This window comes from Pygocentrus nattereri, chromosome 20 (assembly GCF_015220715.1).
Source record: "Pygocentrus nattereri isolate fPygNat1 chromosome 20, fPygNat1.pri, whole genome shotgun sequence".
Lineage (NCBI taxonomy): Eukaryota > Metazoa > Chordata > Actinopteri > Characiformes > Serrasalmidae > Pygocentrus > Pygocentrus nattereri.
Window position 1 is genome coordinate 31,562,863 of NC_051230.1, and position 238,291 is coordinate 31,801,153.

The window sequence follows — 238,291 nt, forward strand, 5'->3', positions numbered from 1 at the left end:
AACACTCACATCACTGGGGTGAAACACTCACATCACTGGAGTGAAACACTCACATCACTGGAGTGAAACACTCACATCACTGGGGTGAAACACTCACATCACTGGAGTGAAACACTCAGATCACTGGAGTGAAACACTCAGATCACTGGAGTGAAACACACATCACTGGAGTGAAACACTCAGATCACTGGAGTGAAACATTCAGATCACTGGAGTGAAACACTCACATCACTGGGGTGAAACACATCACTGGAGTGAAACACACACATCACTGGGGTGAAACACACACATCACTGGAGTGAAACACTCACATCACTGGGGTGAAACACTCACATCACTGGAGTGAAACACTCACATCACTGGAGTGAAACACTCACATCACTGGGGTGAAACACTCAGATCACTGGAGTGAAACACTCACATCACTGGAGTGAAACACTCACATCACTGGAGTGAAACACTCAGATCACTGGAGTGAAACACTCAGATCACTGGAGTGAAACACACATCACTGGAGTGAAACACTCAGATCACTGGAGTGAAACATTCAGATCACTGGAGTGAAACACTCACATCACTGGGGTGAAACACATCACTGGAGTGAAACACTCACATCACTGGGGTGAAACACTCACATCACTGGAGTGAAACACTCACATCACTGGAGTGAAACACTCACATCACTGGAGTGAAACACTCACATCACTGGAGTGAAACATTCAGATCACTGGAGTGAAACACTCACATCACTGGGGTGAAACACTCACATCACTGGAGTGAAACATTCAGATCACTGGAGTGAAACACTCACATCACTGGAGTCACATCACTGGCAGGGAGAACCACAACGTTCTAATAATGTAAAGAAAAACCAACTGTTTGTTAATACAGACGGATGCCTGTTCAAATTTCATATCATCGTGTCCACAAATTCTTTTTTTGGCCAAAAGATTCGTTTTCTTTCTGGTCCAAGTGGCCAGTGGCTGGAGGAAACTGAACTTTGGAAACCAAACTTTAACTTCTCAGCTTGATCCCATCAGACGAACCAAACAGACTTAACAGTTTATTACCAGGTCTAGTTAAGTAGTTCCCAAGCTGGCCTTGGATTGCCTAGTAACACTGCTAATAGCTCCATCAATTACCACCCATGTTGCATCATCAGAATAATCACACACAAAAAAAAAACAGGAAGAAATGGAAACACAGAGAATGTCCTGCAGTTTGTTGGCGGTCTGTTGAACTGTGAAGATCAGGGTAGATTTGCTGAAACTGGATGCGGAGATTTTGGCTACGAATCCAAAACGAGGCTGCAGTAATCAGACGTGTTGCCATGCGACCATACAGGGCTGATTAGGAGTGTGCTCCTCAGTGTGTGTGTGTGTGTGTGTGTGTGTGTGTGTTAGTGTGTGTGTGGTGTGGTGTTTGTGTCTCGGTGGAAAAGGCCACCAGTGAAATGAAATTCACATAATCAGATTTCACTGAGATAGCGACTTCACGGCGCTGAAGAGAAGAGCCACATGATGACAGCATTAGCATTATTAGTAAGCCTAACCAGGCTATATGAAAAAAAACAAAACAATACCAATAAAAACGTAATGAAAGTGTCCGGCCTAAATAATGTCTTTACTCCTCTGCTTATCGTATTACATAACTGGAGATGGAACAATACAATACAGCATTATTACTGAATTAGCGTCTAACTAGCAGCCCAGCAATACGACAGCGCAACACAGCATATCTTATGACTGGCTTGCTAGCTTGTGGCTAGTATGTTAGCTTTAGGCTAAATACGGTCTTAGTTTTAGTTCCACCTCCGCATTTAACCCATCCGTGAGGTGAAACACCACATACACACTAGCGAATACACACACTAGGGGTGGGCAGCCCTATCCACGGCGCCCGGGGAGCAGTTGGGGGTTAGGTGTCTTGCTCAAGGACACCTCAGTCATGGACTGTCGGCGCTGGGGATCGAACCGGCAACCTTCCGGTCACAGGGCCAGTTCCCTAAAAGCTAATCCTTAGCTTTTTTAAATCACATAACTGGGGAGGTAACAACACATCCCACTGTATCGAACTGCATCACAGCGCTTATTTCGTTGTGACTAGCATGTTGAGGCTAAATGTCTTTGTTTTCCCTCAGGATTGTAACATTACACAACTAAGAATGTCATTTTTGAATTGTACAGCATCAAACTCACTGCGTAGCAATACTAAGATACAATAACAGCATAATGTGATGCAGCATTTCTTATTTTATTGTTGTATTATGTCTGGCACGTTAACGTGTAGCTTGTATGTTAGCTTGGGGCTAATATAACAACATCTTAATTTCTTAGCTTTTCATATTTCATACCTAAGGAGGTAAATATACCATATATTGTAGTGAATTGTACAACAGTGTATCATACTGTGATACCTTTATTTCAGTTACAATTCAAATATTCCTAAATCATTGTATTATTTTTGAATTGTTAATGAATTTTACAGCATAAAACTGTATAGTAAGGTTACCCCGTTAGTAAAACTTGTCTGGCTCACTTGTGGGCCATATCCTTGGTTTGTTCTGGCCCAGTATACAGAAACAAGGAAAAATGGTATGAAGCTGTCTAAGATGCTGGCCCTGTTCTGGCCCGCATGCCTAACATCTACCCCGTAGTCGACCAACACTCACACAGGAAATCCAGAATCGTGTCTTTTGTCTTTGGTTCTCAGGTTTTTTATATGATATAACTGTGGATGTATCAAGACAACGTATCGTATTGTACCATATCGATCATATCATAGCGATCGTATGTTGTTCCTGGAGTGTTTGCTTGGGGCTAGCATTATCTTGTGATGTAGCACTACACAAGAGCACTTTGAGGCACAGCTTTACTTTTAAATACTGCACAATTCCAATGTTGACTGTTCCAATAAACTGAAAATGGAAACGTTTAAGATTTTAACATTAGGCATGTTTGCAAACACAGTTTTCATTGAAAAATACTGAAAGATGTCACGCAGAGACGCCACAGTGGATCAAGTTTTGAATTCTGTGAGCTGTTACACCTTTACACATAACACATTACATGGCATAAATATGCAAAAATGCTGTAAACATCACTACATCCTGCACTGTATTCCAGAGCTAGTCCTATAGCTTTGCCCAGTGCGCCACCTTGTGGCCTAGAAGGAGCATTGCAAATGTAAATCTGAGCTTATTTCTGTTTCTGGTTCCCCAAAGTACATAATTATCTATAATATATAGTATATAATCTATAATTATACATAACTAGCTTCATTTACTGAGCTCTATTTATTTAAGTGTGAATTTGATTTGCAGAGCCCTATAAATGATATTAGGCCTAACCATGAGCTAAGAAATACATTTTTTCCAAATGTTTTACCATTTTAGTCCAAATTCTGTGTGTAATAAACTGGATAGGGAAGCTTCTATTTAAAGGTTTATTCCTCATTTTTTTAAACATCTGCACAAGTCAATGGCTAAGATGTAAACAACGTCAATCAGAGTGCTTTGGTGTGAAATGTGCTGTACTCAGTCAAAACCGTTCACAGTGGTGATGATAGGAACCAAACATCCACATGAACTGGTTATGAATACACTGTCTGATATCTGAGATGTTGTTGTGAGGCAAAATAGTTCCAAAAGAAAACTTTTTCATTCATCATTATTACTTTCATTTATCACTATTTTATCATCATCATCATTCTGTATAAAACCCAGAAGACTGTAGATTCACTGGTGGTTCTGGATAGTAAATAAAATGTCTATATCTGTGTTTTAGTCATGGTGACGCCTGGTTTCTATCACCATCACTGTACAGAAATCTCTATAGAGTCTGTAGTGTCTCTACAATCAACCAGTTCACACTAAAATGATTGAATGATTTTTATAGCTATTCACCACCAAAACCAGCATATGTTGTGTTTTGGATGCTGGTATGCTCGTCAACCAGCATGACTGTGTTGGGTGACCAGTAGATGAGCATCAGGCCAGCATAAACCAGTTAAGACCAGCATGGAATTATTCATCTGGGAAAGTTGCAGTAAAGTTTAATGTTTTATGACAGGTGGAGCTGTTTTTTTCCATAAATCTTGACCTCCTAATGTAACATAACAAAAGCTGTGGGAGGAAAAAATTATATCATATTTACACTACACACTGCTGATTCGCTGACGTCCACTAGGTGGCGACTGTCTCACAGCGTATACCAGCGCAATCAACCTTTAGGATTTAAAAATGAACTGAATGAAAAGAAAAAGTGATAGGTTCATAAGATAGTTACTGTATAAACCTAGTTCTGTGGTCTATAACTAACAAGGTAATAGTTAAGACTGTTCACTGTGGTAGGCCTACTGTGGCCACTAATCCAAATTTCCGAGGTAATCTGGCCCTTCGGAAGGCAGCAATGAGCTGGATGTCGGACTAGAGTTAAAACCTTGGAGGTAAACTGTGCGTCTTAAGCTCATAGGAAAGTAATTCCAAGGGGGTTTTAATAAAAAGGCTTATTTTACTTTACAGCTGCAAAAAAGGCAAAACTCTTTCTCTCAGAGGAGTAAAGAAGATACAGATGAAGGGATGAGAGTGAGAAAGGAGACATGCTGGTCAGTGTGCGCAGGCAGTGTTACGGTCCTTTCAGCAAAGCTCTGGGCTTTTTACAGGTTAGCATCAGATTGACTGACAGGTTTATGGGCATTAAATGTACGACAGGCGTATGAACTGACTGACAGCAGTGCAGGTCAGTTACCCTGGTCAGACTGGGCAGGCGGGGGCTAGCCTGAGGTAGGAGCTGTCCGGTGGATTAGCCAGCGAGAGAGCAGGCCGCTAACGTAGATGGACATGAACCGCATTGCCTGCTGCGATTACACATCTAAAAACAAAAAACTTAGGCTGCACTGAAAGTTGGTTTTCCACATTAAACAATTCGGACTCTTTTAGATGTTATCAGTTGATATTATGTACGCAGCTGTTTTACAGTTCTTGCTGCAAAATAAGCTGCGGAAGCTAACATGCTAGCACTGATGCAACAGTGTGGACGCCATGTGCCACTGATCTGATAGCTGACGGTAGAACGTGCTTTCCTCACTTGTGAAACCTCCTGAGGCTGCAGTATTAGACTGCCTCCACATCGCTCAGACTACATTTGCTACTTGTGGAGAATAACCTGAAGTGTAGCGCTAGCAAACTCTCAGTGGATGAGCTAGTTACGATGTAAACGAATGTTCACAATTTTATCATTTTACACAGGGAGGCCAAGGTGGTGTTAGGAGTCTTGCCCAAGGACTCTTATTGGTATAGTGTAGGGCACTTGCCCTGGTGAGGATTGAAACCCAGTCTACAGTGTGAAAGGCAGGGGTGTTACCCACTACACTAACCAACCACTTGGTGTCAGAGTCATTCAGAGTGGTGCATGACTATCACACGCATATAGGCATTTTATTTACTAATCAAAACCACCAGTGGTCCTATACAAGCCTTCGCCTACACAAGTTTATATTTATGAAAAATTGATGTTGGTAAAATAGCGATCAATAAAAAAATGGAAAGGTTTGTGCTATTTTGCCTGAAATCTACCATGAATTGACTTCAAATTGACTACTATGAATTGACTTCAAAAAACCATGTCTCAGGTGTAACACAATGCAGCCGTACCCATATAACTTAGAGTTAAACCTCAGACGTCTGGTTCCTATCACCCACTGTTGTGAACAATGTTAAAGTTTCTCTAGAGAGGAGCGTTCCATATACAGACCACTCTGAATCACTTCGTTTCCATCTTAAACATTTAAATACAGAGGAGTTAAAATAATACATCACTCAAATCACGATGAGGTCACTTTGGGCCTGTTCACACCATGCATTATTATGTGTTTTCGGTAATTGGATCACGTTTGGATTTCACTTGACTGCTTGGAAAGCCGGGTCTAAACAGCCCCAGGCCACACTGTGAGCAGGTTACGATCAGATGACTTGAGCCACATCCGCAGGAGGTCAGAGACGAATCTGAAAGTGTCCAGGCCAAGCTTATCAACTCTGATAATAACAGGGAAAAGTATTTGTAGATGCTTTTTGTGGAGAAGAAAAGTCCCATTGGATCTTATCTGGTTAAACTGGGGACTCATTTTTAGTGAAAAGTGTGAACAAAATCCAGCCAAAGTTTATCCAGATACAATCCAGGCACAAAAAATGTTACTGCAAGGTCTAAACAGGTTCATTAACACAGAAACCAGTTAGCATTATGCAAGCAAGAGCATGCTAACTGGTTCTGTACTAGTATTCACTTGCTGTTAGTTCTGTCCACATCACTCAGTCCAACACCTGCTGGACAAATATGGTAACCCAAAGGTTTCCCACATAAAAACATTAGCATTACTAATGATATACAGAATAAGGCCCCAGCTAGCGGTTAGCCAAGATGATCATGCTAATGGCTCAGCCCTCTGGCCAGTGTAGCATGCTTGGGGCATTAAGCTATGATCACAGTGGCCAGCCTCCCTCTGGAGACACAGCAGTCTGCGACTCTTCTCCTTAGCGTAACCATTAGCTGGGCAGACACTACTGACCACCGCTATGGCAGGATCTCCTTTCACAAATCCAATTGTGAGCTTTTATCAAGTGGCGGCTATGCAGGTGAATAAAACCACTTGGAAACCCGCAGCCTGAGGCGGCGAACAGCGTTCTTATATCCTAATGAAGCTCACATGGCTCTCATCCGGAGACAAAGTGCCCTCTGATGTCACTCTCATGATTGCTTGATGATGCTATGATGTGATACAGACTTGTTAGTATGAGTAGCCGTCTGTGGAAAATATTGTAGTACGTTCTCTGTATCTTCAGTGGACCATTATATCAAGCAAACATCAGCATTATAATCCGAAATCTTGCCTGAATCTACATTTTTCTGACTGCTTAGCAGCTTCAGAGATGCTTGTATAGTGTGTTTTCATCTTCGAACCAGGCTAACAGGCTTATTCCGGGCTTGATTGCATTAACGTGTTTGGACAAGCTCCTTTGGCAAGGTTTCCTCAAGTGGCTGTCAATATGTGAAGGTGGGCCAAAACAGAAGTGAAGCGATCTGGTTTCAGGCACGTTCTTTGCTGTTCAGAAAACATCAAATACAGTTTGCTGTGAATACTCTGTGGAGGAAAGACTCCAGAGCCTTGAAAACATTCTTCCCTATTGTATTCTGTGCAGTTGCACACAGTTGCTACCTGGTAATTTAGGAAAGCAACAATGGAATCGCTGTGATGTGGAGAGTTAGCAATAAGAGCATGGACCATCTTAGCGATATAGACCATGGCGTGCCTATGCTGGTATTATAAAGGGCTTGTTTGTTAGCTACAACCACCATTTACAGCTTGGCCTCATCTGCCTTTTAAAGCTCAGTCTTAGGGTTACTCACATCTTAGAAAGAGAAAGAATAATAGAGAGAACTGTGGTTGTCACGATGGCCCCTCTCACTCCTCCAAGTGCTTTTGTTTACCTTTTAGTCCTGTCCTGTCATGTGCTTTTTGTTTTCTTGGAGTTCTTCCTGGTCCTGCCCCTTTGTTTCCAGACACTGCCCTTAATTACAACCACCTGTATTTGCCACCTGTGTCTTGTTGTCCCTCGTCATCCCTGTTGTATTTAAGCTCTGTGTTTTCTGTGTTAGGTTGCTGGTCTTTGTATTGTATTCTCATGCTGTTTGGTTTATGTTTGTAGTGTATGCTGTTGGCTCCCTGATCCTGGACTGTCTTATCCCTGAATATGGATTTGCACCCAATAAATCTTGGTAATCTCTGCATATGTGTCCGCCTCCTCATCGCTCCCCTACATTACAGTGGTAGCATTACTACTTGAGACAAGACGCATAAAAGCTATAAATAAGTATCAAGTGTCATCTACCAAGAAGAGCTTGCAAGAGTCTTTTTCAGGAGACCAGCTTTCAGTTTTTTATGAAATCTGCAGGGATGTTTTTCAAAGTTCTTAGTCTTAGATGTCCAGTTTGGGTGTTCTAGTGCAAATGTGCTTCATTTTCTGAATGTGCGTCTGTCATGGTGACACATGGCACAGCTTGGACACAAACCTAAATCCAATCCTTAGGACACCTGATGATGGACAGGTTTGACTTCCTGAACACGCTAATACATTATCCCTCAGGACGATGAGCACAGCATGGTTTTCCTGAGTGAGTGATCTAATGTGAGCGTGAAGCAGTTGACTGGATGCAACCTGAGGTCAAAAAGAGAAACAGAAAAAAATTCCAAAATATGCCTCTCATTACTTCAATCATGAACAAGGTGGCCACCAGCATCAGTTAACAGGAAAACTGTGTGAAGTTCCTGCTGAAAAGGGCTGGTTAAGCTGGTAGATCAGCTTAGCTGGTTGACCAGCATATGGGTATGTTTTCATTTGAGTTGGAAGGTTTAGCTGGTCTACCAGTATGACCCACCTTGACTGAGCATGATCAAGAATAAGGCCATCCATCCATCCATCCATCCATCATCTTCCGCTTCTCCGGGGTTCGGGTCGCGGGGGCAGCATCCTGAGCAATGAAGCCCAGACCTCCCTTTCCCCAGCCACTTCCACTAGCTCCCTGGGAGGGATTCCGAGGCGCTCCCAGGCCAGCTGGGCGATATAGTCACGCCAGCGTGTCCTGGGTCTTCCCCGGGGTCTCCTCCCTGGTGGACTTGCCTGTGACACCTCCCAAGGGAGGCGTCCAGGAGGCATCCTAACAAGATGCCCGAACCACCTCAACTGGCTCCTCTCGACGTGAAGAAGCAGCGGCTCTACTCCGAGTCCCTCCCGGATGACCGAACTTCTCACCCTATCTCTAAGGGAGAGTCCAGCCACCCTGCGGAGGAAACTCATTTCAGCCGCTTGTATTCGCGATCTCGTTCTTTCGGTCATTACCCAAAGCTCATGACCATAGGTGAGGGTGGGAACATAGATCGACCAGTAAATCGAGAGCCTTGCCTTATGGCTCAGCTCTTTCTTTACCACAACAGACCGGTAAAGAGCCCGCATCACTGCTGACCCAGCACCAATCCGCCTGTCAATCTCCCGCTCCCTTGTACCATCACTCGTGAACAAGACCCCGAGATACTTAAACTCCTCCACTTGAGGCAAGAGCTCATCCCCGACCCAGAGAGGGCTCTCCACCCTTTCCCGCGTGAGAAGCATGGCCTCGGATTTGGAGGTACTGATCCTCATCCCGGCTGCTTCACACTCGGCTGCAAACCGATCCAGTGAAAGCTGAAGTTCACGGCCTGATGTCCCCAATAGGACCACATCATCTGCAAACAGCAGCGATGTGACCCTGAGGTCACCAAACCGGACACCCTCCATCCCCTGACTGCGCCTAGAAATTCTATCCATAAAAATTATGAATAGAATCGGTGACAAAGGGCAGCCCTGACGGAGTCCAACTCTCACTGGGAAAAAGTCTGACTTACTGCCGGCCATGCGAACCAAGCTCCTGCTTTGTTTGTACAGGGCCTGAATGGCTCGTAGCAAAGAGCCATGTACCCCGTACTCCCGAAGCACCTCCCACAGAATACCCCGGGGAACACAGTCGAATGCCTTCTCCAAATCCACAAAGCACATGTGGACTGGTTGGGCAAACTCCCATGAACCCTCGAGAATCCTGGAGAGGGTGAAGAGTTGGTCCAGTGTTCCACAACCAGGGCGGAACCCGCACTGCTCCTCCTGAATCCGAGGTTCGACTATAAGCCGGACTCTCTTCTCCAGTACCCTTGCATAGACCTTACCAGGGAGGCTGAGGAGTGTGATTCCCCTGTAGTTGGAACACACCCTCCGGTCCCCCTTTTTAAAAAGAGGCACCACCACCCCAGTCTGCCAATCAAGTGGCACCACCCCCGATGTCCACGCAATGTTGAAAAGGCGTGTCAGCCAAGACAGCCCTACAACATCCAGAGCCTTGAGGAACTCGGGACGGATCTCATCCACCCCTGCAGCCCTGCCGCCAAGGAGCTTTTTAACTACCTTAACGACTTCGGCCTCAGTAATGGACAAGCCTATTCCCGTGTCCCCAGACTCTGCCTCCTCACTGGAGAACGTGTTGGTGGGATTGAGAAGGTCCTCAAAGTATTCCTTCCACCGCCCAATGACGTCTTCAGTCGAAGTCAGCAGCACACCATCTCCACTATATACAGTGCTAGTGGCACACTGCTTTCCCCTTCTGAGTCGCCTGACGGTTTGCCAGAATCTTTTCGGAGCCGACTTAAAGTCACTTTCCAAGGCCTCACCGAACTCTTCCCACACCCGGGTTTTTGCCTTGGCAACGACTGAAGCCGCAGATCGCTTGGCCTGTCGATACCTGCCAGCTGCCTCTGGTGTCCAAAAGGCCAACCATGTCCAGTAGGACTCCTTCTTCAGCTTGACGGCATCTCTCACCTGGGGTGTCCACCACCGGGTTCGAGGATTACCGCCCCGACAGGCACCAACTACCTTGCGACCACAGCTACAGTCAGCCGCTTCAACAATGGAGGAGCGGAACATGGCCCATTCTGAGTCAATGTCCCCCACCTCCCCCGATATCTGGTCAAAGTTCTGACGGAGGTGTGAGTTGAAGATCAATCTGAATAAGGCCTTGCTGGTATATTTTCATCCAGTCCAGCTGGATGTCCAGCTTATTAACCACCTTGACCATCAATGACCAGCTTAAACCACCTGAAACTATCTACTGCCAATTGCAGGATTTTTCATTGGGGATCTAGTTTCAGCCTTGCAGATCAAGCCCCAGTCTGGACATTGCCTGAGCTTGGACAGAAGAGACCCTGCTGAGTTCTTGGCCTTGCTAGAAAAAACAGCATAGACCAGCATAGAGGGTCACCAGTAAAGCCACCAGGTGTAGTGTTCTAGATGCTGGTGTTCGCCAGACCAGCATGGGATGCATACTGGTCTGTACTATTGTTTTCATCAGGTATCTAGCTAGTTAAAGTGCTGGTTTGGTTGCTTAAGTTACCATTGAACAGAAGTTTGTCAGCATGACTAAATTGTTTTAGCATTCCAACTGAGCAAGGCCTTATTCCACCCAACCTGAGGCTTTGTTCACCTGTCTGTGGAGGAAACACTGGAAAACTATGAATATTGATCATAAATTGCATTTCAAGAAAGAAAGTTGGCAGGTGCCTTTAGCAGGTCTTCACAGAAATTAATGATTAAGAGACCCTTATTAGTCCCACAGCAGGGAAATTTCACCTCTGCATTTAACCCATCCATGAAGTGAAACACCACATACACACTAGTGAACACACACACTAGGGGGCAGTGAGCACACTTACCCAGAGTGGTGGGCAGCCCTATCCGCAGCACCTGGGGAGCAGTTGTCTTGGGGTTAGGTGTCTTGCTCAAGGACACCTCAGTCATGTGCTGTCGGCTCTGGGGATTGAACTGGCGACCTTCCGGCCACGAGGCTGGTTCCCTGACCTCCAGCCCACGACTGCCCCCAATTCAAGCAACAGTCAACAGCTACACCCACGTTTTTCTTCATGGTTCATGCTGCATGAGGAGAAACCCAAAGATTTCACAGAGTAAATCAAATATTTCACCAAAAAAAAAGCCCCAGTATTAGTAACCCATTACAGAACCATGCTATCTGGGGCTTTACCTACAGTGTAAATAGCTGATCTAAGCACATAAGTGGGACACCACGAAGAGCAATAAGGTCATGTATCAAACCAACAGTGGATACAGGATATACTGAGCCTGTCTTATGGTACATGGCTTTTTTTTTTTGCTGTTTCTGTAATTGTGCTTGCATAACTAGGTTGTAATTCATCTGAGGTGTGAGGCACTCCAAACGTAAAGGTTGAGCCCTCTGACCTTTTGTGGCCTCTGCTGCACCTTTCAGTTACAAGCTGTGGAGAGTTCAGCAGCTAGCAGCTAATTCCCAGCTGCTTCCCGTAAGGCCTGTGGGGCTTTATGGGATTTTCTCCTGATGCCTTGAGTGTGGATGAAATGCAATGACATGGCAAACTGCCTTCATGGGGACTTCAGCCTCACTGAGCAGGTAATAAACTGCTCGCTGAAGAGCAGCAACCTTTCAGAGCTGGAACACGATTACTGATTTATTTATTTTAGATGAATGTAGGTCACAAAAGCTGAGCATCATTACCAGGAACCTGGTACCTTTTGTCTCCATTCTCAGCCTCTTCTTAAGATTCAACCAGGACCTTTACTGCAAGCTCCAGAAAGCTTTTCATATGAGCTTTTATGTGACATAGAAAAAGAAAAAGATGTGTTGTTTTAGTGTTTCTTCGGGTGAAGTATTATCCTGATCATTAATAGGATCTTGTAATACGTTGAATAAAATAATAAGATTTGCTGCCAAAGATGCCTTTCGTAGTGGTTTAATGTTCTTTTTGGTGTAATCTAAATAAAATAATGAAGTCTTGAATAAATGATCTGGCCTTTTAATACTCCTGTGTCCTTTCACATGGCACATTGTTCATTAGCGTGAAACGTGCTTTTCTTTTGTTGTTTGATGTTTTGTTTAAGTAATTTAATGAAGCTACACATAGATCTCTCTGAAATAAATGCGTGTTAGATATTGACTTTTTTAGGCTGACTAAAAAGTTGTCAACAGTAGCACTAATTCATGGTTTTGAAATGGTCAATACATTGGACATCATACATTGAAATGCTTGAGTGAAGGCTCAGATAACAGGGACATTCCCACACGTCCCAAGTTCAGTCTTCGAAGTTGGTTTTATATTTTCTGCTTCTCATGAACGCTGAGTCGTCGTCTCACAGCCAAAGGAAGGCTGTGGATGTTTTCAGATCTGAAGCAGCTTGATTTTCTCCTCTCTCTCAAAGATGGAAGCTTTAAGTACTGTTTATCTGATGGGGCCAGTTTTGGTGTCTGTCAGGTCTTCCAGGTGGTTGTTAGGGGAAACATTTTCTTTGTATCTTTTAATCATTGAGTTAAATCAACAGCTGTGCCACAGTTGAGAAAATAGGATGGTCCTATCAAATATTATAATATGCTCTGTGTCACTTGCAAAGCCTCAATACTATGCAAAAGTTTGGGCACTCCTGGTCAAATTCAAAATTTTGTTGATTTGTGTAAATAAAACACATCCTCTACAGAGGACACTCTTCTACTGTTTCTACACTTTCTTCTGTTTATTTGCTGTATTTAACATACTGGGGGGGGGTATATTTTTTTCCCTCAATATATTAAATTCAATAAATAATTGGTAACTGTATTAATTTAATTTAATTAATTTATTAATTTCTTTAACATGGAATTTGACAAATGGCACCAAAACTTCAGTATGCTTCAATAAATAAACAATAAATGTACTGCACATTTTAAACAAATGTGTCAATCGTCACCAAAAACAATATAGCAGTATATAGTTATGTATAACATATCTTTTACACTTTATTTACTTTATTCACATTTAGAGTATTTTCTGGTAGCTGTTTTGACAGAAAATGACTACAAATTTTTCAGTGATTTTTTTTTTGTCCAAAACATTAGCCAGGAGTGTTTGTTTAGGAAGAAGGGCAGCGAAATGAGATGCAGAGCACAATCCAGCTTCCCTTTAAAATGGATGAGCACATCACACGGACACACGTCCTCAGAACACAGCCTGAAATACATTACAGGTAAGATCTCATAAAGACAGAGAGAGAGAGAGAGATACAGTATTACCACTATACCAACACCCACCCACAGACATACAAAGGAAAAAATTGCCCATAAAAATGTGAATATGGGGAACGGACTGGGTTCCAGACCTCCCTCTAACTAACAGATCTCAGTTCAGTCACTTTTGAAATTCAACACATTATAACTTTGCAAACTTTGCATATTATACTTTATTTGGAAATTACATAACATACTGAATAGACTGAAATATTTACAAAGCATTTTAAAAATATATTATATTTATATATATTATATTATATATATATATATTTACCATATTATAATTATATTCTTATAAATATTTAAGCTTGAATTTTAAGTGTTCCTTTTAATATCTATTTAATTCATGTCAACAAAATTTTTGATTGCCACAAAATGAGGCATTCTTAATATTAACTTTACTATTCTTTGTCAAAAAATTTATTAGAATGCTATTATCAGGTTTAAATTTATTCTAACTTCATTCAGCATGTTGACTTTTACCATAAATTCATCCTAGATATTATTTTATTACAACTTCATTCTGAATGTTAATTTTACTAGAACTTCATTCTGGATGGTAATTTTATTAGAACTTCATTCTGGATGTTCAACAGCTTTCTCATTCATTTCTGAATCATCTACATCTGTTTATCATTCTAGAAACATAATCACTAGTTATGTGGATCCTGTGAAATGGAACAGGAACAAAATCATTTTGTACATTCATCTGCAGCTAAATAGATTTTGTAATTGAATTTGAAAACAATGAATCCAAACCTTTGTACAGTGCTGGCACTGGTTCTGAATTTCTAGAACTGACCCAACTCCAAGAACTACTCCAGGCATTTAGGGCTGTTTAGGCTGTTTAGCATGTAGAAGAGCTCCACTCTTGGATCCTGTAGGTAATGAATACTGAGGTCCCAATAATGGGTTGATTAGGTGGATCAGGTACATTAGGGCAGAAATAAGACCAGAGTTGAGAACCATTGACCTAGAGCTTCAACATGTGGGTGCGGATCACAACATCACTGCATGGCAGCAGCTGTCAGTTTCTTGTTCTGTGAAGTTCTGTGCTCGCCATTGTTTGATGGGAATAGACAGTCAGTTATGTAGTTCAGGGCATGTTGGAAGACTTCCTGTCAGAGTAATGTTCTTCTAGCTGTGTAAGTCAATTCATCCTGACAGCACCATCCATCTACCAAATATGAACCGTATGCCTCTGATAGCTCGGTCTACAGCTTCAGGACTCCACTGCACTTCAGCGTGAGTGGTCCTTTTGCACTGATCCAGGACCAGGTCTTCTTCAGCAGAACCTTCCGAGGAGACCCCGTAAGCTTGTCTTGGATGAATATTCTGGGACACCTTGCTGCTGGAGGGTTCCATTTCTGCCTCATTTGGTCCTTGCTCTTCCCCTTGACTTGCCGTTGTGTCGATGGACATGAGGAATTCAAATGTTTTGAAATGTTCCACATTGTGTCAGGACTGAAGGTAAATATGTCAGAATGCTTTAGCTGATGTGAGCCAGGCTGCCAAAAGGAGATTCCCAGTGTTGCTGTCGCAGGAAACACTCTGACATTCTCCAAAAGAACAGCAACTGAGGAGAGGCGAAGAACATCAGATTTGTTCTGATTTGACACAATTGTTACTATGCTGTAATATGAATTAACAATACACATAATCCATTGCCACATTCAACAGAGACCTGAGGATCCATACAACTCTACATGACTGTCCTGGCTTAGGTGTAATTCTGTAGACACCACTGCTGATCATGAAGTACTTTCATAATTTGGTGTTTCTCAAAGACCGAGTTAAAGTGGATGTACAGATGGACCCATGGGAGGACCAGAGCCCCTGCCCCCCTTTTGCCCTCAGACTGCACCATTACCCCTTGACTGCCAGGGGTCTTGAGGGGCTTCCCCCCATTGTTCTTGATTTCTCAGAGGCACATTTCAACAAATCCTCAACCTGGGAGTCGAGATTATGGGTTGACTTGGGTTCCATCACTCTTGACTATCCCCTCTAGTTCATTACTGACTTACCCTCAGTAACTCTAGCTTGACATGGAAGGCCTCATCAAACCCTAATTATGCTTCTTATATTTAATAATAAAGACATATAATATCAAGTTTTTTTCTCATTGTAAAAACCACACAGATTAATGTGAGATAGTGTGGACCTCTAAATGAAGACATAGTTCAGTGATGTTTAGTTGTCAGCACCAAACACTATGGCTTCTGCCATGTCTTGGTTATGGTGTGGTTATGTCAGTGTTTATGTAGAAAAAAACAAAACAAACAACACAGGAGTTCTGTTAGCTGATGAAAGTTAGACATTTTCTTAGCATGTTCTGCTTACGTTATGTTATCATACTCTGGTTGTTAAAAGACTAGACTGGAAGAATTTGGGACAGCGGAGTTTAGAGAGGGGCTACCCAACCCATCCAGCACTGAAGGTTTAACAACGAATTACCAGACCAGGTAAAGTGTAGATACCTGTTGGAAAGGGCAAGAAATTGGAGAAGAACCAAACAGTTATAGGTTGTTGAATGGTTTCTCTCTGCTTCCAAACACTGTGACTCCAACCCAAGGATTTGTACAATGAAGAAATTAGTCTGATCATCAGCCATTGCGCTCCAGATCAAGGCACTTAACCCCACTTTCCTCCGGAGAGACAGTCCCTTCAATTGGTAATCGGGAGCCACTCTGGGGGAACAGATTAGCCACGTGACGTAATGCTAATACAGCTAGAAAATACAGTTGCAGACAACGAGTCTATGGTGCTAGACTTCCGGCAGCGGCAGGATCAGGTCACTGATTGTAAATCCATACGCCAGGGTGTCCATCTTGTAGGCCTAACCTTATTTCCTGCACTCTCGAGCCCCTGACCTGTGTGATTACTGTAGTCTCTGAAGCCACTTAGGACTTCTTCAATCTGCCCGTGCTAAAAGCGGTGGATTTGATTTCGAAGTCGTTTTATTAAGTTTGCCTAACGAGGCCGGTTAGACCGCAGAGCATCTATTCTCGGCCTTCCAAATGTTATTACAGCAAAAGGGGGCTCAGGAACCAGAGGTGGAACAAGTCAAGTTTCTTAGAGTGCTGATCTCAGGACGGCTTCCGAAAGTCTCTCATATCATTAGGAGGATTGTAAATCAGCACTCTTCACTATGAATGGATCCACCACAAACTAAGATGGGCACCAGTATGGAATCCTTTTACGTGGGAATTCCACTGATTTTCCAGATTTCTGCCGATTGAAATGATTAAGATGTAAATAAAGTTATTTAGAGAGGTTCAATATAGCATGAGTCAGGATGGTTCACAGTGGTGGTGATGGAACTTAATGTCCGAAGAGTTTAATGTCTTTAAAGCTCGCTCACAGAATGAAATGATTACAAAACCATTACCTGATGCCTGAGACACTGTTTAGTTTTGAAAGATTTTAGCCTGCACCTATTTTGTTGAAGCTAGTCATGTTGTAGAGGTACACGCAGGGCACTATGAGGCAAAAAAAATTATCTCCAAAGATAACATTTTTTCCAATTTATGACCATTTTGCCACCATCAGCATTCCATATAAATCTCAGTAGGCACGTGTAGGTTCACTGGTGGTCTGGATAGTGACTATAATGCCTGTATCTGTGTTCTTCTGGTTCCTATCACCACCAGTGTAAAGAAATCAGAGCCTCTGCAGTGAACCATTTCACATCAAACCACTCCGAATGACTTTGGTTACACCTCAAACATCAAATTATGCAGAATTTTTGGAAATTGCGGAATCTCTTTAGTTCACATTGCAGTTACAGCAAGAGGTTTTCATTGCTGGCGATTGGGCTATTTACTGAATTGTAGTCACGTTCTTCCAAAAGCACTTTTGTAGATGTGAACAAATCACCTTGGTTGATTGGATTGACCATTTTCTGAAAATGTATTAGAATTGGTAGGATGCAATTATCCCAAACAATACTGTTTTTCCAAGTCTCATGGGAATTCCACCTGGATGCCCAAATAAATGAATTGTTGTACTTAAAATAAGATATATCCCATATTACTCCACTATTTTGAGTTAGGAGATCTTTGTGATGACTTCATGCATTCAAATGGGATCTTTGAGTTGACTGTATGTATGTATGTAATGAGTGTCATTAAAAATTGGAAGCATTTATAAAGTAAACAAGATTTTATTGGTTCCAGGCTCCACCTATTTGCATCATGGGCATAGTTTTTTACTTTGTTTTACTTATCATCTTTTTTTGTTGTCATTTCCAGACTATCTTCCCTTAGGTGGATGCTTATATGTTGGTTAACCTCTAATCCTATTTGTTGTCAGTTTTCTCTTGCTGAGTGTGGTTTTACTTTGACTGGACGCTACAGAGATCGCCTTAAAATGAGCTCTACTAAGATAAGCTGGACCAGTGTAAGTTAAATCAACACAAGTTGGCCTAAATCAAGTTCAACAAACTTCAACGAGTTAAGAGCCTATGTTGAAAGGCATTGATTTGTGTGGAAACTTATGAACTGAAAATATGCAGATATTCCATCCATCCATTTTCTAAGCCACTTCTCCGTCAGGGTCGCGGGGGGGTGCTGGAGCCTATCCCAGGAGTCTTTGGGCGGAAGGCAGGATACACCCTGGACAGGTCGCCAGTCCATCGCAGGGTAGACAGACAGACAGTCACTCACACCTAGGGGCAATTTGGCATGTCCAATTGGCCAGAGGAAACCGGAGAACACGGAGGAAACCCACACAGACACAGGGAGAACATGCAAACTCCACACAGAGAGGACCCTGATCACCCGGCCGGGGAATCGAACCCAGGCCCTCCTTGCTGTGAGGCGACAGCGCTACAGGGCCGCCGTATGCAAATAGTAAATACATGAATTGGGTTGTCTAGCAGAACTGTTAGAACTAGAACTGTTAGAACTAGAACTGTTTACATTGATCAAGAGAATTTCATTCCACTCAAAAAACTGCACTGAAATGCTTCCGTTTTCTCAACAACTGTACTTCGTCTTGAGGTAACAAAGCCAGTGTCTGACTCTGTACTTGACCCTATTTGTTTGAATGGAAATGTGTGGCTTAATTCAATTAAGTTCATAGAAAAATTCTTTTTTTTTTTGGATGTGTAAATGGTAGCAGAATACTGTAGCGCAAACATTTACTTGATACTTTACACAGAACTCAAATTTGCATCCATAACCTGAAAGCAATTTGTTTTTTTCTAAAATTTTAAAAGTGAATTCACCGTGTTACAGCTTGCTGTGTGATGGAGGGGTACATGGGTAATAGGCCGCAAAGAAAACGTATCATTTCAGACTTACTGTTTTAGCGTCATCAGCGTTACATACAAAAACTCAGAGGACCCGTGTGGGTTCTCTGGTGGTTCTGCATGGTAAATAAAATGGCTATATCTGTGTTGTAGTCATGACCCCTAGTTCCCATCACCACCACTGTAAAAAAATTTGACTCTCTACAATCAACCATCTCACACCAAACCATGCCATAGAAATCTGAGATATGGGCAAATATTCAGATATATCATAAAAGATCAGGCATATGTTTCAAAAATATTTGTTGTATACATGTATATATAAATGTAGTAGGGAATCATATTTTCATTCATAATAATAATAATAATAATGTTATTTCTATAGCACTTTTCACAAATTAAAATGCAGCTCAAAGTGCTTCACAATGCAAAGTAAAGACAATGCTATGTTTAATATTTCACTGCTGTCAGACAAAAATCTCCATTTTTGACATTCAATTTTTGCCATAATTTGAAAATACCAGTTGGCCTTTGTATTGTCTGTACATTTCGTGATGAATGGACTAAACAGACTGACCCAAAGCGACTTGGAAAAATGTCTGGCTCCATTGACTTCCATTAAAAGTAAAGCATGTTTTTTGCTTCTCCATTGCCATTTTGGAGATATCAGGTTTTATCAATATGTATGTTTTCTATCATATATTGTTAAATATAAGCCCCATATTTGAAAATAACCATTGAAATAAGTTGGTATATGTCACATGTGACTAATGTAAGTTAGGGAACATCAAGGGAATCTTTTATGATCTGCTGCATGGGCCAGTGTTTACATCTCAACGAGACTTTTTTGTAAACAATAAGTGGAAATGTACTTTAAATACGTGTACTAAGGGTTACTAAGGCAAAAGTTATGGAGAACCGAAAATAATGGAAAAGCAGTAACAAAAATGCACGTGGGACGAACGACGATGCCCTTATCACTCCGCTTTGGTGGTCGCTCCCTCGCATCAGGTGGGTGGGATTGGGGGTTGGGTTGGTGGGTTTGTCGGGGGGGTCTCGGTCGTCCAATCCTGAGAGTTTCACCTCACCTCGCTGCTTCCACACCGCAGCATGCCGCCCGTGACCGCACGTCCAGTCTGACCAGCAAACCCTCGTTTTACAGATTTTTATACTCTTTTTTTACATTTTCTCGCTGAAGTTTGGGCTCCCCGCGTGGTCAGCAGCAATGCCCCACCAAGAGCAACCCATCGCCCGTGGACCCGTACCGGTACCGGTCATCATCCAGACCGACTCACGAGACAAATGGAGCAAGAAGATCGACTTTCTGCTGTCCGTGATCGGCTTCGCTGTGGACCTGGGCAACGTGTGGAGGTTCCCCTACATCTGCTACCAGAACGGCGGAGGTGAGAACGTCCATGATGTCCGTGTTTACGGTCGGTGTTCTAGAGCTGAAAGTTTGGAAGTTTAGAAACTGAATGGGTTCTTGAGCAAAGGCAGTGGTTCTCAAAAGAGCCATGAACACAGTGCATAGATGGTTATTTGCGTGGTCAAATGGTTCTTCTCAGTGATCAAAGCCCTGGGGAAGTTCTTTGAAGAACCCTTTTGAAAATGGTCCTATATCGCACTATAAAGGGGTTCTAATACTTGTACGCTTTCTAGACACTTTTCATAGCTCTCCAAAGTGGACAAGTGGACTTTTCATAGCTCTCCAACTGTCTTAAAATAAAGTTTCTGAGCTCAGGGCTGGACAGATGTGCGCATTTTTGCTCAGGACTGGACAGATGTGCGCATTTTTGTGGAGGTCCTTGAGAAACATTTACAACATTTCATTTAGAAAAGATCAATATTTAGGTTTTGCGGCAGTTACGGAGGCGAGCGACTAATTGGAAAACGGAGTGTTTGCGACTGATTTTCTACAGGTTTAAAGAAGAATTCAGACATGTGGTATATGCATAAATACATGTAGATACATGAAAGGGACTTCAAAGAAAACAAAAAGCATAGTTTGGGCGAATTTTGCAGCTTTAGAAGTAAAATAGCGGAGGAATAAAATAGCGCTACTTTTGCGTTGCGTTGTGACGCGTCGCCGTTAACGGAGCTGTCCGTGGTGCTGAAACCCCATCTTATTGTTGCTTATCGCTGCTGTTAGAACAAAACCTCACATCTCTATTTGTGTTTTTCAGTTTTTGACATCATTTGAAATGACCTGTTGCCCCTTGGGTTGTGTATAAATTTCATGACGATTGAACCAAAAGAAATCAACCAAATTACTTGGGGAAAGACGTCTGGTTCCATTGACTTCCATTAAAAGTAAAGTAGGTTTTTCCCTTCTCCTGTAAAGTTACCATTTTGGAGATGCGAGGTATTGATCCGACAACAGCGCCGTTTTAGTACTTGTTGACGTACTTGTACGTTGCTTTTTAGGAGAGTTACTGACCTTGTGTTACGCTACAGTGAACATCCAGACAGAACAACTCTTTATTTTGTAGTTTATTTTGTGGTGATTCATGTAAAGCTTTAAACTGAGTTCATTCTGCTGTCACTGCGGACGGAATAGAAAGAGCGCACCAACCAAACCACAAAGCGAAGTTGAACATTTCATTTCAAAACATATTGTAAAGCTAAATTCTTCTGTACCCATAATCCATCTATCTATACCTTCACCTACACCTGAGCATCACAGCCCAGTTTCTCCAAACAACTCACTTTAATACTTCTAGTTTTTTTTGGCTTCTATTTATAAATGGCCACGTCCCCAAACAACTCCTGATAACTGATGGTTTATCACAGAAAATGATAATATATGGAGGAGTATGATGGAATAAAATGATGTATGGTGGTGTATAATGCAATGGGATGGTGTATGGTGGTTTATAATGGAATAGAATGGTGTATGGTGTTGTATGATGGAATGGGATGGTGTATGGTGGTTTACAATGGAATAGAATGGTGTATGGTGGTGTATAATGAAATGGGATGGTGTACAGTGGTGTATGGTGGTGTATAATGGAATGGGATGGTGTATGGTGGTGTATAATGGAATGGGATGGTGTATGGTGGTGTATAATGGAATGGGATGGTGTACAGTGGTGTATGGTGGTGTATAATGGAATGGGATGGTGTATGGTGGTGTATGATGGAATAGAATGATGTATGGTGGTGTATAATGGAATGGGATGGTGTATGGTGGTTTACAATGGAATAGAATGGTGTATGGTGGTGTATAATGAAATGGGATGGTGTACAGTGGTGTATGGTGGTGTATAATGGAATGGGATGGTGTATGGTGGTGTATAATGGAATGGGATGGTGTATGGTGGTGTATAATGGAATGGGATGGTGTACAGTGGTGTATGGTGGTGTATAATGGAATGGGATGGTGTACAGTGGTGTATGGTGGTGTATAATGGAATGGGATGGTGTATGGTGGTGTATAATGGAATGGGATGGTGTATGGTGGTGTATAATGGAATGGGATGGTATACAGTGGTGTATGGTGGTGTATAATGGAATGGGATGGTGTATGGTGGTGTATAATGGAATGGGATGGTGTATGGTGGTGTATAATGGAATGGGATGGTGTACAGTGGTGTATGGTGGTGTATAATGGAATGGGATGGTGTATGGTGGTGTATGATGGAATAGAATGATGTATGGTGGTGTATAATGGAATGGGATGGTGTATGGTGGTTTACAATGGAATAGAATGGTGTATGGTGGTGTATAATGAAATGGGATGGTGTACAGTGGTGTATGGTGGTGTATAATGGAATGGGATGGTGTATGGTGGTGTATAATGGAATGGGATGGTGTATGGTGGTGTATAATGGAATGGGATGGTGTACAGTGGTGTATGGTGGTGTATAATGGAATGGGATGGTGTACAGTGGTGTATGGTGGTGTATAATGGAATGGAATGGTGTATGGTGGTGTATAATGGAATGGGATGGTATACAGTGGTGTATGGTGGTGTATGATGGAATGGGATGGTGTATGGTGGTGTATGATGGAATGGGATGGTATATGGTGGTAAATCATAGTGTATGTGGTATATGGCAGTATATGATGCTATATTGTTGAATGTGACAGTATATGATAGTGTTTGATTGATGGCATATGGAGGTGTTGATGATATATGATGGAATACTGTGGTAAATGGTGGTATATGTTGTAAAGTGGTGGTACATGGTGGAATTGATGGATGGATGGATATATATATATATATATATATATATATATATATATATATATATATATATATATATGTGTGTGGTGAGGTATGATCACCATATATCTTGAGGTATCTTACAGTCTGATAGAACACTTCTCCAATGAATTATTTCCAGGAGCTCTGTTAATGTAGTTGGATAAGTGTTAATGAAAATCATTCACAAATGTTGACATTGAGTGGATTCATTTAAGACACATTGAGTCTTCACAGCTGCTTGGATATGTATTCAGAGCAGCTCTGATTTTCTCAGCATCCCATTATCATTATTGTTATTACAGTACAATGACATGTTATTGTTATTATATTATAATGATTCCATAGTTATTGGTCCCCTTTCATAATGCCCATTGACTGTTATTGTTATTATGCATGATGGCTTGTTATTATTGCTGTTGTTATTATAATCATTTACACAATCATATCAGCTCAGTGACACTGGCAGAACTGAGAATTAGGTCAGTGCTCTTACTCTGAGGTACTGAGGTGTCCCTGATGGTCATGCTCTCTGAACTAACTCAATTCTGGTGTGTCTGCACAGGTGCATTCCTCATCCCCTACGTCCTCATGGCCGTGTTCGGTGGTGTGCCGCTCTTCTACATGGAGCTCGCTCTGGGTCAGTTCCACCGGACCGGCGCCATCTCTATATGGAAGCATATCTGCCCCATTTTCAAAGGTAATAGCCATTTGTCTCGAAGAACCCTTTGACCTCCTAAACTGGACAAAGAATGGTCAAAGATCTTGTCCAAGGGTTTGGGGTATGATAGTATATCGCTGTTGTTGGAAGAAAAGCTTGTATCTCCAAAGTGGTAACTTTACAGGAGAAGGAAAAAACGACTTTACTTTTAATGTAAGTCAATGGAACCAGACATTGTTCCCAGTCATTTTGGGTCAGTTCTTTTAGTCCATTCATCATGAAATTTACATACAATGGAAAGGGTATCAGGTCATTTCAAATTGTGTAAAAAAATCAAAAACGTCAAAGATGGAGAAACGAGGTTTTCTCCCAACAGCAGCAATATGGTGATATATGGAGGGGTATGATAGTATAAGGAGGTAAATGGTGGGGTATAATATTACATAGTGTTATATGGTGGGGTGTGATAGTATATGATAGTATATGGTGGGGTAAGATAGTATATGATGGTATATGGTGAGGTATAATATTACATAATGTTATATGGTTGGGTATGATAGTATATGTTGTTATATGGTGAGGTAAGACAGTACATAATGTTATATGGTGGGGTAAAATAGTATATGATGTTATATTGTGGGGTATGATAGTATATGGTGGGGTATAATATTACATAGTGTTATATGGTGTGGTATGATAGTATATGATGTTATATGGCGGGGTATAATATTACATAATGTTATATGGTGGTGTATGATAGTATATGGTGGTGTATGTTGGGGCATGATAATATATAATGTTATATGGTGGGGTAAGATAGTATATGATGTTATATGGCAGGGTATGATAGTATATGGTGGGGTATGATAATATATGATGTTATATGGTGGGGTATAATATTACATAGTGTTATATGGTGTGGTATGATAGTATATGATGGTATATGGTGGGGTATGATGGTATATGATGTTATATGGTGGGGTATAAGATTACATAATGTTATATGGTGGGGTATAATATTACATAATGTTATATGGTGGAGTATGATAGTATATGATGGTATATGGTGGAGTTATGATAGTATATGATGGTATATGGTGGGGTATGATAATATATGATGGTATATGGTGGGGTATGATAGTATATGATGTTATATGATGGGGTATGATAGTATATGATGGTATATGGTGGGGTATGATAATATATGATGGTATATGGTGGGGTATGATAGTATATGATGTTATATGATGGGGTATGATAGTATATGATGGTATATGGTGGGGTATGATAGTATATGATGGTATATGGTGGGGTATGATAGTATATGATGGTATATGGTGGGGTATGATAATATATGATGTTATATGGTGGGGTATGGTAGTATATGATGGTATATGATGGGGTATGATAGTATATGATGGTATATGGTGGGGTATGATAGTATATGATGGTATATGGTGGGGTATGATAATATATGATGTTATATGGTGGGGTATGATAGTATATGATGTTATATGATGGGGTATGATAATATATGATCTTATGTGGTGGGATATGATAGTATATGATGTTACATGGTGGGGTATGATAGTATATGATGTTATATGGTGGGGTATGATAGTATATGATGTTATATGATGGGGCATGATAGTATATGATCTTATATGTTGGGGTATGATAGTATATGATATTATATGGTGAGGTATGATAATATATGATGTTATATGGTGGGGTGTAATAGTATATGATGGTATTTGTTGGGTTTTGAGAGTATATGATGTCATATGGTGCGGTATAATCTTACATTAATGTTATATGGTGGTATATCGTCGGGTATTTTAGTATATGGTGGTACATGATGGTATATGGTGGGATATGATAGTATATAATGGTATATATTGCTATTTGGTATATAGTGCTATTATTTATTGTGAATAATCAAGTAATCTAAGTTAAATTGTTCCCTGCTTCTCCAGGCATTGGTTTTGCCATCTGCGTCATCGCTCTATATGTGTCGTTCTACTACAACACCATCATTGCCTGGGCGCTCTTCTACTTCTACTCGTCCTTCAGCAGCACTCTGCCCTGGACCAGCTGTGACAATGCCTGGAACACGGAGAACTGCACCAATTACTTCGGCAAAGACAACGTCACCTGGACCAACTACTCTCGCTCGCCCGCCGAGGAGTTTTACACGTAAGTGCATGTAAGTGACAAAAACAAGAAAGAGAAAGTGAAAGAGAGAGACAGAGAGAGAGAGAGAGAGAGAGAGAGAGAGAGAGAGAGAGAGAGAGAGAGAAACAGAGAGAGAGAGAGAGAGAGAGAGAGAGAGAGAGAGAGAGAGAGAGAGAGAGAGAGAGACAGAGAGAGAGAGAGAGACAGAGAGACAGAGAGAGAGACAGAGAGAGAGAGAGAGAGAGACAGAGAGAGAGAGAGACAGAGAGAGACAGACAGAGAGAGAGAGAAAGAGAGAGAGAGAGAGAGAGAGAGAGAGAGAGAGAGAGAGAGATAGGGCATACATTGCCCTCTCATTTTACCAATATAGTAGGAGGGATGTTAATCTCCCATTAGAACAGTCAATTTGATTCTGGTTTTTGCAGAAATGATTCAGTACTTTATGGCCAATTTCACCACAATTTGATTCAATTATTTTGGTGCAAATCAGAAATATTTTTAAAATGAGCCACATGAAGCTACACAGCTGTGACTGTAAGAACAGCAGTGGAATATAGACCATGCTTTTCTTGAGATTGCAAACGTTATTGAATATTATCATAACCAATTATAACATTCTAAATACTGAAAATCTATTGGTTCTTTCTGAACAGACGGAACGTTCTTGAACTGCACGAGTCATCCGGTCTGGGGAACGTTGGGGTCATTCGTTGGCAGCTGATGCTCTGCCTCTTCCTTATCTTTACCATTGTCTACTTCAGCCTGTGGAAAGGGGTCAAAACATCAGGGAAGGTACGAGAAACATTAACTGACCCAACATGCACCGAGCCAACACCTACCTAACTTTGTACTCTGAAGCTCTCTCTCTCTCTCTCTCTCTCTCTCTCTCAGGTGGTCTGGGTGACTGCCACTCTTCCGTATGTGGTGTTGTTCATTCTGTTGATTCGGGGGGCGACTCTGCCTGGAGCGTGGAGAGGGGTGGTCTTCTACCTCCAGCCCAAATGGGAGAAACTCCAGGAGACTAGTGTGAGTTTCTCTCTCTCTTTTTAAAGGGCATATATTCTCCATTTGAGATGTTTGTGTTCTTTAATGTACCAAAAACAGCCATAGTTCATTTCTACATGACTATTCCCAGCCTCCCTTCATGCCTCAGAATTAAACAGGCCGTTTAGGATACTGTGCCTTTAAGACTAAGTTCTAATTGGCTGTCCTGTATTGTGCATCATTCTAAAAGCAGTTCAATCTGAAACACTCTGTATAACTTCAGTGTGATGGGCGGGGCTAAACTGCTCCAGGCTTGAACATGTGGATGTATGTAAATGTGACATCACAAAAACAATGAATTCAGGACGGGCGATTTTGGTATCTTAGTTTTCACGTATGGCTGAGTAGTGAATGGCATGTTTTGAAACGTAGTTAGAAGAACAGTTTCAGAACATGCAGTTTTCCATGATATGAGCCCTTTAAGTGAACCCAGCTGATATTATTGATTATCAGCATTTTAGCTTCTTAAAATTGATAGTGATATCACTCAATTTTCATATGAGTCATAATTCTATAAACAGGACTCTCGGCGGCGACGTGCGCTTCATGTCACTCGTCCTGCTCTGTGTTGAGCTGCTGCAGGAGAAGCTCGTATGAGGCGCATAAATAAAGCCGGCAGGGCTAATCAGATGCTTAATTAGTTTTGCAGTTATTTTCCATTATGAAAGGCCCTTGTACCCCCCCCCCTCTCTCTCGCTCTCACTCTCTCTCTCGCTCTCTCTCTCTCTCCCTTTCTCTCTTTCGTTCCCTCTTTCTCACTCTCTCTCATTTCTCGTCCCTCTCTCTCTCTCTCTCTCGCTCCCTCTCGCTCCCTCTCTTTTTGCTTTTCATATTATCTCCAGCGCTGGAATCACTGTTCATCACCTCTCAGATCATGACAGCTGGTTTAAATCTGAATCTATTTCTTTTTATTCACTGTAAAAAATATTTCACATTAAACGGCCCATATCCAACATTTTTGATTTGTTCTTGAGGTCCACTTATAATGTTTGTGTGTCATAATTCATATGTGCGTAAACATTTCACAACCTTTCTTTATCCCTTAGAATTAAACAGCCTGGTTTTGTTACTGTGCTATTAAAGGGCCCATATGGTAAACCAAAATTGTTTTTCTTTTTTTTCTTCTTTTTTTTTTATTATAAGAAAGTCATTTGTAACTAGAAAGTATTTGATGTAGTTTGATGTAGTATGTAACCATTGTCAGAGTTTCAAAATATACTGTCCACTCCCCAGTCCACACAGTCTAAATATGAGAACCAGGCGGGAAAAATGTTTAATTCATTGTTTCTGTGATGTCACAAGAACCAACTCATTTACACCTATCCACCTATTCCAGCCTATTACAGGTTTAGCTCCACCCATTCCCACTGAAGTTACAAAGAGCATTTCAGCTCTGAGCACTTAATGAATGAGGCCAGCCAATCAGAGCAGAGTCCATTTACATATATCAGTCTTAAAGGTAACAAAAACAGCCTGTTTCATTTGAAAAGATAAAAAATGTGTTAGAAAATGATCGTGAAGGAATGAATTATTCTGTTTTTGCCAGACAAAACTTTGCAAATGTTATAAGTGAACCTCTAGTGGTAAAAATGAAATACAAGAAAAATGTACGATTATGGGCCCTTTAAGACCGATATATGTAAATGAGCTCTGCTCTCCTTCATAAAGCAGCCTGGGTTAAAACCCTGCATATTACTCCAAGGGCGGGGCTAAATGGATGTAGTCCGAATGGGCAGATATATGTAAAGGTTTTTTGTGACATCACAAAAAAGGCTTTATAGACTGGAGAGTGAATGACATGTTTTAAATCAGTGTTTACATACAATATCAAACTTTTATTAAAAAAAGTGAGGAAAATTAATTTTTCCATAATACAGGCTCTTTAAAAAGGAAGTAATATAGTGTTATTAACATGCTAAGCTTGTTAAAACTATCAAAACAATAGTAAGTAGACCTTCATGTTACCTGCACAACATTGTGGACAGATCATTTTTATAGTGCATTCAAACTTAAAGAGCAATAAAATCACTTGGATTCGTTGTGGCCTCAGTCTTTTGTTGACAGCTGGAGGCCGAACGCTTGTCTAAAGCACAGAAAAGCAAATCTGATTGTCTGTCTAGACAGTAGAAATAAGAGAGTAATCGTATAATGACTCTGATAGCATCCCTACTAATAGAACATGAGCCTTTAGCCTTAACTGGGCCTCAGTATCAGCTTGTTGAACTGCATCCTGTCGCCATCAACTCTTCTGAGTCTGAGTTAAAACCAGTGGTTGAATTGTCATATTTTGCAGGGCAATAAAGGTTCAAATGTTATATGAACGCTCTAATTGACTTTCCATGGGTATCAATGCAAATCAAGCCATGCTATAATAAAAAACACACAATTCAAGATGACCAACCACTCCGACTTTCACATGCTTACAGAAGTACTCAAACATTCTTTAAATGTTGAAATGTTTAACGTGCTGTCAGATGTTAGTTTGCCATAGCTTTGCTAGTCAGTTAGCAAACATTGGTTCGGTGGCTTACTGGTTAATGCGTCTGACTGTGGATCAAGACATCCGTGGTTCAACTCCCATTATTGGGGGCAGTCGTGGGCTGGAGGTTTGGGAACTGGCCCTGTGCCGGGAAGGTTGCCGGTTCACTCCCCAGCACTGACAGTCCGTGACTGAGGTGTCCTTGAGCAAGACACCTAACCTCCCCCGGATGCCGTGGATAGGGCTGCCCACCGCTCCGGGCGAGTGTGCTCACTGCCCCCTAGTGTGTGTTTATTCACTAGTGTGTGTGTGTGTGGTGTTTCACTTCTCCGGGTTAAATGCGGAGGTGGAATTTCCCCGTTTGTGGGATTAAAAAAGTATCACTTAACTTGCTACCAAGGTTGAGCATACAGTTTGCTTAAATGTGACATCACTGGTTTTCTGGAAACGTCCAAAAAGCGTGTTGTCATTTCATCGTCGTAATAGAGATTTAGCCACATGCAAGCTAACAATGCTGAAATGCCTCACATGAAACAGCATGTTTTGTTAAATGTGGTAGTTTAGAGGCTTTGGTAATAGCTGGTGTTGGCATATAAAGTTGGTATATAATAGTGTTAAAGTTTAATCATAGAATTAATAGATGGATTATCGCATGTTTATGGGTTATTCTGGAACTGGGTTATACTAGGGACTTTTAACTGACTTGAACTTTATACTAAATTCCTTCTGCATTGATCGACCCATTTTGTGTCTAGCAAAACAGTCGTAACACTACCAAATGTTTCCGTAGCAGCTGTTTCAGCACTGATCACTCGTTTTCAGCAGAACTCCAAAATGCTAGCCAGTACTTACTAGCTAACAACGTCAGTGATCAGTTGTTCAGACATAAAATCGTCATATTTTTCATTATAATGAAAAATCTGTGTTTTGGTTGTGACAGCTCTTAATGTTCCACACTGATTTTCAGACTTTGAGACACATTTACTTCAAAACAAAGGGATCTAACTGCTCACCATGTGGCCATGAGGGATTTTTTACAAAGATGAACTGGTGCTTCAACTGTTTTACCCATAAAAATTGCTCTGGTCACTCTGCTTTTCCCGTCATGCTGTGCAGGTGTGGGTGGACGCTGCCGCTCAGATTTTCTTCTCTCTGGGCCCTGGCTTCGGCGTGCTGCTCGCTCTGTCCAGCTACAACCCCTTCACCAACAACTGCTACAGGTGCAGCTTCCCTTCTTCCCCTACGTGCACTTCATTAAAACAAACATTATAAAACACGTCACCCACAGCGCTGACCCTCGGGGTGACCGGCCTTTGATGAAGCTCATGTTCAATCTTTTCTTGAATAAACTTACAAGTAAAGCACTGATTGACATTGTGTTCAAGGCCCATGTAAAGCCTTAACAAGCTGACCAGTCACTGACCTTAACAAGTCCCTGTAATAGAGTTGTAAAACTGCACTAAAGATCATGATGGATCTGAAGATGCCGAATCAACTAGTTCAGGTTGTTTATGACAAGCTAGTAATTGCAGTGTTTCAATTCCTAAAGAATCTGAATTACACCAGTATTATGTAAATGAATTACACCAGTATAGTTTTCCTGTTTTCGTTAGTCAGTGTTCTCTCACTACAATTCCCAGCATGCATTATGTAAATACATCATACCACTGGGAGTCCCTGTGGTGCCAACCAGTTTTGACCAAGACTGTTAACTTAGCCTCTGAGCTACAGGCTAATAAGTACAACCATATTTAACATCAGTGTAACATTCAGGCAACAAAGAATATCATAAAGAAAACAATGATTCTGTCTTCGCCTGGCACGAAACTGCCACACTAGTTTTTACACGTTCCATCAGAGAAAAGGAGAGGAATTGAGGTAAGGTCTGTATGTAGCCAGCTAACTGCTAATTTAACCTTTAGCCTGTCCTCCTCCTTATCTGGTGAGTCATTTCTGTAGTTTGAGATATATTATATATATATATATTGAGTTATAATGATTTGAAGACAGTAATATAAGGCATTCAGATATTCAGTAGCTATGTAGCTAACATAACTGGCTGCCCCAATGCAGTTCTATAAACTGGAAAGCCCCCAGATAGCAGACAGTTTTGGGTCGATTTTGGATTTTGTATGTGACTTTTTGTTGAAAAGCCAGAACAGAGCCAGAAACCTAACGGCTTAATACAGTTTTGCTTTGTGTCAATATTTGTGGGCAAATTCTGGCATAAATGTTGTGGATCTAAAATGTAGTTGAGCCAGATTTGTTCACTGCTCACTTTACAGGGTGTGGGTCAGATCTGAGCCAAGGACCCAGCTGTATACTGGGCCTGAACAAAGCAGGATGCGGCCCACAAGTTGGCCAGACAAATTATGCTAACTGGAATCTCACACTAGCCACTACTGTGGCCAGTATGCGTTGCTTGCTAATGACATTCCTGCTCAGTTTTGTTTCTCTGTTCATTTGTATTTCTATCCGTCCACCAAACTGCAGGAATATCTGTCCACATCAGACCCAAAATGCTAGTCTGAAACAGATGGAAACCAGAGCTTAGCGGGAGTTAGCATTTAGCAATGATTCCCTTTTCCCGCTCAAATACATCCACGGAGAACTGTAATGATAATGAAAGACGGAGAGCGCTGAGCCGGGGGGGAAATCCAATTGTACCCTGCTGTAACATGTTTAATGGGGGCCGTCTGGGTTGGTGACACGTGAGGAAGAGGATGGCGGCACTTGGCTTTTGGCGCCTTGAATGAATTAGAAGAGAAGTGAATGAATGATGTGGCTTATGCTAGCGAGAGGGCAGCTACACTCCTACCACCAGATTACCTCAGCAAAGACACTGACCATTAGCACAGCAGTAACCCTTTACTTCAACTACAGTGGAAGACTAGAACCTGCATCAATTATATTTGTTTCAATGAGCTTTGAGTAAGAAATAATTAAAATGTCTTATAGAATTAAGAGTCGAAGGGAATTTCTGGCTTAAATATAGAATTAACACAGGCTAATGAATGTAGACGTGAATGTAGCTTCCTAGCAGTAATGCTATCTATCTGCATTCGCCAGCTACCTGGAAAAAACAGCTCCAGCCTCAAATTCCTGCCCCTAAAACCCTTTGAATTTTGGAAAAGTCCCTCCCACCTTCAAGATACATCATCAGAAGGGTTTTTTCTAGTCTTTAAACTAGAAAATCTCACTAGAAACATCTAGAACCACTACAGGAGGACAGCAGGCATGTTCAACAGACGCAGTGATGGTTAGATTTGTCATTTAGGCCGAAGTGCCCCTTTAATGCTTTCGTTTGATTTGTTGTTCACATAGTTTGGCCTACTTTAAAAAATAATATATTTACATAGATAATTAAAAGTAAGTGCCAAGATGTGGTTAAACCAGACGTTCTCTCTTCCAGAGACGCCATTGTGACCAGTCTGGTGAACTGCTTGACCAGCTTTGTGTCGGGATTCGTGATTTTCACTGTTCTGGGCTACATGGCTGAGCAGAGGCATGTCAGCGTAGAGGATGTGGCCAAGAACAAAGGTAGGAACTCATGATCCACTTTTATTTCTGAACTAATGGAAAGAAATTCGGTCCTTTGAAACATAAGAGACAAAACAAGCTGTTTAATTCCTTCTATAACCACCAGGTTCTGAAACCTCAGTTACTAAACCGGATCTTTTTACTGACTGTAGGCCCAAGTCTTCTGTTTATCACCTACCCAGAAGCCATTGCAAACATGATGGGCTCCACGTTCTTCGCCATCATCTTCTTCGTGATGATGATTACGCTGGGGCTGGACAGCACGGTGTGTCCACACATACATAAATGGGTTAATACAGTGTAAAAGTCCAGCTTAGTGTACAAAAGTTAGAGACCATCCTTGACCCCTCTTATCAAGCCTCAACATAATATAATACCTTATTTAATACAATAATCTTAGAAGTTGGTTGAACTTTCTGTTTCTCACCATCTAAGTAATCCAAAGACATGGACTGTAGCATGGTCAGTCTGGGGTGGCCAGACTTCTCCTCTCACAATGGAAGGGTAAACAGAAACACCTGTAAATGTTTTCAGATCTGAAGCAAATTGATCTTCTCCTCTCTTTCAAAGATGAAAGCTTTAAGTGCTATTTATTTGATAGGGGCAGTTTTGGTGTCTAGCAGGTCTTCCAGGTGGTTGTTAGGAGTTTCATTTTCTCTGTAGCTGTTAGCAATTTTTTTGGAAATCAGTTTTGGAAACTCCTGTTTTTCACCTATTTTCATTTCACCTTTTCCTTCCTAATGCAAATGCATTATCTTATATCTAATCTCCACAGAAATATCTCTTAAAAATGAATGATTTATACTTAATGGCTGTTTTGACTGGACTTTTATACTGTAGTTTTTATTGTTTATATGATCTGTACCACACGAATGGAATTGAATCATGTTGAAATTTGAGCTTTTAGGATGCACTGACTCTCCGTCTCATGTTTGCTGTTACATGTGTGTGTTCCAGTTTGGCGGTCTGGAGGCTATAATCACCGCAGTAATGGACGAGTACCCAGACGTCCTGACTCACAGAAGAGAGCTGTTTGTGTTGGGATTGGTGGTGGTGTGCTTTTTGGGCTCTCTCAGCACCCTTACTAAAGTGAGTTCCTCATGCACTTTCAGCCTAATTTGCTAAAGCAGCTCACCTGAACCAAAATGACAAAGGAAATGCATGTGCAAGAACCAAGTACACTTAGCTGTCAGTTTCAGTTTCCATTAGCCATTTTACTGGAAACATCTTATAGGCTGGACTGTAGCCTATCAGCTGCTACCTAGTCCATTCATCTCTGATCAGTTTCTGACCAAAGGACAAATTATCCAGATATCATTTGGATGGTGATCGATTCTCAACACAGCGGAACAGCTCTTTGGTCAGAAACTGACCACTGACGAAGATCTAGGGGATGATTAACACAAACTGGGCATCAACAAACAAGCTACAGTCTAAATTACTGAAGGAAGAAGCTGTGGAGACCCAAAAAAGTGATGGTTGCGATGGTCAGTGATGGTTCCTAAAGAAGCATTCAAGGAATTGTTGGCTCCATAACTAGTTTTTTTGTGGTCACAGGGAGGTGCATATGTTGTAAAACTGCTCGAGGAGTTTGGAGTCGGTTCCTCCATAATCGCTGTGGTCTTCCTGGAGGCCACTGCCGTCTCCTGGTTCTATGGTAAGGGAAAAAAGCAACATTCGGTATGAACAGAAAACAACAGTGTGGCTAATACAGTTCAGTTTAACAGTAGAGTCATTGGGCAGTATTGCTTTTACTGTTTAGTATCATTCAGATTTATTGCAGCTAAAAACTCCACAGAATGTAAAGGTTCTACAGCAATTATACGCTCAGATCCATTTAAGGGGCACTCGGGTCAAAATCAAAAATCCAAGCATTGCTACAGCTGTTATAATTGTACCTACTATCTCTCCTGCTGTGGTGCCAAATTAGTCCTGAGAAGAAGATTTTCCAGTTTTAAGAGTAGAACAACTCTTCTGATGATGTATCTTGGAGATGGGAGGAGCTATAACTGTTTTGGGGTGGACATATGAGGACAGGCTATTTGAAATGCTGAACGTTGATTGCATAAAAGTATAAAATTGTCAATTCCATCAAAGTGTTGAGACCCCTTTAGGAAGCAACTTTAAGGATGTGGACTACATGATAGATCAATTAATGTTCCTGTGTTTTAGCTCTCAATTTACCCTATTCATTTCCTCTCAGGCATCAACAGATTCAGCAATGACATCAAAGCCATGCTGGGCTACACTCCTGGACTGTTCTGGAAGGTGTGCTGGGTGGCCATCAGCCCAGCATTTCTAGCTGTGAGTAAATATGAGTAAAATGCTGGCATTAAAATAACCCAATTTGGGTCATATCTATACTCATACCCATATTCTGGGTCACTATATTACAGAGCACACGATGGATCATGAGAATTACTCTAATATATAGTTACTTTGACCCTGAAGTGGGTTATTTTTGACTGTTTTGTCAGGCTTCTATTTTGCCTAAGAGTTTTTTTTTGTTAACTTGTCATTTTGAGTTTTAATATATTTTTTTACTAATAAAATCAATGTAACATCATCAGGTTTGCGCAAAATGTTTAATTTAAACCAAAATTCTTTTCATATTTAAGCTTTTTTTGCAAGAAAGTGGTGATGTAAATGCAGTCTAACCAAGTTTGGTTAGCGTGGTTAGCTAACATAACTCAGTTGGCAGGCTAATGTTAGCCACCTTCGATAATTATTACACAGATAATAAGGTCTATCTAAAAATGGCCTAATATCAACCCTACATGTCAAAATATAACATATAATGGGCTACAGCTACCAGTGACCCTGCAGTACGACCATAAAAACAAACACAATAGCGAGTTAGCATTAGCTAATCCTCCCAGTCCCACATCATGAGCAGAGAGAATACAGCTTATAATGTAGATCTTTTCTTGAAGTAAAACACGTATCATTATTGGTTTCACTCAACAGTAAGTAGTGAACGCCTATATTTAATGGACGTTTATCAATTCCTGTCAGCCTTCTGCCTAAAGAGAAGCAGTTTAACAGACTGAGCTGTTAGCCTGGCTCTTCACAGTGAAACGTTCAAGCAACTTCATTAAAACCTACATGAAACGAAATTGCATTATCTTAAGTGACTCACTTGAAACTGTTGTAAGCGTCTCAATTTCAGGGAACCAGTATCATGAAACTGGTCGGTAACGTGCATCGGATGACACACTGTCAAATTTAGCATGTAGCATTTACAACAGACTAGAAAATGAAACAGAAGAGACCCCCTTGATTGACTTTACGCAAGGTTGCTATTTTCTGTCAGTTTCCTGAGCCATCACAGCAAACCTGACTTTCCATTTCTGTAAACTGCCGAGTGAACTAGCCTGCTAATGGTAACGGCTGCTTGTGCCAGCGGTTATTCTTCTTTAACCTGCTGTTATCGTGAGCCACATAGCTGGATTCTGTTTCTCCTCTGTTTACGCCCCCAAATTTAACAAAAAGTTAAAAGTTCAAAAGTAAAATGTGGTAAATATGTCAATTACACTTCTCAACTTTCCTGAGAGCTTCGCCGTGTACAGCTAGCTTTATGATTTGAAAGTTAACCCATTGGCTGGGTTATCTTTGTGCCATTCACCCAAGCTAGTCCACTCAGAAAACTTCCTAAACACTGAGTAAACCTACCAAAAACCACTTATAAACTGCCCAGCTCAGTGAAAATAACCCAACCCAATAAAATCACCCAACAGGCTCAACCCAGCTTTTGGCCATTTTAGAGTGCATGCTGGGTGTTTTGTTGTGAAGTGTACATACCTGTATTTTTAACCTCGCTACCGTCGAGCCATTGACAGATATTCATCTGTTGGAGGAGTATGAACCTCCCAGGGTTAATAAGTTCCACAGATAAACAAGATAGTAAAATTTCCAGGCCACGACTTCTCATTTAGAAGCGCACAAGTGTCCACAGTTTCCTCTCCCTTCTGCCCCTCATACCACAGTAATCACATTTTTAACCCTCATCTCTGTTTGAAAATACCGCGCCACAAATGTCAGCCTCACCTCCGTAACTTAATATTCTCTTCTCCACTCCAAACATGAAAAACTCTAATCCCTGGACGAGTGATAGCTGACATTTCCCCCTGTCGAATTCTCCTTACTGCTGTTTCTTCTTCCGTGAACATGATAAATGGCCACCTTTTTCATCTCCCTGGGTGTTTGGAGCTCATATGAAGGTTGAGTTGGCGAGTTGAGGACATTTGTCACTGTCCTACCGCCAAGTTTATTTAGAGACCAAGAAATGCAACCAGTCCATAAGATCCTGCTTCTTCATAATCAGACAGGTGGAAGTGACCCTTGTATTGAATCTGCACTCCTGACTTTTTTCCTTTGCTTTCAAGATGAAAACATGACAAAACTGTTTTTTTCTAGTAATAATTTTTTAATCAAATTTTGATCATAATGAAATATCCCCTTTTCTACTTATAGGCACTCGAAACTCAACACGCTGCATAATGTCTCTGAGTAGGGAACCCTCTGTGCCTTCTAGACATATAGCCTTAAGATTTCTGTGGAATAAATAAATATATGTCTAATTTTTAGTAATTTAAAAAAAATCGTTATGCTTCTTCTGTTTGAACTCCAAGCACTGTAGTTATACTGATTTCATTGTTAAGTTTGGGAAACTCTGCCCAGCGGACAATTTTCCAATCAGGACTATTTGTTCCATGGTATGTAGGCAGAACCATCCAAGAGAGCTCTCCCATTGGCTAGGCCTTCAGGAGCTGAACTGAAGGCCTTACACAATCGATAAACCACTGAAGACAAATATTCCAGAATGTTCCAGAACTGTCTGATCGTTTGTCCTGTTTCTCATGCAGTACATCATCATCAGCTCGCTGCTGAACCCTTCGCCCCTCACGCTGTTTGACTACCGGTTTCCTGACTGGAGTATCACTGTGGGTTACATCATCGGCATCTCCTCTTTCATGTGGATTCCCATATACATGGTGTACAAACTGGTGTGGACCCCCGGCTCACTCAAACAGGTGAGCCACGTCACAGTGGACGCTCCAAAGAGCAGGTCTCTCTTAACATTCATCCAAAACACACTCGTCTGACAGCACACACTGTGTAATTTGCAATCTGCAGACATACCTCCAAAGTTCAGTCTTAGACGTTGGTTGCACTTTCTGACTCTCACCATCCAAATAATCACATTTACAAATTTAGACTTCATCCATAAAACCTCCACATCTGACATGTCAAGATTCGGTATTCTGGTGCAAATGCTGTTCATTTTTGTTTATTTCCTTTTTTTCAGCAAGAGCATTTTATATGTTTTTTTTTTTAAGTGACCCTTATTAGTCCCACAACGGGGAAATTTTCACCTCCGCATTTGACCCATCCGTGCAGTGAAACATCACATACATGCTAGTGAAGACACACACTGGGCAGTGGGCAGCCCTATCCACAGTGCCTGGGGAGCAGTTGGGAGTTAGGTGCCTTGCTCAGGGGCACCTCAGTCATGTACAGTCGGCTCAGGGGATCAAATGCTGGTTCCCTAACCTCCAGCCCATGACTGTCCGTTTTGTTTAATCAATGTATTCGTTTGTGAATGTTCCCTCACTACAATACCAACATTCCTCAAATATGGCTTACAACCTTTGTGAATCCATACCAGTCCTAGCGTTAATGTATCAGTTATCTTGGTTAACAAGGCGCATAATTTCTGGAACTGAACTGAATAACATTATATTTGAAATAATCTAATCTCAGTTTCAAATCTCGGTGCCATTTGTTGTTCATGTGTTGCTTTTCCTGCCTTCCAATTTTCAGCGTCTGGCTGTTTGCCTGCGGCCCGAGAGAACACTGCCAGACATTCACACGGACACTCTTGGACTGACTCCTGTACCTTAGGCCCGGCCCAAGACACACTGGAACCAAACAAGATCAACACATGAAAGAGGAAACATAGAGTCCTCTGATTAAAGAAGCAATAAGTAGCATCCTTTGTCCGACTTAACAGCTGCAATATTCGCCAAGGTGTACGGTCAGGAAACAGGAACCGGGCAGGGGGTTACTTTCAAATTTGGGCCAAACAACCAAGGAAGACTTTCACATTACAGTGTCATTCAGCAGATTTTATTTTTCTAACAAAGATCAAGTTCATACAACAGGAGGAATCTCTGCCAACATACTAAATTCTGTGCTCGTTAGCACTGGGCTACATTCATTTAGGTTCACATTTCATTGCGCATTGGGAAATGCTACTTATTGCTCCTTCAGCTTTAACATCACTTGACGATTTGGGCGGACAAATCGCCGCTGCGGTCCATGCAAATGTTCAACCAAATCGGCGTTGAGTAATTTTTTTGAAACTAGTATGTGGAATAATAAAGTTAGCTATAAAACAGTTGGGCCAAAAAGCTTTGGAAACTGCTAAATGGTTGATGTCTCTTATTATTTGTTTACTATTAAAGAGTTTAGTCATTTTTTTCATAATCGAGTTTGGTCAGTGTAACATCAAGAATGGAAAGCTAGTGAGAATCATGCACATGAGAATACCTCACGAGAATCTCAGCTAAGGAGAAGAGAAGCCATGCGCTTCTCGGAAGGTTCTGGAGAATTTCCGGTGTGTTCTGCCTTAACTCTGCCTGAATATTGTTAGCTATTCTATGTCAAAACATCTTCGTAATCATCTGTATTGGTAGTGTGCCTCTGGGGAACTAACACTTTAAGAAGACTGTTTTAAAAAAGAATTCTTAACTCCCTGACGAGACTTGAGCGTCACACCTATAGCCGAGTGTACTTCTTCCTTTCGTTCTGTTTTTTGGAAAAAACAACAGCTGGGGATGTTTCCAGGTTCGCTATGAATGTTCGATTCTGATGAGAAACGCGTTCTTCGTATAATATGTACGGTATCGTAAAGTTGTGACAGAGAGTGTTGCTTGTATAAATGTCTGAAGTAACAATAAAGATAAACTACTTAAGCTAATTTTGTGAAAAATGCTATTTTTTTCCCTCAGAATGATAAACGGATAAACCAAATGTGTGAATACAGTGGATTATTTTCAAACCGTCACCCAACAAATGTCAAGCCATCTATCTAAAAATCCGTGAAATGTAAGTAGTGCTGATAACTGGTAGAGAGGAGCTGGTTAGCGTTAGCTTAGCGAGCATAACAGCTCTGTTCACCACAGAACGCGTTAAATTCTGTCTAACTGAAGCGCCGACACAAGTTTAGATGATTCAGATCTAAAGGAGTGAAGCGGAGAAACTGGTGCTGAAGGGACTGAAAGGTGGAATTAAACCTGTTCTGTGGTGTTTGGATCAGCTAACTTAGCATTAGCAGCTCAACAGAGTCACAACGTGACACAGTTAGCAAAATTTGTCTGGCCTACTGGTGGGCCACAGCCTTGCTTTGTTCTGGCCCAATATACGGCTGGGTCTTCAGCCCAGATCTGGCCCACACACTATATAGTGAGTACAACTAAAGAATATGGCCCAAATTTGGCCCCAGTCTGGCCCAACTACATTGTTTTTCCACAATTTTCACACCATTGTCCCACGAATGTAGACACATGACGAAATCGAATGAAGCTGTCCAGGATCTGGCCCTGTTCAGCCCCGCATGCCTAGCATTTACCTGGTAGTCAACCAACACTCACATAGGAAAGCCAGAATTGGGCCAAAACTGCCTGATATCTAGGACGGAGAGACAACAGTGTCCCAGTTAATCTGATAACAAAGAAAAGTATTTTATTTGATTAAAATAATTACAAATATCTACATCACGTGCCACTAGTGGGCTTAGCATAGCGAGCAGGCTAGAAACAAGAGCGTGCCACAACTGAAGTGTATCTGATATAATGTATAATGTACAAAATAATGTCTGGGAGAATAAAGGTGGAGTGACTGGTGTTGGAGTGACAGAAATCTTTAAGTGACCCTGTTCTGTGGTCTTTGGGACCGCAACTTTTTGGCTAAGCTAATAGTAGCTTATTTAGCACATCAAGTGTGCCGCACAGCACAGCACAGGCCTGGTTTCAGCTACCAGATGCTAAAACGAGCCCAGTTTAGAGGAAATCTGAGAGCGCAGAGTCGAATGACTGGCTTTGGAGTAAAAACTGAAGTCAGATAATCAGACGTGTTCTGCGGTGAGTGTAGCTCTTAGCCATCTATCAGCCATAGTTTCTCTTAGCACTGTTTAGCTAGCTTAACGCCTAAGTGCTTAAAAATTGTATTCACAAGCCTAAAATATGTTTTGTGAATTACATTATTGCATTTTGACCTTGTCTAATGAGTTTATTAGCACTCTTGGCCCACATTTTGTGTACATCATAACAATTAGCTTGCGAGTTTGGCCGAAGTTGAAGCTACATTGGCTAAGGTTTGGCTAAAGTCTGTGCCAAACTTGACCAGACTAAGTGATTCATTGAAAAGTCATTACTCCGTGACTTCTTAGCACTATTCATTTATTCACTGTTGTGTAAAATGTAATTTCTGCCTGTTTTGGAAGGCCGTCAGTTGAAATATGCACATCCTCTTTAATATTGTTGCCTGATTTACAAAAGCAGAGCTAGATTTTTTAATTGGTGGATTTTGAGCAATGCTGCTAATTAGGAGAGAGGAGCTTGTTAGCATTAGCTTAGCTAGCATAAGAGCTCTGCATGGGTTCAGTTCTGGCTAACTAAAGCCCCGACACAAGTTTAAATGATTCACATTTATGGGAGTGAAGTGGAGAAACAGGTGCTGAAGCGACTGAAAGGTGAAATCAAACCTGTTCTGTGGTGTTTGGATCGGCTAACTTAGCATTAGCAGCTCAACAGAGTCACAACATTTCACACACAGAGAGCAGTGTCCCAGTTAATCTGATTACAGAGAAAAATATTTTATTTGACTACATTAATTAAAAATATCCAAGTACATTGACACTACTGGGCTTGCAGAAAGTTCCTCCAGCCATTTAAACACCTTTTTTATTTGCAAAAATGGCTGTACTTCTAATAATAATACTGCTTATTGGCTTAGCTATAAAAAAGCTTCCTTTGTTTGTTTTTTGGTAGGACGCTGTTTGTAGTTCATCATTAACGGCTTTTGAAGAGTTCCTCCGCTTCGAAATCTGGTTGAAAACAAATGCTGTGTTCTAGATAGCTTCGCTACCCCCTCAAAGCACCCTCTGTAAGACATTTCTGCTAGTGGTTCCACTTTTCAGTAGAGGCCTAGGTTGCGCTCGCTAGGCGCTTCAATGCTGTCCTTTAATCACAACGTTGATTTGCATCGGGCTGAGAAGCGCATTGTGTCAAGCGCTTAAATGAGATGTTTTATTAAAGACTGCGGCCATCGCCAGGCCCCCCGTTGCACCAGCCTCAGGTATGGGGGTCAGGCAATATGAAAGAGACCATGCTAGTCCATATTCAGCCACTTCTACAGGAACAACAGAATGGATCAAAGGCTTCGGAGGTGGGGAGGGGTTGTTGCGTTGGTGGATTTCAGGTTCAGAGATGGGGGGGGGTTGGCACACAAAAGAGAGACAAGCTCAATACCCTTTCTGTTAATTACCACCACAATGAGCAGAGTGGTGGTCCGCACGGTGTGGGGAGCGAATCAGGCTGGATGGAGAAGGAAGGACGATACGGGGGCTAACAGAGGGGACAGACAGCCTGGGAAGGGGAACAAAGAAGTGGTAACAAGGTCAAGGAACTGAAACTTCTTAGTAGTGTTTGAATGATGGATGTGAAATACAACAGGTGAGGAAAGTGTGAGGGGAATGAAAAATGCCCACTATTCTTATACAGCCATCGCAGAAAAGCAGGTTAGTGGGCACTTTGGGAGTGAAGACCACCTCAACACTACATCACTGACTTTCTGGAGAGAAGGTGCCAGTTTAAAGGACCCATTTCATGGAAAACTGAATTTTCCCTGCTTTTTTGAAATAAGAGTTTGATGTAAAATAAAATTATTGGAGGTTCAGAAAACAAATCCAAATACGGAAACCAAGCAGCAAAAGATGTTGTATCATGATGATTTATGATGTCATAAGTTCTATGGATTGTTTTTTTGGACTCCTTTTGCATATAGTATAAAGGCCAGTCAATCAGAATAGTGGTTACATACATCAAAAAATGAATTATTAAACTACACAATTAATAATTAAACTACACAAATGTTGTAAGTGGAGCTTTGAGAAAGCAAGAAAAATATAGAATATGAACCTTTAAATTAGATTTCATGGAAATCTATGTAAAATTGAGCACTGGACTAGGTATCAATACCAAAGCCAAAAGGTGTCTCTGGACCCAGTGTTGGTTAATCCCACTGTAATCACAGGAAAACAGTCAGCAAGGTTTTAAATAATATTTTTTATTGTGGGCCTAAAACTATACGACACAAACGTTATGGCCACAGAAATTCAGAGACTCAATATCTCACAGTTATGACTTAGCATGTCATAATTAGGATTTACAATTTCATAATTGTGATTTACTATCTCGTAATAAGTCTTATAATCACGACTTAATATCTCATGATAATGACTGTCATAATTATGACTTGATATCTCGTAATTATGACATAGCATGTCATTATTATGACTTGCTATCTATAATGAGTTTCTCTCTCATAATAATGACTTACCTTCTAAGTCACAATTATGAGATACCAAGTCATAACGATGAGATGCTAAGTCACAAATATGAGATACCAAGTCAGAACGATGAGATACTAAGTCACAATTATGAGATACCAAGTCATAATGATGAGATACTAAGTCACAATTATGAGATACCAAGTCATAATGATGAGATGCTAAGTCACAATTATGAGATACCAAGTCATAATGATGAGATACTAAGTTGCAATTATGAGATACCAAATCATAACGATGAGATACTAAGTCACAATTATGAGATACCAAGTCACAATGATGAGATGCTAAGTTGCAATTATGAGATACCAAGTCATAACGATGAGATACTAAGTCACAATTATGAGATACCAAGTCATAACGATGAGATGCTAAGTCACAATTATGAGATACCAAGTCACAATGGTGAGATTCTAAGTCACAATTATGAGATACCAAGTCATAACGACAAGATGCTAAGTCACAATTATGAGATACCAAGTCATAACGATGAGATACTAAGTCACAATTATGAGATACCAAGTCATAACGATGAGATGCTAAGTCACAATTATGAGATACCAAGTCACAATGGTGAGATGCTAAGTCACAATTATGAGATACGAAGTCATAACGACAAGATGCTAAGTCACAATTATGAGATACCAAATCATAACGATGAGATCCTAAGTCACAATTATGAGATACCAAGTCACAATGGTGAGATGCTAAGTCACAATTATGAGATACCAAGTCATAACGACAAGATGCTACATCACAATTATGAGATACCAGATCATAACGATGAGATACTAAGTCACAATTATGAGATACGAACGGGCGTTCATGCATAACATTTCTGAAGCCTGCAGAGGAGAATTATGGGGGAAAAAACACTTTTACACAAAAATAACAAACTGTAAACAAAGCCGGCGGCGCTAGGACCCCACACAGCAGGGCTGATGCAGTGCGCATGCGCAGAGCCTCTTCCAGCCCTACTCCTGAACCCTAGCGCTGCGATGGCGGAGCGGCTGCTTCTTTCTGCCTTTGCCGGCTTCGTTTCGCTCTGCGCGTCTGTTTCCGCTCAACCGGGCGAGTTTAAAAGCAACGAAAGACCCTATGAGGTGCTGCAGAGTCAGAACTTAGGTAAGACACCTTTAAACGGGGGACACTGCAGGGCTGACGTCGAAATGTCCGTTCCACCTTAAATGGTGCTGCAGTTGCTGCGCCGTTTAAGGTGGAACGGAGAGGTCCATTGAGAAGCTTCAGCTCCGTGATCTTCCTGTGGACGCAGGCTGGTTTCTCCAACCACACAAAGCTTCCTGAGGCCTTACTGGCAGCTGGTGGCAGGTGTAGACAGTGGGAGATGGTGTGCAGGCCAGGGGTCATCAGCCCTGCTTCTGGACATCTGCAGAGCTTGATGATGATGATGTAACCCCTTTGTCCTCTGCACCTGATCCCAGCTGATGACCGCCTTCAAAAGGCCTTCAAGTGATTGAGATTTGTCTGATGTCCAGGAGGAGGGTGGGCGTCCGCTGGTCTGGCGTCCACTTTATTAGAAGCATCATCTACCTGGCAGCTCCACTCAGTGACCATCCTGTAGTCCACCTCCCTTATAGGTCCACAGTTACAGGCTGCGGCTCATCTGTAATAATTTATTGAAGTTAATTAGTAAATATATTGGGTTTTTTAATACTGCACATTTTGTAAGTTGCTCTGGATCCAAAAGAAATAGATGAGTGTAAACGTCAGCCGCCCTCTGCCGGCGGTCAGCCCCTGACCACTGCTTTGGTTGGAAGCCCATTTTTGCCAGTCAGAGCGGGAAAAAAATCATCTTTATTTCTGGCAGCAAAACTATAACTTAATATGTTGAAATTATGACTTAATTATTTCAGATTTTGATATTTTATCAAAATAATGCTTATTATCATATTTCAAAGAAAGGAAAGGATCACTTGAGAGGATAATACAAAATACTTAGATTTTAGTATCTATTGCTAAATATTAATACGAAGTACTAAAATTTCAAGAAAATAAATTAGTATTTTAAGATACTAATTAACATTTTAAACAGAAAAAGAATTGCCTGTGTTTTTCTGCTGTTTCTTCTTTAGACTTAGTACATTTCGTTGAAATCTGGACTTTCCCTAAATATTATCACAGTATCTCAAATTAATTACATACTTACGTGAAATATTTTCCTAAAATTTTGAAATAATGATTTATTAAATGGAAATATTGAGCTAGTGTCTTAAACTTGAGATTCTAAGGTACTGTGCCAAAATAACAAGTTTTTTTTTTTTAAGTCATTTTTACAAGATACTAAGTCATTATTTTGACATAATAAGTCACTGTTTAGTTATTTCTGGAAGCAGTACGTCAGAAATACTGACTCAGTGTCTTAAAATACTTTTTTCAAATATGGACTTAGTACCTAAAAATAAAGACTTTTCTTGAAATACTAATTTAAGATGAAAATAATAATAATTTTTCAGGACTTCACGATGCTGGGTAAAAATCAGAAATGTGAAACAATTCAGTTTCAACAGGGAGAGTAATTATTCTGGGATAGTAAGTGGTTGTTATGAGATATTAACTCATCATTTTGACAGAAGAAGTCAGTATTTAGAGAAAAGTCTGTTATTTCTGGCTGCAGGGTGTCAGTATATTGGCTTGGTGTTTGAAATAATGACTTAAAATGTTGACTTTTTTTTAAAATGTGAAGTTTGAAATGATTTTTTTCCAGATTTTGACAGACTTATAATATAAAATAATGAGTTATTTTAAATAACGACATTTTAAGACGGATCATTATTACAGCATGCAAAGTTAATATTTTGCGAAAACAAGTCGTTATTTCGAGATGCTAAATCTGTATTTTGACGCAGCGCTGCCAGAAACAGAGAAAGAGAAAAGAACGTGGGCGTTTTTAATCTGGGTGGTGGGCTTTTCTCAGCACGGCAGAGACCCTGACGCAGTAGTGCTGACAGATTGTGCTGCTCGTCTGTAGTAAAGTGTGTGACAGACTGTGCGATAATCCAGGCTCGCCCTCTCTCTCAGTGCTGTTGGTCAGCGTCCTGTCCGCCCTGCTGCTGGCCATGCTGATCATGGCGGTGTGCGTCTACAAGCCCCTACGGAGACGGTGAGAGAGGGGCCGGGATGGACCGATCAGCGGGACCACCGAACCCAGGACCATAAAGACGTCCCTCTGCGGGAACACGACACGGATGCACCGTCAATCAATGCCTGCTGTTTGTTTACACTTTAGAAGGACCGAAACTTTTCTTCAGGCTAGCTTTGCAGGGTTTCTCGGTCTGGTCTTTGGAGATGGTCCACATTTCTGCTCCCACTACCGGTGATTCAGTGAAAAAATGAGGGCTACAGACCGGATTGAGAGCAGCATGTTCTGCATCACCCCACGTTGTTGGTCTTTTCCACCATTAAGTTGTAGACTACTGAATCAGTTCTGCTGTCTGGTGTATTTCGAAAGCTGCTACGTTATTTTTACAGCGTATTACCTGCACTTTGATTTTGTTCGATTCTCCTTTTGAATGTCGTTTGTAGTATTTATTGTCAGATGTTTATTTGATGATTTGTAGGGATTTTGATATGTGGAATAAATTCCTTTCCAAAGCCTCAGACTTTTAGTCCGTCACTGGAAAATGTAAGGAATGCAAGCAGTGTGTGAGGTTACTATCAGTGCAGCCGTCGTTTTTTCCCAAATCTCTGTGTGATTAAATGGCAGAGATGTAGGCCGAGTCGTTCTGGGTGGTTTGGTGTGAAACGCTCTGTTCTGGACAAACTTACCGAGTCAGTATCATTCACAGTGGTGGTGATGGGAACCAGACGTCCAGTCTCTGAAGACTCCCTCGCAGAAAGTTCCTACATGTGAATTCACGGCCTGATGACTGAGACACTGCTTCATGATAGGTTTGGCTTGTGTTTTAATGAGTGTATTTTAAAACCCATTTATGGTGGAGGGATACGTGCAGGGCACTGTGAGGCAAACTAGTCCACAAAGAAAACCCTTTATTTATTTATTCACTTTTTTGTGAATAAAATTTTCCATTACTTTTTCATCATCAACATCACATATAAAACTTGAGAGACTGGTGTAGGTTCTCTGGTGGTTCTGGATAGTAAATAAAATGTCTATATCTGTGCTGTTAGTCATGGTGACACCTGGTTCCCATCACCACCACTGTAGAGACTCTGATGTCTTTACAATCAACCATTTCACACCAAACCGCTCTGAATGACTCTGTTTACATCTCAACCACTGAATTATGAAGAATTCTTTTTAAAAATAGTGGAATATTTTACCGAGTGTTTCTAACTACCTGACTCAACTCAAGTACAGGAGTGCTGAATGGAGGCCTATACCCCACAAATTAGCATGGTGCTAATCTAAATCACCAGAGACTCGCCTCAAAGTGTGTGGATTACAGTCATTCAGCATCTCTGACCGACTCGCCGATGTGGTTTATCATCTATAAACATGATCAGAATTATAGAGGAAGTTCAGACTTGAAGGCGCTAGCACTGTTTTTAGCTTCGGGGACCTACGTTTTGGGGCTAAACTGTACAAATTGGCTTTCCGATCACTTGAAACGTTTGAAACCATAAAATATCTGTTAGTGCAGTTTATTTAGACCAAACAGGTTGGTGCTATTTTGAGCTCATCTTCTTTTCCACAGGCTGTTCCTGTTGTCTTCCCTGCTAGCCTGTTTATGAGCGCTCACTCCTCAGCACCTAGCGATGCATTAGTGTAGCCTGAAGAGCCCTCCTGCTAATCTAGCACCCCTACTCTCATTAAAACGCAGAGGGTCTTCTTAGAGTCTCCTTAACCCACAGCCATGACAACAGAGTGTGTGGATGGACTCGGTCCCACAAAGTTGTGAAGAAGCTAATGTGGACCAGAGGCCCACCTGAAGACGACAGATGCTATAATGCTATAAGTAGCCAGCGTCTGGCTACATTTAGCCAGTTACAGGCTGACGTCTTTACAGTGGTGGTGATGGGAACCAGGCGTCCCAATGACTACAACACGGATACAGACGTTTTATTCACTATCCAGAACCACCAGAGAACCCACGTGGGTCTTCTGAGTTTGTATATGTAACAGTGATGATGGTAAAACTGGAGAATCTGATTTTTTTTTCTTTTTTTTCTGTTTTTTGGGGACTATTTTGCCTCTGAACACCCTCCGGGTACCCCTCCACCATTGATGGATAAAAACAACCCTGATTAAAAAAAAGGATAGAAGACCACTGTTGACCCACTGGAGGCAGAGCTGGTGGTCTACCAGTGGTTAAGCAGAGTAATAGGCAAAACTTGGCTCATTTTCCACTTAGAGTCCAGTTTACTGACTTTTCCTTCCTTCTTATCTTTAGTTACACTTTGTAAATCAGTTTTATAAGTAATTTTAATTGAACACAGGATCTATAAAAAGCCATTTTTTCCTCAGTTTTTTAGAATATTTGTCTATAAGTTTATTTTCTAAAATAAAAGTCTCTGTACATTGAAAATCTGTTTGAGGAGATTCAAAACTAGGTACAAGCTGTTTGGAGGACAGTAATCTGGGTGGTCCAAGGGTTGGACCACCAATGGCAACCAGTCACTGGGGTGCTGACCTTTGCAAACCAGCGGACCGGGAATAAAAGTAATTTAGTTGCAAACACAGATAAAATGAATCTCATATAATGCTAAAACTCTCCATCCCCACGGGTACCAAGTCATTTGTTATAAGCTGTCAAGTCATTTAAACGTATCTAAAATGACTGCGACATCTGTAGGACGTCAAGAATGCAGTGCGGCTAAAATTACAATCCAGAATGGAGTATCTAATAAAATGAGAATAACATGTTATTAAACATGAAGTTTTAAGAAAATATATCTAGAATCTGTTAGAATATCTATTAGAATAAAATGAGAAAATGTATATTATATTAATACCTATATTAACACCTAGAACGAGGTTCTAATGAAATTTATTTTTAGAATGAAATTGTAATAAAACTTAAATTATTTTGAACTGAATGTCCAACATGAATTTCTACTAAAAATGAGTATTCAGAATGAAGTTATAAAATGAATATCTAGATTCACGATTCAGAATAAATTAATATTCAGAACACAGAGTATTTCAAAAACGCAGATCAAATCTCGAGGCAGGTAAATGGAGATGCTGCCATGAGGAGTGAACGTGGCTGCTCCTGGAGAGGCGGAGGCGGAGGTGGAGCTGAGCACAGAGGTCTGTCAGGAATACCTGGTGTTCGGGAAGGCCGCGCAGGAAGAATTGAACGCCTTGCTGCCAGAGGAGCTGAGAGGGCATGGAAAAGCCACCTGCCCTGGTTCAGCCTCTCCAATGGAGACGATGCCCACAGAGCAGGTGCTTGGTGGTCCACTGGGGTCAGAGGAGGACACCACACCCAGAGCGCGGTACACCGAGGAGCCACAATGCCAAGGATGTAGCCCAGAGAGAGAACTGGGGTGTGGGCTGTCCGGCACAGTGGACAGGTTGGGACGGTGAACATGCCAGGACTCCATTCAGTCCAGGGGCTTGTTTAGCCTGTGTTGGTTGCCGGGACGGCCAACCTTTGGTGGGGGGCTGTGTGGCGTCTGCCACAGGCTGTGCTGCCGTGAGGAGCGTAGGGGGTGTGGCCATTCAAAGTGGCTCTCAGGAGGTGCAGCGCTCTCAATTGAAGAAGGATATTTGTAGTGGCAGTTGCTGTTGGAGATGTTATTAGTGGAGGTTATAGTTATTATTGTAATTGTGACCACAGAGGGTGGGTTTAGCATGTGTTGGAAGTGTCTAGGCTCTTCGTATGTAACGTCCTCCCTTGACTGGTTCTCATGTTTGGTGTATTTTCAAGTGAACCATTATAAGTGATCATTAAATAAAATGACAGCGGTTATTAATGTGAAAAATGACTGTAACCCTTTGTACGTTAAGTATAAGCTCCACACTCCATGTCTCTGTCAGGTTTCCACATTGGGTAAACTGGTAGCCTGCCTGTATAGGGCACGTGTGTAGGTCTGATGGATCTAACCAGATCTGAGCTTCTATTCACAAGCCTGTGTCCTCCTACACAGCACTGACCATACCTGCCTGAATCATAGTCATCTTCCTGCGATCTGATTGGATTAAGAGGCCCGGCTCCCGGCTCCTGACTGGTCAGGACAAACTCTGGGGTTTGAGTGCAGCTGTGTGGAGAACAGAAGCAGCCAGAGCTGATCTGATAATCCGGTATCTGCTGGTGTGGCTGCGCTTCTGGGAAAAAGAATGAAGAATGATGTCCAGCTCACGGCACCAGCAGACGGATGAGTGAGAGAGAGTGTGAATGGGAGAGGTGCTTTTGTGTTGTCACGTCACCACCTGTTGGCTGAAGTGAGAAGCGCAGCATGAAAAGAAAAACGGGCATTCAGCAACACAGACTGGCGTCCTGCTCTTGGTCCTGGAGGGACGCACGTTTTTACGGAGCTCCTAAGGTGTCATGAATTTAACAATATAGTAATTCACGGGCTCAGTATAGTAAATTGTCACCTTAATACAGTAAACTAAATATTGTAAAGTTTGGCCTTAGTATAAAAATTGTGGCCTCAATATGGTAATTTGTGGCATTGGTATGGTAAACTGTTACCTCAGTATAGTAATTTGTGGCCACGCGTTATTAAAAAATAATCACCATGTCACGGTAGGAGCTCTGTTTGTGGCTTAGGATCAAAAATAAAAACTAGTTTCTTTCTTTTAGTCTTGAAGGGCCACACCTACACTGTTCTTTCAAAAGTTTGGGGACACCTCTCCTTTTGAAATCTGAATTTTCTTGCTCACTTTTTAATCAAGTAAGAAACAAAGTCAATTTGCCAATGTTGGGTAGCATTCAGCAGCTCTGTGCTAACACTGTGGGTATATTCAGCTTCATGTTCATCAGCGTGTCTTTGTTGGTATGAAAAACTACTGTTAAAAGCACATATTGAAACTCTTTTGGGCCCCAAGGACCTGCGATTTTAACGCTACTTTACTTTTTACCTTTTAATCTTTAATCATTCAGGGCGGTTTGGTGTGAAACGCTCTGTTCTAGAGAAACTTAGAGTCAGAATTGTTCACAGTGGTGGTGATGGGAACCAGACGTCCACCTCTACAAACTCCTTCACAGAAAGTTCCTACATGAAATGGTTATGAATTCACTGCATGTCTAATACGAGTGTTTTGAGACTAAAACGTGATTTTTAACCCATTCACGATGGAGAGGAACACATGAGGCGAAACAGTCCCTAAAGAAAACGTAGTTTTCCGATCTACCTTGAGTAGATCTACATAAAGAACCGACAGAAGAACCTGGAAAAGACAAGATCCTGAAGTGCCAACCGTTCCAGATTTAGAAGCTTCAGAAAAGAGCCGTGAGTTAAGTCATATAAAGTGCTTTTATTTAACTGAAAACATTTTTTTCCCCTCAAACAGACATCACAGTTTACAAATGCCTTCTGGATTTCTTCAGCAAGATTAGATTTTACCATGTTCTCAGTTCAAACAGGACAGTTATTTGAAAACAATTAGCTTTTGCTCACCCTGATATGGCGAAGCTCATTAGGCCATTTGGCAATTAGTTCCTTGAAAGTTAGCGAGAGAGACCCAAGAAAACACCAGATATAAAAGGTCTGCTTCAGAATAATTGGACTCGAATGCTGCCTATGCCCTGTCGTTTATCTTCCATCACAGCCATCCTGTCATTTGTTGTTTATGTAGCCTACGTACAGTATAAGATCAAAAAACAATTAAGTTATAAAATGAGCCACAAACTGGAAATGTTCACTCGCAATGCTGTAGGTTTGGTCTGTTGCACTAAGAGCAGCTACAATATCAGTAAAAGTTGTGCAGCGAATTGGATCGATATCATCGCATGTAAAATTTCTTATGAAAGCAACTGCTTTATTAAAAAACCAAAACCTGGTGACGGACGATGGAAGCTGAGCCCTAACTCCACTTGCCAGACACCTTCAGAGGCTAATTAGGCCATATAACCCAAACAAAGCCTCGCCCTCAACAGAAACCAGACAAAACATTTTTTTGCGTTGGCTGCTTTTGAGCTAGAAGCTGAAGGAAAGCACCTCTACAGGGCAGAGTAAGCCTCGTTTCGGAATACCACAGAACAAGCTCGCCCGCATTCTCCACCTTCTTCACCATCCTGCTGAACCTACAGCAGTTCAAACCACCGGTCAGAACTTAAAGCCACAGCTGGGGGAATAATTCGAGTCGCAGTTTTCTGCCATTAGCCAAAATGTGGCTGACCAGCCAAGATGTATTTGGTGTCGAGTAGTTTTGCCATATGAGCTACGAGGCTAATGCTATGGACATATTTGAAATTATTTGAGCTGAGTATAATTATTCCCCACAGTTCTAACATTTCACAATATGTTTATGCTGCAACAAACAATTGGGCTCATTCACCAGTATCTTCCCAAGCTTGTTCTTAAATTTATTCTTGAGAAAAGTCCTAAGGAATAGTCTACATCAGATTCAGACGTGTTCTTAAAGCAAAGAACTGTTCACTCCTTTGTGCTCTTGAGTGTGTGTAGATTCTGTTTTGGATGTCAGAACCTTTGTGAAAACCACGCAAGTAGGTTTTAAGAAAAAAATTCTTCTTAAGAATGGATGGTGAATGAGGCCCTTTGTGAATTTGGAGCATTACTGTCAAATGGGTTTAGACAAATGCACTTAAAAAAAAAACAAAACCAAACAAAGAAACAAAACAAAAAAAAACCCAAATCTGTGTCAGGTGCTACAACACCAACACCAAGCTAGAGGGCGGCGGTGAGAGACATCTGTCTATTTGAGCTTCAGCTGTTTCTGTTGTCTATTGTGAGCTACTCAAGTATCGAAGGCGAGGAAGCAACCTAGCCAAATTTGACATTTTTTGGCTTGGATCAAAATCACAAAAAAAAAAAAAAAAAATCACAGTTATTCATCTCACCACTAATCATTACCTAAAACATTGCGATCGTGATTGGCTGGAAGCTCAACAACTAGCCTCATAGCTTCTAATGCCAAACTTGCCTTGACTGATCAACTGCAACTGGGGTCCACTTTTTGAATACTCAAGCTGTGCTATAAAGGTTCCTCTCCGTGTCCCATAGCTGTGGTGCCGATAGCTGGAGAGCAGAAAACGAGGCAAGGACAAAAAGCTTGAGGCCTACTTGCATCACTAAGTCTACGGTAGAAGAGTCTCGAGCAGGACGAAGGCTCGTCTTTCACAGTGAGGAGGCACGGTGGTTTTAGTATTGCTTTCGGAGTTGAGGTGCTCTCGTCTGAAGCTGTCTGACGACACCCACACGAACGGGGTCGGATATGTGGAAGCCTTCGGCCTAGGGCCATCCAACGCTCGTCCTGGAGACTGACCGCCCTGCAGAGTGAAGTCCCAAATCCAGTGCAGTGTATCTGTGTAAAAGGGGCTGGACAGTATTAACATTTGTTAGCTTATATCACAGTATTGGTCTCTGCAATACTGACATGTTTTTGCAATATGTAGGTGTTTGGAAGTGACCACTCCATGGTGGTAGATATCTAAGTGCATAAATCTAAGTGGGTAGTGGGTAACACCTGTCCTCTACACTGTGGACTGGCGTTCAATCCCCGGGCTGGGCAAGCACCCTACACTACACCGATCTTGGGCTAGACTCCTAATGCTGCCTTTGCCTACCTGTGTACAACGGTCAAAGTGCTAGTCGCTCTGGATAAGAGCATCTGCCGAATGCCGTAAATGTAAATGTACAGGGATGACCAATACAAGGTTCTGATGACTCTTAAGATCCATTCTGTCCAAACACCTCTGGCTTCCACAACCTTCATTAGCTGGATCAGGTGAGTAAGATTGGAACTGACCAGTAAAACCACAGTAATGGACTGGACTTAACCTCTGCAGGGCGGTAGATCTCTAATTAACTTGACTCCATTTTCCAAGCATGGGGAACCAAGACCATCGATACTTGACAGAACATTCTGTTCTCAACTGCAGTGCCCTGTACATGCCCCGCCCACAAATGTGTTTTCATAGCATTCTTTGTGAGGTTGGACAAGCTTTACACAACGCTGGCAGAAATCTCATTCAGCCTAACGAGAAACAGTTTAGATCACAATACCTACCTTTACATTGGGTTGTGTTCTCTTTAGACTAAATGATCAACTCTACATGTAGGTATTGTGATATAATCCGAGTCTGTTCTACGGTTTCTCATTACTAAAGCAACCTAACATCAGTTCTGAAAGCATGCATTTGTGGGCGGAGACTTGAAAGGACATTACCGAACACTTTTTCAGGAACCAAGAAGAACCCTGAGATACTGTGATGATAGGAAAGCTCATGATAAAACCAAACAGGCCTTACTTTTACAGTTCTGCTACTCAAACCACAAATATAAACACCCAGAACACACACACACACACACGAGATTTGGCCTTTCAGGGACACATACGAACACACACTCTTATCAACATAATCTCAAAGAAACAGCTCAGAACACACACATACGCACACACACACCCACACACACCAGATTTGGCCTTTCATGGACACATACGAACACACACTCTTATCAACATAATCTCAAAGAAGCAGCTCAGACCTCCTCTCAGAATCTCGAGAGGCCGAAAAAGAGTTATCCTTAGAAGACCCAGTAAATCTTTAAAAAATAAGCTTCTGTGATCATCAGATATGAGTTAAGGGAACCATGTACTTAAATTTGAGGCTGAGAAAGGAGTTTCTTCCTTAACGAAACTTAGACTAAAACACGCAGGCGTACGCGAGTGAGTGGCAGAGTGCGAAGTGGCTGGCTGCATCGGAACTTGAGTGCAGACGAAGAGATCTGAGGTTTATGGCAAAGATGGGAAACGGACTCTCCCTCTAGTCCTTCCCCGTCTCCTCGTCCTCTCATTTCTCCGTCAGCGAAAGCTGCAGAATCCTCTCCAGCTCCTCCTCCTCTTCTCTCCGCCTCTTATCCTCCTCCTCCTGAGCGCGGGTGGACAGCTCTATGGCCAGCCGCAGGTCCGAGTCTGGGCTGGAGACGGAGCCTGAGCTGGTGGGCGTGGTGTCCAGGTCTGGGACGCCTTCCGAGACGGTCCTGCAGGGATGAACGTGGGGTTAAAACGGAGTTTCTGAATTTCACATGCATAAAAATAAAAGGATGCGACACTCACCCGTCACTGAGGCTGTTCACCATGCTTTGTGTCAGAATTCCATTAGAATCACCCCAAGAGTCCTAGAAAAAGAGAACAAAAACATCAGACACAGATGGTTCTTCAAGGGTTCTTTAGTAAAGAAAATGGTACTATACTGAACCATGACCACTCAAAGAATCCTTTGCATGATTCAGATTGAGAATGTGCTGTTCTACATGGAACCTTTTTGAAAAGGGTTCTATGCATCACCAAAAAGGGCTATTCTATTGTTACGTCATGCCTGTTAGAATGACAGAAAATAAAACCATTCTCTTTACCAAAGAAGAACATTTTAAGAGTGCAAAGTATTAATTATCAAAATCAAACATTTTCTCTGTGAATCAATTGAAAGAATTTTGCTCAAATGATGCCGTTCCATTTCCTTACATCTGTATTTGTGGCAAATAACTCGCACGACTACTTTGGTACACTAGGTGACGCTGTGCGCCTTTTACTCATTAGACGAGAAGAAGTCTTGCTATTCACTTGCAACATCAGGGTTATCATCAGTAACAAAAACTATTACTAATCTGAGTAAAAAAACTTTTATAGCATAAAAACATGCCATAAAAACATGTGCTATAATGTGAACGCTAGCTAGTTTTACAGATCGCTGTTGTCGGAGCAAAACCTCTCATTTTTCGTTTTTCAGCTTTTGACATAAATTGAAAATCCCTGTTGTCCTTTACATTGTGTGTAAATTTCGTGATGAATGAACCAAAAGAAATGTCCCAAAATGACCTGCAAAAATGTGTTTCCATTAAATTACATTAAAGTATGTTTTCCCCCTTCTCCTGTAAGGTTTAAATAATAAATAATAATAATAATAATAATAATAATAAAAATGATCTAATGGTCCAAAATCTTGTTCCAATAACTTGCATGCAGAGGTTTTGTCCCAACAGCGACAAGATGCACATATACATATCCAAGCTATTCTGTACATTACACCATTAGGAAATGCTCATAAATACAAATAAGTTATTGATAATATAACAATTATAAAATGACAGAAAAATACACCCAGTGGCCACCTTGCTAGGTTGGACCCCCTTTTGCCTTCAGAACTGCCTTAATTCTTCATGTCAGACTTTCAACAAGGTGTTGGAAACGTTCCTCAGAGATTCTAGTTGGTTATTTGAGTTCCTGCTGCCTTTCTATCATCTGGAACCAGTCTGCCCATTCTCCTCTGACCTCTCACATCAACAAGGCATTTTCATCCACACAACTGACCGCTCACTGGATATTTCCTCTTTTTTGGACCGTTCTCTGTAAACCCTAGAGATGGTTGAGCGTGAAAATCCCAGCAGATCAGCAGTTTCTGAAATACTCAGACCAGCCCGTCTGGCACCAACAACCACGCCACGTTCAAAGCCCCTTAAATCCCCTTTCTTCCCCGTTCTGATGCTCGGCCTGCACTTCAGCAAGTCGTCTTGACCACCTCTACATGCCTAAATGCATGTTTTGAGCATGAGTTGTGGCTGTGTGATTGGCTGATTAGCTATTTGTGTTAACAAGCAACTGAACAGGTGTACCTAATAAAGTGGCCGGTGAGTGTATATTGTGGTAAGAATTTTAACCAAATCACAAATCAACTGTACTTTAAAATACATGTTATTGTGTCGATAAAGCATAAACACATGCAGCTCATGTTCACATGCGCACACAGACATATCTGACCTGTGGGCTGTAGCCACTGGACTCCAGGAGGCTCTGGTGAATGGCGAACTGCAGCAGCTCCTCGTCATGGTTGGACACCTGGTGGCGCGGCGCGCTGTGTCTGTTTCCCCCACGGAGGCGGTAGTGAGCTGGAACGGTGAACACAGAAGGGCACACTCGGAAAAGGGTGGGGCCTGGAGAGAACAGCAAACAGAGCTGTGAGAGGACTCCACAGGTTTGGTCATTTCCAGCACACCTGAGCTCAGGTAACCCAGTCCGACGCTGCTGCGTGTGCTCTCGGGTTTTATTTGCCAGCCTAAAAATTACACTTGAACATCCCTCAGAGTCAGAATTGCAAACAAGCACTTTAAACACGTTTTGGACTTGTTGCTTATCAAGGGACAGTTTGAGAATCAGCGGTACGTAATTTTTTATTTTTTCAAACACAAAAAAGAAAATTAGGAAAAGCAAAATAAAGGCTAGCTAATTAAAGCTGATGTTAGCAGTGCATTTAACAAACAGGCACAGCTACCAAATCCTCCAATTTCCAGTTACATAGACTTATAATTATGACTTTATTAAAACAGGACCATGAAAGTAGCACCGTATAACACCTAACATTGGCTAGTGTGACGTACCTGAGGCTTCGCTGCCCTCTCCTGGGCTCTGGTCTGTTGGTGACGGCGTAGCAGCCAATTTACTCGCGTCTGCAGGCTCTTCCGTACTGCACTGGTTCACGTTTCCAAACGTGATGCGAGCGTTGAGCACATGGAACAACGGAATTTCTGCCGAAAAATGAAAACAAGGTGAGATGTTACAGTTATTCACCTAGACTGTCCAATCACAGTCATATCTGGGAGAATATGAATGAAATATAATCCACTGTAGAGCCCCGGTCCACCCACTAGCTGCATCCCAATCACGCTCGCTACCATTTTTTGAAACACTACCACATCATCACTGGTCAGCTCAACACGCTTGGAGGAGAGCACCACTAACCCTGCTTAATGGACACTTCTGATGGCGGGAAGGACACTTATACTCTCTTATGCTCAACTTTCTGACCTCAGGGTCAACGCTTAGACGTTTGCACCACTGTTTCTTAATTTCTTAAGACAAGCAATTTTTATTCATTTCCTTCATAATGTGTGAACATCTCACGAAGAGTGGACCTGTGAACACAGTCCACTACTACAGACATTTTAGAGGCGGTTTTTCCTTTTTTCTGTAGTTACTGTTTTAGTTCAGTTCAGCACTTTTTCTACAGAAATTTGTACAAAATATCCCTCATTTTCCTGTTCTACATCATTTGAACACTGTGTGTAAATTTCATGATGAAGGGACTGACAGAAATGCTCCAAAATCCCTTTTAAAGCAAATATCCTGACATTAATACAAAGTTAAAATGTTTCTGCGTCTCTGTTTTCGTCTGGGTGGCGATGCTAGTCAAAACAGCTTTACACAGTGCATAGGACGGTCACGATCATTACATTTTAGCTGATGCCAAACAGTCATAAGTAACTGCGATTCTTCTTCTTCTTCTTTCGGCTGCTCCCTTTAGGGGTCGCCACAGCGGATCGTCTGCCTCCATCTTGCCCTATCCACTGCCTCCTCTACTTTCACACCAACCATCTCCATGTCCACCTTCACTACATCCATAAACCTTCTCTGAGGTCTACCTCTTCTCCTTCTACCCGGCAGCTCCATCTCCAACATTCTTTGCCCAATATATCCACTATTCCTCCTCAACACATGTCCAAACCATCTCAACCTGGCCTCTCTGGCTTTATCTCCAAACTGCTCCACCTTCACCGTCCCTCTGATCTGCTCTTTTCTAATCTTGTCCATCCATGTCATTCCCAACGAAAATCTCAGCATCTTCATCTCCGCCACCTCCAGCTCAGCCTCCTGTCTTTCAGACAGAGCCACAGTCTCCAAACCATACATCATAGCAGGACGCACTACTGTCTTGTAAACCTTCCCTTTCACTCTTGCTGCTTTCCATCTGTCACACATCAGCCCTGACACCCGTCTCCACCCACTCCATCCTGCCTGACTTAATTCTATTTTCTTCTTCACTGAATGTACAAATGTCTACAGTTATATGGAATCGTGTACAGAGCAAAAGCACTCACTCTGCCGTCATGCAAGTTAAAACCATTAGAATTAACTACACAGCTAACAAATACTCAGCGTACTATACATTACTCAGCTCCTAAGACGTTAAGAGCACAACTTAGAACATTTGTTTTCATGAGTCCCATGAAGTCTCAACGAACGCATGTGCTGCTTACTGTGGAATGTTAACTGTAGTCCTAAATAATGCGATCGTCTCGAATACCAGTGATTAGGCGATCATGTAGTAACTGTGACAGGCCTAATGGTGGAATTCAGGTCACTATCAGCTGAAGACGACTCCTCCGTCAGCTTCTTTGCTTTCTTTCTGTAAACCATCCAAGTTCTGCGAACCCCTTCGCCCAGTGGGGCTTCTTAAAGCAGAGAAGCTTATCTCGCCTGTCTTCACCTACCGATCTTGACAGGGAAGCCTGGGGGGAAGCGGAGGGTGATGAAGTCTCGGAGACGGGCGAAGTGTGTGCTGGTTCGGGCCATCAGGTCGATGATTGGGGTCACCTGCTCCACCAGTGAGAGGGGGTGCTCCTCGCTCATCCACAGTGTACCCTTAAACCTGGCAAACACAAACAACCGGTCTATAGAACAACCAGCAAGTCCACTGAGGAAAGCCAGGTGACCTATTATGCTGCATAGCATGTAGCAAATCACCGTTGTCTGTATTGTGTCCTCACTTATGGTTCTCTCTATTAACCGTCTATGTCGCTGTGATAAGAAAACCTCGTTAAATGTCCTCACCTTTGGGTTCTGATGGTGAGCTCGATGGGTCGGCCGATGTCTCTGTCTTTCAGGTCAAAGTCTGGATTGAAATATTCCTCTGGAGTGATGGCGGTGGGGTTCGTGGCCGTGGCGTACTCCAGAGTCAAATCCTGTTGAAACGGTTCAACACAATCACTTTATTTCGGTCTTGGTGAGCCAAAGTTCACCATCATTTCCAAAATGCCATAAGCAAGAACAGAGTATGTTACTGATCCAGATTAAGCCAAAACTCAGAATAAACTCAAATGGACTTTTGGTGAAAGACTTTTGCAGTTCAGTACAAAAAAAAAATCAATATCTTTGAAAACGTTGCCATTAATGGGTAAATAAATTGTGCTAAATCAACAATACAGCGTTCTACTAGTCCAGCAGCCCTTTACAACGTGTAAATATATCATAATGAATGGGCCAACAGAATAGTTTCATAATTTCTTGGAACAAAATTACTTCACATCAGTAGAAAAGGCTTTATTTAAGAGACTCTGTCTTTACAAACAGGCCTCACCCCTTGAGCGCTGATCTGCTGCTCTACTGTCCCAAGAAAAGATTCCAGGATGTTCCTTTCACCTACGGCAGAGAGGAACAATCAACATCCACAACCTGAGTCAGTGGTAAATTACGTACGTACGTACTTACGTATGTACGTACGTTATTAAGTACGTACGTTATTAAGTTCTTTCTGTCCATCTAATAAACTTAGCCAAGTACTTCTTTGTACAGCAGTATTTGGCCAGAACGAGCACCAGACCCTCTTGTCTGGGTCCGAATTACAGAAACCTCCTATGTTTTCGTCTTAAGATCTGAAAGTTAAGATGTGATTTTTCATAAATTCCCACTACTGAAGTGAATCTTATACTAAGCATCTCATCTCACGTTTGGGAAATCTTAACTTACTCGATCAAAGTCGTCAATCAACTGTCATGTCTATTACAGCGACCGACCATACGGGCAGAGCTGAGCTGAGCTGCCCGTCATGGCATAAAACGATGAAAACTGACAGTTAAAACGGAAAATAGAAGTTAAGACGCCTCTGGGGTTTATCTTAAAGATAGGACAGTATTTAGGAGGTTTAGTCTAGTTTCTGTTATACGGTCTAATCTGGATTTAATGATAAGATTACGAAGTCAGGAACTGTTGTTTTGTAATAGCTTCTGTCCTGAATTCGTCACGGTGACTAAACAGATAAGATTTCAGAGGCAGGAAGTTTCTGTAATACAGAAAATTCAAATCAAAGCCTTTAAACATTTGGGAATAGAACTGTTGTAAATAAAGACAAATGTGGGTCTGAACTGACGACTAGTTGAGAGACTAGTTGTTTCCTGATTGAGCTCCGGGCTCTTCAGGTGTGCAGTCAGGTGCATTAAAGGGAAAGTACCTGGAACATTGCCGGTGTAATTGAAGGGAAATTCCAGGTTTAGGACGGACGTAAAAGACTTAATGAAGGTGAAAACAGACCAGGCAAATACACTACACTGAATCCTAGAGAATCAAATCACATGCATGTTATTTTAGCGCAGTACATAACGTTAAATATTGAGGTACTTTTTATTCGGGCCTTCTCTTCGTCAGTGAGGTGCTCCGTCCTCGTCCGAATCACAAGGTTCACATTGTTGACTGAGAACACCTGCCAAAAAAACAAAATCGATCATTGTTCTTAATGTCAGGGACAGACTGCTATATGGAAATTTTATTATTAAGAGTCGTTCAGGGTGGTTTGGTGTGAAATGCTCTGAAAATGTTCTAGATAAGCTTAAAAGTCAGAACTGTTCACAGTGGTGGTGATAGGAACCAGACGTCCACCTCTAAAAGCTCCTCACAGAAAGTTCCTACAAGAACTGGTTATGAATTCACCGCCTGAAGTCTTGAGTTTTATATTTTTGAGAAGAGTTTGGCTTAAAATTTAAACACGTCCATGGTGGAGGGATACATGCAAGGTGTTGTGAGACAAAATAGTCCCCAAAGAAATTTTCCATCATCAATATCACATAGAAAAACTCAGAGGACCCGTGTGGGTTCACTGGTGGTTCTGCATAAGTAAATAAAACTATATCCGTCTTGTAGTCATGGTGACCCCTGGTTCCCATCACCACCACTGTAAAGACATCTGAGTCTCTACAATCAACCATTTCACACCAAACCGCTCTGAATGACTGCTTATATCTCAAACACTGAAGTTTTCACAACTTCTAAAAAAAGTGGTAAAATTCGGCTTTATTTAGTGTTTCGCGCACCAAGTAAACAAATGCAGGAACTGTTTACACAATAATGGAATATCGACCGAAAAAGCAACACAGCCTGTCGTTTCCGGAAGTCTACGTTTTAAAATGTACCTATACAAGTACAAGGAAAAGTTTGGCACATGCTGGTCAAACGACATGCTTAGTTAAATGTGACATTTTTCTGTAATTTTAGATCTTCTAAGTGCAAATAAACAGTAATTAAACGATAAATTGTGCAGCAGTGTGGCCCATGTAGAGGATGCTTTAACTTATTTTCAATCAGAACATTAAAATAAATCATTTTTTTGACTCGGGGCTCCGAAACTTTTGCATTCTAACTTAATTCTAATGCTGCGGTGTCCGTCTGATCACTGAGAGCACCCACCTTTGCTTCAAATCCGTTTACAACTTCCGTTCTGTCCGTTCTCCAGCCCCAGATTCCAGATTTACACCTGGACACACAATGTCACAAAATTAGCCAGACCTCCCACCGCTTCCTCAGCCGTCAACTTGACATGCTGTGTAGTTTCCTGGGGTGGGTGGGTGGGTGGGTGGGGTAATACAGCAAAAATAACATTTTCACCTTATAAGATATGAATCACAAAGCCTGTTGATCAGTAAGACGTCCTACAGTGAAAAATGAAGGACCCACACTGTGAAAATCTGAACTCTCCTCACTTTTTTTGTGGTCTCTGAGATCTTTGTTAAAGTTTTCTTTAAATTCATTATTATTATTATTTTATGTGTGTCATTCACACCCCAGTGCATAAACGGAAACTAAACAGCTCGTTTTGCATTGACTATTTTTATGCTGCCACAAAAACCAACACATTAACACATATCTGCCTCTTCATAGTTTAGCCCCGCCCACTCACTGTGAAGTTGTAAGAAGTGCTTCAGCCCAGACTGCTCTTCAAATGAGCCACAATGTCAATGCCAATCAAAAAGGCTCATTTACAGCCTTAAAGGCACAAAAAAACCCCAAAAAAACAACCTTTTCAATTCTTTTGCAATAAATTCTCAATTGCAATAAAGAGAGGCCGGAAAATGGTCATGTAGAACTTGGAAAGTGGTCCACATATGCCATAAGTGGACTTCAGAAAGAGTCTCTGAGCTAGTTTTCACCAAACTCCCCCTTCGCCTAAGGAACGAGGGTCACCTCTCAAAGCAGATGTCCTTGGTGTCCAGGAAAGTGTTGATGATGGGCGTGGTCAGGCGCTTGGCCACTTCCTGCTCGTTGGGCTGCATGGAGTCGAGCGTGACCTCCTCGATCTCTCTGGAGATGTCGAAGCTCTCCGTGTCCACCACTTCCTCATCATGGTTCACCTCCATCAGCTCAGCACAGCTGTCTGGACCCACAAACACACAGCAGGTCTTTACCGTAACGGTCAGAACATACTTTAAAAAAAGCTTTGAGGGGTGTTTTGGTGAGTTAGTCAGGCCTATGCTGTCAGTTCAGTGCGGAGCTGCGATTCCTTTTATGGTCAAATTTGAAGACGCTGGTGAACAAGAAGCTTCAACCTCCAGAGTAAACTAAGCCAATCGGTTTCTTTTCACATTCACGGTTAACATTGTGAGGAATATCACAAAACGAGTTACATAATTTACAAGAAAACGTTAACATGTATCGTGACACTTCTGGTTCAGAGGAATATTGCAAAATTATAATGAAATATCACAGAATTTTATTACAATAATAATACAGCATCAGCAGCCTAGCCGCACAGCTAAACTTGCAGCTGACGCCACTTCTGTTAGCTCACTGTACAAATCTCCCACACTACAACACCAGGAGGCTGAGCAAAGTGAAACCAGCAGCGCTGCGATGATTCCCTGATCTACACGACACTTTCAAGGCTATGACAGTGACGCAGGTGCACAAGAAGCGCTGGTTACAGGCGTGTTGGTGCGTGTCGTGTTCGTACCATCTCCTTTAAAGATGTAGCTGCGTCTCCCTCGAATCCAGGTCATGTTCTCGAAGCCCAGCAGGGTGGCGTCCACTCTCAGACTGGCTCCGCTCTTCCAGATCCGACATACGTCGCTCGGGCACACGCGGGACACCAGCGGGACTGAGATGAGACAAAATACCATCAGTGACAGCCGATCTGAAGGACTTTTAATGGGTCATGATCTGCAATCTTCATCTTTCCTAAAGCCTCCTTTACACATTAAACATGATCGTTTTCAAACCTCTGCAAATCGGAATTTAACCGGCTGCTTTTGTAAGCGTCAAGACCGGTACATGTAAATGAGCTTGGTTTGATTGGTTGGCCTGTAATGTGCTTAATTCCAAAAGCAGTCCTGGCTGAAATGTGCACTACTCAAAAGTTTGGGGTCACAATTACTATTCAGTAAGAACTCATGCAGTGTAGTCTGAAATGCTTTAAACTAGAAACCAAAACTTTAACCAGCAATTTATCCACAATTTACAGTATTTTGGGAACGACATACAACTGCTGGGGCATGGTAAAAAAATTAGTGTTATTTAATAATAAGCTGTAATTTTCCGGTTATTGGAATTTGTTGTCACAAAAATACCATAAACAGCAGTTTAATTAGCGAGATTTGGTCACTGGTTTTTAAATATGAGGCCTTGTGGTTGTGAGTTTCTGCAGAATTTCATTCTCAACGCTGTTCAGACGTCCAGCTCCATTTATCATCGAAATCGTCTTCATTTTACAGGTTCCTGCAATGTGTCTGAAACTGGTTTGTACAAACTGGTTTCATCGCAGAATCTTTTCATACAGGTTCCTTAAAAGAAAATGGTTTTATACGATTGAAATCAGAGACTGCTACAGACTGAGTGGGCGGGGCTAAACCGCTGCAGGCCGAATGGGCGGGGCTACACCGCTGTGCGCAGAATGGGTGGGGCTTAAATGTCTAAAATTCTGCCTCAACAAACAGCTTTGATCAGACAGAAGCTTCCAGTCTGTTGGTGGTAACTGGTACTTACTCCAACTGGTGAACTCCCACTTCATCTCCATGTAGAAATCTGGAGACTGGAGAAAAGTGAAATTTTACATTAGCATCACCGGAAAAACCTCATGAACTTCATGAAACTAAATCCTTTAAAACACTGAAAACGCAACACAGGATCACAGCAAACCACATCAATTCAAATGACTGGTTTCACCAGATTAATGGACAAGAAAAAAAAAAACAGAAGGGTGGGGACGGGAAGGGTGGGAACGTGAAGGGTGGGGACGGGAAGGGTGGGGACAAATCTCAGCCCAGAACTGTTTCACTGCAGCTCTAATATTTATAGTAATGAAACTAAGAAACCTTGAAGTGTCTCTCTGGACATTCACTGCTTTACACGAAATGCGGTCATCTAATTTCAAGAAAGGCGTTCGTTTGTGTGGGTAGAACTGTTGTAAGCCAACTCTAGCAAACCATTAGTTTACTCCGACAAACTGCTGTCAGCTGCTTCTGACACTTCTGCTACATTGTTTTACATTAATTAGCCATCAGTTTCCGTGGTAAATTTCCATGATAGTTTCCTCCAGTAAACTGCTGTTAGCCAAATCCATTCATAGCCAAACTGTTACAGATCAAACTCCCTGTAGGAACGCGAGAACCTCAGTGTGTTATATCTAGACGGCTGGCTAACCTGGTAGCCAGCTGCATTTCCTTTAAAGCAGCTAAGTGACCTGGTTGGAGACAAATTAAAAATTCTGTGACAGTGGACGTTCTTGAACTCATATTGTTGAGCTGACCCGACACTGACCTCTCGGATCTTGCACAGTAATTCTGGCACGCCCCCCAGCGCAGTGGAGGCTTTGAGGTAATCACGCCGCTGCAGGACCAGCTGCACCATCTCCGGGTCTCCAGTACTGACCGCCTCCTGGAGGACTGGAAGAACAGAACACAGGTAAAAATCCATGGGTTTCATAGGCCTGTAAGTGTCTTTATGTGACAGTGATGCTCTCCATGTGCCACATACACTGACCGGCCACCTCATTAAACCCTCCTCACTGTTTCTACACACTGACCACTTAGGAGCAGCACTTTGTAGTTCTACAGTTACAGACTGTGGTCCATCTGGTTCTCTGATACTTGGTTACCCTGTTCTTCAGTGGTCAGGACCCCCATGGACCCCCACAGAACAGGTATTATTTTGGTGGTGGATCATTCTCAGCACTGCAGTGACACTGATGTGATGATGGTATGTTAGTGTGTGTTGCGCTGGTAGTGGATCAGTGTGCTAACACACACACACACACACACACACACACACACACATATATATATATATATACATACATATACATACACATACACCTGTCCCACCTTAAGGTGCTGAATGTAAATGCGGCACCATTTAAGGTGGACTGGGAGAATTCGAAAGAGAAGCGACTTCATCTTCACAACTTTTTAGTGTTTGACAGCCTCTCGCTGCAGATCCAACATTCCATTAAATCAACTGCGCTGCTTCTAAACACGAACAAGTCCATTCTTCTCCAAATGTTCCTCTTAAATCTCTCTCTTTACCTTTTCATTAGCAACTAGCTAGGAGAGACTACTTGCTTTGTGCTACTCCATGCCAGTTCTCAGCCGAAAGGTCTTTCGTGCCATGTTGGACACGTCCTGTCTTGAAGATGCAGGACGGCTGTAACGTGCTGTCTGGACATCCATTAGCACTGGATCTCCTTTCCCCATAACTGCGCATTTTATCACAGATGAGTGGCGGCAGCGTCTCATGGGCTCAAGTTCCAGTTCACTTGCCACATCACGTCCGTTTGATCGATTAATAAAAGGTGTTGGTAGTAAATTCATTATGGATCATTACAGATACTTGTACGGAAAAAATCCTGTACGGAAAAAAAAGATGCGTAGATAATCGTTTAATAATCGTCCCAAAAATGTACAAAAACAAACACGCGACATTCCTACATCACAAGCTTTAATACACCGGTCAGACTGCGAGTCAGAAAGCACCATAAACAGAGGCCAGTTAAAACACTGCATGGACGCAGCCTGAATAAACGCTTATTATGAGGCAGTCGTGGGCTGGAGGTTAGGAATCTGGCCCTGTGACCGGAAGGTTGCCGGTTCGGTCCCCAGCACCGACAGTCCATGACTGAGGTGTCCTTGAGCAAGACACCTAACCCCCAACTGCTCCCCGGGTGCTGTGGATAGGGCTGCCCACCGCTCCGGGCAAGTGTGCTCACTGCCCCCTAGTGTGTGTGTGTGTTCACTGGTGTGTATGTGGCGTTTCACTTCACGGATGGGTTAAATGCGGAGGTGGAATTTCCCCGTTTGTGGGATCAAAAAAGTATCACTTAATCTTAATCTTAATTAAGGCTCCTCTGCAGTGAATTTGCTTCGAAACATCTGGTCTTAAATCCCGATTCATTATTTCTCACTCACTTCGCAGCTCATTGACACCTACAGAGAAATCGTGTTTATAGCGCAGATTGATTAACTGTAGTTAATTAATGCAGCCCGATGTTGCCTCAGGGCAACAAACATTCTCCTCGCTTTACAATAACATTATACATATTTAAGGACACTGACAGGGTTAACAATAAAAGCCAGAGTTTAAGTCAGTCAGTAAAAACCATTTATTTTGTCATTATCTCTCTTAGTCTGCACTGTTAAACCTCTTTTTAACAATCAATATCATTTTCTTAGTCATGAGAATTTGCAGAAATACGTTTGTTGCCTAGAAGCAACACTGTACGACAGTGGAATGGATGAAGCCACTCACAAGCCAGATCTCACCACTTCGGGGAACACTGATCTTTATCATTTCGTCCCATTGTCGCACAACGTTGCCTCAAGGCAACATAATCCAAAAGGACCCCTGCACACATTATTATCTGAAATGTTTTTTAATTCAATAATCAGGAACGATTTTACACAAGAAAAGCGAATCAGATTTTATTTGCTCTATTAACGTTCCTCTGGAGGAGGAGGGGTAAACGCACTAGGAGGTCAGTATCAGGAGATGATCATTAACTTCTTTGCCTTCCACACTAAGAAACCGCTCGGCTTCCTCGTGGCTTGTTTTGGTTTCTTTTATCTGATCGAGGTCTTTTCTCCTGCTGCTGTGGACAGTCAAGCATGCAGGGCACTGTAACTGATACTCACTTTTCAAGCTAGACTTTTAATCATCCAGTATCTACTACACATCTACTAACCCCAACTCAATAACTGTTAAGAATCGGGCACCATCAACTAATAAACTCGAGCCGGGAAGAACGACCTCTACCCTTACTACACCGCAGAAGCAGAACATCAATCAGTCCAGCAATTATTTGTTCACTCCTTCGCTATTTGTACACTAAATAAATCGCCTCAGGGAATCTCCAGGTAAACATCCCTTCCACTCCAAGCAGCTGGCCTGAAGAGGGCTGAGGATGTTTAAGGCAGCTGGGCTGCTTTATCGATTGACTGACTGAGGCTCTAAACGGTCCTACAGAGCTGCTTCTTCCGGAGTTCATCGGCTCATAATTAAAATCTACGAACATCACCAGCCACGGACATCTTGCGTCAGAGAGCAAAGAGAAAGAGGAACCAGGGTTCTCAACCCAGTTTAGCTGGCGAGACACAGTGACTGTGCTTACAGCACTGAAAGCAACGAATAAGTCAAAAATGTAATGCGTACAGTTTCACCCCAAATCAGCCACGACGTGTTTTAGGGTCTGAAGGCTAATAAAGGTCAAATAAACCAGTCTATTAGAGATTCCTGAGGCAGGTAGGTGCATGCAGTTAGCATTGTTAGCATAGCATAGTTGCCCCCAACTGTGTGGAGCTGTTCAGTATCTCTAAGACTCTAGTACGCATTTTCTAGCACTGTATGACCCATCGAGTGTGTTTACACGCACTTAATAATCCGATAACGGCAGAAAATCAGACTTTTGTTCACGTGCACTTGAGTAACCAGATAATGAGGACACGCCGGGTCCACGAGTCGGACAGTAATCAGATTTCCGCTTTGCAACCAGCCAACGAACTCGCAGAAGACGGCGTGAACACAAAACTCAAACTTCATGCCGCGGCTTCTTTTTTAAAGCTTCGCGCCACTTTACCTGAAAACATGAACACGCACCATCTAGAAGATGAAGAATGTGTAGTCTTCATTTTGTCAAGCGTGTCGATGAGTTCACTGCTCGCTTATTTCCGGTACAGCAGCCTGTTTTCGCACTTGCGCGGACTGAGGAATCCGAAAGAAATCAGAGTAAGAGCTTACAGCACTGAGGAATCTGACTACTCAGCTAAAGCCCAGCCTCTTTACCGGATCACCTGAGAAATCAGTGTTTACACAACCACGTAAATAATCAGATGCCTGCACGAATCCGATTATGATCAGATTATTGAGCGCGTTATGGATAAGTACGGACAACAGAAGTTGGGACGATGTGGGGAAAAAATGTATCACGATACCTTGAGAGATATACATCACAGTATTTAGTTGATCTAAGTGCCTATGAAAAACCTTAGTTATAATAATAATACTACTACTAATAATAATAATAATAATAATAAAGGTCGTTACAATTGTTTTTATTCCATGTTCAGCAAACAGCACTAAATCCAATTAAACTGGACTAATTACACTCACTTATTAATGAAATGTACTTGCCGTTCTTTAAATATTGACGATACCCACAATATGCAAAACCCAGGCTTCAAATAATCCAAACACTACCTTTACCTGCGCTACATATTTTAGCCCATTTTTATAAAGTTAGGATTTAAGGATTATTTCGTAATAATAATAATAATCTTTGCATGATTAAAGGGTTCTTTGTAACATGAAAGCGTTCTTCAAAATGTGCTATTTGAAACGGGTTCTATACAGCGCCCAAGAGGGTTCTTCTTTTGACGCACTGTCAAGCTTGGAACAATAGAGGAATCCTTCTCAGGTGCTAGATGGAGCTCTCTTCAAAAAGGTTCTATACAGAACCATCTACAGCACGTTCTGAAGAACCCTTTCATGATGCAAGGAACGTTTTAATCAAGCAAAGTGTTCTTTGAGCGTTACATGCGTCTCTGTTTTAAGAACCCTCTGTTTTAAGAACCCTCTGTTTTAAGAACCCTCTGTTTTAAGAGCGCACAATAAAGAAGCAAACTCCAGTCTAGGGGTGTTTGTGGGGACTGGAGTAGTCAAATCAGATTCACGGGAGCATCTTAAGAAAGAAAATCTTAAATGTGTTTTTTTCCTTAACTTCATTCTTTAAAAAAGTTATTCAAACTTCAAACTTCAAACACCGTATTAGGAATGATTGATTTTTTCATTATTTATTAAATAATTATATAGAATTATTTATTAAGAATTATTGTTTTCGTTTCTTAACTATTTTCTTAAGAATCGTTTTAAGAAGAAGTGGTTTTCTAGAAAATATTATCTTCTTAATTGCTTTCTTAACCTTACAATAAACTCACACCTGTATCTTACGAAACTTTTCCAGAGGGATACCGAGGCGTTCCCAAGACAGTCGAGAGATATAATCCCTCCAACGTGTCCTGGGTCTCCTAGGACACCCCCCTAGGGAAGCGTCCAGAGGCCATCCTTAACAGATTCCCGAACCACCTCAACTGGCTTCTCTCAACGTGGAGGAGCGGCGGCTCTACTCCAAGCCTCTCCCGACTCGCAGATCTTCTCACCCTATCTCTAAGGGAGAGCCCGGCGACCCTGCGGAGAAAGCTCATTTCGGCCGCTTGTATCCACGATCTCGTTCTTTCGGGCACTACCCAAAGCTCGTGACCAGAGGTGAGAGTCGGAACATAGATTGACCGGCAAATTGACAGCTTCGCCTTCTGGCTCAGCTCTCTTCACCATGACGGACCGGTTTAGGGTCCGCATTACTACAGACGCCGCACCAATACGCCTGTCAACCTCTCGCTCCATCCTTCCGTCACTCGTGAACAAAATCCCAAGATATTTAAACTCCTCCACTTGGGCCAAGAATTCACTCCTGACCTGGACAGAGCATTCCAGCCATTCCCGACTGAGGACCACGGTCTCAGATGTAAACAGAGTCGCTCAGAGCAGTTTGGTGTGAAACGCTGCGTTTCTAGAGAGACTTAGAGTCAGAGCCGCTCACAGTGGTGGTGATAGGAACCAGACGTCCACCTCTAAAAGCTCCTTCACAGAAAGTTCCTACACGAAATGGTCATGAATTCACTGCCTGAGAAACGGTTTTACGACAGTTCTGAGAAAGTTTCGGTCTAAAACATGTATGTTAAAATCCATTCATGGTGGAGAGGTACATGCAGGACACTGTAAAGACGTTGTGAGGCAAAATAGTCCCCAAAGAAAAGTTTTTTTTTTCTGATTTATCACTATTTCCCCCCATTATCAACATCATATATGAACTCAGAAGACCTGTGTAGGTTCACTGATGGTCCTGGATGGTAAATAAAATGGCTATATCTGTGTCGTAGTCATGGCGACGTCTGGTTCCCATCACCACCACTATACAGAAAGAGTCTACAATCAAGCATGAAACACCTCACTGCTGTATGAGGACTGACTACAGTGCCTGAACTCTGTGTGACACCCACCAGTCCAGTTTTTGGCATTTTCTTTGGTCACCTCGGCGCCATGTCTCAGCAGCACTCTGACAGACTCCAGGTGTCCCAGTGACACGGCCAGGTGTAGCGGGGTCCGGCCTCGGGGGTCCACCTCCTCTTTGTTATGCTGTAACCAAACAGAAACAAAAGTGCATGCGTTTACTTTGAAGAAGAGTGTGACGATCAAGAGGTGATGAATCTTAAAATAACTCAATCGTGTCAAAGCCAGAGACCCTTTCGTTTCACTTCCAGTGAAAATGGTCATTAAGTACAAGTTACTTACATTTCAGCTGCACAAAAAGCAGAAAATATACATTTAACAGAAAAACTACACGCAACAACTATATATAATGCCATTTTATCGAGTATCTAGCGTCCTCCTTTGGCCTTTATTACAGCTTCCGTTCTTTCCGTGAGACTTGCTTTCAGTTTTTCAAAGAATCCTGCAGACACGCCTCCAAAGTTCAGTCTCAGAAGTTGGTTGCATTTTCTGTTCATCCAGTGTTTCTTCTGTAATGAAGGGTATTAATGGGGAGTTTGCCCCCCTTTGCTGCAGTAACAGCCTCTACTCTTTTGGAAAGGTTTTACGCTAGATGTTGGAACGTTGCTGTGAGGACTGGATTGCATTCAGCCACGAGAGCATTAGTGAGGTCAGGTACTGAAGTTGGATGATCAGTTCTGGACCACGCCAACACAGGAGTGACCAATCCCAGTGGTGGACAGTAACTGAGTAAATGTAATTATTTTCTGTACTTTAGTATTTTTGGTGTATCTGTACTGAAGTTTCTCCGTTCTGGGCGTCTTTCTCCTTTCACTCCACCACATTTCAGAGTCTAATATCCGACTTTTTCCTCCTACATTTTGAGAAATTTGTCGTTCCTTTTGGTTTCTGTGTGTATAAAAATGTAACATGTCAAAATGAAAGAAGCGCAAAGCCAGAGCACCAATCAGGGCCCAGCGGTCACTTTGTTTAGAGCTGGTTTTGACCTGTTGGTCATACCGACCCAGTGCAGCACGCGGTTCAACGTCAGCGCAGCAGCGTAAAACTTTGGGAGAGTCTGTTCAACATAAATGATGAACTAACCTAACTTTGTGTAAATAGAGCTCAATATAGAAATATGTCCACATATGCAGTCGAGACTGACGCGGCTTTTTTCTGAATTTCTACAAACACCATTTCATTTTATAGTAAATGAGTTTGGGCTGGTTTATGTTTATGAACAGACGCCTACAGATCAACATAGTAAAGGAGCTCATCTGTGATCCTGAGTTTAAAGCCAGTTTTTATTCAACTTAAACTTGGAACTAAGTTGTAAATAAATCTGAAACTGAAACTTTGCTTGTGTGTAAAAAGTGATTTCAGAGCCACTCGGTTCTCCCTGATGGAAACTGTTTACCTTCAGTGTTTTGTGCTTCTGATCATTTTAATAGACGTCAGCGTCACTAATTAATGACGTTCTATTAAAAGACTGGTTTACCAAGAGAGACGCTGGAGGACTTTCACCTGAAATGAGTTCATGAAGCCAGTCTGGTTATAAAAATGATAACAGGACATCAGAGCCAGAATTACTCTTTTAGTACTTTTACTTTATACTTAAGTACATTTGAAGCTAAATACTTTAGTACTTTTACACAAGTGGAGGTCTAAAGGGAGGAACTTCTACTTTTACTGGAGGAATATTTTACTTTGGGGGTCTCGGCTTTAACTCAAGCACATGATTTGTGTACGTTGTCCACCACTGCCCAATCCTGGTCCCGCAGATCCATCACCCTCCAGACTTTAGCCCTAACCCTTATGTATCTAACCAGGTGTGGAGCCAGGTGTGTTGGATGTGGTGGTAGATCTCCAGAACCAGGGTTGAGCACACCTGCTCCAATTAATCCCCAATGGAGCATCACTGCTCCACAGAATCCAGTTCCACTGCCCCACAGCCCAGTACTGGGGGGGCTTTATACCCCTCTAGCCCTCGCTTAGCTTTGGGCATGGTGACCTTAGGCTCATGTGTGGCTGCATGAGTGTGATATTAACGTAGGTTATCCAAAGGGAACTGACCGAACTGATCTACAAGTGTTTGGTCAACTTGATCCACAAGTGTTTGATCAACTTGATCCAGATGCATTTACCCCAATATACACACTGACCAATCACTTCACTAAGACCACCTCCTTGTTTCTACGCTCACTGTCCATTTTTTCAGCTCCACTGACCATAAAGTTTCAGTTACAGACTGTAGTCCATCTGTTTCTCTGCATAATTTATTACCCTGTTCGTCAGCAGTCAGGACCCCCATGGACCCTCACAGAGCAGGTACTATTTGGGTGGTGGATCATTCTCAGCACTGCAGTGGTGTGTTAGTATGTGTTGCGCTGGCACGAGTGGATCAGACACAGCAGTGCTGCTGGAGTGTTTAAACACGGTGTCCACACACTGTCCACTCTATTAGACACTCCTACCTCGCCGGTCCACCTTGTAGATGTAAAGTCAGAGACGACAGCTCATCTGCTGCTGCACAGTTTGTGTTGGTCATCCTCTGGTCCTTCATCAGTGGCCACAGGACGCTGTTGGCTGGATATTTTTCATTGGTGGACTGTTCTCAGTGGTGTTTAAACTCCAGCAGCACTGCTGTGTCTGATCCACTCCGACCAGCACAACACACTAACACACCACCACCACAGAGTGATCCACCACCCAAATAGTACCTGCTCTGTGGGGGTCCTGGTGAACTAACGGTAATGCTACTTAGTGATATCGTTAATCTCCATGTGACTGATCGATCTGAGTGGTATTAGCTCGGCTGGACGCCTCTTGTTTACTCTGAGCAGCCCGGCTCGCTTCCCTTATCCACATAACAGGCGTTTGACCTCAAGGTCTGATGTTTCTGTACAACTGAGCTCCATTTATATCAGTCAGTCTTCACAGCACAGCCCGCTCACCGACCTCCTCAACCGAGCTACCGCTAACGCTAACACTAACAGCTTCTTATCCGAACTTCCCCGTTCCACCTTAAATGGCGCGGCAGCTATTATAACGCCCGAGGCGCCAGAATGGAGCTGCTGCCCCATTTAAGGTGGAACGGGGGAGTTCGAACAAGAAGCTGGCGAGTGCGACTTTAGCTTCGCGCTAAAGGGGCTAGCTGTACTTAAAACGGGGTATTAAAGGCCTCGGATGAAAAACAAGCAGTAAAACCCGGCATTTATCGCGGGTTTCCCACCGTGGGCAGCTCCTTCTCCAGGCTCCGGTAGTCGTTCTCCCACACCAGGCAGTGCAGAGGAAACTTCAGCCTGAAGTCCTCAGAGTCTTCAGTGCAGCTCAACATTTCTCCTCTGCTCTCCCTCCTTTTCCTCTTCCTTCACACAAAGCTGCCGCTGCTAAACCCAAAGCCGACGTCCTCGGTGTCTCGCCACATTGACTGAACCGTAAAGCGGCGCTATTCGGCTCGGCTGGGCTTCATTTTCCAGCAGGAACTTTTCCAAAATAAAACTTCTGTACAAACAAACGAGGACGTGACAGGTCGAGACCATTATCAGAGGAAACAGGGGCGCGCGGAGGAGAAGAAATGGGCGTAGGCTTTCAGTAAGAGTGATAACGTTATGTGATAACGTTACTTCATTTACTACAGTAAAGTATTTTCTGCACCTCCGTTTTATATAACTGGCAGCATTGATACAGAAAGTGAAAACGAGCGTCAGTGTCATGGTCCTTTCCACAGTGCAGGCTGGGCTGGACCATGTTCATGGCTGGGGGGGTCGAACATGTTGTTACCTATTTACAATCGTAGACTTTATTACATGATCTAAAATGCGCTAATGCTGCAATCCCGGGATCAAATTAGTATTCAAAATGTGAACAAAACGCAAACCGTTTCATTTGGTGTTATAATGTTGGTACTTTCGTACTTTGTGCGTTTTGGGTATGTTCCAAATGAGCCCCTCGTGCACTTGCTCCCTACGCCCTATGTTGGGAGACTACACAGGGCGCGTTTCAACACATTAGCGAGCTACAGAAAGGTCAAAAAGTAGGAAAAGGCATAAATGGTTTGTCGTGCCGTGTATTCCCTGGTCTTTCTGGCTACTACGCAAGAGCATGTCTCAAGGCAATGGCTTTAACCCCAAACAGTGCACTGTGTCTCTAATAGGGGTTAAGATGAATCTTCAACCCCAATTCCAGTGAAGGTGGGACTTTGGTGTGAAACATAAATATAAACAGAATACGATGATCTGCAAATCCTCTCCCACCTGTATTCAACTGAACACACTACAAAGACGAGATATTTAATGTTAAAACAGATAAACTTTATTGTTTTTTGCAAATATTCACTCATTTTGAATTTGATGCCTGCAACACGTTCCAGAGAAGTTGGGACAGGAGCAACAAAGGACTGGGAAAGGCACATACAGACACCTTCAGCCAACAAACAACGACAACAAGAGAAGCAGCACAGCACTGTCCCTACGCATGGCAGCATTTTGCATGCCACGCCTCTAAAGCCCCTTCTGCAAAAGCAAGTCGACCTGATAACCTACACAGTCCGAACCAAGTTCCTGGGGCATTCAGAGTCCCGGCTGGCACAAGTACCGCCAGTCCTCGCTCTGGGTTATGTCCTTGCTCTGGTTGCGCTGCCCCCTTTGGCCTCAGTGGGCAACCAGCTTCACTGGCCCAAAAAAAACCAAGCATGCATCCCATACGGGTGCGAGCCAGAACTTGGCTATCCAGGATGACCGAGCCACATGCCTCTCCCAGGTGGACCCAGCTGTCGGTGACTACCCTGATCTGGACGTTGGTCCCCTCCCAGCTGTCTGGTGTGCCACGGTGCGGGAGCAGGCCTGGCCGTAGCAGGGACATCCACAAGCCCGTGCTGATGATCCCTCGGCCTGTGGCAGCGGCCGGTCTTCCGTTTCCCCGCCGGCTGCGCCGTCCCCTCCTCCTGCATCCCCAGCCCACCAGTCGCTCTGCTGCCGCCAGCCTGGGAGCTTCTAGCTCCTCCTTGGATACAACAACAGCAACAGTTTCCCTTCAAGGAGTTTTGTGTAGTTTTGCATACCACACCATACAGTTAAAGCCCTTCTCCAAACCGGAGCAATGCATTTCTTTTGCATCTTTGAGCTCCTCCCACCTTCAAGATACATCATCAGAAGGTGTGGGGGGGGCGTGTCTTGCCTTTAAACTGGGAGATCTCGCCCGAGATACTATAGGAGCGCCCATTTAGGGGCCAAACAGTCATGTTTACAACAAATTCAGCAACGCGGCTTCATTTTTCACGCACTCCAAAGCGCCCCTTTAAGAGTTTAAGAGGCCCGGAGAGCTGCAGGGCTCGGCGGTAACGTGCACCCGGCACCGTGGCCTGCAGAGAGCGCTGCGGGGCTCCCGTGCAGAGAGAGAGTGGGAGAGCGACATAGAGCGAGGCTTGGGGAGAGAGAGAGCGGCTCGGGTTCTCGCTGCTGTAGAGGAGCTGAAATTCCTCACTAGAGTTTCCGCAGCCGTGCATCTCGAAAGGGGCGGCTTTTCTGAGCGGGTCTGTGGGCGTTCGGGCGCTGCTGGACGGGGGTTCTGCGTACCTGCGTTAGTTCTAGCTAGTTTTAGTTGTTCTTTAACTCCGCAGGAGCGCGGCGTTCTTCGGCTCCGAGCGCCATATGCTCCTCCATCGATGCGAGCGGGGCTGTAATGTGGGTAGAGATGCCAGTTTCGGGGTTTAGAGGTCCAGTTCGGGGCTGAATGGTGATTAAAAGCGGAGGAGAACATGTCTAGACGGGGGAGAAGCAGTGAAGTGTGCGCGGACTGTGGTTTACCAGGTAAGTTGCCAAGTTATTCGAATTTTCCCGTTCCACCTTAAATGGTGCAGCAGTTACAGGGCGCCGGACTGTAACTGCTGCACCATTTAAGGTGGAACGGGAAAATTCGGAGAAGCTTCGTCTGACTGTATAAAACGCGCTTGAATGCATTTTAACGGTTTCTTATATCTGCTATCTTCACTTTCCGGACCGAGAACGTGACTAAAGTGTGCTGGTAGGCGTCGTGTCCACTGCGGAGTGGACTGTCCACTGACAGGTGGCGGTTTTTTTTTAAAGGGGCACTTCGGACCAAACCCAAAATGTGATTTATATGCACATCTGTTGTACACATGCCCACCCACCTCCTAAAGTGGTGCTGCAATCGTCTCCAGGGCAAGAATTCCACGTTAAAATGCAACCCACCTCCTGATGACGCATCTTGAAGGTGGGAGGAGCTTTGACTGTTTTGAACGCGTCGAATTAGATTTGCTGATACAGAGCTGCTGCGTATTAAAGAAGCATAAGAAGCAAAAATCTGCATTGTTCTGCATAACATCTGTTTTTCCAGGCCATTTTCAAACTTTCCACGTAATTCAGTGCGTGCGATGGTACGTCTTTGAGTGGTTTGGTGTGAATGAGATGTCTTTACAGTGGGGGTGATAGGGGGAACCAGGCCGTCGCCATGACTACAACACAAATATAGCCACTTTATTTACTATCCAAAACGACCAGTGAACCTACTTATATGGAATATGAAACAGATAGAAAATCCGAAAACAATAAGGGACTATTTTGCCTCATGACACCCTGCATGTACCTGTACCCCTCCACCAAGAACCGTGCAACATCTTTCTGACCATTTCGTGCTATGACCCTCCATAAAGGGGCTTTTAGAGGTGGACGTCTGGTTCCTATCACCAGCACTGTGAACAATTCTGACTCTGTAAGTTTCTCTAGAACAGAGCGTTTCACACCAAACCGCTCTGACGGACTCTGTTTACATCTCAACCGTTTAATTATGGAGAAGTTTTGAAAAGTTGGTGGAATTCTCCTTTAAACGCTACAGATGCTAAATGCAGTTGCTTTGTCTGAGCAGGCCGGCTCGGTAAAGTAAGGCTGAAGTGACTCTCGCGGACAGAAATGGCATTTGGCCCCGATGAACTTTGTGTCTCAGTCAAGTCCTGTTATTATCATCACTGTCGAGGGGCAGAGACAAAAACGCACATGTTCCTGTCATTCAGACCACTGTAATATGACACTCGGTGGGCTTTCTAGTGAGAGGAACTGTCGGTTTTCAGCGTCTGTTTTCTGTGAGAGTCTGGATCTTCTTCCCAGCCGGTTACACTTGAAGGGGAACTCCACCGATTCTCCAAAATCCCTGTCTAAATAAATGTTTAGATGTAATCGGAGTCAGTCAGAGCGATTTGGTGTGAAACGCTCTGCTCTAGAGAAACTTACAGAGTCAGAACTGTTCACAGTGGTGGTGATAGGAACCAGACTTCCACCTCTAAAAGCTCCTCACAAAGTTACTACATGGTTGTGAATTCAGTGCCTGAGATGTCTGAAACACTGTTTTGCAGTAGTTTTGAGATATAAATACCATATTTTTCTGGATTTATCACTGTGTTCCCCTTGTTTAAGTGTAGGCTCACTGGTAAAACGGCTGTATTTGAGTTGTTGGGCTTTATACGAGGTCAAAAAGTCACGCTAGAGCTGAAGGGGCCCCCTGGAGAAACCGCCTAATGTCAAAGTTGCTTTACCCCCCTGTCAACGTGACCATGAAGATGTCTCAAAATAACGTCTCTTGAGGAGGGAGACCTCATTTAATGTGACAGTTTGGTGAACAATCAGATTCACAGTTTTCTGCTCACGCTAAATGTAGTGAATCAGCCAAAAACCACGTTTGGAGCGTGAAGTTAGCTTCTCTAGCTTCAAAGCTAATGCAGCTAACTTAAAGGAAGCCTCTGTATGCTAGCTAGCGTGCTAACTGCATGCTTAAATCACTGCACATGTGGATTCTGACTCGGTTATTTCTAAACATGGACAAAGGTGTAAACAAAATGTAGGTTTCGGGACGGCTACTACTGTTTTCAGCAATGCTAATGTGCTTCTGAGAAGAAGCAGTGTGTCAGAAACCACATCAGCAAGTCCGTTTGATCCTTTAGAGGAGTGAAAACGACAGTTTAATGTTTCATTTGTCATGTTATGCGGTATTTTATGTCACCGAATCCATCAGTTTGTCAGAATTCATGGTATTTCTCTCACTATGAGGCCCGGCGTGCATTACACAAACACGGCGTACGGCTATGGCAGCCTCTGTGGCGTGAGGCGGTCCGGACTGCTAGCCTAGCCACAGGCTAACACATGAAGCTAAGCTAACATTCCCTCAGTCGTTGAACAAAACCGTAAAGAGAACAGCAGTTCTGTCGCTGTTCAGCGCAAAAGGGACGCAATTTCCAGTCAGAGAAATGGAGCCAAACTGGAGTAGGAGATCTAGATAGCTAGGTAGCGCCCATGCTAACTTTATCTGTTAGCTTCGTGGCGTCTTGCTTTGTCGTTTCTGTCGTTTGAGAATTTTCTCCAGAACTGAGTGTTGGTACAGTTATACAGCTGAAATAAGATACTTAGAGTCCTAGCATGAACATTAGCAATCTGCAAAAAGTGAAAACAAAATCAAAACATTTGCTGAAAATCCACAAAAGCAGTTGTGGTTTTTCAGCAGGTACTCCCATCTTCATTGTACATCATAATAGGGGGTTTTCTAGCCTTTAAATGGGAAAATCTCTCTGGAACGCGACTAGGCGAGTTTACAGCTGGTGTAGCGAGGCCTACACAGCTTGAGGCGAGTAGATGTTGGTTTGCGCTAACCGGTGACTATAAGGGTCCATTGCGTAGCGATGTTAGCCTCCTAGCTTCAGGGCTGAAACTAAAGAAGCAAACTTCAGACAACAAACATGTCGTAGCTGGTTGACTACATTTGGGATAAGGAGGGAAATTTGTTTACATTTGAATTTTCAACAAACTGTCGCTTCAGTACGGTACTAGCTGTGTCAGTCCCTCTGTAGAGACGGCGGGATGTTCATGACCATGAGACTTTACAGACTGAGCCGGCTGTAATAAAGCTATGGCTGAAAATAACCGGTCACGTCTGCACCCCCCTGAGAAGGGAGACCCGATTTAATGGACAGTCAGGGTCAGTCTGTAAACTCTCGGGGTCAGTGGTCCAGCTTGTTCGGGGCGTCCCCGCGTAGCCGTGTCGGAGCAGCCAGTTGTTGTCAGGGTGTGAATATATTTAGCCGTTCAGGCCTGGGTTTTATTTTAGCCCCGGGGTGAGAGGGAGACAGGTGGCAACAGAGAGAGTGAGACGCGGAGGTAGAGAGAGAGATTCTTGCGCCACGGCTCCTTGCAGCTGTCCTCGGACGCTTCCTGTGCTTCGAAGGAAGTGACTTCGCCTCTCATTCGGCAGCCAGCTCAGACAAACAGTTGCTCTTTCTGCCGCGCCGGCTGTCACGCCGCCATTCATCTTCCGGGACCCCTGCGGGTCTCCACTGCTTTCTCCCTGCCATATTGGGCATCTCGCGTAACTCAAAAGGGACGAGATGATTCATCCACACTTTCTCTCAGTGACGCACTGGCCTTTTTTCGTCCCTGAGCAACGTAATATACCTGACATTTTAAGTGAGCCGTTTTGCTTTATCTGTCCTTACTGAAGGTCGAAATGACATGTCAATTAAAAAGTCCAAAAACCAAATTTACTCAAATAAAAAAAGAAAATATGCTGATTCGATATGTAAACATTATTAGAAGTTGCAAAATATACCATTTACTCTTCGTTCCATATATAAAAACAAAGCTGCAATAAAAGCTTGTTTTTAAATTCAGTGTTTTTTGTGATGTCATGAAAACCAGCACCACAATATAAAAAACCGTATATATATGTGTGTATATGTATATATATATATACACACACACACATACACACACACACACACACACACACAGCCCTCAGCAGTGTAGCCCTGCCCACTGAGTGAATGAGGTGCGATACAGGGCAGCCTATAGAATAGAGATTATTTACATATATTAGTCTTAGAGGGTCTATTGAAGGCTCTATGTTTTACATTTTTCTTGCATTTTATTTTTGTCTGCTGTAGCCCAATTGGGTAGAGCTAAACTTCTGAGTGGGAGGAGCTAAACTGCTGTATGTTGAATTAGAGGAGCTAAACTTCTGTAGGCTGAATGGAAGGAGCTAAACTTCTGTAGGCTGAATGGAAGGAGCTAAACTGCTGCAGGCTGAATGGGAGGAGTTAAACTGCTGTAGTGTGAATGGGTGGAGCTAAACTCTCGTAGGCAGAATGGGTGGGGCTAAACAGCCATAGGCTGAATCGGAGGAGCTGTACTGCTGTATAGAATGCATATGTAAACAGCCCAGTGTCTTAAACCTTTCCAACCACTTTCAATACCATAGCAATCGCCTAGCAACACATTAGTAACCACCTGGGATAACATAGCACCTTCCTGGCCTCATCCTCGCAACCACCTGAAACACTAGCAACTACTTACTAACTCCCATGCAACTGCCCCTTAGCAACTGTTTAGCAACACCCTAGAAACCGCCTAAAATACCATAGCAACCTATCCACCCTAATGCTTCTCTCTTCGTTCTCCTCTGGAAATGAGCATTTTTAGTTACTTGTGCGCCTTTATGGAGACTCAGGCTTCCAGGTTTCGTCTGCAGGTTGTCCCCAGTGCTTTCCCCTCCACCTGCCAGTGAGGCTCAGCTGCGCTCTGCATGTGTGTGTATGCGTATGTGCGCTGTGATGTGGTCAGATGTAATCTGCTGAAGAGGAAGCAGCGCTGCTCGGCCGCGTGTCGAGCGTTGGAGGCTGTGAAACAGCTCTTTCAGTTCAGGCCATAGAAGGAAGTGCTGAGGGCCACTTCTGCTTTTCGCTCTAAATGCAAGTAACAAACGAAAATGTTTGCTGCGCTTTATTTAGGCCTCGGCAGTTACGTACTGAAGTTCACGGCTCTGTCGGAAATTCACAGCTCCGACTGAACACATTTGGATTGTGTTTTCACTTTATTCTACACTTTAAAAGAGTTCTTTAAGGGTTGTTTAGTAAAGGGAACAGCTCTACTTAGAACCATAGCATCTATATAGAACCTTTTGCTCGCTTAAATGGTCCTTTGCACGGTGAGATGATGCTCCAGACTGATGTAGAGTGTGCTGGGTATGGTTCTAGATACATTTAAGTAATTTGGTTTATGTTTTTACTTTATTGTACACTTTTTAAAAACAATGGTTCTTCAAAGGTTCTTCTAGATCCATTTGCACGGCTAAATGATTCTGTGCATGGTGACATGATGCTTCAGGCTGATGGAGAGTGTGGTGTGTATGGTTCTATACAGAACCTTTTTGAAAATGGCTCTATATGGCACCAAAAAGGGTTCTGCTGTTGTTATAAGCTTGACATTGTAACAGTAGCAGAACCTTTGTTGGTGCTGTATTTACATTTACGGCACGTTCCTCATCAATCTGAGGAGCCGTTTCACCATGCAGTGAAACTTTTACACGTGGTCAATGGTTCTGTATAGATCTAGATCATTCTCTTTGCTAAAGAACCATTGAAGAACCAGCAGAAACAAATTCTACCTGTAAAGACAAGACATAAACACAAAAGACAGTAATAGACGATGTGGATCAGTCACGATACGACTGTGGATGTTGCTCGTCTCTGCTGTTGGAAGAAAACCTCGTATCTCCAAAACGGTGACTTTACAGGAGAAGGAAAAAACTGACGTTGCTTGTAATGTAAGTCTATGGAACCAGAATTTTTTCCAAGTCATTTTGGGTCTTTTCTTTTGGTCCATTCATCATGAAATTTACACACAATGTAAAGAGAAACACGTGTTTTCAAATTACACCAAAAACCGAAAAATGACAAAAATGGAGATACGAGGTTTTTCTTCCGACAGCAGCTGTTTTCTTTCTTCAGCCGTTGCTGGACTGCTTTAGCTGAGGCTGCTGATGTACACAGATCCCCCAGAAGTGCTCGCGTTTACATTCTCTGAGGGTCAATAGCCTCAATAAGCCTAATGGGTATTGATCACTGCCTGATACGGCGCTCACTCTGTTTCTGGAGCATTCAGTCAAGTTATTCTGACTGAATCCAGACTCACCTGTTAGTGGTTGTTTACTTAATTGGCTGTTTAGAAGAATTAAAAATAGATTTTAATTCTTGCTTTTAAGTAAATGCAATGATGCAGTTTCCCTTTCAAGCCTCAGTAAATAAAAGACAAAGTACCTTAACCTCTAAATGGCCAGGGCCCACCGGCAGGCCTAGAGTTTTATTACACACTTCTATAACCTAAGAAAACACACTTAAAACGCTTCAGCCTTTAAGGGTTCTTCAGCAAAGGCAATGGTTCTATATAGACCTATGAACACTCAGAGAACCGTGTGCATGATTAAATGGGTCTCTGACTGGTGAAATGGTTCTTCAGATTGACGGAGAATGTGCTGCAGATGGTTTTTTGATGGTTTCAAACTTGTAACGAAAGACGAACTCTTTTTGGTGCCTTTCTAGAAACATATACAGAGCGTTCTCCATCAGTCCGAAGAGCCATTTCACCAGAGACCCATTTAATTATGCAGATGGTTCTTTGAGTGTTCATAGTTCTGTACAGAACCATTTTCTTTGCTGAAGAACCCTTGAAGAACCATCATTTTTTAAGAGTGTAGCTCAGGCAGTTTTGCATGAATGTCCCTGTAGTTACTGAAAAGTGTTAGTAGGTAAAAAGCCTGGGATTTTAAGGGGTTTGATTTGTAGTCAAACTGGGCTTCATGTAAAAAATAAACCCCATCTGTTAGACATGCTGGCTGATGTTGCTTTACTTTGGAGCTACGCAATTATATCAGAATCATATCAGTATCAGCAGAAAATTAGTTTTAAAAAATCGGCTTTGGTCAGGAATTTAAGTTTGGCTGATATTTCAAACTGATGTTTGATGTCGTTTTTATTGCGCTCTGTAAAGCTAATCCAGGTGGATTTCGTCCAGATATATACTTATTATAAATGTTTATACAACAGTTAATTCCGGCCAAGCTGATTGGTTGAGGGGCGCCATAACATCACAGCTTTTTCAGAAAGACTGTATCACTTTGCTGAGACGCTGTTGCTAAGCAACCACTTTGACAGCTGTAGGAGACGCTCAAGACATTTGAACGTTTTTACTTCTTACTTTGCAACAAGCTGCTTATAGGAACTATAATCTGGAGGAAGGAACTGAGCATTAAAACGTATTAAACGCCGCGTTCACGGCTCAGTTTATTCATTTATTGCTGTATTTATTTCGCTGCTGTATTAAAGCGATAGAACACTCGAGCAGTGTGTTATCGCCAATAACATCACGGCTGTGATGATCCATGGCGACCAAATCACAGCCGTGATGTTATTTCACGATAACACTCCCTCTCGGGTTCTATTGCTTAATTATGTATCGTTGGCAGATGTGTTCTTGACAAATTCTGGAAAATAGGCATTGGCCTACAGTTCTTATATTGGTGAACCTCTCGTTTCTCAGCTGACTAGCTAGCTGTTAGGCTAAGGACTGCACACCAACAACCAACAGCAAGAAAGGGAAAAAAAAAGTTCAACGCAAAAATCTGAAGCTTAAAGGGTAATTTTACCCATTTTTTTAAAATTTCTGTATAATTAAATTGTTAAGATGTCAACAGAGTCATTCAAAGTGATTTATTTGACTCGTCTTTACGGTGGCGGTGATGGGAACCAGGGGTCACCATGACTACAACGCAAATATAGCAATTTCATTTACCATCCAAAACCACCAGTGAACCTACACAAGTCTTCTAAGTAATGTTTCTGATGGTAAAATAGTGGAAAATCTGAAAAAAATACAGTTCCTTATTGACGTATTTGCCTCACCACGCCCTACATGCTCACCTCCGCCATGAATATGCTTTAAAATAAATGTTTCAGGCCAAAATTTCATCTCAAAATTATCCTAAAACAGTGTCTCAGGCATCAGGCAACATATTCATTAGCATTTTTATATAATAACTTTGTGTGAGGAGCTTTTAGAGGTGGACGTCTGGTTCCTATCACCACCACTGTGAAAAGTTCTGGCTCTTAAGTTTCTCTAGAGCAGAGCGTTTCACACCAAACCGCTCTGAATGGCTTTGCTAACATGTTATGGACAAATTGGTGGAATTTCCCTTTAAGCCACACAAAGCAGTTAGCAGACATGTCCGTACGAGTCCGACTTGAGTCTCTCAGCCTTCAGTACAGGCAAATTTAAGGTCTGAAGGGCAGAACGGAGGCGCTACGTGCTGTAAATGTAGAGTTTAAATGAAAGGGAGAAAATTCCTGTGTAGTTTGTGCAGCAGTTATGCTAGCTAGCATAATAGCTAACCAGCTGTGTAAGTGTTGATGAGTTTTAAAGGAATATGGTCTGTAACTGTAACTAAAGATTCCTGCTTCTCTGGCTTCAGCCTTTTTCCCAGACCTGGTTTAAGCGCCACGTCTTATTTCTCCCATTATTTCAAAAACAGGGCTGCAAAATGCCAGAGGGCGCCCGGGAATGGGGTGGATGTAGCTAAAGAGCTAAAAAACGGAAAGTTGAAATAGTTTCTAACCACTTGTTCAAGATGTTCCTTTAAGCTTAGAAAGTAGGTGGATTTATTTCACTAAATAAGCAATGAAAATCCTGTATTTAACTTAATTTTTCTTCAGCAAACAGATTTTGGATAGTAGGTTGCTAGCATTACTGCTACTGAGTACTGATTGGTTAGCATTACTGCTACTGAGTACTGATTGGTTAGCATTACTGCTGCTGATTGGTTAACATTACTGCTACTGAGTACTGATTGGTTAGCATTACTGCTGCTGATTGGTTAACATTACTGCTACTGAGTACTGATTGGTTAGCATTACTGCTACTGAGTATTGATTGGTTAGCATTACTGCTACTGAGTACTGATTGGTTAGCATTACTGCTACCGAGCGCTGACTGGTTAGTGTTACTGCTACTGAACGCTGATTGTCAGATTCCTGCTACGCTCATGAAATTCCTGCTATTCTCGGAAAAGCATGTCATGAATATCGTTATTACTTAAATAACATTGACTAACTACATGTTTTCTTCCAAAGAGCATAATTAGGCCTGTGTGTTTAGTGCAGTGCAGTTTGTAAAACACTGAATAAAATCTCAGATAAACTGTGATGATTCATGTTCATCGTGAAAATGTCACGGTTATAGTATTTTTGCCGTATTGACCACCTCTTTTCTAGCTAAATTATCAAGCTCTTGCTAATAAAGAGCATGGTAGCTAAGTTCGCCTCTGTGTGCTGCTGAATTTCTTTGCTGATTTTTTTCGCCTTCTGACACCAGTGTAATCATCCGAAACAGTAAGCCTACAGCCTTCTGTTAGTTTTGGCCAAAGTCGGATCTTTTTTTTCCTTCCCCGAAACTCTTACAGATATGCGAATGCCAGAACTGGTCAGAATGCATGTCTCCAGATGATGCTAGAACAGCTCAGTGCTTGACCACGTGGTTTTAACAGAACTGAAAAACGGTTGTGGGGAGAAAACTGGCTCACGGGCCAGATTCGCCTTGTGGGCTACTGATGATTGTAGGGCCTTCCGCCAAAATCTGCTCCACGTCATCCCTTCCTCTGCAGTCGTGTGAGTGGCTATTTGTGTGATTGCGTAGTTTAGGCCCTTCGAAGTAGTGAGGTTAAATTGGTCAGGGTACATTAATAATAGAACTGAAACACAGGGGTTGCATCTCGTGTTAAATGAATTAGGCACATCTAAGCTGTGATCGCTACCAACATCAACCAAAAAATACGATTATTCTCCAACATTATTCACTTAATGTGCATCATCTGAGACCAACTGCCCGCAGCCTTCATGTTTATATGGTTTTTTCAGAGCAGTATTAAAAAATTTCTGCTGGGATGTTCAGACGCTTTCCGAATAGCAAGAATCTAGAAAACTCATCTCTGTCATTTACTTGTTTGTTTGTTTGTAAAGTTCCCTTCTGAGCGTCAGTGAACAGAGCAGAGCTGTTGCCAGTGCTTTTGTTAATGATGTTTGTTTGTTTGTTTGTTTGTTTGTCTTAACAGATCCACACTGGGCGTCGGTGAACAGAGCGGTGCTGATCTGTGATCAGTGTTGCAGTGTGCATCGCAGTCTTGGACGCCACAGCTCACAAATACGCCACCTCGTACGCACCTCCTGGCCTCCAACACAGCTACAAGTGAGAGACGTTTTTCACTGGCACTAAGGGGCCGAGCCCAACTCCTGAAAAACAACCCCACACCATGATCCCCCCTCCACCAAACTTTACACTTGGCACAATGCAATCAGACAAGTACCGTCTCCTGGCAACTGCCAAACCCAGACTCGTCCATCAGATTGCCAGATGGAGAAACGTGACTGGTCACTCCAGAGAACACGTCTCCACTGCTCTAGAGTCCAGTGGCGGCGCTTTACACCACTGCATTCCACGCTTTGCATTGCGCTTGGTGATGTAAGACTTGGATGCAGCTTCTCGGCCATGGAAACCCATTCCATGAAGCTCTCTATGCTGTTCTTGAGCTGATCTGAAGGCCACATGAAGTTTGGAGGTCTGTAGTGATTGACTCTGCAGAAAGTTGGTGACCTCTGCGCACTATGTGCCTCAGCATCTGCTGACCCGTGTCTGACCACTTTGTGGCTGAGTTGCTGTCGTTCCCAATCGCTTCCACTTTGTTATAATCCCACTGACAGTTGACTGTGGAATTTTAGTAGTGAGGAAATTTCACGACTGGACTTGTTGCACAGGTGGCGTCCTACCACGGTATATCACATTTGTGAGATACTGTCTGTGTGTGTATACACAGATGTGTGGATGATCCTGAATGTTCATCATGCCAGTCAGTCGCATTTGCAGCCCTGTGAATGCGAGAATTGTCATACAGGGATAAGAAGGTCATATTCCTCAGTAAGATGATGAGCAAAAGGCAAAACCTGGTTGACCAGCAGCTCAATGTGGGCACTGTGGATCAAATTTACTGTCACCACAACCACCACAAGGACCTATTTCCACATAATTAAAGCACTCCCTGAACATCACAGAGCTCCTCCAGCTTGAACCAAACCTTGCACACAGTCCTCATTGGATGCCTCCTGAGGTCTACAGTGAACACGACTCAGAGCATCGTTCACATACAGGCAAAAATAAGATTCATCTGACCAGATAACATGTTTTTAGTCATGAAGCGTTTCTTGCCCGGAATTTTTATTCCCACGCTGTGAAACATGCCGGCAAGGCCTGTCCATCAGTTTCGTCTTTCGTCTGCAATTCTGATGAGAATTTCCTGTAGACTGGGATTTTTGCCTCTGCTGGTCGACCTGTATGACTGTACGCTTTGACACACCTACAGATTCAGCTACTTCCTTCACACTGTGCAGTCACTCCTTTTTGCCAATCATTAACATCCACTTTGTGACCCATTTTCCACACACTGAGCAAGACATTCACTACACTGTACCACCTTTTCTCAATCTATGAATCCTGTCGCACACCCTGCAGTGTGCAGCATTTATAGCCCGGTCATCCTCGTGCCATCTGCAGAAGCCTGAAGTTACTACCACCTTAAACACACAAGGTGTCTAATTTTTTGAGCTTATATACTCTGACTGGCCGCCTTATTTATTTTGTTTACATGCCACAGTATCAGCTCCACTGACCATATAGATGCACTTCCTATAGTTACAGACTGTAGTCCATCTGTTTCTCTACATGCTTCCTCAAAGATCAGGACCCCCACAGAGCAGGTACTACTTGGGTGGTGGATCATTCTCAGCACTGCAGTGACGTATTATCGTGTGTTGTGCTGACATTACAGTAAACTACAGTCTGTAACTGTAGACCGACAATGAGCTCCCAGTGGAGCTGATACAGTGGCGTGTAAACAAAATAAATAAAGTGCCATAAAAATGTGTCTTACATACATGAGGGAGACCTTACAGTGCACGTGCATAGAACACAGACACACATACACCTTTCAGAAGTGGTCTCGCCTCACAAGCACAGGTGAGACCACTTATTGCACACACACGTGCTCGAAGCCTGATTGACAGCACGGCTTTAGTTCAGTCTTCTGTTCTTCAGTGTCAGAGAAAAACAGGAAATATTTATTTAATAAGAAAATAATACAAAAGCCTCAGCAACTACATATAACATTGCATTTTATGTACATATTTATTGTGTCCACTCTTGACCTTTATTACAGCTTCCCTTCTTTTATGAACGTGTTTATGCTTATCAACAATAAAGGCAGCGTGGAGCTTCTTTTATACAGTGATAGGAAACACAGTAGCTCATTTCTAATGCTACTCTCTAGCTGTCCATTCATTTTGTGGTCTCTTCCTCAGGACTTTTCTTCTAACAGAGCCATTTCCTCTCATCCACAGATGGTCCAGGCGTTGTATAATAATGGATCGAACGCTATCTGGGAGCAGTCTCTGCTGGACTCGGCCTCAACAACGAGCGGCAAGAGGAAGGCCAGTCCTCAGGATAAACTCCAGTGAGTGCTTTAGTGTCTCAGCAATGTGGAACAGAGAATGGGTCTGGTTGAAGAATGATGAACGGGAATTCCACCAATTTTTGGGAATTTCAGCATAGTTAACTCATTCAGGGTGGCTTGGTGTGAAGTGCTTTGTTCTAGAGAAACTTACAGAGTCAGAATTGTTCACAGTGGTGGTGATAGGAACCAGGCATGGCCATGTTGGCAGTTTTAAATGTTCTCCACTTGTAAATGATTTTCCGGACAGTGGAATGGCTGATTTGCCATTGTTCCTATGCCTCCCCACAGTCATATAAATCGCTAACCTCAGAGAGCTTCGTGGATCTGACCGTGTTGATACTACTCACGTCAACATTCATGACCAAACCAAATGAAATGTCTAAGGTTTACATAAAACTGGCTTCTCCAAAACGCTGGATGTTCTAATAATTTTCATCTGATCTGCTGCACCTGATTTTAATTTTAGGCATTTTAAGTAGTAATAAATGTGGGGTGTCATAACTTTTTCACTCACAAGAAAATTTTATTTCTGTTATTTGGACTTTACTAATAATTTTTCAGAGACATTTCTTCCGTTTTATTTGTTCAGTTATATTACACAGATATTACACGTTATTGTGAAAGGGAAGATCGGATGTCCATAAGTTTAAATATAAAAAACTTTTATATTTAAAAAAAAAAAAAAAACAAGACAGGTTTTCATGGGGTGTCTTCATTTTTTATACGACTGTATGACGATCCTTTCGGCTACAGCAGGCATTCGATAGAGTAACAGGTGAAGAAGATTTTGGAAAACGGTTAAACGTTGACAAATGCTAACAGTGTGTAGCAATAAACATACATCTTTCCTCCTCAACAGCCCGAACAAAGCTGAGTTTATAAGAGCCAAATATCAAATGCTGGCTTTCGTCCATCGGGCACCCTGTCGCGATGAGGACAGTTGTACTGCTAAGGACCTGAGCAAGGTGAGCACGTTTATCCTGTTTTTGTGCTTTCACTCTGTTCTATACAGATTTTTCCCCTTGGAGTCAAAATCAGAAGTTTCTTAAATCCTGCAAAATCAGGATTACCTTTATTTTATTAAGGTTATATATTTTAAATTATGAGATCATTTTAATCCAGTATGAATCTGCAGTGTGTGTAGTTTTACAGTCTGACAGTAATAATTGTGGAGTGATTTTAATCCAGTATGAATCTGCAGTGTCTGTAGTTTTACAGTCTGACTGTAATAATTGTGGAGTGATTTTAATCCAGTATGAATCTGCAGTGTGTGTAGTTTTACAGTCTGACTGTAATAATTGTGGAGGGATTTTAATCCAGTATGAATCTGCAGTGTGTGTAGTTTTACAGTCTGACTGTAATAATTGTGGAGGGATTTTAATCCAGTATGAATCTGCAGTGTGTAGTTTTACAGTCTGTCTGTAATAATTGTGGAGGGATTTTAATCCAGTATGAATCTGCAGTGTGTAGTTTTACAGTCTGACTGTAATAATTGTGGAGTGATTTTAATCCAGTATGAATCTGCAGTGTGTGTAGTTTTACAGTCTGACTGTAATAATTGTGGAGTGATTTTAATCCAGTATGAATCTGCAGCGTGTGTAGTTTTACAGTCTGACTGTAATAATTGTGGAGTGATTTTAATCCAGTATGAATCTGCAGCGTGTGTAGTTTTACAGTCTGACAGTAATAATTGTGGAGTGATTTTAATCCAGTATGAATCTGCAGTGTGTAGTTTTACGGTCTGACTGTAATAATTGTGGAGTGATTTTAATCCAGTATGAATCTGCAGTGTGTAGTTTTACAGTCTGACAGTAATAATTGTGGAGTGATTTTAATCCAGTATGAATCTGCAGTGTGTAGTTTTACGGTCTGACTGTAATAATTGTGGAGTGATTTTAATCCAGTATGAATCTGCAGTGTGTGTAGTTTTACAGTCTGACTGTAATAATTGTGGAGGGATTTTAATCCAGTATGAATCTGCAGTGTGTGTAGTTTTACAGTCTGACTGTAATAATTGTGGAGGGATTTTAATCCAGTATGAATCTGCAGTGTGTAGTTTTACGGTCTGACTGTAATAATTGTGGAGGGATTTTAATCCAGTATGAATCTGCAGTGTGTAGTTTTACAGTCTGACTGTAATAATTGTGGAGGGATTTTAATCCAGTATGAATCTGCAGTGTGTAGTTTTACAGTCTGACTGTAATAATTGTGGAGTGATTTTAATCCAGTATGAATCTGCAGTGTGTAGTTTTACAGTCTGACTGTAATAATTGTGGAGTGATTTTAATCCAGTATGAATCTGCAATGTGTGTAGTTTTACAGTCTGACTGTAATAATTGTGGAGGGATTTTAATCCAGTATGAATCTGCAGTGTGTGTAGTTTTACAGTCTGACTGTAATAATTGTGGAGTGATTTTAATCCAGTATGAATCTGCAGTGTGTGTAGTTTTACAGTCTGACTGTAATAATTGTGGAGGGATTTTAATCCAGTATGAATCTGCAGTGTGTAGTTTTACAGTCTGACTGTAATAATTGTGGAGGGATTTTAATCCAGTATGAATCTGCAGTGTGTGTAGTTTTACAGTCTGACTGTAATAATTGTGGAGGGATTTTAATCCAGTATGAATCTGCAGTGTGTGTAGTTTTACAGTCTGACTGTAATAATTGTGGAGTGATATTAATCCAGTAATGAATCTGCAGCGTGTGTAGTTTTACAGTCTGACTGTAATAATTGTGGAGTCATTTTAATCCAGTATGAATCTGCAGTGTGTAGTTTTACAGTCTGACTGTAATAATTGTGGAGTGATTTTAATCCAGTATGAATCTGCATTGTGTAGTTTTACAGTCTGACTGTAATAATTGTGGAGTCATTTTAATCCAGTAATGAATCTGCAGTGTGTGTAGTTTTACAGTCTGACGGTAATAATTGTGGAGCGATTTTAATCCAGTATGAATCTGCAGTGTCTGTAGTTTTACAGTCTGACGGTAATAATTGTGGAGTGATTTTAATCCAGTATGAATCTGCAGTGTGTAGTTTTACAGTCTGACGGTAATAATTGTGGAGTGATTTTAATCCAGTATGAATCTGCAGTGTGTAGTTTTACAGTCTGACGGTAATAATTGTGGAGCGATTTTAATCCAGTATGAATCTGCAGTGTGTGTAGTTTTACAGTCTGACTGTAATAATTGTGGAGCGATTTTAATCCAGTATGAATCTGCAGTGTGTAGTTTTACAGTCTGACTGTAATAATTGTGGAGTGATTTTAATCCAGTGTGAATCTGCAGTGTGTGTAGTTTTACAGTCTGACTGTAATAATTGTGGAGCGATTTTAATCCAGTATGAATCTGCAGTGTGTAGTTTTACAGTCTGACTGTAATAATTGTGGAGTGATTTTAATCCAGTGTGAATCTGCAGTGTGTGTAGTTTTACAGTCTGACTGTAATAATTGTGGAGTGATTTTAATCCAGTGTGAATCTGCAGTGTGTAGTTTTACAGTCTGACTGTAATAATTGTGGAGTGATTTTAATCCAGTGTGAATCTGCAGTGTGTGTAATATTTGCAGTCTGATTGTTTAGGTGCTGCCTGGTTTAATGTTCCTAATGCACAGTTAACAGTTACAGTAAAACACTGTCTTTGAATCTTCAGCAACTTCACTCCAGTGTCCGGACAGGTAATCTGGACACGTGTCTGCGGTTACTCTCACTTGGAGCTCAAGCCAACTTCTTCCATCCGGTAAAATCCCACTGCGCCTTTACTGTATGAAAGCTGTACTGAAGCTTGTAGTTCAATAAAATTGAATTGTAACTGTAAAACTTTGTAAAACTTTGTTCTACCTTTCTCTGGCTTGTTTGAGCAGGAGAAAGGCACCACGCCGCTGCATGTTGCGGCTAAAGCAGGGCAGGTGTCGCAGGTGGAGCTGCTCTCGGTGTATGGAGCCGACCCTGGAGCTCCAGACGCCAACGGAAACACACCCATAGAGTACGCAAGGTACCGCAGATGAGTTTTCTCTCTCTCTGTTTTTCTAATTTAACAGTTTACAGCATTTTTAAACTCACAGAGCACAAACAGCAGATCTGTTTATTGTGACATAAACACAGCAATCTGTTCCACACAGAGTTAGTACAGAGCAGGAGCTGCTCCACCAAGATCATCACGTTTTAGCTTATCTTACATTATTATTTAAAAGTGTGTGTATATATTTATATATAATATTCTGTGAGTGTTAAAAGGCCTGAAGCCATTTGTGAATTATCAGTGTGTGAGACGCAATATTAGACACAAGTTTTAGCTTTTAGTTTCTGATTTATCTGCAAATGGCTGCTCTGAGGAGTGTTAATCTATCAGTGAGCAAAAACTGTGGCATGTTTTTTCCCCAGACAGGCCGGCCACCTGGACCTGGCAGATCGTCTGGTGGAAATTCAGTATGAACTGACCGACCGACTGGCCTTTTACCTGTGTGGCCGTAAGCCAGGTGAGCTGTTGCTATATTCAGCTCCATCCAACTGTATGTGTTTATAATGCATAGTAGTTGAACACTTCATTGTAATAACTTAATCATTTATAGTAATTATTGAATAACTTAAAGTAGATACTATGTAATTCATAGTAGTAGAATACCTAATAATAATTACTGAATCATTTATAGTAATTACTTAATAAATTAAAGTAGATACTAAATAATCCATAGTAGTTGAGTACTTCATAATAATTACTGAATCATTTATAGTAATTACTGAATATAAAATTACAGGTTGATTCATTAATAGATATTAAATAACACATAGAAGTTACTGAATCATTCATTGTAATTAGTGAAGAAATCACTGTAATTGCCAAATAATTTATAGCAATTACTTAATATTTCATAGTACTTAATGAATAATACATTTTAAGATTAATTATATATTATTGTACCGAAATTATTCACTTACTGGTTCGAAAAGGTCTTAAATATGGGCATGCATGTAACACACTCTGTTTACGTATTTTTAACATTCAGATCATAAGAATGGACAACACTTCATTATCCCGCAGCTGGCCGACAGGTACTGATGTTTAGACTGTTTTTGTAGCTTATGTTTTCAAACTCATAATTGAGGAATAGTGTGTTTCTGTTCTGTGTCACATCCTGTCTGACTAAGCTTCTCTTTACCTTTATTGCTTTCTCTGATGAAAGAAATGTGTAAGTATTTGTCACAAGTGGTTAACATGACACATTTCCTTTTCACCTTGTTTCTGTGGTACATGCTGAGGAAGTCGGCTTTCTTTCTGCTGTAAACTGGGCGTCAGGGGTGTTTATTTAAAAAAAAAAAAAAGTTAAATTAAATTTTTTTTTTGTAACTCTTGCAGCAGCCAAGATTTAACAGAGGTGGCCAAGGCCGCAAAAAGAAAACTACAGTCGGTGAGTCTTTGAGTCATAATGACAGCATCATAGTAACTGCAGAATCATTTCTAGATGAAAACTCATGTTTTTTCCTTTGTTGCAATTGTAAAGAGACCTTTGATGTAAGAAAGACACTATATACATGGAGCAAATATCATAATTAAGTTGGCTTCCTTCTTGTTGTTATTCCAAACTGACATTTGTCAGTGCTACTACTCTAAAACTAGAACCACCAGACTTTGCAGTCATAGAGCCTATAACCAAACGACACGATTAAATATGCGTTTTTTTTTTTATTTATCTGCCACAATGGTGTCACAATAGACTTGCCCTAGCAACCACCTGGAACACTACAGCAGCAAACATAAGAAATACAATAGTAACCATGTAAAAGCACTTTAGCAGCCACTTAGCAATCATATTTCTGTGGTGCTAATTAGTTCATACACACATTTTTACATTATCTGATTCGTAAAAAGCAGATAAAAAGGAAAACCAAAAAACCAAATCAGACCACAACATAATTACTGTCCAGAGTTTATGTGGAACCTGCTTTAGCCTAGATTTCCTTTATCCCAGCTTTATATGGCCATAAACCTCCATAATTGCAACAAACTCATCAACATACTTTATACAGGTAAATTTCAACCAGATAAATATCCCAGCGAACACCTTATATAAGTAGCAAATTTATAGCCACAGTCCTAGCAACCACCTGAAATACCATATCAACTGCTTACAAGATACCATAGAAATCACCTACCAGCAACCTTTCTGCAATACCTAACACTCAAAAAAGCAACAGAAACCAATAAGCGATACCCTTAACTTTACTACAGCAACTGCCCAGCAAACCTCTGGCAATCACCTGGAACACCACAGCAAAGATCTAGCAACACTTTAGCAGTACCGGGAAACTCAAGCTGTGCGATCACTGCATTTTCTTCAGGAATAGTTCTTGTTCTTAATGTCAAGCCAAATTAAAGTTTGTTCACAAATGTTCTCCTTCTATTTATTATCATTATTATTATTATTAGAATCATTATTATTAAAAGTCATAATCACTAGAGAATCAACAGTCCTGCTGTACAGCTTGGAGTAACTGCAGTTATGTAAAGCAAAAGTCATACAGCTGAAGTGTTTTTAGGCCCCAGTCATCATCTACCTGTAAATCAGAAGAACATTTTATTCCATGCTTTTGTGTGTTTTGTGATTTTTGCTTGTAGCTCAGTAACCACCTGTTTGAGGAGCTGGCGATGGATGTGTATGATGAGGTGGACAGAAGAGAAACAGATGCTGGTAGGTTTTCATTTTTCAGGGTGTAACGTGTGCTGATATGTTCAGTAGCCCCCAAGCATCCGCGTGTTAGCTTTTCCAAAGTAGCCTCTTTTCAGTAGCCTGCAGGCTACATATTTCATTTTGTGCAAGTTAGTGAATTTGCTGTTTTTAAACTGAGGTCACTTAGTAAGTTTGATGCGAGACAAAAAGTAGATTTAATTAAGTGAAGTTTCTTAAGAAAGTGCAGGAATGTAAAGTAGACAGGAATGTAAGGTAGATATATGTTTGCCGCTTTAGTAAGTATTTAGGTCATTCATGTCCAGCAGCTATATGTAGTACGAGAAGGAAAAATGTGCTAGAGCATGTTGTGAGAGATCTAGAGAGGTGAGATTATCTATTAACCCCTTTCCTGGTTTTATCTGTAGAAATTGACACTGAATAAAGTGATAGAAATTGGTGCTCAGGCAAGCTTGCCTGAACCAACGGAAGTTTATTTAGTAGTTTATCGAGGCTACTGTACATCCAGCCGTCCCACACTATTGTAAACACTTCTCTCTTTTTCTCATTGTTTCGTTTGTGACATACTCAGTTTGGTTGACCACTCAGAGCCACAGCACCTTGATGACTGAAGCCGTGCTCGTGCCTTTCCTTCCTGTAAACCCAGAATACTCCTCTACACGAAACCAGGCGAGTCTCAACAACACCACTGAGATAAAAAACCACTGAGGCGTGCGAACAGGAAGCGTGATTCTTCCCCTTCAGAACCGACGTGGTATCTGTGCAGCAGCTTCAGAGCAGAAGATCACGCTTGTGCAGAGTGCATCAGAGATTGCAGTACGGCTTAAACAGCTGATCTGACCTGTGAAAACCAAGAGCATCAGCTCATTTAAAGTGATAATAAACAGCTTTTCTTCCCTTTTCTGCAAACATAGTCAATCAGCCAAGACATGGTTGGTGTTCTTTAGTTTAGAGCTACAACCTTGAGAACCTTATAGTTACAGCATCTAAATTGTGTAAATTCTCTGAAACACGTGTAGAACATGTCTAGCATAATAATCAGCAGCAAGATTTTGGCACAATTTTGTGGGATTCAGCAAATAAATAGTAATTGTGCATTAAATGTGTTCTCTGTAGAGCATATGTTAACTTGTTCATTTGATTAAATTTGCATTTTTTTTTATACAGCAATCGATCAAAAACAAGCTTTCTTGTAGTAATGAATGGTGGAATGTTCTGATGATGTCACAATAGATGACACTCAGATGTACCCTAGCAACCACCTGGAACACCACAGCAGCAAGCATAAGAAATACTTTAGTAGCCATGTAAAAACAGCCCAGCAAACACCTTGGATACATAAGCGGCCGCCTAGCAACCCTTGGCAGTCTTATGTCTGTGTTGTTATTTAGTTCATACATGCATTTCGCTGTTATCGGAACAAAACCTTGTATCTCCAGAATGGTAACTATACAGGAGAAGGAAAAAACCTACGTTACTTTTTATGCAAGAATTTTTTCCAATGTCGTTTTCTTTTGGTCCGTTCTTCACAAAATGTACACGCAATGTAAAGAGAAACAGACATTTTCAAATTACGTCAAAAACTGAAAAACGACAAAAATGGAGATGCAAGTTTTTCTTCACACAGCAGCGATTTACTTGTACTTTATTTGAGTCTGTTTACTTTCTAAGGCTAGCAAGTCTTAAAAAGCAGAAAATCAAATCAGACCACAACAAAATTACTGTCCAAAATTGCGCATTCTACCGTTAAATTTTATGGGTTGCTAATGGCTAATGTAATGGAAGTGCATGTACACCAATTAGCATATGCAAATGAACAGACAAAATTCCGGCTTTGAGACGCTCCTACTGTTTGCACTGTCCATTTTTGTAAACAGGTCTGTCCTTCAATGGTCAGGACCCCCACAGAGCAGGTATTATTTGTGTGGTAGGTCATTCTCAGCAGTAACACTGACGTGGTGGTGGTGTTGTGTCCAGTGTAGATGACCTTTCATTGACAATCTCTTTGGGAAAACGCCGATAATGATCAAAACTAAGTTATCAGAGTAGAGCAGGTGGAGGGGCTTAGCGGCCTACGAAGCCCCTTTTCAACCGTATTAAAAGTATTGGAAACTGTTCTGTACTGTTCCAGTTTATTTCCTGTAGACTTCGTCATCAAGTACACAAGTCAAGTGCACAAGTATAACTCCTACGTATAAAGTTTAGCTTTCTGGTAAATGGAGGTTTACACACAGGTCGTTTTCACCCTGTTCCCACATCCCATCCAGACCTAAATCAGGTCTGTTTGAGTTTACTGAGATTAAAGAAGAGGTCGACACAGTTTTCGCAGCGGCGCCCCTCACCACACCCTAGATAAGAATCTGAAAAGCAGAAGTGAGCTGCTGTGCTGTGAAACTGAACAAGAAGTGTGGGGTGGATTTGTTTTCACTGCCCTCTCTGCTGGCCGGTGTTGCTGTCTACTCTGCACTCACTGTCCATCTTATCAGCTCCACTTACTGTATAGCTGGACTCTGTAGATCTACAGTTACAGACTGTAGTCCATCTGTTTCTCTGATACTCTGTTACCCTGTTCTTCAGTGGTCAGGACCTCCACGGACCCTCACAGAGCAGGTACTTTTTGGGTGGTGGATCATTCTCAGCACTGCAGTAACATTGAGTGGATCAGACGCAGCAGTGCTGCAGGAGTTTTAAACACTGTGTCCACTCACTGTCCACTCTATTAGACACTCATACCTCATCTGTCCACCTTGTAGATGTAAAGTCAGAGACGACAGCTCATCTGCTGCTGCACAGTTTGTGTTGGTCGTCCTCTAGTCCTTCATCAGTGGTCACAGGACGCTGTTGGCTAGATATTTTTGGTTGGTGGGCTATTCTCAGTCCAGCAGTGACACTGAGGTGTTTAAAAACTCCAGCAGCACTGCTGCGTCTGATCCACTCTGACCAGCGCAACACACACTAACACACCACCACCATGTCAGAGTCACTGCTGAGAATGATCCACCACCCAAATAGTACCTGCTCTGTGAGGGTCCATGGGGGTCCTGACCACTGAAGAACAGGGTAACAGAGTATCAGAGAAACAGATGGACTACAGTCTGTAACTGTAGAACTACAAAGACCAGCTATATATTAATTAGTGTTGTTTTCTGCATCCACACCAAAACATACTTGTGCATCTTATGATTACATTCATGAATAAGTATCTCTTTTCCAGGGAAGACAAAAACTTGCCCGATTCAACGCTCACGAGTTTGCAACTCTGATCATCGACATACTGAGTGATGCGATGCGCCGTCAGCAGGGGAGCTCAGCCACGATTCCTAAAGGTAAAGGCATCCAGCTGTTTCCATGACCTGTGTAGCCAGATTCACTTTCTCCACTCTTAATGCTCCCTAATGTTACACAGAGCTCAGGTCGATTTGGGATCCTTTCAAAGTTGAAATGAAAATGATTACAGATGAAACTTGCGCTCCTCATTGAATTCACAGACATGGGTGAGCAAGTTCATCAAGTGCAACCATAATGGCTACATACACATTCACTTTTTTAAAGGCTTAACATGCACAAAGCTCAGGCCAAATATGGACAGATAGATAAAAGAAAGCTATATCGATATAGGAAAGAAAGATAGCTGGGGAAAAATAACGTTGTTTGTTTAGCTAGCGGATTAACTGAATGTGTTGCGTGTAGGGTTTTGTGTTACTCACAAGTTGCCCAGTCAAGTTGCAGGAAACTCGCAATGTGCAACTAATTGCATGAAAGCTTCACCATGTAAAGCCTGCCTTAGTCACGTCCTTAACAACATAATAGCAAAGTGTCTCATACACTATGTAGAGAGAAGTATCCTAATTGTTGTGTCAAATGCTTCAAGCACACCCGTTTCTAACAGGTGACCTCACAAAAGCTTTTCTGGATAAATGGGCAGAACCTCCAAAATCTCGTAGAAAGCTTCCCAGACGAGCGGAAGCTGTTGTAGCTGCAAAGGGAGACCAACTCCATTATTAATGCCTGTGGGTTTAGAATGAGGTTCATAAAAGCTTGCGTAGTTGTAATATGTAGGTGTCCTAATACTTTTGGCAATATAATGTACTTAAAAGCAGCGTTTATTTTAGTCTACATTTTCTCTGTGTTCTTGTGATGAAACATAACAAATACCCAGATAGCGATGTCAGGATTTCATGCTGGCACCTCAAATGAAATACTCGATTACCTGCGTACATCCCTGTTAGCCACCTTAGCTCTGGAGCTGTAATTTCAAATTAAAGAAGTAAACTTCAGACACCAGGTTTGTCTTTTCTGATCGATATTTGGCATAACTGTGAAAATGTGTACATATAACATTGAACAAAGGGTGATGTTCTCTCCCCAGACGAGCTGACCCTAAAGCGCTCGAGCAGTCGGCACGCAAGCGAAAGCCAAGATGCCGATCAACACGACTACGACAGCGTGGCTTCAGACGAGGACACGGACATCGAAGCTCATTCTCTGAAAATGGGCCGAGCTAAGGTGAGCGCAGAGGCTGCTGGGATTCAGGGAGAATTAGGCCCCATAAAGAGGCATGCATCCGTGTCCTTAGCCCTATTGGAGCTAGGGATGACCCTTAAACAGGACTACTATTACTGTGGGAGCTCTGAGTTCAGAGAATTATAGAAGGTAATTCACTCTGGAATAATTGATAAGCGGACTTGTGAAAACTGCAGATCGATTCGTACTGGATTATAAACATAGATTTTGTCGGTGATCACTCAATTTGCCTCCCTGGCATGTTAATACTAATCCAGCTCCAATAGGGCTACAGGGTCTTTCAATGGTGCAAAACCATGTAATATGAGAAGCAGAAGATTAAGACATTATCGCCGACGGAAGCAAACCGTGCGCCAGTGAAGTGAGATTATTCAGCAAGATAAACTTACACAGAATAAGAGAAGAACCTAGAAGTAGTGGAAGTAACCTTGCAGGCTCAAAGTGAACAAATAGGTTTTTCTGTACAGATTCAAAGACATTCAGTGTGATCTGCTTTTATACTTGGTAGTTTATCATCCGTGTTTTTCAGCTGATCAATACATGACTGAACAACTGTCAATATTAATTAAGACAGGTATTATTTGAATTTATATTTTAGTAGTTTATAGAATTTGTTTACTTAAGAATAAAACTCATTACACCAAAAAAAAGGAACGTTATTAGTTTTTAAGCCACAACTTTCTAAATAACCTTTAAATATCATCAGAAATTTGTATCGTGGCTCTTGTATTGCAGCAGTTCCCACCCTAATGAAGGAGAATTCTGGTTTCTTTTCATATTTTTTGTATAATTTGAACATTGATGTGAACAATTTCCCCCTCACAGTGGTGGTGATAGGAACCAGACGTCCACCTCTAAAAGCTCCCCCCTGAAAGTTATTACATGACATGGTTACGAATTCACTGCCTGATGACTGAGACACTGTTTTATGATAGTTTTGAGAAGATTTTGGCCAAAAACGTATTTCTTTTAACTATAGTCATTTTATGAAAGGGACCTCTGGGGTGTTGTGAGGCAAAACAGCTCCCAAAGAAAACTTTTTTTTGTCAGATTTAACACTATTTTACCATCATCATCAACCCATATAAAGCTCAGAAGACATGTGTTGGTTCACTGGTGGTTCTGGATGGTAAATAAAATGTCTATATTTGTCTTGTAGTCATGGTGACCCCTGGTTCCCATCACCACCACTGTAAAGACATCTGAGTCTCTGCAATCAGTCATTTCACATCAAACCGCTCTGAATGACTCTGTTTACATCTCAAACACTGAATTATGAGGAAATGTTTAAAAAGTGGTGGAGTTCTTCTTTTAAAATTACTGCAAACTGTGCAGAAAAATAATTCCAGGCGCCATCTGCTGGACAAAACCTGTACCCACCGTTATGGTCACTGAGCTAAGATTTAGACACAGAAGCCTTTAAACATTAACAGTCATTAACAGTAACACTGCTCTCAATCTCCGCTTTCACCTTCTGTCCTCAGAGTCTGGACTCTGACGTGTCGGACGGTCCAGTGACTGTGCAGGAGTTTTTGGAGGTGAAGAACGCTCTGACGGCCTCCGAGGCCAAAATCCAGCAGCTGGTGAAGGCCAACGTCACGCTGAGCGAGGAGCTGCGGCTCCTGCAGAAAAAGGTACAGGAGATTCATCTGTAAGGCGGCAGAGAAGGAATCCTGGGGTTCGAACCCAGCTGTCGGCAACTGGCACAGCGCCTTTACACTCTGCGCTCCAGCAGGTGGCTGATGGCAGTCGCTTTTGGCTGAAACAGAGGCATCGGACAAATGACTAATGCATGCAGTAGCATGCTGGAAATGATTTCGGGACCCTGCCGTCGCTTCACACGCGATCTCCTGCTGCCACCACCATCACCTCTTCCCACCATCCAATCACAGTGATCAGTGTCAGCTGAATGCAGTTCGGTCCACAGCACCAGTCAAACATTTTCCACATTCTAGGATGACAGTGGAGACATAATCCACCAATTTCCCAAATTAATTCAGAATTCCGAGCGGTTTGGTGTGAAATGGTTAATTGTAGAGATCCAGATGTCTTTACAGTGGTGGTGATGGGAACCAGGGGTCATCACGACTACAACACAGATATAGACATTTTCTTTACTATCCAGAACCACCAGAGAACCTACAGGTTTTAAGAGTTTTATATGGAGTGATGATGATAGTAAAGTAGGAAAATCTGAAAAAATAAGTCGTTTTCTTTGGGGATTATTTTGCCTCACAACATCAAGCATGTATCCCTCCACCATGACGGTGTTAAAAGCCCGTTTTAGTCCAAAACTTTCTCAAAACTGTAGATAAAACAGCGTCTCAGTCATCAGGCAGTGAATTCATATCCATTTCATGTAACATATACATTTCTGTGAGGGGGGCTTTTAGAGGTGGACGTCTGGTTCCTATCACCACCACTGTGAAAATTTCTGACTAGCATTACTCCAACCCCTCTGAGTGACTGTTTACATCTTAACTGCACGGTGCTAATGTCTTCGATGTTTCTCGTAGAGACTTAAAATACCCCAGAACTTGTTCTGATTGGTCTACAAATTTGATGTTATTCATTATATACACATATATACATATATAACCCGGAGTCCAACTAATTTTGATCACAGAAGGGGAGCATTCGTAAGGCTACAGGCTCCATATCCCTCAAGAAATCATGAATTCCAATGTATGGCAACGTATGGCTTTCAAATATGTGACATTTTCAAATATGTGACAAAAAACGGGGATCTCCAAAATAGTAACTTTAAAGGAGAAGGCGAAAACTCTCTTACCTTTCAATGCAAATGAATGTAAAGAGATTTTATTCCAAGTGAATTTAGAGCATTTCTATCGGTCCGTTCACCGTGAAATTTTAACACGACGCAAAGAACAGCTGATTTGTTGAAAGGATGTAGAAAAATAAAAATTGACAAAAATTGGTTTTTGATATATATATCGATGATATATTAACAAATATGGATTGTGTTTAAATTTGTCACATATGGGCCATTTTCAAAAATAGGACATGTTTTAAGACCTATAACAACGTACAAGCACATATGATATGACAGAAAACACTGGGCTTCATTCTTCAACCCTTCTTAAGAAGAAATTTCAGTAACACTTTACTGTAGGGCACAGGTCATAAGGCTTTATGACACCTACATAAGCTTGTCATAAACCCTGTCATAACCCTACATAGATGTTTATAAATGCTTATTACAATAGGTGTAATTCGCTGTAAAGTTTACATTTGCCAGTTTTGATCAGTTAGCTAAAGTAGTCTTTATGACAGATGATGCCTATTGGTATAAGCATTTATAAACATTTACATACATATCGAAATTTGTTCTTAAAACCCACTTTTTCCGGTTTAAAAACACGTCATGAATCTGACGTAGACTTTTTCTTAGGAACACATTTAAGAAAAAACAGAGATATTGGTGAATGAGGCCCAACGTTCATAAATGGATGGCATGTGTTACTCATATATGCAGTCTTCATGTTATATAATAATAATAATAAAGTTTTTATGCATCTTTATTTTTTCCTCATGCCTGAAAATGAATATAGTAGCTACAGAATTCAACTGATGTGCACATTGTAAGTGACGCAGTAACCGCAGTAAACATGAAATAGATAAAATATTGTTTATTGATATTTAAATAATTTCATATTTTAAAACAGGTCACATAGTAACATTAATAACTGTACTATGTATTCAACAATTAAATCACGTACTATGTATATGTGTCCAGTATTGGCTACTTACATGTATATTTTGAAATATAAGTCTAGCTTTAATGGCCTGTTTGGTAAGCATTTATGCGTCTTTATAAACGTTTATGCAGGGCTTATGTCTGCTGTTATGCAGGGCTTATGTAGCCTTATGAACACTGCCCTACAGTAAAGCACCACCGGCTACATTAAGTGGTACAAAACTCACTTTTTGACCAATTTTCTAAAGAGATGAGCATCAGATTTTAACATTTCGGATACAGATGTTCATCCATTCATACGTGTGCACACTTGACTGGTGCTGTGGTCTCATATTTACTGGGACGCTGTTGAATTTGCATGTCAGTAGAAGTTGTTTTGTCATAACCAGCTTGCCTTGTTTTAATTTATTCTGTTCAAATTCTGTTAACTCTTTTAGTTGAATTGATTTGCTAATAACTAGAGCGCATGTTTAATCACAACAGACGTGACTGCTGTCACTGCATAATGTACATTACAGTGCATGTGTTTCCACTCATTTCAAAGCTATTTTGCAAATGCATTGTGTCTCTGTTCTTTTACAGCATGACTTCTGTTAAGTGTTGTTCTCATTTTGCTTTTTGTATGAAAAAAAAGCATACTGTACTATTACATATGCTACTGCAAGAGGATCTTTAGACCTTTGCATGGTAGAAATGTATCACTGTACACTATAAAGGGCTTTTTAAATGCAGATTGTGATGCAGATGTTGAGTGATTCTCTTTATGGGAGTTTGGGCGGGGGTTTGGGGGGTATTGGGCTGAATGCAATGGCTGGCTACAACCCCAATTCCAGTGAAGTTGGGACGTTGTGTAAAACATAAATAAAAACAGAATACGATGATCTGCAAATCCTTTTCAACCTATATTCAATTGAATACACTACAAAGACGAGATATTTAATGTTCAAACGGATAAACTTTATTGTTTTTTGCAAATATTCACTCAATTTTAATTTGATGCCTGCAACACGTTCCAAAGAAGTTGGGACAGGGGCGTGTTTCCCACTGTGTTACATCACCTTTCCTTTTAACAACACTCAATAAGCGTTTGGGAACTGGGGACACTAATTGTTGAAGCTTTGTAGGTGGAATTCTTTCCCATTCTTGCTTGATGTACAACTTCAGTTGCTCAGCAGTCCGGAGTCTCCGCTGTCGTGTTTTGAGCTTCATAATGCGCCACACATTTTCAATGGGAGACCGGTCTGGACTGCAGGCAGGCCAGTCTAGTACCCGCAGTCTTTTACTACGAAGCCACGCTGTTGTAACACGTGCAGAATGTGGCTTGGCATCGTCTTGCTGAAATAAGCAGGACGTCCCTGAAAAAGACGCTGCTTGGATGGCAGCAGATGTTGCTCCAAAACCTGTATGTACCTTCCAGCATTAATGGTGCCTTCACAGATGTGCCAGTTACCCCTGCCATGGGCACTAACACATCCCCACACCATCAGAGATGCTGGCTTTTGGATTTTGCGCTGATAACAATCCAGACAGTCCTTTTCCTCTGTGGCTCGGAGGACAAGACGTCCATGATTTCCAAAAACAGTTTGAAATGTGGACGCGTCAGACCACAGGACACTTTTCCACTCTGCGTCAGTCCATCTCAGATGAGCTCGGGCCCAGAGAAGCCGACGGTGTTTCTGGGTGGTGTTGATATCTGGCTTTTGCTTTGCATGGCAGAGTTTTAACTTGCACTTGTAGATGGAGCGACGAACTGTGTTCACTGACAGTGGTTTTCTGAAGTGTTCCTGAGCCCATGTGGGAATATCCGTTACAGAATGATGTGGGTTTTTAATGCAGTGCCGCCTGAGGGATCGAAGGTCACGGGCATTCAGTGCTGGTTTTCTGCCTTGCCGCTTACTTGCAGAGATTTCTCCAGATTCTCTGAATCTTTTGATGATATTATGGACTGTAGATGATGAAATCCCTAAATTCCTTGCAGTTGCCTGTTGAGAAACTTTGTTCTTAAACTGTTGGACTATTTGCTCACGCAGTTGTTCACAAAGTGGTGAACCTCGCCCGTCCTTGCTTGTGAACGACTGAGCCTTTCAGGGATGCTCCCTTTATACCCAATCATGACACTCACCTGTTTCCAATTAACCTGTTCACCTGTGGAATGTTCCAAACAGGTGTTTTTGAGCATTCCTCAACTTTCCCAGTCTTTTGTTGCCCCTGTCCCAACTTCTTTGGAACGTGTTGCAGGCATCAAATCCAAAATGAGTGAATATTTGCAAAAAACAAAGTTTATCTGTTTGAACATTAAATATCTCGTCTTTGCAGTGTGTTCAATTGAATATCAGTTGAAAAGGATTTGCAAATCATCGTATTCTGTTTTTATTTATGTTTTACACAATGTCCCAACGTCATTGGAATTGGGGTTGTATAAGCTTATATGTGTTAACACATACAGAGTTTGAACACCCTCGGTCAAATTCCACATGTTGTTCTTAGTAAAAAATAGTTTAACACATCATGAAAAAATGAAATTACATATAAAAATATATATAAAAGTTATAAAAAAAGTGGCATAACTTCTGAGTTAACATCTTGAGTACTATATCTTAAATTAAGCAAAATAAACTGATTATGCATAAAGATGCGTACATCTAGGAGCAACACCAGCTCAGCCATGAAGCGGTAGATCAGTAGTTATTTGACATCACAACTTGTCTGGTTCATGCACCACTGAATATTTTGATGTACCCGACTTCATCATCGACTTTGACGGATGTTCATGTGGTGCCTCCTGGTGGGAAACGTGTATTTTTGACCACTTGGACCACAAGCTTGGTGTTGAGCAGTCATGGAAGGCCTTTCATTTTCTTGTTGTTAGGTATTGAAACAGGCAGTGTGTGTATTTTCTCTGCAACACTTAGTTAACCGCTGTGTTCAAATAGGTTAGCAAACAGCTTAGCTTTTCTTCTGCTTTCCTTATTTATTTGCTATAGGATAACCAAGTTATCCAGCTAGTGGCAAAGGGAAAACCGGAGAAAGCTTCTATCTTAAATGGGAATCATGAACGTTATGCTATGAACCAGTGGTCACTGACCCTCTTTTTGGAGATTAACTTTCCTGCAGTTTACTTTCCTGCATCTCTAACTTGATGTCCATCTCCTTACCTAACATTGACGCTTGAACCGTTCAGGAACTTCTTTAGATGCTAATTAGCTGAAGCACGTGTGGTACATTGGGGTTGGAACTACAATCCACTGGAAGGTTCAGTTCCAGGACCAGGGTTGGTGACCATTGCTCTACATCAATGCTAGCTACTTCCTGCCAGCTTTGCCCTCTGCCCACCAGCTCAGATATAGCTGAAATTTCAAAGCAGTTCACCACATCCTCCTGCTCTTGGTTTTCCTGCTGCTTTCTCTCAGACTCTCTTTCTCTCTTGCTGACCTTTCTCCCCCTTCAGCTTCGCTCTCTGCAAAGTGAGAACAGCTCTCTCAGATGCCAGACTTCAGCTGAGCCTCCTTGTCAGACCCCAAGAGCTCCTGAAACCCCTAATCACGCCGTACCGCCGCCCTCCTTCACCCTGAAAAGTCGCCCCATAACTATGTATGAGACGAGCTTAGGTCTGAGGCCTTTTCTCAAAGCAGAGATGTCTCAGCTCGAGGAGCTTCCCTCCCTGCAACCCTTCCTAATAAATGTGAGTACGTCTAGCGCTCATCCTCTGTCCTGTCGTTGTGCTTTATGTTTCCATTCTGTCCTGTTTCAATGCCGGTGTCTCCAAATTAGGCAACACATTTCCTGATTTAACTCACTTGAGGGAATTGTTTGGCAACAATCTTGACTTTGACACAAATTTAGTTGATCAGTAAAGATCATCTCTGCCTAATGTTTGCCTTTTTAGCCTCCTTTACTTGTTAGCTACATAGCCCCATAGCTAAAGGAGGAAAGTCTTGGCTGATTTTAGCTATTTTTTGTGTAAATTTGACTTTTTTCCAATAATTTGTTGCTTTTAGATCAAGTTTCAGCTACTTTCTTGGATACCCAGAAGAAAAAGTCTTTCTTTAGATTGTCTCAGAAAAACAAAGCAGATCTCAATGAAAAGAGGAGAATATCACAGCATTTTATTGTAGGACATTCTGTTGATGAAAAAAAAAGCTACAAGTTGTCCTTCTACGCTGACAGACTGCTGAAAGAGTTCGCTATGTTTACCTGTTTATTATTGCTGTTATATGCTATAAGCCAGCATCTAGCTAACAACTCTTCTGCACAATGTTGTATTGGTGTCAGAAGTGGGACTCAGGTAAGGTTCACAATTTCTGCTCAAAAAATGCTCGTTATTCAGCACAAAGCAGAAAAGCCACATATGTCCTTTTCAGTGATCTGTGCTGCTTTGAATACAACACCCCTAAAGCCCCTTCTGTAACACAGAGCAAACGGCACCCACCACAATAAATTGTACTTAGATCTGATAGCGAGTTTTCATTAAGTATGTGTTAGCTAACTAGCTAATACTTGATAAGTGCCAGTTTTGTTTTATAGCTAGCTAGCTAGCTTAGCTACCTTCATTGCCAGCTATTATTCTACCATGCTAATGGTAATATTAGTGCTAGCCTAGCTAACAATACAGTCATATTAATCTTTACATGGTGGAACTGCACACAATTGTCATGACAATCAGAGGACACTAAACCACGAAGATGTTGGTGTTGCTTTCTGTCTAAATTGAATATATAGGAAAAGAACTCTATCGTTCCTCTTATGTCATCCGTCTTGTGCTCTGCATTCATTTGTTTTGTATTTTAGCTGGGACAGGGTGCATTTACCGCACCCTCTTTGTCCGCCTCCCTCCCCTTGTCCATGTCCTCGTCCCGGACCATGTACTGGCCTCAGATGGCGGAGCTCCCACCCTTGTCATCCTCTCTTCCTCCTTCGCTCCTCTCGTCTGTCTCCTCCTCTGCTCTCCAGCCATCCTCTGGCTGCTGCTGTCACCTGGGACGTATCTCCACCTTCATCATCCTCATTATCGTTATCAACATGGCTAAAGCTGTCCTGCCCTCTGTAGCTGTGTGGCTGGCTTTGCTGCTTACCGTCAGCTAGTGTGCTGCTAACACTACTTACACGTCTGTTCTGCTTCATGGCGCTTTAGGTTGAAGAGATGGAAAAAGATCTGCCACCCTTTTGGCTTTAAAGGACTTTGGTGCTGGACGACATGGCCAAAAAATGTAGAGTGATATGTTTTCCCCATATAATTTCATATCCATAGTTATCAATATTTGCTATTGTCTTCTTTGATGTTCAGTTTAAGCCTGAACAATATTGACCCTGAAGAAAATAAAAGGCATCTGATGTAGGAAAAAACTTAGATTCAATTTAAGACGTAGCTTTTTTTTTTTACTCAGTAAAAAAAACTCAGTAAAAAACTTACTTTTTTTAACAGTGAAAAGAGCTAGTGCTTGCTAACTCCTGCTGGTTTGTGCTGTTGTGAGTGAATGGCTAGACTTCACTGTTTAGTAAGAGAGAAGTGCACAGCACCACCTAATGGACTGAAGTAGCATTGCCCAACAGCCAGCTTTTGCTGCTAATATTAGGTTGAGGAACAGAACAGCGCAGTTCTTTTAGCAAAAATAACTCAAATGAGCATATTAATACAAAAGAAATGGTAAGTTTGGTAACTGTCGTTAGTGTTTTATCCCTTTTGTTTTGCACTTTGCCTCTACTTACAGTAACTACTTACAGTGAGGGGGTAAAAATGTTTGCACTAAGACGTTACAGTGCACAACGTGTGAGACTGTTTGTGGCTTGGTTTACAGTTTTGAGTGCTTATGCTGCATTTCCTGTCTGTTTTCTTCAGCGCAATGTGTTAAGATGCAGATTCTGGGGACAGGCCATAATATAACAACATAATATAGTTTATATGTTTAGTATATTATAGTTATACATAATATAACACAACTAACTTCATTATTGTAGTTTTCAGTTTCAGTTGACCCAGATTCTCCTGTAGAGAATGCCTCCAGTGGGATTTTAGTGAAAGTTTGCTGTAATTTAGCTGCTCAACAGTTGGGGCCTTCATTGTCATTTTGCACTTCTTAATAGGCTGCATGTTTTTCAAAGGAGAATCAGGCCAGTCTAACACCAGCACTCTCTGATTATGTGGCCATGTTTCTTGTCGTTGTTGAAATAAGCATGGACATCCTTGAAAAAGACGGCATCCAGAAGGTAGCATGGTGCTCCAAAATGTGTATGTCTTTCAATGTTAATGATGCCTTCACAGATGTGCAAGTTGCCCACTTACACCATCAATACCATGACAGACTTTAGATTTTCAACTTTACACTGGTAACAATCTGGATGGTCCTTTACTTCTTTGGTCCAGAGAACAACATCCATTATTTCCCTACACAATCTGAAAAGTGGAATCGTCAGACCACAACACAACGTTTCCAGTGGAATCAGTCCATTTCAGATGAGCTTCAGATGAGGCCCCTGCACGTAGTGCAGTCTTGCATTTGTGGGGACAGTGTTAACAGTATTTTTTGTCAAAGTATTCCAGAGCCAGTGCGGTCATATCCATCACAGATGCCAGTTTTAATGCAGTTCTAATGTGCATTATTGGGTAAAGTGGTGATGCTCAACTCATCCTCACTCATAAATAGCTAGGCCTTTCTTGGAGGCTCCCTGTGTATCCAACCATGATTGCATCACCTGTTCAATTTTTTTTACTTAACATTCCAAGTCTTAAATTGACTTTATTTAACACTAAAATATATAGCTCAAAGAATCACTTCTGGTGGTGTAATGTGCTTCTAGATCTAATAATCACATCTCTGAGGCAGGTACATTTGAAGGCCTATTTATCCACTACATTACATTGCTATTAGCTCACCTTTCAGTCCTGATGATGATGCTTAATACTGTTTGATCTGCTTGATGTGCTTTGCACCTCTGACCCACGCTTCCCATTATTACTCTTTTTTTTTTTTCCACTGGTAATAATCAAACTGAAAATGTTTAGGAATGGGTTGCTTTTCCTATTTACTCAGATACAGTAGATTATATTCATCATTTGATTTTGTCTGCCAGTTGCTTGAGCAGTATGACTGCAGTAGAAGTGACGTTAAGGAAGCCACAGCGCAGTCAAGTCAGACACTGTAAAAAAAGAGTCAAGTACAAATACACATAATGAACACTAAACAGCTTCAGTATAGATTCCTCAGTCATGAGTACACATGACGTCACTGTCTTTTGGCTGATTTAAAGGGCCTATCACTCTTTCATCACCATCAACTTTACATATACAAGCTCAGAAGACTCGTGTAGGTTCACTGGTGGTTCTGGAAAGTAAATAAAAACTATATTTGTGTTGCAGTCATGGTGACCCCTGGTTCCCGTCACCACCACTGTAAAGAAATCAGTCTCTACAATCAACCGTTTCACACCCAACCACTCGGAATGACTCTGTTTACATCTCAAACACTGAGTTATGATGAAATTTTGAAAAATGGGTGGAGTTGCCCTTCACGTTTTAGATAAGGTATAGTTCATTCGGTTTACATTCTGTAATATTGCTTCGTTGCGTGTTTAGGTCTCTAAGGCTGATAAGCAGAGCAGTGACGGTGACTATGACAACACAGTCCACGACTCAGAACTGGAGGATTCTGGGTAAGGGTTTTCCCCCTACTAAAAAGGCCCAGAGCTTACATTATTCTTAAATATATACATTTTATATAGATTTGTGTGGTTTTATCTGTCCAAAATGGTCATAATTCATATTTACATGACCATTTCCCAACCTCTCTTTATCCCTTGGAATTGAACAGACTGTGCCTTTAATACTGATATATGTAAATGAGCTCTGCTCTGATTGGCTGCCTTGTTCAAAAAGCGGTCCAGCTACAACACTCCTTATAACTACTGCATGAATGGTCGGGGCTAAGCCGGGTATCTAACTCTACTGAGTTGAGTAGACGGGAGGATATGTGTAAATTTGCAAGTTTTTGTGACATCACAAAAACAGTAAATTCAGTGCTGCTTAGTTTCCATGTATAAACTTTATGGACTGGAGAGTGAGCAGCAAGTTTTGGCAGTTTTATCAATGTTTACAAGCTACATCAAACTCTCTTATTTCAAAACAAAGAAAGGGAAACTTGGTTTTCCATAATATTTCCCAAATGACTAAGTTTGCTCATAATGCAGCTTTACTCATTTCTCTCTCTGGATGGTAAAAGCAGGCTGCGAGTCATTGGCTGGGGGGAGGAGCCAGATGATCTGGAGGCGGAGCCTAGCCTTGCGCTCCCCACCACTGAGGACGTGATCCGCAAAACAGAGCAGATTACTAAAAACATCCAGGAGCTCCTGAAAGCTGCCCAGGACAGCCAGCAGGACAGGTGAGACCCCCGGCCACTTTATCAGAAACACCTCTCCTGCAATTTCACCTTGCTGGTGTTGAGTGACTGAAGGTCATTGTCTAACCCCTCCTCAGTGGTCAGTTTGCTTTTGGTGGGATATCTTCTGGACTTTCCTGGGTGTTTATTCTCTTGGTCTTTCATTCCTGTATTAGTATTTTCTCCCTGCTGATATTTTTCATCCCATGTTTACCTGTTTGTTGTTATTTGTTCATCCTATTCAAATGTGCCGTATTTAATGTTGTATGTAAACACTGTTAAAGGATTCCAGAGTCAATTAATGGAAACTACCCTGTTAAGCAGCCTGTTTTGAATCCATTGTGGCTGGGATGTAACAACTTTGACACATTTATGTATGATTGTATGATACGGTCTACAGCAGTTTAGCCCCGCCCATTTGGTCTACCGCAGTTTAGCCTCGCCCATTCAGCCTATGGCAGTTTAGCCCCACCCATTCAGCCTATAGCAGTTTAGCCCCACCCATTCAGCCTATGGCAGTTTAGCCCCACCCATTCCTATTAATGTGATGTGGAGTTGGATTGGAAAACTATTAAACATTGTGCTATTCCTGGCTGTCAGGAAGCAAATGGATCATCACAGCCTTACAAAGGACCCTCAAAGGACGAGCTGAACTTTATTTTCTTATCAGTTTTGTTGTACATTTCGCCCTGGACTGCTTTTTTAATAAATACAGGGCAACCAATTATTAACACATACCAGTCTTAAAGACACAGTAATAAAAACAGCCTGTTTAATTGTAAAGAAAATGTTGAAATTATGACTGGTTTTAGTATATAAAACCATTTTAACTGGACTTTGTGGAGAAAAAAACAAATGAATAATCTGGCCCCTTTATCCTGACCTGTCTCTTTCATGTTTTTGTCTCTTCTTATGTCTCTTTTCTTTTCTCACTGCTTGATTTTCACTCCCCTGCGGGTCTCCAGCAGGCTGTGTGAGCCGCGGGACAGCGTGCGGAGGCTCCGGCACAGTCTGGGCTGTTTCAGTACCCTCATGCCCTGGGCCGAAAAGCCCCCCTCCCCCATGCAGCCTTTTGGTCTCCGTGGCTCCGGAACGTCCAGCAACCCCAAAACCCCCAACAACCTTGTCAATCCCATCAGCCCCAGCAACCCGGCCTCCTGGTACTCTGGCCTGTGCACCTGCCTCCCAGGCACAGTGTCTTCCTCTCTCTCTCTCTCTGACTCGTTCTGGCTCGCCCACTCACTCACTAACCCTCTTCATCCTTCTGCTGCTGGATGAGCTACTCGCATGTGATCATTGACAGACGTGCTTCAACTACTGCCTGATCATTCAGCTGATAACTGAAAAAAGCAGATACATAGTGGTTGTGAGAACGGTCAGATACATGCTGGATATGTGAAAGATCAGATACTTGCTGGATATGTGAAAGATCAGATACATGCTGTATATACGAAAGATCAGATACATGCTGGACATGTGAAAGATCAGATACATGCTGGATATGTGAAAGATCAGATACATGCTGGACATGTGAAAGATCAGATACATGCTGAATATACGAAAGATCAGATACATGCTGGACATGTGAAAGATCAGATACATGCTGGATATGTGAAAGATCAGATACATGCTGGATATGTGAAAGATCAGATACTTGCTGGATATGTGAAAGATCAGATACATGCTGTATATACGAAAGATCAGATACATGCTGGACATGTGAAAGATCAGATACATGCTGGATATGTGAAAGATCAGATACATGCTGTATATGTGAAAGATTAGATTCATGCTGGACAAGTAAAAGATCAGATACATGCTGGATATGTGAAATATCAGATACATGCTGGATATGTGAAAGATCAGATACATGCTGGACAAGTGAAAGATCAGATACATGCTGGATATGTGAAAGATCAGATACATGCTGGATATGTGAAAGATCAGATACATGCTGGACAAGTGAAAGATCAGATACATGCTGGATATGTGAAAGATCAGATACATGCTGGATATACGAAAGATCAGATACATGCTGGATATGTGAAAAATTAGATTCATGCTGGACAAGTAAAAGATCAGATACATGCTGGATATATGAAAGATCAGATACATGCTGGATATGTGAAAGATTAGATTCATGCTGGACAAGTAAAAGATCAGATACATGCTGGATATGTGAAAGATCAGATACATGCTGGATATGTGAAAAATGAGATTCATGCTGGACAAGTAAAAGATCAGATACATGCTGGATATGTGAAAGATTGGATACATGCTGGATATGTGAAAATTAGATTCATGCTGGACAAGTAAAAGATCAGATACATGCTGGATATGTGAAAGATCAGATACATGCTGGATATGTGAAAAATTAGATTCATGCTGGACAAGTAAAAGATCAGATACATGCTGGATATGTGAAAGATCAGATACATGCTGGATATGTGAAAGATCAGATACATGCTGGATATGTGAAAGATCAGATACATGCTGGATATGTGAAAGATTAGATTCATGCTGGACAAGTAAAACATCAGATTCATGCTGGACAAGTAAAAGATCAGATACATGCTGGACATGTGAAAGATCAGATACATGCTGGACATGTGAAAGATCAGATACATGCTGGATATGTGAAAGATTAGATTCATGCTGGATGTGTGAAACATCAGATATATATATATGTTGGATATGTGAAGGAACAGAGGCTTATGGGAGATGTGTAAGATCAAATACGTACTGGATGTGTGAACGAACATTTCTTACCGGATGAGCAAGTGTTGTAGTCTGGAATATGTATATTAATTTATTTGATTTGCTCATATTTCTTACTATACTGTACTAAATCTGAATGAACTAACCTTGTGATGGAAATGTGATTTGTTCTGAATGCTTTGCCTCTCTTTTCTAACAAGTTCTGGTTGAGAAACAAAGCCAATGGTACAAATAGTCTGTTTTAAGATGTGGATGGAATGACACCAAGTACTTCATAAACACAAGAAACGCATGCAGATGGTGAGACAGTTTGCATTTGTATCAACATAAAGCTATTCATTTAAATAAAGTGTCCAAATTCTTGTGCTAATGTCAGTACTTGTGTATTTTTTTTATACTTGTATACGTTGAATGAGAAATTGAATTTAAGCTGAAGATATACTTTCACTGGAATTTTGCATCTGATACTCTGGGACTCTTACTAACCGACTGTTTTGCGGTGGGCTTGGTTTTGATTCTTGGTCCCCTCAGTTTGAATAGTACATCTTCCAGGGTCTAATATCTCCCTGTTTTTCTTTCCCTCTCTTTCTCTTTCCTGCTCTCCTCTCACAGCTTTGTATCCTGTGCAGAAAGAATACACATGGCTGTAAGTGACATGCTGGCTTTATTTCCCAAGGTAAGAGGATCCCAGTCAAACAGGTGTTTTAATGTATCATGCTTAGAGTTGTTTAACAGCTGCTGAGCAATGGACCTTGCACTTTTTAAATGAAATAGAAGTATAGTGGAAGCGTAGGGGGCGATATGACTCCTACTGTTTCATTTAAAAAGCTCTATAATGTTCATATGATCCACACAGTCACTCTGACAGACTGTAATACACTACAGGAAGCGTAGGGGGCGATACGGCTTCTACTGTTTCATTTAAAAAGCTCTATAATGTTCATATGATCCACACAGTCGCTCTGACAGACTGTAATACACTACAGGAAGCGTAGGGGGCGATACGGCTTCTACTGCTTCATTTAAAAAGCTCTATAATGTTCATATGATCCACACGGTCGCTCTGACAGACTGTAATACACTACAGGAAGCGTAGGGGGCGATACGGCTTCTACTGTTTCATTTAAAAAGCTCTATAATGTTCATATGATCCACACAGTCGCTCTGACAGACTGTAATACACTACAGGAAGCGTAGGGGGCGATACGGCTTCTACTGCTTCATTTAAAAAGCTCTATAATGTTCATATGATCCACACAGTCGCTCTGACAGACTGTAATACACTACAGGAAGCGTAGGGGGCGATACGGCTTCTACTGTTTCATTTAAAAAGCTCTATAATGTTCATATGATCCACACAGTCACTCTGACAGACTGTAATACACTACAGGAAGCATAGGGGGCGATACGGCTTCTACTGTTTCATTTAAAAAGCTCTATAATGTTCATATGATCCTCACAGTCGCTCTGACAGACTGTAATACAATACAGGAAGCGTAGGGGGCGATACAGCTTCTACTGTTTAATTTAAAAAGCTCTATAATGTTCATATGATCCACACAGTCGCTCTGACAGACTGTAATACACTACAGGAAGCGTAGGGGGCGATACGGCTTCTACTGTTTCATTTAAAAAGCTCTATAATGTTCATATTCAATTCAATTCAATTCAAGTTTATTTATATAGCGCTTTTTACAACAAGGTTGTCACAAAGCAGCTTTACAGAAAAACAGGTCCACGCCTCTTATGAGCATCACCACAGTGAAGCCAATTTTGTGGTGACTACAGTGGTAAGGAAAAACTCCCTTTAAGAGGAAGAAACCTTAGAAGGGACCAAGGCTCAGTCCGAGGAACCCAACCCCCGTGGGTCGACCCGCACAGAAGAAACAGAACAGAAACAAGAACAACAGTACAAAGAGAGTGCAAAAAGATGGCTGGAACGCTGGAACCACGAATGGGGCACCTCCAGACAGGCCAACGGGGCATCTCGACACATGTGAGAGAGATAGAGAGAGAGAACGGAGTGGGAGGGAAGAAAGATAGGTTAGAAGGGTTGTGTTAATCTCTGTTGAGCGGGACAGGGCCGATTCCAGAGTGCTGCAAACACGAATCGGCACCTCCAGACAGGCCAACCGAACATCTCGACGCATGCGAGAGAGACAGAGAGAGAGAACAGAGTGGGAGGGAAGAAAAAGAGGTTAGAATGGTTTTATACTTTGCTGAAGAGCGGGGCACGCCTGTGAAAAAGCACAGGGACCCTGGATGGACACCTCCAGACAGCAGCTCAGGACATGAGGGGAAAAAGAGAAAGATAATGATTAGAACAGGGTTTGTGTTTGGTGTGTGAGCTGCAAGAGAAATCGTTAAAGGGAGACCAACAGTACAGACTAGGTTTGTGTGCACTGGACAATAGTAGAATAGCTGCAGGCTACAGCTAGAGAGAACCGCTATGATAAATTTATCTAAAAGCTTGTTCAAAAAGAAATGTTTTGAGTCTGGATTTAAAGACTGAGAGTGTGTCTGAGTCCCGTATATTAATAGGGAGATTATTCCAAAGTTGCGGAGCTTTATAAGAGAAAGCTTTACCTAATGCGTTGTTTTTTCTAATACGCGGGACTGATAATAAGCCGGCCTCTTGCGAGCGGAGTGTACGTGGCGGGTTATAAGGGATAAGGAGTTCCGCCAGATATTGCGGGGCCAGCCCTTTAAGAGATTTATACGTCAAAAGGAGTATTTTATAGTCTATACGGAATTTAACAGGTAACCAATGTAGGGATGAGAGGATTGGTGTAATATGATCAAATTTTCTAGCTCTGGTGAGCACCCTAGCAGCTGCATTTTGAACCAGCTGGAGCTTATTCAAAGATTTACATGAACTTCCAGCCAACAAAGCATTGCAGTAGTCCAGTCATATGATCCACACAGTCGCTCTGACAGACTGTAATACACTACAGGAAGCGTAGGGGGCGATACGGCTTCTACTGTTTCATTTAAAAAGCTCTATAATGTTCATATGATCCACACAGTCACTCTGACAGAGTGTAATACACTACAGGAAGCGTAGGGGGCGATACGGCTTCTACTGTTTCATTTAAAAAGCTCTATAATGTTCATATGATCCACACAGTCGCTCTGACAGACTGTAATACACTACAGGAAGCGTAGGGGGCGATACGGCTTCTACTGTTTCATTTAAAAAGCTCTATAATGTTCATATGATCCACACAGTCGCTCTGACAGACTGTAATACACTACAGGAAGCGTAGGGGGCGATACGGCTTCTACTGTTTCATTTAAAAAGCTCTATAATGTTCATATGATCCACACAGTCGCTCTGACAGACTGTAATACACTACAGGAAGCGTAGGGGGCGATACGGCTTCTACTGTTTCATTTAAAAAGCTCTATAATGTTCATATGATCCACACAGTCGCTCTGACAGACTGTAATACACTACAGGAAGTGTAGGGGGTGATATAGAGCACCAAGTAATCAGTACTATTGACTAATCAATTTTGGTAACCAATTTGAGCGATTAAACAACATGTCCTGCAGCTGACCTAACCGGTCATGTGGCCTATTGTAAATTGGACAACGCTCATTTAAATCCCATTTATTAGGAGGTAAAACATAAAAACTGAACTTAGATCAGCACTCTTAATCAAAGTTTCTTGGCTATGACTCTATATAGCCTATATGTTCTTCTCCTGCTTGTCCAACAGAAGCCGCGCTCGGAGAGGGTTCGTGGCTCTTTGAGGTCGCTGAAGTCCAATGCCCACCGGCTGCAGGTCCAGTGCAGGAAAACGTCCAATCCAGACAGCATCTTCACGCAGCAGGTCATCCAGTGTGCCTACGACATCGCCAAGGCCGCCAAGCAACTTGTAACCATAACAACCAAAGAGAACAGCATCTGATCCAGCCTCCTTCTGGAAACCAAAACCTACAAGCGCCACTCATTCCTCTCCCTGCAGCCTCAGGCTGACTTGTGTGGATTTTTTCTAGCTTATAAAATCAGTTTATTTTGTATTTTATATGTATTTGTTTGCAACTATTTGAAGAAAACATTGACACCACTTATAAAAATTCTAATATAACCCTATTTCCAATACGTTTGGGATGCTGTGCAAACTGTAAATAAAAATAGAATGTATTGTCATGGAAATCATGCAAAACTTATATTTAACTGAAAACAGTACAAAGACAACAGACAACATTGAGAATTTTGAATTTGATGCCAACATGTTCCAAAAAAGCTCGGACGGGGGAGGGTTTATCACAGTGTTTCATGACCTCTTCTTTTAACAACACTCTGTAAGCGTTTGGGACCTGAGGAGACGCTGCTGTAGTGAAAAGTTTCCCGTTCTTGTCTGATATAGGATTTCAGCTGCTTATCAGTTTGGGGTCTTCTTTGTCGTATATCATAATGCAGTGGTGACAGGTCTGGACTGCAGGCAAGTCAGTTTAGCACTCTTTTAATACGGAGCCATGCTGTTGTAATATGTGCAGAATGTGGTTTGACTCTGTCTTGCTGAAATAATCAAGGCCTTCCCTGAAAAAGACGTCGTCTGAATGGCAGCAAATGTTAATTTGTTAGGCCACAGGACACTTTTCCACTTCCCCTCAGTCCATTTTAAAGGAGCTTGGGCCCAGAGAAGGTGGCAGCGTTTCTGGATGCTGTTTATATTTGGTTTCTTCTTTGCATTTTAGAGTTTTAGCTTGCATTTGTGAAAGCAGCATCTAACTGTTTTCACAGTGTTTTTCAGAAGTGTTTCCGAGCCCATGCAGTGATTTCCACTACAGAAGCCTGTCTGTTTTTAACGCAGTGCTGTCTGAGGGCCCAAAGATCACGGCCAGCAAATACTGGTTTTTGGCCTTGTCCCTTACATACAGAGATAAATTCTCCAGATTCTCTGAATCTTTTAATGATATCACGTACCATAGATAATTTGCTGTTTTACATTAAAAACATTATTCTTGCACTATTTACCCATGCAGTTTGTCATAGAGTGGTGAACCCCTCCTCATTCTAACTTCTGAAAGACTCATGTTACTGACCTGCTCCCAAATAACCAATAGGTGGTTTTTATTAGCATTACACAACTTTACCAGCCTTTTGTTGCCTTCACCCGTTTTTTGAAACATGTTGCTAGCTTCAAATTTAAAATGGGCATATATTTGGAAAAAAAAAAAAAAGCACAAATTCTCAGTTTGACCATATTAAATTCTATTATCTATTTCTATTTTCAATAAAACAATAGGGTTTAATGATTTGCTCATCTTTGCATTTAGTTTTTATTTACATTCTAAGCAGCGTCCCAACTTTTTTGGAAATGGGGTTGCACTAATATTTGCCTGTAAGCCATAAGACAAAGCCATTGGTGCTTAAAGTTTGCGAGAGGTGTGTTTCAGTGAGTAATGAGTATGTTTGGAAGTAAGCTTGTGTAAGTATAAAGAGGTGGCCATGTGACTGTGTGAAGAGGGGACTCAGTAAGTTTGCTTGAATGGTTTTTGTAGAAGTGGTTACTGCCCCAAACCTAGCAAACTGACCTGTCCTCCCATAAAGGCCTTCCTTAGTAGCTAGGTTGGACAAGCTTGACAAACCCACATGAAACTAAATGCCACTTGAATTTCATAATTTTACGCTCATTTGGAACACAGCCGCAACAGGATAAAAACTCAAATATGTAGCAAAGAGAAAGACAGACGACAGATGATACAAATTAATATGTAAATTTACACCTCACATGACTTTATATCGAGAATGATGCAGTTCATTGTAAACATGAGCTGCATTGAGCTAATAAGTGGACTAACTATGTTTAGTGCAACTATGAATTGCTTCATGTACCTGTCAAGTTGCAGGGAAGTTGTGTTGCATGTTCACAACATGCAACTAGTTGCATGAAAGTTTCATAGTGTAAAGCCAACCTTACCTGGCTTTGTTGATGTAGCCCAAGGCAACATTGTCAAACACTATTTCTGCCTTAATAACAGTATACAAATGAAGGAAAACCGATTTTCTGGCACAGCTACAGCAGCTAGTTGTGTGGGCTATGACGTAACCTAGCTGGCTATCAATGCAAAATAACCAAAGCTGGTGAACTTTCTAGCTACCAATCAGGTATTTATAGCTTGAAAAAATCTGCCTTATCTATCCTAACTGACCGTTCACAAACCTAACTCATTTAAGTTTGCCAGCATTCTCTAAAGCCTGTCCAACCAAGTAGCGACGGGAAAACATGCTTGGGTAAGATTCCGATATGAGGGGCATTCCCAGTCCTCCGGAGTAACTGCAGTCACTAATTAATGACGTTCTATTAAAAGACTGGTTTACCAAGAGAGACGCTGGAGGACTTTCACCTGAAATGAGTTCATGAAGCCAGTCTGGTTATAAAAATGATAACAGGACATCAGAGCCAGAATTACTCTTTTAGTACTTTTACTTTATACTTAAGTACATTTGAAGGTAAATACTTTAGCACTTTTACTCAAGTGGAGGTCTAAAGGGAGGAACTTCTACTTTTACTGGAGGAATATTTTACCTTGGGGGTCTCTACTTTAACTCAAGCACATGGTTTGTGTACTTCGTCCACCACTGCTTCTAAGGATAAACAAGAGTGTTCTGAACCCGATTTTCCCTCCGGTTGGTTACTAAGGAGCTGAGATCCAATGTTGCTACATGCAGGCTAACAACTGCTTAGCATAAGATACCAAAACACCACACAAACCGGCACGCTTTGCTAACTGTGCTAGGTCAGAGGCTTCAGGCTCTGGTTTGAAGCATCAGCCCAGTTCTTCAGCTGTCTGTGGTCGGGAACCCAAGAGAGCACATCTGGCCTTGCTCTCTCTGGGTAGGTGGGATGGCCCCCCTCTCCCGTTCAGCCCTCCAAGCGGCTTCACAGGCCCTGGAGGACGCCTTCGCACTCCTGCTTCGCGCTGGTAGTATTGTGATTGGGGGTGTCCTGACTAGCAGGTGGGATCAGACATGTCCAAACTTTGTTGGGGAGGCCTGTTTAAAAGGGGGGAATTTTAGGATGGCTGTTGTTTAAATGTTTTCCACAGTGCGGAGAGCTTTTCTGTCCTGAACGTTTCCATCTTCTGCTGGGATCTTTGCGGTAAAGATCTGCAGGCATGATCGTGTCCTCTCCACCGTGGGCTTTTCTAGTTCTCTAGTTCATTAGTTTGGATACAATTTTGGCAAATAAAAGAAATGTGATAAATTACTGATCATGTGATTGTTATGTAGCTGTAGATACCAAGCTCAAAGGGAGGAGGAACCAGTGGAGTGACGAAGAAAATAAAATGGGCCTCTCTCGTATCCAAAAAAGAACAACGAAAAGCGCTAAATATGATATTAGACGGTCAACAAACAGGCATCTCCTGAGCTGTTATGTTATTATTTTTATATTCGGTTTAATTTAGTTCCACCGCTGGAGGGAAACCTGGCTAATATTAGCCAGTCGAGCTAACCTTTTAACCCGTAGGAGGCCAACTAGTGTTTCATCGTTGATGTTTTGCATAACACAACATGCCTGTTATCGCTGGCGATAACTAAATCTGTAAAGATCAGCTTTAACAACACTGCGACAGTTAATCACTAATAACATGCCACTCTTACTCTAGTCGGGCCTGTAAAAAGGTTTCGTCAAGTGCTTTTAATGAATCGCACTCTTTTAGGAGAAGCTTGAGTTGCTCGGCTGAGTTACAGGAATGAATGTCAAAGAAACATGAAATAAAATTCATTTATGTTTGAAGCTTCATTGCATTGTTCTTAAGCAGTTACTCTACAGGGTACATTTTGGTTTGTCCGTCTGAATTTACGTGACCAAATCCTGAGGCAATTTATTCAGTAACTGCATGAAGCAGTTGTAAATGGGTGCTTGGTTAGTGTAGTGGATAACACCTCTGACTTCTACACTGTAGACTGGGGTTCAATCCCCACCTGGGTAAACACCCTACACTATACCAATAAGAGTCCTTGGGCAAGACTCCTAACTCCACCTTCGCCTCCCTGTGTAAAATGATCAAATTGTAAGTCGCTCTGGATAAGAGCATCAGCCAAATACCGTAAATGAACAGAACACATGTTATATGATCATAAACATGTCATATGTTTACAATTTACTGCTGAAAGCCAAAAATCTCCGATGCCGTCTGTTTATAGTTTAGAGCCCAGATTTGGGGAAAAACGGGTCGACTTTCAGTAGAAAAACAAACTGAGTTCAGCTTCTTTTATTATAAGGGTTTAAAATGACGTCATCGTCTATTAGACTGGAGAGAAGAGCTACAGCCTCACACGACGCCCATATTTATAAAGTAAATAATATGATGAAGTGCGTTTTGGAACCACTGTTTTTTGTCCCCCGTTTATATGCCCTCATCCTGGTTCCCTTTTTAAAGGCCAATTCATAGTTTTTTAATAGAACGGGGTGTATTTTAGTTACGGTGCTAAGGAAAAACAATAAATAACAGCCATGACTTAAGGAATCCATCTTCCAATGGAAGCCTGTTTCCGCCTCTGGAAAACAAATATATCGCCATTCGGGAAGTCATAATAATGACAGAATTTCTCAGAATTTATTATTATTATTAAATAAATTGACCTTCATCTTATATTCATCATATTATATTCAACTATGACTAATGCGATCCTATCTTATAATTATGACCTAGCATGTCATTATTATGAGACACTAAGTCACTATTATTACATACTATACAGGCTTTTTTTCCCAAGTGGTGCAAAAATGGGCTTCCAGAGCTTCCCACATTGTGTTCAACACATCCTGTCCATGCACTGGACTTAATGTGAAGGTTCCACTGTGATAAAAATCAAGTTTGCCTTAAATTCTTGGCTTTAGTTAAGCATTATTGGCATTTTAGTCACAACCACCATTTTGGCAAAAGCATGTTTAATTATATATTTGGAACTACATACAAAATCATATAAATAAACAAACATACTATTTTAATTTATCTGAAAAAGCCCAAAGCCAGCAGAAATCTACAAAATCAGCAGCCTGCAATATGTTAGATTTAAAAACATAACACATCCCTATGAAACATCTCTATAAAAAGCTCATCAAGCAGCACCCGAGCTACGTCCGTGAAGCAGGTTCATTTGTTGTGCTAACTTTGTGACCAGTTTCGTTGAAATCTTTGCAAAAGTTTTGGTCAAACTACATGTTTTGTTGGCTTTGTAGGTGAAAATAAGTTAAGACATCCTACACATTTATGTTTTCCTACACGTTAAAATCAGCAAATGAAAAGAAATTGTGCATTAAAATTAGTACGACGTGCCCTATTTAAATGGAAATTTCGCTGTTTTTTAAAAATCTCAGCAGAGAATTAGTACTTAAGATGAAATGGTTGATTGTAGAGACTCTTTACAGTGGAGGTGATGGGAACCAGGGGTCGCCACGACTACAACACAGATACAGCCGTTTTATTCACCACCAGTGAACCTACACGGGTCTTCTCAGTTCTACATGTAATGCTGATGAAAGTAAATCGGTGACAAATCTGTAATTTGTCTTCTTTGGGCACTATTTTCCTCATAATATCCTGCATGTGTCCCTCCACCAGGAATATTGTTTTAAAAACATACTTATCAGGGCAAAATCTCCTCAGAACGGATGTAAAACAGACATCAAACTACAGCCTTTCTGTGAGGAGCTTTTAGAGGTGGACGTCTTATCACCACCATTGTGAACAGTTCTGACTGGAAGTTTCTCTAGAACAGAGCGTTTCACACCAAACCGCTCTGACAAAACCAGTAAAGCATGTAATTGGACCACACTTTCGCATATGACTGTAAAGTAGTCTTGTCCCAGGCCAGATTTTAGATCTGCGCTCCTACTTTGAGATACTTTCTGACGGACAGGCTGTGGTGTAGATCATCTAAACGCAATAATTATTAAACTTGTGTCCCAGTTCTAGTCCTGGTGTGTGCCTCCACTGAAATGACCTCTATTAAAAAGCCCTGTCTGGCCTCAGTCTGCTGTTAAAGCTGTGAAAACAGCAACCCAAGCAGTGTAGGGTGCTCAGGTCTGGGAAGCTCGGGGTTGAAAGACTGTAGTGTGGAGATCTGAGAGACGTCTGAGTGTGGTCGTCATGTCCAGGCTGAACGGGGTCTGCTGCGTATCTGCGATAAAGAGAAAACCTCAATCAAACACCATTTATCATCTCCAAACATCGTCTACAGCCTCGCCAATACGCTGCTTTATACCGATCTATATAAATATGTTAATATTTCAGCCACATTGATTTATATGAATAAAACACTGAATAATTTTACACTGAGAGGAACAAGCAGCTCTAATATGGGACGAAGGTCTATTTTTTTTATATGTTAACCTACTGCACACTTTAATCACAGCAACACAGGCTGAACTGGTGAGGTATTAAGCTAATCTGATCAAAAATACCAAAAACTGAGCTCCTGTGAGGCCTCGGGTCAAACGTTTCTCACACCACGGGCTCAAAAAGAAGGTCTGGCTCGATGTTTTGATCTCAAACGATCTCAAAAGATCTCAAAATCAACATTATGCTGATGAAGATACAATGACAATAGTAGATAATTCACTCCTCGGAAGACACGTCCCTCACCAAGTTCTGGCTGAGTTCTCTCTGAATTCGGGGGCCGATACACGACTCACATTACACAACGCTCTTCCACACAGCTTGTGCAATTACACGTTTCCACCAGAGAGGGCTCCAAATCCCCAAATCTTACATGGTGCAGCTTTAAATAATGCTCACATTTTTTTTCACACGAACCTTATATAGCTATGCAACTTAAATTTATCAGTCATCTGTAAAGCATACAGAGTTGCTTCCTTTATGAAAAGCACTCTATAAAATAAAACATGCTGCTTCTACTTCTGTTCCAAAATGCCATCGCATAATTATGCAATTACACTAAATAAACAGTCAAAATTTTTGTAATTTTAATTCATATCATTTAAATAGAAATTTGATTCATATTATTTAATACAGGCAACAACATTTTCCTGAGTGTAAAATGGTAGTTTAAAGAGCAAATGATCTTTTATATTAAAACTATATTAAAAAATTATATTAAAAAAAAAAAATACTGGAAATGTGCTCATGTGTTTCAATTCAATAAAACTCCTCAAAAATATTGTCTATTGTTCAATTTGGCTGAGAAGAAATCAGAATCATCCATAGAAAATATGATTAGCACATAACTATTACTATTATTATTATTATCATTTATTCGAATTTCACATATATCAACTACTTTTATCTATAATAATAATATTTAGCTGTAAAATAGATTATTTAGAATCATTCCTTCAGTTCCTATTTACTGATCTACACAGTCTGAAAGGAATCTACAGCATTCAGGTGTCACTAAATCTAATAACTATTGGTTCTATAATGAACTACATTACTATTAGCAAGCACTGTATGCAATGAAGCTCCACTTATAAACCTATTTACTACCATAAATACTCCTGCGAGTACTTGCTTTGGGACAGTCCAGTACAACAGAACCAGGAGCCAAACTCTGAGAGTGAGGAACAGACCCTTAATGGTTAAAACAAGCCCACACAAACTAAATAACAGAACGGCTGTCAAATGGTTTCTATTTCATTTATAGTCTTTTTCATATTAACACATATAAATGATTATTTTAAATGACTGTTGTTTTGAACCGTCCCATTTCAATCACCTACTACACTTGAATTGAAGCAGCTTGCGCCAAGCGAGCTTTACAGAAACAAGCCTGCTGTGCATCTCACCAGCCTACTCACTTCGGACTCAGCCTTCTTACATTGATTTGAATGGAAGTGTAAAATTTACGTTGAAAGCCTCAGCGCCATCTCTTGGTTCCCTTTAAGGACTGCGGTTTGGGGCAGGAATCACAGGTGCAGCAGCAAAGGCAGAGCAAAATGTTTCATTGTGTCAAGACACGACATGCAGACCGATGACAAGTGAAAGAATAAAAATAAATAAAAATAAATCAATAAAAAAAAACAACCTAAAGTATGTACTATTTTCCAGGGGTGGACAGTAACGAAGTACTCAAGTCGTTTTTTCATGTGTCTGTACTTTACTGAAGTTTTTCCATTTTGAGTGACTTTTAGAGTTCAACATAAATGATGAACTAACCTAACTTTGTGTAAATAGAGCTCAATATAGAAATATGTCCACATATGCAGTCGAGACTGACGCGGCTTTTTTCTGAATTTCTACAAACACCATTTCATTTTATAGTAAATGAGTTTGGGCTGGTTTATGTTTATGAACAGACGCCTACAGATCAACATAGTAAAGGAGCTCATCTGTGATCCTGAGTTTAAAGCCAGTTTTTATTCAACTTAAACTTGGAACTAAGTTGTAAATAAATCTGAAACTGAAACTTTGCTTGTGTGTAAAAAGTGATTTCAGAGCCACTCGGTTCTCCCTGATGGAAACTGTTTACCTTCAGTGTTTTGTGCTTCTGATCATTTTAATAGACGTCAGCGTCACTAATTAATGACGTTCTATTAAAAGACTGGTTTACCAAGAGAGACGCTGGAGGACTTTCACCTGAAATGAGTTCATGAAGCCAGTCTGGTTATAAAAATGATAACAGGACCAGATCAGAGCCAGAATTACTCTTTTAGTACTTTTACTTTATACTTAAGTACATTTGAAGGGAAATACTTTAGCACTTTTACTCAAGTGGAGGTCTAAAGGGAGGAACTTCTACTTTTACTCGAGTGATATTTTACCTTGGGGGTCTCTACTTTAACTCAAGCACATGATTTGTTTACTTCGTTATGGGGGGACTGGGTTACTTTCAGGTCCAGTGAACCACCGAAGAGTTCCTCATCCTAATTTCGGTGAACAGGCTTTGCTTACCCTTTCCTCGTAGCCCTGGTCCATCATTCTCCGAGTCTCCAGGCGAAGCTCTTCCTCCTGATGCCTTAGCGCCTCCCTTCGCCCCGCCTCCTCACGCTCCAGCTTCTGTTGCTCCTCCCACTGCTCCCTGCGCCTCCTCTCCACCTGATGGACAGAAAGGACATAAACTTTTGGAACCAACTTTAGTGCTAAATATTGTTACGTATTAAAAGCCAACAAGTGTAAATCATCATGATACAAGGGTCAGTATTTGATTTTTAACTACAACTATCATAATTCGATTATGATGATTAATGGCGCAACTGTTTAAGTGTCAGTCTTTTCATCGTGCAACTACAACCTCGATCACTGGCAATGCCACAGCCATCCGTAAGTCAAGACAGCATAACTGGATTCACTCTCTCTGGGAGGATAGGACGGTCCTCCCTCCCCCCGTCCCTCAGCACGAACTCACATTTACATTTATGGAATTTGCCAGACGCTCTTATCCAGAGCGATTTACAGTTTAATCATTTTCCACAGGTAGGCGAAGGTGGTGTTAGGAGTCTTGCCCAAGGACTCTTATTGGTGTAGTGTAGGGTGTTTACCCAGGCAGGGACTGAACCCCAGTCTACAGTGTAGAAGGCAGAGGTGTTACCCACTACACCAACCAACCACGATGCTGGCAAACATAGACATCTGCTAGCTGATGTAACAAAATTAGCTGTTAGCGTTCTTCTCCAAGCATGTTAAGCTATCCAAAGATGTTGAGTAACAGCGGTGCTCTGTGCTAGCCTTCACCTTCTCTGTGCTTGGTAGCATGTGTGATAGCAGGAGTCCCAGCTAGCGGGTGAAGCCGGACACGGCTAAACTGGGGAGAAATCTGTAAACGATAGCGCCAATTTCCAAAAATGCTACCTGTGCGTTGATGTCCTGCACGCGCGCCGTGCGGAGCTGCACCTGCTCCTCTCTCTCCTGCCTCTGCTCCTCCTCCTGCTCCTCCAGCATCCTCTGGAGCTCCGCCCTCCTCCGCTCAGACTCCTCCAGCTCCCTCCGCTTCTCCTGCATTCGCTCTTCCAGCTGCTGCTGACGCACCCACAATACCTGCAACACACACACAGTGATATACTGAACAGGGAGATTTCCATATCGCCCCCTACACCTCCTGTAGTGCATTACAGTCTGTCAGAGTGACTTATGGATCATATAAGCATCACAGAGCCTGCAGCCCCATTCGGTTCCCATGTTCACCTGCACATAAAGAATGGAATGCAGAGTTTACCTCCTGCATGAGTCTCTCTCTGGCTCTCTTCTCCTTCTCCCACTCAGCTTCTCTCTTATCCCACACTCTCTGGGCCTCCTCACTGAGAACACACACCAACATGAGGTTCATTTCACTCTCTCACTCTGAGTGGCAACAAGCTCAGCTCTGACAGATGAACTTTAAGACACTCCTTATGCAAAACCCTTAATAAGAGAGGAGCAACATGCAATCACATCAAAGTCTATTTGTGATTGTTTTTTCCTCCAGTTTTCAGTCACAAAAAGGACACAACAGCGTGAATTCTGAGGGATACATTTACATTTACCTTTACGGCATTTTGCAGCCGCTCTTATCCAGAGCGACTTACAGTTTGATCATTTTACACAGGTAGGCCAAGGTGGTGTTAGGAGTCTTGCCCAAGGACCCTTATTGGTATAGTGGAGGGTGCTTACCCTGGTCGGGGAACCCGAGTTGAACCCCAGTCTACAGCGTAGAAGGCAGAGGTGTTAACCACTACACTGGCCAACCACCACTACAGCACTGCACTATAGATTCCGTGTTAACATGACAGATAACAAATCAAACAGTAATGAAAATTCTTGATAGCCTCCTATAAGGCTACTATAAAATCTGACATGTCCTTGTTAATCACTTACATTCAGGCTAATGGGGGAAATGTGATGTGTGAATAACAGTTTAATCTGCTGAGATGGACCAATGCCAAGTTGGCGATTTGGTAAAACTGGAGGTGTCCAAGTTTATCACTCGGATTTATGACTCAGTGAGAGCTCCCTGTAGTAAGTTCACGACATTCAGGAGTTTATAAGGAGCGTCCAAACACATCATTAGTCGCAGGATGTTTCGCCTCCTGATCATCTCACCGGTGCAGCAGGTCGAACTCGGCCTCTCTCTCCCTCTCCAGCTGCAGCTGCTCTTCCAGAACTTTCTTCATCCAGGCGGCGTCGGCCACGGCTCTCTCCCTCCGCGCGCTCACCAGCCTCTGCTCCTCATCCTCCCCCTCCAGCAGAGCCTCCAGGATCCTCCGGTCTGCCTCCTGGTGGACATAAGAGCCAGTGCAGTCAGTCAGGTGATTCACAGGGTATAATAGATAATTAGAGGAGATGAGGTCAGATAGGGCACTTAAAGTTAGTTAATAAGTACTTGAAGTCATGGAAAACTGAACTTTTGTGGATGATTTTTTGAGAACAACCATCAGACATAACTGCTCACTGCTTTTATTTATGTGTTATAAGTGCTTATTAATAGCTATTAAGGTGTTTATAACCCAATTGATATTTATGGTGCCGTAGCTGTCTCTGCTGCCGTCTTTGTTTTAAGTCTTTAAATAAAACATAAACACTGAGGCGGTTCAGAGGCACTCAGACTGAAAGCCCAGAGGTTAAAGGTCCAGTTTGTTCTTGTCCACTCTTAGTAACCCACCAGCTCCTCCTGGACCTCTTGCGCTCGTCTCTTCAGCTGCGCCCGGTACTGACGGCTCAGGAAGCGCCTGCAGGTGACAAACAGAGAAGCTCACGTTCACTTAGCCCTGTATGACCTTCCAACTTATGAAAGGAGCTCATCTGAGGAGTTCTTAGGAATTCCGACTCAGACCCTCCCTAACTCTCACCCGAATTCGGCCTTTTTCCGGCTCTCCTCCGCTCTCCTCCTCTCATCTTCCAGCTGCTCCACCTCCCAGCGCTGAGACAGCAGAGCCTCCTCCTCTTTCTGCAGCCTCTGACTCTGAAACACACGTACACACACTTTACAGCGGTAAACACACATACATGCATCACTAATACACAATACTGAAAATACTGAATAATTTACAGTACTTATGAAACTCACAGGCCCTGACACTATAATTTCATATTAATTCATTGTTCTTACCAGGAAACAAGACCTACAATTCATGAGTAAATAATAAGCCTGGAATGAAAGGAGTCTAGGTTTAAGACGAGTCTCATAGTCTCTTAGTTTAAACCTTTATACTATGCTATGCTGTTCAATCCCTGCTACTCCATGGATCTCTGGCTCCAGAACGTTCCTCACCTCCTCCTCCCTCAGCCGTAACTCCTCCATCTGTCTCCGGAGCTGCTCCGCCATCTCCCTCTCCTCCTCTTTCCTCCTCTCCTCCGCCTCCCTCATCCTCTCCAGCGCCTCCCGCCTGCTCCTCTCGTACTCGTTCTCGAAGCGCCGCTGCTCCTCAGCGTCCAGCTCTTCCACCTCAGCGTGAAAAGGGACAGTTCAGCAACATTCACACCACAACACTTACAGAAAGGTTCTGACCATAAGTGTTAACCATCTATACTCGGGTGAAACCCCAAATTTTATGATATTTATTTGAGGTATTTTTCATTAAATTATGTTTTGTTCTTCAATTAGCAGCAAACTTGAATAGTTACTACTACAGTACACTAGGTGGCGCTGTGTGCCCCCAACAGTTAGGGAACTTAGCTACTGTATTTAAGCAGTGAAACTATGGACTTTTAAAAAAATGTCCTTCAAAAGAGACTTTTATTTTACAATTTGCATTGACACTTCATACCTAACTGATAACAAATAATGCTCAAAGTCACACCTACTAGGTTTTGGTTTGGCATTAATAAACATAAAGAAACATTTTAAATGATAGAAACTTGTTATATTGTAACATATTGTGTTATATATAATAAAATATTGTGTTATGATTTTTGGCCTTAATAAGTATATAAATACTGAAAGCACCCTGACTGTCCTCATATGATCATTGTAGAAAACTCCACATTAAAAGTCTTTTTCTTGATAGTCACACTGTACTAACACTAATGAATGGTTCAAAAGTGAGTACCTGTCTTTTCTGCTGCTTCTGCACCTCCCACTGGCTCACCACGTGATCCTTATGCAGCTCAGACTCCACCTGTGGACAGAAGAACACTTCCCAGCTCAGGATTACAGCTCAGTCTTGTTGTGTCTTCTGATCTTCTGATCAAGGTAAATCTTCAGAAAGGCTTCCACTGCTTCTCGTTCATAATCTGCTCACTTATCATCAAGCTGTGGCATCACGCCTCATATGACACACGCTTATAGTCACGCTATAGCATCACGCTTCTTATGACACGCTTATAGTCACGCTATAGCATCACGCTTCTTATGACACACGCTTATAGTCACGCTATAGCATCACGCCTCTTATGATACACGCTTATAGTCACGCTATAGCATCACGCTTCTTATGACACGCTTATAGTCACGCTATAGCATCACGCTTCTTATGACACACGCTTATAGTCACGCTATAGCATCACGCTTTTTATGACACACGCTTATAGTCACGCTATAGCATCACGCCTCATATGACACACGCTTATAGTCACGCTATAGCATCACGCTTCTTATGACACGCTTATAGTCACGCTATAGCATCACGCTTCTTATGACACACACTTATAGTCACGCTATAACATCACGCTTCTTATGACACACGCTTATAGTCACGCTATAGCATCACGCTTCTTATGACACACGCTTATAGTCACGCTATAGCATCACGCTTCTTATGACACACGTTTATAGTCACGCTATAGCATCACGCTTCTTATGACACATGCTTATAGTCATGCTATAGCATCACGCTTCTTATGACACACGCTTTTAGTCACGCTATAGCATCACGCTTCTTATGACACATGCTTATAGTCACGCTATAGCATCACGCCTCTTATGACACACGCTTATAGTCACGCTATAGCATCACGCTTCTTATGACACACGCTTATAGTCACGCTATAGCATCACGCCTCTTATGATACACGCTTATAGTCACGCTATAGCATCACGCCTCTTATGATACACGCTTATAGTCACGCTATAGCATCAAGCTTCTTATGACACACGCTTATAGTCACGCTATAGCATCACGCTTCTTATGACACACGCTTATAGTCACGCTATAGCATCACGCTTCTTATGACACACGCTTTTAGTCACGCTATAGCATCACGCTTCTTATGACACACGCTTATAGTCACGCTATAGCATCACGCCTCTTATGACACACGCTTATAGTCACGCTATAGCATCACGCTTCTTATGACACACGCTTATAGTCACGCTATAGCATCACGCTTCTTATGACACACGCTTAGCCATGCTATAGCATCACGCTTCTTATGACACACGCTTATAGTCACGCTATAGCATCACGCTTCTTATGACACACGCTTATAGTCACGCTATAGCATCACGCTTCTTATGACACACGCTTATAGTCACGCTATAGCATCACGCTTCTTATGACACACGCTTTTAGTCACGCTATAGCATCACGCTTCTTATGACACACGCTTATAGTCACGCTATAGCATCACGCCTCTTATGACACACGCTTATAGTCACGCTATAGCATCATGCCTCTTATGACACACACTTATAGTCATGCTATAACATCACGCTTCTTATGACACACGCTTTTAGTCACGCTATAGCATCACGCTTCTTATGACACACGCTTATAGTCACGCTATAGCATCACGCCTCTTATGACACACGCTTATAGTCACGTTATAGCATCACGCCTCTTATGACACACGCTTATAGTCATGCTATAGCATCACGCTTCTTATGACACACACTTATAGTCATGCTATAACATCACGCTTCTTATGACACACACTTTTAGTCACGCTATAGCATCACGCTTCTTATGACACGCTTATAGTCACGCTATAGCATCACGCCTCTTATGACACACGCTTATAGTCACGCTATAGCATCACGCCTCTTATGACACACGCTTATAGTCATGCTATAACATCACGCCTCTTATGACACACGCTTATAGTCATGCTATAGCATCACGCTTCTTATGATGCACACTTATCACATTATGACATCAAACTTACTATAACTCACACTTATTATCACATTATGGCATTACGCTTCTTATGACGCACACTCATAATCATGACATCATGACATAGACTTTTATGACTTTTCATAGGTTTTCTGTGCCTCACCTTACGCAGTTCTGGATTGTTCGTCTTCCAATGTTCCTTCAGGAGCTCCTGTGCAACCTGTAGGGTCAAAAGAACAAGAACAAAAGTTAACCGCACATCGGTACTGGAAGTCCAGGTTGTGCACAAGGTGTGTTAATGTTCATTTAGCAATAACAAACACGAAACACGTACAGTGTTACTTTCTGTTTTGTTCAACAGCCACAGACATGACGCTCTTTTTGTTTCTCATGGTGAAATGGATAAAAGCGTATTGGATAATATGGAATGGGCGTGGTGAATCAATCATACATCAAACATATTTGCATTCCCTTTTTTACATGAGAACTAACAGATGTGAAAATACTCGTGTTCCAGTGCGTATTCCCACTGTTTACTGCCAGCATCATCCCTACAGTTTAACTGTAACGGGCAGAGTTTGTTCAATTTATGGTCATATTAAATTAGAATGGACTGATATCAGACAACTATAGGTCTCTAAAATCACGTCGGCCGCACCTTCTTCCTGCGCTCCTCTCTGGCCGATCGCAGCTCCTCCGTCCTCTCCAGCTGCTGCCTGGACGTGGCTCTCCTGTCCGGCACGCTGGCCCTCAGCTCAGCCTCCAGCTGGTCCCTCTCTTCCTGCAGCATCTTCCTCAGCCGCTCCCTTCGCTCCTCCAGACTCCGCTTCTTCTCCTCCTTCACCTGCGCGCGGTGGAACGCAGACATGCTGGAGATGGGAGAGAAGACAAAGAGTCAAACGTCAGACACCAAACATGTCCACACCGATCCACCACGTCTGTGCTAAGGGGGGAAATACTGCGAGAGGCTGATTCAGTGCTGAAGTAAAAGAGATCTCCTACCTCTGCTGGTAGGACTCTCTGGAGCTCCAGTGCGCCTGTTTGCTGCTGCGGACGCTCTGCTCTTTAAAATACTGCGAGTTGAGCTCCCACTGCTGCCTCCAGCGCGCCTCCTGCTCTCGCTGGCGCACCATCTGACGCTCCAGCGCTCGCATCCGGCTCGGCCAGTGAGCCGAGAGTGTCGGCAAAGCCATCGCTCTGCTGGGGTGGACGGGACGGAGAGTCCGGTGGTTCGAAACTCAGGTCCTGGAGAGAAAATCTGCCTGAGGGTGGGAGACATAACAAAAATGATCCAGCTGAATGAGCTGGAGTGAAACAAAACACACCAGCAACAAAAAATTCTGAAATAATATAATGTATGAACATAGAAACAGCCCATAAACTTAGATACACTATGCAGAAAACAGAAAGTAGAAATAAACCTATACATTAGGTAAATACAAGAGAAATAAAATAAAAGTATTTATCTATTTGCATATTTACATTGCATATGAGACAGACTGCTGTATTTACATTAAACCACAGCCATCAATTTATTCATATATACTTCATTTCTTTCTTTGCATTTTTCTGTTGCAGTTTGAACATTTGTTGTAAGTTAGTTGTTAAATAATTAAGTAACGTTATGTCTTTAATCATATAACGTAATGTAAGCTGCACTCTGGGCTGCTGCTCGCTAAGCTAACTAGCTAGATTTCCTCCTCTAGACTGTGAAATACACGAAACATGTTTTTATTATTATTATTGTTATTATTAGTGTTGTTATAAAGCATATATTACACCTGTCTTTAATTTGTTAGCTACTGACCTCTGGTCGCTCGACGAAGCTGAAGTTCTTACTCGAATTGTCCGTTCCACCTTAACTCCGCTGTACACAGCTAACGCACGGCGTTCACGCACTGAGTCGGACTGCGACGCATTTAAGGTGGACCGGAAGATTCGCGTGAGAGGCGGGATTTTCGCCTGTGACCAGAACCGGTACCGCCTGACTCACCGAGCCGAACCCGCCCTCGGGTGAAAGACTGGACCGCTCCCCGGTCTTTAGCTGGCGGGTTTAACGGGTAAAGTCTAAAGCCCGAAGTTGAAGGTGTGGCGCTGCGTTAGCCGGTTAGCATTAGCACTAACCGCCCGACCCAAACAGCCGCGGCTCTCCTGGATACCTTCCGATATCCTGGATACGCCACGGCGCGTCAGGAGGGTCAAACCGCCCCGGATCCGCGTTGTCATTTAGTTTCCCGTCGCGCGGCCGCTTTAAAGCAGAATTACAGCTTTTTTAGAAACATTGATGAGCGGCTTTACATATTAAATCCACTAAGTGACGTTTTGCCCCGGGCATGTTAAACATTAGCATGACTACATTTCTGCTGTGCAAAAGACAAACATAAACAAGCAGAGCTTTTAACCATAATTACATACATTTACTCAGTTAAACAACAGGACTCTTTCATTTATTTAATAAAGGACAACAAGAAGATCAAAAAATAAAAATTTGGCTATAAAGGCTTTACTGAGTAGTGTAAAACAAAACTAATTTATCTACAAAGCTTTACAAAGTAACGTAAGACCAAATAAGTTTGATTATAACGACTTTACAAAGTAATGTAAGACTAAAAAAGTTTTGTTATAAATGCTTTACTAAGTAACGTAAGACTAAATAAGTTTTGTTATAAAGGCTTTACTAAGTAACGTAAGCCTATATAAGTTTTGTTATAAAGGCTTTACTAAGTAACGTAAGACTAAAAAAGTTTTGTTATAAATGCTTTACTAAGTAACGTAAGACTAAATAAGTTTTGTTATAAAGGCTTTACTAAGTAACGTAAGCCTATATAAGTTTTGTTATAAAGGCTTTACTAAGTAACGTAAGACTAATAGGTTTTGTTATAAATGCTTTACTAAGTAACGTAAGACTAAATAAGTTTTGTTATAAAGGCTTTACTAAGTAACGTAAGCCTATATAAGTTTTGTTATAAAGGCTTTACTAAGTAACGTAAGACTAATAGGTTTTGTTATAAATGCTTTACTAAGTAACGTAAGACTAAATAAATTTTGTTATAAAGGCTTTACTAAGTAACGTAAGCCTATATAAGTTTTGTTATAAAGGCTTTACTAAGTAACGTAAGACTAATAGGTTTTGTTATAAATGCTTTACTAAGTAACGTAAGACTAAATAAGTTTTGTTATAAAGGCTTTACTAAGTAACGTAAGCCTATATAAGTTTTGTTATAAAGGCTTTACTAAGTAACGTAAGACTAATAGGTTTTGTTATAAATGCTTTACTAAGTAACGTAAGACTAAATAAGTTTTGTTATAAAGGCTTTACTAAGTAACGTAAGCCTATATAAGTTTTGTTATAAAGGCTTTACTAAGTAACGTAAGACTAATAGGTTTTGTTATAAATGCTTTACTAAGTAACGTAAGACTAAATAAGTTTTGTTATAAAGGCTTTACTAAGTAACGTAAGCCTATATAAGTTTTGTTATAAAGGCTTTACTAAGTAACGTAAGCCTATATAGGTTTTGTTATAAAGGCTTTACTAAGTAATGAAGACAAAACTACTTTTATGACGTAAGTAAAGTTGAGTAATATTTGCTAAGACTAACTTTCCCCCCACCCCTTTAATCCGATTGGTCCATTAGCGCGTAGAGTGGGCGGGTCTCTGGCCGCGGTGGGCGGGGCCGTGTTCTCGGGCGGGCGTGGTCTCGCACCGTCAGTGCAGCTCATCGGCGGCGGAGGTTTCAGTGTGAAGCGCCGGATCTGAGGAGCCCCGTGACCTCCTCTCTTCTCTCCGCTCCTGTCCGTCGCTCCCGCCCCGCAGCAGCTGCAGCCATGGCTCTTCTGATGGAGCACCAGTTCAAGCCGCTGCCGGCCGATAAGCAGGTGGAGACGAGGCCGTTCCTGGAGGCCGTTTCCCACCTGCCGCCCTTCTTCGGTGAGTTTCGGTCGAGTCTTCGGCCGCCGGGAGGGAGAAAAGCTCGCTGTCCGGGTTTAACAGGCTTCCCTTTAACACAGCGAGCTCACTTCACCAAACCTGACTGAGCTGAACTCAGTCCGAGAGGCTTAGAAGTCCAACTTTCCGGTCCACCTTAAATAGCGCAGCGGTTTCGCTCCAGCGCCGAGGCGCCTGTACGGAACTGCTGCGCTGTTTAAGGTGGAACGGACAGTTCGAATAAGAAGCTGGTTCGTTCTTAGTCAGAACTGGCTGAAGGTCACTGAACTCTGCCTGTTTGTACCAAGAACTCCCTCAGGGGTCTAATAAGATGATAAGAGCCACAGCTGAGCTTCTGTCTGAGGTGGGCAGAGCAGCTTAAACCCCCCCTCGAGCAGTTTTATTTAAAGGGGAATTCCACCAACTGTCCAGAAGTTCGGAATAATTCCGTGATCGACATGCAAACATCGCCAACAGAGTCGTTCAGAGTGGTTTGGTGTGAGATGGTTGATTGTAGAGACTCAGATTTCTGTACAGTGGTGGTGATGGGAACCAGGGGTCACCATGACTAACAGCACAGATATAGACATTTTATTTACTATACAGAACCACCAGTGAACCTACACGGGTCTTCTGAGTTTATATGGAACGTCGGTTTTGGTAAAATAGTGATAAATAATAAAAATAAAAATAACTTTCTGTGAGGAGCTTTTAGAGGTGGACGTCTGGTTCCTAGCACCACCACTGTGAACAGTTCTGACTCTGTAAGTTTCTCTAGAAACGAGCGTTTCACACCAAACCAAACCAACCCGAACGACTCTGTTTACATCTCAACCGTTTAATTGTGCAGAAATCCTGATAAATCTTCGGATTTTCCCTTTAAATATGGAACTAGCTTTAACTCTGCTTCACAGAATTGGTGCAGTGATGATTGACCTGACTTGATCTCAGGCCCCTGACATAACACATATAGAGTGGCTTTAGCTTTAGAAGGTTTACTGCTGTTGATGTTAATAATGATGTCATCATATGGATTTGAGTACGTCTAGAACACTGACCAGCCGACAGCTCCGCCCCCAAACCCAGTATAAACATGAAGAATCCTTATAAGTCCAAGAAAAAGGCTCTATATGTTATGCAACGTATCTTTATATTTGTTTCATAATTATTAATAATTAGCTGTCGTTCAAATGTTTGGAATCACGTCGTATTAATACTTGCGATTCAGTAATAATGACTTATACTTTGTAGCTTGAAATGTTCTAAACTGGATAACACGATCTAAACCGATGCACAGTTTTAAGTTCGGGAACAAGAAGAACGTATTACATAACAAAAAACCAGTGAAATATTATTTAATAATGAACTAATTACGTATTTACAGTCGTTTCTGGACACAACGTGTGGTCACTGCATTTTGAATGTGAGGCCTGGTAAGATAAAAGACGTTATACAGCTTTCTCAATTAATATGGAATCATTTATAGCTCAGTTTATTTGTACAATTTCTACTTTTTCTCAAAATTGTTTGAAATCTATGGAATATTAGCCTTATTAGAATAATTATTAGCATCACGTTTGCATATAATTTATCTGTGACATTGTTTTAAATGTACAGTTATTGTTTATTTGATAAATTTAACCTATTGGGCATAAATACGTGTATAAATAGTATTAAATAATAAAATGTGGTGTGTTCTCAAAATAGAAACTGCACTAAAATGTGTAGGAAATGCTGTATTTAAGTGTGTTTTCTGTATAGAACGTCTTATTTTCACTTAGAAGATCACAACAACATCTCATTTGATGACGCACCCCCAAAACCTTTGCATATTATTGCTGTCGGGTTAGTTGTTATTAATTTAAACGCTTAACCGGGTACATATAATTCAATAAATTAGCTTTCTCACTTCTCCCAAAACCCAAAACCCGCCTCTTCTAATCTGTTCAGTTGTTCTCTGGATCAGAACCGAGCTCCGTGACTGATTCCCTTCCACTGGTGGGATTTTTCCACTCCTGATTACAAGTGTGGAATTGATCTGCAGAAGGTGATAGGATATCTGTCAAACAGAGCTGTCAAGTGCCAGCCATCATTTGGTAGGAGGCGTAATCTTTTTCTGGATCCAATTTCTTTTTATCCGGGGCGGATAAAAACCCTCTGCATGCATAATTTAATCAGCCGCCCTCCACTTTAAGTTGAGAAAATTGATTGGCGGTGTCGGGTTGCCGCGGCCCATTCACGGCCGAACCGGGACATCGGGACAGCTTTGTTCGCAGCCTCGATCTTTTCATGAATATGAAAAACGGCCCCTAATGAGCTCCAGAAGCCAGATTAGATGCCAGTACTCTGTCTCTGACCTTATTGTGTCAGCAGATGTGTCCAGGCTGAGCCAGTGATGGGCCTAGTCGAGGCATGAAGAGCAGTTTGGTTTGGCCTTCGAACAGCTAGGCACAAGTGTGAGTTCCACTTTCTTCAAACCCCTTTTGAAAAAGGATTTGTGAGGCTGCACGTTATACTGTGTTGTTTGTTATTCATTGACTTGAATCATTCAAGTCTCTGATGTCCAAGTCTGAGTCAAATCTTGGGCTAAGTCCCGGGTGTCCGAGTCAAATCTCAAGTCTTTGATGTCCAAGTCTGAGTCAAATCTTGGGCTAAGTCTCGGGTGTCCAAGTCCAAGTGTAATATTGAGCTTTGGATGTCCAAGTCTGAGTCCAATCTCAAGAATCTGATGTTCAAGTCCAAGTGGAATCTTGAGCATTGGGTGTCCAAGTCCATGTTGAATCTTGAGTCTCTGATGTCAAATCTGGAGTCTGTGGTGTCCAAGTCCAAGTTAAAACCGGAGTCTCTGGTGTTTGAGTCTGAGTAGAATCTCGAGTCTCTGGTTTCTAAATCTGACTTGAACCCGGAGTCTCTGGTGTTGTAGTCTGAGTTGAATCTTGAGTCTCTGGTTTCTAAGTCTGACTTGAATCTTGAGTCTCTAGTGTCCAAGTCCAAGATAAATCTGGAGTCTCTCGTGTCCAAGTCCAAGTTGAATCTGGTGTTTAAGTCTGAGTCAAGTCTAAAATCTCTGGTGTTTGAGTCCGAGTTGGATCTCGAGTCCAACTCAAATCTTGAGTCAGTGCAGTCCAAGCCAAGTCTCGTGTCTCTAGTGTTTGGGTTAAAGTCGAATCTTGAGACTCTGGGGTTCAAGTCTGAGTCAAGTCAGACTGACAGGCAAAGTCACATACGTATGTTTATATACAAAAGATTATATTAATTACATTAATACATCAATGGATAAAAGTTCAGAGTCTTGAGCTGAGTCAAGTCAAGCAGAGAGTCAGTCAACATGTGTAGACTCCTCATCTCTGGTCAGTACTTAAAGAGCACTGACCAACTGCACGTTTCATTACAGTGCAGATCATTATGTGAAACACTGAATGACTTCACTGTATCCAGTGTTTTCAATAGCGTTCTTTAAATAAGGGACAACTAGTATTTTTGGCCTTTTGTAAAATACTGTTATACATACAACCCTAATTCTAATGAAGTTGGGACATTTTGTAACATGTAAATAAAAACAGAATACGACGATCTGCAAATCCTTTTCAATCTATATTCAATTGAACACACTACAAAGACGAGATATTTAATGTTCAAACGGATAAACTTTATTGTTTTTTGCAAATATTCACTCATTTTGAATTTGATGCCTGCAACACGTTCCAAAGAAGTTCGGACAGGGGCAACAAAAGACTGGGAAAGTTGAGGAATGCTCAAAAAACACCTGTTTGGAACATTCCACAGGTGAACAGGTTAATTGGAAACAGGTGAGTGTCATGACTGGGTATAAAGGCAGCATCCCTGAAAGGCTCAGTTGTTCACAAGCAAGGACGGGCGAGGTTCACCACTTAGTGAACAACTGCGTGAGCAAATAGTCCAACAGTTTAAGAACAACGTTTCTCAACGTGCAACTGCAAGGAATTTAGGGATTTCATCATCTACAGTCCATAATATCATCAGAAGATTCAGAGAATCTGGAGAAATCTCTGCAAGTAAGCGGCGAGGCAGAAAACCAGCACCGAATGCCCGTGACCTTCGACCCCTCAGTGGCACTGCATTAAAAACCCACATCATTCTGTAACGGATATTCCCACATGGGCTCAGGAACACTTCGGAAAACCACTGTCAGTGAACTCAGTTTGTCGCTCCATCTACAAGTGCAAGTTAAAACTCTGCCATGCAAAGCGAAAGCCAGCATCTCTGATGGTGTGGGGATGTGTTAGTGCCCATGGCAGGGCTAACTTGCACATCTGTGAAGGCCCCATTAATGCTGAAAGGTACAAGGTTTTGGAGCAACATCTGCCGCCATCCAAGCAGCGTCTTTTTCAGGGACGTCCTGCTTATTTCAGCAAGACGATGCCAAGCCACATTCTGCACGTGTTACAACAGTGTGGCTTTGTAGTAAAAGAGTGCGGTTACTAGACTGGCCTGCCTGCAGTCCAGACCGTCTCCCATTGAAAATCTGTGGCGCATTATGAAGCTCAAAAATACAACAACGGAGACCCCGGACTGCTGAGCAACTGAAGCTGTACATCAACCAAGAATGGGAAAAAATTCCACCTACAAAGCTTCAACAATCAGTGTCCTCAGTTCCCAAACGCTTATTGAGTGTTGGGAAAAGGAAAGGTGATGTAAGTTCACAGTTCAACTTCTTTGGAACGTGTTGCAGGCATCAAATTCAAAATGAGTGAATATTTGCAAAAAACAATAAAGTTTATCTGTTTGAACATTAAATATCTCGTCTTTGTAGTGTGTTCAATTGAATATAGGTTGAAAAGGATTTGCAAATCATCATATTCTGTTTTTATTTATGTTTTACACAACGTCCCAACTTCATTTGAATTGGGGTTGTACAATGTATTATGAAAATGTCTTTAATTATTGCTGTTATTATTGTTTTCCATATTGGTCTTTCTTACTTTACACTAATTTCTAGTTTGAGCCTCACCTACTTATTGGTTTGTGATGGAAAGTTTCAGCAAAACTTTAATTCAGGAATTAATATTGAAACTTGGTATCTGTACACCTAATTACCCTAATTACTTAGTTATCCCACAGTACAGTGGGTTGAGTTGTCCTTCAGGCAGCCTTAGTGTAGACAAGGTTTACACCAGCATTCTTTACCACTTCATCTTTTCCCCCTTATTGATGGAAAACATTGGATAATAATGCCAGAAAGACTATTAGTAATAATAGATTATTATAGGTATTAATTTTGCAATTAACCTCAACATTCCCAAAGCTGGACTATCTCTTTCTCATTCATCCTGTTGGACTCGTTTTTCCCAAACAGTTACCAGTAGGCCAATCTCCAGTAACCTTGGGCAATGTGTCTGATTAAGACAAATGAACAAAGTCATGACCTATGTTTGTCCTGAGGTTGCGTTAGCTTGTAAGAGTAGCTGAATAAGCAAGGGCCATATGTTTGGAGCGTACACAGGTAACACGCCTTCTTTCTCACACCTGCTACGGCGTGTCCCCTCATTATCTTCTCAGGTGAGTTAGGTTGGAGGAGTGCAGAAGGACCCCCTGGGACTGTGAAAGTAGTAGGTTTAAAGGCTAAAAAGCCCTTAGGGGGGAGAGGACTTTGACATTTTGTGGAAGTTCTGCAGGCTTTCAAAAGATTCACAAGCTTCAGCTTCAGAGACTGGCATCAAAGAACTTCTGTGACCAGGTGATGGCAGGTGGTTACTGGAAAGATGTGTGGCTATATGTGGTACATACAGTATAAACCTAACAATGAATCAGCTTATAAAACAGTAAATCTAATTGCATAAATTAAAACAGGGTAGTGAACTTTAATGTTGTAACAATGGACTGGTTCAACTCCTTTGGACCTCTAGTCTCTGTGGTTCCTCGCTTTTCTTTAAGGACTGGTAACACCGAGCCCTGACCTGGATCTCCCTGTCTACAGCACTGAACACTGACTAACTAGCTTTAGCTCGCTAACTACAACACTGGGAACCAACGATTTACCTTCCTAATCAAAAATAAATGGCTCAAAACTCTATCGAGTTTTGCACATTTGGTGCTCGATAGCTTTTCCACAAGTCTGACCGCATCGTCCTGCCTAAAGCAGGGAGTTCAGCCAAAAATAACGAATAATGAAATGCAGCCATATTCGCAGCAGAGCGGCACTGGAAACTGGAAATAAGTTTACACATAACCTCCCATGCGTGAAAAAAGCATATAGCTCATGTTGGATTTTGTGGCATGTTTAGGGTCATTATCCTGTCATAAAGGCCAACCTCAGTTTCTTGACTGACTGTCTCACATTTGCTTACAGAAATTGCTGATGTTTAGTGGAGTGCCTGAGTTGCCTGTACTGGCTGCAACTCAACCCCAAAACATAATAGATCTACCCCCATGCTTGACATTTGCAAGGCGTTCTTTTCATCAAATGCTGTTACCCTTTTCCCCCCAAACATACCATCAGTGATTGTGGTATATTTACTTCATCAGTCCACAGCATTTGGCTTTTCTTAAACATTGTTTTGCATACTTCAGATGCTGACTCTTGTGATGCAGGTAAGATCTTCTTCTGATGTCTCTTCCATGCAGAGTCAGCTAAACCTTCTAGGTCCTTTGCTGTCATATGGGGGTTTTGCTTTGCATTTCTTCCAGCACACAAGGCCTTCTATCAGAGTTTTCTTTCTTCCAGATCTTGCCTTGACTTCCACAGATCCCCACAGTAATATTGGTCAATGACATTTCAGACAGTGGAAACTGCAGGCTTGAAAGGCCTTCGTTTTAGATCCTCAACCAGCTGAGGAGCCAATGGTTTTTGAGTGTTTTAGACATCACCTCGCCCTAATACTCAGCATGTAGTAGCAGTAAGTACGGAGGTCAAATAGGTCATTGTGTGGGCCACTGAAAGTTTCGAAGTGTCTTAATCTCTTGTTTGTTCTTTTACTGGCAATTCCATGACACAAACAGCACTGTTCAGAACGAACAAGAGAAAGACGGAGAAAAGAGCACTATTGTTGTTTGTGTGAGCAGAGAAGAGAGAAGGTTTTTCCCTGTTTTTGTGGTAATTATAATGAGCGTATTCAGAGAAAATAAAGGGCGACGGCCCGCTGTGTGAAGGCCGAGCGGAGAGAGGTCCGTAACCGAACACTCGCAGGACAATAGCAGCAGCACGGGTGACCCAGACGACTGCTAAAGGCTTTCAGTCTTTCTCTCTCTCCGTTCCTCCCTCTCTCTCTCTCTCTTTCTACCCCCGTGAGCTGGTCACCTGCTGTTTGACAGACACATCTCCACAGTGCTGAGTGATGGGTGCTGGTGCTGATCTGGTTACAGCTCTCATAATCCTCCTTTCAGGATATTTGTTCCCCTACATACAACGTATTCCGCCCGCCAAACGTTTGGAGACCCAGGTTTATTTTTTCTATTAGCAATGTTAAGTCTACACACTTAATACTGAAAAAAAATTCATTATGGTTTCTGCGCAATTCTCCATTAAATATATATTGTCCTACTTTTTCCTGATTCAGAAAAATTAATAACATACTTAATGGCCATTTTGTTTAGAAATAATATTTATAAATGAAGGGTCTCTGACTTAAGTAATTGTTTATGACTACAACATAAAAACAATTACACTTTTATTAACTGTTAATTAAACTGGGAGTGTACACTGATCCAGAGTTGAGGAAAACCCAGAGTGGGCTCTGTGGGGAAATATTAGCTGACAATTAATTATCATATAATTACACTTAGCGATTTAAATGTCTTTACTTGTTTGTTGAATGCAATCTAAAGTGGCCAGATTAGCTGATTAGCTAACTGGTATCATAGGTATGTTAACATCCCTGCGAGAAAAACCAGCATAGTCCAGCATTTGATGTGTTTTGGATGCTTTGTGTGCTGGTATGCTGGTTAACCATCATGACCGTGCTGGGTGACCAGCTAAACCAGCACCAGACCAGCTAAACCAGCATTAAATACATGCGGGTCTGTGCTGCTTTTTGTCAGCAGGTTTAGCATAGCTAGCACTGGTTGTAATGTCCAAAATGATGCACTATAATGTTGACAGATGTCTAAAGTTACAGAACCGTGTGTACAGAACCCATTCTGCTAGCATACATGCTAAAAACGTGAGAATTAGCTACATAGCTAACAATCATTACCCGCGTTGCCCTCTAAACGTATTATAGCACCAGTTAGAAGAACCTTTCCAGTTCATCTTTGATGTGTTGCTATGAATTTACATTTGTTTACCTCAAATTCATGCTTCGTTTGTTGCAGCACAACATGATTATGAAATCTTAATGTCTGTGGAAAAAGATCGCAACGTAGTGCCTGTAATCATCCCAAATATTCGTGATTAGGCGGTTATATAGTAATTGTGATGACCTGACTCAGAGGACTGGACTGGACTGGACAGAGTGCCTTGTTATTTGCAAATGAGGACCAAATGTTAAAAAAGGTGACAGGGTCCAGTTTCTGTAACACACAGTCCAATAAATTGGAAACGAGAATTTCTCTTTATATAAACGAGTGCGATGTCTAACTGTCTATCCACACATCAACACTCTGAATGCCAGTTGTTAAGAGGTATAGAGCTGTTGTCTAGCTAGCTAATCTAGTGTTAGCACCTTCTGCTAACTAAAGCAGCTCTGTTTGTGGCAGCTAGCACGCTAGCAGATCCACACATATTGGAGCAGGTTTAATTCTGGCTGCTAGTCCTCTGACACACGATTAGAGGGTAAAGACTCAGACCTGAATGCTCTTCTGTGGTGTGTTAAGCTGCTATCATGCTAGCTATGTTAGCTTTACAACACCAGCTGGCCCCACTCTACTGTTCTAGCTAGCTAGCACGGTTAGCCGTGGTTGATGGTTCAGTTTACTGAGGTAAAAATTTCATTTTGCCTGTTTAATTTCAGGTTGAGCTCATTTTTCAGTGGAAGCTAATGCTGAGTGTTTGTTCTGTTCTGTTTCGTCTGCTAATACATGAATTCCTCAGATAAAAAAAACGTTTTTCACCCAAAACGTGCAGAGTTGTTAAGTCACCTTAAATGAATTGGCTATTTTTTACACTCTTTGACATCCTATTATCTTTAAAGTACATCAGAATAGCTAAGAATGCCTTTTGGCAGTACTTTTGTTCATATTTATAGACAACAGTCTTCCATACAGGGTCAGAAACCACACAAGGCCTGCAGTTTGTCTGGAATAAGGGAATGTCGTGTAAATCTGATTTAATCTTTAAAATAGTAACTTAATGATGCACAATCAGTCCTGTAGCTGTTATACACTCGGAAACACAATAAAGTCGTTTTTGCTTGTTCGGACTATTTCACAGACTCTGCACCCAGCGAGCCTTCAGGCCTTCAGGCCTCGGTCTGTCAGGTGGCTGTTGTTGTGTTTCTGGCCTGTTGTTTACGACATGGTGAGTGAAGCTCATTAGTGTCCAGTACGGCGCAGACGGAAGCTCCATTCCGATCTCCGCGGTGATAAATCGCTCCACTTGATAATCAGAGCAGGGGTGCGTTATGCGCTCGCCCTGCCGGTGGGAGACGCTGAAAAATTAATGACTTGCATCCGCACTTCCACAAATCTGTCATGTTCTCTCAACACGCTTAATTATTCAGGGACCTCCGCTCCTTTTTAAAGACGGTTAATGTCAGAGTTCAGGAAGATCTCATACATGACTGTCCTGGGGATGAATCTGCTTTCTACTGTCAAAAAAAGCTGCACTGGAATTCAATTCAGTTAAACTTTAATTACCCCCACAGGGCAGTTTTAAAGCAGGAATAAAACAGAGAAAAACATAAGTATGATAAGTAAGAAAACCACTTATTTTGAAAGATACTATGTAATAATATGAATAAAATAAATAGAGTAGAGACTCATAAGCAATTATGTAAGTATGTGGAATAATAATAGTAATAATAGAAATACAGGTCTGTTATGTGTATAATGGAGTTAAGCAATTTAAGTAGGGCCGCATGATGTGGACAAAATTGTGTATTATAATATTATAACTGCATATAATGCTATTGCCATATTTTGGACGATATGACAGATTCACACTTTATCTGAAATTGTGATGTGATATAAGAAATACTAAGATTTTAAGATTAAGTGACTCTTATTAGTTCCACAACGGGAAAATTTCACCTCCACGTTTAACCCATCTGTGAAGTGAAACACCACATACACTGGGGGGCAGTAAGCACACTTGCCCAGAGTGGTGGGTAGCCTAATCCGCACTTCAGTCATGTACTGTCGGCTCTGGGGATGAAACCGGTGACCTTCCGGTCACAGGGCCAGTTCCTTAACCTCCAGCCCACGACTGCCCACTGTAAAGTAAATCACAGCCTTCTATGCATAATTATGTTGAAATGTTGATATGTTGTACTAACAAAACTAATAAAATGTAGTTAAATGCCTTGTTTATTTGTTTGCATTCTGTGTTGTCTGTTTATTTTAGCACTAAATCTCCAAAGTTCCTAAGTAAGTATCCTTGGCTAAAATTCTGAATCTGCTCATGTTCTGATGTTTTTCCCGTTTCTTTGTTTCAGATTGCCTCGGCTCCACTGTTTTTGCACCTGTTAAGGCTGACATCGCTGGCAATATAACGGTAAGTGCAGCGGTGAAGTATTTGGACATCGCTCCAAATGATTAAGTTCAGGTGTTTCAGCCACATAGCCTTGCAGTCTCCATAGACAAACACTGGCTGTAGAATGGTTCATACTGAGGAGTGACTTTAACTGTGGCACTCTCATAGGAAGCCACCTTTGCCACAAGTCAGTGTGTGAAATTTCTGTCTGCTAGATCTGTCCCAGACAACTGTAAGTCCCCAGACAATGTGATAAGTCATGTGTCACTATCTGGCAGTCGGATAGATGAAGGTAGAGGTTTGGTGGATGCCAGGATAACCTACCAGAATGCATAGTGCCAGCAGTAAAGTTTGGTTCGAGTCCCTTAGTTCCTATGAAGGGTGATGATAATGCTACAGCAAACAAAGACATTTTAGACAGTTATATGCTTCCAACTTTGTGGCAACACTTTAAGAAAGGCCCTCTCCTGTTGACTCAGATCGGTCTGGGTAAGCGCATCTGCCAAATGCTATCAGTGTAAATACAAAAATGGGATAAGTGATTGTTGAAGACTGTTGCAAAGCAGAATTTTTACCAGACAGCGTAATTGCACTTATATTTCTGTCTTTTGACCTCAGAAAATCAAGGTGGTGTATGACAGTAACCCAGGCCGATTTAAGACCCTGCAGCAGATTCTGGAGGCAGAAAAGGAGATGCATGGAGCCGAGTGGCCCAAGGTGGGAGCTACACTTGCCCTCATGTGGCTCAAGAGGTGAGAAAGTACAGTACTTCAGTTCTGAATCAGAATCTGAGAATTTAGAATAGAGGTGTTTTGGTTATTAAAGTGCCTGTATGCAAGAAAACTACATTTTCTTTGTTAGAAATAAGATTTGGCATATTATTGTCATGTTTTGAAGTGTACAGTTCAGTTATCAGCCCATTTGTCCATTTGTGGAATCTAAGCCATATATATGTAACCACTCATTCAGCCTACCTCAGTGTATCGCCACCAGTTCCTCCACTGAAGTGATGTGGAGTGGTGTTCCTGCAGTCTGTAGCAGAAGTTCTGAGAAAAAGATTAAATGTTGTGCTGTTCCTGGCCATTCGGAAGCAGTTGGATCATTATCCACACGTTCAAAAGAAGTTTAATTTTCAGTCTAAATGTAGCTAATTTACATACACTATATTGCCAAAAGTATTTTCTTGTCTACCTTCATACACATATCAATTGAGTGACATCCCATTCTTAATCCGTAGGGTTTAATATGATGTCAGCTCACCCTTTGCAGCTATAACAGCTTAAACTCTTTTGGGAAGCCTTTCCGCAGGGGTTAGGAGTGTGTTTATCGGAATTTCTGACCGTTCTTCCAGAAGCAGATTTGTGAGGTCAGACACTGATGTGGAACGAGAAGGTCTGGCTCGCAGTCTCCACTCTAATTCATCCCAAAGATGTTGTACCGGGTTGAGGTCAGGACTCTGTGCAGGCCAGTCAAGTTCTTCCACACCAACTGGCTCATCCGTGTCTTTGTGGACCTTGCTTTGTGCACTGGTATACAGTCATGCTGGAACAGGAAGGGGTCATCCCCAAACTGTTCCCACAAAGTTGGGAGCATGAAATTGTCCAAAATCTCTTGGTGCTGAAGCATTAAGAGTTCCTTTCACTGGAACTAAGGGGCCGAGCCCAACTCCTGAAAAACACCCCCACACCATGATCCCCCCTCCACCAAACTTTACACTTGGCACAATGCAGTCAGACGAGTACCATTCTCCTGGCAACCGCCAAACCCAGACAGGTTTGCCAGATAGAGAAGCATGATTGGTCACTCCAGAGAACACGTCTCCACTACTCTAGAGTCCAGTGGCTGCGCATTACACCACTGCATTCAACGCTTTGCATTACACTTGGTGATGTAAGGCTTGGCTGCAGCTGCTCGGCCATGGAAACCCATTCCATGAAGCTCTTTAAGCTGTTCTTGAGCTGATCTGAAGGCCACATGAAGTTTGGAGGTCTGTAGTGATTGACTCTACAGAAAGTTGGTGACCTCTGCGCACTATGCCCCTCAGCATCCGCTGACCGCTCTGTCATTTTACGTGGCCGACCACTTCGTGGCTGAGTTGCTGTCGTTCCCAATCGCTTCCACTTTGTTATAATCCCACTGACAGTTGACTGTGGAATATTTAGTAGTGAGGAAATTTCACGACTGGACTTGTTGCACAGGTGGCGTCCTATCATGGTACCACTCTGGAATTCACTGAGCTCCTGAAAGCGACCCATTCTTTCACAAATATGAGTGAATATTTTTGGCAGTATAGTGTATATTAGTCATAACCCACCCTACAGGAATGGCTATGGTGATTTTCTTAATATATTGATTTAATAGGACACATTTATTGTAGTTAGCCAACAGTAAAGCATTCTCATAGTAAACAACTCACCTGAATAAGTAAACAGCATGTTTTCATAATTTTGGTGATTGTTTCAGGGGTCTGCGGTTCATTCAGGTCCTCCTGCAGAGTTTAGTGGAAGGAGAGAGAGACGAGAACAACCCCAACCTGATCAGGGTCAACGTCACAAAGGCCTACGAGATTGCCCTGAAGAAATACCACGGCTGGCTGGTTCAGAAACTCTTTAAAGTAAGAGCATGTTCAGACCTTTACTCACCAAACACAACTTATTTGTTCTCTTCTTCTCAAGAGACAAAAACATCACATTATTTTATTCGCCCTTAGTTTGAGTTTTGCAAACTTTTGCTGGTGACATGAACTCACTGACCAATCTCTGCTGTTCATATAGTGACAACCAAGATGATGAAATGGTTGTGTTCCTGCAACTGGAACTTTTTCACGAATGTCAGTAGATCAGAATCTCCAAAAGCAGGCAAAACATCAAGTTATGTGTGAAAGCACTCAAAGTTTCAGCTTCTGAATAAAGTGATGAAACTCTTCACACTTTTCCACAATAAAAAGTAGCCCAGTTTGACCATTTGCACATTGTGTAGGTTTATTGTTGGGAAAGACGAAGTGGCAGGCTGCATGTGTAAGTCCTTTGATTTATTGTAAACGCTGAAGGAAATTAAACTACAAAAGTGACTAAACACGTAAGAAGCACTCGTGGCAAAATGCAGACAGAAAGAAAACAAAAGACAAAGGCACATGAATTAAACTGGATAACAAACGAGAAATAATTCACACAGGCCCTGTGAGAACAAAACACCAAGCACGCACAAAGCACGCAATCAGGGGCATAAATACACATAGAACAAACCAGAAACCCCAGTGAGAGGGTGGGGCTATAGACAACAGACAAATGACAAGAAAGCTGGACCAGAGAGGAGACAAAGACCAGAGCAGCAACAAAAGCACATGGCCCATCTAAAGAAAAGCCCATGGAAAATTCTCATTCACACCCATTCATTGAGGACTCGCTCATGGGCACCCTCTGGCATTTTGCAGTCCTGTTTTTGATATAATGGGGGACATAGGAAGAGGCCAGGCTCCTCATAAACCAACTCTGCTTCTAGCATGTGAACTTTACTTTCATCATGGTGGCCACGCTTTTTTGTTGAAATGCATCACTGTAAATTACGATTGTTAATTAAATAGTTTGGTGAAAGTTCCAGTGTCCTTCTTAATGCAAATGTAGGCAATTGGCCAAAACATGTTTTAGCACTGGAGCTACAAAGCTAACAGGTATCAATTAATGGAAGCTAATACCCCACGAATTAGCACGGTGCTAACCGAATGCCTAAATCAGTGCAAACTTGCTTCAAGCCATGTTGTGAAATACTCTCTGATAGACTTTCTTACACTGGACCTCATACTGTAATCCATAAACATGGACAGAAGTACTTTAGTGTAGCTAAAAACAGTAGCAACCATCATGAAATCTGAATTTATTCGTACTTTCGTCTTTTTTTTTAAACAATGAAGCCAACTTCAGATACCAAATATGTCTTGGCTGACTGGCTGCATTTAGGATGAGCAGAAAAACGAGAAAATATTATTAGCAGTTAACTTCTACTGATGACTTATTGCTTTCCTTCCTCTAGGCGGCGCTGTACGCTGCTCCCTACAAGTCAGACTTCCTCAAAGCTCTCTCGAAAGGTCGGGAGGTGAAGGAGGAGGACTGTCTGGACAAAGTGCGTCAGTTCCTGGTCAACTACACGGCCACTATAGACGCCATCTACGAGATGTACACCAAGATGAATGCTGAGCTGGACTACAAAGCATGATTACCATTACATCACTGTTCCCTCCTACTGACTGCTTCTCAAACTGCTCTGCTTCTAATTGGACGTTCTTCTCCTAAAGGACCAAGCTGCTTCATATTGGACTTCTGGATGATCAGTCAGCATCCATAAAAAGCTGGGTTTCTCAGAGTTTCTTGTTAGCTATTATGACAGCAGGAGTGCTCTGAACTTTTGTCTTAGTAAATTTGCTGTCCTCTACAGGGTCAGTGACGGTCAGCAGTGACGCCTGGAGAAAGCTGTGTACTGCAGGGTCTGCTGTGTTATGGGGGTTTGTTTTATAGTCTTTCCCAAAACGAAGAGCAACAAACTGAACCTACCTAGCAGCACAACCTAAGACCAATACAAGTCACTACTAAATTATCATTTACATATGTAACTGTATGGTTATAGTATCCTGTGGAAAACTTGATTTCTGGATTTATTTGCACTGACTTATTGAATCAGTCAGTTTTTTTGTTTTTCTTTATTCAGTTATCATCTATAAAACTTGCTCCCCAAAACCAGATTTGGTAAACAAATGTCTCAGGTCCCAACTTGTAGTACTGCAATGGAACTTCTTAGGCCATCCAGCATCTACCAGTGTAGGCTCTGGAGTTTCATAGACTCTATTCTTCCTGTTTTTGCCACTAAAATAAAGTCCTAAAGCTCCCAGTGGGGTGACCGACAGTAAAATAGTCAGTCAACAAAATATGACAATGAAGTTAAACCCAAAAAGGGAGTTAAGGAACTGCATAAGATGGACTAAAATGGAAATGAGAAAAATGCGGGTCACCTTTCTCATAAATATAGTATGTTTTTGAAATTGTACTCAAGTGCATATAACTAAAGTAGTTACAACTGACTGTTCTAGGAATGCACTAAAATTATTAAACTGAGCATTCTAGAAATATCAGTATAGTTCTAAAACTGAGTGTAGTTCTAGAATGATCATCTTAGTTCTAGAACTATCAGTGTATTTCAAGAACTATCAGTGTAGTTCCAGACTATGAGTATAGATTCAGAACTATCAGCGCAGTCCTAGAATATGACTGAAAGTTTTTTATTAATAGCAAGCAGTACACTTCCAGAGCTATCAGTGAACTTCTAGAATTATCAGACTTCTAGACTGGACTAGACTGATCATTCTGGAACTACACTAGTGATTGTAGAAATAAGCCATAATGCTAGAAGTAGAGTGAGAATTCTATGCTTACCACTGTAGAAGTACAGTTATAATTCTTAAACTACAGTGATAATTCTAGAATGGCACCAGCTTTAGAACTACTCTGACAGCTCTAGAACTACACCGATATACAGGCAGTCTAGAACTACACTGATCATTCGAGAACTAAACTGATAACTATTGGTGTAGTTCTAAAACTGTCAGCGTAGTTCTAGAACTATGCTTATTTCCTTAACTAACAGTGTAGTTCTAGAGCTTTTAGGATAGTTCTAAAACTAGTGGTGCAGTTCAGTGTATTTCAAGAACTGTCAGTGTAGCTTGAGACTACTAGTGTAGTTCCAGAACTACTGGCATAGTTCTAGAATGTGATTGAAAATTATATTTTTATTACCAATCACGAGCAATTCTAGAACTTCACTGATAATTCTAGAACGACACCTTTCATTCTAAAACTGCACAGATCATTCTAGAACTACACAGAGGATTCCAAAGCTAGGAATGCACATTCTGACATTATTGCAGATCATTTTAGAGGCTGACATTTCCAGAACTAGACTGATTCTAGAAATCTCAACTGCAAAGGGCTGAAACTTTAAAAACAGTTTGAAAACGTCCAGCGCTTTACACCTCAGCATATTTTTTATGCTCAATCGAATGTATAAAGTTTTTTAAAGCCTTAATCAGGAAAACCTGTTATTATGGTTTTCATATGGCTTTGGTGGTCCTGTTTTCTTAGAAATTTCTTGTGAGGTGATTGGGGGAGGGGCCTTTTAAATGCTGCTGTAGAAGCAATAGAAAGAGCTCATTGGCTCTCGCATTAAAGTGATATTGTGGCGAAAACGTAGTTTCCCCTCTTACCCCAAACGTAGCCAAGACTTGTTTGGTGTCTGTGGTTTGCACTGGAGCTACCAGGCTAATGTAGCCTAAGTCCACCAGTTAGCATGATGCTAACCGCATGCCCAAGTCATCACATACTCGCCTCAAACTGTGTGGAGGTGTTCAGTGATCTGCAATAGCCTTGATTATGGTTTCTGATGCTGCATTGCATGGACAAGGTCATGTTAGCAAAGCTAAAAACAATAGCAGCCTGAATTATGTCCATTTTCTAGGTAACATGCAGTTAGTAAATGCTAATTGGTCAGGTGGGGTTTTATAAGCTTCCATTACTTGTTAGCTATTAGCTTCGTTGCTTCATAGTTAGCATGGCTAACATCATTAGCAGCATGAATTTTGTCCATGTTCTAGATAACAACATCATACAGTGTCAGTAGCCAGATAAATAAGTCATGCAGTAAGTAGATGCTAATTGGTTTGGTGATGTTTTATAAGCTTCCATTGCTTGTTAGCTATTAGCTTCGTAGCTCCATTGTAAAACTATAGAAACAGACTTCAGACACCAAACATGAACAGCATCTGGGGCGAGAGGGTGAATCTAGGTAAATGGGATTTTTTGCTAAACTCGTTTTAATCATTCAAAGCAGTTTGTTAGGCCTGTCAGGTGTTTGAATTCATCACTCAGCCGTATTGAGTCTTTGTCCTTGTTTACCGTATAAGGTTTAAAGTTTGTTGTGCCGTCTGAACCAAAGCGTAAAATCACATTAACTGTAACTTAATTTATTTGATATTATTGATTCAGGTACTTTGGTGTCTTTCTCTGGGTGTTGGCTAATGCAGCTGTTGAATTTCATCTGGAAATTATGGCCTTACTAGTTTCTAATAAGTTTGTCTTTGACTGTAAACTGACGACTGTAAATATATATTTGTGTTTGTATGTGTGGGAAGATGATTTTGCGTAATACAGGATTTTTAAACGTTGCAATGTGAACAAACATCTGCACTAAAATGTTTCTTTAATGATTCGTACATGTTTTAAGAATAAAGCTACACTGATGTGTTTTTATCTGACTCCTCATGTCGTCTCATTTCCATACTTATTTCTTACATTTTTTTAGTACCCGCCTCCAAAGTTCAATCTTAGAAGTTGGTTGAACTTTCTAACTTTCTGCTCTCACGATCCATTTAATCCAAACACGTACAGTGGGGCTGAGGTCTGGACTCTGGGGTGGTCAGTCCATCGTTCAGCTTCTTTGTTTGGTGCGTCCGTCTCCTTTTCTCAGTGAGGTTCTTCTTGATCAGCTAAGCATCCTTTCAGACCCATAGCACTGAGTGGTCTTCTCACAGTGGAAGGATGGACAGAAACACCTGTGGATGTTTTCAGATCTAAAGCTGCTTGGTTTTCTCCTGAAAGCATTAAGTGCTGTTTGTCTGTTGGTGGCAGTTTTGGTGTCTACCAGGTCTTCCAGGTAGTTGTTAGGAGTCACATTTTCTCTGTAGCGATTTTAAAAACTCCTTTTTCCACTTATTTTGCATCTTATGTAAATGGATTATCTTGCATCCAATCTATGGGGCAGACGTGGGCTAGAGGTTAGGGAACCAGCCTTGCGACTGGAGGGTTGCTGGTTTGATCCGCTGAGTCGACAGGACATGACAGAGGTGTCATTGAGCAAGGCACCTAACCCCCAACTGCTCCCCAGGTGCTGTGGATAGGGCTGCCCACTGCTCCGGGCAAGTGTGCTCACTGCCCCCCCAGTGTGTGTCTTCACGGAATGTTTCACTTCCGGGGCGCTTCCTAGTGTGCGACTTGAGCACCGGCTCGTCATATATGAACTGTGAACTAGTGTGTATGTAGTGTGTATGTGGCCCCGTTGTGGCTCTAATTAGGGTCACTTAAAGACGTATCTCCTAAAAATGAATAACCTGTAGAAGAGTTTGTAGGCTTCTGCTCCTCAATCATTTCTCCTGAAATGAAGGGTATTATTTAAGAGATTGTCTTCAATTGCTGCAGTAACAGCCTCTAAACTTCTGGGAAAGCTTTAACACTAAATGTTGGACCTTTGCTGTGAGGATTTGATTGCATTCAGGCATGAGAGCATTGGGGAGGTGATGCTGGATCTCCAACTCATCTCAAAGGTACTGGATGGAGCTCCATCACTTCAGAGAATGCAGAGCTGCTTCACAGCTCAGTGTTGGGGGGCTTTATACCCCTCTAGCCCACGCTTGGCCTACGGCCCATATGTCAAACACAGGGCCTGTGGGCAAAGTCAGGCTCGTCACACAATCCTATTCAGCCCGCAAAATTATTTTAATTCTCTATTCTTAGTAGCTCTGAGATGCACTACATTTCCCAGCATGCATTGCGACACAGTGTGCGTCCTATTTTAAGATTATATTTTAAAACCAAAACATGCTAGTCTCTTGACTTGAGATGCTGATCTACAGTGTGTTGAATGTAAACTCTGAGCCACTGAATGACATTGTGGGCCTCTCCAGCTTCAGATGAGGTCAGAAAGGTCAGAGAGGCTGAACTCCTGTCCTGCAATCCCTCAAATGGCCAATAGAGGGGGGAGCTATCCACATATTTTTTCTGCCTGAAAAATCCGAGCAGATATGTCATTTTAACATCAAACCTAAGCCATAATCATCCACATGACACGAATATTATGGTTCTCAAGCTCAAATAAGCACCTGCTTACCTTTTTCACACCAATAAAAACTCCAGTTCATCAGTCTGTGAGACAGACATCACACCTGGCAGTGAATTTACACAGCAGTGTTGTTATAATCTCAGTGGATTAGCCCATGCAGTGCTGGCTTCATGTCAAACAGAGGTCTTATACAGGCCTGGCTGTCCTTTCTCTCTTCTTCAAAAGCCCATTCCTGCCATTTAGAGCAGAAAAAAGTCACCTGTTTTATTCTCCTGATGTTTAAAGCAGCAGCATGTAATTTTTCTCTTTTTGTGTCAGACTTTTTACCTCATAAAGACTCACTTTCTCTCAATATTGTGACTTGTGTCAAAATATGACTACCCACTGCACCACCAAGACACCGGTGTGTGTGTGTGTGTGTATGTATGTGTATCTATGTATGTGTGTGTATGTATGTGTGTGTATGTATGTATGTGTATCTATGTATGTGTATGTATGTATGTATGTAAATATGTATGTGTGTGTGTATGTATGTATATATGTATGTGTGTGTGTATGTATGTATATATGTATATGTGTGTGTATGTATGTGTGTGTGTGTATGTATGTATATATGTATGTGTGTGTGTATGTATGTGTGTATGTATGTATATATGTATGTGTGTGTATGTATGTATATATGTATGTATGTGTGTGTGTGTATATGTATATATGTATGTGTGTACATGCATCATTATTTTGAAATTCTGACTAACATCAAAACAATGAGTCATTTCTGAGAAGGTAATTATTTCATGATAAGTCAAGGTTTTGAGAAGATAAGCCGTTATTTCCAGAAAACTGAGACATTTTAAGATAAACTTTTTAAATAACCCAGAAACTGAACAGGAGAAAAATGCAGGCCTTTCAGTTTCTTGGCTTCCACATAAATCTACGGAGCCCCTAAGATGACATGGGATTCTTTTTTTAATAAGACGTGGCCACAAATTACTATACTGGGGCAACAAGTTCCTATATTGAGGCAACAAATAAATATACTGAGGCCACAAAATACTATATTGAGGTAATTTACCACATATAGGCTATGTGTTAAGTGTCTCCTTACTCATGACCTCGACATATTAAACTGTGGCCTCAATATAGTAATTTGTGGTTTCAGTACAGGGACGCATATCCTTAACATAATATGTTGTGGCCTCCATATATTAACCTGAGGCCTCAATATAGTAATTCGTGACCCCATTATATTAACTTGTGGCCACGTCTTATTAAAAATAATCGCCATGTCACCTTAGAAGCCCCTTTGTAAAATATATGCTCATCTTTAAAAAATAAAGCTGCAGATAAACAAAGCTAAGCTACGGGAAGCTAAGCTAGGCTAGGCTAGGCTAACTAGCGCCCCCGGGCGGTGAGTCTCGTCATGATCCGCCGTTTTCGGCTCTTCTCTAAACGGGGCGGTGAGAAACTCCCTGAGAGAAAGCCGAGCTGCTCGGCCCGCCTTCAGCCTGTCCCCTCAGGATGGCTGGACGGTGCAGGTCAGTCCCGAAGACCAGCGAAACTCCTCCGCAGTGACCGGAAACACACTGAACCGGATTAAACCGCGATTCGGATCATCTGAGCGGCTTCAGTCCAGCCCGTCAGCGCGGTCCGGATCAGCTGCCGCGCCGCTCCGCTCCGCTCCGGTAAGATAACAGCCGCTCCTGGTCACTTCAGACCGGACCGAGCCTTTTATTGACCGAACCTAAACTCAGCGCATTAATTTAAGGCACTGAACTAACTTACTGGACGCAGGGTGCGTAATGAATACGCAAATTACGGCTGAAATCAAACGTAAACAGTCTCACTGCGTCTCCGCGCTGAAGGTGAATTAGTCTCACTTTGGGCGGAAAATGTGAAAATAAGCTTGTTTTTTTTGGGTTGTCTTGTTTTAAAATGTTAATTTTTATTATTTATTTTATTATAAAGCGTGGGCTTCATTACACAGACTGTCAGACCGAGACAATCAACCCTAGATCATCAACCCAAACTCCATGTGTTGTGAAGGGGAAGTCCACCGGTTTCCGAAAGTTTCTGCATAATTCACTGCTTGAGATCTAAAGTCATTCAGAGCGGTTTGGTGTGAAGTGGTTGATTGTAGAGACTCGGATGTCTTTACAGTGGTGGTGATGGGAACCAGGGGTCACCATGACTAACAACACGGATATAGCCATTTTATTTGCTACCCAGAACCACCAGTGAACCTACTCGGGTCTTCTTCCACGAGTTTTTTATATGGATTATCGATGATGGAGAAATGATTTTTGCCTTACAACACTGGGCAAGTTCCCCTCCGCCGTGTGTCTGAATCATACGTTTTCACTGGAGGTCATAACCATTTCATGTAGGAGCTTTCCGTGAGGGAGCTTTTAGAGGTGGACATCTGGTTCCTATCACCACCACTGTGAGCGATTCCTCTAGAGCCGAGCGTTTATACCTCTCACCTTATCAGATCCCTCTGGATTCCTCTTTAAAGCACTGCCTACCCTCATTATTGTTTCTTTGCTCAAGAAGCAGTGGTGTCTGAATCACCGGGAGTGTTTGCAGTGTCCACACTATATGTGTACATTAGGAGACGTGCGGAGCAAGTTTTTTCCTCGACCCACAGTGGTCCTGGGAGACGGGCCAGGGACCCCATGTGTAATGAATTTTTTGTTTTCCTCATTCCAAATGGAGCTCCACGTATAAAGGCTTTGACATTGAAGATGGTTTATATGTGGGGGCAGGACCCCTCTTGTCAATGGGGTGGTACCCCCAAGGGTCCATCTCAGTACCTTTAGTCAGGTATCATAACTGAACCATAATCCACTGAAATGATCTGTTCTAAGCTGTACTGACTCCACACACCCCGCCTCGCCTCCAGGCTTTTACTCTACTGCTCTGTTTTAAAATATTCGGTTATGAAAAGGTACAAATACCAACTTTTCACCTGGAGAACCTGATTTAAGCTCCACAATCAGACCTTAAAACCACTGCTGTACCTTTGAGGGAACCTTTTGATTGTTTGGACCTTGATTAATGAAGACCTTTCATTTCTGACAGTGTGCAATTCTATTCGTACTATATAGTGAATGCTGTTTGGGATTATGACGGACTGCTGGACTGCTCTATAACACTGGGAATTACGGGTCATTTGTCCATAGGACTACATTCTCTATGGTAGTGCTGGGCGATGTGTCGTCTGTACTGTGGAGTTTCGGCCAAAGCCTTGGCAACTTTGCAGGACAAGGAAGGAACAAATGGAAACGCTCCTAACTTTGACTGGAACACCATTTGAGCCATTTCTATTGGTCGGATCACCGTGCAGTTTCGACGCATTGTAAACGATGATCTCAAATCATGTCAAATCCTGAAAAAGAGGAACAAATACAAGGTTTTTTCCATCATAAGTTCCTGCTAGGCACCCTCGTCTCCTCACCCCCTTGCCTTCCAGCAGCCACTGAAGCTGAAAGCAGGAAAGATGCCTCAGGAATCACGAGTTGAGGAGAAAAAGGCCAGAGCACCATGGAGGCACAACATCTGGGGACCAGTAGACTTATTTGGCAGTAGCGTTAAAACAGGGGAGCAATAGAACTGTTTGTTATGGTCAGTTCTAGCAGTGGACGAGGAGGGAACAGCAACGCTGCTGCTGTCACTTCTGCCGCGGCTTCCAGGGTGGTCTTCTTCCTCCTTCTCGCGTTCAGATGAACCTCCGTCCTCTGCTTCACCGTCTGTGACTGAGCTCCACTCAGCCTGCGTTCCCCTCACTGCTGCTTTACATGATAAAAAATGCTGAACTAACCAAATAAAATCAGTCAAATCAGTAAAATCAGTCAAATCAACCAACCAAAATAAACTGAGAAATAAAACGAGCGCTCTAATTAGTTACACCCACAGCGTTTTAGGGCAGTTCTCCTAGTTTTAACCTCTCGGTGTGATCACATTAAAAGGCTCCATTCGGGCGATTGTTCTGTCGAAGGCCGTTTAGCTGCTGGTTGTTTTGCTCAGCATCCAATTTGGTGGCCTGTTTAAATGCCAGCGCATAAAATTAGCTCTGTTGGCTTAAATCTGATGGTGCTGGCTGATATCGCTGGGCAGCGCACCACAGATACGCAGCTGAGTCTGGCATTGATGGTTGCTGAGCCTGACTTTTCGTCCTCTGAGATTTATGTTCGCTGCCGAGAGACCACAACAAAGGCAAAAGGGAAAACCAGCAGTTCTTAACTAGACTATGAGAGTTTCCTGCAGGGCACATTGAGACTGTCTATAGAGTTAAAGACAAGAAAATCCACCTGCCATCAATATATAAATGTATAAATACTGTAAATACTAGTACTAAGTACTGCCCTTTTTGAATTCATTGCTTGTGTTATTTCATTTCCAGACACCCCATTTACAAATCTATTACAGATTATTAGCAGTTAGGCTCCGCCCATTCACACTGAAGTTATAAGGAGTGTTTCAGACTGGACTGCTTTTTGAACTAGGCAAAAACAGGACGGCCAATCAGAACAGAGATTATTTACTAGGTCAGTCTTAAAGGCACAGTAATGAAAGCAGGCTTTGTGATTGTGAGGAGTGAAGAGAGGCTGGGAAGTATGATATAAATCGTGAATTGTGACCTTTTTGGTACATAAATGTACAAAAAAGTCACACAATTTCTGTAAAAATGACGTAAAAGCTCACAAACAAGATGCTCTGCCTCACATTTGCCTGATAACTGTAATTACAGTGCTTTACGGGAAGAGTCAGGCCTTCCTGAAAACCTTGGTGTTTTCATGAGGCAGCTGTAACTTATTTCTGGTGGGGTCTCTTGTACGCTCGTGGAGGTCGAGGCCAGTTCCTCCAGGGGGAATCATCCCTGGCCGTAAGATATGGTCAAGGCTGGAAGAGGCTGAACTCAGCGCTGCAGTGGACATGCTCTGAAATGTTCCCACAGCTCACAACCTTTAGTGCTACCACAGGAAAGAGCACTGTCTAATGGGGGTCTCCTCAGGGGGCTGTGGAATGTCATTCTCAGTCTGGAGGAAGCCTTGGTTTTCCTCACATATGACTTAACAGCTTTATCGAGCTGATAAGTTGGACTCTGAATCAGGAATTACAGAAGCAGTGAAAGATGTGATGTAACTGACAGAAAGACTGTAAGAAGACGTCTGTTTCCCGGTTTTGAGCGAATGGGGTTCGTTTATTGCCGCCATGTCGACAGTCATAACCAGTGATGATACTTTTGTGTTGACACTGCGATTGGCAATTTTGCTGTTCAGTTTCTTTCATTGTGTCTATAAACGGGAGAGCTTGAAATGGAGGTTAGATGCAGTCACAAGATTCGCCACAGAGCAAATCTTTCTTTGAAGTTCCTTCAAAGGCGTTTAAGCTCAAAACATTGACCGCCAGTCGACACCTTGGCACACTGTTTTTTAAGTTTTAAGTGACCCTTATTACTCCCACAACGGGGAAATTTCACCTCCGCATTTAACCCATCCGTGCAGTGACACACATCATACACACTAGTGAGCACACACACTAGGGGCAGTGAGCACACTTGCCCAGAGTGGTGGGCAGCCCTATCCGAGCCCTGGAAAGCAGTTGGGTGTTAGGTGCCTTGCTCAAGGACACCTCCGTCATATCGGCTCTGGGGGTCGAACCGGTCACGAGGCCGGGTCCCTAACCTCCAGCCCACGACTTCAACACAACGGTGTGGCTATATTGTAAGTTTCAAAGGAAGCGAGTTAGGCCTGTAGATTAGAGCTTAAAATCATGGAAACAGACCCAACTCATATCTCTGAGATGGCGTCCAAACCTCCGACCTCTGGTTCAGGCAGTTTGCCTTGTTTGTTTATTTTAGCAGGCTTTTAAAAAGCAAATCAATGAATTTCATCACTTAATAACTAAGCTGAATTTGAATAGGCCTAACTTTTTGCACTCAGTTCTCTAAATTTTGATTTGACATACATTTTACTCACTCCTTTTAAGAGGACACCGCCTCTTTACCCATCTGCATCATTCTCGATTGACATCAGCAGCATTGAGCACGTTTACACGCATGTAATCGGATTTCTGCAGTTACCTGATTATTTAAATGGAAACGGCACGCTTTGATTTCTTAGATCCGAGTTAAGGTCTAGAAATCTAGGCTGGATTTTCGCTCAGTGATCAGATTTCTCCCTAGAGCTGTTCTAGAGCAACGCTGAAACCAAACACCCGCTTGATGGAATGAAGCAGTTAAAAGTTCTAGTTGATGTATATTCATATTTTTAGTGTTTTTTAAAAAAGCCACATCATGAAGTTTGAGTATCTTCTTCTGTGACTGTATTGGCTGGTTGCAAAGCAGAAATCTGATCACTCTCTGACTCATGTAGACCCGGAGTTTCCCCATTATATGATTACCCAAGTGCATGTAAACGCGTTGGTCAGATTACTGACCAAATTAGTCATCGCAGTTATCGGATTGTTAAGCGCATGTAAACTCTCATTGATTTAACAGATGCGCCTTCAGGCAAGTCACGGCACAGATCATTCAGCCATCTAATGTCAACTGATAATTATTAGCAGATTGTCAAAGGAAAGACATCAGTGGTTAACGTCCCACTGAAGCAGCGCTTTGAGTTTATCTCTCATATGCCTGAAACTATTATTTGAAAACATTGATAATGTCAACAGTAAAAAAAGGCCAATTTTCTAAGCGACATTTAGGCTGGCATAAGTGAACGACTTAGCCTGAAGATGGCAGCAATTCACTCATACGGCTCTGAAACAGTGAAGTGTGAAGAATGGAGAAATGAAGAATAGAAGAAATCGGGAGGGGGTGAATACTTTATCACAGCCCTGAGCTTTGTTAAGGAGATCTTAACACACTAAGACTTTGGCGTAACCACCACCGATCCTTTATACCCTCCACACTGGAGGTTGACTCAGTGCCTCTCGCCTGCACGTCTTGTTTTGATAGCATATCAGTTCCCCCACCTCTGGGTTTCGTCTCTCAACCATGAGTACGAGGAAAAGCCACACTCATATGTTCAATGTAGAAGCCAGATTAGGAACTGCTGAGATCATCCCACAGCCTCCCCAGAGCTAGTTCTGAACTATTAGCCAGGATCGAATGTACATCTTAGCGTAACGCGTTGTCATTTGAAACTGGCCTTTACTCAACACTGAGGCAAGTGCTGCGATTTAGGCTATTTGGTGAGCAGTGTTGAGGTAGTTACTCTAAAAAGTAATCCATTACAAATTCCTGATTACTTCTGTCAGATTGTAATGGGATTTTACTTCCTGAAATAAGTAACTAGCAACTGCAATTTGACTGTAATAGTTTAAATTATAATCTGTTACACAGGAAAAGTAATTCCCGCAATGCAGTACCATGTCATCCCAACACAGACTGTCGGTGAAGCGTAAACCTCCATTACGTGCTAGATTAGCTTCGTAGCTTAGTCCAAAATGAAAGAAGCGAACGCAGTAAAGCCCCAGATCCGTATGTCAACAGACCTGCTTTAGATTAATTTGATCAACAAACCGTCATCTGGTTTGTGTCGTTTGCGCTGTTTAGCCAAGTTAGCGCTTGCTAACTTTGAAGATAGAGATGACAAATGCTGGATTTCAGAAAGTGGGAGAACACGAAGCGTCTAAAACTAAGCCTGTGAAGACGTTTTAGTGAGCTATTGCTTTGGCTTGGCACTAATTTATGGGCCGTAACAGCCGAGCGTAGCGGTGGAGGAGCGTGTTTCAGGTGCTTGGCGCGAGTCTGACGCTAATCTGAGAGGATTTTTTCCCGCCGCTCCAGCTTTTTTATTAGACACCAGTCAGATTCGCGCTAGTCAACTGAAGTGACTCCCTACATCATTCATCCTTTGAGAGCTAAGAATGGAATTCATGGTGTTTGTGTGCGTGGGGGTTAGCGAGCTAACTTCAGCTACAGTTAGCCAGAGATGAGCGAAGCCGTGTTGGATTAGCACAAGGCTGCTGTAAATGGGTTCTAGCTTCATAATAAATCTCTGTAGGGCTGAAGGTCAACAGACCCTGCTTTTGAATATGAAAGCGATTGTGCTGTTAAATTATATCTGGGTCATTCTACAGAAAGGAGTCACTGGTGTTGCCAATCCTCATTGGTGTTTACACATATTAAAGGTGACACCAGAGACATTTCTAATGAAAAATGCATTTTACTGTGCTATAAAGCATCAAACCACATGTCGTCAATCCACTAAAATATGTACTTTAATCCATTTGTATTCTATTTTCCATAATTGCCTCAATAAAGTCGGTCGCACCAGTGACTTCAGCTAAAAGCTTCATATGAACTCATGAGCTAAATGAGAAAATCTCGGATAACTGAAAGACACAGTGGACTCGCCATATGCTTTTCTTCATAGATCCTCAGAAAACGGGTAAAAGGAAGCCAAGTGATGTCATCAGTGTGACTTTTATTTCAAAATAAGAAATTATCTGTTGCGCAGTAACACGACTCCCAGGGACCACAACTTTTATTATATATTTTAGAATATTTATTAGCCATTTGTTTTTTTGTTTTTTTGTTATTTATATATTCCATAGTCAAGTATAGATTATTGTAGTTAAAATTGGAGAGAAATGGGTTTTCTTTTCTTCAAAATATGTCACTCTTTACACATGATGGTGAATTCAGGCTCAAGGAAGTGTAATTGTTAAAATAAGGGCAACGGCAATATTGAAACCAGGCCGACTGGTTGACTGTAGCAGCGTTTGTATGTTTCAGGGAAACTGTATGGGATCGGGGGAAGGAGGTGTAGACAGGCGAAGACAGAGCCAAAGTTGAGATAAGATTGATCTCAGATGGTGGCCTGTGTGTTATTATTATATACTGATGCTGTTCGATAAAGCGCTCGCTTGGTGGTTAGCTTACAATGGAATGGCTTCTGCTTTAGCATGTGGTGATGTGGTGACTGCTTGGCCACTGTTTTCCAGACTCTTGCAAAAAATACCTGTTAAACCAGCTTTTCCTGGGGAGGGAGGAGTTGAACAGCCCCAGGGCCTCATGAGACGTGCCTGAACAGGATTAGCCGTTGTGTACAGAGGATGGTGGCTGCGTTCGGGAGATTCCTGAACAGTGACTGAACATCAAAAAATCCTCCAGATTGTGAAACCGTCCTGTGAAGTGTAGAAACATAACAAAAATGCAGGACCAGCAGTGATGGGATTTGTTAGATGAGGCAGACGTTCTGTTGTTTCTGAGCTCTTTGAAGGCTCTTTGCATTTGTGAAGTCCCTGTGGGAATGGGAATAGAATAGGCATTGGGCCAGTGAGTCATGACTTGTCCAGAAATTTAGCACGTCAGAGTTGGGACCTCCAATAATGGATGTTGTCATTTCAAAGTTGGGGATTTTTATGGAGCTCTACAGGATGTCAAGGGCATCATTTCAGTTCCAGAAATTATGGGACCCTAACAATTTCGAAAAGGGGTTTGGCCTAAAAAGTAGTTTAAAGAATTCATTCATGGTGGAGAGGCACATGCAGGGCATGTTAAGGTAAAATGTTTTGGTTTTTAGATTTTTCACTACTTCATCATCATCAACATTCCATATAAATCTCAGAAGACTTGTGTAGGTTCACTGGTGGTGAATAAAACGGCTGCATGTATTGTAGATATGGTGACCCCTGGTTCCTATCACCACCACTGTGGAGAAACTGGTCTCTAACCACTTCACACCAAACCATTAAACCACTGAATTTTGCAGAGATTTTGAAGAAAATGAAAACTGAGGAATTTCCTATTAACTTTAGCTACTTTAACTGTGCCACCCCGTTTCATCATTTATCTGGAAAAGCATAGCATGAGAACTTAAATTAAACTAGAACTAACAGAATTGATTGTCCACTTATCAAGACTTTTCTTCATTTTGTCCTCTGGTTTGGAATATTGTAAACTTTTTCGTTTCCTCATCATTCACTTCAACCGTTCTCAGACTTTGATTAGCTTAATGACCTAGCTTAACTGTGAGAATGAATTTAGCCCACTGATCCCTGTCGCTGTTGTCGGAAGAAAACCTCGTATCTCCAAAATGATAACTTTATAGGAGAAGGAAAAAACCTACTTTACTTTTAATGTAAGTCAATGGAACCAGAACTTTTTCCCAAGTCATTTTAGGTCATTTCTTTTAGTCCATCCATCGTGGAATTCACAAACAGTGTAAAGGACAAGGGGCATTTTCATTTTATGTAAAAAACTCAAAAACGTCAAAAATGGAGATACGAGGTCAGCGATATATCAGTAGTGTAGCTCTACTTCAGATTAATTTTTACTACCAAACACACGACACTCTGTTTCTGTCACCTGGATTATGACTTCAGGACAGAAAGAGTTGATCCCATTGTTTAGCCACGTTAGCACTTGCTAATTTTGAAAGAAGAGATGAATTTTGAAAAGTGGGGGAACGCACCGCGTCTGAAACTAAACCTGTGAAGTTGTGTCTTAATGAGTTGTAGCTTTGGTTTATGTTGGTATCGACTAGCATTAACATGTGGGCCATAACAGCCGACCGTAGCGGTGGAGGAGCGTGTTTCAGGTGCTTGGCGCGAGTCTGACGCTAATCTGAGAGGATTTTTTCCCGCCGCTGCAGCTTTTTTATTAGACACCAGTCAGATTCGCGCTAGTCAACTGAAGTGACTCCCTACATCATTCATCCTTTGAGAGCTAAGAATGGAATTCATGGTGTTTGTGTGCGTGGGGGTTAGCGAGCTAACTTCAGCTACAGTTAGCCAGAGATGAGCGAAGCCGTGTTGGATTAGCACAAGGCTGCTGTAAATGGGTTCTAGCTTCATAATAAATCTCTGTAGGGCTGAAGGTCAACAGACCCTGCTTTTGAATATGAAAGCGAATGGTCTTTTAACCCTGTAGTGCATGCATTATGAAAGCAATTAAAATACATACTCAGTTTTTAAATAGTAATGTGTGCAGGGATCCTTTTGGTTTATGCTGCCGTGGGGAATGGGAATGGGAAAAAAATGATACGGATCCGTGTTCCCTGAAGGGGTGAGATCTGGCTTGTGACTGGCTAAATCCATTCCACTGCCCTGCAATGTTGCTTCTAGGCAACAAACATGCTGCACATTCTCATAACTCAAGAGAAAACCTTTTTGAAAATCTGCACTTTTTTTACCCAACTTTGGCTGGAATTACATCAACATTCGTGCCCAATTCCTGGTAGAATAACTGAGAAGCGAACTACACACTGCAAACATGGATTAGCTGATTGACTATAGACTGCAAATTAGAATAAAACTAGTCTTTTGTTTGTAGCTTTTGATTCAGCAGCGTTGTTGGACCACTTTGGCTATGAATGGGTTTTGGCCCTGATATGTTGTTAGCTCCTGCAGCAGGACATCCTTTTGAGTACGGTAAATACAGCTGCCTGACCAAGAGATGCTCCACAGACTGCTCTGCATAGTGGAGCTGAGACCTGAGGATAAACGCTGTACTGTTTGTTTAAACTTTGACATCATGTGTGCTTACTGTTTCTGCAGTTCAGTCCAGACCTTCAAGTGACGTCCTCCCCACCCCATCCCCCCCGACACCCCTGAAGAGGAATTTGGCACCAGTACAGTACTCGAGGGATGAATGAGGTAAGGAGTAGCATGAGCGTGAATTTATTTTCACAGCAGGAACAAAAATCTCTTTCAGAGCTGCTCCAGCCAGACCGTTTAGCATCCAGTCTCCATCGTTCTCTTACCTGCAGCTACTTCTCCACTGTTCAATTTCACCCACGATCATCGTAATTATGTAATCATATCATATATTCAGTGTCTTATTTTTGGACAGTGTTTGAAACCAGCAATAGAAATTGTCCAAAATTTTAATTAAGAGTTAAGAATGTTTGTTTTTTTACATTCTTCTGGAAAGATTCCATATGAGGTTTTATTACAAAAGCGACAATATGTTTGTAAGCTTAGATGAAAAGTTGAAGGTCCAGTATGGCACAAAGGCTTTGAAAGTAGGAGGTGTGAACAGAGTCATTCAGGGTGGTTTGGTGTGAAATGGTTGATTGTAGAGACTCAGATCTCTTTACAGTGGTGATGATAGAAGCCAGGCGTCACCATGACTACAACACAAATATACCCACTTTATTTACTATCCAGAACCACCAGTGAACCTACACGAGTCTTATATGGAATGTTGATGATGGTAAAATAGTGGAAAATTTGAAATAATTTTCTCAAACTAGGGACTATTTTGCCTGGCAACATCTTGTATGTATCCTTCCACCATGAATGGATTTTTAAAATTTCATTTTAGTCCATTTTAGACTAGTTTTTCATTGTTTCACCCTGTTTTATGATTAGGCCAAAGTTGTCTCCAAGCTATTTTTTTAAAAGTTTATAGTGGAGGGGTACTTGGAGGACGTTATATAGGAAAAATATTTCTGGTTTTTCACTGTTTTACCATTGTCAACATTTTAGAAGTTTCGTGTAGGTTCACTGGTGGTTTTGGATGGTAAACAAAATGTTATTGTATTGTGGACATGGCGACCCCTGGTTCCCATCACCACTGTAAAGACATCTGAGTCGCTACAATCAACCATTTCACACCAAACCACTCTGAATGACTCTTAACGTCACTTAATGTATGCTGGGTGGTTGATTTTAATAGTCGTGGTCTTTGTACTCTACTAAAATCTGCATCCCAGAGTAGTTGGTGAGGGTGCATGTTCACATTGATCAATGAAAAGGATCAGCATGTGGAACTGGAGCTTTCTGTGAGCTGCCATGTTTCCTATCACTGTAAGAAAGAGGCTCCATACTGCCTTTATTATTGTTACACTGTGATGGTTTCTGACTGAAGCCAATTCAAATTGCTATAGAAACCCTTACTATTGACTTGTTTCATCAGGATTGCAATAAAAGGCCAATGAAATGTGAAATATATTCAGATTTGTGAGTTTTGAATATTTGTTTTTGACACAAACTACATTTAAATGTAAGAAAAATCTGTGATGTCACATTTATTAAAGGAGAAGGGCTGTTTCAATAGCAAAAATAGCCCCCTATTGCAGGAGTGTTGAAGGGTTACTCCAGTTTCATCAGAGTTTCTGAAGAATGTTTGTAGCTTGTTTTCAGTTATCCGTCTTACTGTGTCCAGTTCAGAAGCTCTGGAAATTATAAAGTGGAAAATTCCATTTCCTGCACCCTTAAAGTATTCAGTCATGAATAAGCGCCTTCAGTATCGCTGCTTAACTTTAATGACGGCTGTGAGCCGAGTGGCTTTTTTGTTGATCTGTAACCGGTTCACACAGCAGCGTTCCTGAACTTAACTGCAGTAAAAGAGCAGAAGAAACTGAACTCAGATCAGCACCTAATGGCAAGAATGTTGTGAATCAGTGGAGGGAGTACAGGACCTGGCGAGTCATTAGCATTAGCAGTTCATTTTAGTGGGTTTGGCACCTGGAGGTACCCCAACATGTTTACTTCTGGCTCCCAGTTCCCCCATTTTTTTCGAATAATGTCTTCACTAATTCCAGGGTTGAGGTGGTTGATTTTAGAGACTTTAGAGACTCTTAGAGATGTCTTTACAGTGGTGGTGATAGGAACCACGGGTCATCATGATTACAACACACATATAGCCATTTTATGTACTATCCAGAACCACCAGTGAACCAACACCAGTATTCTGAGTTTATATGGACGGGGACTATTTACGGCGGGGGCTATTTTGTCTCACGATGTCTTGCGTGAATCCCTCTAATATTGCTTTTTAAGTTTTAAAAATATGTTTTAGAGCAAAACTTTCTCAAGACTAATGTAAAACAGTGTCAGACATCAGGAAACTCATGCATAACCATTTCATGTAATAACTTTCTGTGATGAGTGCCCACCCTCTAGCAAAAAATGTATAAGCTCTTAAAAAAATGAAAAAGGTTAGAACTTTTATTCTTGTACTTTTACGAACATTTACAAACATCCACCTATTGAGCCTACAGTGGTTTAGCTTCAAGTGCTTTTGGAACAAGGCAACCAATCAGAGCAGAGCTTTGAAAATGGTTATGTACAAATAAATTATGACTGTTTTTGGTTCATAAAACCACACAAATAAGTGTACACCAGTTTATGGGTGAGGAGGAGATAAAATATAGAATAAGGGTCCTTTTAAAGAAAAAAATATCGTTTTCAGTTGATACAAACAAGATTTAGGTATTGTGTAATGAAACAAAGTGGTATTGTATCATCTGTAAACAACTCAGCTCATCCTGACCAACAAACAACATTAGTTAAAGCCATTCAGACTGTAGAGTTTCAAATAAGATCCAATTACCTATAGAGTTAGCAGAGCCACATGCAGGATTAAATGAGGACAAGCTTTTGCCTCCTGGCTCTGTGATTGTTTATACTACATGCTGTTGCAGGTGAGCATTTGACGGTGTGCGATTTGCCCTTTCCAGTTTTGTCATTTTGCTCATGACCTCATTTTTCATTATGACAAGGGTGGCATGAAAACTAGGCCAAGCAGGAGTCCTAAAGTGGCAGTTTAGAAAGAAGAAGATAAGATACAGGACACTTGATCATTTAGAAGGTCTAGTACGTTCAGCTGAGATGGTCATTTCTGATGCTCATTAAACAGAAAGATAAAGACGCAGAAAATGCTGCTGGTGCATGTTCAGTGGTTCTTATTTATGAGTCTGATTCCAAGATCAACATATCTTATTTTGTATATTGCTAAATATTTTTTTATTATTGCCTCTAGATCAACACTTTAAAGACCTTAAAACCTGATGTGCATTTTTGAACATGCAGGTTAAGGCTTTCTTTCACATTCAAAACTGGTCAGAACTGAAGGACTGCGATGTTGACACGTTGACACTGCTCGAGAGTTCACGGGTAGAGTGGTAGAGTAGTGATTGTCTGAAGGTGTTTGGTCTTGGAAACCCATTTCATTTCAAGCTCCCAATGCTCAGTTCTTGTGTTGATGTTGCCTCCAGAGGCAGTTTCGAGTGATGGAGTGAGTGAGGCAACAGAGGATAGTCATGTCCATTTCACAACAAAAGCACTTACAGTTGTCTGGGGCAGATCTAGCAGGACAGAAATTTCACGAATTGACTTGTGCCATCCAATGATAGTGCAATGATTAAAGTCACTGAGATCTTCAGTGTGGCCCTTTCTGTTGTCAGTGTTTGTCTATCAAGACTGTGAGGCTATCTGCTTGATTTTATCCTGCTGTTAGCAATAGATGAGGCTAAAACACCTCACCTCAGTAATTAGGAGGGGTGTCCACACTCTTGTCCATACAGTGTAAATTCATTATAGTGTGACAGTGCAACTACATTGATTTTGAATGTTGTAAATGAGCTGTTTTGGTTCTAGTGTCCATGTTCCTCTGTTGGACTAAGTGCATTTTTATCATTTATTATTGTATCATCTTAATCTTACCAAATCTTACCAAAAGAGTCAAATCAAATATGAAGAAGTAAAAGGTGGCATAATAGGACCTTCTATTATGTTTCTATTTCAGGTTTCCTCTACACTACTACGGCGGTACCGCCTGGCCAGGACTGACACAGACAACTCTGTGTCTAATGCGGCAGGAGCCTCCAGTCAGGACACGGCCGAGTCCCGGGACGGCTCGGGAGACGGAGACCCCGCCTTCCCTCTGTCCTCTCTGGCAGGGCTGCTGGAGGGAGAGGAGGGTTCCCCTCCAGCTCCGGACCCTGTCCGGCCCACCGGGCCACCGCATGCAGATGGAAAACAGAACCTTCGTATCAAGTTCCACGGAGCTTTTAAGAAGGGCATCTCAAACCCGATGGACCTGCTGGAGTCCACCATATATGAGTCCCCTGTGGCTCCGGGGCCCAAAAAGGCCCCCATGGACTCCCTTTTCGACTACGGCACATACCGGGCAAACAACAACCAAAAACGCCGCAGGAAGAAGCTCCCACGAGGGTGAGCACGAATAGTTCTCTTTGCAGTTGCGTGTACTCTTCAGAAGGAAGGTGCTGAAAAGGGTCTTTGGTTCGATGCCACAAAAGAACATTTTTGATTCCATAAAGAACCTTTCAATGGGCAAGATGTGCATATGTATGTGAAGTAAATGGTTTGTCTTTACATTTACATTATGTGTTCTGTAAACTTTACGCTGATTCCTATTACATCTCACTTACAAAAAAAAATCTTGGCTCCACTGAAGGGTTTTTGGGGAATGTAAGTGGTTCTTCTGTGACCTTGCTCCAAAAAACCTTTTCAGCACCTCAACAATTTGACATGTTTGCTTCTTTAATTTTGCACTGATCTACGAGGCTAATGCAGCCGACGAGTTACGGATGCTTAAATCCCACCAGTTAGCACGGTGCTAACTGCATTCCAAAATCATCACTTGTGGACTTGTTAAGGAATCTCTAGTAGACTTGATTATGTGGTTTCTGACATGGTATAAAATATTGTAATCTATAAAAATCCATTGCACATTAAACCCATGGCCTTGAAGCCTCAATTTTGTCCATGCATTACATTTCTGCCCATTTTGTCGGACAGTTCTGTCTGTTATTGCTCACAGTGCTAATTGGGTGACTATAAGCTTCCATTACTTGTTAGCTACATTAGCCTCATAGGTCTAGTGCAAAACTAAGGAAGCAAACTTCAGACACCAAACATACCCTGGCTGGTCAACTACATTTGTGCAAGGATACAGTTGTGTAAATTCATTACTCCACTGAACTATTCCTTTAAAGGTGATGAGACGGTGACAACAGCTTTTTCTCAGTGATCCTCATCCATAACCACTGTATAAGCATTTGTATGTACTGAAGCATGCTGCGTTTTGTCAGTTGAGATGCCAGACCATGTTTGGTAATACAGGGAAAGAGGTTAAAAGGCCGAAGAGCCGATTGGTGATTTTCATCTAGACTCTCAGTTCCTGATTTGTAAGTCAAATCTCCTTTATGCAGAATGAGGCCCAGAACTACGTTTATCCTGGTGGACATCAGATCACAAAGAGAAGCGTCGTAGCATGCACAGTCAGTAGATCAGGGGCTGGATTTGTGAGAGTAGGTTTCTCTGAGAAGGAACTGGTTCTCTCAGCTTGGTTGCATGCATGTGGTTCATGTGGGAAGTAAACGAAAAGCATGGAGGTTGTGAAATGGTGAAGTTATAGTTTGTCAGCTAACAATTCTGTCCATTTTGGACTATTTACATGTGTTCCTGAACCCAAATGAGGGGTAATTGTTGTCAAGTGTTTAAAATTGACTTCATATGACGTTATGGTACAACATCTCATATTGCATTGCATCATTATGTCGTGACTAGCATGTTAGCATGTGGCTAGTGTGCTAGCTTGGGGCTAACACATTAGCTTGTGGCTACAGCGTTAGATTGGCAGACCATAAAGCACAGATTTTGCTTCAGATATTGAACTTTTATAATGTTGAATGCTCCAATAAACTATAATTGGAAACACGAGCATATTAGCGTAATTCGCGTTTTCAGCCACTTGAGTTGAGTCACAAACTCTGAGTATCGTGAATTGTTCGGTACCATTGATACGCTACGTGATGTAGCTGACGTCGATAGGCGTTCGTGTGATGTCTTCTGGTGGGATTTCCTCAATAAATCGTGACCACCTGAAGGCAGCATTAAGAAATAAAACCAGGTCATTTGTCATTCTTCAGAATACACCCAAAGTTTGGAAGAACAAGAGCTTTTCTTGAAAAACGTCGCTAAGAATAAGACGTACTTAGAAATATTAGCCGTTTAACAGTAATAAACATGAAGCTAAGTGTTGAGTTTTGCTCTGAAGTCCTTTCAGCCGAATGTTCAACTTAAAATACCAGAAATCTACACTGAAGTCAACCGTGTTCACTCAGAGGCTCTCCTGAGGGAGATTGGTTAGCTAGCTAGCTAACAACGTTTGTGTTATTTCCAGCAAATGTTGTTAATGTGGTTGATGCTGATTTATCACGTGTGCTACATATCTACATACACATCTACTTTCTCTTCCAGATTTTATTTGCTTTGGTGTTTTGTCTTCAGGTGCTAAACTATGCTAACTGGATTAACCTAAGTGCTAAAGCCAGCCTGATGTAAAATGTACTGGTCGTTTTTTTGGGTAGTTTCCTTCATGAATCTTCATGTCACTTCTGCAGGCACTGAAGGTAGCGTGAGGTATGGGTTAAACGCAGGAGTCCCTTCTTACAGAGAGCTAAAAGAGAGTGAAACACTGAATACGGGGGTCTGTTTATGGAGCTAACAGTAAACTAACGCCCTTATGCTATAGGTGTGGCCCATATGTTGTTATTTCCCTGCTAGCCGTTGAGGTAATGTTTGCTCTGAGGTTCATTTTGGCCATGTTGGGTTTCCTCAGTGTACAGAGGCTTATTGAAGACCTGCCTGGCAGGGTGAAGCTTCTTTGGGCTGTACACTCACTGACTGACCGCTGTTCCTGTCAGTACTGTTACGGAGTCCATCAGTGTCCCCTGAGACTTCGTTAATGTAATTCAGGCATCAAGGCCTGCTGTGCTGTTTTCTCAGCTTCATGTCGTCGTACGGTATCAGAAACCACCAAATCAAGTCTTTTGAGATTCTTCGATAAGGTTTGAGGCAACAGTGTAATAGTTTAGACCTGCAGGTAGCGCCATGCAAATTGTTGAGATATGCCTGCTAGCTAAATTAGCCTTGTAGCTCCAGAGTAGAACCACAGATATACGTATCTAGAGGCCACGTTGTCTTCTGTTCTCTATCTGAGGTGATACGTCTGCGTGTCTGCCATGTTGGAGAGGTCAAGGCCCGCTTGTGAACAGATTCACTTGTATTGAGCAGCGGTGAGTCTCAGGATTAAATCAGCCACAACTTCCTTATTACTCACCCGATTTTCACCAAATTTGTTTTGTTATAATCCTCAGACAGAGATTAGTCTAGACTGCACGGATCTGCTCTCAGTAGCTTTTATTTCTTGAATAACTGATCATGATAATTAGCTGTCCGGACCAACAGGAAAGTATTCAGACATCGTCTGACGTGAGTTTAGTGCTCCATAACACAATCAGCAAATCCATCAGCGTGTGAATCCCTTCTCATCTTAATACACACAAGGACGAAGCTGAAGCTGATTTCTTATTTTCCAGATTCTCGTTTGAATTTTCTGATGCCTGAAGCTGCACCATTTAAGGTGAAAGGGGAAAATTCGAACAAGAAGCTAGAAAATAATAATCTAATTTTAGGTTTGTGTAATAAGGCCCTGACGTTAATCTATTATATCTACACGGATTAAGGAATGCTGCGACTTCCCGAGCTACAAAGCAAAACCATCACTGTGAATAAATAACTACTAAGATCCCCTGAATAGACTATCAAATGGAATAAGCTTCATTTAAAACCAGAGGATAAACAATCACATCAACAGGTTCTCTGGGCCTCACCAACCACACGGCCAATATCAACACATAGACACATAGACATCACACAAACAGTGCGCATCACACAGACATGAGTGTCTCTTATATAATCCTATCCCGCTTTCTCAGACCAGTATTCTTGAAATAATGTGATTTTGGACATTATATTTCTTAAACTGTCGCTCTGTAATGGTACTGAATGCAGTCCAGCAGCGATGGACCCAACACGGTATCTAGGTATGTATATCATTGTGTAGAACTACAGAAGCAAAGTTCAGTCACCAACCGTCTGGACTGATTTATATTTAGGGGAGAAATGTTTTTGTTCACTAAACTGTTTCCTGTCAGTTTCTTGTTGTATATTATAAAATGGACAATACAGTACTGTTCATTGCAGGTGTACTCAAGGATGTTATTAGCAACCAGTGGTTCAGCCAAGCAGTGTTCCTTGTGGTCATCAGTTTTGCCACCTGACAGCTTGGAACAATCTTAAATTCACGTCACACAATTGTGGTAATAGTTGCCAGATTGCCAGAATCTACGTTTTTGAGTTTAATCCTAACACAGTTTCTCCCCTCCACAGGAAGACTGAGAACGAGGCTTCTTGTGACGAGGGCTCGACTGATCCCCCAAAGGTTCTGAAGGAGTTTAGCCGCTTCATGCTGTTCGACGCTGTGTCCCGAGCGGACCCCAGCTCTCTGGATGGCCTGCTGCAGTACCTGCAGGCTCAAGACAAGAGGCTAACAGACGAGGAGTTCAGAGGTGAATTCTGGGAGGCGTCTGATGTTACAGGAACCATGAAGAAAAAAAAAATCTAAATTGCTGTCAGTAGAGAACTCTGAGAGGATCTCCCAAGCACAACACAGTAGGAGCTTTCAGACGTTATTCAGCAACCCAACCCATTGCTACATTTAATAGGCCAATCAGAACTAAGATATTGCTACTGAAAAATGAACAGAGAACCTGTTTCATGTGCCGCACTTTCATTTTTGCAGCCAAGACAGTGAGCTTTGTCTAAAATTGATTAAAAAACACGTTGATTTCTGTGCACTGTTACCACTATAAGAGCTTAATGAACGTCTCTTATGTGGCAAGTGGCAATCTTCGGGGTCCAAGCACTGTGCACCGTTCTGGAGCCTATAGAACACAAATGACAGAGAAAGTTTTTAGAATGGCTTTGATTTTTAATGGATGTTGGGTCTCAAAAGACTCTGCCAAATTTTGTATTCATGCTTACCTTTTGATCTTGGTGTCATAAGCAAGTTGTAGACAGATGAAAACTCAAAATGCAAGAAAACTGTAAAATTTTTCAACATGACTTGTTTTTGTGAAGTTGAACACCATGAACTGAAAAATTCCACAGTGATTAACCCTGTATGTTATTCTCATGTTCAAAACACTAAAACTTTACCTAGGAACAATGCTGTTGCACCGTCCTACAGAACTTCACTGCCCATCAGATGTCATGTCTGTGTACCCGAGTCTATTTGAGATAACAAACTGACACATTCTTAGGCGAGTTTACATGATGCTAATCCATGAGACATTAGTTTATATTACTTGTTAGGTACATTAGCCTTGTAGCTCCGGTGTACAACTAAAGCAACCATCAAACACCAAACATGTCTTGGCTGATTGACTCCATGTGGAATAAGGTGGAGTAAACTGTGTGAATCTTGATTTTCCACCAAACTAAACCTTTAACCTATATAACACATCCTCCTGTACTGCAAATAGGAAAATCCATATCATCCATCTCTCCTTATCACTGATGCTGATGTGTGTCTGTTTTGTCTGGCTGTATTATAGGAGGAAGAGGAAGCTGATATCAGCTGCTTTGTCACATTAGGGCCTCAGCCTCTGCTTCCTGCCTCACAGGCTTTTGGGAAAACTTAGCAGATGGGAGTGAGAAATGACAGTAAACTGCCTCAGAGCTCTGTCTGTGATGCGTTGGAGCATCCACACACATGCCGACACTCACTTCTCCGGAGTAAACACTGGAGGTCTCAACCTTTGACCTTTATAAGGAGAGTTAGAGTGGTTCCTCTTAAAGGAGCAGCTCAAACATACATGCCAACATTACTGGAACAGTTTGACAAAAATACAGTTTACACACTTGCCTTAGATGTTGTTGATCCACCAAGATATGATTGGTGTCCAAATTTTGCTTCTTTAGTTTAGACCTGGAGCTGTGAGGCTAACACTGCTAACACTAGAAGTCAATAGTCACCCAAATCCTTTCTGTAAATATAGCCCAGCCTGCTCAAACCGCGTCCAGGTTTCATTTAGGCTGCACAGTCTTGTTGACGTGGTTTAGGAGGCTAAACTATAAACTATAACAATAATCAGAACTTTAGACCGCAGGCTTGTGCTGAATTCTGACCCTCGATTGATTGTAAGCACGTCATGTTTGCTCTGGTGGTTAATCTGGTTAATTCTGCAGAGGAGGCAGAATTCAGACTGCAGTAACTGACCCCTGATTAAGGATTAGATGGTGGCTAACACAAATGTGTACAGGCGGTAGAGGTTTCTTTTAAAGTGGCTGGGGAGTGTAGCAAAGTTCACGGTCCATTTGATCGGTACTGGAGAATTAAATTAGTTAATGACCTAATTAACATTCAGTGACTCCGTCTTTCCTCTTCACTGTTTATTTTCTTCCATCCAGAGCTGTCCACGGGGAAGACTTGTCTACCTAAAGCTCTCCTGAACCTGTACGGTGGGAAGAACGACACCATCCCCCTGCTGGTGGACATCGCCGAGCAGATGGGAAACCTGCGCGAGTTCATCAACACGCCCTTTAGAGACGTCTATTATCGCGGTATGGCTGCTAATTTGTGATGGAAAAAAAGAAAACGTGTGTATATGTCTGTGTGTGTATGTGTGTGTGTATATATATATATCTCAGAGGTCACTAATAGGTGGACCGCGGTCCAAGTCCGGACCCAGATGCTGTTGGTCCTGTTTTAATCGACGTAACTTTTTGATCACATTTGTTGTTAATAAAGCACATGATGCTACTCAGCCAATCAGATCTGCGCATTACAATGGGCACTGAGACTCAAGTGAGTGACACCACACAGGGGAGGGACGGGGCAAAAAGCGTGAGTCAAAGGGAAGTTCTTGTCCAGAGCTACTTACAATTTTTTATTATTTTTACACAGGTAGGCGAAGGTAGTGTTGGGAGTCTTGCCCAAGGACTCTTATGGGTATAGTGTAGGGTGTTTGCCAAGGTGGGGATTGAACCCCAGCCTACAGTGTGGAAGGCAGAGATGTTACCCACTGCGCTATATCAACCATCTGTCAAGACATTTTGATCACCTTATTAGGAAGTAAGTAAGGCTGTTAAGCAGAGTCTGTTCTGAATTAGGATTAAAAACACAATAAAACCTTCGAAACATTAAGTTACTACGCTACAGGAATGATGTGCGCATGCTCAGTAGGGCCACTCGATGAGTAGGACAAATGGTTAGTTTGTCTAAAAATAGGGCTTCTGAAAGCCACGCTGGCATTTCTTACTGAAGTGAGAGAGAGAGAGAGAGAGAGAGAGAGTGGGTGAAAGAGGTCAAGCCAGGTTTGGTGAAAGAGTTGCAGTGTTGCTCGTGGTCTCCACCCTCGGTAAAAAGCAACGCACACACGTCTGTACTGTTCCGCAGCCTCTCAAGTCAGTGTGTGTGTGTGCTCTCTGTGTTCTAGGACTGGATGCGAGAACGTTCAGGTTTGCCAGTAATGCCACACCCAGTCTGACGTCACTTTTCTCCTATTTAGATTCAGTGTCCAGTTTAACAGAGTATTTAACTCCCTTTTCTGATTTGAAACGTCTTATTTATTCATTTGACCTCTCTGTGACTGTGACGCTGATTGGGTGGGTTGTCATGAGTGATAGTTATTCTTAGATGCTTGTAGATTTCGTTCAGTTAGCCCTGCTGCTCAGTCCTTTCAGCTCTTCCTCGCTGAGCTTCCTCAGGATGTGATTATTCACAGATGGGCTGTTAAGTTTGGCAGAGTTTAGTTTCTAGTCTAGACGCGATTTCTCAAACCCAGCTGAATCTGGTGCTCTTACAGTGGAGTTGGGTGGAGGGACTCTGATTGGTGCTAATAGGAAACATTTGACCTGATAGCAGTAAAAAGTGAGTAAGTCCCCCTTAGATCGCCTGATTTAAGCCAGACCGGCCACCTCAGCCGTCTTAGACTTGCTTGATTACTTAACCCTAAATCTATATTTTTCTATAGAAAGCTGGAATACATTGCTTTGATAATAAACAGCAGCAGTCTGCAGTTGCGCTAGAACTTTGTTATTGTAGTTCAGCCGCTGCAGCGCCCCCTTCTGGTTTGGCTGCGCTACTGAAGTATGAATTCATGTCAAAATGTTTAACACAGTGACCCAGTGTTACTTGCCTTTTTATACCTTCGTTAACCTGTTTATACCACAAATAACCACTGCGGTAATGTCTATGGGAGTTTCAGTGGTATGTTAGCTACAGCAGTGAACATTCACTTTGCTGGCTTTAAACAATGATTTCAAAGTTGAATTGGGGTAAAGTTATCTGAAACTTGGGGTCCCAAAACCAGTCATTTATTTATTTATTTATTTGTTTGTTTTAAACATGACAGATGTTCCATCCTCTGTTTATCTCTTATCCCTTGTAAATGTAAATGAGCTTTGTTCTGATTGGTTACCTCACTTAAAAAGCAGTATTAGCTGAAACACTGCTTATAACTAAAGTGTGAGTGGGTGGGGCTAAACTGCTGCAGGCTGTATTGTTTTTTGTGACATCACAAAAGCAGTGAACTCGAAACGCAGCTGGCTGGGAAGTAAATTGAACATTTTGAATGAAGCAGCCAATCAGAAAAGAGCTCGTTTACATACATCAGGTTTAAAAGTACAGTTTGTTTAATTCTATGGTATAAAAAGGTTGGAAAATGGCCACGTTAAAATAAATTATGACCATATTTGGCACATAAAACCACACAAACGTTATAACTGGACTTTACGGGAAAAAATAATCTAGAAGAAAAATACAGGATGCTGTTGTATCTTGGCAACAACGTGCCTTCAGATGTGATGTGGTAGTTGGTTAGTGTAGTGGGTAACACCTCTGCCTTCTACTATGTAGACTGGGGTTCACCCTACACTATACCAATAAGAGTCCTTGGGCAAGACTCCCAACACTACCTTGGTCTACCTGTGTAAAATGATCAAGTTGTAAGTCGCTCTGGATAAGACCGTCTGCCAAAATACTATAAATGTGAAAGATACGGTTGCAGATGCCTTCATCACAACGCTGCCCACTAAGGCATTTACTTATTGGGCAACAAGGCATTAAGACAGCTGACTCAGTTTTGGACACAGCCACGCTGAGCAAAATTAAGGCTTCAAATTTTCATTTGTTTTCTAAGACACTGGGCTTTTAAAAGTGGGCGTGGCCTTAATTATTGCTACGGAAAAAGCTGCCAACTTTGAAAGGCCGTTACTTACGAAGTATAGATGCTAGGTGAATGGCATTTCCCTTGATTATTCGTTGGTTCAAGATGGGTTTATCCACCAAAACAAATGTTTTGACTGATCAGCTCAGTAAACTGTGAGAATTTGATTCTTCCAAAACTGTGTCCTCTTCAGATTTCTCTGGACTGGTTCAGACGCGCGGTGGGCTGGGCCGTTACTGTGCTCAATGGGGTTGTTTAATGGCCTGGCTTAATGGGCAGACAGTGAGAGGACAGGGTGTTAACGTTAGGCTTAAGCAACGATGGCCTGCTTTTCGTCAGTGACTCAAAAAGTTCACGACTTCTGCTTAGACACGGAGCTCCGGAATGAAAACGAAGAGGAAACTTGACATTATAAACCGCCTCCCGCCCTCATACTCCATCACACAAACGCTTTTTTTGGCTCAGGATTAGTTGCTTTATCCTGTTTTGCTAACAGCACTGATGGTAAACATTGTTTAGGAGCTCCAGCTGCTCTGTCTGATATGTTATCAGTGAAATGAATCTTGTGATGCGTGCGATTAAAACGTTTGCTGAGGAATACGTGAAAATAAAGTTTTTATTTTATAGGTCAAAAGTTTGGGGACGCCTAGCTTCTCAAATTGATTTGACCAAAATGTTTTTCCTTCAAACAACATAATCGGAGCATGAACATGTAAAGTCTTTCAGAGCGGCTCTAGGCTCTAAAGTCTGAACTGTTCACAGTGGTGGCAATGGGAACCAGACGTCTGAAGAGTTTGAAGGGGAATGCCATCGATTTTTCTAAATTTGTTCATATTTCAGCAGTTGGGATGTAAACAGATTCATTCAGAGCGGTTTGGTGTGAAATGGTTGATTGTAGACACTCAGATTTCTGTACAGTGGTGGTGATGGGAACCAGGGGTCCCCATGACTAACAGCACAGATATAGGGATTTTATTTACTATCCAGAACCACCAGTTTTATATGGAATGTTGATGATGTGACAATGTGGTGGTGGAGATTGGACCCTTGGTCACCACCACTGTAAGGAAAATTGGAAATCTTTGGGAATCAAAGATGAAATCACTATTTTTGCAAAACTTCCTTTTCATACTAAGGAAGATACTTTGATGACCATTAGTATTGAAGCTAAATATACCCACAGCATTAGCACATGTCTGCTTTATAAGCTCTGACCTTTGTGAGATGTTTTCCACTTGAAATTTAACACAGTGCGAAATGTGAAAAATAGGATGTGTGTCTCCAACATTTGACTGACCTGCGTATTACCTGTAGTGGGTTTAAACTGCAGTAGTTTGTTGTTTTTGTTGTTTATGTTTATTGTTTGTGCTGTAGGTCAGACGGCGCTGCACATTGCCATAGAGCGGCGCTGTAAGCAGTACGCCGAGCTGCTGGTGGAGAAAGGAGCGGATGTCCACGCTCAGGCCCGTGGACGTTTCTTCCAGCCCAGAGACGAGGGAGGATACTTCTACTTCGGTCAGTCAGCTTCACCTCCAGCTCACCACCTTATTGTTCACTCCCTGGCCACTTTATCAGAAACCCCTCTCCTGCAGTTCCGCCATGCTGGTGTACAGTTAGAGACAGCAGTTTACCTGCTAATGCACAGTTCATGTTCTTCGTCCTCTACGTCTTCATTAAGGCTCCGTTTTTGATCAGAGTTGTTCTTTCCAGAATATTTTTGTGTGGTGGGCCACTCTCAACCTAGCAGTGACACCGCTGTGTCTGATACACTCACACCAGCACCACACACACTATCATATCAGTGTCCCCACTGTGCTGAAAATGTATCACCCCCCAAATACTGTGGTCCATAACTGATCAGTGATGATTGAGAGGGAGACTGATAAACTGTGCGGCAACAGACGGGCTACAGTCGGTAACTGTACACGTACACAGTGGAGCTAAAAGGTGGGTGTTTCTAATAAAGTGTCCAGTTAGAGTGAGGGGAAGTATAGGGTGGGTGTTTCTAATAAAGTGGCCAGTTAGAGTGAGGGGAAGTATAGGGTGGGTGTTTCTAATAAAGTGGCCAGTTAGAGTGAGGGGAAGTATAGGGTGGGTGTTTCTAATAAAGTGGCCAGTTAGAGTCAGGGGAAGTATAGGGTGGGTGTTTCTAATAAAGTGGCCAGTTAGAGTCAGGGGAAGTATAGGGTGTGTGTTTCTAATAAAGTGGCCAGTTGGAGTCAGGGGAAGTATAGGGTGGGTGTTTCTAATAAAGTGGCCAGTTAGAGTCAGGGGAAGTATAGGGTGTGTGTTTCTAATAAAGTGGCCAGTTAGAGTGAGGGGAAGTATAGGGTGGGTGTTTCTAATAAAGTGGCCAGTTAGAGTCAGGGGAAGTATAGGGTGGGTGTACTGAGTGTACCCTTTTTATAATGGACTTTATTGTATTTGGAAGGAAGAGGAAATATCAGTACGTTCATGTGAGTATTGTGTACTGTTAACTTCTCTTTGTAATGCTTTCCAGCAGAGCACCACCCATCTCTAGTTACCATGACAGTCATGTTCTATTGTTGTGTTGTGCAGACGCACAAACCCCGTTTACTTCAGAAACATGACTAATACAAAAAAATACAAATACCTGCTTTTGAAGGTGTGCCATAAAGTGTGCCATGACGTTTGCACAGGCCACATTTATGTTTTATTTTATATATATTATTTTTTTTTCCCCCATTGTGTTAAATTCAGCAAGTAAACCGTATTTGTGTATTAAAATGCCTTATTTTTTCTATAAAGGATGTGTTAGTTACACTAAGCTAAATATACTGGATAGTAAATAAAATCAGTGACCATGTCGTTTGACCAGGGGTGCCCAAACTTTATCACATGACTGTAGCTAGCCTAAAATTAGGTTTTTAAAATGATTTTTTAGAGTATGAATAGGGTGTATTATTTTCCTTGGCATTTAAATGTCTACATAGACTTGTCTTTACACAGTTTTCTGCCAAATTCGACTTTAAATGTAAACTATTTTCTTTCTATGACTTTTTTAACTTTCTTGCTCTGTTAATTTCTGCTGCCAGGGTCACAGTACGAGTCGATATCCCAGATCAGGCTCCCTCTTTTTATTTATTAGGAGATAAAATGGAAGAAATGATCCTTGGTCAGCATTTTTACTCTCAGGAGGTCAATAGCACCGTCGCCGTGTCTGTTCCTGAAGGCGGTGATTGTATTTAATGGGCAGGTTTGGCTCTGATCTGGAGCAGTGATGCTGACTAAAGGCATAGATGTCGTTTTCAGTCTGTCACTTTTAGCACATTAAAAGAGTGACTCGACTGTTGTTGTGCCAGTTATTACATCGTTGATCGTTATTAATTCTGCTGAGCGCTTTAGTGATGATGTCAGTGAAACCACCGCGACCTCTGTGCTTTCGTAATTATAGGCCTGCGATTCTCCAGGTTGGGCTCATTGCTTCACAGTGATGCAGGAATAGTTTGGCAATTCAGTGATTCACACAGTTTTTCCCTCTTGCCTCAAAAGTAGACGATTCGCCAAGGTATGTGAAATATGAGGCTAATGTAGCCAACAAGAAATGGACAAAAATGGACAATATTCAGCTTTCCAGATGGCTGCTAATACAGTACATAACAATGTGGCGTCCACCCTTGTCCATTTTGTCATACAGCAGCTCAGCTAAATAGATCCCTGTAGGGGCTTTTGATTTTTACGCTCCAGCTGGTTGTTTGTCTGTTTTTTCTTCTAAATTTAATCCCGTCTAGTTCCACCCACTAACTAGGTTTCCCTACCACATGATGCTACCAAGCTGGGAGGGTGAAGGCCAGCATGAGCTTCCTCGGTAAAGCTCCACTAAACCTTTTCAAAAGGATGCTTCTGCAGCGTCATTGGACGGCTCAATACGCTTGGAGGAGAATGCTAACTGCTATTTCTGCTATATCAGCTAACAGGCGCCCACATTGACTAGCATCTCTTTGAGTGATGGAGGGGAAAGGGAGGTCCATCCTACCGACCCAGAGAGAATGAGGACAGTCTGGTCTTTTGGACTCCTGGCTGTGGCATCACCGGGAATTGAACCCGTAATCTCCTGACACGTGGGCCTCCTTCACACATGCTGCTTCTACATGCTGCGAGCAAAGCTTAAACGTGCTGGCCTTTCCTACATAGGCGAGCCGCAGAGCTGAGCAGCGAGAAATTTATACAGACGTTCCTTTTTCCAGAGGGATAAACAACCACTTCAGTCACTCGGCTCAAGAAAGCATTTATAAAAGTGCACCGTATGTTTGTTTATCCTCGACAACATTCTGACTTGTGATTAGGCAAAAGCTTCAAGCCTAGTAGACCAGTCGGGAAATCTGTCTGCAGCACGGAACGTTCGACTAGTATTTGTATAACTAGTATTTCGTCGTAAATTAAATTATTAATTTCACACTCGCAGCCGGCAAAATGAAAAGCAAGACTTTGTGTGTCGCTCACGCCACACAGGCGCAACAAGTGTGAATCGGCTCTTGGACATTTGCACCACTCCTGAACCGCTATATTTTCCGTCATTGTGAAAAATGCAGGCTTATGTGAAGGTCGGTGGCTCTTGTAACTCACGTTTCTCACTCTTTGTAGCCGTCAGAAGGAGTATTGGAGCCTTGAAACCAGGAGGTTGCTGGTTTGATTCCCCTGCGCTTGCGAGTTTTATACAGTCTTCTTTCTTTAAACAGCCCTTTGATGGCTCTACTGTGCCATGATACAGATGCATGTAGACCCCTGCAGTGACAATGAAGGAAATTCAAGATGCAAGTCTTTTAAAATGCTAAGCATCTGGTTTTCATAGCTCAGCTGCTCTAGTGATAGCCGGGATCTGTTTCTAGTCCAAGTTCAGATCAATCGCAAGTGAAATAACCTGACGGGTGGACGTGTTTCAGTTTTGTTCTAAATGCGTGTAAATTTATGGCTGTTCGTGTTTTCTAGAAAGCTGTTCAGCTGGCCTTCTATCTCTGCTTTTCATCGTTTCTCAGCTCTGCGTCTAAACGACTGACTGAGGACACTCAGCTTCTTCACCTGAATGTTCCTCAACAGACAATCTTGTAAATCTTGTAGTGGGGATTTTGGCCATGTTTGACGTTGAAGTGTGATATGATATATTTTTATAGCTTAATATCATGTCTAAAGCTAAGAAACTTCCATTTTTCTTCTGATTTTGTGGTTGTTGTTGTCCAGTTCTGGGGTCGTTCAAACCATTCACAGCATATTAAGTAAGACCTACACATTTACCTTGGTTAAACATGGTTAAACCGTCTGTCTGGATTAAAAAGTGCTTGTGTCAAAGTATCAGTGACCATACAAGCCCATCTGTTAGAGATACTTAACAGCTCCACACTGTTGAAGCAAGTGCCTCACAGCTCTGAAAATAATTCTGTGCCTATATAGTGAATCTGTAAGGTGGGTGGAGCTTGTAAAGTGACCCGTGAGTGTTTATGGCTACGCTCAGCACCAGAGCGTTCTTAAGAAATGTTCAATTCAGTTGGCATGGTAACGTCAGATGGTTTGAAGTCTCCACCCTGAACTGCTTTTGACGGCAGCAGTACAGTTAAGCCATTCAGGGCCTGTCAGACGCTAAGCAGAGATGCTTTGGGGGCTGTGGAGGATCAACATGACGTTATGTCGCTAATAAAACACGCTCAGCTTAGTGGGGGGAAAACAGGAAAGGAGTGAAAGGTGCCCCTGTGCTGGCTGTGGAAAAGAGTGGGAGTAATGAACCTACGGCCACTAACCCTGACCAAATATCTGGCCAGCAGAGCCTTTTTGGGGCATTTAAGATTGACGCTTACTGCCCCCTGGTGATGGAAGAGTGCTAATACGGCTCTGTTCATTATCCCGAGACATTATAGCCTACACTTCTCTCCTGGACAAACCGGAAAAATAGCATCAAAACGCATTGGTTACTACTGGGGTTAATTCATTTCAGACATGGAGCGATTGACATTATATTTAGCCTGAATTGACTGATGTGCAGTTAAGGATACAGTTGGTGTCTGAAGTTTGTTTCTAAAGCTTTGTACTGGACAAAAGTACTTTACATAGCTAAAAACAGGAAAAACAGCATATCACAGTGTCAGAAACTACATAAGCGAGGATATAAGTGTATCTTCTATTACCTCCTCAGTTTCTCTCTCCTTCTTTCTCCAGCCTGTGACCCAGAAATCGGTCAAAGTCCACCTTCTTTAAGGACGAATGTGTATTTTAAACAGGCTCAGAAGCATCAAGGAGAGGAATGAGCACAATTCCAGAGAGAACTACTGTGCGAAAGTCTGAGAACATCCATCGTTAATTTCCAAAGTTCTTTATTTTTCAGGACAGTTAAAAAATGATTAAAAGCTGTAGAGAAAGTGAAACTCCTAACAACCACCTGGAAGACCTGGTAGACACCGAAACTGCCTCCATCAGATAAAGAGCACTTAAAGCTTTCATCTCTGAGAGAGAGGAGAAGATCAAGCTGCTTCAGATCTGAAAACATCCACAGGTGTTTCTGTCCGTCCTTCCACTGTGAGAAGACCACTCAGCGCTGTGGGTCTGAATTTGAAGTATGAATTTGCTTTCCAGCGTTTCCTCATTACAACACAAGCCTTTAACTTTCAGAAATAAAGAGACTGACGCAGCAGAACCGCAGGAGTCCTTTCTGAAAACAGACTAAACCAGCGCTACTTTCCTCCGCTAGCTCTCATTATCAGGATCGCTCGCAACTCCCCATCTTCATAGCGCTGAAACTGATTTCCCCTTGCATTAGGCACGGCTGGCGCTGTCTAATCCCCCCTCCATTACCCCTCCAGCCAGCCAGATCCCAGAGCGGGTGAGTAATTTGCCGCAGAGCTCAGACCTGGCGCGACTGACGGGCTAATGTGATTTAGCGATCACGCTAACCGCTCTCTGAGCGCGTGCAAATCAATGAGGAGGAAGCGTTTCCATGCGAAGTGACATGAAAGTAATCTGTCACCCCTGGCAACAGCTCTCTCTCTCTCTCTCTCTGTCTCTCCCTCTGCATCTTCATAAGCCTCTGTTTGGTCTGCTTGTCTCTGAAGGGCCTCCTCATAAGAGAGGCGCTAATTGTGCGCTTGATAACGTTAGCGCTCGGATCAAAGCGCATGTCTTGCCGCCGCTCTGATCCCTGACAAAAGAGCATCTTCGGCAGGATTGACTTTTGCCAGCTAATTGTCTCGGCTTCCATTGCAGCCTCTGCTCGCTGATTAAGGGAAGTCGAGTGTTGGTTTCGGCTTTAGGTTGAGAACATCTGGAGGCTTCGGTCTCGGAGCTGTTTATTAATTGCTGTGAAATGCTGATAAGTTTGGTGGGTTTCTTGGATTTTCATTTGTGACTGAGAAATCCATAACGCAGCAGCCCCGACAGCAAAGCTGCACTGAGATAATTGGCTTGTTTACACAGTGGCTTCATTTGACTTTTGATCTTATACACTCACCGGCCACTTTATTAGAAACACCCACCTTGTGCTTCCACTCACTGGCCACTTTATTAGAAACACCCACCTTGTGCTTCCACTCTCTGGCCACTTTATTAGAAACACCCAACTTGTGCTTCCACTCTCTGGCCACTTTATTAGAAACACCCAACTTGTACTTCCACTCTCTGGCCACTTTATTAGAAACATCCAACTTGTGCTTCCACTCACTGGCCACTTTATTAGAAACACCCACCTTGTGCTTCCACTCTCTGGCCACTTTAATAGAAACACCCACCTTGTGCTTCCACTAACTGGCCACTTTATTAGAAACACCCACCTTGTGCTTCCACTAACTGGCCACTTTATTAGAAACACCCACCTTGTGCTTCCACTCTCTGGCCACTTTATTAGAAACACCCACCTTGTGCTTCCACAAACTGGCCACTTTATTAGAAACACCCAACTTGTGCTTCCACTCACTGGCCACTTTATTAGAAACACCCACCTTGTGCTTCCACTCACTGGCCACTTTATTAGAAACACCCACCTTGTGCTTCCACTCACTGGCCACTTTATTAGAAACACCCACCTTGTGCTTCCACTCACTGGCCACTTTATTAGAAACACCCACCTTGTGCTTCCACTCTCTGGCCACTTTAATAGAAACACCCACCTTGTGCTTCCACTCTCTGGCCACTTTATTAGAAACACCCACCTTGTGCTTCCACTCTCTGGCCACTTTATTAGAAACACCCACCTTGTGCTTCCACTCACTGGCCACTTTATTAGAAACACCCACCTTGTGCTTCCACTCACTGGCCACTTTATTAGAAACACCCAACTTGTGCTTCCGCTCACCGGCCACTTTATTAGAAACACCTATATTGCAGCATACAGCTCTCTGCTGGAATTTCTGCTGAAGCTGTTTTCTGTTTATTTTTTTTTGCTCTGTTTCTTCTCTGCTGCTCCAGGTGAGCTGCCGCTCTCTCTGGCCGCCTGCACTAATCAGCCAGACATGGTGCACTACCTGACGGAGAACAGCCATAAGAAGGCGGACCTGCGGCGCCAGGACTCGCGGGGGAACACGGTGCTGCACGCGCTGGTGCACATCGCAGACAACACGCGCGACAACACGCGCTTCCTCACCAAGATGTACGACCTGCTGCTCATCAAGTGTGCCAAAGTTTACCCAGACTGCAACCTGGAGGAGGTGCTCAACAACGACGGCATGTCCCCCCTCATGATGGCCGCCAAGCTGGGCAAAATCGGGGTGAGAGATTAGAGACGACGGAAAACCTTCAGATTATAATTAATAACCTCTGTAGGTTCAGGTCTTCATCCTGTCAGAGCCTCAGGAGGGAGACTTTACCCTGAACAAAGACTGGATGGGTAAAAGAGTGAAAGATGAACGAAGAGCAAAAGAGATGCAGTGATAGACAAATGCGTGAAAAGATGGATGAACGGAGAGATAAAAAATGAAGAAAAGAAAATGCAGGGGTAAGAGAACAGAGGGATAAAAGTATGAAGAGATGTGTAAAAAGGAAAAAGCATGGATGGATGGAAAGAAGAAAGGATGCATGGATGGATGGATATATTCTTTAAGTGAATGGATGAATAAAGGATAAAATAGACAGGTATTAATTGATGGATGGGAGAAGGTATGGAAAGAATGTTGAATGAGAGGATGAACGGGTGATTAAAGGCAATAATAGGTTGAAGAGCAAAAGTAGGAAAAGAGGGTTTGATGAAAGAAAGAAGCACTGCGGTGATGGACGGGTGCATGACAGGAGGAGGGGATGAAAGAATGACTGGCTCAAAAGAAGGATGAACAGATGAAAGTACCAATGGGTGGATGAGTAAAAGGTTGGGTGAAAGGACAGATGGGTGGATGAAAAGAAGAGAAGGCGCACGAAAGGGACAATGAAAGGATAAATGAATAAAAGATTAGATGGATGAAAAATGGATGTAGGAACGGATGAAAGTAGTAATGGATGGAGGAATGAAAAGATGAAAAGAAGACTAGGCAGAAAAACAGAAGAAAGGATGCAATGATGGATGGATGGATGGAAAGATGGGCAGGTGGATGAAAGGACGGATGAAGGGATGAATGAAGGGTAAAAGGAAGAGAGGATGGATAGTGGCGGTTTCTCTGACTGAGATGTTTGAGGGTGTTCATAGTAACAGATAGTGACAGATTCCCGTCATGCATTCCTCCTTTGAGTCCTGTGTCCGTCCTCCTGCAGGTGTTCCAGCACATCATCCGGAGGGAGATAAAGGACGAGGAGGCTCGTCACCTGTGCCGCAAGTTTAAAGACTGGGCTTATGGACCCGTTTACTCCTCGCTCTACGACCTGTCCTCTCTGGACACCTGCGGGGAGGAAGTGTCGGTGCTGGAGATCCTCGTCTACAACAGCAGGATCGAGGTAGCTGAGGAGTATAATTGGAGTATAATAATAATAATAATAATAATAATAATAATAATAATAATAATTATTATTATTATTATTATTGTTGTTGTTGTTGTTGTTGTTGTGTTATTTGTTGGGACTCTTGGGTTGTGGTTACATATGATGAAGACTTTAAATAGTGAATAGATTTTCTGTGTAAACACTGCTTTAAAGCAATAAGTCGCTTTACATTTAGAATATCAGTATAAAGGATTTCTAAATGGTTTACAGTAAGACTACTGTTATAAAGTGTTTATGAATAGTTTGCATTAAGACCACCTTTATAAAAGGCTCATAGACAGTTTAACATAAGACTGCTATTGTAAAGGGCTTGCAAGTAGTTTATAATAGGACTACCCTTATAAAAGGGCTTATAAGTAGTTTACAATAAGACTACCCTAATAAAGCATTTATGAATGGTTTACAGTAAGACTACCCTAATAAAGCATTTATGAATGGTTTACAGTAAGACTACCATTATAAAGCATTTATGAATGGTTTATAATAAGACTGCCATTATAAAGGGTTTATGAATGGTTTACAATAAGACTAAGGCAATAGTGCGTTGTTATAGCTTATGAATATTACCATCTGATGAAGCTGACAGGTTTGATGCAAAGTAAGATCAGTAACCTGCAACATCAGTGTAGATGAATGGGGGCTCACTATTTGGCAAGCAGCAGGTCACTGTCGCCTGTTTATTCATATTTTTAAAAGTATGACCATATTATTAATCATTAATACACTAGTTGTTGACCCTTTATAAGCTATTTATAAGACAATTCTTTTGTAATAATTCTAAATTTAGATTTTTAAAGAGTTGTTGCAAAATTCATGTAAAATTAATTTCCTAAAGAATTGTAATCAAATCTAAGTGAGGTCAGAGTTTTTAAACCCTGGTGATTAAAGGTCAGTTTTAGTGAGGTCACCTATAAACAGAGGAACATCTGATGCTGGACCAGCTCTTCTTCTCGGAGTCTCTATATAAACAAGAATGTCTTAATTCTACTGAAGTCATTTTATTGACAGACACAACATAGAAGTGGATGTTGGCGTAACTCTGTATATTTATAGCATAAATACAGACAAACTTAGAAAGAAACGGGTCACTTGGATGAGCTGGTGTTTGTTTACATGAGCACAGATCAGTTTATCTTTGTGGAATACACAGCCCACAGTGTCCGAGCGAAACTGACCGTTTGTGACCGTTCCCCCTCAGAACTGCCACGAGATGCTGGCCGTGGAGCCCATCAATGAGCTGCTGAGGGCCAAGTGGCAGAAGTTTGGAGCCGTGACCTTCTACATCAGCGTGGTTTCCTACCTCATTACCATGATCATCTTCACCCTCGTCGCCTACTACCGCCCCTCAGAGGGCACGGTGAGAACTGCGCACACGGCACTGCTGGAAATGTGGAATATAATTTAATTTACGTTCCTGTAAAAATTCACAGCTTTTAAAATATTTAGATGGAAAATATAGAGAACAAAAAACTGAAGATGTGTTCAGATTGATCAACAGAACTGTAGATGATTCTCAAATCCTTGAAAATCGGTAAAATAAATTTCTCATAAAATTATCATCCAAAATTGATTTGGAATAAAATTAACATCTAGAATTAGTTTCTAGTAAAATTAACATCCAGAATGAAGTTGTAATAAAATTAATACTCAGAATGCCTCATATTTCAAAGGTCGAGCTCCCATATTAATGTATATAATTTACTATGTCTAAATAATTGTAGTATAATTGAATAACTACTTCTTTCTTTTTGTTATGTAATTGATATTTAAATCTTCTTGGTTTAAGCGGTTATAGTGTGTAATGTCTGTATGAACTCTTAATGTCCCTCCTCAGCCTCCGTATCCGTATGTAACCACGGGAGACAAACTGCGTTTGGCTGGAGAGATCATCACCTTCGCCTCCGGAGTCTTTTTCTTCTTAACTAATGTGAGTTATTTCTCTCTCTCTCTCTCTCTCTCTCTCTCTCTCTCTCTCTCTCTCTCTCTCTCTGTGTGTCTCTCTCTCTCTCTCTCTTTCTCTCTCTCTCTCTCCCCCTCTCTCTCTCTCTCTCTCTCTCTCTCTCTCTCTCTCTCTCTCTCTCTCTCTCTCTCTCTCTCTCTCTCTCTCTCTCTCTCTCAGTGACAAGAATGAGTGTGAATTAATTTCCTTCAGCTCTGAACAAGACAGTAAGACTCTACTTGTTAAGATTAAGAGACTCTTATTAGTCCCACAACGGGGAAATTTCACCTCCACATTTAACCCATCCGTGAAAAACACCACATACACACTAGTGAATACACACACACTAGGGGGCAGTGAGCACACTTGCCCGGAGCGGTGGGCAGCCCAATCCCCAGCATCCGGGGAGCAGTTGGGGGTCAGGTGTCTTGCTCAAGGACACCTCAGTCATGTGCTGTCGGCTCTGGGGCTCGAACCGGCGACTTTCCGGTCACAAGGCTTACAGATAAATCTTTCAAATTGAGCAGCTTCAAGCCGCTGTTCCGATTAATTTTATGCCTGTATTTTAAACACTGGCTAACATAACGACTCAGGAACGTTGTCCTCGATAAGGTCATGCTTTCATTTCTTTGTCAGTGACCTGGTACCTGCTGCCTTCTGTCAGGATCTGCAGCTACAGCCGAATCACCTGACACAGTTTCAGTCGTGTGCAAACGTCAAATTCCATGTTGTTTTGATTTTCTAAGTGGAAATAAGTTACACCTCCTCTACAGAGACCCGTCTCGGCACGTGTTAATACACAGTTACTGTTTATTTGCTAAATTTAACCTTGGAGGCACAAATAAAGAACCAAACGCTGTGTATTATTTATTGGTGAACTGTGTTTCCTTAGTTATTTATTGCAGATTTTATAGCAGTTTAGCCCCGCCCATTCCGTAGCAGAGTTACTGGAGGTATTGAAGGTGTAGTACAACGCTTAAACGTTGTTCTGTTCATGGCTGTCAGGAAGCAAATCGATTAACTTTAAGTGAGCATGAATTTTCCAACAAATGTCTACATTTTTTTTTACCTCCTGCATCCCAACATATGCATAAAAATGTATGGACGGAAACCTGGATGCTGTCTTTTTCAGCCGCTTCTTGTAAAATATGTTCTCAGTCTTTATCTACGAATGCTTGGATCCACACTGGCAGGTTAGGATAAGCAGGCAAGGAGACGTTTTGCCTCTAACTCTGATTTGAGCCCAGTTGAAGTTGCTCCATTTGGGCTATTCGCTTTGGCCAGGAGCCTCGCTCACTAAGCAATAATGAACCGTGGTGCATCCACACTGCTGCTCATAGCAAGAAAATGTATGTTAAACTATCTAAAACATGTAGTTCTAATGAGTTAATGAGGAAAAATTTGCCAAAAGAAAGTGTGTTGTGTCTCGAGCGAGGAGAGGTGTTATCCACGCGCCATTAAAACCGTCTCAGACTCTCAGCCCCCACTTCAGTTCGCTTTAATTGGATTGCTTTCCCCATTTCATTTACATGACAGTGCCGTCTCTGTTCCGTCTCCTCGCCTTCCTCTTCTCGGCATTAAATACTTTGCGTTTCTTAGTGTTTCACAGCATTTTACAAAGATCTCTCTCTTTCTCACTTCCTTTTAGGTTAAGGACCTGTTCCTGAAGAAGTGCCCGGGGGTGAATTCGTTATTTATTGATGGATCCTTTCAACTCCTCTAGTAAGATGCACATCCTCCCTCTCTCTCTGTGTCTCTGTCTCTCTGTCTCTCTCCCTCCCTCGCCGTGTTTTTCCTGAGGCAAATTCCTCCTCTTTTTTAATTGAGCTGTCTAATTAATTCCACAAGCCCCCGACTTGGCATGTTTTTATAGTTTACATCTCTTTTAATAAAAACCCACCATCCGAGCGAAGAGGCTGAGCACGGTTCACAGTCGTGTTTCGGTTTCATCTGAATAGCTAAATTCGGTGAGGCCCGGAGCGACTTTCAGACCAAACGCCGCTCTTTCACATTCGAAATATCTGCAGTCCCAGACACAGATAGGTGCAGCGATAGCCTCTATCGAGCGTAAACACTCTGAAGTCCCTTCAGAATCACATTACATGTGTTATATAACTATGCTAATGTGTTTGTCTTGTACGGTAAACAAGAATATCACTAATATTTAAGGCCCAGATCCGAGGCAGCGTTGGTGTCAGTATGGCTTTAACGCTGAAATGGTGGTTCTCAGTTATTAGATGCTGTGATGGGCTTTAGTTTTGCTCTGGGGTCACACTTTGCCCAGGTTATTTGCCTCTACAATAAAGTTTTAAGACCGCAGCCTTGAAGGTTAAATGGTCAGTGCTAAAAGTTCTTCTGACCTGCTGAAAAAGTAGAAACAGTTCTTAACAATCCTCTCCAAAGCTGCGGTGAAGTTACCAGCTCCACTGAAGATCAGCCAATTAGCACCCAGGCCAAAACCAAACTTAATGAGGTTTGAAGTGCTGCGTTGTTGGAATACAGAAAAATTAGCAAAATTAGTGTCTAGCTTGGTACAGTTGCTAATTGGATCTGCAGTTTTTCTCTTTTTTCTCTTAAAACCTTTGTGAACCTTCTGCATTATTGGTCATTCTCTGCTGTTCTGTGTCCGTAGCTTCATCTACTCGGTGCTCGTGCTGGTGACGGCAGCTCTTTACCTGTCAGGAATCCAGGCCTACGTTAGCGTGATGGTGTTTGCATTAGTATTGGGCTGGATGAACACGCTGTACTTCACCAGAGGACTCAAACTCACTGGAACCTACAGCATCATGATCCAGAAGGTCCGAACGATGCAGTCGGTTGGCGTGATGATTTGTAGAATAGTGTTTTAAAGAGTTGCTGAGAAGTTTTATCCACTTAGCTCATTTTCTCGTTTGTGAAATGACGTTTTTATCACCACTTTCTGGGACAATCAAAGCAATAAACATCAGTATTGGGCTGCTTCTTCCTGCAACTTGCACAAAAGATGAGTTTTTGAATGTCGTTTGCACCACAGTGCACACTTACTGAGTATCTTATTCTTTGTGTTCAGATTCTCTTCAAAGATCTCTTCCGCTTCCTGCTGGTCTACGTTCTCTTCATGATTGGCTATGCCTCAGGTAATAAACATGATGCACACAAACAAACACGTCTTCTAAGCCGTTTCTCCTTCTGGGTTGTGGGGGTTGCTGGAGCCTATCCCAGCGGAGGGCAGGATACACCCTGGACAGGTCGCCAGTCCATCGCAGGGCAGACAGACAGACATACACATTCACACACATAGGGGTAATTTACAATCTCCAGTTGGCCTGACTGCATGTCTCTGGACTGTAATAATAAACGTAATAATAAACCTTAATGTTAGCGGATAGTATTATAATAATAACAGTAACATTATCTTCATTTATAAAACACTTTTCTATGTAAAAACGCTGCTCAAAATGCTTGAAAGTATAATTAGATAAAAAGGTAAGGCACAAAACGTGAACGACAAACAAGAACACGACATTTAGAAGAAGTGTCAAGTTAGAAACAAAACGAAGAACGTTTTGAATTAAAAGTTGAAGTCAACTGTGGGTTTAGGTACGTCTGTGAATTACAGAATAAGACAAAAACATTGATGAACTTCTTAGCATCTTGCAGTGGGAGAAAGGGTCGAACTCGTGCAATAAAAGGAAAAAAGCCATTTTTGTGGTTTTATTAATGTGACTTTTAACTATGAAGGTGGAGTCAAAAAAAAATTACGCCAAGATTTCTAATTTCCTCTTCTGATTGTGAAGCCAGGTTTCCTAGCCCACCTAAAGCTTTTACTCTGTTTACCTTATTACCATTTATGAGAGTTTCTGTTTTCTCTTAATTATTTTTTTTTAATGACTAGTCGTTGAGTTTATTATACTGGGCAGATAATTTGTTAGCTGATTTAAAGCACTGTTATTACCTGACAGTACTTATATCATTGTTTTATTCTTATAACTATTAAAAACTAATATAAGAATGCGACCTATTGGAGGCATGTACAAGGAAAATAAGTGTGCCTAATACAGAACCCTGTGGTACACCATAAATGATATCATATTCGCCAGAGCAACACTCACCTGGACTACCAAACACTTTTTCTTCCTTTAAGATGTGTCCAACAACATAAGCACAGTTCCAGAACAGCTAAGCCAATTTTCAAGGTGTTTTCTTATTTATTTTTAACGCAGTAATTGCGCAGCCCGTTCTACTGGCAGATCTTTTTTACCTGCCAATAAAATAATAGAATAGGTCAGTTCTGTGCACTTCATATTGCACTATAAGTAAGAACAGAGAGAAGTTTACATGAGGGACATTCACTCGAACTGTATACAGTCTGTCGGGTATAAATATTAAATAAAACATTTCGAAATCACATTTATGATCCAGGCTGGATATCGCCACAGAATTTTATGAAAATACACAGAGCTCTGTTATATTCCCATAATCCATAGCTAATAAAACAGCAGGCAATGTAGCGGAGCATGTTAGGCTTATTACATCAGTAGACGAATCTATAGAGATATTGCATGAAATGTTCTAGTGAGTTTATTTATTGTTTGTTGTTCTTTTCTCTTCACCTTCAGCTTTGGTGTCCTTGCTGACCGTCTGTCCCACCAACAGCACGATCTGCGCTGTCGACTGCCCCGCTAGCTTGCATTGCCGCGACACCGTCGCCTTCAGTGTCTTCCTGCTGGACCTGTTCAAGCTGACCATTGGTACAGGCGACCTGGACGACCTTTTGCAGGGTGCACAGTACCCCGCGGTCTTTCTCATCCTAGTGGTCACCTACATCATCCTCACCTTCGTCCTGCTGTTGAACATGCTGATCGCTCTCATGGGGGAGACGGTCAGCCAGGTGTCCAAGGAGAGCAAGAAGATCTGGAAGCTACAGGTTGGTGGGTTTATCATTACCATGTTAACATATGATGGCCAATAAGAACCCACCCTTTCATTCTACAGCAGTTTAGCCCCGCCCAATCAGTCTACAGCAGTTTAGCCACACCCATTCATTCTACAGGAGTTTAGCCCCGCCTGTTCATCTTACAGCAGTTTAGCCTGCCTGTTCAGCCTACAGCAGTTTAGCCCCGCCCATTCATTCTATATGAGTTTAGCCCCACCCTTTCATTCTACAGGAGTTTAGTCCCGCCCTTTCATTCTACAGGAGTTTAACCCCACCTGTTCATCTTACAGCAGTTTAGCCTGTCTGTTCAGCCTACAGCAGTTTAGCCACACCCATTCATTCTATAGGAGTTTAGCCCCACCCTTTCATTCTACAGGAGTTTAGCTCCGCCTGTTCGGTTTACAGCAGTTTAGCCCCCCCTGTTCACCTTACAGTAGTTTAGCTCCACCTATTCATCCTACAGCAATTTAGACTCGCCCATTCAGCCTACAGCAGATTATCCCCGCCCATTTGGTCTACGGCTATTTAGCCCCGCCCATTTGATCTAGAGCTGTTTAGCCCTGCCCATTCACAGTGTTGTTACTGCAGTCAGTCCCCAGCAAAGTTATTGAAGGTGTAGTAAAACGATTAAACGTGGTTCTGTTCGTGGCTGTCAGGAAGCAAATTGATCATTACCGCCGTCCAAAGAATCCACACCTCCAGAGCAGTGAGGATTACAGTCTGAGCTTGTCAGTGTGCTCCACATTTTAGCCTGAGCTGTCAAATATATATTAGTATTAAACAAACAGTCATAAAAATGGAGACTTGTCATCTAAAAATGAACTATGATTATTCCTGAAACGTAAACAACACAAACATTATGAAGGCACTTCAAGAGGAACCATGTAGAATATTGGCCCTTTAATAATCCTTATTTGGATTGATTAGACTTTTTATGGTGAGCGATGATACATAGACCACGGGCATCTTGTGCCTCAATAGGGCAGCTTTATTAATTTCACTGCTTAATATTTTAGCGCTAATAATCACGATGAATTAGAATCACAGTCGAGCACAAAGAGAAGAAAGTAGAACCACACCTGGAAGCTGCGAGGGAAGCAGGGTTCCACCTCTCAGGGCAGGTGTGCTGTTATATTGTTAATAAGTGCTGTAAAGTGGGTTAATCAGTATCGTGTTCATGCAGGAAGACAAAAATAAAATCTGGAAGCTCCAGATGAAAAGGAAATGCATCTCGCTAGGCAGCTAACCTTATTTGAGTCTTAATAATTTATTAGGCTAAAATTAGGTTAATTAGAAGCAGAATGGTGCCTGAAGAGATGTGGAAACTACAGGTAAGGAGAGGAGACGGGAAATATGAAGGGCTTCTATGCTAATCCAGTGCATCTCTGTGCATCTGCAGTGGGCTACAACCATCCTGGACATCGAGCGCTCCTTCCCTGTGTGCCTGCGCAGGTCCTTCCGCGTGGGTGAGATGGTGACGGTGGGCAAGAACTGGGATGGGACGCCTGACAAACGCTGGTGCTTCAGGTACACACCAAAGCAGCTCATTACAGGAGAACGGCAGCGTTTTTCCACTTAATATTCGTCTGTTGTGTCTTTTGTAAAGTTTTTTTACATGATCTATTCTTTCAGTTGGGATCTTGATGGAAATTTGACAGTCCAGTCGGTATTAATGAGTGAATTACTTAACTGAAACTCTGAGCTGATGAAGAGCACTGTGTCTAACAGGGTGGACGAGGTGAAGTGGTCTCACTGGAACCAGAACTTGGGAATTATTAACGAAGATCCAGGACAGAAAGAGCTAAACCACAATGAAAACGCACAGACCGGGAAAGGACTGAGGAGAGGTGGGCTTCACACCGTGAACACACACTGGACACCAGCTTCACTGTTACCGAGTTTTATTACAGTTTTGTCTCCGTCGTGGTTTATAACACCATCTTTGCTCTGTGACCCTTTCATGATTGATGGACCAATAGAAACGTGGAAAAAAACTAAAATATTTTTTGAAAGTATCTTAACTGGGGGTGTGAATTGAACCAGGTCTCTAAATTATAAATTGCACACATTTTTAAGAGCCATTAACATTTAAAATAAATAAATAAACATAGACAGACAGACATGAGAGGTACACACTCATTGACTGTATATATAATGTATTTATCACTGTCGGAAGAAAACCTCATATCTGCAAAAATGGTAGCTTTACAGGAGATGGGAAAAACCCTCTTTACTTGTAATGTAAGTCAATGGAAGCAGACATTTTCCCAAGCATGTTTGGGTCATTCCTTTTGGTCCATTCATCATGAAATTTACACACAATGTAAAGGTCAGCAGTCACTGTTAGATTTTGTCAAAAACCTCAAAATGACAAAAATGGAGATACAAGGTTTTTATATATAATATATACACACTCATATGTATACACTCACTGACTATATATGACAGTCAGGCCCGTGGCACAATCCAGTTTGGCTTGCAAAATTATTTTAATTCTCTATTAATATTAGTCCATTTCACCATGAACTGCAATACAGTTCCCAGCATGCCAACTGGGCTCAAGGCAAAATGATATAAAAACGCAGCTGGCCCACAGATTTGTTGAGATTTCTTAATATGGCCCTTTTAGTGGTTGAGTTTGACACCCCTGATATATAATATATACATTCATGGACATATGTACACTCAGTGACTGTATATTAGATGTTATATATCTCATGTATTTACACTCATTGACTTTATATCAGATATTATATATCTCATGTATTTACACTCATTGACTTTATATCAGATATTATATATCTCATGTATTTACACTCATGACTGTATATGAGATGTTATATATCTCATGTATTTACACTCATGACTTTATATCAGATATTATATATCTCATGTATTTACACTCATGACTGTATATCAGATATTATATATCTCATGTATTTACACTCATTGACTTTATATCAGATATTATATATCTCATGTATTTACACTCATGACTTTATATCAGATGTTATATATCTCATGTATTTATACTCATGACTTTATATCAGATGTTATATATCTCATGTATTTACACTCATGACTTTATATCAGATGTTATATATCTCATGTATTTACACTCATTGACTTTATATCAGATATTATATATCTCATGTATTTACACTCATGACTTTATATCAGATGTTATATATCTCATGTATATACACTCATGACTGTATATCAGATATTATATATCTCATGTATATACACTCATGACTATATCAGATGTTATATATCTCATGTATTTACACTCATTGACTTTATATCAGATATTATATATCTCATGTATTTACACTCATGACTGTATATCAGATGTTATATATCTCATGTATTTACACTCATTGACTTTATATCAGATGTTATATATCTCATGTATTTACACTCATGACTGTATATCAGATGTTATATATCTCATGTATTTACACTCATTGACTTTATATCAGATGTTATATATCTCATGTATTTACACTCATTGACTTTAAATCAGATATTATATATCTCATGTATTTACACTCATTGACTTTATATCAGATGTTATATATCTCATGTATTTACACTCATGACTTTATATCAGATGTTATATATCTCATGTATTTACACTCATTGACTTTATATCAGATGTTATATATCTCATGTATTTACACTCATGACTTTATATCAGATGTTATATATCTCATGTATTTATACTCATGACTTTATATCAGATGTTATATATCTCATGTATTTACACTCATTGACTTTATATCAGATGTTATATATCTCATGTATTTACACTCATTGACTTTATATCAGATATTATATATCTCATGTATATACACTCATGACTTTATATCAGATGTTATATATCTCATGTATTTACACTCATTGACTTTATATCAGATATTATATATCTCATGTATTTACACTCATGACTGTATATCAGATGTTATATATCTCATGTATTTACACTCATGACTTTATATCAGATATTATATATCTCATGTATTTACACTCATTGACTTTATATCAGATATTATATATCTCATGTATTTACACTCATGACTTTATATCAGATGTTATATATCTCATGTATTTACACTCATGACTTTATATATGACACATACACTCATTTATTGTAATATTGTTCCCCTTCCGTTACCATTAATGCTCTTTCTGTTGACTTTTATTGTATTGTTGCAGACCGGTGGTCCACAGTGGTCCCACGGGTGGTGGAGCTGAGTAAAGGCACCAGATCTAGAGACCATGTGGTGGAGATGGAACCCCTCAGCCCCAGAAACAGACTCCGATCTGAGAGCTAACCAGGGGTCCAAACCCGGGACAGTCGTTCAACAGAGACTCACAGATGCCACGCAGAGGCCACTCAGCAGGGGGGGGACCAAATCAACTCCAATCACTACACAGAGAACATGACTAGGGGTCCGGATCTGCTCTGATTGGCCCGTTCATGTGAACAGCACAGACTGCACGAATCTACTCTCATAAACTGCACAGGAAAGGAAGCACGAGTCACCTCTGATTGGTCACGTCACATAAACAGCGCATAAACAAGTCCACATCTGCTGCGGTCAAGCTTTAGAGGGTCACTGTAAGAAAACGTACTTCCAAAACGAAACTTTTAGACGTGGAAGCTTCTTCACTTTATCCCAAGTAATGTTGGACCATTTCCGTTGGTCCGTTTATCATGAAACATTCTAGGACGTGAAAATATCAGGAGGACATGTTGCAATATTATGTTTTCATGATAAATCGGTGGTTCCTAAGTCAGACCTGGAGACCTCATGCTCAGTAAACGAGGAGCTTCTAATAAGTTACTTTAAATAGACGGACTTCGATAACTCCTGTAGTTAAATATCGCAGTATTTTTCCCAGATGGTTTCCTGAATGGAGCTCATCACTCTAGCAGTGCAAACTGTGTTCAGTATTCCTGTTAACACAGTTGTATTCCTTTAAAGCAATGGTTTGACAAAAAATCAGATATCCACAATTTCCTCCCAAGCCCAGATGTAGTCAATCAGTCGAGACATCTTTGTTGTTCAAATTTAGCTTCTTTAGTTTAGTCCCGGCACTGCAAGGCTAATGTCGCTAACAAACACTAGAAGTCAATAGTCACCCAAAGTTGTTTTTGTAAATGCATTCCCAAAATTTCTCTCAACTCACTCAAAACCGTCAGCAGGAGTTCATCGTCCGTGTAACCCTAGTGGAGGCCTGAATGCAGAACATTTGGGTGACTATGGGCTCCAAGTATAAGCAGTATTAGCCTCAGAGCTCCAGTACTAAGCTAAAGCAGCACAATTTGGAACTGTTAGTCTAGATTTGGAGAAAGTGTAAAATTGCGGAAATTTGAAAAATTGTCGCCAGAGCATTCCTTTAAAAAGCAATATACTGGGTGCCTTATGATGTTTATATAATGTAAAAGGGCATCTAGCGCTTTCAAATATTGGGAAAAATGATAAAACTATAGCCACTTTTCCAGACCTAGATTAAGGCTAATCCCAGTCTACTAAGCATTCACTATAGGCTTTGTAGATTTGTCCAAGACGAGGCTAAATTCATGTCCGGTAAATGAATAGCCCTAGTGATGATAAACAGCCCAGATGGACACTGCTGTACTGTTGGGTGACAGACCGGTTTGATCTACCAAGTGACCTGACCAAAAGAGCTCTCGCCTCGCCCACTGAGGGCAGGACAGTCACTTCAACGCTAATGGGCGCATAAGTACCTTTGAGCTGCATGCATTTTTTTATTAGACATTTTCAACAGGAAAAGTTTTGCATCGTGATATTTTATATGTGCCTTCTGTAGACGATCTTACTCAGGGACCTGTTGTACTGATCGATACAAGCTCCGCCCACAAATGTGTTTTGTCATAGCTGTTATTGCTAGGTTGGACAAGCTTTAGTAAGAATCCCGTTCAAGCTAATGAGAAACTAAAGGCAATACCTACATTTAGAGCCAGTTACTGATTTCAAATGATATTTATTTTGTATGAATGTGAAAGTTTGTCCTGTTTGAATAGACGTGTAGCCGCAGCTTGACTTTATTGATGTAGCTTGAGGCTACCTGTTGTTGTGGTCTCCGTTTTCGTTTGAATATCGGTAGATATGGCCGCATGACGGAGAAAATATTGATTGAATTTCTTAAAATAACTTTTGCCATGCTTGTCCAACCTAGCAGCAGTTATAGGAGCATGAACAGATCCTACATTAAGAATGATCTGAATTTGATTGGTGCAATACTGCCAAGGATATCAGGACTAAATGGTTATGCACATTTTGTCCACATGCACAGGTCATTCCAGGTATCTGCAGCTTTCAAATAGTTGTTTTAACCAATATACCCAGATGATTTTTGTCTCAGAGGAAATTCTGGCTTTTGTAGAACCTAAAGCTTTGTTTCAGTAGAAAACGCCTGCACTGCCTCAAAACCTCATGCTAGCCATCTACAGTTGGTTGTGTGGTCGTGACCCACAGCTGCACACCCTGTTAACAGCACATGTTCATCACTTTTACATTTATGGCATTTGGCTGACGCTCTTATCCAGAGCGACTTACAATGTGGTCATTTTACACAGGTAGGAGAAGGCAGTGTTGGGAGTCTTGCCCAAGGACTCTGATTGGGATAGTGTAGGGTGCTTACCCAGGTGGGGATTGACCCTCAGTCTACAGCGTAGTGTAGTGGCACCCACTACACCTTCCCAGCCAACCAAGTTTCACTACTACCTACACTACATGGCCGCTTTCTTGGAAACATAGGCTTCGGAGCTCCATCGTACGCCTCTATGGTGGACCTATAATGTAAGTGTTTCTAATAAAGTGGCCAATGAGTGGAAGCAGTCCCATAGTGGACGTGTGCACATAATGTTCTCCAGCAGTGAGAAAATATGAAAGTCTAACAAAAGAAACGCGTCCCGTTCTGTCCATCAGGGCCTTCGTTTGAGCTGCCTGAAGTTTTTAAATATGTCTGTAAATAGTTTTAAATACCAAAGACGTGCATTCTGTACATATTGGTGCTTGTTATATCTTTTGATATTTAACTGTGTGATATGTAGGAGCTCAACACGTTGATGCGCACTAAGGCAGACAGTGACCTCTTTCTCGTTTTTATATATATTATTAATGAAACTCATTAAAGTCATTTAGAAAACTAATTCCCGCCAAACTGGATAAGTAGTTCAGAAGCTATTTCCATATTTAAGTAGGCTTTGTAGAAGAGCTTGTGCATTAGCTGTATTCAGTCTTGTCAGTGTATTTCAGCACAGTGGGGCAACTACTGACCGCACGGCGGTCGGCGTTGCAGTTATGCCCTCAACAACTTCACTGGACCTCTTATATTTCTACTTGGGAGATTTTACATCCGTATGTAGCTGTAATGTACAGTATTAAGCAAAAGTCAGAGACCCTCCATTTAAATTCCAGTAAAAACGGCAACCGTTTCAGTCCTAGTAGAATCTGACCTGCACCACTTAATATCCGCTGCTCACCTGAGAGTATCTGGTGCGTATCATATAGTATCAAGTGTTACTAAAAGTATCTGGTGCTCACTAGATGGCATCTGATGTGCATCACATAATATCTGGTGCATGCCATACGATATCTAGTGCTGTAGAGTATCTGGTGTGCTTCACGTTGAATCTGCTGCTCACCTGATAGTAGCTGGTGTGCACCACATAATATATGGTTCTTGTCTGATGTGCGTCACATAGTATCAAGTGATCTGGTGCTCACTAGGTAGCATCTGGTGTGCATCACATAGTATCTGGTGCGCACTTGATAGTAGTATCTGGTACATCCCACATAGTGTTTGGTGCTCACATGATAGTATCTGTATCTGGTGAATACCACGTAATATTTAGTGCTAGCCACGTAATATCAGTTGCCTACCACATGGTTTCTAGTGCTCACCTGATTTTTGCTTTAAAAAAGTTCCGTTTTAACTGGAATTTGATTTGAAGGGTCTGATTTTTTTTCTTTATTAGTTGGTCATTTTTCACATAAGGAGCTTTTTTTTTTTTTGCACTGGTGGCCCAGAAGATCCTGGTTCCACCACTGATTCAGCGTATATATGTTTACTGCAGAGTCTTGTGTGGAGAGAGCTGTGTTTATACGGTGTAGAAATAGATGATAATATAATATTCATGTTAATATTCTGATTTACAGTTTGACTGTAGGCCACAAACTGAGAGCGTCTGTGCTGGTTACTACTGTCTGGAGCAGCCTCTTCTATTTCTGAGCTCCAATAAAAGATTTTTAAGTTTGTACATGTTTGTTTGTGACTAATCCTGTTAAGCCTCCACCTTTCTAAGCTGATTATTTAAGCTTAAACTCTGTGTGTCCCCCCGTGTCTGAACCGGACACGGCTTATACTGACCAGCAGGAGGCAGTAGAGAGACAGTGTTTACTGTAAGGGGAGCAGAGTGACTGTATATTAGAAAACAAATGAAACGGATAGACAGTAAAGAGGTAACTACACAAATAAATATGAGGTGAGGCTGATTTCAGTGTAGAATCAGTGAGATTTAAAAACAAACATAAATCACCTAGTTCAGTAAGTCCTGACATAAAGCAGCTTGTATGAATGTTGTAGGAGTGATTTTGCAGCAAACTAGAAAGTAACAAAAAAAACAAAACAGATTTTGAGTAAAAACGTTTGAACCGATTTCCGTCATTTCCATGTTATTTGTTTGTTGTTTTGTGCTTTTGTTTTACTGAATATTGTGAGAACGCACGGCTTGAAGGACGGCGCGTATTTCGGGTCGCTGGTCCACATCAGAAAATGTCTTGAGTGGACGCAGTGACCGAGACCGACTCCTTCAAAACAAGACACGCTCTGAATTCCCCACCCAAACATTGCTGTTACTCACTGTCCATCCTGGAAACGGGCTAGTGGGTCTCAAAAGGCTCCCTGCGAACTGCATAGTGCACTATTTATGCCCCGCCCAAACTATCCAGGCTCCGCCCACATCGTTATTGATGTTGAAGTTGCATATTTCATCAAATGAAGACAAACCTAGGATAAAAATATCACTGTTGAAGAAAACCTGAGCTCGACATTGAACCAGGCCAGAAACCCGGCCACCTTGGGTAGTGAGGCCTGAGCCCAGGTCTTCTCAGTTTTGACCCAGACAGCGGAGCCGGAGATGCACCAAGTAGCATCAGGTAAAAGGAAACGAGTGGATCCTTGGCTTGTTTTGGAGACATTCTGAGAGGAACCGATACACATGACGCTGGGAGGAGGTTTAGCTTAGCTGGCGTGATTAAACAGCTGAAGCTGAAATTTCTGCTCAGCCAAACAATCAATCGTACGTCTGTTCCTGAAAGCCTCGATGATCAGAGCCTTCACCACCTGACCGAGTCCCGACTTCACTCCTCGCCAGGTGACGCTGAGGCCTGGACACAATAAAGCTGATCGCAGAGTGGGCACTGCAGGACCCCCACTGTGCTGAATTTAACCCCTTCTGAAGGACACCCAGGGACTCTGTGGCCCCTCCGAGCGAGGCTAATCCTCTTTAGCGTCAATGCTAACTAGGACATTAATCCTACAGGCGTTTACCTCAGCACTCAGCAACACGAAGACATACATCCAGCTGACTCCCTCCTTTTATCTCCCTCTCTTTAGTTCTCTTTCTCATTTATTTCACTCTCCCACCCCCCTTTCCCTATTTCAGTCCATCTCCCTTTTTCTCTTCGGCGCTGCCTTGTTCTTTTTTCCTCCTTCTCTATCTATCTATCTATCTATCTATCTATCTATCTATCTATCTATCTATCTATCATATAGAATAGCATAGTATTTTGAGAAAAAAGGCATACAGTGTGATATTTAGACAATAAAGTCAGAATATTTTGAATAAAAAGACAATATAGAAAATATATTTAGAGAAAAAAGTTGTAATATTTTGAGAATAAAGTCGTAATATATTGAGAAAAAAGTCCTATTTAGAGAAATATGACTTTAAAGTGACATTAATACTAATACTAATAATAAAGGTCACAATATTGTGGCCAAAGGCTTTGCACCCATAAAGAAACACTCAGTCTCCCTGTCTCTCCTGCACATCAGCACCAGCTAGTATAAGAAATGGCTGAGCAGGAAACTGTTTATCTAGAATGAAGAGCCAGACGGACTCGATAATTCTCTAAATTAAATGATCATTGAAAAAAAAAAGACTTTTTTCTCAAAATATTATGACCTTTTCTCTAAATATTACGACTTTATTTGTGAAGTTTACTATTTTCACTTCTATTTTTAACAGTGGCCCTAAAACACTGCTGTAGATTTTTCTCTGGGCCCCTATGCTTTATAGATATAAACAGGTGGGCCTTGGGGTGGAAAAGGTTGAGAACCCCTGCACTACAATACACTAAAATACACTACAATACACTGCTATACACTGCATTACACTGCATTACACTACACTGCATTACACTACAATACACTAAAATACACTGCATTACACTGCATTACACTACAATACACTGCATTACACTGCATTACACTACACTGCTATACACTGCTTTTCACTGCAATTACTGTACAGTAAATTACGCTACATTACACTAAAACTACATTACACTACAATGCATTGCACAGCAGTAAGGTGAATAAATCAATAGTCATTAGTTTGTAGCTGCTGAGTTAAAGTGAACAGAGCACATCAATCAGTCTGTCCTCTTCCTCTACATACACGACTGTACAGTGCACAATACCGTACAGCAGGTAAGGCTGACGGCCCATTAGTTTAATATTAGATCCATTACTCATCCCAGAAAAGAAGCCTACAGCCTGGATTACTGCAGCCTGCGTGCGTGTAATGGTGATCTAAAGCTGCCTGAAGCTGCTCACGTTTACCGGAAAAGATGTGCATTTGTTTCCATTGACACTGATGGGACTCCAGCTCCGTGGGCTCTTTACGCTAAAGACATGTCCAGCGTTGTCCAGTGTAGATGACCGAAGTGGCTCGAGTTAAGTGGGGGTAAAGTGTTTACATTTTCAGCCTGGAAAAAAAAAAACATCCCCTCAAAGGTTCAGTTAGCATGAAGCAGCTCAGCTCAGCCTTTGGGTCTTTTTCTAGTTTTAACTAGTTAGCTTAACACAAGCTGTGCTGACAAATGATTTCATGTGCTTTTCTCACTCATTTAAAAGTTTACACACATTCACTGATTCATTCAAACGAAGCTTATATTTACACTGAGCATGACAATGTGAGCAAAAGCGTGTTCTGTGGGAGCTAGCACATTAGCGATGCTAATAACGTCAATGATATTGGCCTTTAGGTTGTGTGTAAATTTCATAATGAATGGACCAAAAGAAACGACCCAGAATTACCAGGAAAAACGTCTGGTTCCATTGACTTACATTAAAAGTAGAGCGGGTTTATTCCTTCTCCTGTAAAGTTACGATACGAGGTTTTGTTCCGACAGCAACAATTTGCTAAATTGTTGTTAGCATCAGATGCAAGCGTTACCAAAGACAGAGGAGAACACTCTTGAGCACCATTAGGTCATGTTGGTATCAATCTTCAGCACCAAGAACCATTGGTGCTGGACTGATGGGTTGCCAAAAGGTCCGGTGATTAGTGCAGTCCAACAGAAACAGAGAGTTGCCTTTGTTATCGGCTCATATTAGTGAAGTAGTTTGAAATACTAAAACTTGAATCTAATTCACGTATACTTTCAAAAAGGTTTTGCTTTTTTGTCTTTTTCTATTCTTCCCTGTTATCTGTATGTTTGTTTTATTAGAACATGTTTAATGTAATACTGAGCTGCATTTCTTTGTATGAAAGATGCTATACAGGCTGTTTTGTCATTGTTGTTTATCAACCAAATGCATTTCCAGCTCAGTTACTGGATGCCTGAAAAACTGCGCAGAGCCTTGCAAACCAAGAGCTGGAATTTATCTCATAATTGGCCATGCGTGATAAATAATTAAACAGATTTTCAAATAATGAATAGGTCCACCTTGCTGACCTGGTGAGATCTCCTGAACTGATCCTGAACTATGGAATTGACCCAGCAGCAGCTCTTTCACACAAGCTGCAGATTTCTACACTATCCAGCCTGTACAGTGATGCTCCAGATCAGTGATGCACCACCTTCAAACCAGTGAACTGTCTTACTGATCTTTCTGATGTTCTTTCATGATGGCGTGTAGCTACCACCATATACAAATACTAAGGCCCAGTCCTAATTCAACCCTCACCCCTACCATTTCGCCCTACCCCTCCGTTTTGTGTGTTCACGTCTAGGGGTAGGATGTCCCGATTGTTAGTGGTAGGGCAAAGTGTCAGGGCTCCATGGTCCTCCAAACGGAGTGTTATGAGAAATCAACACACAGATCAATAAAATAAACGTGTGTATCACAAACGGGTTCATCAAACATTAACCAAATCTACTTGCAGTCTACCCAACATATCACAAACCAATCCACCAGCTTTCCCAGGCGTTGAAGACATCTCTCTGATTTGCTGCAGACAAATGTAAAAGGACGCCTATTGGCATGTTGGAAATGTTGACTACTGATGATGTGTCGGGTTCCTGAAGGGTTGTCCCATTTCGCAGGGAAAATTTCAACCACTACCCCTTGTAGCTCCGTTTCAAGGGAAAAGATGACGCTCAAAAACAAGGCGTAGCGTTAAAAATAAGAAATATCATTGAGCTAACAATGTGTATATCGCTGCTGTTGGAAGAAAACCTCGTATCTCCATTTATGTTGTTATTTATTTTTTGACAAAATTTGAAAATACCTGTTGCCCTTTACATTATGTGTGAAATTAGTGATGAATGGACTAAAAGAAATGACCCAAAATGACTTGGAAAAAAAATCTGGTTCCATTGACTTACATTAAAAGTAAAGTGTATAGTGTAAATTCTGTATAGTTCTTGTTTCGGAGACAGCAATGATATGCATTTGATATCATATATACACATAATAGCTATTGGAAGCCCATGTCCATGTTGTTCAGCCCTGGTTGTTGGTGAGTGAGTTTGGCTAATGAGAGCTGTGTTTCTGCTCAGAGAGGTAGACAACGCTTTCTCTTTCTGGCTGAGTAAGCCTTTCTAAGGCTGCCATGCTGTTAATCTTATACAAACACAAACACAGTGGTGCCATCATGCAGGGGCATGGCTACAGGGGGGCCTGAGGGAGCTAGGCAACTCCACTTGGAGGCCAGGTCACCTTAGATTTTTGAACGTTAAAAAGTTTTCCAATGACAATGAAAACATTACAAAATGTTACAATTTGCCCACAATCTATGACACCTGCTCCAGCCAATGAACTTCTTCAGAGGTCCTTGATTTGCTGGATCAGATGCTTTTAGTGTTAGCGAAGGACGGGAGGAACATATTAGATGCAAGTTGGAACTCACTGCAGGAAAACAGATCCTCTGGAGGACAGTTGGTGACCACTGGCTTAAATGATATAACGTTTAACATCATTTAAAGCTGAAAAAGTAGCTTCCCAGTCGTCTCAAGCAGTGTTTCTATAGGTGTGTATTGGTTGGCTAGTTGGTGGTGTTTATTCTCACTCTAGCGATGTTTCTGGGACATGATACTTGCTAGTTGAACCCCTCATTCTGTAAAAAGTGAAATTCTTAGTATGCCACCAGCTTAATGGTAGGAGGCACAGCTCAGCCTGGATTTTGGGATGAAGCAAAATGGCACCATTTGAAGGTTGAGGAATAGAATTTTTTTTGTAAAGCTCTCTCACTCGCTCGGGGGGACGACTGCGCAGGGTCATACTGTTACCCTCTAACTAATCAGGGCAAAGTGGGTCAGGCCTGTTGCTTTCTCTCACCAGCTGCTCTCAGAGTGAGCCAAAGCTAAATCCAAAGCTTTGCTTATCTCAGTTCATCTTCAGATGTTCTCACAGGTTTAGTCCCTGCTGAGGTGAGTCTTTCACTAGCAGTCATCCTTCTCCACCCTCTCTCTGTCTCTCTGTCTCTCTCTCTCTCTCGCTATGTCTGTTTAATTCACTTTGTCATGATGTCATGAGCAGGCTTCATAATTTGTAAAGCCTTTTCTGTGATAGCTGAAGAAGTGTTGGCATGGCGACAACAAAGATGAGGGAGCAGCTGTTTCAGCAAATATGACTTTTTCACAAACACTGTAAAATGATCAGAACCTCTGCAGCTAAAATGGGGCCCAAACTTGATTACAAACAGCCAAGTTACAGCATGTGTGGAAACGCTCAGAGCTTCAGCGGCTTCAGGCCGTTACACATAAAACATAACGTGAAAAACCATGAAAGGTAAAATATTCAGGTGTATGTTTTCCATTCTGGGAAATCCAAGGCTGAAATTTTATGAGTGCTTTGAGCTGATACTGAAGATGCAGCTCAACATGAGATGAAGCACAAAACAAACGGGCTGAACGTCTTTAAGCACAAATATGATCTGATAATTTCTCAATTTTCTCTGATTTGACACCAATGCATTACAAGCACAGTGCCCCCCTATAAAGAAACAGTGAGTGGAACTGCAAGGTGGGTGTTTCAAACAGAGTGGATGATTCAAAGTTCAAAGAAGATAGTGAATTGAATATCGTCATCAAATGAAGAGATTCAGAGATTTGGAGGTGATGAAATGTAAAAGGAACTGGGAGGCCTTGATAAACAATGGTGGAATGGAGAAGAGGAAAGACCGAGAAGAGAAAAAGAAATATGCAAGAGCAGATAGGATGGAAAGCGCGGTCCAGGGACAGCATCTAATGCAATGGAACTGAAATCCCATCACTCAGAAACAAAGGTTTAAACGCTTTCTCTTAAAGCCTCTGCTTCAGAAAAATCCAGGTAACGTTTATTACTCTCATTTGTGACGGTAAACAAGAGAGACAAAGAAATGAAATCAATTCTGAGCATATTTCTTTCCCAGCGGTGCTGAAAAGCATGAGCACGGATGGTGAAAGAGAAGCCTTTGCTTTTCTTCCAGGGTGAGTGATTGGCGAAATCTCAATTCTCTGAATTCCAATCTCTCAGGCCTGTAAAGTCTGCATGTTTTTTTTTTTGTCTCCAGCTAAAGAAAATAAAGCGAGAATGAATGACAGAGTGGAATAAAAGCGCTGACTGAACGTCCCGGCTGCTCACAGCTAACAGAGAAATGTTAGTCATTTACTGAAGCGTGTTTTCTCTGCCTAATAAGAACAAAAGCGCAACACAGAAGCTCTTCGTGAAGCTCTTCTACTCTCCCTGACAGCGCTTTGGAGTGAGATTTGTGTGGCTTGAAAGCGAAAATAAATAAATAAATATATAAATAAATACATTTTGAATGCTAAATGCTCGTGAAACTCAGCCGCTCACTATTAAAAATGATACAGACTAAACCTCTAATCCAATTTAACCACTACAAAGCTCTCTCTCTCTCTCTCTCTCTCCTTTCTCTCTCTCTCTCTCCTTTCTCTCTCTCTCTCCTTTCTCTCTCTCTCTCCTTTCTCACTCTCTCACACACACACTTTCACATTCTTTTCCTCTTGTTTCAAGCCTCTTTTTGCCTCAGCTGAGCCTCCCATCAGGTAAGAGTATCCTAGGATAGAGAAAGATGGAAGAGGTAGAGGCAGGGAGAGAAAGAGAGAGGGAAGGGGTGGAGGGAGGGAAGATGGGAGGAAAAGGGGGGGCACAATTATCTGAATGACCGAATAAAATGACCTTCAAGGTTCTCCATACTCTGTACATACATTCAGTGAGAGAGAGAGAACAAGTACGTCGTTGATGGTTGAATGTTGTACTGCTGTTGTATGTCTGAGTGAATATTAACACTGTACGTTGTTGATGGTTGAATGTTGTACTGCTGTTGTATGTCTGAGTGAATATTAACACTGTACGTTGTTGATGGGTGAATGTTGTACTGCTGTTGTATGTCTGAGTGAATATTAACACTGTACGTTGTTGATGGGTGAATGTTGTACTGCTGTTGTATGTCTGAGTGAATATTAACACTGTACGTTGTTGATGGGTGAATGTTGTACTGCTGTTGTATGTCTGAGTGAATATTAACACTGTACGTTGTTGATGGGTGAATGTTGTACTGCTGTTGTATGTCTGAGTGAATATTAACACTGTACGTTGTTGATGGGTGAATGTTGTACTGCTGTTGTATGTCTGAGTGAATATTAACACTGTACGTTGTTGATGGGTGAATGTTGTACTGCTGTTGTATGTCTGAGTGAATATTAACACTGTACGTTGTTGATGGTTGAATGTTGTACTGCTGTTGTATGTCTGAGTGAATATTAACACTGTACGTTGTTGATGGGTGAATGTTGTACTGCTGTTGTATGTCTGAGTGAATATTAACACTGTACGTTGTTGATGGTTGAATGTTGTACTGCTGTTGTATGTCTGAGTGAATATTAACACTGTACGTTGTTGATGGGTGAATGTTGTACTGCTGTTGTATGTCTGAGTGAATATTAACACTGTACGTTGTTGATGGGTGAATGTTGTACTGCTGTTGTATGTCTGAGTGAATATTAACACTGTACGTTGTTGATGGGTGAATGTTGTACTGCTGTTGTATGTCTGAGTGAATATTAACACTGTACGTTGTTGATGGGTGAATGTTGTACTGCTGTTGTATGTCTGAGTGAATATTAACACTGTACGTTGTTGATGGGTGAATGTTGTACTGCTGTTGTATGTCTGAGTGAATATTAACACTGTACGTTGTTGATGGGTGAATGTTGTACTGCTGTTGTATGTCTGAGTGAATATTAACACTGTATGTTGTTGATGGTTGAATGTTGTACTGCTGTTGTATGTCTGAGTGAATATTAACACTGTACGTTGTTGATGGGTGAATGTTGTACTGCTGTTGTATGTCTGAGTGAATATTAACACTGTACGTTGTTGATGGTTGAATGTTGTACTGCTGTTGTATGTCTGAGTGAATATTAACACTGTACGTTGTTGATGGGTGAATGTTGTACTGCTGTTGTATGTCTGAGTGAACATTAACACTGTACGTCGTTGATGGGTGAATGTTGTACTGCTGTTGTATGTCTGAGTGAATATTAACACTGTACGTTGTTGATGGGTGAATGTTGTACTGCTGTTGTATGTCTGAGTGAATATTAACACTGTACGTTGTTGATGGGTGAATGTTGTACTGCTGTTGTATGTCTGAGTGAATATTAACACTGTACGTTGTTGATGGTTGAATGTTGTACTGCTGTTGTATGTCTGAGTGAACATTAACACTGTTTATACGCTGTAGATGAATAATAATGTATCTATACAGATCAGTTGTATGTATCGGTTCTCTGACGGTGAACAGACACAGCTGAATGTAGAGGATCAGACGGGTCGTGTTCAATTTACTTCTTTAGATTTACACTGGAACTACGAGGCTAATGTGTGTGTGTGTGTGTGTGTGTGTCTGTGTGTGTGTGTGTCGGTGTGTGTGTGTGTGTGTGTCAGTGCCAGGGCTCCACAGAGAGAGCAGCTGTCCTTGTTTTTATTCCTCTGTGCCTCCCTCCCTCCTGAGAGAAAAAGAGTAAAGGAGGATGAAGAGATAAAGATAGTGTTTATTATCTCTCTCTCTCTCTTTCACTCTCTCATTTTCTCTCTCTCAGTATTTTATTAGTCCCTCTCTCTTTCAGGAGTTTTCCTTTCTTTCTCTCTCCCTTTCTCTGTCTCTCGCTCTTTCTCTCTCTCTCTCTCTGACAGACGGCTGAACAGAGGCAGCGATGAGCTAATTAATGACTGGAGCAGCAACACAGAACAGAAAGAGAGCGATGGGTAATGAAACAGGAGAGCGAATAAGAGGAGAACAGAAGAGAAAACAAGAAAAAGGTAAAAATAAAAGTGTAGAGAAGTGAAAAGAAGAGATGAAAGGAAAAGTCTTCAAACACAGGCATGTAGATGACTGCTGAGATGCATCTCAACTCATTTGATATCAACTCATGTCATCTTAGTTAAGATCAACTCATCTAATCCCCTCTTCTTATGTCAACTCAACTGAACTCAACTGCTTTCATCTCCATTTAACTCATCTCATTTCATCTTTCAACTCATCTCAACTTGTCTCAAGTCAACTCATCCTCTCCCAACTCATGCCGTCTCAACTAATCTCATCTCATATCATCTCATAATCTCAGCTCAACTCAACTCAGTTAAGCACAACACATAATCCCAACTCTTGTCAACTCAACTGAACCCAATTCCTTTCGGCTCCTTTTGGCTCAATTCATCTCAACTCAACTTGTCATCTCAAGCCAACTCCTCTCAACTCATGTCATCTCTCAATTTGCCATCTCAGCTAATCTCATCTCAACTGCACTCAACTCCTTTCAACTTGTCACCTCGTCATCTCTTATCTCAGCTCATCTCAACTCAACTTAAATCAACTCATGTTATAGAATGTCGTCTTTCAACTCAACTTGTCTTAACTCATCTCATGTCATCTCTCAACTATCAACTCATTTTATGCCATCTCAACTCGCGTCATCCCTGGTAAGCTAAACGCATCACCACTCTGGTCAACTCAACTGAACTCAACTCCTTTCAGCTCCTTTTAACTCTATTTACGCCATCTCTCAACTCAGCTTGTCATCTCAACTTGTCATCTCAGCTAGTCTCATCCCATCTCAACTAATAATCTCAATTTAGCTCATATCAACTCATCTAAATTCAACACATCTAATCTCTACTCTTGTCGACTCAACTGAACTCAATGCCTCTCAGTTCCTTTCAGCTCACCTCCTCATCTCTCAACTCAGCTCATCTCAACTATCCATCTCAGCTCAACTCATCTCAACTCAACTTTCCATCTCAGCTCAATTCATCTCAGCTCAACTATCCATCTCAGCTCAACTCATCTCAACTCAACTTTCCATCTCAGCTCAATTCATCTCAGCTCAACTTTCCATCTCAGTTCAACTCATCCCAACTCAACTTTCCATCTCAGCTCAATTCATCTCAGCTCAACTTTCCATCTCAGTTCAACTCATCTCAGCTCAAAATTCCATCTCAGTTCAACTCATCTCAACTCAATTTGCCATCTCAGCTTAGCTTGTGTCAACTCAACTTATGTCATCTCTCAACTCGTCATCTCAAATAATCCAACCCAACCCATCAACCCAAGTTATCTAATGTCATCTCTCAACTCAATTTGTCTCAACTCATTTCAGCTCAACTTGTCTCAACTCGTGTCATAACAGCTAATCTCAAGTCATCTCATGCCATCTCTGAACTCATCTCATCTCATCCTCAGCTCAAGTCAAATAAACTGCGTTCAACTGAACTCAACTCACCACAACTTATGTCATGAGTAAACTACTCTTATAAGTCTTATAAAAAGGCTGGGCATCTCACAATACCTGACTCGTTTCTGCAGAGTCTTTGGGCGACTGAAATATTGAGGATCACATACTACTCAACTTTTAAGTTGTGCTGAACCAAACAGAACTCACTAAGCTTGCATTCTCCTATTATTAAGAGACAAATGACCAAATAAAGCAACAGCAGCTAAACATGTTTAACAGAGAATCATGGATGTTGAGACTTGTAAATATACAGAAACTCGATTGTGGCTGTGCCTTAAACTCAGCTCATTAAAAAGATCCTGGTTATGGGGAAATGTTTTATTTGATTTAATTAATTAAAACTATCTAAAGACATGTCCACTCGAGGGCCTGCAGAGGTTAGAGCTCTGCTGTCAGTGAGAACTGTAGATGTGGAGTAAAGTGAGAGCAACACTTCAAACAAACAAACCACTGACCATCAAACAGTCCACTGCTCTGCCTCGGATCTGTGTGGACCCACTTCATCAGGCAGCGGTCTCACCTCAGCGACTCTCTGAAGCCTGACCGCTCCTCAGCTGCAGCCCCTCTGAGCGTGTGTGGGTGGTCCTGCTCTCTCCTGCTTGTTAGCTGAAGAGCCCAGAGCTCTGTGGACAGAACGCCGTCCTAAACCACGGCTGAGAAAAGAAGGAGTGAGTTTCCAGATGAGTGTTTAATGTTCAGCAGCTGGTTTATTAAAACAGACGAATTTCAGAAAACACACTGTCTAACACAACGGCTCGGAACCTACCTCTCTCTCTCTCTCTCTCTCTCTCTCTCTCTCTCTCTCTCTCTCTCTCTCTTCTCTCTCTCTCTCTCTCTTTCTCTCTCTTTCTCGCTCTCTCCCTCTCTCTCTGTCTCTCTCTCTCTCTTTCTCTCTCTCTCTTTCTCTTTCTCTCTCTCTCTCTCTCTCTCTCTCTCTCTCTTTCTCTCTCTTTCTCACTCTCTCTCTCTCTTTCTCTCTCTTTCTCACTCTCTCCCTCTCTCTCCCTCTCTCTCTCTCTCTTTCTTTTTCTCTCTCTCTCTCTCTCTTCCTCTTTCTCTCTCTCTCTCTCTCTCTCTCTCTCTCTCTCTCTTTCTCACTCTCTCCCTCTCTCTCTCTCTCTGTCTCTCTCCCCCTCTCTCTTTCTCGTTCTCTCTCTCTCTGTCTCTCTTTCCTCTCTCTCTTTCTCTCTCTTTCTCGTTCTCTCTCTCTCTCTCTCTCTCTCTCTCTCTCTTTCTCTCTCTTTCTCTTTCTCTCTCTCTCTCTCTCTCTCTCTCTTTCTCTTTCTCTCTCTCTCTCTCTCTCTCTCTCTTTCTCTCTCTTTCTCTTTCTCTCTCTCTCTCTCTCTCTCTCTCTCTCTCTCTCTCTCTCTCTCTCTCTCTCTCTCTCTCTCTCTCTCTGAATCAGTAAAGCTTCTTTGTCTCTGCCCTTAAAGGCTTTTGTGACTGGTGCTCTGGCTGGCCGGCTGGCTGGCGTGTCCTTTCCAGAACTATTTGTCAGATCTTCTCTTTTTCTGAACCCGGGGTTAGCGAGGGGCGACTTCTCTCCATGAGTGGGTTGCAGAAGTTGCCATTCTCAACAACCAGTAGCAGAGCTGTGTTCAATTTTTGCATTTTCATGAGCTGAAGGAGAGATGGAGAGCCCATCTATCTGTCCCTGAGGGTCTGCGGCCTCCTATATGCCCCTAGCCCAAACCTTCAGTGGAGAATCCTCCACTGTGCCAATGAATGGGTTTGTGTCCAAATTTAACCCTGCTCTTCAACCACTTTGCATTTTCCACCTGTCAGAGACTGGGTCCAGTGTTCGAGCTCCTGGACAGAGCACTCAGAGGGCTGGGTCTTCTGTTTGAGCTCCTGGACAGAGTGCTCAAAGGGCTGGGTCTTCTGTTCAGCTCCTGGACAGAGCGCTCAGAGGCCTGGTTCCTCTATTTTGGCGTTTTAGTGGAACCACACATTAAAGTTCAATAGTTTTTTTTTAATCAAAGTACTTATAATATTTCCTGTTTTGTGAAAAAGTGGTGAGCTGGTCAAAGTCTTGTATCTGTCAGGGATGCGGGTCTGACATCATTTCATTGGTGAATCTTTTTCTTTGGGGGATCCTCATTATTATTCATATAACTATTAGCTATTTCTTTAGCATGTAAATCTTAATCAATAATGCTTTAATAAAGGGGTTTGAAAGTCAAAGTTTCTCTCTTTCTTTACTCTCTTATTGTTGCTCTCTGTTGCTCTCTCCCAAGTCTTTCCCTCTTTCTTCTTGTCTTCTTCCCCTCTCCCCTTTCTTTCCTTCTGCCCCTGCTCTTCTCTCTCTCTCTCTCTCTCTCTCTCTCTCTCTCTCTCTCTCTCTTTCTCTTTAACTGTTATCATTAATCTCAACTCGTTTCACTGAACTTAGAAAAAGGGGAACCTGTTGCCTCTTCAAGAGCCCTTCAGCATCTGCCCACTGACTCGTTAAAGGAGTCTGGACACAACGGAGCCTGAAACCCCGCAACACCAAAACTGACAGAAGGGGAAACTCTCTCTCCATCTTCTCTCTTTCTCTCTCTCTCTCTCCATCTTCTCTCTTTCTCTCTCTCTCTCTCCATCTTCTCTCTTTCTCTCTCTCTCTCTCCATCTTCTCTCTTTCTCTCTCTCTCTCTCTCCATCTTCTCTCTCTCTTTCTCTCTCTCTCTCTCTCCCCATCTTCTCTCTCTCTCTCTCTCTCTCTCCATCTTCTCCCTCTCTCTCTCCATCTTCTCTCTCTCTCTCCATCTTCTCTCTCTCTCTCTCTCTCTCTCCATCTTCTCCCTCTCTCTCTCTCCATCATCTCTCTCTCTGTCTCCATCTTCTCCCTCTCTCTCTCTCTCTCTCCATCATCTCTCTCTCTCTCTCTCCCCATCTCTCTCTCTCTCTCCATCTTCTCCCTCTCTCTCTCTCTCCATCATCTCTCTCTCTCTCCCCATCTTCTCTCTCTCTCTCCATCTTCTCTCTCTCTCTCTCTCTCTCTCCATCTTCTCCCTCTCTCTCTCTCCATCATCTCTCTCTCTGTCTCCATCTTCTCCCTCTCTCTCTCTCTCCATCATCTCTCTCTCTCTCTCCCCATCTCTCTCTCTCTCTCCATCTTCTCCCTCTCTCTCTCTCTCTCCATCATCTCTCTCTCTCTCCCCATCTTCTCTCTCTCTCTCCATCTTCTCCCTCTCTCTCTCTCTCCATCATCTCTCTCTCTCTCTCTCTCTCCATCTTCTCCCTCTCTCTCTCTCTCCATCTTCTCTCTCTCTCTCTCTCTCCATCTTCTCCCTCTCTCTCCATCTTCTCTGTCTCTCTCTCCATCTCTCTCTCTCCATCTTCTCTGTCTCTCTCTCCATCTTCTCTCTCTCTCTCTCTCTCCATCATCTCTCTCTCTCTCTCTCTCTCTCTCTCTCCATCTTCTCCCTCTCTCTCTCTCCATCTTCTCCCTCTCTCTCTCTCCATCTTCTCCCTCTCTCTCTCTCCATCTTCTCTCTCTCTCTCTGTCTCTCTCTCCATCTTCTCTCTGTCTCTCTCTCTCTCCATCTTCTCTGTCTCTCTCTCTCTCCATCTTCTCTCTCTCTCTCTCTCTCCATCATCTCTCTCTCTGTCTCTCTGTCTCTCCATCTTCTCTGTCTCTCTCTCTCTCTCTCTCCATCATCTCTCTCTCTCTCTCTCTCTCTCTCTCTCCATCTTCTCTCTCTCTCTCTCTCTCTCTCCATCTTCTCCCTCTCTCTCTCTCCATCTTCTCTCTCTCCATCTTCTCTGTCTCTCTCTCTCTCCATCTTCTCTCTCTCTCTCTCTCCATCTTCTCTCTGTCTCTCTGTCTCTCCATCTTCTCTGTCTCTCTCTCTCTCCATCTTCTCTATCTTCTCTCTCCATCTTCTCTCTGTATCTCTCTCTCTCTCCATCTTCTCTCTCTCTCTCCATCTTCTGTCTCTCTCTCTCTCTCTCCATCTTCTGTCTCTCTCTCTCTCTCTCTCTCTCTCTCTCTCCATCTTCTCTGTATCTCTCTCTCCATCTTCTCTCTCCATCTTCTCTCTCTCTCTCTCTCTCCATCTTCTCTCTCTCTCTCTCTCCATCTTCTCTCTCTCTCTCTCTATCTCCATCTTCTCTCTCTCTTCTCTCTCTCTTCTCTCTCTCTCTCTCCGTCTTCTCTGTCTCTCTCTCTCTCCATCTTCTCTCTCTCTCTCTCTCTCTCTCTCCATCTTCTCTGTCTCTCTCTCTCTCTCCATCTTCTCTCTTTCTCTCTCTCCATCTTCTCTCTGTATCTCTCTCTCTCCATCTTCTGTCTCTCTCTCTCTCTCTCCATCTTCTCTGTCTCTCTCTCTCTCTCTCCATCTTCTCTCTCCATCTTCTCTCTGTATCTCTCTCTCCATCTTCTCTCTCTCTCTCTCTCTCTACAGGTCCTCAGACAATACTGGACCATATGCTGCGCTGAAGCAGCAGCAGCTGAGAGCGTTTCAGTGTTAAGGCGTGCTTTAAGTAGTCCTGCGCTATTATTGTAATGCTATTATTCCCACTATTGTCCCTGACTCCAATCTGTCTAAGCGTTTGTTCGGAGGTTAGGGGGTGACCGGGGGAGTAAAACACATTCAGCAGATGACAAGAAGGGGGAGACCCAGACGGCCCCCCCAAAATATGGACCTTTATCCACGTTTAGGGCTCTGCATTGACATTTAAATGTGTTTAAAGCGATAGCTTTGCACGCTTTGCCCTGAGTGCAGACATGTGGTGTCTCAACTTCGCTTCTTCAGTTTTTAGCACTGGAGCTACACGGCTAATGTGGCTAACAATTAAAGTGAGCTAATAACTTGGTGGGTGTTTCTAATAAAGTGGCCAGCGAGTGGAAGTACAAGGTGGGTGTTTCTAATAAAGTGGCCAGAGAGTGGAAGCACAAGGTGGGTGTTTCTAATAAAGTGGCCAGTGAGTGGAAGCACAAGGTGGGTGTTTCTAATAAAGTGGCCAGCGAGTGGAAGCCCAAGGTGGGTGTTTCTAATAAAGTGGCCAGCGAGTGGAAGCCCAAGGTGGGTGTTTCTAATAAAGTGGCCAATGAGTGGAAGTACAAGGTGGGTGTTTCTAATAAAGTGGCCAGAGAGTGGAAGCACAAGGTGGGTGTTTCTATTAAAGTGGCCAGTGAGTGGAAGCACAAGGTGGGTGTTTCTAATAAAGTGGCCAGAGAGTGGAAGAACAAGGTGGGTGTTTCTAATAAAGTGGCCAGTGAGTGGAAGAACAAGGTGGGTGTTTCTAATAAAGTGGCCAGTGAGTGGAAGCACAAGGTGGGTGTTTCTAATAAAGTGGCCAGAGACTGGAAGAACAAGGTGGGTGTTTCTAATAAAGTGGCCAGTGAGTGGAAGAACAAGGTGGGTGTTTCTAATAAAGTGGCCAGAGAGTGGAAGAACAAGGTGGGTGTTTCTAATAAAGTGGCCAGCGAGTGGAAGCACAAGGTGGGTGTTTCTAATAAAGTGGCCAGCGAGTGGAAGCACAAGGTGGGTGTTTCTAATAAAGTGGCCAGCGAGTGGAAGTATGTGGCTCATACTACTTGTTAGCTACATTAGCCTCGTAGCTCAAGTACAAAAGCACAGAAGTAAAACTTCCGACACCAAACGCGTCTCGGCTGATGTGCTACACTTGAGGAAACCCTGTAAATTACACGTTTTAACTCTTCCTTTAAACACTGAAAACTATCTTAAACGAAACTGACTGGCCTCTTTGGCTTCACACTGCTTTGCGGTGGTTGGTGGCTCTGAAGGTGGCAGTTATCACAGGCCTTGGATCTTCGCGGAGTTCACAGCTCAGCCCTGGCTGTGTAAAAACTCTTTCAGTTGCTAAGTTACATTTTCCACATCGGGTACACTGAGTGCTGCAGGTCCACCTGCTGTCAGCTACATGGGGATGAAGGAGGGGGTCACTTTAGGACAACACCAGCTGGTCCCAGGCTTAAAAGGAGATGAAAGGAATGAAGAAATAACTCACTGTCCACTTTATTAGAAACACCTACCTTGTGCTTTTGTTTTACTGGCTACTTTATGAAAAACACCTATTTTGTACTTTCACAAGCTGGCCATATTATTAGAAACACCTACTTTGTACTGGCCACTTTATCTGAAACACCCATCTTGTGCCTCCACCCAGACAGATAGATAAAGAGGGAGTGAAACAAAGGATAAGAGAGAGCGAGAGCGAGAAGAGGTTAATAAAAGCATAGTGAGAACAGACAGAGAAGAGAAAGAGTGATGAGAGAGAGAACGTCCTGCCTCCGCATGACTCCCCAAACCCATTAACAAGTCAGGGGAAGGGAAAAAGATGAAGGCTGAGAGGAAAGAGGGAGTGCAGAGAGGAGGAGGAGAGTCCTCAGAGATGTAATCACAGACCCTCTCAGAGTGACTGACGCTCGCTCTGCTTTAGCGCTGTTCTCCTGCTGTGACCTTACTGAAGCCGAGGCTGTGAAAGCCGTCATATAATTAGTGCAGAAGCCGAGTGATTAAGCAGAGCGGACGGGTGTTCGTACGGCTCTGTGGAAATCAGCCGTGTGGAGCGAGGGATGAGGAGAGGACGAGGTCTGGCCTGCAGCTGGAGGAGCAGTGACAAACAACCCAAAGCTGAGAAAGTCCTTCTGCTTCAGGGGGCTTTTATTACACACCTGTGATGAATTACGGCCCACCGGTGTGTAAGCATTTGGTGGGTTTTTCCGCTGTGTGAAATATAAAGAGACGAGCTGGTCGTGATTCTTCAGACTGACTCAAAAAACCTGCACACGTTTCATCTGAACGCGAACACGACACCAGTCTGCAATCCAACCTCGTATCTCCAGGACAGGAGAAGGAATAACTTTGAATGGAAGTTAATGGAACGTCATTTGTTTCTAAGCCATGTTTTATCACCTCTGCTGCTCCATTCATCACAGAACTTTAACACAGTGTAAAGGACGGCTCCACTCTCATAAAGCAGTGCTTTAAAATAAAAAAAGGAAGCAGAAATGCGATTAATCACAAATAACAGGATTAATCGTGATTAATTGTGCAAAATAATGCGATTAATCACGACTGTCTAAAATAATCAATTAAATAATTCATAATAATTCATCAGAATTAACTACACAAAAGGTGATTATTCATGATGAGCTACAAAAAAAGTGATTTATCACAATTCACAAAATGATGTGATTTCACTAATAACCACGAAATAATGTGATTATTCATAATTAACTGCGATTAATCGGGATAAGCTTTGGAAAATAATGTAATTACGACTAATCGTAAATCAATGAGATAATTGTGATTCATTCATCATTCGGGAGCCCTTACACATCAATTCTGGTATCAGTAAATACATTTTTATTAAATACTTTTTTAGTAAATAAACTCTTTTATCTGCCTCATGACGTCTGTTTTTAACCATAAGCTAAAAATAATGACCGTAAAGGTAAAAAAGACAAAGAGTCAGATTTAAGTTTTAAATAAATTTTTGAAATCCATTTATTTATTTCTGCACCTCAAAACAGACAGGGAATGAGTATATAGGACAGTGGGAATGTACCGGAATCACAACTGCAGCTCAACATTTTTTTTTCCTTTTTCCATTTTTTTCTTTTTTTCCATTTTTTTTGGTGTGAGCTCAGAGAAAGAAAAGGAGAAGAACTTCATACAGTCATAATAATTGCACTTCATAAACCTAGACTGTAGCCAGCTTTCTGCCTCCGACAGAAAGAAAAAAACTCTCTCTCTTTCCCCCCTCTCTCTTTCTCTTTCCCCCTCTCTCTCTTTCTCCCCCCCCCCCCCCCCCTCTCTTTCCCCCTCTCTCTTTCTCTTCCCCCCCTCTCTCTCCCTCTCCCTCACTCCAGAGTTTAGAAATTCAATTTTCCAGTGAAAGTTGACTGACAAAAGAAATGCTAATTTAGCGACGGGGCTGCAGCGCTGATCCAATTTCTCTCCGTTTCTCCTCCTCCGTAACCCCCCCCCCCTCCAGCCCCCCACAGCCTGAATAAACACCACGGTGTAGAGACCGGCAGCAGGGCCGAGCGAGCTGCTAATACAGCATGGAGAGAGAGGATGGTCAGAGCAATAGCGATAGAAAGAGAAGAATGAGAGACAGGAGGATGAAGGGATAGAGAGTACTACAGGAGAGACAAGAGAAAGAGGATGGAACATTGAGGATGGAAAGAGAACAAAAAAGATGGAGAGAGAATAAAACAGGAGGATGGGCAGAATAAGGAGATAAAAGAATGGTAAAGGGCGGAGGATGGAAAGAGGATTGGCAGAATATGGAAGAAACCAAGAAGAAGAAAGAGAAAGAGTAAAGAGAATGGAAGAGAGAAGAAAGAGAGGAAAAAGGATGGAGAGATGATGGAGGAAGAGGAGAGGCAGCAGTTCACACCTTCTCTCCTCCACCTCCTGAAGAGAAAAAGAAGTCAGAGACTTCTTTGTGTGACTGAGCTTCTGCTTTCATAGCCAATCAGACGACTGGAGAACGATGAACTAACCAATCAGGTCGACCCACAATGACACACCTGCTCCTCTCAGAAATTTTGGAAGGAAATGCCGTTTCCTGCCCGCTTCAATTCTCAATCCTTTCGGCTCCACTTTTATTCTCGATTTCCTCACCAGAATATCTGCTCTGGCCTCTTCTGTCTGAATACGTGTGCTTAACTACAGAAGCAACAGCCTATAAACAACCGCACATCACAGCGTCCAGCGGGATTCAAGTGAAATAAAGGAAGAAGAAGAAATTCTCTAACGTCACACCAAAGAGGTAAAAAACCAGGACCTTAAATATCAGGACATTCTTCATTCTAGATGTTCGATACACCCATCACTTCAGTAACCATCGGACTCCAGCGGATTCCAGTGTTAGTAACAAGCCGTGATGCTCCGGCCTACGGTCCCTTACGAACCAAAGCAGTGATTAGACCTTCGGAATTACAAACAGAGCCAGAAGAGAAAAAAACAAAACAACCCAGAATTAAACAATAAAAAACTAAGCATTCGAGACACGTTTCCCCTTAGCAGCCAATGCATATCATTTACTACAAATATATAAAACAACAAAAATAAGTTCAAGTTTTTCAAGTTTCATAAATACATCATATTCAAACTACTCGTTTCCAGCTTCCCGATTCTCTCACAAGATTTTTAGCTCCCCAAGCAGTGCAATTTTCAATTATACCCATTATTATTATTATTATTACAATATTAATTTATTTTTTGTGTAATTTTATGCAATTTTCAAACAACACTTGAAAGCACTGATCCTGCAGGATTCTTCTGTCTTCGTAACATCTGATGTGTAGACATGTAGGGCTGGCTGTGGAGATGTATGCATGATCTGAAGCCCTAAACTTTGGTCCTTGGAGACCATCTTCCTCCACCATATGAAGCCACACGCTTGGTTATAAGCAAGGGAAGCTGCTTCGTCCTCGTACAAAGCGAGCACAAAGTTTAGTCAAATCAGAGAAACTCGGAAAAAAAAATAAAAACAAAGCAACAATCGGACAAAAAATAACTAAAAATCCCTGTTGGCAAAAAACAAAAAAGAATCAGAATCCTCAAATGGAATCTTCCAACATTCTACTTCCCAGCAGAGCATTCTCTCCCATCCATCAGCTCAAAAGCACCCCCTTAGCTTTCCAGGCAATTGGCCAACGGTGATCCATGTCTTCCCAGCCTGCTAACGGCAAAGTCACCGCAGTTAACTACGGAACAATCCTGAACATCCTCTATTTTTGATTGAAAAGATCTCAGATTTTCCGTCCGTTCACATTGGACCTGCCTAGATGCTTTCCCGGGAATCAGAGTCTGGACTCTATCTGTAAACAGGCAGTCGAATGTGTGCATGTTGATGATCCAGCAGTCGCGGTACTGAGACGGTCTCGTAGCCTTTGCCCAGCATCTGCTCCTTAATGCACGGGGGGTGGATGTCGTTGATCAGGTATTCCAGAGACTGCAGGCTGCTGCTGAGGACCGAAGCGTTGCACAGGCTTTTGCTCGGCAGGCTACAGCACACGCCTCCTGTACTGTCTAAAGGTGGGTGGTGATGATGGAGGTGGTGATGATGAAGGTGATGATGATGATGGGGCGGGAAGCCCAGCTCCCTGTGCCCGGCGGTGGCTGTCGTCCCTGGCAACTCCTGAGGGTTGTAACAGTCGCTGTCCGGGGTAACCAGGATGCTGTTCCAGGGTGGCCCAAAGTACTGGCCAACTGCAAAATTTCCCTGCATTCCTGCACAGTTCAAAGGGGAAGAGCTCACCTTCTCCAGTCCGGCTCCTCCTCCACTCACGCTGGCTGTCATTGGGTATGCCCGGGAGGAGGAAGATATCTGGGCTCCAGCCACCAGAATACTATTCCCTGGGGCACAGGACTCGGGTGACTTGCTAATTGCCCCTCCCCCACCGCTCCCACCACTGTACATCCTCAGCACAGACTGCTGCTGCTGCTGTTTCTGCCACAGGATGTAGTCCACACCCTCAGAATACACCTTCATCGCATCCCCGTTGTGCCCGGATAGTCCCGTCCCAGAGTATCCCAGGTTACCAATGTAACTCCCTCCGGATGAACTAGAGGAAACTCCAACTACAGTGGCCCCCTGCTTGCAGGGGCTGGGGTTAGTGGGCGCTGTGGAGACCTGCTGTAGGGCCTGAGCTTGGCAGTGTTGGTTGATCTGGTAGATGATGCTCTGGATGGAGGGCAGGTTGGACTGAGGGGGCAGATTCAGCCCTCCTCTGCCACCAGCCAGGGGGATCACAGACCCAGCCACTGTCACATTTGGAGGCACAGCTAGTGTCTGGCCATGGCAGTGGGCTAAAGTGCTGCTGCTGTTGCTGGGGGGTGGGTAGGGGGCCACTGCTACCTGGGCGGGGGAGAGCTTAGTCCGCCTGCCCTCGGCATTCTTGACCACAGCCTTCGCAGAGGCCACGAATGATGATGAAGAAGATGAGGCAGAAGATGAAGCGGAGACTTTGACAATGGCCAGCAGACCCTGGTAGCCCCCCGTATGGAGGTGGGGGTATGGGCTGTAGCGCTGGCCCGTGGTGTCATAGCCGTTCACAGTCCGGTTAAGGTGCTTGTGTTGTGGGACCCTGATGTTGGTGGGGAAGATTTTGATGGACAGTGGGTTGTTGGCCGTCTTTTGCGCGTAGGCGTCCAGCTCTGCCGTGCTGGGGTAGCGTGGTGAGTGAACAGGCATGCTCAGTTCACCTGAGAGAAAGAAAGAGAGATATATTACGGTTATAAATCTGTCCCGTTTAACAGCAGTTCCCTTATTCCACTATCTTGCTTTAACAAACCATTCTTGAATTGAAGTTTGCAAAAATCGTTAAAGGCATTTTACAGTTGTGGCAAGCTGTGTAATGTGAATGCAGTAGACAGAGAAACAGATAACTTGTTCAAAGCCTTAGACCTAAATCTGACTCAAAGTCAAACCAATCTAGATTCGATTTGAGCTCTAAAGCTGTGAGCCATGGGGAGATCCAGAGCTCCATAAGAAAGAATTCTAGAATGTTCTTTGTGGCTGATGTGGGCTTTTGTGTGACTTGGTTTGCTTGCACAAGCTAATCTATTAAAAAGAGCCAGCTCTTCGGACCAGACAGCCAATGCGTATTTGGCTCGATTCACAAGAGAGAATGGCTGCTGCGTTATCCATTTTCCATTCAACCCAGTCACAACAGAAAACGTTCAATAATACAATTACCCGCCGACGCATTGTCCTGCACGTGAACGGAATCATACAAACTGCAGGCGATGCTGTTAGCAGCCTGGGACGAGAGTTTGACGAACGCTTCATAATCTCCTTCCGTCCATCATCATCCATCCCTTTCTCTCTCTCTTTATCTCTCTCTCTTCACCCTCCCTCACTGTAAGTTCATCCTGGGCCAAATGGGTGGATCTTTTTTTTAAAAAACTCAATCTGCGGAAATCCTGCACCTTAGGCACTATTAAATCAGTGCTTTGCGAAATTAATTCAGTGCCGCAGAACTGGGTTACCCCCGGAAACCAGCAGCGGGACGTGAGAGAGGGAAGCGAGAGGGGAGGAGGAAAGCGTTTTTTAATTGCAGTGACACAGTTGAGATTTATAAGTAGCAGCCGCAGCAGCGGGGCTCAGCCTCAGCCAGACGAATTCCTCAATTATTCAATCAGTCCATCGCTAAACGGAGCCACGTCGCTGGCCTCCCACAAACCCCCACAACCACAGCCGTCCGGGAATTCCTAACCGGGTTGCTTTATCTAATGGAAATGAAAAGAAGTGGTGGTGGAGTTGGTGGTGGGGGGGCGACGAGGGAGGCTTGAAAACACGACATACCGATGAGCATTTTGTCTCACAAGGTGATTGAGACATCCACTAGAAAAGGCACTGATACCACAGATACAAGCGTGTGTTAGTTAACAAAAGATAGAATTAGAGAATCATTTTTAAATGGACACTATACGTAGCGTGTTATTCATGCACATTTACACAATTACCCATCCACTATTTCAAGTAATACAGACATTCCTTGCCTTGTCCTGTTTCCCGCACTGCTCAAAACACTCATTAAAGACTTGGCACATAACTAAAACTGCACAGGTTCTTCTGGACTGGGAACCACTGATTAAACCCAACAGAACCGCTCTACTAAAAGTACCAGACTGAAACCTGGAGGCAACAAGTTCATGGGTAAAGTTCTGTGACTTCTTGGCAATTTTTATATATTACAGAATTGTCAAAGTAGTCTATCAATACAGAAACAATACAGAATCTAGGTTAGACTACAAAACTACTACTGCATAAACTACTGTATTGTCCACTACTGTATAAAGGACTGTATTCTGAACTACTCCATAAAGGAAAATATTTTAGACTACTGCTTTCTAGACTACTGTATAAAGGACTGTGTTCTAGACTGCTTTATAAAGGACTGTATTCTAGACTTCTTTATAAAGGACTGTGTTCTAGACTGGTATACAAAGGAGTGGATTCTACACTACTGTATAAAGGACTGGATTCTAGACTGCTGTATAAAGGACTGTGTTCTAGACTGCTGCGTAAAGGACCGTGTTCTAGACTGCTGTATAAAGGACTGCATAAAGACCTTTGATAAACTCATCGTAGGGCAAATTGATAATGGAGAAGCGATTTCCGATAGGGAAAAAACCTCAACTGACAGAAGGATCCAAGTTTAGTATTAATCTCTGTCCAGGAAATTGTTCTATCTGAGTCCGAGTGGTCAGCAAAGATGATGTGGACAGGGAAACACTCACACATACTCGCGAACACACTCTCCCAACACACCCAGCAGAGGCAGCGTTAAACAGCGGAGGTGAAGGGCCGCGGTAAGATTGGATTTAAACGACATTATTCAGGCAATTTCACGGCTGCTTAGCTCGGGCCCAGAAAGGAGCAGCAGGGGCGGAGGCGCAGGGGAAAGCACTTCATTTAGCAGTGATAAATCAACTGCCACAAATGACTTGCAACCTCCTCAAAAATGACATTTTTATGCAAAAGCGTTTAAAAAAAAAAAAAGTCTTAAAATTAAACCGGTGCGAACGATGCAGTCAGCAAATGTCAGGGTGCCCTTGAGCTAGTGATTCGAGAGAAGGGCGAGAGGAAGCTGTAATGTTCCTGATGTGTCTTTTTAACAGGCCCACACACATTTTAGCATCTATTAACGTTGCCTCAAACGCCGGCACAGCTAATTCAGTCTGCGGCGCACATGCTTCAAGCCAACGTGTCCTACTCCAGCTGCAACAACGGTGCTTTTCTTTGCTCTAACGCACCTAATTCAACTCAGCAGCTCATTACCAAGCCCCTCAAAAGTGAAATAAGTTATTCTGGAGGCAGAAAAAACACCACCCGAATGGAACAAGTCACTGGGGACCGTCTGTCTGAGTCACGCTACAAAACAGTCTTTAGTCAGGTTGTAACGTATAATCTCAATAAACTATTTTTCCGTCAAGCATTATAGATCATTAACTGCATGCTAGGAAAGAGGGTACAGTATTGGGGCATGGATGTCAGGAGCTTCAGTCCCAGGGAGGGACTGATCAGACCTGTCCACAACTACACATAAAAGGATATAGCAGGACCGCAGTGCATAAACCCCTCAGTACAAAGACAAATGACTCTCTGAAAGTTCAGTGGTGTAGGAAAACCAGACTGTTCGGTATCATTCTTATTATACCCAGTTCCTGAAGTCCTTCAAACAGCTTCCAAACCAACTAAGCCAGGTATTCAAACCACACAAACAGCCCTACAACACACTGTCTCATGACATTGCCTCTGTAAACAGTAAACAATAAATATTTAAAATAACTCATCACGAACAAAGCAGCAGGCACTGATAGCAGTTGTAGTACACGGACCCACTACACAAAACCCTCCAAACAACACAGACAACAATTTCCCACTAGACCCCGTTGAGCTTTAAAGAACAAGTTATAAAAGAAACTGAAAGGATTCAGAAACAGGTTCTGCCAATTTGGTTTGACCAGTTTATTGATTACTTGGTTGACCGAACTGGTTTACTGTCTGTAATTTCTCAGTCTGTATTTATACAGTCTGTATTTCAGTCTGCTGAAACAGTTCAACTGGTCTACTGAACCAGTTTGTAGTCTACTAAACTGGTTTAGTGAATCGGTTTGTTGAAACAATTAGACTGATCTACTGGATCTGCTCTATTATATCAGTTTCTATTAAAACAGTCTATTGAATTGGTTCACTGAATATGTCTAATTACATGGTTTGCTGGTCTACTGAATCAATTTACTGAATCAGTTAATTGAACTGGCCCTTTGAAACAGTTCCGCACTGTAATGAATCAGGGCACTGAATCTGTCTATTACAGCGGTTTGCTGGTCTACTGGAACTCTTAACACAATTAGTTTTTTTGAACCGACTGTTTGAAAGAGTTTGTCGCTGTAGTGAATCAGTTTGTTGCACCACTCTTTTAAAACCATTTGACAGATCTTTTAAATTATTTAATGAACTGGTGAACCAAAATAATCTGAATCTGTCCACTGAACCGGTTTGGCCAGCCTACTGAATTGGTTTACTCAATCTGTCTCTTGAAACGGATCAACTGGCCTATTAAACTGGCCTGACGGAACTGGTTTACTGAATCGGACTGCTGAAATGGTTTGGCCAGTCTACTGAATTGGTTTACTGAATCAGTTTATTGAATCTGTCTCTTGAAACGGATCAACTGGCCTATTAAACTGGGCTGACGGAACTCGTTTACTGAATCGGACTGCTGAAATGGTTTGGTCAGTCTACTGAATTGGTTTACTGAATCAGTTTATTGAATCTGTCTCTTGAAACGGATCGACTGGCCTATTAAACTGGGCTGACGGAACTCGTTTACTGAATCGGACTGCTGAAATGGTGTGAGCGGTCTACTGAATCAGTTTACTGATTCATTCTGTTGAAATGGCTTGACTGGTCTATTCGGTCTATTTACTCAACAGAATTTTACTGCCTTGGTCTACTGAAACAGTCTGGTTTGAGAGTTTGTTCGTCGTGCTAGCAGTGAGCTAGGTAGCGCAGATGGCAGACGCGATGCGTACTCTGAGCGGGGGGGTGTGTGTGGGGGGTCTCTGAGGTTGATGAAAAGGCTCTGATCTACACTGCGCTGTCACTGCCTAATTGGAGGTGGTCTAAATGGGTCAGACAGAGCGGGGGCTGTCACACAGCTGTCCAGCCCACACATACACAGCCTGCACTGGGCCTCCACACACTCACACACACTCCTGCCCCTTGGTGACAGCACAGCCACCAGCCTTTGATGTTCCCCGACAAGCAAATTCCAGGGCAGAAGGGGCGGGCAGAGAGCGCAGCGTATGTGTGTGTGTTTTACGAGCAGACTGACAGCAGACTGATTTTATTTGCTCTGGAGAGAGAGGGAACATTTCAAAGCAGCGTGGCTGGTCCAGATGCAGAGCAGAAAAAAAAAACTTTCTGATCTCCGCTACATGAAGGAGCGAGAGGAAATCTCTCTGATCAGTGTGTGTGTTTTCAACCCAGCACAAAAAAACAAAGCCCTGACACGCTGTTCCATCTTCTCTTCCCTCTCGTCTGTCTCTCCTTATCGCTCGTTGATCATCAGTATCATTTGGAGGTTCAGGAAATATTTTAGAATGTTTTTCCAACCAGCAGCCTCGTCCCCATCTGACAGGAAATCATTAGGGCTTTTCCACGTTAATTAGTGCGGTCTTTAATAGCCTACACTGTGAAAAAAAACAGATATTAGACTGGCTTTAGGTTCAAACTTCACTGTCCTGTAAAATAACAGTACATACTTTTATACCTAGAGAAGAATTTCCTCACTTTATATGCAGAACAGAGCTGGACAATAAATACCCCCCCCATGGGATTTCCAATAGCACATTAGCCCTAAGCTAACGTTCATGCAAATGAACATTTTTTTTGTCTTTTTTAGATAAACACAAGCATCTGAAGCTTGGAAAAGACATTTCATTTAAAATATATATGCAATATATGGACATATATGGCTCTGTCACTTTCTAATTATGCTGGCAGTTAATCTAACATGTAAGTCCTTCAGTTCAGCTCCTGAAGTCCTAACCAATGGGACAGATCGCTTAGCAGTATCTACCCAGAAAAAAGCATCCTGACTGGACAATATTCAACCAGTGAAATAAGAGTATGACTACAACATCTGCAGAGTTTAAACACAACAGTCATGATACTATTAAGCAAAATGTGAGTTAGAAATTCCTGATGTGTATCACTTACGTGCCAGAAATCAAACTAAAAGTGCCTGGTACATTTACAGTTATATGTAAAATCATTATTATCTAATATTAGCTATCAATCTGCACCTGAACGCCGTGTCTTATCAGCAAAACGTCGGCTTTTCTGAGCAACTGTAGCACAGACCGACAGATGAAGTTAAGTCATCATCAATGAAGAATAGAAACCCATAAGGAGATGAAGTTTTATCTCACATCACATTTTGAGTATTTGCCAGGAGCATTCGGACATAATTACTAAACATATACCATGAGCCTACATCGCTAGTGTTTACATGTCGAATTCTATGAGCCTGACGTCACTGTGTAAAATAAAGCTTGTCAGGCACTCGAGTGGCACAACTGTTTAAGCCAGAGGGGCCCAAACCTTCTTAAGGTGTAATGTTTGGTCTTTTTGGCGAGGGCCAAAAATACAAAAGAGCTAGCTAGCACGCTATCCCAGTGTTTATATAAGGAAAAACGAGAGGCATGTGTGCTTTCACAACGTTGACAAAGTTCACTGATCTGATCTGTGCGCCACTCTTCGTTATGAAGACTGGCCATTTCTTTCATTAGCTCATATCTGGCGTCTACATATGTGTTGTTACATCTGTGTTACGGTGATGACTGTGTGGTGGTCAGGGTTATAGGTCTAATGTTTGTCCTGTCATTGTGTGAAGTTGGGTGGAGAAGTCAGAGAAACCTTCTGGTGGGACAAATCCAGTGTACTTGTGGCCTGGAACCCAAGACATTATGATTATAATTGACCTCTCTTTCTCTTTCTCTAATGTTCAAGAATGAGCGCTTAGCCTTCTCCTCCAAGCGCGTTGAGCTCCAAAGACATTGTGTTAGCATCAGTTTGGAAAGGTGCAGCGGAGCGTTCAACTTCCCAGCTTGGTAGCTTCAAATTATCTAGCGAATGAGAACAGTACATGAATATGTTGAGGAGGAAAAAAGAACGAGACTGGAATTTGTCTGTTTTGGCTGACCACAATCAAGTAGCTTAAACTCTAGTATAAGGTATGTACTAGGATAACGTAGCTATTTTTTAGCTAAGGCTAAGGCTTCGGTTGAAAGAGACAGCGTGTAAAGAGCCACGTTACTCTGTCATGGCAAAGTTTTGGCTTAAATAAATGGTTTTCGTTTTAAAAGTAACTTGAATACTTGTTCATGTTTACAACAGCTAATTCACTTTCAACCATATTCCACAGACACAACAAGCATATGTCGCGGGCACCCAATTACCCACGTGCGCATATTTCCGTGCCAGTGGGCTAATTGCTGCCGTGAGGTTTCCAGAAGAAATCCTCCACTAAAGCTCACCCCGCTGCCAGCGCGTGTTTTGGTCGGTGACACGGGCCGTATTTTCTACACCACAAATGAACTGCTGAATCTCCCCCCCTCACTCACATGGCTCTCTCTCTCTTTTTCTCCCACACTCTCTCATTGTTTGTCAACAGGCCGAGACCCCCTGGCACCCGCCCTGGCATCAAAGAGCTTCACACTTCACAGAGCACAGGGATTAGAGGGCTTTCAGGCCAGCGGGGGCTGCAGAGAGCCGCTCCAGCCAACAAAAACCCCCAGCTAGTCCCGCTACCACCAGCAGAAACAGAGAGAGAGACAGATTAAAATGACAGTTCAGCAAAAAAGTCCAATTTACCCAGTTCCCCCCATTACCCTAAATGTGTTCGCCCAGCCGACCGTGCCCCAAGTTTGCTTCTTTAGTTTTGCGCTGGAGCTACACGGCTAATCAATCCTCACACATCGTGTTTACGTGGACGGTGCAGATGGCTCGCTTTCACGCGCACACAATCTGAGCTGTTTGCGCCTTCGTGGACCAACACAGACCTGCTCACAGAGATACAAGTGAACAGATACGCTGATGCAACACGAACACCCATGTGG

At 42.0% G+C, this 238,291-nt stretch overlaps 7 protein-coding genes and 1 long non-coding RNA gene across 19 annotated transcripts in view; 5 read left to right on the forward strand and 3 right to left on the reverse strand.

The window, feature by feature from the left end:
- The first annotated feature begins 20,035 nt into the window (after nucleotides 1-20,035).
- slc6a4b (solute carrier family 6 member 4b) lies at nucleotides 20,036-39,988 on the forward strand. The gene is made up of 13 exons (XM_017709252.2): nucleotides 20,036-20,315; nucleotides 23,682-23,816; nucleotides 25,754-25,973; nucleotides 26,606-26,744; nucleotides 26,844-26,978; nucleotides 30,592-30,695; nucleotides 32,888-33,015; nucleotides 33,168-33,280; nucleotides 33,973-34,104; nucleotides 34,573-34,672; nucleotides 35,219-35,319; nucleotides 37,881-38,048; nucleotides 38,839-39,988. The coding sequence occupies exons 1-13, from the start codon at nucleotides 20,138-20,140 to the stop codon at nucleotides 38,917-38,919; spliced, it is 1,734 nt and encodes a 577-aa protein (XP_017564741.1). The 5' UTR covers nucleotides 20,036-20,137; the 3' UTR covers nucleotides 38,920-39,988.
- A 4,609-nt stretch (nucleotides 39,989-44,597) lies between these two features.
- Nucleotides 44,598-47,261, forward strand: LOC108434256. The gene is made up of 2 exons (XR_001858353.2): nucleotides 44,598-44,773; nucleotides 46,688-47,261. It is a non-coding gene; the product is annotated as an uncharacterized LOC108434256 (long non-coding RNA).
- Nucleotides 47,262-52,035: 4,774 nt separating this feature from the next.
- Nucleotides 52,036-75,661, reverse strand: ankrd13a (ankyrin repeat domain 13A). The gene is made up of 15 exons (XM_017709296.2): nucleotides 75,343-75,661; nucleotides 72,122-72,257; nucleotides 66,336-66,460; nucleotides 65,562-65,607; nucleotides 64,534-64,677; nucleotides 63,768-63,957; nucleotides 62,994-63,060; nucleotides 61,932-62,013; nucleotides 60,895-60,956; nucleotides 60,369-60,499; nucleotides 60,029-60,186; nucleotides 58,139-58,285; nucleotides 57,522-57,694; nucleotides 55,821-55,882; nucleotides 52,036-55,744 (listed from the first exon to the last, which is right to left on the reverse strand). Exons 1-15 carry the CDS (start codon nucleotides 75,445-75,447, stop codon nucleotides 55,555-55,557), a joined length of 1,818 nt encoding a protein of 605 aa, XP_017564785.1. The 5' UTR covers nucleotides 75,448-75,661; the 3' UTR covers nucleotides 52,036-55,554.
- Nucleotides 75,662-77,565: 1,904 nt separating this feature from the next.
- git2a (G protein-coupled receptor kinase interacting ArfGAP 2a) lies at nucleotides 77,566-120,534 on the forward strand. 9 transcript variants are annotated; one of them, XM_017709297.2, is made up of 22 exons: nucleotides 77,566-77,920; nucleotides 88,047-88,180; nucleotides 90,382-90,494; nucleotides 91,354-91,459; nucleotides 94,141-94,227; nucleotides 94,352-94,482; nucleotides 94,872-94,966; nucleotides 95,495-95,540; nucleotides 95,672-95,677; nucleotides 95,845-95,896; nucleotides 97,105-97,177; nucleotides 97,746-97,843; nucleotides 100,389-100,500; nucleotides 101,544-101,680; nucleotides 103,183-103,332; nucleotides 108,865-109,098; nucleotides 110,205-110,393; nucleotides 112,987-113,063; nucleotides 113,630-113,788; nucleotides 114,751-114,945; nucleotides 117,116-117,179; nucleotides 120,226-120,534. In XM_017709297.2, exons 1-22 carry the CDS (start codon nucleotides 77,869-77,871, stop codon nucleotides 120,415-120,417), a joined length of 2,502 nt encoding a protein of 833 aa, XP_017564786.1. In that variant the 5' UTR covers nucleotides 77,566-77,868; the 3' UTR covers nucleotides 120,418-120,534. The 9 variants fall into 9 exon arrangements, with proteins under 9 accessions (XP_017564786.1, XP_017564789.1, XP_017564788.1 ...); XM_017709300.2 differs by having other exon boundaries at nucleotides 114,754-114,945; XM_017709299.2 differs by having other exon boundaries at nucleotides 113,633-113,788.
- A 4,864-nt stretch (nucleotides 120,535-125,398) lies between these two features.
- On the reverse strand, nucleotides 125,399-137,619 carry LOC108434250 (trichoplein, keratin filament binding). 3 transcript variants are annotated; one of them, XM_037531340.1, is made up of 13 exons: nucleotides 137,444-137,619; nucleotides 136,453-136,712; nucleotides 136,109-136,319; nucleotides 135,614-135,670; nucleotides 133,447-133,515; nucleotides 132,669-132,842; nucleotides 132,247-132,359; nucleotides 132,060-132,126; nucleotides 131,501-131,673; nucleotides 130,638-130,719; nucleotides 130,274-130,459; nucleotides 129,377-129,520; nucleotides 125,399-126,647 (listed from the first exon to the last, which is right to left on the reverse strand). In XM_037531340.1, exons 2-13 carry the CDS (start codon nucleotides 136,641-136,643, stop codon nucleotides 126,615-126,617), a joined length of 1,500 nt encoding a protein of 499 aa, XP_037387237.1. In that variant the 5' UTR covers nucleotides 136,644-136,712; nucleotides 137,444-137,619; the 3' UTR covers nucleotides 125,399-126,614. The 3 variants fall into 3 exon arrangements, with proteins under 3 accessions (XP_037387237.1, XP_037387236.1, XP_037387235.1); XM_037531339.1 differs by having other exon boundaries at nucleotides 136,453-136,708; nucleotides 137,258-137,619; XM_037531338.1 differs by having other exon boundaries at nucleotides 137,258-137,619.
- A 1,541-nt stretch (nucleotides 137,620-139,160) lies between these two features.
- On the forward strand, nucleotides 139,161-157,273 carry gltpa (glycolipid transfer protein a). The gene is made up of 5 exons (XM_017709306.2): nucleotides 139,161-139,378; nucleotides 149,944-150,002; nucleotides 150,600-150,733; nucleotides 152,445-152,595; nucleotides 154,011-157,273. Exons 1-5 carry the CDS (start codon nucleotides 139,276-139,278, stop codon nucleotides 154,191-154,193), a joined length of 630 nt encoding a protein of 209 aa, XP_017564795.1. The 5' UTR covers nucleotides 139,161-139,275; the 3' UTR covers nucleotides 154,194-157,273.
- A 3,050-nt stretch (nucleotides 157,274-160,323) lies between these two features.
- Nucleotides 160,324-206,196, forward strand: trpv4 (transient receptor potential cation channel, subfamily V, member 4). 2 transcript variants are annotated; one of them, XM_017709307.2, is made up of 17 exons: nucleotides 160,324-160,540; nucleotides 170,370-170,468; nucleotides 174,346-174,773; nucleotides 178,800-178,978; nucleotides 180,882-181,034; nucleotides 185,015-185,155; nucleotides 192,047-192,345; nucleotides 193,319-193,498; nucleotides 194,742-194,900; nucleotides 195,378-195,470; nucleotides 197,131-197,204; nucleotides 198,115-198,280; nucleotides 198,532-198,598; nucleotides 200,081-200,388; nucleotides 201,797-201,924; nucleotides 202,126-202,244; nucleotides 204,616-206,196. In XM_017709307.2, exons 2-17 carry the CDS (start codon nucleotides 170,460-170,462, stop codon nucleotides 204,732-204,734), a joined length of 2,622 nt encoding a protein of 873 aa, XP_017564796.2. In that variant the 5' UTR covers nucleotides 160,324-160,540; nucleotides 170,370-170,459; the 3' UTR covers nucleotides 204,735-206,196. The 2 variants fall into 2 exon arrangements, with proteins under 2 accessions (XP_017564796.2, XP_017564797.2); XM_017709308.2 differs by lacking the exon at nucleotides 160,324-160,540 and having other exon boundaries at nucleotides 170,356-170,468.
- Nucleotides 206,197-227,496: 21,300 nt separating this feature from the next.
- Nucleotides 227,497-238,291, reverse strand: part of fam222a (family with sequence similarity 222 member A) — a 98,446-nt gene continuing 87,651 nt past the window's right edge. Inside the window, exon 3 of the mRNA XM_017709309.2 lies at nucleotides 227,497-230,860. Coding sequence (XP_017564798.1) covers nucleotides 229,470-230,860 — 1,391 coding nt within the window. The 3' untranslated portion in view covers nucleotides 227,497-229,469. The remainder of the gene's footprint in view (nucleotides 230,861-238,291) is intronic.

Bases quoted from the DNA above. Each gene is read 5' to 3' on its own strand.
- ankrd13a (XM_017709296.2), bottom strand. From the start codon at position 75,447: ATGTTGAGCTGCACTGAAGACTCTGAGGACTTCAGGCTGAAGTTTCCT. The intron at 60,957-61,931 runs GTACCTCAATAT...TCTCTGCCGTAG, and splicing joins AGAGAAGGCCCGAATAAAAA to GTGAAAGGAACATCCTGGAA. The intron at 60,500-60,894 runs GTGAGGCCTGTT...CCGTTTCAACAG, and splicing joins AGCAGATCAGCGCTCAAGGG to GATTTGACTCTGGAGTACGC.
- LOC108434250 (XM_037531340.1), bottom strand. From the start codon at position 136,643: ATGGCTTTGCCGACACTCTCGGCTCACTGGCCGAGCCGGATGCGAGCG. The intron at 135,671-136,108 runs GTGCGGCCGACG...TTGACCCTACAG, and splicing joins GAGAGGAGCGCAGGAAGAAG to GTTGCACAGGAGCTCCTGAA. The intron at 130,720-131,500 runs GTGAGATGATCA...GTGTGTTCTCAG, and splicing joins GAGTTCGACCTGCTGCACCG to TGAGGAGGCCCAGAGAGTGT.
- trpv4 (XM_017709307.2), top strand. The intron at 192,346-193,318 runs GTGAGAGATTAG...GTCCTCCTGCAG, and splicing joins CCAAGCTGGGCAAAATCGGG to GTGTTCCAGCACATCATCCG. The intron at 194,901-195,377 runs GTGAGAACTGCG...GTCCCTCCTCAG, and splicing joins ACCGCCCCTCAGAGGGCACG to CCTCCGTATCCGTATGTAAC.
- slc6a4b (XM_017709252.2), top strand. From the start codon at position 20,138: ATGCCCCACCAAGAGCAACCCATCGCCCGTGGACCCGTACCGGTACCG. The intron at 26,745-26,843 runs GTACGAGAAACA...TCTCTCTCTCAG, and splicing joins GGGTCAAAACATCAGGGAAG to GTGGTCTGGGTGACTGCCAC. The intron at 33,016-33,167 runs GTAGGAACTCAT...TACTGACTGTAG, and splicing joins GGATGTGGCCAAGAACAAAG to GCCCAAGTCTTCTGTTTATC.
- gltpa (XM_017709306.2), top strand. From the start codon at position 139,276: ATGGCTCTTCTGATGGAGCACCAGTTCAAGCCGCTGCCGGCCGATAAG. The intron at 150,734-152,444 runs GTGAGAAAGTAC...TGATTGTTTCAG, and splicing joins GCCCTCATGTGGCTCAAGAG to GGGTCTGCGGTTCATTCAGG. The intron at 152,596-154,010 runs GTAAGAGCATGT...TCCTTCCTCTAG, and splicing joins TGGTTCAGAAACTCTTTAAA to GCGGCGCTGTACGCTGCTCC.
- git2a (XM_017709297.2), top strand. From the start codon at position 77,869: ATGTCTAGACGGGGGAGAAGCAGTGAAGTGTGCGCGGACTGTGGTTTA. The intron at 77,921-88,046 runs GTAAGTTGCCAA...TTGTCTTAACAG, and splicing joins CGCGGACTGTGGTTTACCAG to ATCCACACTGGGCGTCGGTG. The intron at 95,897-97,104 runs GTGAGTCTTTGA...TTTTGCTTGTAG, and splicing joins CAAAAAGAAAACTACAGTCG to CTCAGTAACCACCTGTTTGA.